Raw genomic sequence first — 288,358 nt, forward strand, 5'->3', positions numbered from 1 at the left:
TTTTTTTAAACGTCAATATTCCAATCAACTGGGTAGTTCTTTCTTGACCATATTGAACTGTTTCCCTACTCCTTTTGGGAGTATAGTTTTAAACCTGAGCAAGAGTGAAAAGTACTAAATGCAAGAAGATAATTTTCTCATTGATCTCTCAGATATCCTGCATCCCTTGATTATGCCTATGATTACATCTGTTTTTTAAATGATTTTCACATATTACTAAGGCAGGTTACATTATTATTCACTATGATAAACTTATTTTGGTGGTAGGAGAGAGAGAATTACACATAGCCATTTCCTTTAAATATATTTTTTTTATGATTTTATTTATTTATTTGACAGAGAGAGAGAGTGAGTGAGCACAAGCAAGGGGAGCAGGCTCCCCACTGAGCAGGGAGCCCGATGGGGGACTCCATCCCGGGACCCCGGGATCACGCCCTGAGCCGAAGGTAGACGCTTAACTGACTGAGCCACCCAGGCGCCCCTTAAATACTTTTTAATTGTCAACATTCCTCCAATAGGAGGAGTGAGATGCCTTCCTAGCACTGAACTAGGTGGGTACCGAGAAGTCAGGCATGGCCCCTGGGGGAGCTTCCAAGAACTGACAGGTTTACTACAGGGGGGATGAGATAAACATCAGTCAGCTATAACACAGCCTACACAACCTTCCATCCCTTGGGAGTGATATAGCCGAAATGCCCCCAAGTCCAGCTGTTAGACTTGGTAGATCATGGAAGACTCTGTGGAGGGGGTGGCATAGAGTTGGGCTGAGAAGGCTGGGCTGGATTCAGATGTGGAAGAGCAGGGGTGGGGTGAGGGGGGAAAGGGACCAAGAGCAATGTAACCCGAGTGTGTTCCACGAGCAGAGCCACGAAAAGCTGAAGCACGTGGGGTGCCGCAAGGCAGCATGTATTTTGATTTGAACAGAATAGGGACATGGAAGGGGAGTAACAGAAAAGAAAGTGAAAATGGTGGTGGGGCACGTTTGGGACACTGTAGGACTCCCTGCTGAGGCCCTGGGCCCCCTTGAGCTGTGGATGAGAAGTCACTGGGGCTTGGAACGTGGTGGTGTGATGGCTGAGACTTCAGGAGAGGTGGTCTTGAAAGGCTCCGTAAGAAGACTCTGCGCAGGCTGGCAGAAAGCCACAGCTGCCACGTGGAGGACTGGCCAGAGGGGCTGGACCAGCTTGGCCTGGCAGCACTGGGTGGAGATAACTGTGGGTGAGCCCTCTATGTGCTTCTCAAGAATTGCTCCTCGATATTTACCTAAAGGAGAGTCAAAGTGTTGTGTGGTGGAAGGGTGGCAGGCCAGAGAAGGCCCTGTGGTGGCAGAGCCGAAGCTCTTCAGGGAAATGCCAGGCCTTCTTAGAAGGCAAATGACTGGCCATCCTCTTCTCCTTGAGCTTAGCTGCGGATGGGTGTCCCCGGCCCACCCCTGTCCCGGCCACACGGCACCCTCTCCTTGAGGATAAGTGCACTGGTCCACATCCTGTGACATTTCCAAAGTATTTCAGGGCCTTTATCACTTGGAGGCTTGCACTGTGCGGTCTGTGCAGGCGTCCCACGTCTTGTTCCAGACCTGGAAAGAGAAGATGGAATGCTGCAGAGGAGTCTGCTTCCACCCCTAAACAGCTCTTGCTCTTCTCGGACGTGACTTCGAGTAAATTCAATCAGTTACTCCAAGTGCCCAGCAGCTTTTGACTATGAAATTCCTTAAAAAAAAAAAATGCTTCTCCATGTCGGTGTCCTCTGTACCTCTTTTCAAAGAGCTGAGAATTATCTGCAAATGTAATGAAACTGCACTATTTCTTCAGTGTCTTTGACTAATAAGGCCAACACTAAGACAAGGCCAACACTAAGACAAGGCCAACACTAAGACAAGGCCAAACCCCACGGAAACTGCACTATGGGAAGATGAAAGAAGAGGAAAAGGGACTTCACAGGTTGAAGTTTAAATCCATACTTCTCCTTGTTGATGCTGAAGATGTGGCTTTTGCACAAGCTACTTGTCTGTTAAAAATCTAATTTCTGGCAGGAAGAATGGATCTGGGTTACTGGACTCAAGAGATCTCTTTCTGATTCACCCTAATAGATCCATTCCTTGATAACAAGACGCAAAATCCTTCTTCTACCAGGTCGAACTACCCTGTTTGAGGGTGAAGTGTGGTGAGGACAGCAGTCCGTCACCCTTGCAGAGTGCTCCATCCACTCGGGCCCCCTCTCCCACTCAGACTCCTTGCACTTCTGTCTCCTCCTGGTGTCAGGGTCCAGAGCAGCAGCCCTGCCACCCAAACTGCTTCAGCCACAGCCACTCTGCTGACACACAGACCTTCTCCAGCAGAGTGACTAACTCATGTCTCCTGTCAAAGTTACCATGGTCCATATCCAGGCACCCGTCGGCTACTGCTGCTAACACCGCTCTTACTATCTTCAGAGGCTGCAGAAGCCAGCAACCAGGCATCGCTGCCTTGGCACCAGGACCACTTCTTTTTTTTTTTTTTTTTAAAGATTTTGTTTATTTATTTGACAGAGAGACAGCCAGTGAGAGAGGGAACACAAGCAGGGGGAGTGGGAGAGGAAGAGGCAGGCTCCCAGTGGAGGAGCCTGATGTGGGGCTCGATCCCAGAACGCCGGGATCACGCCCTGAGCCGAAGGCAGCTGCCTAACGACTGCGCTACCCAGGCGCCCCGAACTTCTAAATGCTGCTGGGCCACTGGGGCCAAAGCGCATGATGCCCACAGCAGCCTTCGTGGCACAGCTTCTTGCTTTCATACTCATCTTGTACAGCATCTGTTTATTATTACTCAGGCCTAAGCCCAGGGGAACTGATGAGAAGAAAATCTGTGAGACACTATGCTGTACTTGGGATCATCGCTGTCACTGACCCCAGCTTCCCCAGCTCCCCTTGACCCCATCTGCTCCCTAGACTTGCTGGATAGAAAGCCCCATGCATCCTCACCTCATCTCTAGCACCAACAAGTGGCTGCCTGGCAAACTTCGAGCAGTGAGAGACAAGAGGTAGAAAGATGGAATAAATGTAACCAAAGAGGTTAAAGACCTGTATACTGAAAAGATACAGACATCGATGAAAGAAATCGAAAGAGTCATAAATAAATGAAAAGATATTCTGGGCTCATGTACTGGAAAAATTAGTATTGTTAAAATATCTATGCTACCCAAAGCAATCTACAGATTCGATGCAATCCCTATCAAAATTCCAATGGCATTTTTCACAGAAATAAAACAATTCTAAGATGTGTATAGAACCACAAAAGATCCCAAATAATGCAAGCAGTCTTGAGAAAGAACAGCAAAGCTGGAGGCGTCACTCGCCCTATTTTCAAACTATATTACAAAGCTATAGTAATCAAAACAGTATGGTATTGCATAAAAACAGGTACACGAATCAATGGAATAGAATAGAGAGCCCAGAAATAAGCCCATGCATATATGCTCAGTCGATTTACAACAAAGGAACCAAGAATCTTCAATGGGGAAAGGGTGGTTTCCTCAGTAAATGGTATTGGGAAAACTGGACAGCTACATACTGAAAAATGAAACCAAACCACTTTTTTACACCATCCTCAAAAATAAATTCAAAATGGGCTAAAGACCTAAGTGTGAGACCTGCAACCATAAAAATGTTAGAAGAGAACACAGGCAGTAACCTCTTTGGCATTTTTGCCAATAACACTCATTCAAGAGATTCATTGTTTCTCATCATATGTACTGGATCATATTACTAAAAACCATGGCATTGGCCTGTTGTATTAGTATACAGATTTAGGCTTAACAGAAAGGAGAGTTAGGACAGTATCCTAATTTTATACCACTTAAGATTAGAATCTAATTTTTATTTTTCTGATCTGCATGTTTCTACTAGGATTTAATTACACAGGCTTTGACAGAATATTTGTGATCTGGAATCTTCTAAAAGCATATGGCTTAGCCTATGACATCAGATTAATAAATACTGAGAGACATTTCAAGTATCTTCTCAGTAAGAAAAAGCTGAGTATAGAAAAGATCTGTGGGGAACTCATTGGCACTAAATAAAGTCTGCTGACCATCCTACAAAACATCAAATGGAGACAATTCCAGCCTGGGAATGTGGAGGTGCTGAGCCGTGTGCCTGAGGAAGGCGGGGAGTGGCTCGTCTGAAAATAGATGGGGTACCTGCAAAGCCACCTTGAAGGAGTGATGCCTGTTGTTTCATTACAGTAAACAGTTATGGAAGAGTCAGATCCATGGCAAGATTCAAACATCTGAAGGCATAAAGGTCTTCCCTGAATGGCATTTCCCAAATTATTACTAATAACCATGTGTAACCACGTGGAGGAGAAAGTTACCAGATTCTAACTGTGACACGCTGTCTCACACTGGATCCCCTATCACACAGCACCATGGCGCCACGTCCTCATTCCCTGGTCGCCTATGTGGCTGTCTCCTGCTGAGACTTAATTTACTTCTATTTTTTAAAACATCAGTTTATTTTCCAAATTAAGTGGAAATTTGTTTGTTCTTGAGAATTTTAGTTAAAATGCTGTCTTTCTTACTTAGCCAGACTATTTGTTCCAGCGGTGTCTATTAAACCAAGGACAGGGCTGCCAGGCGTGGCGTAGTCACAGCTGTTTCAAACCATCTATTAAACCATCTATATTCAAACCATCTATTAAACCATCTGTCCGTTACCATGGCCGGCAAGGAGATCGCTCCAACAAAATAGCTGAGTCAAAGCTCATGAATTCTTTGTTCCACCAAATAAGTTTTATGAACTTCATGACACCCTCACTTTGTTTTGGTTTCATTAACACTTGTATTTATTCAACATACATGATTAATTAGACTTAGGAACCTGAATATTCAGGGATATTTTAAGTAGGAATCGATGATTTTGCCGCTTAGTTTATTGGTTAATTATAAATAATCCCTAAATCTGTTCTCTTGATGGGAGATGACAGAAGTCTTCTTGCACTTCTCTGCCAATGAGCAGTATTACTTGTGATTACATATGAATGTGGACAAGTGTTTTCTTCCCTGATGTGTCCTTTTCTAACTCTTAACTTAGTTTTTCAAACTAGATTATTTGTTGGTAGATGAGCAGAACCATTGCCCAAATTAGTAAGGTTTAGAAGATTGCTTGCCCAGAATGCCTCCAACCTGATGTGAGCATGATATTTCTACAGTTTCAGTGTCTTAATGTCAAGAAGACACAGCAATGAAAAATAGTCACTAACTTCAAATTGCTATCGAAAGATATGTTTCAGATAATTTTGTAAAAGTCAACCAGGTAACCTGCAGTTGCTCTCCAGGCAATGGATAAGAGTAGAGTGTATTCTTTGAAGTCTGTTAGCATTTCAGCTTTTTATCTTTTAGGTTTAACTGGAGGAGTGAAGTAAGGAAAGTGTGTGTCTCCAGGGGAGATTAGAAAAGAGTAAACATGTTTTTTTGTTGGAGAAGAGCCAACAGTTTTATTTTCCTAGAAAATCCAAAGCCTGAGAAATCAAATTGATAAGATGTTTTAAATAAATAACAGAAAAATACTTGGATGGGAAACTCCAGTTGGTAGGTTAGTTTTTTCAAAATTGTTAAGTGTGTGGATTTTGTCTTTGAGGCCCCCTTGCTCCGCACTGCCCTCCAAAGGCCCATGATTAGAATATCTGCAACTGATCACAAAACACTTGCCCAGAGCCCAGTGCTCCCAGTTGCTCTAACCAAAAATCCCCATCTAAGATGGTGAGCTTGCATCCTTCCCGAGAGGACACGCTCAGAGGCCATTCCTTGATCAACGCAGGGGCTTTTCTAATTAGCATAGTGAATGTCAAAAATGAGATTTTAATGATGAAAATAGAGGTCCGTTGACTGTTGTGACAAACGTGATACATGAGTTCTAAATGTTGAATTTAAAGGTATTCAAGATGCATGGATTAACTAAAAGTTTATTTGTGTGTGTTTTTTAAATTTCAACATTCCTCCTTGAATGTAAGTGATGTAAGGCTCTAATGAGAGTGTAGCCTGTGCACTTTGCCATGGTGTTCATGCTTGACCCCTAAACAGTCCTATGGCCAGTCGTTAAGGTTCTGATGAGGTTAACTAAAAGGGTAATAGAATCTTGCTTCTAGAGTACTGTTGCATTTTCCTCAAATGAGCCCCGCATGAAATGCAGTGGTCAGAGCACCTAAAAGGGTAGGAGGCTGGGAACAGGTGATAAGAAATGTTTGGGACATTCTTGCCTGCAAATGTGTATTTGGTAAGTATTTGTAAGGTAGCAGAATTTGTGAGACTTGTTTTCATTATAACCTGATGGTGGGTTTGGGGGGAAGTTGCTAACCCTTCCCACAGAAAACTTCTTCCTCAGCAGCTCTCACCGAAGTCCAAAGGGAACCTAAGGGTGGTACACGGCCAGATTGGCTTGGGTCATTTTGGAACACATCTGTTTCTTTTCTTCTTATTGCCCTTCCTTTTATCCCCTCTGCGTATCTTCTTCAAACCATACAGCTTTGCAGGGATCCTGTGCTCTCGTGCTCACATACCTCTCTTGGTCCTCTCCTTTCCTCTGCCTTCTCCCCTCACCCACACACCTGAGAGCAAACGATGAACTTACTGTTAAGACTCAGTTGCTTACAGTCTCCAGGGAATTCTCTTTTAAGCCCAAGAAATGAAATTCTAACAGAACTGCAGGCATCGGGAAGAGAGTAAGGGAGGTGTTTTAAGGTCTGCGGCCACCCAGCTACTTTCATCTAGTATGTTAAGGTCAGCTCCAGGCAGCGGTAGGCAATTACCGGGAGGGCCAGGGGAAGACAGGACAGCTCTGGGACAAGCTGGCGCTGGAACGCCATTTGCCTTCTGGCCTCTGCGTTCTGCACTTGCCTTGTCCTCACCCAGGGTCCCAGGCTGTGAACTTCCTCGACCTTCTTCTGCTGTGAAACCTCCTTTTACTGCCTGACTCCTTGGCACCCAGTGTCCTGAAAACTCATCACTGCATCAATATCAGTGATTTGTAGGCTCATGTAGTATTTTTTACTAACCTACGTAATCATCATCGTGGCCTTGCGGGTTCCAACCCCAGAGGGATAACCACGGGGAGAGATGTCGGGGATCAGAATAGTCTGGAGGGGAAGGTGATTTTAAGTAGAGGTCTTTGCCTGTCTCCCTAGGTGCGTACTGTGTGCCTGCTTGTCAACTTCAGCTTCACAAACCGCTGTCTCCAGCAGTCAGTCTACGTATAAGAAAACAAACTAGTCTTTCCTCTAAGAAAGTGTTTTTTCCTTTCGTTCCTCTTGCTCTCCAAATTCACAGGTTGCAATTGTTTATTATCATTTTTACGACGACAACAGTAATACCATGAGTGGACATCTTGCCTATATCTTAGGAACGCCAAGCATTTCTATAAAAAAATATAATTACACGTTCACCTGAAACTAATGTAACATTGTGTGTCAACTAAAAAATTAGAAAACAGATATATAATTAATAAATAGACATATGTAAACATTTATATATTTACATTAGAATAGTTCCATTAAGTTAAAGTGAAATGAGATGGTAGATGTTTTTATTTTTATTTTATATAGATATTATAGCAGGTGCTGTTGGTGCCCCACCCACATTCCTGGGTCCTGTGGCTTCAGCCCCAGTCTGCTGCTTTCTAGCTGCGGGGAGGGACATGCATCCCCTCGCTGAGGACAGACAGGGCCTCTCTTCCCTGCTTCCTAGAGGCAGAAGCACCACGGGAACCAGCCACCCTTGCCCAGACACCTTTCCAGTGACTGAATGGATATATAAATACCCCAGCTCACTCTACTCTCAGCAGGGTTACACTTCTGCAGTGTATGGTATCTTTGCAGTGTGTCCGGCACCCTTGCCTGCAGCTTCTCCCCAGAATCAAGTTCCAGCTTAAGTCCAGGGAGGACAGGCTTATTAACGTGCCCTTAACAATGTGTCTCTTTGGGGCGCCTGGGTGGCTCCTCCCATGAAGCACCCGCCTTTGACTCAGGTCATGATCCCAGGGGCCTGGGACTGAGCCCCAAGGAGGGCTCCTTGATCAGCGGGGAGCCTGCCTCTTCTTCTCCCTCTGTCTTTGTCTCCCTTCCCCACTGGTGCTCGCACGCTCTCTCTCTCCTGCTCGCTCTCCCTCTCTCTCTCTCCTGTCTTACCGCTCCACTCTGCTACTGTGTATCCTAGACTAATGGTGCGCTAGCAAACTGGTGCTCAAAGCATAAAGAAAACAAAAAAAGTAACCGAGAACAGCCCTGATGTCAAGCACTTGCTGATTTCCATGGTGTGAATACTCCTGCCACGGCCCAGGTCAAGCTCTCGGTGCGCCATCGGGGAACACGGACCAGAGAAGACGTGCGCACGGTCCGAACTCGCCAGCCGGTAGGAGCCGCCTCCTGCATTCCACCCACCCTGCCTCCCAATAACTGCTTGCACTCAGATCCTTGCTTCAGGGTCGGCTTCTGGGGGAATACAAAAACAGAAAATAAAGTTCAGAGAAACAAGGTAATTTCCTTAGGTGGAGATGCTTGGTCAGTGGCTGAAGGAATACCTTATTATTACTTAACAGATTATGTGGTAGGATGTGATGTTATTATGTTAGTGACTTAGACTTTGACTTGTTTGTCAAATAGCAATGCATTAAATACAGACACTTTAGATAGAAAAGTGAAAGAAATGATAATTTTGTTATTATAAAAACTGTGAAGCTGATAATAAAATTCCATATTACAACATTGTATCATAATATTCTGCCAAAAGGTCGGATTCTCTTCATTTGTTATCCATTGTGGCTACAGTTTCCCTAGCTCCGGACTCATGTTTGCTTATGTAATTAGAAAGATTAATTTTGCATAGTAAGATCCAGAACCATAACATATTTATTGTATTCCTCAGTGGAACAGAAATAAATCAGTTCTGAGTTTTCCTTTAAAAAAAAAGTTGCTAAAACACATTTAGAACTTCATAACTTTTGAGAACACTGCCTTGAAGTCACTTCTCTTTAAGAAATGTTTTCCACTGCCAAGAAATTCCAAGCAACTCGACTCCTTTTGCTTTTCCTTTGCAACGTGGGCTCCACATTGCCAAGCAGATGAAGCCCAATCTGCAGGCATCCCCAGTGTACAAAATGAAGGGATTTCAACTCTCAGGCACATTCTATCTTGGCCTCCTGCAAACATGGGTCAGCGTGCCAAATAGGGTATGTGGTGTGAACTGGATGCTAAGAGAAACTGCATGACTCATTCATACATGGCTCTCAGTATTTCTAAGTCTTAAGAACTGTTCGAGCTCCTCCGGTAGAAACAGACCTGAGTTTCGAGGTCAACGGTACAGAACCATTTCTTTCCACCCTAGCGACCCTATGTGCAGATCTTCACTTCTCCTTCACGGTGTTTGTATCCATGGCTCTGTCAACATCCTCTTTTATTTAAATACCTCCTTGAATTATATTCTGTTCAGTCGATTGTACCAAAGTTGCTTATCTTCCTACCTGAGCAGCACAGGACTATAAAGCTTCATGGTTGTTAACGCACTGATCTATGTGTGATTTTGTGGCACAGAAATAGATACTGGGTCTAATTATGCAAATTCAGAGCGAAAAAATTGCAGACCAGGCCATCAGCAGACTGTTTAGGCCTGGGAAGAGACATGACCCTTTAGTTCATTCAAAAAGCCATTTATCAACTGCCGACTTTGTATTGGGAACCAGACGTGCTGAGAGTATTCTAATGGACCCAGAGACGTTAACAGCTTACTGCTTTTGTTTGTATGTTTGCTGAAACATAGTCAACGTTTTGCTTGTATCTCTCACATAACATTTTATTTCCATGTCTTGCATTTATTAATTTGTGTATTTATCTTACCCCCTTCATTGATTTTAAGCACTTTCAAGACAGACACTTGGTCTTATTTATATACTGTTTGCCTAAGTGCCTTGTAAAAAAAAAAAAAAAACTCAAGGAAAATTGTTGAACTGAACTAAGAGGTGGATGCTTTTGTTTTTTAGGCCTGTGCTTGAGCTAGTAACACAACTTAGGACTTCTGACTTCACATTCTCAGCTGCTTTACCCTCTATTTATAATTCATAACATAATTCGTGATGTCAATGCCTTGGTGTCTAAAGAGTTGATTATGAATGGGGCCACTTGAGTGCTTAATACGGCAACGTGTATGAATGCCTACTTGGATAATAGTTTTTAAAGTGTTAGATTTTTTTCTGACTCAGCAGATTGACTCTTTCACTGGCTCCCATAAATGTGGCCCAAAGTTGTGGGTGGCAAAATGCAGCCCGTGGACCACATGTGTTCTCTAGGCCATACTCAAAACATGGAGAATTCTTGAATTCCAGATGTAACCCAGGCTTCGGGTACAATTTGCCTAAATAAAGCTATGCCTCAGAGATTCTGAGCCAGTGATGGGTCTGGTCCCTGAAAAATGCATTGCACCCCCTTCCCCACCTCTGCCCCCCACACACAGTCTTTAGCCTTCAACCCAGTTCTCAAGTTTGGCCTGCTTTTAATTGAGTACTTGGGAATTCACAAGAAATTTTTGCACACACTTTCCTGTTTGCCGCTGTTTTCTCCAACTTGCCCGTCAGCTTTCTCCCTTATCTTTATTCTGATCCTCTTCTCTCCTCCCTCGTTCCACCACCTCACCACCCTCCTCCAACCCCACAAAGGGAAAACCTACACCCTGGCCTGGTTGGGTAACATCGACTTAACTTTGGCTGAAGCCTAGCGCCAAAGAGTTATAATCCCATGATATGAATTAAATTCAAGTGCAAGAACGAGACTGTACTGCCAAATGGGTAGAACAAGAAAGATTAAAATCAATCAACCTTGTGGAGGATAAATATACGACATGTCTGCTGTCAGCTGCCCCTCCTGTATCTACGGTGTGCATCGCTACTCTGTCCTAAAGCTCTTTCCCACAGAGCCTGGACATGATTCAAGAATCCTTCTGAACACCGTATCTACCACCTTCAACCAGAATTGGTCCACAATTTGGAATATATTTTTTTAAATCCTCTTTCGAATGCCTTCTCTCATTGGGTGAGAAGAACTCGTCTTTAAAGGATGGTTTCTTCAAGTGTAGTTTCTTTTTTTTTTTTTTTTTTTAAGATTTTATTTATTTATTTGACAGAGAGAGAGACAGCCAGCGAGAGAGGGAACACAAGCAGGGGGAGTGGGAGAGGAAGAAGCAGGCTCATAGCGGAGGAGCCCAATGTGGGGCTCGATCCCATAACGTCGGGGTCACGCCCTGAGCCAAAGGCAGACGCCTAACGACTGCGCCACCCAGGCGCCCCTCAAGTGTAGTTTCTAACCCCGCAGCGTGACCATCACCTGGGAATTTGTTAGAAATGGAAGTTCTCTGGCTCTGACCCAGACCTAGTCAGATACTCTGGGGATACAGCCTAGGAATCCATGAGGTTTTTTGTTTTTTGTTTTTATTGTCTCAAAATATGCATAATATGCATCATATAAATATACTCTTTAACCCTTTGTATAGTATACAACTCAGTAGCATTAAATGCAGTGCCACTGTGGCATAGCCATCACCATCATCCATTTCCAGAACTTTTTCACTATCCCAAACAGAAACTCTGTACCCAGTAAATAGTAACTCCCCTTTACTCCCACCCACTCCCGGCCCCTGGTTACTTCCACTTTCTATCTCTGTATATGTGCCTATTCTACGTACCTCATATGATGCAATCATAGAACATTGTTCTTTCTGTATCTGCCTCATTTCCCTTAGTGTAATGTTTTTAATGTTCATCTGTGTTATAGCACGTACCTGAATTTCGTTGTGGTTTTTTTACAGCTGGATAATATTCCATTGTACATGTAGACCACATTTTGTTCAGCCATTGCTCTATCGATGGATGTGTGGGTTGTTTCTAACTTTTAGCTACTATGGGTAATGCTGGTGTATGGCATACGTTTGAGTCCCTGCTTTTATATTTAAATTTTTTTTCCATTTTCTTTGTTTTGAGAGAGAGAGAGAGTGCACATGTGAGAGACAATGAGGAGAGAGGCAGAGGAAGAGCAAGAATCTCAAGCAGGCTCCACAGAACCTGATGTGGGGCTTGATCCCATAGCCCTCAGATCACGACCGGAGCTGAAATCAAGAGTCAGATTCTTAACTGACTGAGCCACCCAGGCACCCCTGAGTCCCTGCTTTTAATTCCTGTGATTATGTGCTAAGAAGTGGACTTGCTGGATCATTCGGTAATTCAATGTTAACTCTCTAAGGAACTGCCGAGCTGTTTCCCATAGTGGTTGCACCATTTTGTATTCTTACCAGGAACATGCAAGGTTCTAATTTCTCCAAATCACTGCTAACACTTGCTGCTTACATATACATTTTTTGATAATAGGCATCCTAATGGATACAAATTGATATCTCACTGAAGTTTTAATTATCATTTCCCTAGTGACAAGTCATGGTAAACATCTTTTCATGTGCTTATCAATCATTTGTATATCTTCTTTGGAGAAATGTCTATTCAAATCTTTTGCCCATTTTTGAATTTGGTTGTTAATTTTTTGTTGTTGAGTTTTGGAAATTCTCCAAATATTGTGGATATTAATCCCTTATCAGATATATGATTTGCAAATATTTTTTCCCATTCTGTGGGTTGTCTTCTCAATCTTTTAAAAGTGTCCTTTGATGCACAAAAGATTTTTATTTTTGTGAAGTTCAATTTATCTATTTTTTCTTTTGTTTCCTGTTTAAGAAATCATTGCCAAATCCAATGTCATGAAACATTTTCCCTATGTTTTTTTCTAAGAGTTTTATAGTTTTATCTCTTATGTTTTAGTTTTAGCTCTTAGGTCCTTGATCCGTTTTGAGGTAAGTTTTGTATATGGTACGAGGATCTATTTTCATTCTTTTGCATGTGGATGTTCAGTTTTGCCAGTACCATTTCTTGAAAAGATTGTCCTTTTCCCATTGAATGACCTTGGCACCCTGGTAACAATCTGTTTCAACTAAATCTCCAGGTAACTTTAATGTACACTCAAACTTGAGAACCACTATTCTAAGTGGGTTTTATCCTTTATCTTATACTTAACCAACATAAGACTGGGACAGTCATAACCTGGCCTTCCCAATGCAAAGAAGGCATATTATGAGTAGTCACACTATACAGCAAATGGGAATCCTAAACAATGAGAGTACTCATATTAAAAAGGAAAGTGTTACCAATTAAACATTTGTTAAATTTGTTAACATTTTAACAACATCCATGCTTGTTTTTTTATTTTTATTTTTAAAATTTTTTATTATGTTATGTTAGTCACCATACAGTACATCATTAGTTTTTGATGTAGTGTTCCATGATTCATTGTTTGCGTATAACACCCAGTGCTCCCTGCAATACGTGCCCTCCTTAATACCCATCACTGGCCTATCCCAATTTCCACCCCCTCCCCTCTGAAGCCCTCAGTTTCTTTCCCAGAGTCCATAGTCTCTCGTGGTTCATTCCTCTTTCTGTTTACCCCCACTTCATTCTTCCCTTCCTTCTCCTACCAATCTCCCTGCTATTTCCTGTGTTCCATAAATGAGTGAAACCATATGATAATTGTCTTTCTCTGCTCGACTTATTTCACTTAGCATAATTTCCTCCAGTCCCGTCCATGTTGCCGCCAATGTTGGGTAATCATTCTTTCTGATGGCTGAGTAATATTCCATTGTATATATGGACCACATCTTCTTTATCCATTCATCTGTTGAAGGGCATCTCGGCTCCTTCCACGATTTAGCTATTGTAGACAATGCTGCTATGAGCATTGGAACATCTATATTTGTTATAACCAGCAAGTGATCCACTGAATTTCTCTCATTGCCCTGTTAGAATTAACCATAAGAAAAGATCCATGACATTTGATTAATTGGGCTGTAGAAATGGTTTTCTAAGAGATACTCTTACAAAGATTTTTTACCAAACTTGATCTTAAACTTGTTTATGATAAATAATGTTCATCTCAAATTTTAGTGTAGGGAGTTATCGAGACTAAAACTTTAAAAGCTTAGCTAAATTTTGTGTTAAAGCTTGGCTTGAACTGTGCTAAATTGGTATTTAGTTTTCATGTGTTAATGAAAAAAGAGACTAATGCATTATAAATAAATCTATTTACAATATAGTTAAAAAATTTTAGTTTTGTATAGTTGGCTTGTATACAGCCAAGATAAACCAGCCACATGTAAATGTACCTATGAGGGATGCCTGGGTGGCTCAGTCGGTTAAGTGTCTGCCTTTGGCTCAGGTCATGATCCCAGGGGCCTGGGATTGAGTCCCACATTGGGCTCCTTGCTCAGAAGAGAGCCTGCTTTTCCCTTGGCCTGCTGCTCTCCCTGCTTGTGCTCTCTCTCTCTCTCTCTGACAAATAAATAAATAAAAACCTTAAAAAAAATAAAATAAATGTACTCATGATATGCATGTCCAAGCTTTGTAGCAATACATAGAAAATTATCTTCAACAGAGTCCTAGAAGAAAAAGACTTATGTGAAGTTGCCCAACATTTCAAAATTCAGTGACGCAGATTGATTTCTACTTATTATTTAGATATCTAGGCTTATTTAACAAGTTAGACTCCATATCTTAGTTAACTGTATCTTTCAGTGATCAGTCATCATCCAACCCTGCCATAAATGTTAGTTGATTAAAGTAGAAAAGGTTAAAATGTTGAAACCACATGTTGCAGTTCCCAAATTCAAGTCAACATGTGTAAAGGGAAAAATTATTAGAGGATTTATGAAATCTGGCCTGAACAAATTAATTCATCAGTTTAGCCAAAGGTCTGTCAATGAATTCAAGAACCTTTTCAAAAAGGGAAACATCTGTTGCAATTTAAGTTTCTGTTTATAAGTGAATGTTGTGGATTATTCTTTCTGAAAAAGGATACAACCGTTTATACAAATGTATTTGAAAGTTAATTTGAAATTACTCTTCTGTCTTTGGGGATCATGGGGCAATCCTTAGGGGATTTGTACTATTACTGTATTCTCCACCCTCTCTTGGTGATAGAAGGTAATGGGAACCTCACTGGGACTGAAAGATGTTGCAACAAACCATAATGCCAACTGTCCAGGAAGAGATCATTGTCTAGATGAGTACACCAAGCCTCTACCTACCGGTGTTGGATCTATTGAAATAATGTACATCATGGGAGATTTAAAGGTACTTTCAAACAGATATACATCATATGTATATACCATACATACATATATACGTTTCTGCCTTACACATTTACTTGGAATATAAACTTCAAGTTAGAAGAACCCCACCATATTTTGAAGTGGGTATGGCGGGGATTATACACATATAATCGACAAGAAAACTGAAGCTCACAATTATTGCATGAATTTGTTCCAGAATGCACAGCAAGCAAGTAGCAGGACTTAGACTTACACTAATGTCATTTGATACCGGGGCATTGCTCTTCCTGTTGCAACATGCTACCTTTCCAGCTGTGTTTTCATAAATACTGAGGGCTCATCAGGGGTCACCTACCCTTGCTAATCAAATTGTGATTCACAGACCAACAGTATGGCATTTCTTGAGAGTTCATGAAAATGCAGAATCTCAGGCCCCTCTCAGACCTAATGAATCAGAATCTACATTTTTACAAGATTCCCAGGTACATTTTATTGTTTTAGAACTCACTTTGGGAAGCCGATGCTACAATTTACATTTTAAAAAAGACTTGCTGAAACCCTTCAGATTTGATTTCAACGTTCATAACAATAATTTTCTGTATTTCAAAGATGCATAATGATTGATTTTTGTGGAGTTTGTTCCAGACTTATTAAAAGACAGAAGATTCACTAACTATTATGGGTTTGAGACTAATTCTTTTTTTTTTTTAAAGATTTTATTTATTTATTCAACAGAGATAGAGACAGCCAGCGAGAGAGGGAACACAAGCAGGGGGAGTGGGAGAGGAAGAAGCAGGCTCATAGCGGAGGAGCCTGATGTGGGGCTCGATCCCATAACGCCGGGATCACACCCTGAGCCGAAGGCAGACGCTTAACCGCTGTGCCACCCAGGCGCCCCTGAGACTAATTCTTTAATTTTTATTTAGGAATTAGTTCAACGTTACACAGAAAAAAGTTGAGCAATTGACTATTGAAAACAGTCTTCAAATCATGAATAAAGCTTTAAAAAAGATTTTGCTTACTAAAGTTTAAAACTCGTGATATTCCCTACGGCTGTTTGTTATATACTCTGTGTATTCTTGATAAGGTTTATAGTTTTTCATAATTAACTGTGGAAAATGTGTAGCTGTTAGTTTGCCCAAAGAGTGGGGATCTCAGTTCAATACACTGACCAGCAGTATGCATGAGTACTACAGTTGGAAACAACTTCATTCCAAATTAAGCCAATTCTCTTTATAGTTGACTTTTATTACCTTCCTAAAACTAAAATCATCCCTAGGCAAAAGTATATTTTTATAAGCACAAAGGTACAAGACAACTTCTATTATCAAAAGGCCTTCATCAAGTCTGTGGCTTCACAATAACCAGTTTCAATAGCAGAAGTTGAGGATAGCCACTCAATAATTAAATTTTGGGCTTGGGGGTCTTTGTGAACTGCAAAATCTAACTGGCTTTTAGAAGAAACCCATAGCCATGTCAAAGAGGGGTTAATTTCTATCTCTGGTGTTTTCTGTTCAATGAAAATCCACAGACTCAAATCTCAAAACTCTTTAATTGTGCCTCTGACTTACCTAAGTGTAGCAGAGTCCCAGCTTGAGATGGGGCCATACTCACTATGCAACTTGGGCATAACTTAATATGTCAAGAAACCTTGCTGGGCTCTCAGGGGTCTGCTCACATAGGAATCCAAGGCACTTTGGTGGGAAGTTGTAGGGTGAAGATTACTATAGGAAGAGAGTGTTGGCATTTAGTTCTTTCTTACCTACCACCACAGGTAGCTGGAGCAGAAGGAGGCAGGCTTGAGTATCCTGGAAGTTGGAATGGGATTTCCTGGGTAGACCTGGCAAATAGCAGCAGGCATCAAATAAAGGGGAAATATGAGCCAAATACCTTCAGGAAGGAAGAAGAATTATATAGTTAAGTATCTTCTATGGTTTGCCTCTACTAATAATACACTATATGTTAACTAAATTGAATTTAATTGAAAAATTAAAAAAAGAAAGGAAGAGAAAGAAAGAATTTTAGATTAATAAATCCAAAGTGGGGCACCTGGGTGGCACAGCGGTTAAGCGTCTGCCTTCAGCTCAGGGCGTGGTCCCGGCGTTCTGGGATCGAGCCCCACATCAGGCTCCTCCGTTATGAGCCTGCTTCTTCCTCTCCCACTCCCCCTGCTTGTGTTCCCTCTCTCGCTGGCTGCCTCTATCTCTGTCAAATAAATAAATAAAATCTAAAAAAAAATAATAAATAAATAAATCCAAAGTGAAGGGACTTACGTTAAACACAGCATGGAATGAAGATGTGCTCAGCATCATTAGCCATCGCACACGATGTGATACCACTACACACACAGCAGATTGGTTAAAATGAAGAGATAAGCAATTCCAAGTGCTAGTGAGCACGTGGAGCAACTAGAACTCTTAAGCACTGCTGAAGGTAGTGTACACTGGTGCAAGCACTTTGGAAAACTCCCCATCAGTATAAACATATATGCATGTTTCATGACCCAGCAATTCCATTCCTAAGGGACTTACTTTTAGTAAGTGCATATCCCAGTTTCCAGTCTGGAATATAAGGAGCATGGAAGTCATCACTCCGTCCTAATAAGGTAAACAAACAGAAAAATCAACAACTCTTCTTAGATCTGTCAGAGAAGTGAAATCATACGCCTAAGTGCTGCGCCCTCAAATTGGAGAGGCAAACAGGCAAATACAGAGAATCACGATTTTTACTGGAGCTGAAACCCATGAGCAAAACTTCTATGGGAACCAGTACCAAGCTAGGAAAACCTGAACTGTAACCGGCAAATAGCTGGAAGCTCAGTGTGGACGTGTGTGAGACTTAAAACCTTAGGGAAGTCTGGAAGGAGGCATATTTTTGTGAGTTTTGGCTCTAGGAGCTCTAACAGATTCTCACAGTGAATATCAGAGAAAAATCCCCTCATGCTTTCAGCAAAGGAAAGGAGAAAAGAAACCATTTTGAAATAAGCCAGAACATTCCATTCTTCTTAGAAAGGCCTGACCTCAAGAGAAACTATTTTACCGGAGCCTAACCTGTTGAGTTTTGTCAGAGCCTAACTGATGTGGGAGAAGAGAAATATGCAACTCCGGCTTACTCTAGCCATCTCAGCCTGCCTTAGGAGGGTGTGGGGGAGAACTGAGAAGCACTTGTAAAGCTCACAGCCCAGGGACACTGCTCACTAAAACACTGAGATCTAATCACAAGACGGTAGGTAGAATGCTTCCCTTCCTTTGACACCACACCACTAATGCCTTTTTTGCTGGGGTTCCTTATATCTAATACATCATGTCTAGCTATCAAGAAAAAATTACAAAGCACACGAAAAGGGGAAAAAAAATACAATGTGAATAAATAGAGCAAGCATCAGAACCAGATTCAGCTATGGCAGGGATGCTGGAAATATCAGACCATGAATTTAAAACAATTGTGATTAATATGCTAACGGCTTAAAGGAAAATTATTTCTCTACTCGCAATACTTCTAACACCAAATGTGTAGGTTTTCCACACTAAGCAATTCTCCAGTTCTCTGTGGATACCAACTGGGAGTCCTGCAATTTAATTCACTTCTGACACTAACTACCCAGAGTTAGCACAGACCTTCTAGGTTAAGGGCCCAGTCCCACAAGATTGTTCTCCATATGACATGCTAATTGCAAGCAGTGGATCCCAGGCTGTCTGACTCAGATACAAATCAGGAGTTCCCACAAACCTCTCCTTGAGTTTGATTATTCGCTGTAACAGCTCACAGAACCCAAGGAAACACTTTACTTACGTTTACCAGTTTCTTTTAAAGGATACAAATTAATAGCCAATGAAGAGGTACATAGAGTGAGGTCCAAAAGGGTCCCAAGCACAGGAGCTTCTGTCCCCATAGAGTTTGGGGGTGTGTTACATTGCCAGCATGTGGATGCCTTTACTGATCTGGAAGTTCTTCAAATCCCATCATTTAGGATTTTTATGGAGTTTCCATTAGGTAGGCATGATTGACTAAGTCATTGGTCATTGGTGATTAACTCAGTCTCCAGCCCCTCTCCCTTCCCCGGAGTTTGGGGGAAGAGGGTGTTTGAAAGTTCCAGCCTTCTAATCATATGGAGGTTCCTCTGACAACCAGCCCTCATCCTCCAAGGGTCACCTTATTTCCATAAATTCCTGTATGGTTGAAAGGGGCTTCTTATGAATAACAAAAAACACTGTTATCACCCCTATCACTCTAGAATTTGTAAGTTTTAGAAGCTTTACCAGGAACAAGAGATGAAGATGAAATATATATTTTTATTATATCAAAATATTACAGTGTTGTGTTGGAAAAAGTAAACAACATAGAGGAACAATGGGCAATGTAAGCAGACAGATGAAAATTCTGAAAACCAACAAGTAATGCTAAAGATAAAAAAGAACAACAAACACTGTAACAGAAATGAAGAGTGCCTTTGACAGACTTTTAAGTAGACGGGACATGACTGAGGAAAGAACGTCTGAGCTTGAGGATATGTTGGTAGAAACTTTCAAAGCTGAGAATCAGAAGAGAGACTGGAAAGAAAGAAAGAAAGAAAGAAAGAAAGAAAGAAAGAAAGAGCCAGAATATCCAAGAACTGTGGGACAACTAAAAAAGATATAAAACATGCACAATGGGAATACAAGGAGAAGAAAAAGAGAAAGGAACAGAAATAATACTGGAAACAATAATGGCTGAGAATTTCCCCAAATCAGTCAGACACCAAACCACAGATACAAATATAGGAAGCTCAGAGAACACCAAGTAGGATAAATGCCAAAACAAACACACAAAAACGAACAAAAAACCCAACATCTATGCATAGCATATTCAAACTTCAGAAAATCAAAGGTAAAGAAAACATTCTGAAAAAAGCTAGAGGGAAAATACACCTTACCTATAAAGGAACAAAGATAAAAACTATAATGATAACTAACTGCAAGAACTAACTACTCCTATCAGATGCCATGCTAGCAAGAAGAAAGCGGAATGAAATATTTTACGTGTTAAGAGAAAAAAACTCACCAACTCAATTCTTTTTTTTTTTTTAAGATTTTTAATTTATTTGAGATAGAGACAGCCAGCGAGAGAGGGAACACAGGCAGGGGGAGTGGGGGAGAGAAGCAGGCTCCCAGCGGAGGAGCCTGATGTGGGGCTCGATCCCAGAACCCCGAGATCATGCCGTGAGCCAAAGGCAGATGCTTAACGACTGCACCACCCAGGCGCCCCTCACCAACTCAATTCTGTATCCTGTGAAATTATCCTTCAGAAGTGAGAGAGAAATAAAGACTTTCACACCTAAATCATACAGGAAATGTGTTGCTGGTAGACCTATCTTACAAGAAATGTTAAAACAAGTTCTTTAGAGAGAAGGAAAATGATGTATGTCACAAACTGGAATCTACATAAAGTAAGGAAAAGTACTGGAGAAGAAATAAGTGAAGGTAAAATAAAATCTTTTATTTTCTGATTCTTAATTGACCTAACAGATAATAGTTTGTTCAAAATAATAATAGGAACAATATATTCAATAATGGATGCTTATATATGTACATATATATGTATATATATATGTGTGTATGTATAAGTGAAATGAATAACAGCAATGATACAAGGAATGGGAGAGGGAATTATGACTATTTTAATATTAAAAGCTATTTGCACTACACCTTGAGTGATATAGTATTATTTGAAAGTAGACTTGGATTAATATTAAATATATATTGCAAACTCTAGGGCAAGCAATTAAAAAATTTAAAAAGAAGCATAATCAATAACTAAGAAAGGAGAGAAAATGGAACCATGTAAAATACTTAATTACAACCACAAAATGTGGAAAAATAATGGAATGTAAAGATAGGAACAAAGTGAAAGTTGCTAAGAGAGTAGATCTTAGAAGTCCTCAACACAAGAAAAGAAAATGACTATTTATGGGGATGGGTATTAACTAGACTTATTATGGTGATCATTTTGCAACACATATAAATATCAAATCATCATGTTGTACACCTGAAACTAATATAATGTTAAATGTCAACTATACCTCAATAAAAAACGGGAACAAAAAACAAAGGCAACAAATTGAGAACAGTAACAAATATGGTAGATATTAATCCAGCTATGTCAATAACTTTAAAACCAGTGGCCTAAACATACTGTTTTTTCGTAAATGCGACTTTATTTTTATTTTTTAGAGTGTTATATTAGTTTCAGGCGTACAAAATAGTGATTCATATACTATTAAAAGAGACTTCAGATGGATCAAAAACCAACATTCAACTATATATTGTGTACAAGAAAACTACCTTAAATAAAAAAAGACATTTATAGATAAAAAGTAAATGGATGGAGAAAGATATACTATGCTAACACTAATCAAAAGAAAGTAGGAGAGCTATATTAATGTCACACAGAGCAAGGAAATGTATCAGGAATAAAGAAAGGCATTCCATAATAATAGAGGGGTCAATTCTCCAAGATCCTTAATGTGTATGCACCTAACAACGGGGCTGAAAAACACATGGGGCAAAAACTGGTAGACATACAAGGAGAAATAGGTGAATCCATTATTATGGTTGGAGACTTCAGATCTAGCAGGCAGAAAACAGTAAGGACAGAGCTGAATTCAATAGAATCATCAATCAAATGTTTATAATTAACATCTTTGGGCTACTGTGTCCAACAACAAAAGAATACATATTCTTAATCTCACATGGAACATCCACTAAGACAGACCACATTATGGGACATAAAAATCACCTTAATGAGTTTAAAAGAAGAGAGATCATTTAATGTCTGCTCTCAGACCACAATAGATTTAAACTAGAAATCAATAATAGAAAGATAGCTAGAAAATTCCCAAATACTTGGAGATTAAGCAATACACCTTTAAATAAAACATAGGTCAAAGAAGAAGTCTCAAGAGAAATATAAGAAATAATTTCACCTAAACGAAAGTGAAAATACAACTTACCAAATTAGTGGGATTCAACAAAAAAAGTGCTTTGAGGGAAATTTATAGCATTGAATTGCATACATTAGAAAAAGAAGAAAGATCTAAAATCAATAATCTAAGCTTACATCTTAGGAAACTAGAAACAAAGAGTAAATTAAATCTAAAGTAAGCAGAAGAAAAGAAATAATAAAAATTAAAGCAGAAATCAATGAAATTTAAACAGGAAAACAATAGAGAAAATAAACTGAGGGCTTCAGAGGGGAGGGGGTGGGAGAATGGGATAGGCTGGTGATGGGTAGTAAGGAGGGCACGTATTGCATGGTGCACTGGGTGTTATACGCAACTAATGAATCATCGAACTTTACATCAAAAACCAGGGATGTACTATATGGTGACTAACATAATATAATAAAAAATATTTTAAAAAAATCAATGAAACCAAAAACTTATTCTTTGAAAAGATCAATGAAATTGATAAGCCTCCAGTTGTGCTAAGAAAACAAGAGAGAAGATATAAAATCACTAATATCGGAAATCAAATAGGGGACACCACTACTGATCTCATGGGAATTAAAAGAATAATAAAGAAATATTTATGAACAACTGTATGCACACACATTTGATGACCTAGATTTAATGAGCCAGTTCCTTGAAAGACACAATTTGTCAAAATGTGCACACTAAGAAATAGACTACCTGAATAGGCCTACATATATTAAATAAATTAAATCAATAATTAACAACCTTTCAAAACAAAAAATATCAGGCCTGGAAGGGTTCACTGGTAAATTCTATTAAACATGTGAAGAGGAATTATACCAACTCTCTATAATCTTTTCTGGAATGTAAAAGCAGAGGGAGTACTTCCTAACTTACTCTGTGAGGTTAGCATTACACTAACACCCAAAGCAGACAAAGACATTATAATGAAACTATAGACCAAGACCCCTCATAAACATAGATGCAAACATCCTCAACAAATTATTAGCAAGCTGAATCCAACAATATATAAAAAGAATTATATGCCACAACTACGTAGGATTTAACCCACATATGCAAGGCTGTTTCAACATTCAAAATCCAATTAATGTAATTCGTCACATCAACAGGCTAAAAAGAAAAATTACATGATCATGTCAGTAGATTCAGAAAAAGCATTTGACAAAATCCAATACCTATTTATGATAAAAACTCTCAGCAAACAAGGAATAGAGTGAAACTTCCTCAACTTGATAAGGAATACCTACAAAAAACACCCTGCTAGCATCATATTGAATGGTGAAAAACTAGAAACTCCTGCTAAGAGCAAGACCAAGGCAAGGATGTCGCCTCTCAATACTCCTTTATAACACTGTACTGGAAGTATCAACTAATGTGATAAGAAAAGAAAAGGAAATGTAAGTTATACAGATTGGGAAGGAAGAAATAAAACTGTCTTTTTTTGTAGACATGACTGTCTCTGAAGAAAATCAGAAAGAATTGGCAAAAACATTCCTGAAACTAATAAGTAATTATAGCAAGGTGGGAGGATACAATGTTGATACACAAAAGTCCGTCACTTTCTTATATACCAGCATGAACAAATAGAATTTGAAATAAAAAACAATACCATTAATGTTAGAACACTCCAAATGAAATACTTAAGTACAAATCTAATATATATGTACAAGATCTATATGAGAACTATAAAACTCTGATGAAAGAAGAGTTTCAAGAACTAAACAGCTTTTTCCATGTTCACATGTTCATGGATAGGAAAATTCAATGTCATCAAGGTGCCAGTTCTTCCCAAGTCAGTCTAATAGATTCAACACAATCACAAGCAAGATTCTAGCAAATTATTTTGTGGATAACAACAAACTGATTCTAAAGTTTTTATGAATGTCAAAACATCCGGAACAGCCAACATAATATTGACAGAGAAGAACTGATACTACTAGACTTCAGGACCTACTAGAAAGCCATAGTAATTAAGTGTGGTATTGGTGGATAGACAGAATTGACAAACAGATCAATAGAACAGAATAGAAACCTCAGAATAGCCCCACACAAATATAAAAAAACTGACCTTTGACAAAGGAGCAAAAGCAATACAATGGAGAAATGATAGTCTTTTCAACAAATGGAACATCTGGACAACTAGACATCCTAGAAAAACTGGACATCCACATGGAAAAAAAAAATCTAGACACAGACTTACCGTTCACAAACATTAACTAAAAATGGATCATAGAACTAAATTTAAAAGGAAAAACTATATAATTCCTAGAAAATAACGTATGAGAAATCTAAGTGACCTTAGATATTTGGATACAACACCAAAGGCACAATCTATGAAAGGAACATAACTCCCTAAACTAAAACTTGAGATGAACATTGCTTTACCATAAAAAGTTGAAGATTAAGTTTGGTTAGAAATATTTTTAAGAGTATCTGTTAGAAAACTTTATTAAAATTAAAAATTTCAGGGGCGCCTACGTGGCTCAGTTGGTTAAGCATCCAACTCTTGATTTCAGCTCAGGTCATGATCTCAGGGTTGAGATGGAGCCCCTGTGTCAGGCTCCATGTATGGAGCCTGCTTAAGATTCTCTCTCTCCTTCTCCCTGTGTCCCTCCCCATCCCTCCCTTGTGTGCTCCTCTATCTCCAAAAAAAAAAAATTAAATTAAATTAAAAACTTCTGCTCTGCAAAAGACACTCTTCAGAGAATGAAGAGATAAGCAACAGACTGTGAAAAGGTATTTGTAAAAGACACATCTGATAAAGGACTGCTATGCAAAACGTACAAAGAATTCTCAAAAATCAACAATAAGAAAACAAACAACCTGATTAAAAAATAGGCCACAGACTTTAAGAGACACTTTACCAAAGAAGACACACAGATGGTAAATGAGCGTATAAAAGATGCTCTAAACCATATATCATTATGAAAATCCAAATTAAAAATAACAAGTTACCACTACACACATATTAGAATGGCCAAAATCCAGAACACGAACATCACCAAATGCTGGTGAGGAGCAGCAGACGATCTCATTCATTGCTGGTGGGAATGCAACATGGTACAGCCATTTTGGAAGATGGTTGGCAGTTTCTTACACAACTAAACATACTTGTATCATACAATCCAGCTATTATACTTCATAGAATGTACCCAAAGGAGTTGAAAACTATGTTCACACAAAAACCTGCACATAGATGGGTATAGCAGCCTTCTTCATAAACGCCAAAAGTTAGAAGTAACCAAGATGTCCTTCAGTAGGTGACTGGATAAATAACCTGGTGCATCTAGACAATGGGACAATATTCAGTTCTAGAAAGTACTAAGTTAGTTATCAATTCATAAGAAAACATGGTGGAAACTTACATGCATATTAGTAAGTAAAAGAAGCTAATCTGAAAAGACTACACACTACATGGTTTCAACCATATGACATTCTAGAAAAAGCAAAAGTAAGGAGATGGTAAAAGAATCAGTGGTTGCCAGGGATTAGTGGGGAGGAAGGGATGAATAAGCAGAGCACAAAGGATTTTTAGAGCTGGGAATCTGTTCTGTATGGTATTATGATGGTGGATACATGTCACTATACACTTGCTGAAACCTATAGAATGTACAACACCGAGACTAAAACCTAATGTAAACTATGGACTTTGGGTGATTATGTATCAATGTAGGTTCATTGATTATAACAAACTACCACTCTGGGGGGGAGGATGTTGATAGCAGGATGGCTGTACATATGTGGGGGCAGGGGATATATGGGAAATCTCTATATCTGCTGCACAATTTTGCTGTGAACCTCAAACTGCTCTATAAAATAAAGTCTAATAAAACAAAACAAAGTGCTTTGCTCATCAAAAGACATATTTTGCAACAATCAAAGCAGCAGAGTGGAAACATAAATGATAGCATTTTCATGCACTAGAATACTATATAGGGCAATGAGAAAGAACAAACGACAGCTGCGTGCAACACTGTGGATGATTCGCATTCTATGGCTCACATAAAAGGCAGAGAGAGTACACGTTTTATTGTTATATTTACATCAAGTAATTTCTATAGTGATAGAAATTAGGATCATGATTACCTTTGCGTGGGGGATCTCTTGGGCTAGGAGGAAGCAAGAAAGAATCTTCTGAGTACTGAAAATATTCTATATTTTAGATCTGGGTGGTGGTTACACCATTGTATTCAAATATAAAATTCATTAAGCTGTACACTTAAGATTTGTGCACTTTACTACACAATGAGTAGAAGCAATGAGTCTTCCCTCAGATTGTCCTTCAGGCTGGTCCCCTTATCCTCATGCCTGAGTCCCAGGATGAAGGATATATGGAGCTCATCAGTTGAAATTGTGTGAGACATTGAGCACTGAAGGTGTCATCGGCTTTGATAATAACAAGGAGTAGTACCACCAGCAGCGATGGCGAGGATCTTTTGTATGGAAAGTAAAGTCCTCTATAGCTTTGGTTCCCACATCAACACCAGGAGCAGTTCCTTCCATTATAGCTGTTGTGACATCAGGGCATCTCAACTGTTTTTGATATTTGCAGGGACTGGATATTTTACCACTGAGGTGGAAGGGGAAAATGGAGGCAACTTTGTGGGGGCCAAGAGAACCCGTTTGTGGAGTCTACTTCTTCTGGAGACTGCTGACACACCCAAAAATGTCAATGCATTTATACCCTTGTCTTCCACTAGAGTTCTGAGCCATTTGAGATAGAAAGTGGAACCAGACAGATGACGAGCAAAATGTCAGCCTCATTTTTATGATAGAGCATTGGGAGAAGGTATGCAAACATGAGAAGAATGAGATTCCCAATACTTAACCTCAGGATTAGACAGGTTTACTCATCCACTCAAGGCAGTGCTGGAAAACCACAGTCCCTTGCTCCCCTGCAATAACAAAGCCTTCATTAGTTACCTCATGGTCAAGAGCAGCCTGAAGCACATGCCTTCTGCAAGCAAGCAGACCCCAATAATAAAGGAGGGAGGACCAAGCTGTAAGTGCTCAGCTCATTTTCCCAAGCTCCCTACTCAGAGAAGGACTACCTTTCAAAGAAGAAAGTGAAGTACCAGAGTGCTGCATAAACAGATGTTCTCTCCCTGGAAACCTCAGGAATGGGGAATGAGCGCCTTCCAACAACAGCCCCAAATATCTGGCAGGAATATGAGAATCTTGAGTTCCCAGACAAGGAGCTGTGATTACCACTATGATCTCTTTTTAGTCCGATGACGGTGTGGCCTTGGAATTATGTCGCAAAGCAATGGCACACCCTGAATTTAGGATATTTCGTGATGACATCTGGAGGCCATCATCATATATCAGGGTCCTAGGAGGGTACCAGGAGGCAATAGGAGAAAGACATTATTTTTTGTCTGCTTATGAGAAGGAAAAAAAGCAGCCTCAGATTTGAGTCAGAATCCAATCGTCATAATTCCCGATGCTTCTTATCCCGATGCTTCTTACAAGGTGACTGGAAAAGAAGTATTATTCACAGGTGGGCCTGTGGAGGAATAGGAGATACATCTCCCGGGGTCTTTCATCTGGACAGCCAGATGCCCCATGAAGAGGTCAAACCCAACCTCTCTGTCTTCTAAAATAGGAGCAAGAGGCTGTTCAGACTTCTGGGGTAGGTCTCCATTTAAAAGGAGGGGACAATCTCAGTGTGCTCAAAAGTTGCACATTTTTATACAGAAAATAAATTTAAGTTTAAAACCATTTCAAGCTGAGGGAGGTGAACTGCTATCGTTCTAAAGGTAAAGATACAGAATTGGCACAATTATGTGAACAATGTGTAGAAAGTACCAAAGTTCAGGTACTTTACAAACACTGGGCTTGGGACATTTTAGGTTCAGTAATTACTATCTAGTATTTTCTCAACATTTCGGAAATTAATAATATTTTTGAGAATTATTCATATTTTTACCCATAAGAGTTCATTTAAATATGTGATTTTAACAGCTGCTGCATTAAGCCTTATCCAGACACTAAAATTACTTCCAGGATAATATACGTCTAATTTCATAATGAAAGTCCACAACCACATCACAAAATAGAATTCACTGGAAAGATAGGCTTTAATTTTTTTTAAACCAAAATTCTAGTAGTCCATAAGCAACTGTTCCATGAGAGAAAAATAGAGGGTTTCAAATCCTCTGCCGGGTGGATTTTTGAGCCAGTCATTTAGTGCATCCTTGAGAGAGCAGAGAAATTGTGAAGGAATCAGAGGAGATTCTGGAGATGCACAGAGGGACATAACCAAAAGGGACACCAGCAAGGGAGGGAAAGGAATTACAAGAGCAACCATGAGGAAGGAAGGAGGCAAAGTTGTTACAAACTGCTCCTATTTCACAATTTTGCAAAAGACTTGGGTCTAAGGTTCTAGCAAATCGAGATGGAAGATTTGTAAAACAGTAATTAGATACTTAAGGCAATTCTTCAAGTTTTACTTTAATCTTTGGCATAATTTCCTCTATTCTCTGGATTATTAGAATCTGCAGACGAAAAGACATTCTTCGTAGAAACAAGGAAATAAATGATTCTCTTTTATATTGGCACTATTTTTTCTCCTTGATGTATTCCTTTGTGGGCTTCTTCAGCTGTCCTAAGTCTGTGGGAAAGACACTTACCAGTAAGTCATTGAATACCTGTTTATACCCCTCCCTGCTCTACTGATCAGGAGAAGAAAACTTTTCAACTTCTTAAAAGTCCATTTTACATGTTCCTTAAATGACTCAGTTGACATGTTCCTTGGTGATAAGCAGTCTCACGATGACTAAACCAGCTTCTACTTTTGACATCTTTCAGTAAAAGAAATGAGTCACTGTGTAGACATTTCCCTTCAGGTGGCCTTTACCTCAACTTTAACAAGTAACCACTTCTATAACAGGAAACTTTCTTTTCAAGAGATGAGAATGTTATATTAATGCAAAGTGCTTATTGCTGCCAAATTCTACCTCTCAAAATGGCAGAAGACACTGACTTTCTGCTGCTGTAGAAATCTTTTCAAAGAGTTCTTTATCTGGTACCCAAGAATAATGCTTTTTCCTTGTGCTTCGGGTTTTCAGAAAAATAAGAACGTTCCTCCTAAGAAACAGGCACCAGCAGTCTCTGAATGCAGCTGAACGAAAAATGGACTTTTGCATGCAAGGTGGAAATCTACGTTCAGTTTAAGGTAACTAGAAAGCTAATGTTTAATATTAGGTTGCCATGAGAGGCAGGTCCTCTCTTCCTAACTGCCTTGAAAACTTTATGTATTATTCATGGTGGGCTTAAAAAGCAGACCCCATTCATCAAGGCACTTGAGAAGGGGTTGACAGGGACACTAGTGTCTGATGAAGCTGCAGTGGTAGACTGGGCTTGAGAAAATGATGGAGGGACCATGACTCAGTACTTGTCAGTGTTCTCAGGGCTTGTTGGAAACAACAGGATATCGTGAAAGATTTTCCAAACATATTTAAAGTGAACGGAAAAATCAAAGAAAACAGAAAGGTATACAATGTGGTAGAATAAAAGCAAGATAAATAGAAAAAAAAGAGTATTAATTGCAGAGTGAATAGCAAGGACAATTAAAATTATGTAGCATCAATTATTTAATTATAGATCTTTCATGCTAATTTAGATCACAGCAGATGATGTAGTTTGTGCATGAACCTTATTTTAAATTATACCATTATTATTATATTTTGTCAAAAGCCCCTGAATTAATAAATAACTTACCCCTGATCACAAGTCAATGCCAGATACTAAGGGAGTAATTTTTATCACCATCGTATAACACTAACAGATATTTCTTTAGCTAAATGTTTCACTTTTATATTTCACAGGTAGACCAGTTTGCTACTCAGCTTGTTTCTCCAGCCTGGGCTGTAAAAGACCAGCATTCTCCAGGGAAGCACTGTGCACTTAATCCAGTATTACAGAGATGCCAAGACACAATTTTAGTGAAATCCACGCTTACTCAGGTAAACTCACAAATTCATGTGCTGTGTTAGCAAATAGTAAAATATTCACTTACTCGTTCTGCTTACAAAGATGGTTAGATTTTATGCTAAGAATTTCATCTGACTCCTGCATAAAATTTCTGTGAAGACTGGATATCTATGATAGCAAAGATACTTAATATGCTGACCTCTCTGAGCTTAAAGTTATGTAGCCCTCTAAGCCTTGGCATCCTTCTTTATCCTGAGAACATACATAACTACTTAGCAACAGATAATTGATATTGTAAGGCCAACTGCCTATGTCTTAAGGATGATTACCATTATTTTCTTGGCATTTTATTTAGTAACAGGCCAATGGCATTCTTTGTAAAGAGTGCTCGTTCATTCTTGAGCTTAGCACTCTATCTTTCATAGAGAATTCCTTTAGATCCTTTTTAAAAAAATTCCAAAAAGAACTTCTATTATAAATGCCTAAATAATTTTTGTTTTTTCCCACTTTTCATTATGAATATTTTTAAGCATATTGAAAGTTCGAAAGAAAAATACAACAAACACTCATATCACTCATATACCTACCATCTAGATTCAACAGTTGTTAACAGTCTGCCGTATAGTCTGTGGGCAAGTTGTGTGTGTGTTTGCTGGATCCATTTCAAAATAAGTTGCAGACTTCACGATACTCTTCCCGAAATATTTCAGCTGCATCTCCTAAAAAATGGCATTCTACTACATAATCACATTAACGTAACTCAAGAAAATTAACAGTAATTGTATAATTATTGAATAATAATAATTCAATACCCAGACCGTATAAAAACTTCTTCATTTGTTACCCAAATATACTTAATGTAATATATTGCATTTTGGGGTTTCTTGGTGTCTCTTTAATATCTTTTAATTAATTAATTTTTTAAGATTTTATTTATTTATTTGAAAGAGAGAGAGAGAGAATCAGCAGGGAGGAGGGGCAGAGGAGACGGAGAAGCAGGCTCCCTGGGAGCCCACCGCAGGGCTCCATCCCAGGACCCTGGGATCATGACCTGAGACAAAGGCAGCCCCTTAACCGACTGAGCCACCCCAGTGCCCCATAATCTCTTTTAATTTAGAACAGAGTTCTCCCCAGTACTCCCCACCCTTCAACACACATTTTCTTTTCTTTGGTATTGAACTTTTAAAGTATCCTGGCCAGTTGTTTTGTGCACTGTTATACATTCCAGATCTGTTTGATTACTTCTTCCTAGTGTTACTTAACTTGTTTACCTCTCCCGTGTATTTCTTGTGAATTGTGAGTCTTTAGATCCCTCTTAAACATTTTATCTGAGTTACAGCCCCTTAGGTTGGCTTTTTTTTTTTTTTAATCATTGCTTGTGCATAGGACTTGGCTTTATTCAATAGACTAAAGTCTTTCTGATTTCATAAAATGTCACTGTAAGTGGCATTAAGAAAGACCTCTTTCCCATGCTTTATAGTTTCTTAGCAAAATATATACCACACATTTGCCAGTTGAATCATGTCATTCATATTCAGCCTCTTTGCATTCTTGTAAGTCACCCAAACATTGTCATTGAGAATGCGGTGTACTATACTAAAAATTAGTCTTTTTCTATCAGTGTGCCGTCTTCTTTTTCTCAGTAACCTCTGACTTTTAATTAAATATACTTTTCTGTACTGATAGGCAGTAGGTCTTAGAATTACCTAGACTGCAGGTTATCTGCTTCTGGAGTAATAATATATAATGTGAATGTATAAAAATAATGCAATTCATAAAAATAACTAGTGCACCACCTAAGTGTGAGGGAAAGCTGTATGCTACATCTATAACATGTAATGAGTAACGTGAAGTCTCTAAAGAATTGTGACGTTTTTAAGCAATCCAAGCTGTGAGTATCTGGAAAACTTATGTCTGAAAGGTTTCAGAGTGACTGCACATTAAACTAATTACAGACCTATTACAATTGATAAGTTAGTTCTTTAAGCTCTTCTCAAGATAAGATGAAAGCTCAGTCTTTATTTATGGCTGATGTGACTACTTATGTATAATACCTGTTTTAGGACAACATTTCAGTCTTTTCGAAATTTACCTCTTAATTAAATACTGAGGGGAAATTGGCCTTTTATAGATAAATATGTATATTGCTGGTCCAGAGGGCATAAATTCAATTATAAAAAGACACAGTAAAGTGTACAATATGGATTACTATACAGCATCTTGCATCTGAGAATCATTATATATAGTGTAGAAAAGAACTAAAACCTGGAAAGGAGATATTTTTATCCATTCAATTAATCACTTAAGTTGAGAAATAAATGGACAGCTGATATGACCTTGAGGTATATTATCCGACTGTAGAGGAGGGCAATATTTTGCAAATCGGTTTATTAAAAGTTAATTTATCAGTTTGCCAAAAATTAATTTTAAATTGATGTTCTTGAATATATTTGCCCACTAGAAATAAATTATTCTTTTTTTTTTTAAAGATTTTATTTATTTATTTGACAGAGAGAGAGACAGCCAGCGAGAGAGGGAACACAAGCAGGGGGAGTGGGAGAGGAAGAAGCAGGCTCATAGCAGAGGAGCCCGATGCCATAACGCCGGGATCACGCCCTGAGCCGAAGGCAGACGCTTAACCGCTGCGCCACCCAGGCGCCCCAGAAATAAATTATTCTTGTATGTATTCAAATGATCCATTCAGCAAATATTTATTGAGTGCCTACTATGTCCCGGAGTGTTGTGTGTGTTGTGCCCATAACAGGGAGCATCCATAACAAGTAGTCACTGCCCTCATGGTGCTTAAGAGAGGTGGACAATGAATACATAAAACATATAAAATATAATATCAGGTGGTGATAGTGCTATGAAGTCCCACCTGTACCTCCTCTTCCTTTCTTTCCTGATTAGATGAGAGTGGTCTGAATCTGCTATCCATCCCCTGGCAAACAGCCAAGAGAGCCAAGAAAGTGACACTGCTAAAGGTACATAAGGATCCATGGTTCTTACTCTGGATGAGTGAAGGGGGTGCGCTTTTTAAATAGATGGATTCAGTGAAGCATCTGACAAAGCAGTATTTCAACAGAAATCAGAATAAACTCGGAACGTGAGCCATGAGAATATCTACGGGAAGAATAGTCAAGCTGAAGGAAAAGCAAAGACAAAGAATCTAAAGACAAATTCCTTGACCAATACTTATCAAAATGTCTGGACTACAAGTAAATGATCAGAAGTACACTAGACTGCCTACAACCTCACTTGCTGCTACAAGTTGAATAGCCCTTAAAAGGATCCCATGAATACACATATTCATGAATACATGTATGCAATATAATCAATGTATTATTGAATGTCAAGTGATCTTACCACTATTTCTCCATATCCTATCATTGGGCTTGAAAACTTTCACTATAGAGATCTGGCATATTATTTTAAAAGTTTATTGCCAGACACTAGCTTAGTTTCTATTATGTTTTCTAGATGCTCATTGCTGGAACAGAGAAAAGTTACTGACTTTTAAAAATTGACCTTGTGCCCAGCATCTTTGCTAAACGTCCTGATTTGCTTTACCTTCTTGACCTATATAAAATCTCTATAGAATGTTGCTCTTTGCCCTTTATAATATTTTGCCTTGGCTTCTCTTCTGATAGTTAGTAAGATTGGTATGTTAGTCCTTTTTACGATCGTTGTTTATATTTCCCTAGTATATTTTTTCAATGCTTTTAAATTCCACCTTTCTGTATCTTTTTGTCTTAGATGTTTCTTATTTCTACATTTAGCATTTTGTTTTGTAATCCAATAGGAGTACCTTTTACATTTACTGTAATTACTATTATAACAGGATTTGTTTCTGCGTATCATACTTCCTCTTTGTATTCTTTTCTTCTTCCAAACAAATAAAAATTTCCTCTGCTGGTTTCAGATTTACATTCTAACTTTACCTTTCTAGTGGGTTATCCCTAACTTATTAAGACCTACTGTTACACTTTTTCTTATTTTTCTTTTTCCTAAGTTTATCAGTATCTATGCCTTTCCTCAAAAATAAGGATCATTTAGTATTCTCTCATCTCTTTCCAGCTCCTATCTGAAACGTTTTAGTTTACATCACCTAGAATTTCAGTTTTGGATTGTTAGGAGTTTTTTTTCCCAATTTTATCCTTCTTTTTTTCCTTTTCATTCTCTATTTTTTGTCCTAACATTTTAAGACAATAATGAATTTTAAAAAGTTACTTGCTCGCTTTTTCTTCCCACATCTATATAACATCGTACTGAATTTATTTCTCTTCTTGGAGCTCTTCTCAAAGTTTTTAAATATTTTTTAATTGTGGCAAAATATACATGACATAAAATCTACCATTTTAACCATTTTATTTTTTGGTCGTGATAAAGTACACATAACACAACATTTACCACGGTAACCATTTTTAAGTGTACAATTCAGTAGTGTTAAGTATATTCTCATTATTGTGCACCCATTAAACAGTAAGTTCCCATTCCCTCCTCCCTCCAGCCCCTACCAAACACTATTCTACTTTCTGTTTCTATAGATTTGGCTACTTAAGGTATCTCACTTAAGTGGAATCATATACTATTTGTTCTTTCATGTCTGGCTTATTTTATTTAGCATAATGTCTTCAGATTTCATCCATGTTACAGCATATGTCCGAATTTCCTTCCTTTTTAAGGCTGAATAATATCCTATGGTGTATATGCCACATTTTGTTTATCCATTCATGCTATGATGGACACTTGGATTGCTTCACCTTCTGGCTCTTGTGAATGATGTTGCCATGAACATGAGTATACAAATATCTAAGTCTGTACTTTTAATTCTTTTGGGTATATGCACAGAACTGGAATTACTGGATCTATGATAATTCTAGAAACTAGAAGTCTAGAATCTTACAATAATTCTATGTTTCAGTTTTTGAGGAACTGATAAGGTGTTTTACATAGCATCTGGACCATTTTACATCTATATTCTCACCACTAATGCACAGGCTTCCGATTTCTCCACATCTTAACACTTGATGTTTTCTATGTTTGTTTGTTTTTTTTAATAGCCATTCTAATGGGCGTAAAGTGAGGTAGCTCATTGTGGTTTTGACTTGCCCTTCCCTAATGATTAGTAATGTTGAGCATCTTTTCATGTATTTACTGGCCATTTGCATACTGTCTTTGGGGAAATATCTATCAAAGTCCTTTGCCCATTTTTGAATTGGGTTGTTTTCAGATTGTTCATTGATTGTGTATATATATGCAACTGATTTTTGCATTTTGACTTTGTATCCTGCTACTTTGCTGAGTTCATTTATTAGTTGTTGTTGTTGCTATTGTTGTTTTTAAGTAGGCTCTATGCCCAGAGTGGAGCCCAGTGTGGGACTTGAACTCACAACCCTGAGATCAAGACCTGAGCTGAGATCAAGAGTCAGATGCTCAACCGAATGAGGTGCCCAGGCGCCCCCTCCTTTATTCGTTCTAACAGCTTTTTTGAGTATGTGCGTAGCCTTTAGGGTTTTCTACATATAAGATTATATCATCTACAAACAGAGATAACCTTACTTCTTCCTTTCCAGTTTGGATTCACTTTATTTCTTTTTCATGCCAAATTCCTCTGGCTAGGACTTTCAGTACTATGTCAGATAGGATTTAACGTAGTAGACATACTTGCCTTGTTCCTGATCTTAGAGGAAAGCACTCAGTCTTTCGCATGATTTTTGGTGTAGGTTCTCCATAAACGGGAGTTATGTTAGTTTCTTTCTGTTCCTAGTTTGTTGAGTGTTTTTATCATAAAAGGGTATTAAATTTTGTCAAATGCTTTTCTGCATCAATTGATCATGTTTTGTTTTGTTTTTTCCTTCATTCTGTTTATATGGTGTACTGAATTACTTTTTATATGTTGAACCATCCTTTACCCTGGAATAAATCCCATCTAGTCATAGCGTATAATCCTTTGAATATGTTGTTGAATTTGAGGGGTGCCTGGGTGGCTCAGTCAGTTGGGTGGCTGACTCTTGATTTTGGCTCCAGTCATGATCTAGGGTCCTGGGATGAAGTCACATGTTGGCCTCTGCACTCACTGGGGAGTCTGCTTCAGGCTTCTCTCTCTCCCCCTGCCTCTTCCCCTGCTTGTTCTCGCTCTCTAAAATAAATAAATAAATCTTAAAAAATATGCTGTTGAATTTGGTTTGCTAGTACTTTGTTGAAGACTTTATTCATAAGAAATATTGATTGATAGTTTTCTTAGTTTAATGTAGTTCTAGATAATGCTGGCTTCATAAAATGAGTTGGGAAATGTTCTTCCTCTTCAAAATTTTGGAAGTCTTTGAGAAAGATTGGTACTAATTCTTCTTTAAATATTTGGTAGAATTCACCAGTGAAACCATCTAGTCCTGGGTTTTTGTTTGTTGACACCTGTGATTTCTGATTCAATCTCCTTACTAGTAAAAGGTCTATTCAGATTTTCTACTTCTTCATGATTTGGTCTTGGTGGGGTGTATGTGTCTTGGAATTTTTCCATTTCATCTAGGTTATTGAATTTGTTAGTGTACAGTTGTTCATTGTACTCTCTTAAAATTCTTTTTATTTCTCTAACATCAGTAGTAGTATCTTCCTTTTCATTTCTGATTTTAGTTATTTCTGTCTTTTTTTTTTAGTCAACATAACCCAAATATCAATTTTGCTGATTTTTTTAAAGAACTAACTCTTGGTTTCATTTTCTCTACTGTTTTTCTATTCTCTATTTATATCTGCTCTAATCTTTGTTATTTCCTTCCTTTTGCTGGCTCTGGGTTTAATTTGTTCTTCTCGTTTTAATTCCTTAGGTTGTAAAATTAGGCTGTTGATTTGAGATCTCTCTTCTAGAATATGTTTACAGCTATAAACTCCCTACTTGGCACTACTTTTGCTGCATCCCGTAAGTTTAACTATGTTGTGTTTTTATTTTCATTTACCTCAAGATAGTTTCAATTTCCCTTATGATTTCTTCTTTAACCTATAGGTTATTTAAGAGTTTCTTGTTTAATGTCTATATACTTATGAATTTTTTAGTTTCCCTCCTGCTGTTGATTTCTTGTTTCATTTCATTATGATTAGAAAAGACTCTTTATATGATTTCAGTCGTTTAAAATTTTTAAGACTTGTTTTGTGGCCTAACATATGGTTTGTCTTGGAGAATATTCCTTGTGCACTGAGAAAAATGTGTATTATGCTGTTGCTGGAAGGAGAGTTCTGTATATGTCTGTTAGGTCGGATTTGTCCACAGTGTTGTTCAAGTGTACTCTTTTCTTATTGCTCTTCCATCTAGTTATTCTACCCATTATTAAAAGTGGTATCCTAAAGTCTCTTACTATTATTGTGCTCAAGAGTTGTTTTTTTCTTATTTAAAGAGGGTGTTTGTGTAGCAAAGTTTCTGAGGCCTTAAATGGTAGAGGTTTGTTTGTTTTTTTTTTTAATTGCACGCTCTTCTTTAAATGACAGTCTGGATAAGTGTGTGAAATACTAGCTTTGGAGATTTTTCTCCCCTTCAGTACTAAAATATATATATATATAAAACTCAGTTGTCCTCTTGCAGAAGTTTTTGACTTGTCTAAAATGAATATTATCTATTCATATGCAAGTGATCTGCTATCTCTCTCTGGAAGTTTTTTTTTTATTTTGATATTCTTAAATTTTACTATAATGGGTCTGAGTATAAAAAGTATTCCAATAATAGCAATCTGTGTTAATTAGCCGTGTGGGAGTCTATGCAATCTTCATTTTAGATAAAAATTTTGGAGAGGTTGTTGACTTTGAATTTTATGAGGGCAGGGACCATGTGTTTCTGGTTCATGGGTGTATCTTCAGTGCCTAGCAAGGTTTCTGACATATGCTAGGTGTTCTAAATAAATATTTGTTGAACGAATGACTAAATAAATAGACACATAGGGGACTGCCAACTTTTCTAAGATTCTATAAAATTTATTAGTAGAGCTAGAGAATTCCACTGAATAGCTAGAGAATTTTTTTAAAGATTTTTATTACTTTTTAAATTTGTTTGAGAGAGAGAGAATGAATGGGGGGAGAAGCAGAGTGGGAGGGACAAGCAGACTCCACCCTAAGCATGGAGCCTGATGGGAGACTCAATCTCACAACCCTGAGATCATGACCTGAGCTGAAATCAAGAGTCGGGCACTCAACCGACTGAGCCACCCACATGCCCCAACAGCTAGAGAATTTTTGTGGCAGAAAAGAATTTGGCATTTAATAGAATTTAAGATTAAACTGAGTTAGTCCATTAAAATGGTCTATGGATTATATATGATATAAAAAATACATAGGAAAAGAGTCATGCAAATTATCATTGGTTTATATATTTATATCTGGAACCTGGAAAATATTAGTTTCAGTAGAAAATGCAGCAACCTTTTGTACATGTCGTTTGTCACATTATAGTTGGTCTACAGCCCTTTCTCCCCTACTAAACTGTGACCAGCTTGGAGGAATGACCTGTTTTGAATACTGTAGTTGACAAGATTGGTACTATACTCCTTTAGACTAGTAATATATATCACTATATAATAATTAAAATTCTTTTTTTTTAAGATTTTATTTATTTATTTGAGAGAGTGAGAGCTAGAGAGAGAGACCACGAGTGGGGAGAAGAGAGAGAAGCAGACTCCCCTCTGAGCAGGGAGCCCGATGCGGGGCTCGATCCTAGGACTCTGGGATCACAACCTGAGTAGAAGGCAGACGCTTAACTGACTGAGACACCCAGGCGCCCCAATAATTAAAATTCTTAAAAGTGGAAAGAAGTGGTGGTTTTCTTTTTTTCCTTCAAGAATATCCACTTAGGATGTAATGTACACCATGGTGATCATAATTACTAACACCATATTGTATATTTGAAAGTTGTTAAAAAGGTAGATCTCAAAAATTTTCATCACAAGGAAAAAAATTTTATAACTATGTATGATGACAGATGTTAACTATACTGTGGTGATCATTTCACAATATATACAAATATTGAGTCATTATGTTGTACACCTAAAAGTAGTAGAATGTTATATGTCAATTATATCTCAATAAACAAAAAAAGAATATCCATGCATATGAATGAATGCTAAGTTTTTTAAGAAGCAGAAGAGAGAATGGGGACTTTCTTTGCTTAAATCACTTTTGTTTTGGTTCTAGGCTTGTTTTGCTTAGTCATATAATTTTTTTCTAATAATAAACAACCGTGTATGAGCTCACCATCATATTCTCTGCTTCTTCCAATTGCCATCTGAAATAATAGCAATAATGTCCCACTTTAACAGATATGTAAATTGTCACAGACTTGGGAACTGATACAATCTTTCTTGAAAAAAAGCAATAAAAAGGTTGATAGATGAAAAAAAAAAGATAGAACCTGTCATGATTGTGAATATGGAAAGACTCAGGACAATGCACAGCCACAAGAGGCATTATTGTGACAAGAAGTCCTTAAGAAAATGCAATTATTGCAGGCTGTTAGATATTGAGATTCTGTTTGTAAAAATGAACTACATAAATAACTAACAGCAAGAAAAATAAAGCCCATGTTTTTCTACAGAAATTGAATAAATTCTTGAAATTTAAGAAGGTGCTAACAGTCTTGAAAATACAAATTCTTTGGGTTTTGCATTTCTACTGTGCAAAAGTGGTATGGTATATTTCAACCAGTCTGTCAAATAATCTATGCATAAATTGGAGAGAGCAGTTCCCCTGAAAGAGTTGCTTTATATTAACAAAAATAGTATCCAGTTTAAAAATAAACTCGTTTTACTTTTACATGATTTTCATATTTCCCTGTTTTAATTAGTTCCTAGAGTTAATTACTTACTAACCGAACACTGTCAATTCCCTGATCATGCCATCTCATTCAAATATATTGATTAATATAGGGCAATGTGATAAAATGATACTTATGAAGGAAGCACAATATTATATTTGCTTTCAGAATAAACTCCCATTCAAGTCTGCACATCCTGTAATGACCACAGAGTTCCCTTTTATATTGTTTCACAGCTCCTAAGATGTCACTCCCTTCAGGAACATATTTGAAAAGTAAAACTTTGGCAACCATTTTTATTAAGTCCATAAGCATACTTTTAAAAAATGTGATTTTTAAGATGCTAAACCTGTGTCTCTTTTGAAACAGTTGCCTTGTTTAAAGAATTTAAGCAATGAAAATCCAGGTAGTCACAAATGATGAAGTGATATGGTCTAAAATAACTTAGGGAAAAGTTATCTTTTACAGAAATCACATCGAATTTTAGACTTGAAATGGACCCTATAAATCATGTAATCTGAAAACATTTTTCACCCCAGGGTAAAGACTGGAAACATTTTCAACCTACAATTTTTAATGTAAGCCAGATACTTAATATTTCTATCCTGCTTGGTGAAAGTAAATCTACATTTTTTGCATTACCTAGATGTTATTCAAATGTAATTCCCATTACTTTAACTGGAATCTTTTGAGAAAAAAGATTCTATTATGAATATATGATAGGTTTTTAGAGTTTACTTAATTCCTTAGAAAAATACATCTTCATTAGTATTTTTCTAGTCGGGCAAAAAGTTTTTCTGTGGTACTTCAATCAGCTAATTTTCTATGCTGCCACATTTTTGGGTAAATGAGTGAAGGGAAACAGTCCAAATATTAATGCGATCTCTTATTAACATATAATGTCCTTCTTTGTCTCTTGTAACTTATTTGATTTTAATTCTACTTTGTCTGTTATTAGCATAACCCCTCCTTCCCCACCCTTTCGTTTACTGTTTGCATGAAATATCTTTTTCTACCTTTTCACTTTTAACCTGTCTGTGTCTTTGAATATCACATGAGTCTCTTGTAGACAGCATATGGTTGGTTCATGTGTTTTTCTCCATTCTGCCAATCTCTGTCTTTTAATTGGAGTTTAATCCATTTATATTTAAGCTAATTACTGACAAGGAGGGACTTATTCCAACCTTGTGCTATTTATTTTCTATATGCCTATAGCTTTTTTTGTCCCTCATTTCCTCCATTACTGTCTTCCTTTGTGTTTAAATGATTTTTTTTTTTTGTAGTGAAATGTTTAAATTCCTTTCTCATATCCTTTTGTGTATATTCTACAGCTATTGTCTTTGGTGGTTACTATGGGTATTACATTTAACATCCTTAAGTTACAACACTTTAATGTGAATTTATACTAGCTTAATTTCAATAATATAAAAAATTCTGCTCCTTTATAGCTCTGTCCACACTCCTTTTACTTTTTGATGTCACAAAATTATACATTTATACATTGTGTGCCCACACACATAAATAATTCTTTTAAATGAATTAGTCTCCTAAATTATGTAGAAAACACAACTTGGATTTACAAAGGTTACAGTAATACTAGTTTTTATAACTAATGATTTTTTTCTTTAAATGTATGTTTCCTTAATCATGTAGAAAACAAACAAAACATATATTAATATGTTCCAATAATACTAGCTTTTATAATTTCCCCTGTATATACCTTTATTGATATCTTTATTTAGCCATAAACCTTTGAGTTACTGTCCTATGTCCTTTCACTTCATCTTGCAAGATTCCATTAAGCATTTATAACTGGTCAGGTCTAGTGGTTACAAACCAGCTTTTGTTTATCTGGGATTGTCATAATTTCTCCCCCACTTTTGATGGACAATTTTTCAGTTTTTGTTGACAGATTTTTTCTTTCTTTCTTTTTGCACTTTGGATATATGGGCTATCTTCTGGCCTCCAAACTTTCTGATGAGAAATCTGCTAACGATCTTGAGGATCCTTTGTATATGATAGTTTACTTCTCTCTTGTTGCTTTCAAGATTCTCTCTTTATCTTTGGCTTTTGGAAGTTTGATTATAATGTGTCTTGGTATGGGTTTCCTTGAGTTCATCTTCTTAGAGTTCATTGAGTTTCTTGGATGTTTATATTCATGTTTTTCATCAATTTTCAACCATTATTTCTTCAAATATTCTCTGTGCCCTTTTTCTCTCTGTTTCCTCCTTCTGGGACTCCCCCCATGTGTATGCTGGTCCATTTTATTGTGTCTCCAGGCCCCTTAGGCTCTGCTCAATTTTCTTCAATCATTTTTCTTTCTGTTCCTCCGCCTCAATAATTTCCATTCTCTTATCTAAAGTTCACGTATTCTTCTGCCTGATCAAATCTGCTTTTGAATTCTTCTGATAAGTTTTTGATTTTAGTTATTGTGCTTTTCAGCTCCAGCATTTCATTTTGCATATTCTTTTTAGGTTTTCTATCTCTTTAATTTCCATTTTGTTCCCACATCATTTTCTTGACTTTCTCCATATCTTCCTATTGTTCTTTGAGCATTTTTAAAGACAGTTTTAAAAAAGTCATTATCTAGAATATTTGCCATTAGTTCTTTTTCAGGTACAGTTACTGCCGACTTATTTTTTTCTTTGGAATGGGTCATACTTTTCTGTGTCTTTGTATGTTTTGTGACATGGATAAATGGTTGGACATTGGACATTTGAATTTAATAATGTAGTAACTCTAAGGATTTCATATTCTTACCTTCACCACGATTTGCTGTTTTTGTTATTGTTTTTGTTTTTATTTGTTGTAGGCTGCCTAGGATCAACTTGAGGTGTAAATGTAATGTTTTCTTAGGTCTCTTCTGAGCCTTTCCCTGGGCATGTGTGCTCACTTTCTAATTTTCCTCATGTATGCAGTTTTTTCAAATGTCCTACTCTTTAATATCTGGTTCCCAAAAGAAAAAAAGGCAAAAAATGAAGCGGCGGGGGGGGGGGGGGGAAGTGGGGGTGGCCCTTTAAATACCCAGGCTCTCACTTCAGTCAGAGAGGGAGGGGCTTGCAACAATGAGGGTAGGTGCAACAATGGCTGCTTCGCCTTTGTGCTTTTGTTATTGGAAGCAGTAATCAGCAATCAGAACACAGATTCTCTTTGTCTACTCTAGTTCCCACAGCTTTGTGCAAGCTGTTTGAGGAACACATACACAACTACCAATTAGTGGCTAAGGGGTGGTGGATGGTTTGCTGCTACTGTGCTAGGATCTGAAATTGACCAAAATTAACCACGATTCACCGTCCCAAGTCTTCCCTGGAAGCTGCAAGCCTTCAACAAACTCTGGAGTTCCAAAATAGCTACATTAGACAGATTCTGCCTGTTCAGTTATTGCCTAGGTGGGGAGACGGGTTCCTGGTGCTTCCTACTCCACCATCTACTCAGAATCTTCTCCTAAATAATAGCAGTTTTGATTCTTCCTTTCTAATATCTATAATTTATACCTAGTTTTCTTTTATTATTGAAATGACGGATCTATGTTCAACAGATGTGGTGATAAGAGATATCTTTGTGTTCATGGTTTTAAAAGGAGCATGGGTACCATTTTGCCATTTAGTGTCTCCTACAGGTTTGGATGGACACCTTTATTAACCTAAAGTAGTTTACTTCTGTTGCTATCTTGCTAACATTTGGTTGAATATTATAAAATGATTTTTTCATCTCTTAAGATGACCTTAGAATTTTTCTCCTTTAATCTATTAATTAATTATACTACTAGATTTTCCAATTTGAAACTATACTTGCATGCCTGAGGTAAACTTAACTTGGTCACGATGCATTATTATTATTGTTATTGTTATTCAAAGTTAGATTTGATTCACTACTATTTTATTTAGAATTTTTGCATCAGTCATCATAACTACAGTGGGCTTATAATTTTCAATTGTCGTACTGTCCTTATTAGATTTTGCTGTCAAGATTTCACTAAGTTGATAAAATAAGCCGGGGAGTTTTTCTTCTATTCTCTGGAAGAGTTTATATAATAATGAATGTGTCTATTCCCTTGAATATTAGATAGAATTTGCCTATCTAGCCATGTGGATCTGGTCTTTCCTTGGAAGGGCATTTTCGACTCCTGACTCAAGTTATTTCTTAACAGTTATAGTTTCATTCAGGGCATCTTTTCCTTTTGGACATATTTTTAAGGGAATGTACATTTTAAATTTCGGCATGAAATTGCTTAGCGAATGCTCCCATATTTTTCTAATCTTTGAATTGGCTTTAGTTTTGCCCTATTTTTCATTCTTAATGTTTATTTGTATTTTTTCTTCTTTTTCCTGATGCATTTTACCAGTCATTTGCCTACCTTATTTTTCTTTTCAGAGTTAACTTTTCACTTTGTTTATTACTGCTATAGTATTTTCTTATTACTCTTTCATTAATTTCTGTTCATTATTTTTCTTCTATTTTCCTTAGGACTAGTTGTTCTTTTGTAACTTACATTGAAAGTATAGATCATTTAGCTTTTCTTCTTTCTCAATATAAGCATTTTCTTACTCCCTAAGTACTAATTTATTACTAAATTTGATGTGCACTATTTCTATTATTATTCAGTACTAATGGATGTTGAAACAGCAGAACCCGTGAGATGAAATTAGAATAGAAATTCATTTATTTGTTGCACTGTTCATTCAAACCCACTTTGAGAGCTAGTTTTTCTCCATACCCTTGAAAGGAAATTAGGAAAAATCATATGAGTCTTCCTAGTCTTTCTCAATAAAAAATCTTGTGGTCACTTTTAGCAACTAGACAAATAAGCAGAAAGTCTCAGTTTAAGACAAGGCAAGAAACAACAATTGTTGGAGAGGATGTGGAGAAAGGGGATCCCTCCTACATTGTTGGTGGGAATGCAAGTTGGTACAGCCACTCTGGAAAACAGTGTGGAGGTCCCTTAAAAAGTTAAAAATTGAGCTACCCTATGATCCAGCCATTGCACTACTGGGTGTTTACCCCAAAGATATAGACGTAGTGAAGAGAAGGGCCATATGCACACCAATGTTCATAGCAGCAATGTCCACAATAGCTAAATCGTGGAAGGAGCCGAGATGCCCTGCAACAGATGACTGGATTAAGAAGTTGTGGTCCATATATACAATGGAATATTACTCAGCAATCAGAAAGAACGAGTTCTCAACATTTGCTACAACATGGACGGCACTGGAGGAGATAATGCTAAGTGAAATAAGTCAAGCAGAGAAAGACAACTATCATATGATTTCTCTCATCTATGGAACATAAGAACTAGAATGATCAGTAGGGGAAGAAAGGGATAAAGAAATGGGGGGGTAATCAGAAGGGGGAATGAAACATGAGAGACTATGGACTATGAGAAACAAACTGAGGGCTACAGAGGGGAGGGGGGTGGGGGAATGGGATAGGTTGGTGATGGGTAGTAAGGAGGGCACATATTGCATGGTGCAGTGGGTGTTATACACAACTAATGAATCATCGAGCCTTACATCGAAAACTGGTGATGTACTGTATGGTGACTAACATAATATAATAAAAAATCATTATAAAAAAAAAAGAAAGTCTCAGTTTAGCAGTTAAGTCAACTGTGACATTAAAATTAAGATTTCTACACTCATTCAGACTTAAAGTTCTTCCTCTACCAGAGCTCATATCTGCTACAGGTGAGATGTGTGCAGTGAAAAAAGTAGGGATGACTGCTTCTTTTATAAGAATTATGCCTCTGCCTTCCTCCCCTACATACTAGGTTGCTTCTGAATTTTCCAGGATTAATCTTGGGAAAAGGAGATAAAGTAAGGAACAAGAAAGGTCTTACTTAACTGTTATGAAGTTACTAGGCTCTCCTTAAACATCTTTCTCCCACAGGGTGCTTTCCTGTGGTCTTCAGTCAGTATTTTACCCCTAGGCATCCAGCTTATCCAGGTCCCTGATTAGGGTCATCTAGAAGTCACTGCTGTCTTCCTCTCACCTAAGACCCACATCTACTCCAAAAGTGCATCCTTTTGTCATCCTTTATAAGGTGGCCCCCAATGTATCAGCTTTTTTTACTCAACTTCAGAGCAGTTAGCCAGTCACAGTACTTGTCCTTCAGATTTCTAAGGTTTGAGGCGAACGGCCCACCATGTCCATAAAATTCCATATTATGCATCTTAAACTTTCCAAGTGATTCCTCTGAAGCCTCTTGCTTGTCTAAAAGTGTGGGACTTAGCAATGCAACAGCCTTATCAGTCTCTTCCTCTAATCTCCCATTCCCATCCTCTAATTCCTCTCATCTAATCCTTTTATATCCTCAATGTAGATGAGGAGTTAGGATCATTAATATCTATGTTGGTGACTTCCTTTGGAAATACTATATGGAAGAACTATCTTAAATTAAAATGTGAGGTTTGTGCTAGGACTTGGAGCTGAAAGAGCTTAAAAACTTATTTTTAACTCTGCTTCACAATTATTTTCTAATTTCCAGCATGATTTTTTTAAAACTCTGACCTGTAAGTTATTTAGAAGTGTTTCTAAATTTCCAAATATATAATCTTTTAAAAATATTTTTTTAAAATGTTGACTTCTAACTTAATTCATGGGACCAGAGAACATGATCTGTATAAATCAGATTGCTGGAAAGCTGTTGAGAGTTGCTGTATGACACAGTTCATTGTTAACTTTTATGAATGTTCCCTATGTGCTTGTGAAGATGTTTATTTTCTAATAATAGAATGGAGTATTCTATATATGTCTATGAGATCAAGATTGTTAATTGTGTGGCTCAATTCTAATTTCTTCTTAGTCTTACAATTACTGTGAAGAATATTAAAAATTCCTACCATGTTTGTGGACTTATCATTTACCCCTTGAAATTCTGACTTGTATATATTTGGGACTGTTAATAGTGGTGATAAGTTGAAGACTTTTTACCTACCTGGCAAACTAAGACTTTTATCATTTATATGGTTAATTTCTTTATACTTAATGCATTTTACATTAAAGATTGTTTTTTCTGATATTCTTAGCATTTTTATTAAGAATTTACACATTTTTTAAATATTCCATTACATATACTCTGACATCTAATGTAAATACTTTGCTTAGGAGCAGTTATCTCTTCTCTTTTCCAACAGAAATATCTCAAATGCCTTAAAGTCTTCCAGTCCACTATTATCACATTTTTACTTCTGCCCAGTGTTTTAATTTTCCTTTATTTTTTATATATCCAAATTACATCATCATTTAGTTTTATATAGGCAATGGTTATTTGTTCATTTTGTTAGGCTTAATAATTCTTACATTTCAGATCATTTGGTTTTTTTAGTTCAAAATCCTTAAAAAGGTCTCGCTGTGAGAGTCCATTGGTGGTGTTTTTAGTTTTATTTGAAAATATTCTTATTTTGCTCTTATTATAGTTTGGCTGATTATAAAATTTTAGGTTGATAGTTATTTTCTTTGCCCTTGGAAGTTACTATCCCATTGTCTTCTGACTTCTTGTTACCATTAACTGTTGTCTGTTAACTTTTATCAGTTAAACTGTCATTCTATTCTACCTAAGTAATCTTTTTTTAATGGCTGCTTTCAAGATTCCTGTTGCTTCTGTAATTTTACTTCAACGTGTCTAACTACTGATATATATATCTTATATTCCTATTATTTTATTATTTTTAATTATTTTATTTTATTATTTTATTATTTTTTGTATTGCACTCAATTCACTATGGTTCCTGAATCTGAGGTTTCAGCTATCGTTTCTTTCAACATTTTTTTCCCCTCAGCCTCTCCATTCATTACTTCTGGAAATTCAGTTTTACCTCCATTTCTCTTAACCTTTCTTTTGTATTTTCTATCCACTTGACTTTCTGCTCTGTATTTGGAGTCATTTCTTTAGATCTTTCCGTTCATGAATTCTCTATTAGGGTGTGTTTAGTCTGCTGTTTAACTTACCATAGAGTTTTTAATTTAAATAATTAAAATTTTCATTTCCAGAAGTTCTGGTTCTTTTAACAAATCTATTTGCAGTTTTCTGACAGTGTCATTTGTTCCTTCTCATGTTTTCAGTTCCATTTTCAAAAATATTGGTAAATATTTTAACTATACACAAACACTTGTATCTAATACTTCTGTTAACTGAAATCACTATTTCTGTTGCATGTTTTCCCTGCTGGCTTTTGTTCATGGTAGCTTGTTTTATGCACTTTTTTTTCAGTTTAGGGATTATGAATTGTTTGGGATTTATCTCTGAAAACTTTGAGGAATCTTTGTTTTAATGTTTTCCTTTAGAGAAGATGAGCTTGCTTCCTTCTTCCAACCTAGATGCTATTAACCTGACACTACATTATGTTATTATCTTGGCTTGGGGCTTCCTCGATCATACAGGTTATGTGAATTAAAATCCTAAATCCATTTGAGGATATGGTAGTGGTTTCAAAATGTCAAAGGAAACTGACACACTTACATACACACACACACACACACATGTAAAACCCTGTTCAAAGAGCCCATGCCAAGACAGACGAGTCTCTCTTCTTCATCCTCCTCCTTTTCTGCTTTCTAGATTTTCTTCTACCCAGTAATTTCACTGAGGGAGTTGCCTTTCAGGGTTTCTGATTTCAAGTAGGGTTTCAGTTCCAGTTTGTGATCTTGTAAGAGCTTAACACCATGTCTTCTGTCCCCATAAGACAGAAAAAACTCAGACCTTCTGTAACTGAGATGGGCAAATGACTCCAGGGCAGCAGTGGCATAAGTGCCAGCTTAGTAAGCTGGTTTTCGGTTTCCTCCTTATTTTTGGCCTATGAGCATTTTACTTTTATTTTTGCTTGGCAATGCATTTTGGGTATTTTTATTATACTATTTCAACCTGCAGGTCTTGATGTTTTGTTGCAGGATTTTTAGGCTTATTACATGACATGAGATATGGAATATTACAAGAAACAGAATCACAGGCTTTCATTTTTCAAATTAAAAAATATCTTCTATGAAATAATATTTTTATATACCTATCATATTGGAACAAGAATGATGAATCATGTTCCAAACCTGATTTTGTTATTTGCTATCTGTGACCTTGGGAAAATAAGCTAATATTTCTCAAACTATCTTATTACCTTTAAGTTAGAGCAATGGATCAAGGACCTCTGAGATTTCTTCAAGTTTTAATGTTCAGTGAGTCTGTGAAGTAAAATGGCATTCGTTCAAGATGTAAAATGGCATTGTTTCAAGATGTAATAATCGTCACATTCCTAGCACTAACCTGCCATTCACTACATATCTTTCACTACAATTGGCTCAAGCTTTAAATTGTCCTTTTGTTGACCCAGGTTTTTGGTTTTGTTTTTTAATTGTAGTAAACACACACACAATTTACCTTCCTAATCATTTTTAAGTATTCAGTTCAGAAATGTTAAGTATAGTCATACGGTTGAATAATGCTGCCTTTTAAATGCTAAAGTCTAGATTACTAATTGGTAAAGGAGACATCCATTTCTACCATGACTACCTTGCTCCTACTCCTTTCTTCCTTTCTTTCCCTTGAAACAGTGGCTGGAACATTGTATCAAGGCAGAAATGCTACAACTTAAAGTCATCTAAGAAATTTTCAAAGTTCAAAGTTTTCATACTGCTATGATCTGTTTGTGTCCCCTCAAAATTCATATGCTGAAGTCCTAATGCCCAAAATGATGACATACACACATGTGGAACCCTTATGAATAGAATTAGCGCTCTTAAAGACATACTACAGAGTCTTCTAGCCCTTTCCCCCAAATAAGGACATATCGAGGAGGAGCCAGCTATGAACCAGAAAGAGGGGTCTCACCAGAACCAACCATGCTGATGCCTTGATCTTGGATTTCCCAGCCTCCAGAACTGTGAGAAATAAATTTCTGTTGTTTATAAGCTACCCAGTCTGTGGTATTATTATAGCAGGACAAATTAACTGAAATACGTACCTATTTTTTCCTGAGCTTTTCTGCTGAATTAACATACAACTTTGGAGGTCTATGAACCACATATAGATATATATTTGATTTTTACAATGTGAACATAAAAAAATTCTCTGGTAGAATATTAGAATCTTCTTTCTCAAGGGTTTCTTTGATATTCAAGTAATATTCTTTTGAAATGTCTATGTTATCACACTGTTTCTTCTCTTCTTGTAGTTTTAATAAGCTTAATTTTGCTAGTCCTCCTTTGCCAATGATTTTGTATATGATCTAGTTATCCAAGATCAATTATATTGACTTCAGGAATTCCTAAATGTTTTTCAAGACTTTCAATTTCACTTTGCAGTGATTAACATTACAGTGTTAGATGTGTACAACATCAGAACTTAGACAAGGATGTCCCTACAACGGCCTCAGACAAAAGCTACTGTTAAGTGGGGGAAGGAATGTTTAAGGATATCTAATTTTGTGAGGCATCGAATTCACTAAAACACATTTTTATGTCATGATTTTTTTCTGCTTCACTTGCATCATAAACGTGGTGGTGAGGTTAAATAATAAATACTCAGAAATTGAGGCTTCCCTCCTCTTCTGTTAGTCACAAGAGTATTCCTTCAACCAGATGATCTCTTTCATTTAATTAAAAATTTACTTCTGATTTTATTTCATCACTTCTATTTAGATGTCATCCCTTAAGAATCAAGGTCTTGGGGTTCCTGGGTGGCTCAGTTGGTTAAGCGTCTGCCTTTAGCTCAGGTCATGATCCCAGCGTCCTGGGATCAAGCCTGTGCCAGGCTCCCTGCTCACTGGGGAGCCTGCTTCTCCCTCTCCCTCTTCCCCCCACCTGTGTTGGCTCTCTCTCAAAACAAAAACAAAAACCTTAAAAAAAATAAAAATCAAGGTCTTAAATTAGTAGACCACTGGAAAAATAAGACAATATTACACAACTAGTTATTTTAGTGGGGGAAAACAATCAAATTTTTCTGGTAGTTGTAAAAAGAAAAAAGTAACCTTGGTTGAAATTTCCAATTGCCGCTGATTTTAGAGACACTGTGAAAACAGTTTAAGTAAAACAGATACATTTCATCAATTCCAAGAAGCAGATTTTTTCCCTACTTTAAAAAATTTCCAGTATCAGGATGCATGTTAAAAATCAAGAGTTACAATTTATATAATGAGCCGCTTTTTTTTTCTTTTTTTCAGCTGTACCTAAATAATATGCCTTACAATCCATGGTGTTTTAAGTTAGAATGTAGTCTAAAATTTTAATCTAAGTAATAATGTACTATCAACTATTAGCTAAAATATTAAAATGAAGAAATGGTTATCTAAAATACAACTTTCAAGTGGATGCATTCCATTGCTATGTAATAGCAATCCACATATTCCTTCCTACAACCTGGTACTGTTTTTAGATGTTTTACTTATCCTAGTTAATTCTTACAACAACACAACAGCAATAGCAATCCTCATATTCCTTCCTACAACCCGGTACTGTTTTTAGATGTTTTACTTATCCTGTTTAATTCTTACAACAACATTTTTCTATGTAGGTTACTGTTACTTGCCTCTTTGTTGTCATGAGTTAGGACACTGAAGTTATGAGGTTAAATGACATAACCTCTCAACCATGTGTGAGCGCCAACATCTCACACATAGTGCATTAGATGTTTCTCTTAGATCCAAAGTTTCTACCCGTTGGTAAACAGAAACAAGTGCTATTCTAGATGAAGGATTTTATGAAAACATATTGCTAATTGTTAGTATCTCTCAAAGAATAGATACCTATTGGCAGCAAATAGACATGGTTTTCCTCATTTAGACCCTTTGGTTGGTAGAATAATGAGCCCCTAAAGACGCTCACATCCTAATCCTTGGAAATCCTTGGAAATGAATATATTACTTTACCTGGCAAAGGGACTTCGCTGATGTAATTGAGGGTACAGACCTTCAAAGGGGATGATTATCCTGGATTATTCAGGTAGACCCAGTCTGATCATAAGATCAAAGAATGTTACCCAGCTGCAATCCGAGGAAGATGTAGCTATGGAAGGCTGAGAGAGAGGTAGCAGAAGGAAGGTGGCCATAAGCCAAGGAATGTGTAGAAAGGCAAGGAAACGGATTCAGCTCGAGAGCCTCCAGAAAAGAATGCAGCCCAGCTGATTCCTTGATTTTAGCCTAAGGAGACCCAAGTTAGAATTCGGACTTACAGAACTGTACGATAATAAATTTGTGATATCCCTAATACTTTTGGGCTGCTCTAAGCCCCTAAAATTTGTGGTAATTTGTTACAGCAGCAATCGGAAACCAATACAGGCCCATTCAAGAAAATCTAATTCAATGAAGTATCCCTACAGTATATGAAAACACTGTAACATGTGCAGAAACCATTTTTGGATGAATCGGCGTCTAAGGTCTGGCAAAGCATTATATAAGTAGTGTCCATTAACTTGTGAGTAGTGTGTTATTCTGATGATGCTTTAACAAAAACAGTCCGACCGTCTGCTTAGTGTTTTCCCATAATGTCACACAAACCACTGTAACTGTAGATGGTACACGGAAAAACACTAAATTTTCATTGTATTTTTTACCTTTATCTTCTATTTATGGCATGCATTGCTGGTTTGGACTCACAGAAGTTATTTTTGACTATAGTGTGTGACCACTAAGTTTACTCGGCCTCCCGTGCGTGTCGTGAAGGGTTGGCTTCCGGGTGGGTATCCCACCCAGCTGGGACAGCGCTGCAGGAGGGAGTCACTCGCCTCAAGCTCTTGGGCATGCGCTACACGAGGAACACTACCAAGTACCAAATACAAGCCAGCAAGCCGCTATCGCGGACACGGTCAGCCCTTAAAAGACTGCCGCAGGTGCGAGCGCACGGGTATCTTCAGACCCCTCTGTTGTCCGCCAAGATCCGTACCAGGCAAGAAAGCGATATCAAACTTCGCGATACTTGCAACTGTCGCGAACCTTTGTGTTACCGGCTTCCCGGGGAAAAGATGGCAGGAAGATTGCTCCGCCCATGTGAACCAAGATTTTGTTATCGCGAGATCTCAATGACAGTTCAGGAGCCTGATCTCGCGGGATTTTCCGAACAGGGGCTGAAAGTTGCAGGGGAAGGTAGAGGTAGGGCCAACTCTGAAAGGGAGGGTAAGGGGTCCACTTGCCGGCTTGCCTCCTCCCCCGGCGGAACGCGAGATGACTAGGTGAGCGCCGCCTTGCCAGCCGCCACAGCGCTCTCCAGCTCTGCCGCTGCCTGGGACGCTGCCTCCCTTCTCCCTGGACCCTCTCACCTGTGTTCCCTCTCGTCCGCTGGCGTCGCGCTTCAGGGGGGCGATGTACGAAGGGCTGCAGGAAGTGGCGTTGGCCTCAGTCTTCCCGCCCGTCTCCTCGTCCAGGTCTTCGGCTGCCTGTCGAGTGTTGTACGCAACCAGGCTGCCCGGCCCCTCCCCCTGGCCAGATGGATCCCTCTGCCCCCAAGCCTCGCGCGGAAACCGCCGGCAAAGGTACAAGCTCCGAGCCCGCCTCTCAGCCCAGGCAGCTGTCTTTACTGCGCTGGGTTGGACCCGTTCCTGACAGTTCCCTTGGGGTTGGGGTTTTACCCGGTGGCTCTTCTGAATGACAGCTGGAGTCTGGCACCAATTCCTTGGTATTCAGTGTTGAGAACCTGGACTCTGGAGTCAGACTGGATCTAGTGCTAGCTCTGACAGTTTCTTGCTGAGAAACTTTGGGCAGTTTCCCCATCTGTAAAATTGAGATTATTGCGGAGTTCTTGTGATTACTAAATAAGATGGTATATGCAAAGCACTTACGTGACCCAGCTTCTGGTCCACAATAAGCACTCAATAAATGTGTGGTATGTTGATTCTTTAGGCTTGTATGCCCCAGTTCTTAGCGAATGGTAGAAGTTTGTTGTTACATAGGTGAATAAAGGTTGAGATATTCAGTTCACATTATTTGATAACACACAGAGCTTAATATGTGATGTACTGAATCAGGGCCTTAGAGTCAACATTTATCGGGTCCTCAAGAGAGGGTTTAAGGAGGTTGTGGTTATCTAACACAAGTCAAATAGAATGCCTTTTGCCCCCATTATTTCATTATTAAAAGTGATACAAGAAAACTATCAGATATTGAGTATTTGTTATGTGCCCAGCAATATGCTGATTGTTTATCCCCATCCTTCTTTGAGAAAGGTATCGATCTCATTAAATAGATGAGGAATTCAGAGCTAAAGTTTAGAGAGGTTTATGTAATAAGCCTCAACTCTGAAGGCTAGGAATTGACACTACAACTCAGGGATCACAAATATAACTACCCATAGAAGCCTGGCAGGTGAAATAAGTAGTGAAGCTGCTGAGTGGAGATTGTAGTGACTGTGATGCTCAGACCTCAGTTAAAAGGAGCAGGGACTACTCAGTTCCAGGGACTTGTTCATTCATGTGTGCATGGTACAGTATGTTTGCCACAAGGTCAAATAGCTTGGTTCAAATTCAGGATCTGCCATTTTTAAGCTGTGTAACCATGGGCAAGTTGGTTAACCTTTATCTGTTTCACCATTTGTAAAATGGAACTAACAATATTATATGAAGTCATGGAATGATGGTGGCGAGGCGTAAATGAAATAAAGCACGTGCCTGGCACACGTAAGTCTTCAAATGTTAGCTCTGTATAAATATGTGTTAGTCCTACAAGTATTTCAATTTCAAACAGTGTTCTAGGTGCCCAGGATATAGTAGTGAACTAAGTAAGTCCCTGCTCTAGGGAACTAAGTTGAGATAAACAATAACAAATATTTCATATTTTTCTCTGAAAATGGAATTAAACAGGACAAAGGAAGAGTGGCAGGGAGTGCTATTTTAGATTCAGTGGTCAGAGAAAACACCTCTGAGGAGATGCCATTGTAGCAGAGACCTGAATGTAGTGAAAAACTCAGTCATTTGTGTGTTTAGGGAGAGTGTTGATGGAAGGAACAGAAAGCTCAGGGGCCGTGAGATGGGAGCATGCTTGCCGTGGTTGAGGAATAGCAAGGAGGCCAGTCTGGAATGAAGGAGGAAAGGAAATGGCGTTAAAGAGGACCCTCCATTCAACCCCACAGGAAGTCCTCCCAAGTTAAGCTATTTGTTCTAGAATTTGATACAGAGAGATTCTAGCCTTTGCCCAAACTTAACAGAATCTATTTAGTTCTAGAAATTATTCAAACTAAGGAACTAAATAGATGTCCAGAAATTGTGTGAAGCCCACAGGGCTTTTGCACATGCTGTGTGCTCAGAGATACTCTTGTTAGATCTTCTTCCCTTTTAAATAATGTTTCTTCAGTACTTCTTTTTCATAGCACTCTGTTGTTATCTTCTGAAGCACTTATTACAATTTCATGTCTGTGAGCTTTTTAGTATGTGTCTCCCTCACTAGGTATCTAGGATCTGTGAGATCAAGGATGTGTTTTTGTTAATAAATTCAGCACATTTATTGAGTGCCTACTGCGTGCTGATGCTGGGGATAAAACTTGAAAAATACAGACATTTTCCTGGAAAGGAAATTACTCTCTAGAGGGAAAGGCAGATAAAAACAAGTAAACATAGTCATTAAACATTGTAATATGAGTTATGGAGGCAATAAAATACTGAGGTACAGAATAAAAGGGTACTCTACTTTAAATAAGTGGAGGAGATGACATAAAAACAGCTGAGAGAAGATTGCTTAGCATGTTTGAGTACAGGGAGAAATTGAGTTGGAGAGGTGAGTATTGGCAGATCATACTGGGGCTTATAGGCCATAGTAAGGAGTTTGTAGTTTATTCTTTATGCAATGATAACTATTGAAAGATTTTAAAGATTTACTAATAATTTTATTTTTTTAAATTTATTTATTTATTTTAGAGAGAGAGCATGCAAGCAGGGGGAGGGGTAGAAAGAGGGGAAGAGAATCCTCAAGCAGATACCCCACTGAGCATGGAGCCTGATGTAGGGCTGGATCCCAGGACCCAGAGATCATGACCTGAGCCAAAATCAAGAGTCAGATGCTTAACTGACTGAGCCATCGAGGAACCCCAGTAATTTATATTTTTAACTAGTATTGCTGCTTTGTGTAAAATGGATTGTAGGGGGGGAAATGGTGGCAGCAGAGAGAATGGTTAGGAGTTTATAGTGGTAATTTAGGAGAAAGCCAAAGGTGGCTTTAGGGCAGAGGGCAGCAAACTGTGGGCTAGAGCCAAATCCAGCCTGACACTTGTTGTAGGTAAAGTTTTGTTGGAACAAAGCCATGCCCATTTGTTTATGTGTTCTCTGTCCCTGCTTTTGTGTTACAAGGGTAAGAGACAGTAGAGCCTGCAAAACTAAAATAATAAATAGCTAAAATCTGATTCTTTACAGAAAAAGTTTGCCGACAGTTGTTTTAGAGAGGTGGTAGCATGATGGAGGGAAATGATACATTTTGAGGGAGAACCAGCAGGACTTTCTGATGGATTGGATGTAGGGAGTAATATAAAAAGAGGAATAAGGGCTGGCTGAAAGTTTTCTACCATGAAAAGTTGGCTAGATGATGATGCCATTTAATGAGATTTGGAAAGACTAGTTCTGAGCAAAGTTCAATCATTATCATTTTTGACATTTTTTTTTTTATTTTATACCTATTGTGTGGTACGGTATTTGGTAGGTAATTGGTGTTAAAACATATATGTTGAGGGGCGCCTGGGTGGCGCAGTCGTTAAAGCGTCTGCCTTCGGCTCAGGGCGTGATCCTGGCGATCGGGGATCGAGTCCCACATCAGGCTCTTCCGCTATGAGCCTGCTTCTTCCTCTCCCACTCCCCCTGCTGTGTTCCCTCTCTCGCTGGCTGTCTCTCTGTCACATAAATAAATAAAATCTTTAAAAAAAAACAAAAACATATGTTGAATAATAAACTCATTAATGACTTAAGTCTTTAAAAATTGGAAGGCGTTTTCTGGATGGGCAAACAAATCATGTGAAACAGAAATAATGTGTTAAGAATTGCTATAAGAATTAATTCAGGTCTTAAGGCTCAAATGGTACTGTTATGAAAATAGGGCCCAGTAATCTGTTATCCCTGTACAGTGGATCAAGGTTTTAGTTTCATGTTAAAACTGTGTCTTTTAGAATTGTGTGACAGTTCTCAGTTTGGGTTCAAAGATTAGAATAAGAGAACAGATTTTTCTCGGGCTACTTCTAATTGTTATGCAAAATAACCTTACCAAAGTTAGAGGGAATAATGGTTTTACTTTTGAGGAACAACTGATGAGGAATAGCATAATGAGCTATTCGTGCTTAAGAGAGTATAGATATATTAGTCATATTATAATCACAAATATTATAAAAATCTAACGACAAATCATTGGAAAGACCCTAAGAAACTACCAATGGTTATCTGACCTCAATAAGAAATATATGAGAAAAATAATTCCTAGTATTCTTACATCTGTAGTCATACAGCTCCTCTGTAATTCTGGCTATAAGAAATTCCATTTAGAAAATTATTTTTACTTAATTTCTTCTATTTGGTATCTTTTAATTATACTGGTTGTATGATCTAAAGATGTTCCCTTCCCTATTCATAGTGCTATATTTTCTGAATAGAAAATAAAATAGTCGGAGCGTCTGGGTGGCTCAGTGGGTTAAGCTTCTGCCTTCAGCTCGGGTCATGATCCCAGGGTGCTTGGGATGGAGCCCTGCATCAGGCTTCCTTCAGTGGGGGGACCTGCTTCTTCCTCTCCCTCTGCCACTCCCCTGCTTGTGCTCTCTCGCTCTCTCTCTCTCTGTCAAATGAATAAATAAAATCTTCAAAAAAAAAAAAAAAGAAAAGAAAATAGAAAGCTGTGCAATGAAGCACGGAATAAATACATATAGACAAAGGGGTCAGATTTTTCAAAGAATAATAGAATCTTAGCAGAAAGAGATCTTAGAATTCATCACTTTTTAAAGAACTGCAATCCTTGAAAACCTAGAAGAGAAAAAAGTTGTGGCAGGGCTGGCACACATCACTCTGTAGTTTCTGTAGTTGAATTGGAGATTCCCTTGGTTAGTTGTATACAAATTCAAGGAACAGTTTAGAAGCAGCAATATTGACAAGAAGGAACAGCTGTCTCCAGAGAAAGGAGATGGGAAAAAACAGACAGGAGAATCACAAAAGCATTGCTGTTTAGAGGATTTTAGCTTACTCATTATCAAGTCCCATTTACTATTAGTCTACCATATCATGAATAATATATGTAATGTTCATGAATCATCATGAGTACCTAAATTAGCAGTTCTCAACCCTGGCTGTGAATAAGAATGGCCTTTGAATTCAACAATATCCACCAAACAAAGTAATAAATAAATAAATAGAAATAAAATAAAATGAAATAAATAAATAAAAATAACAAAGTAATAAAACTGTGGCCCATAGCCACTGAACCATAATCAACAGAGTTAATGTCCAAGCATGTATGAGGAGATTGTGACACACAGCCAGGGTGAGAACCACTGGAAATAAATTATATATCCTTTCTTCTGCTTATTATAGGAGAACATCTGTTAATATGTTTTAGGAGAATATCTATACATGTTATAATTTATCTTGTTTCAGTAATTTGGAAAGGGTATTCATGTGAGGTACATTTTTTTTTTTCTCATAGCAGTGGATAAATGGGGAGTTACTTTATAAGTTAGATTTGGAAATTTTATTTTCTTCTTTATTATTACAGACATATGGCATCCAGGAGAAAGATGTCTTGCCCCTTCTCCAGATAATGGAACACTTTGTGAAGCAAGCATAAAATCTATCACAGTGGATGAAAATGGGAAGTCATTTGCAATCATCTTATATTCAGATTTTCAAGAAAGAAAAGTACCTCTTAAAAGGCTTCAAGAAGTAAAATCTGTTAAAGATTGCTCCAGGAATTTTATATTTGATGATGAAGATTTGGAAAAGCCTTATTTCCCAGACCGAAAATTTCCATCATCTGCTGTTGCTTTTCCATTATCTGAAGATGGAGACGCTATTCCTTATACTGTTAACAGGTATTTGAGAGACTACCAGAGGGAAGGAGCCCAGTTTCTCTATGCACACTTCATCCAAGGAAAAGGGTGTATTCTTGGTGATGACATGGGACTTGGAAAAACAGTACAGGTATTTCTTTTAATTACTTTATAATTGAAATTCATTAAAGTCATTTTATGATGTACCTGAATGGATACCACATACAAATCTCTATTTGTACTCTCAACTGTTATAGTAGCTATTGTGTGTGTGTGTGTGTGTGTGTGTGTGTGTGTGTTTCTCACCCAGTGGACAGGAAGGTCCTCAAAATTAGGATGGTGTGTAGTAATTATTTTATCCTCAGTACTTATTTAGTATCTGTGAAATACGTTATTCAAAATATTGTTTTGGTATAGCTTGGCTTGATTTTACCTTTGGTGATACTAGCACTAAAATATCAATTTATATTTAAAGTAGTTTGACTTTCTTAGCAATACTGTATGGAAGGAAAGTATTCTGACATTTGTTAAGGTATGTAACATGGTTAAATTGACTTCTTGCAGGCCTTTTGTGTATATTGTGTAGAGTTTATCATATCAGAAGTTTTTAAATCTGGGATCCCTGGACCACTAGGAATACCACTGGTGGACTTCAGAGAGGCTTCCTATTTCCCTAAAATGTGTGCAAGAATTTGTATACTTATATGCTTTTCTTCAGAAGGAGTGTATGTTGGTTATCTATTGCTGCATAACAAATTACCTCAAAATTTAGAAGCTTACAACAGTATGCATTTATCATACTACAGTTTCTGTGGGTCAGGAATCCAGGTACAGATTAGCTGGGTCCTCTGGCTCCACCTCTTGCAAGGCAGCAGTCCTATCAAGGTTGGACTAGGGCAGATTCCCTTCCAGGCCATATGGTTGTTGGCGGGATTCAGTTCCTTGTGGGATGTTAGACTGAGGCCTCAGTTTCTCATGAGCTATTTATTGGTGAAGGGCTCCCTTGGTTCCTTGCTACATGGGCCTCTTAATAGAGTTTCTTATAACATGGCAGCATGCTTCATCAGGGAGAGCAAGTGAGAGGGCAAGAGAGCATAAGTAAGAGAGAACCCATGGTCTTTTGTAACCTCATCACAGAAGAGACAGCCCTTCACTTTTGCCATATTTGCTTCTTTAGAAGCAAGTTGCTAGGTTCAGCTCTTAGTCAAGGGGGAAGATTAAACAGGCCTGTGGATACCAACAGGTGGGGATTATTGGGAGCCCTGTCAGAAGCTGCTTATCACAAAGGTTTGTGAACTAAAAAGATTAGAGTTCTGAAGCTAGACTTTATACTATACAATCACTCTGGATTTTCAGGAGTGTTTGTCTAGTTTCTGATTAAATCCTTCCGTGTTTCCTTCATTATAATTGAATTTAAGCTATTTTATTCTTCATGACACTGCCATTGTTAGTGGAACTCAAAGGTAAGTGAAAAACCAATTTAACATTTAAAAATAGTCTAGGGGTGCCTGGGTGGTGCAGTGGGTTAAGGGCCATACTCTTGTATCCGCTCAGGTCATGATCACAAGGTTGTGAGATCGAGCCCCATATCAGGCTTCACGCCCAGCTGAGTCTGCTTCGGATTCTCTCTCTCCCTCTTCTTCTCTCTCTGCCCCTCCCCCTGCTCATGTGTGTGTGTGATTTCTCTCACTTTCTCTCTCTCAAATAAATAAATAAAATCTTAAAAAAATAGTCTAATAATGCAATTGTGTATAAAGCTCTGATGTAAAAAGCTAGAGTGAAACTAAGTCCTTCAATAAGCATAGTGTATCACCAGTAGCCATACTGTTTTGTTCTTTAAGCCCAGGCAATGCACATAGTTCTAGGCTTGCACATTGAAGGTGCTAAATAATTGCTTATGGAATAAACAAATTTACTTTCTCAGGAGAATAGGTAGCAAGAATAAAGAAAGGAGCCTTTAGGAAACTATCATCTGTGACCAAGATATACAGATGAATACTAGAGGAAAATAAATATCTATAACTATAAGTAACTAATATGACTATCTTACATACAGTTTTATTGTGTTTGCCCATGCTAGAATGTCCTTTCCCACACTTCTTTGACTAGCCAATGCCTGCTAATCTGCAAAATCAGAAACATGAGGGTGCTATAAAAAGTGACCTTTTTGGGAACTAGTTTGGCATCTCCTCCCATTAAAACTACTAAATACAATTCAAATTCGTATGCATGTTTAAGGCTCAAATTTAGCTTTCATCTCTGAATTCCATGTTATAAAGAAATTCCCTTTATTTTATGATGTATATTTTTAAACTGATTTTACTGCACATTTTTATATTACCTGACACACTGAAATCCCTGGAAGGCTTTCAATTGTGTTACGAATGTGCTTTGAAAGTCTTGAGGGCGTATCTTCTGAAGATTAGGACATAGTTTCTATACTAGTTTTGATACTTAGCTGGATTTTTCTGATCCTTGGAGACCTACATCTCTGGTTATTATTCTTGTAGCTCAGGGAATAATTTCTACATAAATAGGGGGTTGGGAGATCCATTTAAGGTGGAGCTTCTATAAATACAATGACTAAACCAGTTGAAGAAATGTGGACAATGGTTAATGAGTTTAGTAGAATTTCAAAATACAGTAGAATTAGGTGGAAATGGTCTATGAATATTTACTGTTGGCATTTATTACCACTGGCATTTATCATTTGGACTGTAGTATAATCTCATTCTTTTTTTTCCTTTTTTGTGATAACATCCCTTAAGTTTTCCCCTTCTCACATTCTAACTTGACCATAATATGAAATTGAGCTTTTCTTTTTAAAAAAGCTTGGTTTATATACCAAATAAAGTTTGTTTCCCTCATTTCAAATTTAAAAATGTCAGTTTAATATTTTACATTCTTCAAGGGATGAGGATTTTAAAATGTGCATTTGATCTAGTGACATTGGAAATTATTGGTATCTTGCACAAGAGCTATTTTGCTGGGGGGCGCCTGGGTGGCACAGCGGTTAAGCGTCTGCCTTCGGCTCAGGGCGTGATCCCGGCGTTATGGGATCGAGCCCCACATCAGGCTCCTCCACTATGAGCCTGCTTCTTCCTCTCCCACTCCCCCTGCTTGTGTTCCCTCTCTCGCTGGCTGTCTCCATCTCTGTTAAATAAATACATAAAATCTTTAAAAAAAAAAAAAAAGAGCTATTTTGCTAGAATCTGGGGGGGCACAAGCCAGAAGAAGTAGGCGAATGCATAGACATGGGAAGGATGCTTACCTCTTTAAGAAATGTGGCTTCGAAAGGAACAGAAGTGACCTAGGAGTAGCTGAAGGAGGATGGAATTTTGAGGAAGTTTTTTGTTTGTTTGTATCATTTAGGGACAGGAGGAACTTGAGTATTTTTTAAGTGAATTGGAAGGATCTATCTGAGAGGGAGCAGTTGAATATAAAACATATATAAACATATGTATGCCTATATTTCATATATGCTGGTCCATGAATACACAGACATGAATGTGCAAAAAATGGAGTCACTACTGTCTTACAAACTGATTTTTCCCCAAGATCTTATTATGAAACTTTTCAAACATACAGAAGAGTTGGAAGAATTGTACAATGAATACCCATATACCCACCACCTAGGTTGTTTTAACATGTCATTATATGTGGCTTTATCACTTATCTATCCATCCATCGAGTTATGTTTTGTTGGTTTTAAGGTAGCAGACATTAGTATATCTTAACCCCAAACACTTGAGCATATGTGTCATTAGCTAGTCAGTATTTATTTACAATTCTTTTTTTTTTCATTTTGAAGTAAAATTTACAACGAAATGCACAAATCTTAAGTATACCCACCATTCCCTGGGCTTTGACATCTCTGTAAGCCAAATAAACCCTTTCAAGATACAGAACATTATCATCACTCCACAAGAGGTCATTCTGTTTCTTCCTGGTCCTCCCACCACCCCCAAGAGACAATCACGGTTCTGCTTTTTTATATCATAGATTAGTTTTGCCTTTTCATATAAATAGGATCATACATGTGCATTCTGTGTAAAGCTTCTTTCACTTAGCATAATATTTTGAGTCTCATCTATGTTATTGATTGCATAAGTAGTTTGCTCCTTTTTATTGCTGAGTAGTTATTCCGTTGTCTACATGCTGCATTTTGTTTATCCTCCAGCTGATGGACACCTGAGCTGTTTCCAGTTTTTAGTTGTTATGAATAAAACTGGTAAGAACTCTCTTGAACAATCTTTTGTGTATTCAGTTTTCTTGAGTAAATAATTAGGAATGGAACTACTTGGTCATAACCTAATGTATGGTTAGTTTTATAAGAAATTGCCAAACCTTTTCCAAAATATTTGTACCATTCTGCATTCCTGACAACGTATGAAATTATGGTTACTCCATATTCTTACAAAATTTGGCTTTGTCACTTGTAACTAGTTTTAGCAGACTTGTTGGTTGTATGTGTATTTATACGTTTGTATGTTGTGTATGTACTTTTTTTTTTTTTAAGATTTTATTTATTTATTTGACAGAGATAGAGACAGGCAGCGAGAGAGGGAACACAAGCAGGGGGAGTGGGAGAGGAAGAAGCAGGCTCCCAGCGGAGGAGCCTGATGTGGGGCTCGATCCCATAATGCCGGGATCACGCCCTGAGCCCAAGGCAGACGCTTAACCGCTGTGCCACCCAGGCGCCCCTGTGTATGTACTTTTTAAAGATATAATTGATATACAGTAAAGTGCATAAATTTACAGTGTATGGTTTGGTAAGTTTTATACATAGATAGATAGATATACCCAAGAAATGATCACTACCATACCACAATCAAGATAATGAACATATCTATCACTCCAGAAGTTTCCTTGTGTACATTTGTTCCCATGGTGTGTTAAATACCAGTAATTCATCTATTTTCACTTTTAGTTTTTTAATTGGACTAAGGAATTAAAATTGGGAATGAATGCAAAATCCTAAATTTTTATTAAAATTCCCCAATATTTTATAGAATTCTCAAATTCATGGAATTTGACTAATTCAGTTAAAATTAAGATTTTCATCATCTTGGATAGATGAACAGATTGAATTATGAATTATCATAATTAGGAATATAGTTTTCTTATAATGAAACAATCCATAGATGAATTACGAGGAAAGTAATGGATTAGATTTATATTGCCTCATTTACATTGTCATATAGTATCTAATTGGTATCTTTTCTGCCTTTTCAGTAACCTTTGAGGACCAGTTTGCCTGTAATTCAAAAGAATATATGTATCTGTGTGTTTGTGTGTGTGATTCTGTCTTTAATTATAAACAGTAAAATGCATGGATCGAAAGTATAGTTATGCATATTTAACTCATATATATATATATATATATGAGTTATATCTATAAATCCGTATTTAGCTCATATATATATATGAGTTATATATATATATCCACCACTCTAATAAGATATAGAACATTTCCCTCACTGTAGAGTTTCCTCATGTCCCGTTCTAGTCAATACCCAGTTGCCTCAACTTTTCATTGCTGTCCGATGCTTTCACTCCGTCATTTGTGAAACATTCTTTCTGCCTCCTTTAGTCTGAGTTCTCCATCAGCTATTTTGCTTACATCAATCTCTTGCTGAATTTAATAACTATTTTCTGTTCATCAGTTTTTTTTTCAGCCATGCTTCCTCAACTCATCTCCTTTCCCAGTGTGCCCCACCCCCAAATCAACTGGCTTTCGAACTGCTGGCAGATACAAATAAGCCTTTCATCTAAACTTTTCTAGCACCTAGCACAGTACCTGGCGTGTATTAGTTAATGAATATATTTTTATTGAATGGATTAATGAGTTTTAAGTTGGATTAGGTAATCATGTGTTATAGTTTATGTTTAATGATCCCTACATGTTAGGCTCTATGATAGACATTTTCTGTTAAGCATACATGTTAATTAGGCATTATTACCCCCAATTTATTGTTGAAAAAATTGAAGTTTATTGATACATTATTTAAATTGCCCGAGGTCACATAGTATAAAACTGGTTGGTCCAACTCCAAACTCCTGCATTACACAATTTGGGTCAGGAATGCAGATTTTGTTAGAATATTTTAAAACTCAGCACAAGTTTTGACCATTCTTATATATCATTATTTTATAATCTTTTAGATAACATAATGTACTGAATAATCTACTTTATTTATTGTGATATACAAGATTGTCTGCAAGTCTCCTTACCTCAGTGGAATGATCCTAACAAAACAACTCCTGTTTATTGAATTATTAATATGTATTAACTTGACATTTTACATGGGGTTTTTAAAACTTTTTTCAAGAACTAAAATAATGCTGATTATACCTTAAATGCACAAATGTCTCTCATAAAAATGTAAGGTATATTTTAGATTTTTTTATTGAGGCAAAGTTCACATAACATAAATTAACCATTTTGAAGTATACAAGTCATTTAGTGCATTCACAATATTGCACAACCCCATCTCTCTGTTTTAAAATTTTTCATTAGCACAGAACGCCCTACAAATAATTACCTTCATTTCCCTGACAACCATTGGCCTTTTATCTATACGGATTTGCCTTTCCTGAATATTTCATGTAAAAGGAATCATTACAATTGTGACCATTTGTGCCTGGCTTCTTTCATTCATTTAGTATCATGTTTTCAAGGCTTATCCAAGTTGTACCATATATCAGTACTTCATTCCTTTTATGGCTTAGAAATACTCTACTGTATGTAAATACCACAATTTGGTTTTCAGTTTATCCTTTGGTAGACATTTGGATTGTTTCTACCTTTTGGCTGTTATGAAAAACGCTGCTATCATGTGCAAGCTATGTGGACATAGCTCTCATTTCTGTTGTTTATATACCTAGTAGTAGAATCACTAGATCATATGGTATTTCCATGTTTATTCTTCTGAGGAGCTGCTATAACATTTTCTGCAGTGGCTATACCATTTTATATTCCCACCAGCAATGTGTAAGTTTCCTGTTTCTGCACATCCTTGTTAATACGTATTATTTTACTTTCTTCATTGTAGCCATTCTAGTGCATTGGGGTTTTGATTTGCATTTCTATAGTGACCTATGATGTTAAAACTTTCCATGTGCTTTTTGGCCATCTCTCTCTCTCTCTCTCTATCTATCTATCTATCTATCTATCTTCTTTGGAGAAGTATGTATTCAAGTTGGTATGTAGACTGAGTGTTTGTGTCCCCCTCCAATTGCATGTGTTGAGACTCTAATCCCCAATGTGAATAGTGTTATTTGGAGATGGGGTCTTTGGGAGTGATTAGGGATGAGATTAGTGACGAGATTAGTGACATTGTTAACAAGAGATAGGAGAAAGTTTGCTTTCTCTCTCTGCTCTCTGTAATCTGAGGATACAAGAAGAAGACTGCAAGCCATCTGTAAACCAGGAAGTAAGCTTTCACCAGATAACAGATCTGCCAAGCTTTGATCTTGAACTAGATTGTAGAACTGTGAGAAGTAAGTGTTGTTTAAACCATGCAGTCTATGGTAATTTGTTATAGTGCCCCAAAGTGATTAAGATACAAGTCCTTTGCCCATCTTTAAACTGAGTTGTTTGTCTATATGTAAGTAAGTAATTAACAAAACTGAGTATAAGGATAGTCAAACTGAACAATGGTATAGAACAAAAAGATGAGAATGGTCTTGTTCCATTTGACTATCCTTATACTCAATTTTGTGTTATTACTTTCTTGCTGTACCTTGTATATCTTTACGTAACACTTTTTATTTTGATGTAAAGTTTTAATCAGTTTGTCAAGTTCCATGAACAGATCTTTTAGGATTTTATTAGGATTATGGAGTTTAATTATATTGAATTTATAAAACAGTTTGGGGAGAATTAACATGGAATGATAGCTCCATTAATTTAAGTCTTTAATTTCTCTCAGCAGGGCTTTATAGTTGTGTCTGTGGGCCTCACACATATTTTGTTATATATAATTGTATATTTTTTATCTATTGTTAGTGGAATTTTAAATTTAATATCCTAATTTTTTGCTGCTAGTATATAAAAGTCAAATTTATTTTTGTATATTGAGCTCATATCCTGCCGCCGTGCTAAATTCATCACTTACTAGTTCTAGTAGTTGTTTGGTAGATGCCTTAGGCTTTTCTATGCAAACAGTGTATGTCATCCACAAATAGAGACAGTTTACTTCTTTACTTTTTATGTCTTTTATTTCTATTTCTTGCCTTATTTCACTGGCTAGGTAGGATTCCAGGACAATTTGAATAGAAACAGTGACATCTTTATCTCATTCCTGTCTTAGAGAGAAAGCATTCAATATTTTAACATTAAGTATGTTAGCTGTAGGATTTTCATACTATCTTTTATCAGATGTAGGATGTTTCCTTCTAGTCCTAATTTCTGAGGGTTTTTTGGTAGTTACTGTGTATTGAATTTTATCAAATATGTTTTCTGTATCCATTGAGATCATAATTTTTTCTCCTTTTCTCTGTTGACATTCTATATGAATCAATATGATTTATATTGATTGGTCTTTAATCTTAAACTAGTTTTATATTTTTGACATAAACTCAATTTAATCATGAGGTATTGTTTTTATATTTGCTAGATTTAATTGGTTAATATTTCAAGAATTTTTGCCTTTATTATGGATATTGGTCTATATTTTTCTCATATTATGTTTGTCTGGTTTTGGTATTGAAGTTATGCAGACCTCATAAAATAGAGAAGTGTTTCCTCCTCCTCTTTTTTCTAAAAGAATTGGGTACAGTTTCTGTTATTTTATACTTAAATATTTGATAGAATTTACTAGTGACATCTTTTGGACCTGGAATTTTCTTTTAGGGAAGGTTTTTGATAATAGATTCAATTACTTTAATAGATATGAAGCTATTAAGATTTTTTGCTTCTTGCTGTATTCGTTTGGTACATTGTATGTTTCAAGGAATTTATCCATTTCATCTACATTGTCAAATTGATTGACAGAGATTTCCATGGTTTTCCTTTCACTCATTTAGTGTTTGTAGGATTTGAGTGATACCTCTGCATTTTTAAAGTGAATATTTTATATTCTGTTTTTTTAAAAGATTTTATTTTGTTATTTGAGAGAGACAGAGTGCATGTGGGCCTGAGTCAGGGGAGGCGCAGAGGCGGAGGGAGAGGGAGAAACAGACTCCCTGCTGAGCAGGGAGCCCTATGCGTGGCTTTGATTCCCAGAACCTGGGATTATGACCTGAGCCCAAGGCAGACTCATAACCGGCTGAGCCACTCAGGTGCCCCTCTGTTTTATTGTTGATAGCCCAATGAGGTTTACTGATTTTGTTGGTCTTTGCAAAGAGCCAATTTTTAGCTTTGTTAATTTGTTGTTTCATTGGTGTTTCATTGATTTCTGCAATTATTTCTGTTATTTTCCTACTGCTTACTTTGGATGTATTTCGCTCTTCAATTTCTAGCTTGTTAAAGTAGAACCTTGGGTCGTTAATTTCATACCTATCTTCTGATGCCCTGTTTTTATGTTTGAACTTCGCTTTATCTGTATTCCATAAATTTTGATATGTTATATTTTCATTTTCATGTAATTCAAATTATTTTATAATTTTTCTTGAGATTTTTTTCTTTGGTTCTTGAGTTATTTACAAGTGTGCTTGATTTGCCAATAATATTTTTTCCTAGATATTTCATCAATAATGATTTCTAATTCCATAGTGGTTAGAGAATACATTCTAGAAGATTTCAATATTTTAAAAAATGTATTGAGGTTTTTTTTTTTATGGCCCATTTTCTTGAACATACTATATGTACATTTGAAAAGAATATGCATTCTGCAGTTGGTTGTAGTGTTCTATAAATATATAATATATATATTATATATATCTGTATCTACCTATATATCTAATATATATCTATAATATATATAAATATATAATGTAAATATCAGTAAATCAAGTCAATTGATAATACTCAGATTTTCTTTGTTTTTAGTATTACTGAGAGAGGGAAGTTAAAATCTGTCATTGGGGTTTGTCTATTTCTCCCTTTAATTTTGTCAATTTCCTTTCATGTATTTTGAAATTCTGTTATTTGGGTCATACATCTTTATTTATAATTACTATGTCTTCAATGAAGAATTGACCCTGCTATTTTTATGAAATGTCTCTCTATTTCTGGTAATACTACTTGAAATCTACTTTATCTGATATTAAGGTAGTCATTCTGATATTCAAACAGCTTGCTGTTTGCAAGGTATGCTTTTTTGCGTTCCTTTATTTCAAGCTATCTGTGTCTTAATATTTAAACTGTGTCTTGTGTAGCAGAAATAAACAAAATAGTAAGTAAACAAACAAAAACCAATAGAACAGATCAATGATGCTAGAAGTTGGTTCTTTGAAAAGACCAACAAAATTGATAAACCTTTAGCCAGATTCATAAAAAAAAGGGGAAAAAAAAGAAAAAAAAAGAGGACTCAAAATCAGAAATGAAAGAGTAGAAATAGAGAGGAGGGAAAAGATGGCAGAGGAGTAGGGGTCCCCTTTTTCAGCTGGGTCCCTGAGTCAAGCTGGATATGTACCAGACCATCCTGAAAACCCATGGGATCAGCCTGAGACGCAAGAAGATACATCTGGATCTCTACAAATGAACATCTCCAGCGCTGAGTATTGAGGTACAAAGCGGGGAGCGTGAATCTGTGCACAGATATCGGAAGATAAAGGGAAGGCAGGGGGGAGCATCCATGCTCGGGCGCCGGGAAGCAGTAGCCACCTGCACTGGGGAGCGGGCCAGACTCGCAGACCGGCACCCGCGAGAGAGCAGACTGAGACCGTGAGCCTGGGAATGCATGTGCGACCAGACTGCCAACCGGAACTCCGAGCGCTCACGGGAACCGAACTGATACCTGGAGCTTGGGACCACGCGCATGCGACCTGACTGAAAACTGGAGCCCCAGAGCACTCACTGGAACTGGACTGATACCGGGAGTTCAGGAGCATGCACAACCAGACTGAAAACCGGCACTCAGAGTGCATGCGAACCACACTGAAACAGAGAGCTCGGGAGCGCGCACAGGAACCAGGGTCGGCTGGCAGTGTTAGAATCACAAAGGACAGAGACGTGCGGGCCCTGGTAGTGAGGGCTGGGACACTGGCTGTAGGGTGCACAACCTGGGATGCTGCAGGGTTTAGCAGCACCAACAGAAACAGTTAAAGAGGCCAGGAGAGCTAGGTGAAGAGCGGACTGCGATCTCTGTTCTGAGACAGAGGCTACGATTCAGCCAATGCTGCTCTGACTCTCAGAAGAGCCACAGAAAACCGCCAGGGAAAGCCACCATCGAACAAAAGCCCGGATTACCAGCTCACATTGTGCCAATCCCCATCCCTCCTCGCAGGGGACAGGGAGACTCTACCCAAACAGGGTTGCCTGAATATCAGCGCAGCAGGCCCCTCTGCCAGAAGGCAGGCTGAAAAATCAAGAAGCCCACATCCCTAAGGTCCCTATAAAACAAGTGCACACTGCCTGGGTCCTGGTCAATAATTTGGGCTCTGGGCAACCCCGCAACCTCGCCTCATCAGAATGACAGGAAGGAGAAATCCCCCCCAGCAAAGAAAAGATAATGAGTCTGTGGCCTCTGCCACAGAACTGATGGATATGGATATAACCAAATTATTAGAAATGGAGTTCAGAGTAACAATGGTCAAGATAATGTGTAGACTTGAAACAAATATTAATGAAAATATTAAAGAGAATATAGAATCTCTAAGGGCAGAAATGAGAGCAAATCTGGCAGAAATTAAAAATGCTATGAATGAAATGCAGTCAAAACTAGATTCTCTGATGGCCAGGGTAAATGAGACAGAAGAACAAATTAGTGAATTGGAGGATGGAAAGGTAGAAGAGAAAGCTAAAATATAAACTTGGCTCAAAAAAATCCAATCTCAAGAATGTAGGTTACGGGAGATTACTGACTCAATGAAACGTTCCAATGTCAGAATCATCGGCATCCCCGAGGGGGTGGAGAAAGAGAGAGGTCTAGAAGAGATATTTGAAACAATTGTAGCTGAGAACTTCCCTAATCTAGCAAAGGAAACAAGCATTTGTGTCCAAAAGGCAGAGAGGACCCCGCCCAAGGTCAACCACGACAAACCTATACACATCACGTCATAGTGCAATTCGCAAATGTTAGATCCAAGGATACGGTATTGAAAGTGGCCAGGGCAAAGAAATTTCTCACGTACAGAGGCAAAAATATCTGAATTACGTCAGATCTGTCTACACAGACCTGGAATGAGAGGAAAGGTTGGCAGGATATTTTTAAAGCTCTATCCGAGAAAAACATGCAGCCAAGGATCCTTTATCCAGCAAGGTTGTCATTCAGAATTGGTGGGGAGATAAGGACCTTCCAGGATCGCCAGACACTGACCAATTTCAGAGCCACGAAACCAGCCCTACAGGAGATATTAAGGGGGGTTCTATAAAAGTAAAAAGGCCCCAAGAGTGATACAGAACAGAAATTTACAATCTATAGAAACAAAGACTTTACAGGCAACATGACATCATTAAAAACATATCTCTCAATAATCACTCTCAATGCAAATGGCCTAAATGCTCCCATAAAAACCATATGATCTGCCACAGAGTTGCAGATTGGATAAAAAGACATGACCCATCCATTTGCTGTCTACAAGAGACTCATCTTGAACCTAAAGATACATCCAGACTGAAAGTGAAGGGATGGAAAACCATTTTTCATGCCAATGAACCTCAAAAGACAGCTGGGTTAGCAATCCTCATATCAGACAGATTAGATTTTAAACTGTAGACTGTAGTTAGAGATACAGAAGGACACTATATTATTCTTAAAGGATGTATCCAACACGTGGATATGACAATTATAAATATCTATGCCCCCAACAAGGGAGCAGCAAGATACACAAGCCAACTCTTAACCAGAATAAAGAGACATATACATAAAAATATGTTAATAGTAGGGGACCTCAACACTCCACTATCGGCAATAGACAGATCACCTAAGCAGAAAATCAACAAAGAAATGAGAGCTTTGAATGCCATACTAGACAAGTTGGACCTCGTAGATATATATAGAACACTACACGCCAGAACAACAGAATACTCATTCTTTTTGAATACACATGGAACATTCTCCAGAATAGACTATATACTGGGTCACAAAACAGGTCTGAACCGATACCAAAAGACTGAAATTATTCCCTGCATATCCTCAGACCACAATGCTTTGAAATTGGAGCTCAATCACAAGGAAAAATTTGGAAGAAACTCAGACACTTGGAAACTAAGAACCATCCTGCTCAAGAATGATTGGATAAACCAGGAAATTAAAAATCAATTTAAACAATTTATGGAGACCAACGAGAATGAAAACACAACGGTCCAAAACTTAAGGGACACTGCAAACGCAGTCCTAAGGGGAAAATACATAGAGATCCAAGCCTCACTCAAAAGAATAGAAAAATCTAAAATGCAGTTTTTATATTCTCACCTCAACAAGCTGGAGCTGGAACAGAAGAACAGGCCTAACCCATGCACAAGAAAGCAGGTGATCATGATTAGAGCAGACAACAATAAATTAGATACCAGGAGCACACTAGAGCAGATCAACAGAACTAGAAGCTGGTTCTTTGGAAGAATAAATAAGATCGATAAGCCATTGGCAAGGCTTATTCAAAAGAGTAGAGAAAGGACCCAAATTAATAAAATTATGAATGAAAAGGGAGAGGTCACAACCAACACCAATGAAATAGGAAGGATCATTAGAAACTTTTATCAACAACTTTATGCCAATAAATTAAACAACCTGGAAGTAACAGATGCCTTCCTGGAAACCTATAAACTACCAAGACTGAAACAGGAAGAAATTGATTTTTTTAAACAGACCAAATAATTATGAAGAGATTGAAGCAGTGATCAAAAACCTCCCGAAATACCAGACTCCAGGGCCTGATGGATACCCTGGGGAATTCTACCAAATATTCAAAGAAGAAATAATACCTATTCTCCTGAAGCTGTTTCAAAAAACAGAAACAGAAGGAAAACTACCAAACTCATTCTGTGAGGCTGGTATTGCCTTGATCCCCAAACCAGGCAAAGACCCCATCAAAAAGGAGAATTACAGACCGATATCCCTCATGAATATGGACACCACAATTCTCAACAAGATCCTAGCTAATAGGATCCAACAGTACATTAAAAGGATAATCCATCACGACCAAGTGGGATTCCTCCCTGGGATGCAAGTGTGGTTCAACATTCGCAAATTGATCAGTGTGATAGATCATAGCAACAAGAAAAGAGTCGAGAACCATATTATCCTCTCAATTGATGCAGAAAAAGCATTTGACAAAATACAGCATCCTTTCCTGATTAAAACCCTTCAGAGTGTAGGGTTAGAGGGTACATTCCTCAATTTCATAAAAAGCATCTATGAAAAGCCTGCAGCGAATATCATTCTCAATGAGGAAAAGCTGGAAGCCTTTTCCTTAAGATCAGGAACACGACAAGGATGCCCACTCTCGCCATTTTTATTCAACAGAGTACTAGAAGTCCTTGCAACAGCAATCAGACAACAAAAAGGGATAAAAGGTATCCAAATCGGCAAAGAAGTCAAACTGTCTCTCTTCGCAGATGACATAATACTGTATATGGAAAACCCAAAAGAATCCACCCCCAAACTACTAGAAGTTATAGAGCAATTCAGTAATGTGACGGGATACAAAATCAATGCTCAGAAATCAGTTGCATTTCTATACACGAACAATGAGACTGAAGAAAGAGAAATTAGGGAATTCTTTCCATTTACAATACCACCAAAAATCTTACATTATCTCGGAATTAACTTAACGAGAGACATAAAGGATCTATATTCTAGAAACTGCAAATCACTCTTGAAAGACATTGAAGAAGACAGAAAAAGATGGAAAAATATTCCATGCTCTGGATTGGAAGAATTAACATAGTTATAATGTCTATGCTACCCAGAGCAATCTTCACTTTCAGTGTGATCCCGATCAAAATACTAATGACATTTTTCAAAGAACTGGAACAAACAGCCCTTAAATTTCTGTGGAACCAGAAAAGGCCCCGAATCGCCAAGGAATTGTTGAAAAGGAAAAACAAAGCTGGGGGCATCACGTTGCCAGATTTCAAGCTATACTACAAAGCTGTGATCACAAAGACAGCATGGTACTGGCACAAAAACAGACACATAGACCAATGGAACAGAATAGAGAACCCAGAAATGGACCCTCGGCTCTTTGGGCAACTAATCTTTGATAAAGCAGGAAAAAACATCCTGACAAACAGGAAAAAAGACAGTCTCTTCAATAAATGGTGCTGGGAAAATTGGACAGCTACATGCAAAAGAATGAAACTTGACCACTCTCTCACACCATACGCAAAGATAAACTCCAAATGGATGAAAGACCTCGATGTGAGACAGGAATCCATCAAAATCCTGGAGGAGAACATAGGCAGCAACCTCTTTGACATTGGCCACAGCAACCTTTTTCATGACACATCTCCAAAGGCAAAAGAAGCAAAGGAAAAAATGAACTTGTGGGACTTCATCAAGATAAAAAGCTTCTGCACAGCCAAGGAAATGGTCAAAAAAACTAAGAGGCAGTCCACGGAATAGGAGAAGATATTTGCAAATAACACTACAGATAAAAGACTGGTATCCAAGATCTACAAAGAACTCAAACTCAATACACAAGAAACAAATAAATCATAAAATGGGCAGAAGATATGAACAGACACTTTTCCAATGAAGACATACAAATGGCTAACAGACACATGAAAAAATGTTCAAAATCATTAGCCATCAGGGAAATTCAAAACAAAACCACATTGGGATACCACCTTACACCAGTTAGGACCTTGAGATCATGACCTGAGCCAAAGGCAGATACTTAACTGACTGAGCCACCCAGGTGCCCCTTATTCTAATATACTTTCAAATATATTTCTTTTTTGAAGTATATTTCTTACTTTATAAATATTTGTGGATTTTCTTCTTAAACTTTTGTTATTTCTAGTTTCTCACATCAAAGAACATATTCTATAATATTTCTATTGAAACATATTGAGATTTGCTCCATGACCTTTGGTAAATATTTCATGTATACTTTATTAATTTTTAAAAGATTTTTTTTATTTGAGAGAGAGTGAGAGAGAGAGAGAGAGAGAGCACGACCAGGGAGGGGGCATAGGGGCAGAGGGAGAGGGAGAAGCAGACTCCCCACTGAGCAGGGAGCCCTACACAGAGCTCAATACCAGGATCCTGAGATCATGAAGGCAGACACTTAATTGACTGAGCCACCCAGGTACCCCTCATGTGTACTTTAAATGAAACTATGTTTTGCAGTAGTGTACAGTGTTTGATCAGATGTTCATTAGGTCATGTTTGCTAACCACGTTATTCAAATATTCTCTTTCTTTATGGATTATTTTATTTTTTCTTGCTGAGTTATTTCAAAATCTTACCATTATGCTATAGATTTGTCTACTTTTGTTTCAGTAAACTTTTTTTCTTTGTTTAATTTACACTAGTTATAACTTCCACGTGAATTAATTTTTTAATCAGTATCAAGCATGAAGTGTATCTTTTTAATTTAGCAATGTTTTTGCCATAGAGTCTATTAATAGAGCTATATCAATTTTCTTTTGGTTTTTGTTCACAAGTTCTTTTCATTTTTTTACTTAACAACTTTTTTTTTTTTTTTTTTTTTTTAAAGATTTTATTTATTTATTCGACAGAGATAGAGACAGCCAGTGAGAGAGGGAACACAAGCAGGGGGAGTGGGGGAGGAAGAAGCAGGCTCATAGCGGAGGAGCCTGATGTGGGGCTCGATCCCAGAACGCCGGGATCACGCCCTGAGCCGAAGGCAGACGCTTAACCGCTGTGCCACCCAGGCGCCCCACTTAACAACTTTTTCTATTCCTTGTTTTAAATTTTTTTTTTTTGCATGTGTAAATGGCATATATATTCTATGGACTGACGATCTTTGTCTTTTAATTGTAACGTTTAGTCCCCTCCATGAAATGTGGTTTCTAATATATTTGGATTTAAACCTACTATTTTATTATTGCTTTTTATTTTTTGTATGTCACCTACGTTTATTTTAATCTTCTTTTTTGCCTCCTTTTGGATAGATTATTTCATATTATTTTCTCTTATAAGTAGGTTACTACTTACACATTGATGTATTTTCCTTCTAGTGGTTACCCCAGAGATTATAAGAGACATTCTTGACTTAACAAAAAATCTAATATAAATTAGAACTTTTATTTCCCCCTGAACAGCATAAGGACATCAGAATGTTGTAACTACACTTTCAGACTCAAATACATGTGTTGTCATATCTTTTAATGCTTTTATTTAATTTCAAGAAGACATTTTAGTTTTGTTGAATAATGTTAATATTTATATTTTCTATATGTTTACCATTTTTGTTGCTCTTAAGTTTTTCCTGCTTCACTGAGCATCTACATCAGATAATTTTCCTTGTGCCTGAAAACATCCATTGATTATTTCCTTTACTGTGGCTCTTTTGATGAGGAATTTGTTCAGTTTTTGTTTGTCTGAAAAATACCTTCATCTTTATTCTTGAATAATATCTTTACTGGCTATAAAACTAGGTTGCTTTTATTTCCTTTACCGTTTTGAAAATATCAGTCTATCATATAGTGTCTTGCATTGTTTTTGCTGCAAGATCAGCTATTTGTCTACTTATTGCTTTTTGATAGGTAGTCTATTGTGTTTTCTTTGTGCTTTTAAGGTGTATAATGTATGTATACACATATATATGTATGTATGTATACATAAAATATATATTTTTGGTCTCAAGTTTTGAGCAGTTTTTCTACAAAACACCTACTTGTGAATTGATAACTTATTTATTTACTTATTTATTGGTTTGATGTTCTTAGCAGATCTGGAATATATGGCTTGTTATTGTTTTTTTTTAATCAGGTTTTAGAAGTTTTCAGCTTTTATCTCATCAAATACTTCTCTTACACTATTCTTTTTTCTTTGTCATTTGGGATTGAGATGGTAGGTAACCATTCTCATTTTAAAAAACATTATTTTTTTGAGTTTTTCTAATCTCATATTTTTTCTTTAGGTTTTAATATTTATATGATTCATTTTTCTAAAGTAATGATTCTTTTCCCCCATATGGATACCTCAAATACTTTCCCCCCAATTTTTATTTTTTTTTTTTTTTTTTTTTTTTTTTTTTTTTAAAGATTTTATTTATTTATGTGACAGAGAGACAGCCAGAGAGAGAGGGAACACAGCAGGCGAGTGAGAGAGGAAGAAGCAGACTCCCAGCAGAGGAGCCTGATGTGGGACTCGATCCCGGAACGCCGGGATCACGCCCTGAGCCGAAGGCAGACGCTTTAACGACTGCGCCACCCAGGCGCCCCCCCCCCAATTTTTAAAATAACTGCAAATATTTATTTTTGCTATTTTCATGTATTTTTACAGTTATTCAAAGAGATTAACTTGCCCAAGTTTACATAACTGCCAAGCAACTAAGACTGAAATTTGAACCAAAGTCCAATTGATTAAATATTTCTTGCTCTTCATTATGTGAGGTTATATTTCCTTTATTATGTCTCTTTATTTCTTACTTGATATTTAGAGAATAGCTGTTATTTCAAGTGGTGTGTATATTGATGAATTAGTCTATCTTAAAATAGCATTGTATCATTCCATCTATAATTTTTAGATAAACAGAAGTGCACAACTTTATGAGCCAAATAAACCCAAGGGGTTTATTTTATATAAGAAATAAAGAACGTATATAGTTTATTCTGAGATAGTTTCCATGGAGAGAGACAAACAAGAAGGTAATGTCCCAACTAATGAGATCAAGAAGGAATTCATTGAGTAGGTAGAACTTATCGTGGAAGAGATAGCCATGTGAAAATTCTTTTTTACTGTATTCAAGGGTAATGTGTACTGTACATTTGTTTGTTAATATATATAAAGAAAACCAATACTACTATTTCATGTTTTTTTCCCTGTAACAAATCTATTTGTACATACTCAGATTTTCACTAATTGAGTAGTTAATCATGTAAGCCATAACATTTTGTCCATCTTGAAGCATTTACACAGTAATTAAAAAGGTTTTTTTTTTTTTTTCCTCCCAGGTTATTTCATTTTTGGCTGCAGTTTTGCATAAAAAGGGAACTCGTGAAGATATTGAAAACAACATGCCGGAGTTTTTACTAAGAAGTATGAAAAAGGAGCCCCCTTGTTCTATAGCAAAAAAAGTAAGATGTTTAAAAACATACAGCTCATGAAGCTGGTATTGGAAAAGTATATAGAAACTTGTAAACAGCACACATTATAGTATAAATTCAAAACATTTTAAGTTAAAGACGTTATTAAAATATTTGTTTTATATACCTAATTCTTGAAAGATTATCAGTTTCATCCTCAAATTAAGTATGACTGACTCTCAAAATGGCAAAATACAATTTTAGCTTAAATTTTTTGGAGGTTTTCAGTCTTTTTCTTGGCTGGATTTATATGATTTACTTTCGTTAATTTGTTAAATGTCCATAAATGTGTATGTAAAGTTAAAGTCCATTATATTGTGTTTTATTTATGTGATAATGAAAGGGAGACAGTTATAGATATTGATAACAAAGGTATGTCATTGATAAAGTTGTTTAGCAGACTAATTACATCCTGAAAATCTGAAACAAATTCTTCCTACACAAGGACCGTTGAAGTTGGAATTAGAAAGACTGAGGTCCAGGCGTGTCTTTGTCTCTGCCCTTGTGACAATAAATGCTATTCTTATCTATATTTCAGCTTTCTCCTTTGTAAATACATGTTTATAAATATCTCATATATGATTCATAAAAAATAAGAGATTTCTAATAAAATAATGAAATGCAAGAAAAAGTACACTTTTGTGTCTGATTTTTATATTCTCAGTAAACTGGATAGAAATAAAGATGAAGTGATTTTATGACATCTTTATTTTATTATGTAAGCAATCACTTTCTACAAGTCAAGTTTTAAACAGTCTCATCTATAATAGAGTCTTATACACAAGTTTGCTGAGGCCAATTTACTATTGTCTATCATTGGGGAATTTTAGTACAAAATTTTGAGAAGTATTGGCTTATGGTATTATAATTACTTTAAAATTTTTCTTATTTTTAATATTATAAATACATCCTGTGTCAAATTTGATTTGATCCTAAGGAAGTATTATAATTTTCTTTTTTTTAAAGCATACTCTTTTTTTTTTAACCTGAGCCATTTTATTTTATTTTTAATTTATTATTTTTTTTGAAATTCAACTAACATATAGTATATTATTAGTTTCAGAGGTAGAGTTCAGTGATTCATCAGTCTTATGTAACACCTAGGGCTCATTACATCACGTGCCCTCCTTAATGTCCGTTACCCAGTTACCCTGTACCCCACCCCACTCCTTCCCAGCAACCCTCAGTTTGTTTCCTATGATTAAGAGTCTCTTATGGTTTGTCTCCTCTCTGATTTTGTCTTGTTTTATCTTTCCCTCCCCTCCCCTTTAAAGCATATTCTTACTGTGTCTTTAAATCTTCTAGAGTTCAAGTACTGTTTGTAGTCCTGTTTTCAGTTGTTACTTGATTCTAAATGTCAGTGCAGAATTTATTAATATCTTGTCAATTCTGATAATTAACAGGGCAGAGGAAAAAAGCAGGGAAAAGTAATACTTTATGTAAAGATATTAATATATAATATATATTTATAATATATTTGCATTTATGTATTTTTATAGGCACATATGTATATATATATATGTGTGTAATTCCTTGCTATGGTATACACTGCTATTTTTCTATCTCCTTCAGTTCAATTCTTAAGTATTGATTTCTAATCTCTCTTATATTCTAATAAATTTCATCTAAGTTGTATATATTTTTTTGAGTACAATTTGGCTGCAGTTCATAGTTTTCACAAGGTTGTCTTTTCATTATTCTTTTCTAAATTTTCTGTGACTCTATAGTTTTTCTCTTTTACTCAAGTACTATTTAAAGGGAAGTTTAAAATTTCCAGGTGAATAGATATTATTGGGTGATGGAGAATGATGGGAGTATTTAGTCTTTGTTGTTGATTTCTACTTTTGTTGGTCAGATAATATTGGCTTGATTTTTTTTTTTTCTTTGTGGTTAAATCCATGGTCAGGTGTTTTTAATGCTGTGGTGTTACATAGTCTCAGTTATTTAAAAATGTTTGCAAATATTTTGTGCATTCTTCGTTATTATGGCCACATAGTTCTAAATAAATCTGTTTAACCAAGGTTGTTAATTGTATTGTTAAAATTCTTAATACTGTTTTGTTTTGTTTTTGGTTTATTTGAGCATTTAGATTCTGAGAAAAATATATTAAAATTTCCTGCTATGTCTTTCAGCTTTCTCATTTCTTCTTGTGTTTGTACACTTTTTGCTTATTTAACAACTTCAATTAATTGTTTCAAAAGTTTTATGTACTTTTATATTGCTGTCATACTGGGTTGATAGTTTATCTGTGTATAGAACGTTCTAGGTTAAAAATTTTCTCTTAAACTTGACCAAAATAATTTTATTTTCTTCTGTCACTCCATATTATAGATGAGGTTCCAATACTGAACTGATTTTTTCCTTGGACGGAAAATTTTCTTTTTGTTTGAAAGTGTATAGGACTTTGGGGCGCCTGGGTGGCACAGCGGTTAAGCGTCTGCCTTCGGCTCAGGGCGTGATCCCAGAGTGCTGGGATCGAGCCCCACATCAGTCTCCTCCGCTATGAGCTTGCTTCTTCCTCTCCCACTCCCCCTGCTTGTGTTCCCTCTCTCGCTGGCTGTCTCTCTGTCAAATAAATAAAATCTTAAAAAAAAAAAAAAAAGTGTATAGGACTTTTTCTTCAACCTTGAAATTTAGAAACTTCCTCAGCCCCAGCACTCACTGTGAATTCTAAAGAAGTTCTTCTGCTTTGGAAAAATATACACAGTACTTTATGTAGGGGAAGTGGAGTGCTGCTTCTCTGAAGCAGGTGATTGGCATAATTGTTTCCCCTTTAATTAATTGCTCTGCCATTATTTTGCATTGTTATCTTAATTTCTTTTTCTGATAATTCATTGCTAATGTATAGAAACACAACTGATTTTTGTATATTGATTTTGTGTCCTGCATATTTACTGAATTTATTTTACTGAGTTCTGAAGAGGTTTATTTTTGTTTTTGTTTATGGCATCTTTAGGGTTTTCTGGGTAATGTCATGTTATCTGCAAACAGACAGTTTTACTTCTTCCTTTCCAATTTGAGTGTCTCTTATTTCTTTATTTGCCTAATTGCTCTGACTAGGACTTCCACTCCTATGTTGAATAAACTGGGTAAGAATAGGAGTCTTTGTCTTGTCTTAGAGGAAAAGTAGTCAGCTTTTGACTGAGTGTGATGTTAACTGTGGACTTGTCATACGTGGTCTTTATTATGTTGAAGTCTGTATTCTCTATGTCCAGTTTGTTGAGAGGTTTTATCATAAAAGGATGTTGAATTTTGTCAAATGGTTTTTTTTTGCGTCTTTTGAGATATGATTTTTATCCTTCATTTTGTCAACCTGTTATTTATTGATTTCCATATGTTGAACTATCAATGCATCTAAGAAATAAATCCTACTTTGATCATGGCGTATGGTCTTTTTAATGTACTGTTGAATCTGTTTGTTTAATATTTTGTTGAGGATTTTTGTGTTTGTATTAATCAGGGATATTGGCCTGTAATTTTCTTTTCTTGTGATGCCCTTGTCTTTGGTATCAGGATAACATTGGCCTTGAAAAATGAGTTTGGGATTATTGAAAAGGATTGACATTACCTCTTCAAGTGTTTGGTAGAATTCACTAGTGATGCTATCTGGTCCTGGACTTTTCTGTGCTGGTAGGTTTTGGTTCTTGAGTCACTCTCTCTTCTTCTTCTTTTTTTTTTTTTAAGATTTTATTTATTAGAGAGAGAGAGTAAGCATGAGTTGGGGGGAGGTGTTGAGGGAGTGGGAGAAGCAGACTCCCCGCTGAGCAGAGAGCCCGACTTGGGGCTTGATCCCAGGGCCCTGAGATCATGACCTGAGCTGAAGGCAGATGCTTAACTGACTGAGCCATCAAGGCGCCCCTGATTCAATCTCTTTACTAGTAATTTGTTCAGATTTTCTTTCTTCATGATTCAGTCTTGTTGGGTTATATTTTTCTGGGAATCTATCCATTTCTTCTAGGATATCTAATTTCTTGGTATATATTGATTTATTTGTTCTTTTCTCTTAGGGTGCTAAACAGTTTTAATTTTTTTGCCTTATAATATGTTTTAATGTTTGGTGGGATTAGTTTGTCTTCAAATTTCTCAGTTTTCTCCTAAAAACCTGTTGATATTTTAGTTGGTATTACATTGAATTTATTGATTTGTGTAGGGAGAATAAACATCTTTATACTGTAAATACTGCATATCCAAGAGTGGTTGTATCATTTGCTTAAATCTTATTTCTTGCCCTTCAGAATTTCTAGATATGAGCTAGTTTCTTGTTCATTGTTTAACTAGGAATTCTTTCTTTTTGGTTGCTGTTACAAATGGAATTTTTAAAATGTTATGTTCTAACTGGTCATGTTTTTATATATGTTAAAGTTACATGCTTTTTCAGGCCTTTTTTGAAGTATTAATGACATATTAATTTCAGGTGTGCAACATAATGATTTGATATTTGCGTACATTGCAAAATGATCACCACAGTAAATAAATCTAGTTGACATCTATCACCATACATAGTTAGAAAAAAAAATTTTTTTCTTGTAATGAGGACTTTTAAGATCTATGGTATTAACAACTTTAAAATATGCACGACAGTATTAACTATAGTCACCATGGTGCACATTACATCTTCATGAATTATTTATTTTATAACTGGATGCATGTTACATACCACACTTCTGCCCTAGCAACCATCAACTTGTTCTCTGTAGCTATGAGCTTGACTTTTTGGGTTTGTTTTATTTTGTAGATTTCATATATAAGTGAAATCAAATGACATTTCTCTTTCTTGGTCTGACTTGTTTCACCTACCGTAATGCCATCAAGGTCCATCTATGTTATCACAAATGGCAGAATTTCATTCTTTTTTATGGGTGAATAATATTCCGTGTGTGTGTGTGTGTGTGTGTGTGTGTGTGTGTATGTGTGTGTGGTATATATATATATGTGTACATATTTTCATATACATATATATCACATCATCTATATCATCCATCAGTGGACACTTAAGTTGTTCCCATATCTTGGCTATTGTAAATAATGCTGCAGTGAATATGGGGGTACATAAATCTTTTCAAAATTAGTATTTTTGTTTTCCTTAGGTAAATACCCAGAAGTGAAAGTCCTGATATGGTAGTTCTATTTTTAATTTTTTGTTTTTCATGGTGGCTGCACTAATTTAAATTCCTACCAATAGTGCATAAGGGTTTCTTTTTCTTAAAATTGTGACTAACACTTGTTATTTCTTGTCATTTTGAAAATAGGCAGTCTAACAGATGTGAGGTGATATCTCATTGCGGTTTTGATTTGCATTTCCCTGATGATTAGTGATATTTTTCATGTGCCTGTTGGCCATCTCGTTTTCTTCTTTGGAAGAATGTCTATCCAGATTCTCTGTCCTTTTTAAAATTGCATTTTTTTTGGGGCTATTGAATTGTATGTGTTCATTAATATTTGGGACACTAAACCCTTATCAGAAGCTTTCTAGTTTGATGTCATCCCTTCTGCACAGCAAAGGATATCATCAACAAAATGAAAAGAAAGCCAACCAAATAGGAGAAAATATTTGCAAATCGTATATATGATAAGCGGTTAATATCCAAAATAAACCAATTTTTTTTTTTTTGCCTTTGCTCTTGGAGTTACATTAAAAAAATCATCACCAAGACCATAGTCAAGGAGTTTATTGCCTATGTATTCTAGGAGTTTTATGGTTTCGGGTCTTACATTCAAGTCTTTAATCCATTTCATGTTTTGTGTGTTGTATAAGATTTCTTTTTCTTTTGCTGTAGCTGTATAGTTTACCCAACACCATTCATTGACATGACTATCCTTTCTTATTGGATATTTTTGCCTCCTGTGTCATAAATTGATTGGCCATATAAGTGTGGGTTATTTTATTTTGTTCCAGTGATCTATGTGTCTCTTGTTATGTAGTAGCATACTGTTTGTTTACTATAGCTTTGTAAAACAGTTTGAAGTGAGGGAGTATAATTCAGCTTTGTTGTTCTTTCTCAAGATTGCTTTGGCTATTCGTGGTCTTTTATGGTTCTATACAAATTTTAGGATTGTTATATTCTGTGAGAAATGTCATTGGAATTTTATAGGGATTGAATTGAATCTGTAGATTGCTTTGTGTGTACGTTTCAACAATATTTGTTCTTCCGATCCATAGCATGGAATATTTTTCCATTTTTTTGTGTCTTCTCTAGTTTCTTTTTTGAAAGATTTATTTATTTAATTCGCTGAGCACAGTGTCTAATGCCTGGCTCAGTCCCAGGACCCCAAGATCATGACCTGAGCCAAAATCAATTTGGCCACTCAACTGACTGAACTACCCAGGTGCCCCTTCTGTGGTTTATCAATGGCTTGTAGTTTTCAGCGTCCAGGTCTTTTACCTCTTTCGTTAAATTTATCCCTAGATATTTTACTCGTTTTGATGTAATTATAAATGAGATTTTTTTTCATTGCTGTTTCTGATAGTTTGTTGTTAGTATATAGAAAAGCAACAGATTTTTGTATATTGATTTTGTTTCCCGCAACTATACAAAACTTGTTTATTCTAACAGGGTTTTTTTTGGTGGAGTCTTTAGTGTCTCTATATGCAATATCATGTCATATGCAAACACTGACATTTTTCTTCTTACTTTCTAATTTGGATTTCCTTCCTCCCTCCCCCCTTCCTTCCTTCCTTCCTTTCTTCCTTCCTTCCTTCCTTCCTTCCTTCCTTCCTTCCTTCGTAATTGGTCTGCCTAGGACTTCCAATACTATATTGAATAAAAGTGGTGAGAGTGAGCATCCTTGTCTTGTTCTTGATCTTAGAAGAAAAGTTTTCATCTTTCACCATTGAGTATAATATTAGTTGTGGCTTGTTATATGGCCTTTATTGTGTTGAAGTACTTTCCCTCTATACTTTGTTGAGAGTTTTTATCATAAATGGATGTTGAGATCATCTACTGAGATGATCATGTGATCTTTCTTCTTCTTCTTCTTCTTCTTCTTCTTCTTCTTCAAGATTTTATTTATTTATTTGACAGAGAGAGTAACAGCCAGCGAGAGAGAGGGAACACAAGCAGGGGGACTGGGAGAGGAAGAAGCAGGCTCCCAGTGGAGGAGCCTGATGCAGGGCTCCATCCCATAATGCTGGGATCACGCCCTGAGCTGAAGGCAGACCCTGAACGACTGAGCCACCCAGGCCCCTGTTCTTCATTTTGTTAATGTGCTGTGTCATATGATTGATTTGCAGATGTTGAACAACATTAACATCCCATCCTTGCATCCCTGGAATAAAACCCACTTGATCATGGTGTATGATCCTTTTGATGTATTTCTGAATTCACTTAGCTGATATTTTGCAGAGGATTTTTGTAACTAAGTTCATCAAGGATGTTGACTTTTAATTCTCCTTTGTTGTGGTGTCCTTGTTTGGCTTTGGTATCAGGGTATAATGATGGACTTGTAAAATGAATTCTCTCCTATTTTTTAGAAAAGTTTGAGGAGGATTTGTATTGACTCTTCTTTGAATGTTCAGTAGAATTCACCACTGAACCACTGGACTTTTGTTTGTGGGATGTTTTTGATTACTGATTAAAAAATCAGTAGTAATTTATCTTACTAGTAATTGGTCTATTTAGATTCTCTGTTTCTTTGTTATTCAGTCATGGAGGGTTGTAGTTTTTAGAAAATATACATTTCTTTTAGATTTTCCAATTTGTTAGCACAAAATTGTTCATAGTACCCTCTTATGATTCTTTGTATGTGTGTGGTATCAGTTATAATATCTCTTCCATTTCTGATTTTATTTGAGCCCTCTATTTTTGTGGTGAGTCTAGCTGAAGTTTTATCAGTTTTATATTTTCAAAGAAGCAGCTCCTAGTTTTACTGATTTTTTTTTTATGTCTTTTTAGTCTCTATTTTATTTATTTCCATTCTGATCTTTGTTATTTCTTTCTTCTAACTTTGGGCTTTATTTGTTCTTCTTTCTAGTTCTTCGAGGTGTAAAGTTAGGTTGTTTATTTGAGGTTTTTCTTATTTTGGAGGGTAGGCATAGATCGCTGTGAAATTCCCTCTCAGAACTGCTTTTCTGCATCCTATATATTTGGTATGTCTTATTTCCATTTTTGTTTGTCTCAAAGTATTTTTTTTTTAATTTCTTCTTTGACCCTTTGGTTGTTCAATAACATGTTGTTTATTTAATTTCTTGTGTTACTGATTTTAGCTATTCTGACAAGTGTGAGGTGATATTATAGTTTTGATTTGTATTTCCCTGATGAGTGATATTGAGCATCTTTTGATGTGTCTGTTGACCATCTGTATGTCTTCTTTGGAAAAAATGTCTATTCATGTGTTCTGCCCACTTTTTAATTGGATTATTTGTTTTTTGGGCGTTGAGTTTTGTAAGTTCCTTATTTTGGATACCAACTCTTTATCAGATGTCATTTGCAGATATATTCTCCCATTCCATAGGTTGCCTTTTAGTTTTGTTGATTGCTTCCTTCACTGTGCAGAAGATTTTTATTTTGATAAAGTCCCAATAGTTTATTTTTGCTTTTGTTTCCCTTGCCTTTGGAGATATATCTAGAAAAAAGTTGCTGAGGCCAGTGTCAAAGAAGTGACTGTGTTCTCCTCTAGGTTTATTATGGTTTCAAGTCTCACATTTAGATCTTTAATCCATTTTGAATTTATTTTTGTGTATGGTGTAAGAAAGTAGTACAGTTTCATCCTTTTGCATGTTGCTGCTCAGTTTTCTGAACACTATTTATTGAAGAGACTGTCTTTTTCCCATTGGATATTTTTTCCGGCTTTGTTGAAGATTAGTTGACCATATACTTGTGGATTTGTTTCTGGGTTTTCTACTCTGTCCTATTGATCTGTGTGTCTATTTTTGTGCCAGTACCATACCGTCTTGATCACTACAGCTTTGTAATATAACTTGAAGTCTGGAATTGTGATGCCTCCAGCTTTGCTCTTCCTTTTTTAAGGTTGCTTTGATTATTCAGGGTCTTTTGTGATTCCATACAAATTCTAGGATTTTGTTGTAGCTCTGTCAAACATTCTGTTGGTATTTTGATAAGGGATTGTGTTAAATGTCTAGATTGCTTTGGGTAGCATAGACATTTTAAAAATATTTGTTCTTCTATCCTTGAGCATGGAATGTTTTTCCATTTCTTTGTGTCATCTTCAGTTTCTTTCAACAGTGTTTTATCGTTTTCAGAGTAGAGGTCCTTAATCTCTTTGGTTAGGTTTATTCCTAGGTATCTTACTGTTTTTGGTGCAGTTGTAAATGGGATTGATTCCTTAATTTCTCTTTGTGCTGCTTCATTATTGGTGCATAGAAATTCAATGGATTTCTATGTTGATTTTGTATCCTGTGACTTTAATGAATTAGTTTAGCAGTTTTTTGGGCAGCGTCTTTAAGGTTTCTTATATGTAGTATCACGTCATCTGCAAATAGTGAAAGTTTTACTTCTTCATTACCAATTTGGATGCCTTTTATTTCTTTTTGTTGTCTGTTTGCTGTGGCTAGGACTTCCAGTACTATGTTAAATAACTGTTGAAAAGTGAACATCCGTGTCTTTTCCTGATCATAGAGGAAAAGCTCTCAGTTTTTCCCCATTGAGGTTGATGTTAGCTGTGGGATTTTAATATATAGCTTTTATTATGTTGAGGTATATGTCCTCTAAACCTACCTTGTTGAGGGTTTTTATCACGAGTAGCATGTTGATTAATCTCTACATATTTGTGAATTCTTGAGTTTTCTTTTGTAATTGTTTTCTAGTTTCATACCTTTGTGCTTGAAAGATGCTTGATATGATTTTAGTCTTTTTAAATTTATTAAGACTTGTTTTGTGTCCTCACATATATGGTCTATACCAGAAAATGTTACAGGTGCGCTTGAGAAGAATGTATATTCTGCTGCTTTGGGATCAAATATTCTGTATATACCTATTAAGTCCAACTGCTCTAATGTATCATTTAAGGTGTAACATATATTTGATAAATTCCACTTACTTTATTTTTTTACTGTTCTTAATAATTGATTTACTGTTTGGGCACTTGGGTGGCTCAGTTGGTTACGTGTCTAATTCATGATTTTGGCTCAGGTCATGATCTCATGTGTCATGAGATCAAGCCCTAAGTCGGGCTTCGTGCTCAGTGGGGAGTCTGCTTGAGTTCTCTCCTTTGCCTCTCCCCCAACTCATGTGCATGTGCTTGCTCGCTCTCTCTCTCTCTCTCGTAAATAAATCTTTAAAAACATTAATTGATTTACTGTTCATTTTATTCTTTTACTTATATTTCTACAGATACTTATACTTTTACTTGTCATTTCCATTTTCTTCCCTTATTTACTTTTCTTGTTTAATTGAAAGATTTGATATTTATTGGTTTGCTGCCCATTAATTTAAGTGATATTGTTTTATAATTTATAATTTTCTATTTTTTTTAAAAAAAATTTATTTATTGACAGAGAGAGACACAGCAAGAGAAGGAACACAAGCAGGGGGAGTGGGAGAGGGAGAAGCAGGCTCCCTGATGTGGGGCTCGATCCCAGGACCCTGGGATCGTGACCTGAGCCAAAGGCAGACGCTTAACAACTGAGCCACCCAGGTGCCCCTATAATTTTCTGTTTTTGAAGAATGTCTGGTTTTGGTGTAATTCTTATGCTGCTTTTCTAAAAAAAGATTTAGGTAAATCCATGACTAGAATGGATTCTAAACTTAAATTCCCATATATTAAATAGCCACAACATTCCAAAGGGAAAAGTTATCAATTATACATAATAGTGTTAAATTAATTAGGTTTGGCATTTTTGAAAGAATTAACATTATAGAGGTAATTACAGGGAATAGTTTTTAGAACTTTGAGTTATATAGCAAAAATTTCAATTTTGTGGTCTGTAATTTCTCTCTACATAAAGGTACATGCTGTTTTTCACTTTAATTTCTCACATCCTTTCAGGACCTTTGCTTTGGCCCTATTTGTCTGTTGTTTTCTGAATATACATTGCTGTTCCTAACCTGGCAGTGACAAGCATGGTTGCATTTATTATTTTATTTATCACTTGAACACCTTTGTTTTTTAAATGCTATACAAAGGTCTGGAAATACAGTGGTAAATGAGAGCCATATGTCTCACAGTCATGGACTTTCTAAATTGTAGTACCAATGTGATATATAATGGTAGTTACAAGTTTTGGCATTAGACAGACATGGGTTCAAATACTTATTTTGACACCTAATAGCAGTATGACCTTGGGTGTGTTATTTAACATCTCTACACCTTAGTTTCTCATCTCATCTCATCCTCTAGAAACGAAATGCTAAATATTTCTACTTGATAGCATTTCTATGTAAATTCCTTGAATTAATATTTGTCAACTACTTTGCACAGCCCTTGGCATACAGCAAGTGCTCAATAATGATATGGTAATTATTGTGAATACTATAACACTTCTACTACGAAAATCATTGCACATGAAAAACATCTTTGGAAATTTTGTCACAGTCCACGTCAATTATTTTTCTAAGGCCATAGTGCATAAAGAATCAAACTTTAAAAGTATGCCTTTCAATAATTGAGATAGATTTGTTGAAAGAGATAAAAGTAATTTAGTATTCTCTAGTTGAACGATTAAATGTGGCCTCTGTTGATTTTAGTAATATTTAAGTGAGCAAATTTTAATTTTGTTTATATTTTAGATCTAGTTTTACAAAATTGTTTCTTCACTTCAGAATAACAAATGGAGTTGCTTTGTGTACAGTGATTTAGCAACTGGACACTGCTTTCATTTTATTGTTTTGGCATCTTTTGCTTAAGTAAGGCTTATTAAATGAAATATTCACAGCATGATAGTAAATACTTTACATTCTTCTTCTTATATACTTTCTCTGGACTTTGTAAATGGCATAATTCAGTTCTCTGACCTCTTTTAGTATTAAAACAAGTTACTGAACCATTTTATTTACCTTTTGCAATTTCAAAGACCAATAATTAAGAAATGTCTTAATTTTAAAACTTTTTGAATCTTAGGGCTGATTCTAGGAATCTTTAGATTCATTGCCAACCTTGATGAATGATACCTGAAGTGGAAAACTGCTCAAAGTGTGCAATAGAGTTTGGACCCATCGTTTTTGTCTTGTAATATACAAAAATAGGGGAGGGGGAGACTATACTTGGACTAAGTACTTGGATCCCAAATTTTGTATTTGAAGGTAGGGCAATAATGGAATTCATAGGATAAACTCCAAACCAAAAGGCAAAAGTATTTGAGATGAATCAAGTATGACAGGAAAGTATTTATGTGCATTTGATGATGAGTGGAAAAAGGAACTCTTACATTGAGTAGGTTAATCTTCTGGTTTTTTTTTCTTCTTTCTGTTTCCAAAACAGTCAGGTTTGACTTCTTACAGCTAACAAATGGCCTACCTGAAATATTTCACAGAAGAGAGAGCAAGATTTAGACTAGTATTATGCTATTTAATTTTTTGCTAAACTGAAATTTTCAGTATGTTTAATTGGTTCATCTTTATCAAGTAGGACAAATATAAAACTTTAGGGCAGAAACTTGTAACATTATTAAATATAATAGCTTAGAAGTAGTGATAACAGTGTGGAATAAAAACATTAAAAAATTAAAATGGGTGATGACAACAGGATTTGGGGTTAATTTAGAGGGAAGATTAGTGGAACCCCAACATTCATTCAAGACTAAACAGATATGTTGTTAATCTTGATAAGGACTGCTTTGGTTGGAGGGGTTAGGACAGAAGTCATATTAATTCAAGAGAGAACAGGAGGAAAGTAAGTAAAAGCAATAAGTATTGATAATGCCTGAGTATCACTGCTAGAAAGGCAATAAAGTAATGGGGGATAGCTAAAGATAGATGTAGGGTTAAGGAAGGGGATTTTGGGTATTGTTTTGTTTTTTAACCCTGGGAAATACTAGAACTTACTAGCTTGTGGATGGATATGGTTTATTAAAAAGGGAAAGTTAGTTACATAGGGGAGATTTGGGGCAGTTTCTCCAGCACTGACTTTACGTTGACAAGAAGTGATGGCAGCCACTGTATAAGTTTAGGCTTGTCTTTAGATAAGAACATGGTTAGTTCATCCATGGTAATGTGTAGGAGGCCAGAATGTATGAAAATAAATATAGGTAGGTTATTGATCTAATGAGAAAAGAGGTAGAGGTTTTCTTCAAATTGCTTCAGTTTTTTAATGAATTTTCCAGGTCTTCAGCTGACAGTATCTAAGAGAAGGAAAGAGGAATTGGACTAGGGGAGTACAAAGGAAAGAGAGCTTCAGAAAACCATGTATTTCAAGAAAAAAAAACCTGTCCTGCTTTACATATTTATATTATCCACTTGGCTCTTGAAGTTATTATTCGGGTCCTGATTAAACTCTTTTCTCTGTTTTGGAGAATTGTTTCTCTCTTACCTCTCAGCTCCTTTTTGGGGGGGGAAATAAAAAGCAGTTCTTTCTTTGGGCAAAGTTAGATATCTGTTTTATCCTAATAAAAACAAAATATTTTTTGACAGCCATTTATATCCACATATATCCAGTCACTAAGTTGTATTTATTCTTATTAATTGCAGTGTCAAAAATTAAAGAAAAGGACTATTGATATTCCAGATTTCACTTTTTCTCATTTTTAAAAAAAATATAATTTTGTTTTTCATCTTCTTTTAGATGTTTTTAATAGTTGCTCCTCTTTCTGTCCTCTACAACTGGAGGGATGAATTGGACACCTGGGGATATTTCAGAGTCACTGTTTTACATGGTAACAAAAAAGACAATGAACTGATTCGTGTAAAGCAGAGGAAATGTGAAATTGCTCTAACAACCTATGAAACGCTACGTTTATGTCTGGAGGAACTTAACAGGTAATGGGAATAATGGAAATGATTGCATTAATATTCTGTTTACATCCATTGTACTTATCCCTTTATATTGTGATTTTTAAAAAAAGTCCTAAATATTCCTTAGCATAATTTCATTTCATTTCAGAATTACCGAAATAGTTTATAATAATTTATTTTCTAAAACGGAAGAACCTGAAGGGTGCCTGGGTGGTTCAGTCAATTAAGCATCCCACTCTTGATTTTGGCTCAGGGCATGATCTCAGGGTTGTGGGATTGAGCCCCATGTCAGGCTCTGTGCTGGGCGTGGAGCCTGGTTAAGATTCTTTCTCTCCTTCTCTCCCCCTTCCCATCTCAGAACAAAACAAAACAAAACAAAACAAAACAAAAGAAAACAAAACAACCTGCATCAGATTTTATACAGTCCATTCTTCTTCCTTTATTCCATCTCCAAACAATGCATGTTAAAGAAGGGTAATACTGTCCTAAATTTTACGTGTATGGCACCTCTAGACTCAGACAGCAATTTTCATGAATGATTTTAATTATAGGAATTTGCTGCGAATGTTGAGTGGCAAAAAATACATATACATATTGAGAATCAGTGTTCCAGGGCTATAAGTACCCAAAAGAAATGAACTGGCTTATGCCTGCCTGTATTTTAAGATTTTAATGGGGCATCTAGAGACATAACTATAAAGCCATGTGAGTGTTATGTTATGTAACAGAGAATGTTGTGGGAGCACATAAGGAACCTAACTCTGCAGCAGAGTGAGGAGAGTTGTCAGGGAGCTTCCCAGAAAAGATAACCTATGAGCTGAGTAATAATTGAAGGATGAGTAAGAATTGAAGAATGCACGAGTAATGCAGGAAGAGGGAGCAAAGAGCTTTTGCAGAGGCCTTCAACCCACATCATGGCCCACTTTTGAATAAATGAAAGCAGTTCTGATGCTTTCTGTATCTCATGGCTGCAGCATACGTGTAAGAGGGAAGTGGCTGGGAGACAACAACAGTGTGGTAAGCAAGGAACAGATTATAAAAGATATTGAAAGCTGTCTGGAGGATTAGAGGTCTTTATTCTTAGAGTAGTAAAGTGCCCTAGAAATGTTTGCAGTGGATTACTAATATGATAAAAATGGTCAGATTTGCACCTGTCTATCTATTGTGTGTGCAGAGGAAAACCAAACTAAATGGAGAAAGACCAATTAGGAGACTTATTGTGAGCTAAATTGTGTCCCCTCCAAAGTTGTATGTACAAATCCAACCCCAAGGACCTCAGAATGTAACTGTATTTGGAGATAATTTTCTTAAGCAATTAAGTTAAAATGAGGCCATTAAGGTGGCCTAGTCCAGTCTGTCTTGGGGGGCTTAGAAGACAAAGAGATACCAGGAACTTGAGTGCACAGAGGGAAGGATACATGGGGACACAGCAAGAAGGCAGCCATCTATCAGCCAAGGAGAGAGGCCTCAGAAGAAACCAAACCTGCCAACACCTTGGTCTTGGATTTCTAGTCTCTAGAACTGTTGTGTCTGGCACATCATAATATTTTTGCTCATCATAGTATTTTTGAGATTCATGCATGTTCTGCGGTCATTCTTTTTTAATGCTGAGGTGTATTAATGCATTTTACGAATATACCACATTTTGTTACCCATTAATTTGAGGATAGATACTTATATTTGAGTTTTCCAGTTTTTGGTTATTATAAGTAAAACTCTAAAGAATATTATTTTTGAAGCCTTTTTTTAAGCATACATTTTCATTTATCTTGGGTAGACACATTTGCATTTCTTAGGGGGAATTGTTGGGTTATGTAAGTGTAGGTTTAATTTTAGAAGAAACTGCCAAACCATTTTCCTGAGTGGTTGTACCTTTCTATTCCAACTAGCAATATATGGGACTTCAGTTGCTTCATATATTCATCAACATTTGGCATTGTCAGTCTTTTTGTTTTTAGATATTTTAGTGTGTCTGTGGTGGTAGTTTGTTGTATAATTTGCATTTTTCTGAACTATGTATACATGAAAAATATTTATTCTACAGTTGATCTAACAACTGTGTTCTATAAATATGAATAAAGTCAAGTTGGTTAGGGAGTTATTCTTAAGTGTTCTCTGTCTTTACTAAATTTCTGTTGTTTTATAATTTCTGACAGAAAAATGTTGTAATCTTCATATATTTTTAAATTCCTTTCAGTTCTGTCATCTTTTAGTTCATATATTTTGAAGCTCTTATTGGGTACACACACATTTAAGATTAGTACTTTTTTCTTATGAATTAATCCTTTTATATTAAAAATGTTCCTTTTTATATCTTGAAGTTTTATCTGATATCAATATAGACAATGCAGTCTTATACTTATTTCATGTTTATCATTTTCTATCTTTCTATTTGAATATATTGGTTCTTTATATTTAAAGTGAGCCTTTGTGGTTAATGATAGATCTTGCTTTTTTATCCATTCTGATAACCTGCCTTTTATTTGGAGTATTTAGTCCATTTATATTTAATATAATTATTAGTAAGATGGATTTCCATTTTTGTCAGCTCTAGGATTTGATTTTACCTTAGAAGCTAATAGTAGCCTGCTCTTGTTTCATGGATGCTATCGGAAAGATAGTAGTAATAATCTGAGTTATGGAGAAGTTAAGTAACTCACCAAAGCCTACAACAGCTAAGTCATTGATAGACATGAAATTTAAACTTTGACCAACTAACTCCAGAACTTGGAATTTAATTTAATGTATTATATGACCTCAAAAGATGTTCTGCATTTACATAAATGTAATAAGATATTCATTCATCATAGCATCAATCATATTTTAATTTTTAATTGTCTACCCCTTTAGACTGTGAGGACTTCGGTGTAGGATAATTTCTGTATTTCGGTGCTTATTACACTTCTAGCACATCATACTTGCTGAATAAATGTTTGTTAAGTAGTTATTTTCTGCGACAGTTACAAATATTAAATAAGAATTCTGAAGTGGAATTTTGTAGCTATGAGTCAGATTTCTATGTAAAATTGAAAAATTAAATTGGTTACAGTATTTGTTATATATAGCTTTCCGTTATTTGTTCAAATGGCTTTATTTTCACAAATGTTCAAAATAATATAGATTTCATCTGAGTAAATATTAAGTAATTCTATTTTAGAGTTGCTGCAATCTGGTATTTTATTTTTTTATTGAAGTATAGTTGACACACATGTTATATTAGTTTCAGGTGTATAACAGTGATACAACAAGTTTGTATATTATGCTATGCTCAAATATTAAGTAATTTTTCTGAGAATAGCACTCTGTGATAGAACAGGATTGGACATTGATCATAGATAATCCACAGTGAACACACTATATGAGTGAGGTGTATCTCTTTTTGTTATTATTATTATATGTTTTGCTTCTTTTTTATTTTTATCAAAGTTATATATGTATATTATTTAAAGAGCCAAATATGAAAAACTGCAATTCACTCCTTCTTGCCACCTCTAATACCTGTTCTTCAGACACAATCACCTTCAATTGTTTTACTTATCTTCCTAGTTTTACCTCCATATCTCTAAAGAACATTTTTATGCTTCAACTTTTTTTTTTAATTTTTTTTTTTTTAATTTTCAGCACACCCGCTGATTTCTTCTTAAGGAAAATGAGGATTTTGCCTTTCTTTTTCTTACTTTAGGGTGACCTGGCTGGACTATTTTATGGAGTAGGAACTACTATCTAGGAGATCCAGTTGCTTCTTAGACTTGAACATTTGCATAGCTCCAATTTCCAGAGGCATCTGGTACCACCAATTCCTAGTTTTTAAAGACCTCAATAATATGACTCAGATTGCTTCTTGGCTTTCTCTACTACTGGCATAGGCTACTGCTTTCTCTGTTTTTGTAAGTCATCTTGTTCATTTTCTTCCCAGCCTCTAAAATTTTATGGTTGTTTTTTCCTCTTTCTCTTTGTTCTTTTGTTCTTTTACAACTTTATATTAAGAAATTATCAAACCTGTAGAAAAATTGAAGTAACAGTGTATGAACATCTATATACTTACCACCTATATTCACCAGTTTTGTGTGTGTGTGTATATTCAAATGTTGGCAAAAATATGTTAATACATGTGTCTATGTACAGTGGTGGTATTGAGTCATTTCAGTAAGTTGTATATAACATGACAGTGTTATCTCTAAATATTTTAGCACAGATTTCCTAAAACTAATTATATTTTTTCTTGTACCACATTATCATTGTTACACCTAAGAAAATTAACAGCAATTAAAATTTCCTTACTTTTCTTCAAAATATTGTTAATATCCAACATTTGCAAAGCAGGATTCAATAAATGTTCAAATGATAGATTTGTTGATTAGGTCTGTTTAGTCTCTTCAAATCTGGGACATTCCTTCAACTTCACTTTTTTGTTATATAATATTTTGAGGGAATCAGGCATGTTGTCTTTTAGGATGTCTCAAATATTAGATTTGTCTATTTACTTTCTCATGGAATTATGTATTCCTTTAACATCTGTATTTCTACAAGCTGATTTTGGTCTAAAGACTTAGATTCAGGTTAAATTTTTTTTTTTTTAAAGATTTTATTTATTTATTCGACAGAGAGAGAGACAGCCAGCGAGAGAGGGAACACAAGCAGGGGGAGTGGGAGAGGAAGAAGCAGGCTCATAGCGGAGGAGCCTGATGTGGGGCTCGATCCCAGAATGCTGGGATCACGCCCTGAGCCGAAGGCAGACGCTTAACCGCTGTGCCACCCAGGCGCCCCAGGTTAAATATTTTTGATAAGAATACTTAATAAGTGATTCCGTGGGCTTCATATTACGTTACTTCAGGAGATACTAATGTCAGGTTGTTTCACTATTAATGATGCCAAGTTTGTCCTACAGGCTAAAGAAGTCATCATCAGAGATTATAAAGTTATGTTTCTCCCTTTACAATTAGAAGTAATTTGTGGATGATACTTTGCCACTATTTGAGTATTCTGATCCTTCAGTCCTTTTGCTTAGTGGTATTAGCATACAAAAATTATTCTTGCCTGAATCAGTTATTTTATTGGATTTTGCAAAATAATGTTTTCCTGAATTTATCATTTCTTCTGCACTTATTAACTGGCATTCTCCTTTAATTAGGAATTAACTATAATATCAACTAAAAAAGCAGGGCAAATGCTTGATTCTTTGGCCAACTTTCAGACTAAGATTTTGGTGTAATGGTCATCTACAATGATAGCAAAATTTTCCTCCCATCTCCCTTTTTTGAGTGTCACTATGGATTAATGGATTAGTGAAATGGATTTGGTTCTATGATAGAATATACCCATTCTAAGTATAGAATGATTTTTAGTAAATTTATAAAGTTGTCATTATCACCACAATCCAGTTTTAGAATATTTCTATCACCTCAAAAAGTTTTTTGCTTCAAGTCAATCTGTGGTCCCATCTCCAGTTTCAAGCAATGCATTCTGCTTTCTGTCTCTATAGATTTGCCTTTTCTGGAAATTTGATATAAAATGAATCGTTCACTACGTAGTCTTTTGTATTTGCTTTCCTTCACTTAACATCATGATTTTGAGGTCCATCATGTTGTAGCATGTTTCAATAATTTGTTGCTTTTTATTGCTAAACAGTACTGTGATATCTATATACCTCATTTTGTTTATCCATTCATCAATGATTGGACATTTGGGTTGTTTCCAGTTTTTGGCTGTCATGAATAATGCTGCTGTGAACATTTATGTACAAGTCATTGTGTGGGTGTAACTTTTCTTCTTTTTTTTTTTTTTTTTGACATACTTAGGAATAGAATTGCTGGGTGTTATGAGAAATTTAATTTTTTAAGAAACTGCCAAATTGTTTTAGAAAAGTAGCTGCACACACACACACAAAAGCAAAAAGCAAAAATAAAAGTAACTTCACTTTCCCAAAAACAGTATATAAGGATTCTTTTCCCCCACATCCTTGTCAACACTTGATATTGTCAATCTTTTTTTGATTATAGCCATTCAGATGGGTTTGTAGTAGTATCTTGTGGTTTTAATTTGTATTTTTTAATGACTAAAGATGTTGAGAATCTTTTATGTACTTATTCGTCCTTCGTATATCTTCTTTGGTTTAATGTCTATTAAATATTTTACCCATCTTTTAAATTAGATTGTTTTAGCTTGTGTTGAGTTGTAATAATTCTTTATATATTCTCTATGTAAGCTCTTTACCAGATTATGATTTGCAAATATTTTCTCCCAGTCTGTAGTATGTCTTTCATTTTCCTATGGTTTCTTTGGAAGAGAAGTTTTTAACTTTAATAAAGTCCAACTTATCAAAATTTTTATTGGTGTCATATCTAAGAAATTTATGCCTAACCCAGAATCACAGGATTTTTCCCCTATGTTTTATAAGTTTTATAGTTTTGGCTCTTATATTTAGGTCTATGATGTGTTTTGAGTTCATTTTTGTTTATGGTGTGAGGTAAGGATCCAAATTTTTTTTCATAGAATTTGGGGGTTTTTATTTATTCAGTGTTTTATATTCAATTATAATCATTATTCTTAATGATGCTCAAATTTTCCAATTAGTTTGGCTTTTGTGTCCTTTGGACATGCCCTCATTTGTCTATGGATACATCTGTGTTTTCTGGCTCTTCACTGTTTCTTCCCCTGCTGCATGTCTGAAATCCATCATTTCTCCATGGGGTTCTGTTGTTTTGTTTTGTTTTGTTTTGTTTTAGTGGACTGACTACTATGGGTGCTCATTTCTACTGAGGCAACAATTGATTCTAAACCTTTTTAGCAGACAGAGCTATGTTATATAACTTTTTAAAATCATAAGTTTATTGACATTTTTCATTCAGATTTGACATTACAAGTTTTGCTTTTATATTTCGCTAGTTTATTCTTTTTAAAAATCCCTTTTTTGTCATTTCAGTGATGTTTAAACAAGTTTTTTTTCATTCCACCATCGTTAAACAGAATCTGTGCCTTTCATCTCCCTACATATTTTATTTTTATGGGTTGTCCAAACCCATGACCATTTAACTAACTGAGTATCCTATTGAATCATCAAAGTGTAAATAGGGAAAAAACTTTAAAGCTTTGTAGAGAAAGCTGCTCTCTAAAAATTATACAGAGTAAGAAAGAGAAGTTTTCTCAACATTCCCCCCCCCCTTTTTTTCTCACTTTGCAGTTTGGAATGGTCAGCTGTCATTGTGGATGAAGCTCATAGAATCAAGAATCCAAAGGCTAGAATAACAGAAGTTATGAAAGCTTTGAAATGTAATGTCCGCATTGGCCTCACTGGAACCATTCTTCAGAACAACATGAAAGAACTGTGGTGTGTTATGGACTGGTGAGTAAAAGCAATTTTTCTGTTTTGGAAAATTTTTAGTATTTCTTTAACTTAATGTTACCTTGTTTGCTAATTAATAGTTTCTTAAAAAAAAAAAAAAAAAAAAACCTGTTTATAGACATGTTTGTCCCAAACACAGTATACAGAGTAGAGAGTCCCATGAATACCTATCTTTTGATATTACTCTTGGTCCCTGAAGTAAATATCTGAACTTATTTACCAATTCTGTCATCTTATAGTTATTTACTGAAACTGTCATAAAGCAAAAACATTCTCTTTTCTTGCATTTTGTTATTGTTATTATTCATGAACAAGTGACTTAGTATATTTCTTAGGAGCAAAAAGAAGTCAATGTGTTTCTTTTTAGATAATTTAATAAAGCTGTCCTATTTTTTAAATTGTCTTTATAAAGGGCTGTGCCAGGACTTTTAGGTAGTAGGATCCACTTCAAGAAGCAGTTTTCTGACCCAGTAGAACATGGTCAGAGACACACAGCAACAAAAAGAGAGCTAGCCACTGGTCGAAAGGCCATGCAAAGGCTTGCAAAGAAGATGTCTGGATGGTTTCTTAGGCGTACCAAGACTCTAATCAAGGATCAGTTGCCTAAAAAGGAAGACCGGGTGAGAACTGCATTTGTTTAAATTATTAATTTCTCATCATTTAATTACTAATTTCTCATCATATTTTATTTTTTTCTGAAAAAAAAATTCCTTTTAAGAAGAAATCTATCTCCTGTGGTATTTTATGAATATAGGTTTTCTGCCTTTGCTCAATGTGGAAAAAAATTATTATATGCAAATTCAGAAAGCATTAATTGAGCCCAATCTAACAGGTTAGCTAACAGGTTTATTTTTAGTATACATTAAATTCATTTCTTTTATAAGAACGCTTTTGGTATAATTCTTTCTCAATGAAGAAAGAAAAACTCTCTCCCTAATTTGTTTTCTGTTCATATTTTGCCCTTCATATATTTTGCCTACTATCTATAGCCCAGTGTATTCTTCGAGACCTTAATAACAGTAGGACCACAGTGATTAAAGCATTGTTTTATAGGTTTGTTTCTTATAGAATTCTATCTACAGTTATAGAACTAACTTAATTTGAAGAATTTTAGGAAAGTTATTAAATTCTGTTAATTGTTTAAAAATGTAGTGCTCCTCTTTTATAGTTTTTAACCTTGTGTTTCTTCTAACTCAGGTAATGAATAAAGGTTCTATAAATTACTATGAACTAAGCTTAATGTCCCAAATACAGGCAATACTATCAAATACTCTCTAGTCTTAGGATATCCTGTTGATTATTACTTTAAAAAAATAGATTTGAAAGGAAAATATATTGATATATAAGTTGGGGCAATTGACTTTTTGATCAAAAGCAAGTATTACTGTTTAATTGGAATCCTTAATGAACCCCCACTTTTTAAAATATTTTGTGCAATTTTATGTATATTATTTAGTTGTCTGTCCAGTAGGAGCAATAACTAAATATATGAAGACAGAATTGTGCACAGAGTGTTTAGAGCTTGGGCTCTGAAATGAAATAATATAGGCTTGAATCCTGGCTCCCCTAGATAGGAGTTTTGTGACCTTGGGCAATTTGCTAAGTCTCCCAAACCTTGGTTTATCTGTTAAATAGGAATGATGATAACAGTGTCTGCCTTACATCATTGCTCTGAAGTGTGTGGCATGTGAGAAGTGTTTAGTAAATGTTACTACATGTTTTAAGGTGCTTAGGAGTAAATTTAACCAAGGAGGTGAAAGACCTATACACTGAAAACTATAAGAAATTGATGAAAGAAATTGTAGAAGGCACAAAAAAACAGAAGGATACCCATGTTCATGGATTGGAAGAATTAATGTTAAAATAGCCATACTACCCAAAGCCATGTATAGATTCAGTGCTATCCCTATCAAAATTCCTGTGGCATATTTTTTACGGGAATAGAAAAAACATTCCTAAAATTCGTATAGAACCACAGTAGATCCCAAAATAGCCAAAGCAGTCTTGAGAAAGAAAGCAAAGTTGGCAGGCATCACATTTCCTGATTTCACACTATGTTATAAAGCTATAGTAATCAAAACAGTATGGTATTGGCATAAAAAACAGACACATAAATCAGTGGAGTAGAATAGAGAACCCAGAAACAAACCCACACATATACAGTCAACTAATATTTGACAAGGGAGTCAAGAATACTCAGTAAGAGAAGAAGATACTCTTTTGAATAAGTGGTGGTGGGAAAATTGGATATTCATATGCAAAAGAATGCATTTGGACTCCTGTCTTACACCACTCACAAAAATTAGCTGGAAATGGATTAAAGATTAAAACACAAGATATAATCTTGCAAACTCCTAGAAGAAAACATGGAAAGAGCTCCTTGACACTGGTCTTGGTGATGATTTTTTAATATGACATCAAAAGTGTAAGCAACAAAAGCAAAACTAAAGAAGTGAGACTATGGGGCACCTGGGTGGTGCAGTTTGTTAAGTGTCCAACTCTTGGTTTCAGCTCAGGTTGTCATCTCAGGGTCATGAGATCAATTGAGCCCTCCACCAAGCTCAGTGTGCAATGTGGAGTCTATTTAATACTCTTTCTCCCTCTTCCTCTGCCCCTCACCACCCCCCCTACCCTGCTCTCTCTCTCTCTCTCTTTAAAATAAATAAACCTTTAAAAAAAAAAAAGACTACATCAAACTTAAAAGCTTCTGTACACCAAAAGAAACAATCAACAGAATTTGTCTTTTTTTTGGCAATAGTCTGTTGTGGTGATATAAACATATAAATATTTATAAATAGATGGCTTTTCCTTTTTATTCACATTTTTCAATATCTTATTATGGGTTTTATGACCCTGGTTACATATAGCTACATCTAGACTTTTACCAATTTCCAGTGCTCCTAGAAATACAAGGTAAATTACATCCTGTATAACTTAGTGGCATGATTTTATCAAATTTTCTTTTTTTTGAATTTAGGCACAAAATAGAAACTTGTAGTTGCTTTTATACGTATTTTCTTAATTCTTACCCTTACTAATCTTAGGAATTTATAGTAAGATATCAAATACAAATTGTAATACAAATAGTAATAATAAAGTTTTAAATTGTTTTCTAAGTTTTAAAGGAATTCAGTAAGTGCTATTCATACCATTGTTCTAAAGTTTTCCTTTTTCTCCTTATCCAGTTTTTTTTTTTAGAGATTTTATTTATTTATTTGAGAGAGAGAGAGAGAGCACAAACGGGGAGAGGGGCAAAGGGAGAGGGAAAGCAGACTCCCTGCTGAGCAGGGTGCCCGATTGGGGTCAGTCCCCAGACCCTGGGATCATGACCTGAGCTGAAAGCAGATGCTTAACCGACTGAGTCACCCAGGTGCCCCTCCTTATCTAGTTTTTTTTATTTGACCTAAACCATAGTCATTTATTTGCATGATGGGCTAGTAGTATGAAACCCTGAACAGACCTGGAATATATTTAGAAATTTATAAGGAAAACACTTGTTTTTTTGTATTTTGATTCCTTTCAATTGAAAAACAAACTCTATGAGACTTATTTGAAAATAAAGTTATCATTTATATAGTTTAGGGTAGAGTGGGAGAAATTGTCGTAATAATATAGCTAAAAGAAACAGTTTATAAGCAGTTTTCACTCTTACAGTCTTTAAAATCTGATGTGCATTGTGATTATCACTGCTATAAAAAAGTACCGATAATTACCTTGTGTTTCCTCTTGGCAGATGGTGTATTGTTCTCTGACAGATTTTCAGAAAGCTGTCTATCAAACGGTATTAGAAACAAAAGATGTGACTTTGATACTTCAGTCTTCTGAGCCTTGTAGCTGCAGCAGCGGCCGGAAAAGGAGAAATTGTTGTTATAAGGCAAGCATTTCTGGGTGGTATCTTCACGTCTTGCTTTTGATTACATAGTTCTCTATTCCAGTGTCAGAGATAAGGAGTAGATAAAATAACTTTTCCTCAGTTTCTTAACTTTAGAAGCCATAAATTAATAAAAAGAAATAGTTTTCAAAAGTATTTTATAATATCAAATAGTAATCATAGCAAAATACAATATTCAAATATCTTTTCAATAAACTGGTTTTTCGGTAGCTCTCAGAAACTAGTAGCTTCAATTTGATATCCTCCCTTTCAACTTTTATTGGGAAGTAGCCTACTTCATCTTGAGACTTCATGTTATTTTCAGAAGTTTCTCCTTATCCCTTAATAGTAAACTTAGTCTTTGATGGTGGGCTTAAAATATTATTCTGATAGAGTATTAATTAATCAAAATTGTATATTGGTATAATGAAGTATTTTATTTTTATTTAGAAACAAATATTAGTTTGTAGTTTTTTAACTTTCTATCTATATTTCCTGCCCTTTTTTTTAACCTCTCTATTTTATTATCAAGTTATCTGTTAAATATCCATGTACATAGAGGGACCCTGAATAAATATTTATCTAGATTGATATTTATTCCATCTCTCATTTATTTTGCTGTTTTTAACCACATCACTTTTTCATAATAGCACAGTTTCCTCGGAAACCTTGGAATATAAATGAGAGGACAGTGAAGGGACAGTGAAGTATAACCCTGCCCCCGTGCCATTTTTTATTAACAGGAACCTCTTAAGGCAGCATTATCTATCACTATGTAACATGAGGGTAGATATTGTCTGGAATGAGGACTTTCTCCTCTCTTTTATTAAAAACATCACCAAAAGCATGATTCCACATTAAGGGATTCATGGATATTTTACGTAACAGTTGACCATCATTTTCTCAGAATGTATTGTGCCAGTAGTGACCAGACGATGAACGTTAGTGTAAGTGATACAGTTTATGGAGTCAGTAGTTACATAGCCATTTAGTCCCTTGCTTGTTTTTATTTTCTCTTTCTCTGGTTATAGACCAATTCACATGGCGAAACAGTGAAAACCTTGTATTTCAGTTACCTTGCAGTCCTTCAGAAGGTCGCTAACCATGTTGCACTACTGCAGTCTGCTAGCGCCTCCAAACACCAGGTTCGAGTTGGCTTTTTACATTTCTTTGTGATGCTATTTGGTATAAAGATTTTATATTTGCTATAAAATGTCGTAGCCAAGTATCTTTATTTTTGTATGCCATTTAAGAGGAAACTGACTTGCTCATTTTTTAATTTAGGTGTCAAAGAAGTATATGCTCTTAAGTTTTTTAAGGGAAAATTGAAGCCCACGTTAAAATAATAACTCTTTTTTATGCCTCTGGTAATGTTGCTGTATTTGTTTTCCTAACATGTTTTGATATAATTACTAAGTAAGATATTTGATGAATTGGTCTTATTCCATTAATAATATATCTAACTCCATTTCTCCAACATACTGGATTAAAATGCACTTATAGTAATCTGTATATTAAATATTAGGACTATTTCCCAAGTTGGCAAAAATCAGCAGTTTCAAAGTTTAGACATAAATGCAATCATTTATTTTGATCATTTCAGTTGTATCTTATTTTGGAGCACAATGTAGGTTTAAAAAAAATCTTTAAGCCTTCTTTCTTTCTTTCTTTCTTTCTTTCTTTCTTTATTATTTTCTTAGGCTTTTTTATATAATGATTTTATATTTTCTTTTTGTGCTATAGTCTTTCTGCTGTTCAAATATAATTTTAAAATCTAATAAGCATTTAATATTGTTCTTCGATAGTACTATTTGCTCTTTGGTAAGTATTTGATTCCTTGTTTTAGAGATTATAAAAATAATGATAAAATTATTAGTCCTATCATTATCTCAGAACTTATCAAAGCCATATATGATTAACATTATCACTTTAAGGTTTTCTCAATTATTAGTCTGACTTAAAGAAGGTAATATCTTCAGGGGGCGCCTGGGTGGCTCAGTCATTAAGCGTCTGCCTTCGGCTCAGGGAGTGATCCCGGCGTTCTGGGATCGAGCCCCGCATCAGGCTCCTCCGCTGGGAGCCTGCTTCTTCCTCTCCCACTCCCTCTGCTTGTGTTCCCTCTCTCGCTGGCTGTCTCTCTCTCTCTGTCAAATAAATAAATAAATAAGTCTTTAAAAAACAATCTTAAAAAAAAAAAGGTAATATCTTCAAAGTAATATATTCCTTCTAAATAGAATGTTCATAAACAATCTCAATTTATATACGTATAAATGTGTTAAGTTGAAATTTCTTTTCTTCTGTCTTTTCCTACTAAGGAAACGCTTATCAAAAGGATATGTGATCAGGTATTTTCCAAGTTCCCAGATTTTGTGCAGAAAAGCAAAGATGCAGCCTTTGAAACCCTTTCTGACCCAAAATACAGTGGGAAAATGAAGGTAAGTTCTCTTCTTTCGGGCTGCACACACATAAGGGTACACAAAATATTTATCAGTGGTATTACAGGGACACTAACTAATCAGAACAGATACCCGATCATTCAGAAGAGACTGGCCAAAGACAACTGATGTAGCCTTGTCAGCATTTACTAGCTTACAATGAACCATGCATACAGGGGGTTTTCAATACGTGGTTACATCAAATATACTTCAGACTTTCCTTATTGATTTATTAGATGTATGCCCTCTTAAAAATGTATGCTGTTGCCACACATATAATAGTTTGTCTTCAAATGTTTAAGGAGATTATCTACCAGAAATATAAATTCTAATGCCAAATACAAGGATGAGGATAGGCAGTAGCTCAAAATTAGAGAAAGAAACTTCTTAAAGAGTTCAAGGTGGAGAAGACCTCTATGTCTAGACTGAATTTTCTGCCTCTTGTTTTTACTTGCCAGTCTGTACTGGAAGGTTGCTAAGTCTCTTTTGTAGCAAGGGAGCATGTTTTGTACACTAGGAAACTGGCCTGTGGGTGCTGGTCTTGGTGATGCCTTACTAAGGGAGCGTGGGAAAAGTAAGACTAGGTTCTCCAGCCTTGACCCAGGCCTCAGAGCATGGCCTGTGACACTGCATGAATTTGCTGATAGCTTCCAGCCTTTTTGCAGCCACTTTGTTTGTTTAACTCTTTAGTAACTATCAAGAATCTTTATTTATGGATTCAGAGATGATTACTGAACAATTCCCAACATTATGGTTTAATTAAGAAGAAAGTAAGTTATTTCTTTTGGCTAAATAAATAAATAAATAATTTGAAGTAGTCAGGTGGTTGTTTTCTTAAAATCTTAGAAGTATTTTTAGCAGTTAATCTACATACACTCATAGTTTAGCTTGCTTGGACCTCTGAATTCAGTGAAATAAAATAAAAACCAAAAAGATTACCTTAAAAACTTGTGTATGTATTTTTTATTGAGATATAATTGACATATAACATTATATTAGTTTTAGGTATACAACATAATTATTTGATATATGTGTATATGGCAAAATGATTATCACAATAAGTTTAGTTAATACCCATCACCACACACAGTCTTTTTTATTGTGATGAGAGCTTTTAAGATCTACTCTTTTAGCAACATTCAAGTATGTAATATCGTGTTAACTATAGTCACCATGCTGTACATTAAGTCCCCAGTACTTATAACTGGAAGTTTGTACCTTTTGCCCACCTCCACCCCCTGCTTCTGGCAACCGCCAATCTGTTCTCTGTACTTACAAATACAAACATTTTTTTTTTTTTTAGATTCCACATATAGGTGAGATCATAGGTTATTTTTTTCTCTCTCTCTCTTATTTCATTTAGCATAATGCCCTTCATGTTGTTGCAAATGCCAGGATTTCCTTCCTTTTTATGTCTCCATATTCCATTATATATGTATATATCACATTTCCTTACCCGTTAATCTGTCAACAGACACTTAACATTTTTCCATGTCTTGGCTGTTGTAAACAGTGCTGCAGTAAACATGGGGTTGCAGATGTCTTATTGAAATCTATTTCATTCTTTTGCATGAAGCTCTTCAGTTTTCCCAGCACCATTTATTGAAGAGAGTATCTTTTCCCCCATTGTATATTCTTAGCTCCTTTGTCATTAATTAATTGGCTGTATATGTGTGGCTTTATTTCTGGGCTTTCTATTTTGTTTCATTGATCTGTATGTCTGTCTTATGACAATACCATACTGTTTTGATTACAATAACTTTGTGGTATAGTTTGAAATCAGGAAGTGTGATGCCTCCAATTTTTTTGCTCTTTCTCAAGATTGCTTTTACTCTTTGGGGTTTTTTGTGCTTCCATGCAAATTTTAATATTGTTTGTTCTATTTCTGTGGAAAATGCCATTGGAATTTTGATGGGGATTGAATGTATAGATGCTTTGAGCAGTATGCACATTTTACATTAGTTCCCAACCTAATTGTTGCTGGAGGCTGGGTAGGTGTCTGTGTATATGAAAGAAGCCCGTAATTTATTTATTTTGTGAGAGAACACCAACAAGACAGACTGATGATAATAACCTAGGGTTATATTTTTAAGATTGTGTTTCATCATTTGGTTGTAACATCATCTGGTGATTTAGTGATACAGAATTTATAGGCATATAATCTATTGCCTGTGGAGAGAGTTAAGAAATCCAAGTTGTATGTATGTCTTGAATTCAGGTGATAAAAGATACTAGTTCTACTTCTCTTATTATGGGTCAGCCTGCAGCTGTAATTTATTTGTTGATGTAATGCTCCTTGTAGCCTTCATACCCTCAACACTACACTCATGAACTTAACCTCTTTCTCTTATATGTGAAGGTCTTTCTTGATCTCAACTACTGTTCAAGTGGATGGTCACAAGTTGCACTTACTCCTCTGACAAGAATCCTCATTTTCCCTTCCCTTGGGAAATACCACAGAGCCACTTACTGTGGGGGGTGGGGAAAAAGACTTAGGAAACCCAATTTAGTGCTATTGGGACCATATAGGGGTCATGTTCATCTCTAGGCCTGACTAATTTGAGAAAAGTTAGGCCCAAGATTTCTTAGTTGTGAACATTGTAATTTACAACACTCCTTGGTATTTACCCAAATGAGTTAAAAATTTATGTTCACACAAGAGCCTGTACACAGATATTTGTAGCAATTTTATTTATAACTGCCAAAACTTGGAAGCAACCAAGATGTCCTTCAGTAGGTGAATAGATAAATTGTGGTACTTTCAGACAATAGAATACTATTTAATAATAGAAAGAAATGAGCTATCAAGGTACAAAAAGACACAAGGCACCTTAATTGCATATTGCTAAGTGAAAGAAGCCAGTCTGAAAGGCTACATACTGTATGATTCCAACTATATGACCTTCTGGAAAATGCAAAACTCTAGAGTGGTTGCCAGGGGTTTGTAAGGAGGGATGCATAGATGAAGCACAGGGAATTTTTAGGGCAGTGAAACTATTCCGTGTAATACTGTAATGGTGCATACATGTCATTATATATTTGTCAAAACTCATGGAATGTACAACACAATGAATGAACCCTAATGTAAGTAATGTAAATAGACTTTAGTTAATAATAATTGTTAATAATTTAATAATAATGATAATGTATAAGTAGTAATAATTTATTCATTCATCAGTTGTTACAAATGTACCACCCTAATGCAAAATGCTAATAATAGGGAAAGCTGCGTGCAGGGGAGGGGCAGAAGTGCAAGATGGGGGAGAGGGGGTCTATGGGAGTTCTCTATATTCTACTCCATTCTTCTGTAAATCCAAAGTTGCTGTAAAAAATAAAGTCTTTTAATTTTAAAAAGTTAATGTATTATGTGAAATTCAAATGCACGTACTTTATATAGAATCAGTTATTTGATTAAAAATAAAGCAAATGCAAAGCTTATTTTGCAAATAAATGCAAAACTTACTTTATAAGTTCTGCAAGTATTAAAATTATATTCACCTGATCTGTGACATTTTTATTCACCATTTGATTGGTTATCTGAGTAGCTTTTTTTTTTTTTTTTTTTTTTGACTCCATGGCTTTTTCTGAAGGATTGGACAGCGGGGGTCAGAGTCAGCACAGTGTCTTCTCTTAGTCGACTATTAAAAGTGTCTTATATTCCTTATATCGAGTATAATTTTTTATTTAAGTGTAAATGCTTATCAGTGAATAAACAAAATTGCTGAAATGTTTATTGCATAATTTAGAAAAATTTTAGGCTTAGTTCAGAAAATTCCTTTTCTTTCCTTTGTGGATTACTTTTCCACAGTGTTCTGGAACTGTCATTGCCAGATGTGGAAATGCCTGTTTTAAAAATAACAGTATTACTGTTATAAAGAGGCTTTGGATTATTTGCTTCCCCTTTAAAAGCACTGTGTCTGGGGGCAAATTATTGACATTTTGAGGTCAAAATCAAATCTGGAAGTCAGGGCTTACTATAAATAGAGAAGCAGAGGGGATAAAATGAGAAGAGGTGTATATGTGACTGATTATTTTAAAGAAAATAAATATCAAGACTTTTAGAACTTGAACACTTTAGAAATGTGTTTCATTACATCCATCTAGAAAAAACTTAAATACTTCCTAAAAGGAATGCTGTTCTGTAATTTAGTTTCTGAACATATTGTAGGTATAAAGAAAGTGTGTTTTAGAAATTAAATTAATTCATTTAAATGCATCCCATAATCTAAAATGCTTCCTTTTTATTGAAACCAGATGGGATGAAACAAAAGTCTTCGGGAACCTTACCTCATTATTGACAGTATGATGATGAATAACGTCTCATGTAATAGCTAATACTTTATTTCTCCAAGTTGGCAAAAATGAAGGGAATTAGGAAAGAGGACTGAGGTTATGTTGTATAAAAATACTTTTTAAGAAATTCTCAAGTGATGTTTATATGTATAAAGTGTGCTTTTAGTTGGAATGGGTTCACTGGTGGTTGATTTCTGTGGTTCATTTCCAGGTCCTTCAGCAGCTTTTAAATCATTGTAGGAAAAACAAAGATAAAATACTTCTTTTCTCCTTTTCCACCAAGGTGAGTTTCTTTGGAAGTATATTCTTGATTGGCCCAGACCTAACTCCTGAGGCAGAAAGCTTAAGAGACATAATGTGTCCAGCCACATTTTCTATCTTATACATACTGTAGAAAATGGTAGTGAGGTAAGCAACTTTTAAAACAGATGCTTAAATCTCAGTGATATCAGGGTTATTGTCAAATAGCAAATTCAAAGATAGGTTTTTAATTCTCTGTTGATGTGTTTGTTATAATTAAAGTATTCAAGACATTTAAGAGATTTTAGAGCCTGGAAAATAGCACAAATAATGAAATTCATTTACATAAATTGGCCAATACTTTTCTTGTTATTCAGTTTTAGTTAAAAAAATAAAGTTTGTTTTTTTTTTCCCTGAAAGATTATTTTTTGGTTTTTTTTTAAGACAAACTGGTGAACTTTAAAGTCAGTTTCAGGATAATGGGAAGAAATATGTGAGCCAGAAGCCAGGAAAATATTTGTTGCTCTTGTAAGAAAGCACTTGTAAGCAGCAATTATTAATGCTTAGTAAATCTTATCTCTATAATGGTATGAGACTTGGTAAACCATGAATTTGTCTTTGCCCTTCTCCATGTCTTTTCTCCAGTTGCTTGATGTTCTGCAGCAATACTGTATGGCGGCTGGACTTGATTACCGACGACTTGATGGAAGTACGAAATCAGAGGAAAGAATCAAGATTGTGAAAGAGTTCAACAGTACACAAGATGTTAACATTTGCCTTGTCTCCACAATGTAAGAAAATAAAATTTGATAACTTGATTTCTATCTAATTGCTTTTAAGATTTAGGGTAATTTAAAAATTATTACTGGATTAATTTTCAGTGGTTATGCTTATATTGCTTTGTTTTATTTGGCTTGAAGGAGAAGCAGCAAAAATGCTATTAATTATGATTGAAATAACAGTACCTTGAGTTTTACGTAACCTTTTCTCTCAGTTTCCTTATCATCACTTAATTCCCCTTATATGTCTGGGTTTATAATGATAACAATCAAAAGAAATGGATGTTTCCTCCCAGGAATTTTCTGTGATAGTGTTTTTATTCATGTCTTGTGGTCAGAACAGTCCAACTTAATTGAGTAATCAAGTTATTAATCATATAACTGAGAATCATTTGTAGCAGTGGTTTTTACACTGTGCTCAAGGAGCCCTAGGAGAGCCCATGGGGCTTAGTGGGCCAGGTACTTCCTCCCTCTGTCTACCTGGTCTCAACCACAGCAGCTCCACATTAATAGATTTTATAGAAGTTAAGTCAGTTCTAACACCTATTTATGAATCTCATTAAAATATTTTAAAGAATATATGCACTTTAGAGAAAAATTTAAGCCAATATAAACACCTAAGAAGATTAATCCTTTCTTGGGGGTAAGAAATCCTTACTTTGACATCTAATGTAGTAAATATTTTATAGATCTGCCCCCGTTATCTTTCAAAAAGAATTTTTTGTTTAAAAACAAACATATGTAAAATGTAAAAAGTCAACACAATAATTACTTACAATGAGGAATAAAATTGTATATATGATGAGTGAGCTACTTATTGCTGAACACTGAAGTTATTCTCAAATTCTTACAATGAAGTCATAAGGAGAGAAGCTCCGGATTCCCATTTTCCTGTGAATGAATCAAGAAGTAATTTCTCGAGGGGGGAGAGTTAAGATGGCGGAGGAGTAGGGGACCCATTTTCCAGCCGGTCCCCTGAGTCGAGTTGGATAGGTACCAGACCAGCCTGAACACCCACGGAATCAGCCTGAGATGCAGGAAGATACATCTGGATCTCTACAAATGAACATCTCTAGCGCTGAGTATTGAGGTACGAAGGGGGGAGCCGTGAAACCGCGCACAGATATTGGAAGATAAACGGAAGGGGGAGGGAGCTGCCGCGTTCGGGCGCCGGAAAGCGGTAGCCACCTGCACGGGGGAGCAGACTCGAAGACGGCACCCACGAGAAAACAGACTGGGACTGTGAACGGGGAACGCGCGTGACCAGACTTCTCACTGAACTCCGGTGCGCTCACTGGAACCAGACTGAGACCGGGAGCTCTGGAGCGCGTGGGGCGGCTGGCGGCTGGCGCTGTTAGAAACGCAAAGGACAGAGACACCCCGGCCCTGGAAGTGAGGGCTGGGAAGCTGGGTGTGGGGCGCACATCCCGGGACGCTGCAGGGTTGAGCAGCACCAACAGTAACAGAGTTAAAGTAGCCAGAACATCAGTGGAGAACGGTCTGCGATCCCTCTGTTCTGAGACAGAGGCTGAGATTTGGCCACTGTTCCTCTGACTCTCAGAAGAGGCACAGCAAACCGCCAGGGAAAGCCGCCAGAGAACAAAAGCCTGGAAATACCGGCTCACAGAGTGCCCATCCCCATCACCCCTTGCAGGGGACACAGAGACTCTACCCAAACAGGGTTGCCTGAGTATCGGCGCAGCAGGCCCCTCCCCCAGAAGGCAGGCTGAAAAATCAAGAAGCCCTCATCCCTAAAGTCCCTATAAAACAAGGCTGCACAGCCTGGGTCCCGGTCAAAAATTTGGGCTCTGGACAACCCCGCAACCTCTCCTCATCAGAATGACTAGAAGAAGAAATCCCCCCCAGCAAAGAAAAGACAATGAGTGTGTGGCCTCTGCCACAGAACAATGAATATGGATATAACCAAATTATCAGAAATGGAGTTCAGAGAAACAATAGTCAAGATGATGTGTAGACTTGAAAAAAGTATTAACAAAAATGTTAATGAGAATATAGAACCTCTAAGGGCGGAAATGAGAGCGAATCTGGCAGAAATTAAAAATTCTATGAGCCAAATGCAGTCAAAACTAGAGGCTCTGACGGCCAGGGTGATTGAGGCAGAAGAACGTATCAGCAAATCGGAGGATGGGTTAGTAGAAGAAAAAGCTAAAATAGAATCTGGACTCAAAAAAATTCACGCTCAGGAATGTAGGTTATGGGAGGTTAGAGACTCAATGAAACGTTCCAATGTCAGAATCATCGGCATCCCCGAGGGGGTGGAGAAAAACAGAGGTCTAGAAGAGATATTTGAACAAATTGTAGCTGAAGACTTCCCTAATCTAGCAAGGGAAACAAACATTCATGTCCAAGAGGCAGAGAGGACCTCTCCCAAGCTCAACTACAACAAACCTACACCACGTCACGTCATAGTGCAATTCGCAAATATTAGATCCAAGGGTACAGTATTGAAAGCGGCCAGGGCAAAGAAATCTCTCACGTACCAAGGCAAATGTATCAGAATTACGTCAGACCTGTGTACACAGACCTGGAATGAGAGAAAGGGTTGGGGGGGGCATTTTTAAAGCTATTTCAGAGAAAAACATGCAGCCAAGGATCCTTTATGCAACAAGGCTGTCATTCAGAATTGATGGAGAAATAAAGAACTTCCAGAATTGCCAGTCATTGACCAATTTCGTAACCACGAAACCAGCCCTACAGGAGATATTAAGGGGGTTCTATAAAAGTAAAAAGGCCCCAAGAGTGATACAGAACAGAAAGTCACAATCTATAGAAAAAAAGACTTTACTGGCAACATGGCATCATTAAAATCATATCTCTCAATAATTAGTCTCAATGGAAATGGCCTAAATGCTCCCATAATGCCACAGGGTTGCAGATTGGATAAAAAAATATGACCCATCCATTTGCTGTCTACAAGAGACTCATTTTGAACCTAAAGATACATCCAGACTGAAAGTAAAGGGATGGAATACCATCTTTCACGCCAGTGGACCTCAAAAGAAAGCTGGGGTAGCCATTCTCATATCAGACAGATTGGATTTTAAACTAAAGACTATAGTTAGAGACACAGAAGGCCACTATATTATTCTTAAAGGATGTATCCAACAAGTGGATATGACAATTATAAATATATATGCCCCCAGCAGGGGAGCAGCAAGATACACAAGCCAACTCTTAACCACAATAAAGAGACATATAGATAAAAATACACTAATAGTAGGAGACCTCAACACTCCACTATCAGCAATAGACAGATCACCTAAGCAAGAAATCAGCAAAGAAAGAAGAGCTTTGAATGCCATACTCAACGAGTTGGACCTCATAGATATATATAGAACACTACATCCCAGAACCAAAGAATACTCATTCTATTCTAATGCCCATGGAACATTCTCAAGAATAGACCATGTTTTGGGTCACAAAACAGGTCTCAACCAATACCAAAAGACTGAAATTATTCCCTGCATATTCTCAGGCCACAAAGCTCTGAAATTGGAACTCAACCACAAGGAAAAATTTGGAAGAAACTCAAACACTTGGAAACTAAGAACCATCCTGCTCAGGAATGATTCGATAAACCAGGAAATCAAAAATCAATTTAAACAATTTATGGAGACCAACGAGAATGAAAACACAATGGTCCAAAACCTATGGGATACTGCAAAGGCAGTCCTAAGGGGGAAATACCTAGCCATCCAAGCCTCACTCAAAAGAATAGAAAAATCTAAAAGGCAGTTTTTATATTCTCACCTCAAGAAGCTGGAAGAGCAACAGGGACAGGCCTAATCCACGCACGAGGAAGCAGTTGACCAAGATTAGAGCAGAAATCAATGAATTAGGAACCAGGAGTACAGTAGAGCAGATCAACAGAACTAGAAGCTGGTTCTTTGAGAGAATCAACAAAATTGACAGACCGCTGGCAAGACTTATCCAAAAGAATAGAGAAAGGACCCAAATTAATAAAATTATGAATGAAAAAGGAGAGGTCACAACCAACACCAATGAAATTGGAAGGATTATTAGAAACTTTTATCAACAGCTATGTGCCAATAAATTAAGCAACCTGGAAGAGATGGAGGCCTTCCTTGAAACCTATAAACTACCAAGACTGAAACAGGAAGAAATTGATTTTTAAACAGGCCAATTAATTATGAAGAGATTGAGTCAGTGATAAACAACCTTCCAAATAACAAAACTTCACCGGGCGGTTTTCCTGGGGAATTCTACCAAACATTCAAAGAAGAAATAATACCTTTTCTCCTAAAGCTATTTCAAGAAATAGAAACAGAAGAAAAGCTACCAAACTCATTCTGTGAGGCCTATATTACCTTGATCCCCAAACCAGGCAAAGACCCCATCAAAAAGGAGAATTACAGACCGATTTTCCTAATGAATATGGACACCAAAATCCTCAACAAGATCCTGGCTAATAGAATCCAACAGTACATTAAAAGGATTATCCATCATGACCAAGTGGGATTCATCCCTGGGATGCAAGCGTGGTTCAACATTCACAAATCGATCAGCGTGATACATCATATTAACAAGAAAAGACTCAGGAACCATATGATCCTCTCAATCGATGCAGAAAAAGCATTTGACAAAATACAGCATCCTTTCCTGATTAAAACCCTTCAGGGTGTAGGGATAGAGGGTACATTCCTCAATTTCATAAAAACCATCTATGAAAAGCCTACAGCAAATATCATTCTCAATGGGAAAAAGCTGGAAGCCTTTCCGTTAAGATCAGGAACACGACAAGGATGCCCACTCTCGCCACTATTATTCAACATAGTACTAGAAGTCCTTGCAACAACAATCAGACAACAAAAAGGGATAAAAGGTATCCAAATCGGCAAAGAAGAAGTCAAACTGTCTCTCTTCGCAGATGACATGATACTCTATATGGAAAACCCAAAAGAATCCACGCCCAAACTATTAGAAGTTATAGGGCAATTCAGTAATGTGGCAGGATACAAAATCAATGCTCAGAAATCAGTTGCATTTCTATACACGAATAATGAGACTGAAGAAAGAGAAATTAGGGAATCCATCCCATTTACAATAGCAGCAAAAACCATACGTTAACTTGGAATTAACCAGAAACATAAAGAATGTATATTCTAGAAACTATAAATCACTCTTGAAAGACGTTGAAGAAGACAGAAAAAGATGGAAAAATATTCCATGCTCATGGATCGAAATAATTAACATAGTTAAAATGCCCATGCTACCCAGAGCAATCTACACTTTCAATGCCATCCCGATCAAAATATCGATGACATTTTTCAAAGAACTGGAACAAATAGTCCTTAAATTTGTATGGAACCAGAAAAGGCCCTGAATCGCCAAGGAACTGTTGGAAAGGAAAAACAAAGCTGGGGGCATCACAATGCCGGATTTCGAGCTGTACTACAAAGCTGTGATCACAAAGACAGCATGGTACTGGCACAAAAACAGACACATAGACCAATGGAACAGAATAGAGAACCCAGAAATGGACCCTCGGCTCTTTGGGCAACTAATCTTTGACAAAGCAGGAAAAAGCATCCTGACAAAACAGGAAAAAAGACAGTCTCTTCAATAAATGGTGCTGGGAATATTGGACAGCTACATGCAAAAGAATGAAACTTGACCACTCTCTCACACCATACGCAAAGATAAACTCCAAATGGATGAAAGACCTCGATGTGAGACAGGAATCCATCAAAATCCTAGAGGAGAACCTAGGCAGCAACCTCTTTGACATCGGCCACAACAACTTTTTTCATGACCTATCTCCAAAGGCAAGAGAAACAAAGGAAAAAATGAACTTGTGGGACTTCGTCAAGATAAAAAGCTTCTGCACAGCCAAGGAAACAGTCAAAAAAACTAAGAGGCAGCCCACGGAATGGGAGAAGATATTTGCAAATGACGCTACAGTCTTTCTTTATGTGAAAGACTGGTATCCAAGATCTACAAAGAACTTCTCAAACTCAATACGCGAGAAACAAATAAACAAATCATAAAATGGGCAGAAGATATGAACAGACACTCTTCCAATGATGACCACAAATGGCTAACAGACACATGAAAAAATGTTCAAAATCATTAGCCATCAAGGAAATTCAAATTAAAACCACACTAAGATACCACCTTACGCCAGTTAGAATGGCAAACATTGACAAGGCAAGAAACAACAATTGCTGGAGAGGATGTGGAGAAAGGGGATCCCTCCTACATTGTTGGTGGGAATGCAAGTTGGTACAGCCACTCTGAAAAACAGTGTGGAGGTCCCTTAAAAAGTTAAAAATTGAGCTACCCTATGACCCAGCCATTGCACTACTGGGTATTTACCCCAAAGATACAGACGTAGTGAAGAGAAGGGCCATATGCACCCCAATGTTCATAGCAGCATTGTCCACAGTAGCTAAATCGTGGAAGGAACTGAGATGCCCTTCAACAGATGACTGGATTAAGAAGTTGTGGTCCATATATAGAATGGAATATTACTCAGCTATCAGAAAGAATGATTTCTCAACATTTGCTGCAACATGGACGGCACCGGAGGAGATAATGCTAAGCGAAATAAGTCAAGCAGAGAAAGACAATTATCATATGATTCTGTTGTCCATGGAACATATGAACTAGGAAGATTGGTAGGGGAAGAAAGGGGTAAAGAAAGGGGGGGTAATCCAAAGGGGGAATGAAGCATGAGAGACTATGGACTCTGAGAAACAAACTGAGGGCTTCAGAGGGGATGGGTGTGGGAAAATGGGATAGACTGGTGATGGGTAGTAAGGAGGGCCGTATTGCATGGTGCACTGGGTGTTATACGCAACTAATGAATCATCGAACTTTACATCAGAAACCAGGGATGTACTGTATGGTGACTAACATAATATAATAAAAAAAAATTAGAAAAAAAAAGAAGTAATTTGTCACATGAGCCCTTCCTTACCTACAGAGCATTAAATGACACAGAATATTGTCTTCAGTTAAGTTTTATAACGTACACATGAGCATTCTTAATTTCTTAAATAATAAGCATTTTTAATTTCTTAAATAATCTTTTTCAAAGTCATAAACACCTTCAACAACAGTTCAAATAGTACCGAACTTCTGATGACAACTCCTTTTCTACTCACTCCATCTAATTTGATGGGATTTGCCACAAAGCTCCTAATTATCTGTTTATATTAGAAATTGTTATTTAACCTATTCATTGAATTTTTTTTTTAATTTTTTAAATTTTTTTTTATTCATTGAATTTTTAAAGACCATATTTTTCATGTTTAAAAGTCCTGTTGATATTTTTCAGATCTGCCTGATTGTTTTTACTCGTATTTTGTTCTTTATGGTTTCTAGCCTTTCTTTTATTTCTTTAGTAATTTGAATCAAAAAAAATTTTTTAAATCTCTTTTTGAATGGCATTTTTGGTCTGTTAACTCCTATACTTGGGGCTGCTAATCCTTCTGTTGTTCTCTCTGGCTCTTGCTTATGGTAGATGGTTTCTTCACTCATTTTGTAATTTTTTATTTCGAGCTTATCTATAGTGGGGCTTTTCCCCTCTGTTTTAGCCGGACACCATGCCAGCCACATAGGGATGGGAATCCATGTTTCTTGCTTGGCTTCTATTGACTTCCTGAGAGTGAGGCACTTCATGACTATTTCTGTGTGGCCTCCACTGACATCACAGAGGGGATCTGGTTATAGTGCAACGTAAATGAATGTCCCCAGCTCCTCAGTTTTCTCTGACACCCCCTGGGTGTGGGTATGAGACACCTCATTATAGTTAGGCAAGGGTGCAAATCTAATCTCCTCACTCAACTTTTACTGACCAGGTTGGGAGTGGGACCATAGATTTTTTTCCATGGTGTTTACCAGAATAGGCTGGTTATTATCTTAACATTTTTCCCTCTTGAAAGGCTATACCTTTCCTGGTTCTTCGGCTAAAGGAAGAAGGGCTTTCTTGGGGCTTTTTTTGTCTTGACTACTGGCATATCCAGTATACTGGTTTCTCCAGAACCCAGTCTGGGATTTTTAGGCAAAAAGATAGCTGGAGAGCTCATTGCCATGTCATTCCTTAGTTCGTTGAGTCCCTAGCCAGTCTTTGTTCTCTCTACCTTTCAGAGTCTAATATTTATTTTATCTATGATGTCCAGGGGTCTTCAGCTGCACTTAGTGGGTAGAATAAGAAGTGCATCTACTCCTGTATTGATTTTTAAAAATGTGTATATTACTTTATTTAGCTGGACTATACTTACAATTTTTGGAAAGTATGTTAGGAAAATCTTATAGCATAGTATTTGAATATCTAAAAAATGAAAAAACCAGCACACCCTACTTACATGGGCTTTAACAGTCAGTTTCGTTTTTGGTTTTTTGGGTTTTTTTTTAAGAGATATTCTAGAATGGTAGAAAAATAATATTCCATAGCTATTTCATTTGCGGCATTTTTGTGTTTCAAGCATCTTACTTTTATGATGTTAATGCAATATTGTGTTGATCTGGTTACAGAAACCTGGCACAATTGAATTAGAGGGCAACAATTATGTTTTTGTCTTTTTAATATGCCGTTTTCTGTTTCCTCCAGGGCTGGTGGACTAGGCCTCAATTTTGTTGGTGCCAATGTTGTTGTATTATTTGATCCTACTTGGAATCCAGCCAATGATCTTCAAGCAATTGACAGGTATAATACTGATAAAATTTAAAGTGACCTACAAGTACTTTTTATCTAAAAATACTCCTTTTTGACTCTTTTAGGTTGCTTATAATATTACTGTGTTTAGAAGATAGAGGAAACCTTATGAAAAAAAATTGTATTTAAGATAACCCCAAATCTGAATATCCAAATGGCAGGCTGATAATAGCAGTTTATTTTCTCTCCATCTCAAAATCCCATTATTATGACAGGACTTGTTTAAGAAGGAACAAACCCCCAATACTGCAGGAAGCGAGGGAAGGTCACTACTAGTAGATCAGAAGTTTTAAGAAGCTCCTAGAAGGTAGAAGGTAAACAGAATCTGTGTGATCGAGAAACCGGCAGAGAAAAGCCGTAGTCCAAAGTCGGTAGGAGGACACAGAGAAATTTGAGCTTGGGATCAGCAACTATAGGATGTAGAAAGAGACCAGACTGAATTCTTGTGGGAAATTAATTAATGTGCTAATTCTAAAACCATTTCCTCTCCTACACCCCATATATAAAGAGGGATTGGCCTACAACAGATGTCCCTTGATCAAAGGTGAAAGATATATTTCATAAATTTTATAAATAAGTGGGAAATCAGACTGACAGAAGGTTTTTATAGTGGGTATTAGGGCCAGATCATAAAGCAGAGCTGAACCTAAAGTAATCCCAGATCTCCATGGAACACAAAAAGGGGGAAATGATTAAATAGACCTGTGTACCTGCATGGAAATCCAGACTAGCTTTCCTATGCAGTCCACCCAGTTCCTCATTTGTAATTATGAATGGAAAATTAAGAATTATGAGATATGGGGCACCAGGGTGGCTCAGTTGGTTAGGTGACTGCCTTTAGCTCAGGTCATGATACCAGGATCCTGGGATCTAGCCCCATGTCAGGCTCCCTGCTCAGCAGGGGAGTCTGCTTCTCCCCCTCCTCCTGCTCATGCTCTCTCTTTCAAATAAATAAATAAAATCTCAAAAAAAAAAAAAAAGAATTATGAGATAGTTTAATAAAACCAGCAGTATGAAAGAAAAGGGCCAAGATGAGAAACAGACCCTGAAGGAAATACAATAAGAATGGGACACCATGTAATAAAGGGCATAGAAGAGAGAAATAGAAATTCTTAGAAATTAGGGGCACCTGGGTGGCTCAGTCTGTTAAGCATCTGTCTTCAGCTCAGGTCATGATCCCCATGTCAGGCTCTGTGCTCAGTGGGGAGTCTGCTTGTCCCTCTCCGTCTGCCTCTCCCCCCTGCTCATGCTCTCTCTCTCTGGCTCTCTCTCAAATAAATAAATATATAAATAAATAAAATAGTAAAAAAAAAAAAATTCTTAGAAATTAAAACTATTGCCAAATAATTCAGTTCAAGGTCGGAGTAATAAAATGGAGAGTACTGAAAGTGGAGATTGATATGGAAAATAAAATAAAAGGAATGAATATTTTAGAACACAATGACAGGGCAAGATAGAAAACATACAGACATATATTGGTGATATTTCTAAGTTCCAGAGATAAAGGGGCTAAACGATGCCAGAGTGAGAAGGAGGGAGAGAAAATTATTTATAAAACAAAGACAAAAAGAAAAAAACAGGTTACCAACAAAGAAATGAAAATCACAGTCATTTCAGCTGAACAGACTTTGAAGAACAGACTTTTCATCTGCATTATAGAAGTCAGGAAGACAATTTAAGTTGTCAAAGTGACAAAATTCATATGATGGTATCCACAAGAAAATAATTTCGACTTGTAATCCGTGGCTGAAATATCAATATGTGAGAGAAAATAAAGCAACTGTTGTAGGAACTGAGAAATTTATATTTAAGTCTAAATAATTGTTGATGGTTTAGTTGAGAGGCTTAATGCAGTAATAAAGAATTCTCAAAAATGTGAAGGGGTGGTATAAGAAAATTAATAAGAGGGATGCCTGGGTGGCTCAGTCAGTTTAATGTCTGACTTCAGCTCAGGTCATGACCTCAGGGTCCTGAAATCAAGCCCAGTATCAGGCTCTGCTCAGTGGGGAGTCTGCTTGAGATTCTCTCTCCCATTCCTTCTGCCCCTCCCCTGGCTTGTGCTCTCTTTCTCAAATAAATAAATAAAATCTAAAAAAGAGAAGGAAGGAAGGAAGGAAGGAAGGAAGGAAGGAAGGAAGGAAGGAAGGAAGGGGAAAGGAAGGAAGGAAGGAAGGGGAAAGAAAGAAAGAAAGAAAGAAAGAAAGAAAGAAAGAAAGAAAGAAAGAAAGAAAGAGAGAAAAGAAAAAAAGAAAGAAAGAAAGAAAGAAAGAAAGAAAGAGAAAGAAAAGAAAGGAAGAAAGAGAAAGAAAGAAAGAATCAAAAACTAAAATTCCATATAATTCCAATAAAACATTGGAGGGTGGGGATAATTGTGTTAGAATTTATATTTCATCAAAAAAGAATTAGGATATCTTGGTCAGTTTTAGCAACAAATTTAAGGGCAACAATTAAGAGAGTCGGGCATAATAATCACTTGGTTCACTTTTTAAACACAGATGTTCAAGCTCCATCCGCCTGGTACTCTAATGCTGTAGGTCTAGGGTGGGGATCTATAGTCTACATTTTAAGAAACTCCTCAGGTTGTACATCAAAGGACAGTAGTAACAGAGTAAAAGACAACCCGCAGGAGAAGGTATTTGTAAATTACACATGTGATAAAGACTTAACATTTAGAATATATAAAGAACTTCTAAAACTCAGTAACAATAACCAAAAAAATAAAAACCTAATTTAAAAATGGAAAAAAGGACTTGAATAGACATTTCTCCAAAAAAGATACACAGATGGCCAATAAGCACATGAAAAGGTGCTCAATATTACCAATCATTAGGGAAATGCAAATCAAAACTACAATGAGATATCACTTCATACCCATTAGGATGATTTTTTTTTTTTTTAAGAGAGCTCGTGTGTGTGCAAGCAGGGGTGAGGAGGGGCAGAGGAAGAGAGAGAATCTTAAGTAAGCTCCATGCCCAGCACGGAGCCTGAGGCGAGTCTCAGTCTCATGACCATTAGGGTAACTATTATCAAAAATAGCAAACAAGTCTTGGTGAGGATATGAAAAAATTGGAACCCTGTGCGTTGCTGCTAGGAATATAAAATGTTGCAGCTGCTGTGGAAAACAATATGTTAGTTTTTAAAACATTAAGTTTAGACTTACCTCATATACCCAAAGAATTGAAAGCAGGAACTCAAATAGATATTTGTACAACCATGTTTATAGCAGGATTGTTCACTATAGCCAAGAGGTAGAAATAACCCAAATGTTCACTGATGGATGAATAGATAAACAAAATGTATTCTGTACATGAAATGGAATATTCCCCCTTAAAAAGGAATGAAATTCTTTGTCTTATTGAGGTATAATTGACATACAGCACTACATAAATTTAAGCTATATGGCATAATGACTTGACTTACATGTATTATGCAATGATTACCACAGTAAGTTTAGTTAACACCTGTCATCTCATGTAGCTGCTAAAAAACAAAAAGGAATGAAATTCTGATGCATGCTGCAACATGGATGAACCTTTTAGACGTTATGCTAATTGAAATAAGCCAGATATATAAGGACAAATATTGTATATTTCCACTTATATGATGTATCTGGAATAGTCAAGTTAATAGAGACAGAAAGTAGAATGATGGTTACCAGTGGCTGGGGGAGAGAGGGAATAGGGAGTTACTGTATAATGGGTACTGAGTTTTAGTCTGGGATGATAAAGGTGTGGAGATGGATTATGGTAATGGTTGCAAAACAATGTGAATTTTCTTAACGACACCGAACTGTAATTTAAAAATGGTTAAAATGGGGAGACCCTGGGTAGCTCAGTTGGTTAAGCGTCCGACTTGATTTCGGCTCAGATCATGGTCTCAGGCTTCTGAGATTAAGCCCTGTGTCAGCCCCACACTGGGCATGAAGCCTTGCCTTCTGCCCCTCCCCACCCCACTCACATGCACTCTCTCTCTCAAAAAAAACCCAAAAACGAACAAATAAAAACCTCCACATGATTAAAATAGTAAATCTTATGTATATTTTACCACATTTTTTAAAAAACTACCCATGGGCATCTGGGTGACTCATTTGGTTAAGCATCCAACTCCTGATTTTGGCTCAGGTCATGATCTCCAGGTGGTAGGATTGAGCCCTGCATCAGGCTCTGCAGTCAGCACGGAGTCGGCTTGTCCCTCTCCCTCTGCTCCATGCCCCCCCCCCACTTACACACGCGTGTGCTCTCTCAAATAAATAAATAAATAAAATCTTTTAAAATCACCCAAGGTGATTGTGATACAATTGATCCCCAAATCCACTTTGAGAAACATTGGAAATTAGATGTAAAACGTCCAAACAGAACTTCCAAAAGAAATTTTTTAACAAGTCACTGAGAAAATGTGATTATTTCAATAAATGATTGGAAATATGAATGTGCAGTGAGAGGGGAAGAAACTAAAAAAGCATGGCAAATACAAAATATAAGATAAACTGTGAGAAATAAGGCCAAACATAAATATGAATGGGTTAAAACTTCCTTATTTAAACAAAAAAAAAAGAAAGTGAAAATGAAAAGTCAGATTCAGGTTTATGCTTATTACTATATATAAAATTTAAAAATATGTAAAAGGTTAAAAATAAAAATATACTTAAAAATCTAATCAGGGAGATGGTAACAAAAGTAAGAGTGGCAATATTAATATCAAGCCAAATATTAGTAGACTTCAAGGCAAGATGCATTAAGGGAAACAAAATGGAGGAACAACCCATGAGGAAAGTATAATAGTCATTACATAAAAAAGCCAGAACTCTTTTATGATGAGAAATGGACAAATCCACAATTATGATGGGAAACTTAATATCCCTTTCTCAAAAATTAATAGATGAACTAGGCAAAAAAAGTAAATACATGAGTTATTTGAATAACAGTTATTTAGCCTTTAATTTAATAAACATAAATAACCATATCACACTGTAAATACCCAGTCTTTCATTGGAGAGCATACTTTTAAATGACTATATATTTTAATAGAAATCACAAGGACTAGATTACATGGCTTCCAGTACAAAAGAAAAACCCTAGAAAATAACAATGAACTTGTAGCTAATAAAAATATAGCCATATGGACATTTTTAAATATATTTCTAAATAACTCTTGTATTAAAGAGAAATCAAAAAGTGATGCCAGCAAGATGACAGACTAAAACACTCCAGGTATATGTTTCACCATGGGTGGATTAAAAGAACTAGAGACTGATTAAAATAAAATAACTTTATTAGAGCTCCTTAAATCAGCCAAAGATCGGCAGTAATCAAGCAAATTCCCAATCAAGAAGAAGCAGCTATATTCAAAACTGGGAAATTTCATGGCATCTTTACTCATTCTTGCCTCACCCCCATTCCTTAATGCAGCACAACTAGGAGGAAGCAACCAATTTCCAGTTGCCTCCCTCTCAGGTTGGAAAGAGCAGTGTGGAACTCCTTTGCAACTTTTTTTTTTTTTCATATTTGGGGACTTTATTTTTTTTTAACATTTATTTTTATTTTTTATTTTTTATTACATTATCTTAGTCACCATACAGTACATCCCTAGTTTTCGATGTAAAGTTCCATGATTCATTACTTGCTTATAACACCCAGGACACCATGCAATATGTGCCCTCCTTAATACCCATCACCAGCCTCTTCCATTCCCCCACACTCCTCCCCTCTGAAGCCCTCAGTTTGTTTCCCAGAGTCCATAGTCTCTCATGGTTCATTCCCCCTTCTGTTTACCTCCCCTTTCTTCTTCCCCTTCTTCTCCTACCGATCTTCGACTTCTTATGTTCCATAAATGAGTGATACCATATGATAATTGTCTTTCTCTGCTTGACTTATTTCACTTAGCATTATCTCCTCCAGTGCCGTCCATGTTGCAGCAAATGTTGAGAATTCATTCTTTTTGATGGCTGAGTAATATTCCATTCTATATATGGACCACATCTTCTTAATCCAGTCATCTGTTGAAGGGCATCTCAGTTCCTTCCACGATTTAGCTATTGTGGACAATGCTGCTCTGAACATTGGGGTGCATATGACCCTTCTCTTCACTACGTCTGTATCTTTGGGGTAAATACCCAGTAGTGCAATGGCTGGGTCATAGGGTAGCTCAATTTTTAACTTTTTAAGGGACCTCCACACTGTTTTCCAGAGTGGCTGTACCAACTTGCATTCCCACCAACAATGTAGGAGGGATCCCCTTTCTCCACATCCTCTCCAGCAATTGTTGTTTCTTGCCTTGTCAATATTTGCCATTCTAACTGGCGTAAGGTGGTATCTTAGTGTGGTTTTAATTTGAATTTCCTTGATGGCTAATGATTTTGAACATTTTTTCATGTGTCTGTTAGCCATTTGTGGTCATCATTGGAAGAGTGTCTGTTCATATCTTCTGCCCATTTTATGATTTGTTTATTTGTTTCTTGTGTATTGAGTTTGAGAAGTTCTTTGTAGATCTTGGATACCAGTCTTTTATCTGTAGTGTCATTTGCAAATATCTTCTCCCATTCCGTGGGCTGCCTCTTAGTTTTTTTGACTGTTTTCTTAGCTGTACAGAAGCTTTTTATCTTGACGAAGTCCCACAAGTTCATTTTTTCCTTTGTTTCTCTTGCCTTTGGAGATGTGTCATGAAAAAGGTTGCTGTGGCCGATGTCGTAGAGGTTGCTGCCTATGTTCTCCTCTAGGATTTTGATGGATTCCTGTCTCACATCGAGGTCTTTCATCCATTTGGAGTTTATCTTTGCATATGGTGTGAGAGACTGGTCAAGTTTCATTCTTTTGCACGTAGCTGTCCAGTTTTCCCAGCACCATTTATTGAAGAGAGACTCTTTTTTCCACTGGATGTTTTTTCCTGCTTTATCAAAGATTAGTTGCCCAAAGAGCCGATAGTCCATTTCTGGGTTCTCTATTCTGTTCCATTGGTCTATGTGTCTGTTTTTGTGCCAGTATCATGCTGTCTTTGTGATTACAGCTTTGTAGTAGAACTTGAAATCTGGCAACGTGACGCCAGCTTTGTTTTTCCTTTTCAACAGTTCCTTGGCAATTCGGGGCCTTTTCTGGTTCCACACAAATTTAAGGGCTGTTTGTTCCAGTTCTTTGAAAAATGTCATTGGTATTTTGATCGGGATGGCGTTGAAAGTGTAGATTGCTCTGGGTAGCATAGACATTTTAACTGTGTTAATTCTTCTGATCCATGAGCATAGAATATTTTTCCATCTTTTTGTGTCTTCTTCAATGTCTTCAAGAGTGATTTGTAGTTTCTAGAATATAGATCCTTTATGTCTCTGGTTAAGTTAATTCCAAGATAACGTATGATTTTTGGTGCTATTGTAAATGGGATGGATTCCCTAATTTCTCTTTCTTCAGTCTCATTGTTCGTGTATAGAAATGCAATGATTTCTGAGCATTGATTTTGTATCCCGCCACATTACTGAATTGCTCCATAACTTCTAGTAGTTTGGGGGTGGATTCTTTTGGGTTTTCCATATAGAGTATCATGTCATCTGCGAAGAGAGACAGTTTGACTTCTTCTTTGCCGATTTGGATACCTTTTATCCCTTTTTGTTGTCTGATTGCTGTTGCAAGGACTTCTAGTACTATGTTGAATAATAATGGTGAGAGTGGGCATCCTTGTCATGTTCCTAATCTTAAGGGAATGGCTTACATAACCATCCAAGTCTCACTCAAAAGAATAGAAAATTCTAAAATGCAGTTTTTATATTCTCACCTCAACAAGCTGGAGCTGGAACAGAAGAAAGGCCTAACCCATGCACGAGAAAGCAGGTGATCAAAATTAGAACAGAGAACAATGAATTAGATCACACTAGAGCAGATCAACAGAACTAGAAGCTGATTCTTTGAAAGAATAAATAAGATCGATAAGCCACTGGCCAGACTTATTCAAAAGAATAGAGAAAGGACCCAAATTAATAAAATTATGAATGAAAAGGGAGATCTCAATCAACACCAATGAAATAGGAAGGATCATTAGAAACTTTTATCAACAGCTTTATGCCAATAAATTTAGCAACCTGGAAGAAATGGATACCTTCCTGGAAACCTATAAACTACCAAGACTGAAACAGGAAGAAATTGATTTTTTTTACAGACCAATTAATTATGAAGAGATTGAAGCAGTGATCAAAAACCTCCCGAAAAACAAGAGTCCAGGGCCTGACAGATTCCCCGGGGAATTCTACCAAACATTCAAAGAAGAAATAATACCTATTCTCCTGAAGCTGTTTCAAAAAAATAGAAACAGAAGGAAAATTACCAAACTCATTCTATGAGGCCAGTATTACCTTGATCCCCAAGCGAGACAAAGACCCCATCAAAAAGAATTACAGACTGATATCCCCGATGAATATGGATGCCAAAATTCTCAACAACATCCTAGCTAAGAGGATCCAACAGTACCTTAAAAGGATTATCCATCATGACCAAGTGGGATTCATCCCTGGGATGCAAGGGTGGTTCAACATTCGCAAATCGATTGGTGTGATAGATCATATCAACAAGAAAAGAGTCAAGAACCATATGATCCTCTCAATAGATGCAGAAAAGGCATTTGACAAAAATACAGCATCCTTCCTGATTAAAACACTTCAGAGTGTAGGGATAGAGGGTACATTCCTCAATTTTATAAAAACCATTTATGAAAAACCTACAGAAAATATCATCCTTTGCAACTTTCTTACCTGTCTGCAAACTGCCAGAGGGAATGGTTTCTATTTTACCTGACAATGCTTAGAGGAGGAATGGTGGCATAGCTTGGATCTCAGACTGGCAGAAGCTGTTGAAAGCGGTGATAGGCCCCATGGTGCATTAAAGCTGCAGTGGGATTCTATCCCTGGGACATATTACAGTGGCGGATATAATAGAATATGTCTAAGGCCCCCAAGAAGACACTGAAATGAGGATCTGGGAAATTAAAACATTTAAAAGCACACATATACACATAGACCCAGGCAGGATACATAACCAGAAATGACCAAAGTAGATTTTAATTCTTACCCTGAGCGGCTCCCAAGACTCAAGATATACCCTGCTAATTAATGACTTTTCCATACTAGTTTGCAAAGACTGAAGTGGCTATTTTATCAAATGGCCAACTTTTTACAACAAAACAAACAAAAACGAAAAAAAAAAAAAAACCCACAAGACATTTAAAGAAAGAGGAAAACATAGTTCATTCAGAGGAACAAACTCTCCAGAAACCATCCCTGAAGAAACACAGGTATAGGACTTACTAGACAAAGAGTTTAAAACAACTGTCCTAACCTTAACAGCTAGATGGAAACTATGGACAAGACCTAAAGGACATCAGGGAAACAATATATAAAAAAAATTAGAATATCAGCAAAGAGATAGGAAATAAAAATATATACATATATATACATATATAAATATATATATAAATATAAAAGAAAGACTCATCATACTCAAACAGAACAAAGGATCAGCAAACTTGAAGACAGATCTGAGGAGTAAAAAAAATTTTAAAAACCCCAAAACAACAACAACAATAACAAAAACCAACAAAGGAAAATGAACACAGCTTAAGGAATTTATGGGACATATTAAATAGACTGATAAACACATTATAGGAATCCAAAAGAAGAGAGAGAAAAGGACAAAGCTATTTAATGAAATAATGACTGAAATAATAACGTCCCAAATTTGGGGAAAGACATGAATATACAAATACAAGAAGCTTAACAAACTCCAGGTAGGATAAACCCAAAGAGACTCACACTGAGACACATTATCAAGTTGTAGAAAGTTAAAGACAAAGAAAATGAGAATCTGGGGTTGTGAGATGAAGCCCCACGTTGGGTGTAGAGATTACTTAAAAATAAAATCTTTAAAAAAGAAATAAAAGACAAATGCATAAAAATAATTATAAATCTGTTAATACATAACATGTAAAGATTTAATTTGTGACATCATTAACATAAAAGTGGGGGGCAGAGCTGTAAAGGAGGGTTTTTTAATGCAATTGAAGTTAAATTGGTATCAGTTTAAGATAAATTGTTACAACTTTTGGATGTTATATATAATCTTCACAAAGAAAATATGTAGAATATACACAAAAGGAAATGAGAAAGGAATCAAAATTTGTCACTAAAAAAATCACATAACACAAAGGAAGGCAGTAATGGAGAAAATGAGGGGCAAAATAGCCATGAGGCATACAGAAAACAAAATAGCAAAAGTAAGTCCTTCTGTATCATTAATTACTTTATTATTTTTTAATGAAGTTTTTATCTATTTATTTGACAGAGTGAGAGCATGAGTAGGCAGAGTGGGAGGGAGAAGCAGACTCCCCGCTGAGCAGAGAACCCAATGCAGGGCTCGATCCCAGGACCCTGGGATCATGACCTGAGCTGAAGGCAGACTCTTAACCAACTGAGCCGCCCAGACTCCCCTCATTAATTACTTTAAATGTAATCAGGTTAAACTCTCCAATCAGAAGATATAGATTAGCAGAATAGATTAAAAAACAACAATACGCCATATGCCAACTATATGCTATCTATAAGACATTCACTTTGGGTTTAAGGACATGCAGAGGTTGAAAGTGAAAGGATGGAAAAAGATATTCCATTCCAATAGTATCGAAAAGAGAGCAGGGTGGTTATTCTAATATCAGACAAAATAAACTTTTGAATACTCTTGTAAAAGACAAAAAAAGGATAGTATACAGTGATAGTTCTTAATTTAACTCATCCAGAAGCTATGACAATTATAAACATAAATGTACCAAACAAATGAACTCTAAAATATTAAAGCAAATATTGACAGAATTGAAAGGGGAAATAGCTCAACAATAGTAGTAGGAGACTTCAGTACCCCATTTTCAATAATGGATAGGACATCCAGTCAGGAGATCAAGAAGGAAAGGAAGACTTGAACAGCCCTATAGACAATTGGACCTATCAAACATATACAGTACTCTCCTTCCAACAACAGCATAATACATATTTTTCTCAAGTACACATGGAATATTCTCCATGATAGGCCATATGTTAGTTTATAAAACATGTTAATAAATTTTAAAAGATTGAAATCTTAGAGTTTCTTTTCTAAACACATAGAATGAAATTAGAAAGCAGCAGAAAAAACACTGGAAAATCCACAGATATGTTGAAATTAAATGGAGCGCCTGGGTGGTTCAGTCGGTTAGATGTCTTGACTCTTGATTTTGGCTGAGATCATGATCTTGGGGTTGTGAGATGGAGCACCAAGTCTGCTCCACACTGGGTGTAGAGCCTACTTGGGATTCTTTCTCTACCCCTCCTTTTGCCCCTCCCCCGCTGGCACTCGTTCTCTCTCTCTCTCTCTCTCTCTCTCAAATAAACAAATTTTTTAAAAAATTAAACAATACACTCTTAGACAACCAGTGGGTTATAAAAGAAATCACAAGAGAAATTAGAAAATATCTTGGGAGGGGCGCCTGGGTGGCTCAGTCATTAAGCGTCTTCCTTCTGCTCAGGACGTGATCCTGAAGTTCTGGAACCGAGCCCCGCGTCAGGCTCCTCTGCTAGAAGCCTGCTTCTTCCTCTCCCACTCCCCCTGCTTGTGTTCCCTCTCTCGCTGGCTGTCTCTCTCTCTGTCAAATGAATAAATAAAATCTTTAAAAAAAAAAAAAGAAAATATCTTGGGAAAAATGAAAACACAATGTATTAAAACTTATGAGATGAATGAAAGTACAAAGAGAAGTTTATAGCAGTAAACACATTAAAAGAAAAGAAAGGTCTGAAATCAACACTCAGACCTATACCTTAAGGAACTAGAAAAAGAAGAATGAACACCCAAAGCTAGCAAAAGGAACTTAATAAAGATTGGAACAGAGATAAATGAGAGACTAAAAACAATAGAAAAAAATTTAATAAAACCAAGAGTTTTTTTTTTCAAAATGATCAACAAACTTGACAAACCATTAGCTAGATTGACTAAGAAAAAAAGAAGACTGAAATAACTAAAATCTGAAGGAAAAAGGGGACATAACTTTGATTTTACAGAAATAGAAAGGATTGTAAGAATACTATAAACAGTTGTACACCAACAAATCGGATGTTGTAGATGAAATGGACAAATTCCAAGAAATATAACTTACCAAGACTGAGTCACGAAGAAGTCGAAAATATGAATAAATCTTACAACTAATAAAAAGATTGAATCAGTCATCAAAATGCCAACAAACAAAAACCCAGGACCAGATGGCTTCACCAGTGGATTCTACCACGCATTTAAAGAAGAATTAATACCCAATCCTCCTGAAGCTCTTACAAAACCTTGAAGAGAGAGGAACACTTCCTAACTTATTCTATGAGGCCAGCATTACCCTGATACCAAAACTTTTATGGAATAGGCACTATTATCATACCCATTTTACATGTGAGGAAGGTGAGTCACAACAAATAGAAGTAATTTGCTCAAGTTCATTGCTGAAGCCAATGACTTCAGGATCTGAATTCACGTACCCTGACTTGCAGAGCCCACACTGTTAACCAGTCTCTCGCCACTGACAGCTCTAACGGAAAGTAATCAAATGAAAGCCACAGAAAAATCTGTTTTTTTTTTTTTTAATCTTAACAGCATTTATTTTAATTTTGTTCTTTTTCATCTGGGCCATTAAGACCTAATATCTTATTTATCTCAGGGTACTGTGTTTTGGTACTCAGTTTAAGTTAGTTGCCAATAAAACTAAATGAACAGCATTTCTCTTTCCCTCCCTGCCCTTCAGTTGACTCTGGCAGGAGGAATCAAGGAGAGAAATGAAGATATAGACCTACATCCTGTTTAACAGTTCCTCAAGCCTTGTTTTCCTCGTAAAAAGACCATAACTTAACATATTGCTTCTTAATGGACCTGGAAATTGATGAAGCATAGGTCCAAAATAACATGTTGTAAGGTTTTTGTCTGTAAAGGTTAAAGAGTATGTATTCTCCATTCCATTGCAGGAGACAAAGGGATTGTGAGTCCCTCTGTATCTAGGCTGCAAGATGGAAGTAAGAATGCGGTAACTTACCCTGGCTGTGCTGTGCCACAGGATCCCCCATTCCCCTCTGTGGGTGCAAGATTTTCGGGGACCCAGGATACCCTCTAGTAAAGCCCTTCTCTGTGAGGAGCAATGGGTGAAGGAGGCAGAGAGAGAACCAGATACAACAATAGAGTGACTTTACAAGGTCAAAATTAAATTTCCCTCAGATTTTAACAGTTTCAAGCCTGAGGTGGTATGGCCTTGCTCCCGACCCCCACCGCCTAGCCCGTGACTATAACAAATACTTAGAAACAAGTGACTTTTGGGGCACCTGGGTGTCTCAGTAGGTTAAGCATCTGCCTTCGGTTCAGGTCATGATCCCAGGGTCCTGGGATCAAGCTCCACGTCTGGTTCCCTACTCAGTGGGGAATCTGCTTCTCCCTCTGCCTGTCCCCTTTCCCTCTCCCTGCTCATGCTCTCTCTCTGTCAAATAAATAAATAAAATCTTTAAAAAAAACAAACAAACACCGAATGGTGACTTCATTCAGAACATCCAATAAAGACTTCACTTGAGAGAAGCTCCCAGGCCTAGACCTGTAGTTAACCAGTGTGGTAAAACAGGTTATTGTTTTAATTAGCACTGTGGTCCATGTCAAAATAGCTGGGGTGCTAGTCCACTGAGGGGTTCAGTCAGACAGAAATCTCTGTGACACTAGGGCTGCAGATCTGCCCTTCCACAGGCTTGCCGGTTGATTAACCGTTCCCCTCCGCCATTTTCAACCGTTTCATTGAGGTTTATATAATTAACATACAGTAAACTGTGCGTATGTTTCTTTTTAAATTAAAATTTTAGTAACATTCCATTTTTCTATCCTAAAGCTACCTCCTGAACCCAAAGTTGTTTCATTTGATTTTTGTTTTGTTTTTCATCTTTTTACAGAGCATATAGGATTGGGCAGTGCAGGGATGTGAAAGTGTTTAGGCTGATATCTTTGGGAACTGTGGAGGAGATCATGTACTTACGACAGGTATACAAGCAGGTAAATATATTTCCCTTTTCCTAATTAGGAAGTAAACATTTGTCTATTTCAAAAGTTTCAGAAATTTGTGTAAAAATATGTTTTTCATTTTATTCTAACAATAATATGGAATTTAATAAGATTATGAAATACACTGTAGAATGTATTCTGTAAAACAGATTCTTATGTTCATTGAACTTCAGAGCTGAAATTTTCTTTGAGTAGTGCTCCTTAAGCTTTAATGTGTACATGAATTACGTAGGGATCTTTAAACTACAGATTCTGATTTAGTAGCTCTGGGTGGAGCCCAAGATTCTACATTTTTAACAAGCTCCCAGGAGTGCCAGCACTACTGCAGACCACAATTTGAGTAGCAAGGTCAACAGCTCCCCAGTCTGTGGGCCAAGACAAAATTGAATGCCACAGATGGGGTACAGGTGTGCTGACACATTGATCTCACAGCTCTCTGGGCAGCATATTACCTAAACCAACTTCCAGACTTAAGGAAGCTTTCCAGGTAGGTGTTCATGTTACCATTTTCTGTCTGTACCATTGCACGAAGAAGACTAAGGGAAAAATCCCTTAGAGATATCTGATGCAACCATTTCATGTTGTGCATAATGAAACTGGGACGCAGGGACACCCCAGTAAATGGAATAACAGGAATAGAGCTCAAGTGTACTAACGACTGTGCTGGTGCTTTTAGTGTTCATCTGAAACTTTATTAACTCTTTAATATCCTTAGGATGTCAGTTACTTCACCACTTATGTCTCTAAATGAACAAAATTTATTTAGTTTATAATTGTTCACTTGAGAAGATCTGGAATGAGGTTCAAGTTTAATTATAAATGTTAAATTTGAATTACTCCCTATATATTCCGTTGGCATCTATTTAAGAGCAAACATCTGCCACATGTGGTGGTAGTTAACCTAAGAATGATCCAATCTTAAATTTATGCTGTTTTCTTAATTCTAAAAATAGACTTGTACACAGCTGTTTTTGTTTTCTCTTAAAGCACTTAGCTCTGTAAGAAACCTTTCATCTTTTTGTTCTTTGGTACAGCACAACTACTTGAACATTATTTTGTTCAGGTAGACTTAACCAGTGTTGGGAAAAAGTAGAACATTCTTTTCATCTTAGGAGCAGTTCTTTAGAATACTGTCTTAGACGTGTCACAATCCAGTGTAATTTTTCTGTCCCATTACTATATATATGCAATAATTTTCTACATATATACTATATATATATGTGTTTGTATCTATACTATATAATACTGTTACTTTGGAAGATGAGGATAATGTCAGTTTTTGGAAGTTTGTATGCTCTACTTGCTTATTAAAATATTTTTTAAGCATGAGCCCTTTAGGAAAGAGTCAGCCATACAATTTAGTAGGCACAAATGAGGATAATATGGCAGTCGTGTGATTAAAAGGCAAGAGATGTGATTTAAAGGTTGACTGGACTTTGAACCAAGAGTGCATATGGCATACACACTCTAGCTAGCTTTCTGAGTATTCCTCAAATCCCTTGGGGAAAAAGAAATCCAAAAATGATTTTTTTTTAAAAATTTTATTTATTTGAAAGAGAGAGCAAGTGCACAGGAGTGGGGGGAGGGCCGGAGGGAGAGGGAGAGAGGAAATTTCAGGCATACTCTGCTTCTGAGTGTGGAACCCCATGTGGGGCTCAATCCCACGATCCTGAGATCATGACCTGAGCCGAAACCAAGAGTCAGACACTCAACCAACTGAACCACCCAGGTACCCCCACAAATGATGTTTTTAAAAAAACTGTAAAAATTTTGGAAACTAAGAAGAGTTCTATTTGTGGCCCAGAAGTTATAAGGAACCTAAAAGACAAAAGGCATTTGGGATCAGATTGAAGGAAGAAGTCAAACTAAACTCAGAGACTATTAAAAAAGGTAGGTGCAGTTTCTGGATATTCCAAGTTAGAGTCAGCAGATACTAAAAAAAATGTGGGGAGTCTTAGGTGGCTCTGATGCCCTGTCTTTGGGGTATCATTGATGATCTAACAAGGTGGGTTAACCCTATACAGTCTTACCCCAATTGCAGCAAATTACAGCCAACGGGTGTCTGCTCTCAAGTAGGAACAGTAAATAGAAATACTGGAAGCAAAGAAGCAAGACAGAGTTCCATATTTTGCTGAAATTGAGAAGAAAGTCCCTCCTGTTGCCCAGAAAATTAAATACTTGCACTTCCCCTGCTCTGAATGATCACTGCAGTAGGCTGAGATAAGAATGTAGGGTAGTTGAAGACAGATGAATACCCAACAAAAAATAATTGTTGAACAGTTTAAGAAAAGAAACACTATGAAAATGGTCCTCAAAGATATCAAGTCCTAATCCCTAGAATCTGTACATGTTATTTTATGTGGAAAAAAGGATCTTTGCAGACGTGATTAAGGATTTTGCAATGGTGCGATTAGCCTGAATTAGCCAGGTGGGTTCTAAATCACAAGTGTCCTTATAAGAAAGAAGCAAGGGGAAATCTAACACAGAAGAGAAAACAATGTTACCACAGAAGCAGAGAATGGAGTGATGTGGTCACATGCTAAGGAATGCTGGTAGCCACCAGCAGCTGGAAGAGGCAAGGAATGGATTCTCCCCTAGAGCACCTGCAGGGAGGATGGCCCTGCCAAAACCTTGATTTCAACCCAGTGATACTAATTTCAGACGTCTGGGCTCCTGAACTGTAAGAGTAAATTTCTTTTGATTTAAGCCACCAAGGTTATAATTTGTTAAAAGAACCATCGAAACTATTATAGGCACTCAAAAAGGAGAAGAGATAGAGGAAGAGGAAGAACAATTAAAGTCAGAGAAGACAAAAATTAATAGAAAAGAGTAAAATAGATTTTTAAAAATATATAAGTAATATTGTCAAAAGATGACTGAGGGGAGCGCCTGGGTGGCTCAGTCAGTGAAGTGTCCAACTCTTGATTTCAGCTGAGGGCATGATCTCATTTGTCATAGGACCAATCAAGCCCCAGGACTGGCTTTGCACTCAGTGGGAAATCTACTTGGGGATTGTCTCCCTCTGTCCCTCCACTCTCTCTCTCTCTCTCAAATAAATAAATCTTAAAAAAAAAAAAAAGTGAGGTTGTAGGATCCTAGAAATAAGAACAGATTACCAGAAAAAGAATCCATTAACATCCAGAAAATGAAGAACTCCAGAGATAGCCTGAGTATCAGAGAGCAATGTTTTCATCTAAAAGAGAGAGCTAAACAATTGTTCTAGGTTACAGAGCAAAAAGACAAAGAATACATGTAAGAAAAGTTAGGGGAAATGAATTCTAGGTCTAGAAGTTCTATTCCAGCCTTATAGTTGAAGAGGAGAATAGAAGGAAATGAAAAAAACTCGAAATAAAGGAAGAAGCTATAAAAAGTAGAAAACAAGAGTCCAAGAATTATATGGGCCCATATAATTATATGAGTGCTAAACAGGATGAATGAAAATAGATCCACACTTACTCACCATTTTTCAATTATTATAAAACACCAAGGTTAAAGTGAAAAGTCCTTTAAATTTCCAGAGAAGAACCTTCTGAGGAGAAAAAAGACATTACCTGTGATAGTACTAGGATTAGATAAACATCTAACTTCTTATTAGTGATTCTGGATACTTAGGAGCAATAATTTCAAATGAGGGAAAATAATGCCTTATATTGTCAAAGAAAGTGAATTTTTAATTCAAACCTTTCTCATAAAACAAGATCCTAACCTAGATGACTTCCACAGTGAATTCTGTCAATTGAATATTGAATATTCCTTTTGAAAACAAAGGAGGAGGGAAAGATATGGACGTAGTGAAGAGAAGGGCCATATGCACCCCAATGTTCATAGCAGCATTGTCCACAACAGCTAATTGTGGAAGGAGCCAGATGCCCTTCAACAGATGACTGGGTAAAGAAGATGTGGTCCATATATACAATGGAATATTACTCAGCCATCAGAGAGAACGATTACCCAACATTTGCAGCAACATGGACGGGACTGAAGGGGATTATGCTAAGTGAAATAAGTCAAGCAAAGGAAGACAATTATCATATGGTTTCACTCGTTTATGGAACATAAGAAATAGCAGGGAGATCGGTAGGAGAAGGAAGGAGAGAATGAAGGGGGGGTAAACAGAAGGGGCAATGAACCATGAGAGACTATGGACTCTGGGAAACAAACTGAGGGCTTCAGAGGGGAGGGTGGTGGGGAAATGGGATAGGCTGGTGATGGGTATTAAGGAGGGCAAGGGCACATATTGCATGGAGGACTGGGTGTTACATGCAAACAATGAATCATGGAACACTACATCAAAAACTAAGGATGTGTACTGTGTAGTGACTAACATAACATAATCAAAAATTTTTAAAAAAGGAGAACACTTATAACTTATTTTAGAAAGAAAAATGTTGATACCAAAATTTGGCAAAGATATTACAAGAACAGAAAATTATAGGCCAATATCTCTTATGAACGTGAATGTAAAAATCTTTAATAAAGTCTCTGTTAGAAGTTGAATTACGTGCACCCTCCAAAGAAAAGATATGTTAAAGCTGTACCCCTGTGTGTAACCATGAAGGGGATCTTATTTGGAAGTAGGGTCTTTGCAGATGTAATCAAGTTAAAATAAGGTTATACTGGATTAGGGTGGGCCCTAATCCAATGACTGATATCCTTGTAAGAGGGAAATTTGGATACAAACTGACACTGAGGGAGAATGACTTTGATGATGGAGGCAAAGATTGGAGTGATGCAGTTTCAAAGCAAGAATGCCAAGGATTGACAGGAATGAAGGGTCTTCATTTGGAACATCCAGAGAGAGCATGGTCCTGCCAACACCTTGATGTCAGACTTTAGCCTCCAGAACTGTGAGAGAATCAATTTTTGTTGTTTTAAAGCATTCAGGTTGTGGCATTTCGTTAAAACAGTCTTAGGGAACTAATACAGCCTCAAAGGTAAATATCGTAAATTTTTATTTTTTAAGATTTTATCTATTTATTTGACAGAGAGAGACAGCCAGCGAGAGAGCGAACACAAGCAGGGGGAGTGGGAGAGGAAGAAGCAGGCTCCCAGTGGAGCAGGGAGCCCGATGAGGGGCTTGATCCCAGAACTCTGGCATCATGCCCTGAGCCGAAGGCAGATGCTTAACGACTGAGCCACCCAGGCGCCCCTAAATATTGTAAATTTAACTACGTTTGTAAGTGAAACTGTATGACAAAGGACCTACAAGCCAAATTTAAAAAGTGTCTAGGACATCATTAGTTTTTGATGTAGTGTTCAACGATTCATTAGTTGCATATAACACCAAGTGCTCATCACCACACATGCCCTCAATAATATATGTTGGCTAATTGAACATAATAATAAAAAAAATTAAAATAATTTTTAAGAAACAAGAAATCAGAAAATACCAGATACACATTATTAAAGATGGAGCTAAGAAATAGTCTAAAATGCATGAATATGAACCAAGAAACGCTCTCCTGTATACCCCTTTTGAATGTCCGGATAATCAATATAAAGAGTTTGGGGGGGGGGGTGCTGGGTGGCACAGTGGTTTAAGTGTCTGACTCTTGGTTTTAGCTCAGGTCGTGATCTCAGGGTCGTAGGATCAAGCCCTGCATTAGGCTCCACGGTTAGTGTGGGGTCTCTCTCTCTCTCTCTCTCTCTTTCAAATGAATAAATCTTTAAAAGAAAAAAAAAATAAAAAGTGTCTAGGAGGAAAATTTCCATGTATATAGTAAACAAAGGATTAGCATCTATAGTGCATAAAGAACTTCCACAGACTTCCACAGAAGACTGTGATTAGGCATTTTATTGAAGGAACAATACAATGGTTAATGTATGTAGGAAAAGATGCCTGACCGCGGTTGTAATCTGGAAATGTAAAATAAAACAATACTGTGTTATGCACATTCGGCAAAAGCTGTTGTATGTGGGTTTTTGTTTTGGGGGGTTACGGATATAGAGAGATTGATACTATTCATTGTTGGTGGGAGTATTTGTAAAGAGGTACTCCTACTATTTTTGAGAATATAACTTGGTCCATTTATTTTATAGGCTAAGTTAACATTTTAAAACACATAGCACCTTCTCCTTATCTGACAGAAATACTCTCGTATACGCACAGTGAAGGATGACAAGGATTTATATTCAGCATTGTTAGTATTAAAAAAAATGAAAAAAGAAACAGCCTAAATGTCCTGTGGTAGCAGAATGATAACATGAATTCTGATACACGCAACAGAAAAAAAATTATAGAGCAGGTGTACTGATCTGGCAAGACCTCCAAGACATTCTTAAGTGGGACCAAAATACCTGACTTGCAGAACAAGGTTATCAGTTATGTTGATGCATAAAGTTATTTCTGTGTGTATATATAAATAGCTGTAACTGCACTGAAAAAGATCTAGGATATACCTAAACATTACAATGTTACTAAGACTGATAAAGGATGATCTGTTTTATTCAAGGGGGACTTTCACTTTGATATTTTGTTTGCATTTGTTGTGATAATGTATTCAGACATTTTATACTTTTAAAAAATAAAACACCTACAAAGAAACTGTACTCCTTCATGTTTGGAGCATTTCATATAATCTAAGTTCACCTTAATTTCTGAATGCCAAACTTTAGATTATATGAAATGCTCCAAACATGAGTACAGTATATATAGATATATAGATATATATAGATATATAGATATGATAGGCGAATAAATATATATAATTTAGAAATACATTTGTATTTGCAGAAGAATTGCAAGAATAGCCCAAAGAACACCCAGTAAACTTCACCCAAATTCCCCAGTTGTTAACATTTTTTCACATTTGCTTTTCTCTTTCCCTCAGCCATGGTCTTTATTTTTCCAAACCATTTGAGAGAAAGTTGCAGATTTATCACTTCTAAGTTCTCTAGTGTGTATTTCCCCAAAGAAGGACACTCTCCTATTTATATGTACATATAAAAATAGTTTTATGCATGTAAATACTCAGTATTGTGTGTTGTTCTGCACTTGATTTTCCTTCTGTTCTCCTCTCCAGAATGCAGTTATCCCAGTCAGGAAACTAACATTGATACAACATGACCTTGCAATCCACAGAACTCATTCAGATTTCACCAACTTTCCTGGCAATTTCTTGTCTCCTTTTTCTATTCTGGTTCAGGATCCAAACCAGGATCACGGTCGTGAAGTATTTCTTTTCATGTCTCTTTAGTTTTCTTTAACCTAGGGTAGTTAGGTACCCAAGCTTTCCCTGTCTTTCGTGACCTTCACCGTGTGAAAGAGTAAGGCCTTTCCTTGTGTTAGCTCTCCTTTAAAGTAGGCCCATCTGATGTTTCCGCATGTCCAGATTCAAGCCAAGAACCCCTGGCAAGAATAGTTTAGAAACAATTCTATGCTCTTCTTATTGCGTTGGTCAGAAGGCACTTGGTGGTGACCTTTATTTGCAGTCAGTTTTGTGTCTGTCAGCTTTCTTCACTGCAGAGTCACCGTTTTTTCCCTTTATAATTGATAAATATGGGGACATCCTCTGAGACTATGCCAATATCCTGTTCCTTGTTAAGGCTGTACCCATCAGCCTTAGCATTCGTTGCTAATTCCCACCTGAATCAGCTACCGCTATGATGATTGTCAGATGGTGACTTTTCAGTTTCCATTATTCCTTCTTATTTGTTGCTACTCTACCATAAAAAAGATTTTCCGTTTTTTTCTGTATACTTATTTATTCTGTATGGACTCATGGAATCCAGTATTAGTAATAGGTTACGACCTATTGAATATCACTGTATATTTTGATGTTAAAACTGTCTCACTTTGGTCCAGTGAGCACCCATTCAAGGTGGGTTCTGTGGCATTTTGTCAAGCCTCCATCATTCTTTTTACACGTCCTTACTATGGTGGGCTGAATGATGTTCCCCCAAGGACGTCCACATCCGAATCCCACAAACCGACCTGGATTCTCTGGGTGAGCCAGTGTAATCACTGAAGGGAACAGTTGGGCAGGAAGTTCAGAGAAAGGAGAGAAGGAGGAAATGTAACAGCAGAAGCAGAGGGTCAGAATTATATGAAGATGCCACACTACTGGCCTTGAAACTGGAAGAAGGGGCTCCTTAGCATGGCGAACATTACTCCTTTTCTTTCTACTTCTTGTACATCTTGTATATTGTTATGAAGAAATCCAAACGTTTTGTAGCCTTGAATGAGTTTTTCTTAAGCCAGAAACTGAGCTATATTTTTCAATTACTGATTTTCCCCCTCACGCTCTTTAATTCTAGCATTATTTTCTTATGGCAGCCTATAGATGGATGTAGCTGACCCTCACTTTTACTGGAGCCACTCTGAAAAACCTACTCTATGTACAAGATAATGCGTCTCCTATAAATTTTGTGGTAGAACTTCAGTAGGGAACCTATAAAGATGCGCATTAGTGCTTACAAATCCCTTTGGTGATTGTATTTAGTAGTTTGCAGTCTGACAGTACAGTGTTTAAGGGAGAGTCAGTAGCAAAGGGTAAAATCATTAACTGGACCATCAGGTGCATCAGTTGCCATGGAGATTTCTTTTTCCCAGACTCTAGCCTATGTTTCTGGAATATTGATACCATCTGATCAACTTGGATACTGATCCAAAGCTTCCTCAAACTAAGTTCCCAAGGGTCTTGTTTTAAACGCGACATCCTGGAGATGAGAAATTGTTACAAGTCTAAATTTTGGATATAGCCAAATCCAGGTATAAATTCTAGAAATGACACTTCCTAGCTGGGCAGCTATGAGAAGACACTTAATTTCTCTAAACTTAAGTCTTTATTTCTAAAAGGGAGATAATAATGTCTAATAGGTGGCTATTAAATGAGAGAATGTACAAATATTACACAGCAGCTATTATTAATAACAATTATTTTATTGTTGGCTAGAGTAATTTATTACAGTACAAATCAACTTAAATCACAACACAGTATCACTTCTTACTAATCCTTACATCAACAATAGACTGAAGTTGTTATTTTCCACTCTCTGCAGTCTTTGTTTCTTCTAAGAAATTTTAAAGTGTACATAGGGTTAATCACATTGTATTTACATTGCATTTAGTAAAATATCTAGTAAATAAAGAAATACACTATTGTTGTTAACTAAAGTGGTATATGTCCTTCAAGGTTCCTCCTCTGTTCAAAAGTGTTTCAAAGATGCGATGTTTCTAAACAGTGACTGGGCTTTTGCTGTTAGTTGACTATATAATGATGGCCACAGTTAGTTTGACAGAAACGTAGTTATCATGTAATTACTTAGGTTATAATTTAACTTGGTGAAATAGTGATATTTTTGTCAGTAAAACTACTAAAAGTAGTTCCTGTTGTCATGAATCTAGAAAGGGGAAAAGTATATTCAAATGTATGCTTTTATCATTAAACATTTTACATCAAGTGAATATTGCATAGTGATGGAATCTTGACTCAGTTGGTAGAAAACACATAAAACAGGAAATGTAAGAGCTCTTCTTCAATAAGACTGGCCCAATTACTATTATTTCACCATAATGGCAACATCTGCCAGGGAAATTAAAATAAAATTTCCTCCCTAAGGATTCTGCCTGCTCCAGCTAAAGCTGTGTATATACAGGGAATGCCAGGAAATTCTGACATATTGTTGGAGCAAACACTTCAAAAATATCTTGTGTTTTTTTCTGTTTTAGCAACTTCACTGTGTGGTGGTTGGAAGTGAAAATGCCAAGCGATATTTTGAAGCGGTTCAAGGATCAAAAGAGCACCGAGGAGAGCTTTTTGGGGTCTATAATCTCTTCAAACTAAGGTCCCAAGGGTCTTGTCTTACAAGGGACATCCTCGAGGTGTGAAATTGTTCCCTGACCTTTTCAATAATATTTTAAATACATTTTCTCCCTCAGGAAACTTGAAATATAATTGCTGGTACCTTTTCAGAGAAATTTGGGGTTTTCTTAGTAAAAAATGCCTTGTGTTTAGAATTTTGACTTTTAGAAAAATAGGAAGTGGATTACCGGACCTCTAAACTAAGATTTCCCCATGCATAGTTGTAAATAATGTATACACATGAATACAGATACATATAGTAGATTGTATGACCTCCAAGACCATTTTCAGACTGGCAAAGAGAAATATATTATTTTGAAAGCAGCTGCTAAAGTCAGGAACTAAAAAAAGAGAGAGAGAGAGAGAGACTTTCCTAAATAAACAAAAATATAAAATGTGTTTTGATTAAAAGTTACCAAATACTCCCTGAGATGCACTCTCATGTCTCATGGAGATTTTTGTTTTCTGTTCCCAATAAAAATTCCACACCAATATTTCAAACTCTCCCAGTTGTGCTCATCCTCAGCATACAGATGTTTCTTATTCTTCAAACAGAAATTTCTGTCTTTTTTTAAAAACTCACTTAAATTCTTTGATATGTCAGGATATTAAGGGTATTAGCCTGTTTTCGGGTTGATACTGATAGGAGTATCATAAGATCCTCGAATATCATCTTTTTCAACCCCCTCATGATATAGATTGAGGAAGAGGAGCGTCAGAAAACTCAGATATTTCCCTTAGCTTCCAGGACTTTGTGCCTTCACGTACTTCATTGATTTAGTCAGTTTCATAAAAACTAGTCAAGAACAGTTGGTCCCTTTCCCTAAAGAACTTAGACCATCTTGGTGAGAGGTGAAAGAGAACATTTACATAATGAGCATGTAATATCAGTAAGCATGTTAAGCAAATGGCTAAGAGGAAGGCATGTATTGTGTATATCCTGTGAATATTGCAACTATTACACAGTGTCTGATGTATACTGATGAATTTTTATTTTATAGTAACTATTTGATTTGAATTCAATGGCCCATTTGAAGTCCCCCTGTCTGGGTGCCAGGGCACCTGTCTGGGTCAGTCGGAAGAGTGTGAGACTCTTGATCTCAGGGTTGTGAGCTTAAGCCCCATGTCAGGTGTAAAGATTACTTAAAGATAAATTAAACAAAAATAAAGTCCCCCTGTCTTTTTCTTGAATATGCCGTCTGTTTCATGGACTTGTTCTTTCCCATTCCTCTTTTATAATCAGTAACCTTGTTAGTATTCCAGACCCCCCTCAGATCCTACATCGTTCCCAGAGTAATACCCAACATACCAACCTATATTTGTGTTTCGCATTTGAAATTATTGTCTTTAAAATATGTTAGCATTGTATTACTTATCCTGTTTTCTCTCACTTATCAAATATTTGAGTTCTCTATTTTATCAGAATAGCAGCCTATTCCTTAAGCAATTGTTAGGTAAGACATTCAGTATGACAAGCTATTAAATGGAAAGTTTTCTTGTTTTCAGGTTGTCCTAAGTATATCTTGTTTCTCCTCCAGGATTATTTATTAATGACAGGACTCTCCATGTCTTATATTTTGTTTGTGGTAAAATGTGCTTAACTTCTTACTAGGCACATCATCAGCACCCCAATATTAAATTAAATTTTGAATTAAAATTGCTCATTTGTTATCAGCCAAAATTTAAAATTATTCAGGCCAGGTGCTTACAGGCTAGAATAAATCTCTTCCCCTAAAAAAAAATAAATAATAATAATAATAATAATATAATAAAATTAGTCAGGCACCATTAGATTCATGCTGCTTTTGGCCAAACAATGTTTTAAAGTATCATTATTCCAAGCCCTATATAACGAAAGCATATATCACAAAATAAAAGAATTATTTCACTTCCTGCAATACATTTTTAATTTTTAAAGGTTGTAGAAAATCCCTTTAAAAATGTTTGAAGACGTAGAAATTTTCATTTATAGAACCTTTTTAATCTGATGATTTCCAGGCAGTTTAGTTCTACTTTGCACTGACTTTGTTATCTATATCTATATCATGGTCTCCCTTTAGGGAGATATTGAAAGCTAATTTCACAAATATTTATTGAGTATATGCTAAATGTCAGGTACTACAGATCATAGAGCTAGGCATACAGAAACGAATAAAATAGACAAAAAGTCGTTATATTTTGGGGAAACAAATAATAAACCAAAAAAATGATACATATAGCCTATTATGACAATAGGCTCTAAGGCTAAAAATATAGCAGGTAGAAGATGAATGACTTCTAGAGATCTAATGCCCTGCATCATGATTCTATACTATATTATATACTTCAAAATTGCTAACGGAGTAGATCTTAAATGTTCTCACCACAAAAAAGAAACAATCATTCTGCGGCATGATAGCGGTGTTAGCTAAAGCTGCGTGGTAATCATATTGCAATATATAAATGTATCAAAACATGTTGTACACCTTAAGTGTACACAGTGTTATATATAAATTATATCCTGATTTTAAAAAATAGAGCAGGGTAGGGAAATAGGAAGACTGTCAAGGAAAGAGCATTGCAGTTTTAGACGGAGTTAACCAAGGAAGTGCTCACTATGAGGTTGCAACTGATTCTTTGAAGAAATGAAGGAGGAAGATGTGTTTTACACAGAGGAACAAATGCAAAAGCCCTGCCAGAGGAGTATGCCCAGCAGAGTTTCCAAATGGCAGGAAAGCCAGAGTGGCTGGAGTGGAGTGAGCAAGAGAGCAAGAGATGGGGCCAGAGGGATGACAGGAAGCCAGATCACGCACGCACTTTGACTTCAACTTTTGAGTGAGACGAAAAGCAACTAGAGGATTCTGAACAGAAGAAAAACATAGTCTGACCTATGAGATCTAGATTAAATATTAAGAATTAGGCTATAGAAGTACAAAAGCAGAAGCAAAACACTAGGTAAGTGGCTACTGCAGTAATCTAGCCAAGAGACAATGGTGGTTTGGACCAGAGTGGTAGTGGTAGATGGTGTGAGAAGTGGCTGCATTCCGTGTATGTTACCCAGGTGGTGCTGACAGGATTTGCCGATGGATTAGATACAGGGTATGAGAAAAAAAGAGGAGTTAAAGATGCCTCCAAGGTGTTGGGCCTGAGAAACAGAAGACTGGAGTTGCCATTTACCTATTACAAAGGGGTTCCAATAGGATTGAGGATTTCTGGTGCTGCCTGTTCCATCCGTTGTAGCCATCTGGCTTTAGAAACAATAAATACAGTACTGGGATGGAGACCCCTGCCCTTGCAGTAATAGCCTCTAAGCGTTGGGGAAAAAAGGTCTCAAAGAGCTATTTATTATTCTCTACAGTTCTGGAGGGGAGATTCTTATGTGTTGCCCTGGATACCAAGTGGCTGGAACCATGCCATTGGTAGATATGTGTATTTGTAAGTTGGGCATTTGTAATTCTGGTGATGGTAGTAATATTTCCCCTTGTTCAGTCAGCAAATAAAGCTTTAGAAGAGAAATAAATTGACATCCTTTTGAAGGAGTATTAAATGGTCTAGAATCTAGGCCATTAAGTACCTTTGCTGAATGGTATACCAAAAGTATTTAAAAACATAAATACTTCCCCAAAAGATGTAACAAGCCTGTCACACAATTAGGATCTTTTTTTCTTTTTTTAGTTTCATATTAGATGAACCTTTTCATTTGATGTTTATTATACCAAAGGAATCAATCAACATATTTTAGTGAATATGAACAATAAATACACTAGCAATATAGGCTAGAACGTCAAGTTCCCAACATTCAACATAATCTGTAGTGTTTAGATGTTAATAATATGTCCTTACTATAACTATTATATAGACAGTTACTATGGATGTCGTTACTGGGTAAATATGTAACATTTCTTTCATTCTCCCTCCCCTACTAGAACTATTAGTGGAGTTGGCTGAACAGTACTATTTTCTATCTGAAAAAGAAACTTTAAGACAAGAAATAAGAGTACTTTATGGACCCAGCACACTCCTGCTGCACCTCTCTACTACCTAAGAATTATGAACATTTTAAAATGTTATGTAAACTGTATGTGAGTTTATAATAATTAGCAAAATTGAAAAATAGCATTGAGAAAGCTAAAGCAGTGCTCACTTTGACAGCACATATGCTAAAACTGGAATGACACAGAGAAGATTAGCATGGCCCCTGTGCAACTATGCCATGCAAAGTCATGAAGCATTCCATATTTTAAAAAAAAAGAGCTAGGGGCACCCGGGTGGCTCAGTCGTTAAGCGTCTGCCTTCAGCCCAGGGCAAGATCCCAGGGTCCTGTGATCGAGCCCCACTTTGGGCTCCCTGCTCTGCTGGGAAGCCTGCTTCTTCCTCTCCCACTCCCCCTGCTTGTGTTCCCTCTCTCACTGGCTGTCTCTCTCTCTCTGTCAAATAAATAAAAAATCTTTATAAATAAATAAATAAATATATAATTTTTAAAAAGAGCTAATAAAGCAAGCTGCTCTCAGTTTGCTTTTCTTAACTCCAAGTTTTAGCATGCCATTGCTATTGTTTATCTGGTTGTTTTTACCCCGTATTTTACAGTTATTTGCATTCTTTATAGAGAGAAGGCAAAGTGGAAGCCGGGATCATGACGGCCACAACATGGCTGAAAGAGGAACCTCCGGTACACAAACAAGAAACAGTAAGCAATTTTTGAATCTGTAGCCTAGGACTCCTAGAAAACATGTATCGGGACAATTTTAAGTCACTTTTCCTTTTTCTTCATTTTTCAATGTGTAAAGAAAAAGTTCTTTAAAAAAAGAAGTCAAGGACACAAAGAGGACTGTCAGTTAAATTAACAATTTAGGCTAATTGCACATTTCGTATCATAAGAGAAAGTCAAGAACAATCACCAGTCATTTACATCCCACTGCAATTTTAACTATACCGAACTATGAATCCAAAATTAAATACACTGTATATATAGGTGAACAATCTGACCTAACTAAACAGTTTTTCACTAACCAAAAATTAAATGGAAAAATAGTAATCAGGGTGTGTTTAAGATGATTATTTCCAAACATCAAAATTATTCTCTGACTCAAACATATTTTATTTTAGTTGAGTCCTTGATCTTGTGATCTTTTTGGTAGTTTGTCATCTCACATACTACAAAAACTATGTTGTCATCATAAGGCCTCTTTAAAAGTAAAGAATCTACATGTGGAAGGTTTTTGTTGTTGTTGCTGGTGTTTTCTTGCTTTTCGGGATTTAACCATACATTTATACTGGCTTAATGATTTGGAACATGGGGTGAACATTTTTCTAACTTTATAGAAATACGTGAGTAGCAACTGTTGGCAGAAGTATTACTGGATTTAAAAAAAAAAAAGTATTACTGGATAATACTTTCCCCAAATCTTTTACTAATAAAGCCTTGCTTTTAAGAAACTGAAGGATATATTTAGCTCTGATTGACGTAAAAATAATAAATACTGGATTTAAATTTGTAGCAAATTTTACTTTAGAAAATCTAAAGTATCTTCTTTATTTCTGATGGTCAAGATTCTATCAGATCTTATTATTATTTTTAATCTATTTGAACCATTTTCCAGTTGTGAATTCTTTATTTTGTTAATGCCTACAAATTTGTTTTTTTCTTAAAGTGTGATTGGAAAAATGTGCTCTACTACATTAAGCAAGTTGTGTACTTTTCACTTTTGAGACCAGAATCAGTCCCTACATCTGAGAAGCTGACTGCTCTGCTCTGTGTTTTCCTTATAGATAATTTGATTATGTGGTATTCTGTTTAAACTTTTACTTATTTTGGAACGTTATTCAACTTGAAAAAGGAGTGTACCAGACTGTAATATTAAATCCTTTACATTTGTTTATAAAATGTTGTACTTCTGAAAATGCCAAGTGGTATATTAGTTACGTGCCCAAATTTAATTCCTTTCCAGTGTCATAGGTTTGATATTATCTTGAAATTTTCTAATGTTTCTGTGACTGCCTCTTATATAGTCTGGAGAGCCTGACCGTCAAGAACAAGGAGATCTAGAACAACCCGCAGAGCTGCGAACAAGAGAAGCAGGTGGTCTCTGCAGTGATTTTAGTGATGATGAGCCAGTGGGAAACTCACGAATAAAGACTGCTAAAAACAAAGCATCTGACTCAAGTAAAGCTTCGGGAGCTCCTGGACAGCTTACCTTACTCCACTGCGGTTTCTCTAAATTGTTTGAAACAAAATATAAGGCAGTTGAGGATAGTGATGGAAATATTGCCTCTGACGATGAAGGTTCTGATGAACAGCCCATGTGTCTTTCAACAGAAGCCAAAGATGTTGGTTACCAGAAAAGTCATGACTCTCTTGGTACTTCAAAACACCAGAAATTAGCTAACATCCTAAATCCAAATGAAAAATGTATTTTTGATAAAAGTGAGAAAATACTCAAACAAAATATTTCTTCTGAGTCTGATGAGGAGAAAATTTTTAAAAATACAGCTGACCACCATTGCATTTTACAGAATGTCACAGAATCAGAAGATAGTGATGTCATCTTTCCCACACAATATACAACTCAGACATGCCCTAAGAATGGTATAAAGTTTAAGTCACTTGTGAATGAATCTCAAGATTCCGAAACAGAAAATCCTGTAAAGATAAGAAGTAATGGTGATGATAGAAAGACTGGTGTCAAAGGAAATAGGCTAATTTCAAAACAATTAAATCCTGAGAATGTGACCCTGAAGTCTATTATGAAAAGAAAAGGCAGTAGTGATATTAGTGATGAGTCTGATGACATTGAAATTTCCTCTGAGTCAAGAGTGAGAAAGCGAAGAGCTACTAGTTCTTTGAGGTTTAAGAGAAAAAAGGAAAATAAAAAGGAACTTGTCACTTCTAAAGCAAAGAAGAAAACAAATCAGTTGAATGCAGCAGATGGAGATTGTAACTCTCAGGCTATTGATGATTTTTCATCCTCAGATGATGATTTAACTCTTCACCACATCAATTTCTCTAAACAGAGCCATACACCAAAAACTATAAAAGATAAAATCAGTTTCTCTTCAAAATTGCCCAACCATAAGGAAAATGGAACTTTAATGCCAAGAAAATCAATGAAATTTTCAAATGAGAAAGTTGTCCATCAACAGCAGGTGTATGAATCAATGGATAAATTTTTAGGTAACTATAGATACATTTTGAAAACTTTGTGTTACATATTTGTTTTGTGCATTCAAATAGCTCTGTAAGAGATTCTTGAATTCGCTTGTAAAATAGTTTTATAATCAAGATGCTACATTGAGGCACAAATGACTAAGTGGGTGGATGGCAGGATAAAGGGAAGACCACCTCGGTCAACACAGAGAACTTTGTCATCCACCCTAGGACCGCCTCCATGTGCCCCATCTGAATCAGAGCCCCCACCACACTTCATGTAGTCTTGACCTGTAGGTAACTATAAATTCAGTGCTCCGCTTCAGTCCTTATGTCAGTGTCTCACCTGTCAGTTTGGTTGTCAGAAGCTTATTTTCTAGTAGATCGCTCAGGAAGTGCATGAGAATAATACTCCCTGAGATTCCTGTTGGTAACAGTTTGTGCCCTTCATACTTCAGAGTCATTTTTGACAGATATAAAATCATTGACTCGCACTTTCTTTTCTGTAGTATATTAAATATGAGGCTTCATTTTCTTTTGGCATGAAGTGTCATATCACATGTTCTTCTTCCCCCTTGACGCCCAAAGAATTTCTTTTCATTATTGTCCAGTAAGTTTACTAGATTACATTTGAATGTTTGTCTTAGTTCAAATTGCTAGTTGCATTCATTTGAGGTCCACCTTCATGACCTAATTATCTCCCAAAGGTCCAACCTTCAGATACCATCACTCTAGGGATTGGGGCTTTAACATATGCATTTTGGAGAGACACAAACATTCAATCCATAGCAGTGTTGGTTATTCTGGGTCAGTGTTGTCATAATATCGTTTCAATTTGGTTTTTATTTCAGGAAAGCTTTCTTGTACTAGTATTTTTAGTTACTTTTTCTATCCCTTTGATTTGGCTTTCTTCTTCAGACACTCCTGTTACTCAAGTATTCAATTTTCTTTGCCTGTCTTCAGTATTTGTCACATCGTCTCAACTCCTTTGTCATTTCTTTTTGCTTTTGAAAAATATCTTTCCATTTTTCTTAAAGCATTAGTTGTTGTTTGTTCCCTCTTATGTTCCTGCAGTTTAATCTTCATTTCTGACTTTTTTTTAAATTGGTAAATCTTTCCTGAGTCCTGTCTACCCATTTCTGAGTTATTCTATTTCTGACTTATGTTGTTGGTTCCTGTATCTTACCATTTTCTTAATGTCTTTTACCTCGTTTTGAAATCAGTTACAATTTTAATCTGCTTTGTGAGCACATGTTTATGGCATGTTTTCATTCTGCTGCTTATTCTTTTTTCTCATAATAATTTTTGTGAGATTTGACCCTCTTGCTCATTTTTATAGAAATTATTTTCCCTGAATTTTTTAAGTGAGGCAGAGTTTAGGAAATTTTTTCTAATGTCACAAAGATCCATATCTGTTTTTTTGTACAGTGCTCAAAACTATGGTGGGATTTCCTGCCTCTATCTGTACCCACTGCTTTGCTTTAGACCTTCTCTTTCCCTCATTCCTAATCTTCCTATCCTGTTCTTTGTCACTCCCTCCCAGCAGTTTTTCTTCATTATGTGGCCCTCAACTGGGAGCCCTGGTGGGTCAGCTTGGAGAGCTCCTAAGAGCTAGTTTGCTTCATTCTCTCAGGCCTTCTTATCGTAAGCCCCCTGCACTCATTCAGCGTCGGAGAGTGGAAAACCTTCCCAGATTCAGCTACTCAGCTCCAAGTGGCCCACTGTGCTCTCCAGGGCATACCTGCTGGCTCTTCTAGGCTCTTCTGTTCTCAGATCCATCACATGCCACCCTGTTGCTTCCTTCACCCACACCCTGATGCTGTGCACAGTGTAGCTATTGGTGGATTGTCCCCATCTATTGTATTTTATTGTTCATGGGGGAGTGTCTTGTTATCTTAATTTGTTGTATGTGTTGTCTGTGGCCTTTTGTTTTGCTCACTTATTGCTGGCTGTTTTATATAACGATGCAGAGATTGAAAAATTCCTTCCACCACCATCTGCTGAGAATCTGTTTAATGATTTTAAGAGTTAGCATTGCTTTTAAAAGTATCTGACTCATTCCCAAAAAAAGAACTATGCGAAAGAAGCCGATATATAAGCAAGGATAGTTTGATATAGGAACTTTAATCATTGTGTTTGACTTATTTACGTATCAAGCTTTCTTTTGTGGTTATTCAAAAGTTCATTATGATATATATTTTGATACCCTTGTAACTAAGTACTGGACTAGCCTTTGGTTTGTGTGCTGTAATTAGATTTAGGCTGGAGGAATTGTTGCATAAACTGTTCTTTAAAAGATCAGCTGAGATTTGTTTTTGTTTTTTACTGTGTAAGAGATGTCAGTAGTGTGGAACTAATGCTATTTTGAATAATACATAAAACATGTCATCAAAATTAAGAAAAATCTGAGTAAATTTTCTACCAGAAGAATCCTTGATCCTTCTAGATGTTTAAAACTGTTGCCGTACACACTACCTGGTATTTTGAGATATAAGGAGAATATTATCTTGGTTGTTCTTTTTGTTATTTAACATCTTGTTTTCTCCCGGTTGTCAGTTTTGGTTGAGAGAGGTTCAGGACTGAAACAGCACAAGTGTTGAAGGTCATAATTAAGGTTCATTGCCAGAGATGCTTGGGGGAGCTTTTACAGACCTCAGTTCTAGCCTTCTCTTTTATGACCACAATTTAAAAGTAAATTATAGGTGCCTAGAAGCAAAGCAATAAAAAATGTAGCCATTTTTTAGACTTCTTTCAGATAAAGGCTGTAAGTTAATTTTTTTCATTTCCTAAAAAGCTCCCAATCTTGACATTCTCTGGGCATATGTACAAAAAAAGACAAAATACAAACAAACTGAACAAAGCCAACCAAACGAAACTCCCTGGTCATAAACCCCATGCTCCCACTCCATTGCTGTAATCAAGTACATGTTTAAAGGAACAGATAGATGAGGCCAGCACTGCTGTTTAAATCAGTAAACAATTTTTTTTTAAACCAGTAGAAACAACAAATCCATAGAGATGACCCTTCACTGTGATTTCTTCCTTAGCCCAAACCCTCATTTCAGGTTTAAAATCTAAAGATTGTTATCTAATCTCAAAAGTTCTCATATTAATGAGAAGGAAAAGTCATTTCCAAGTTAACCTAGACCAGTATATTTGAACTCTTTTAGTTTTTTTTTAAAAATAGGATATTGTGATGTTACCATACAAACTCAATGTTTTTCTTGAGGATTAAGAATAAAACAAGCATGACTTCTTTTTTAGTGTATTGCTGATAATTTTTAAAGTGTACACGGAACCATATTGCTTCACAACGAAACATCACTTAATAAACACCAATTGCCTCCCAGATGGTGTTCAGGAAGTGGCTTATATTCACTCCAACCAGACCGTGATTGGATCCAGCAAAGCTGAAAATCATATGAGCCGGTGGGCAGCACGGGATGTGTTTGAATTGAAGCAGTTTTCCCAGCTTCCCGCCAATGTAGCTGTTTGCACTTCTAAGGTAAGAGAACATAAGGTCCTGACATCTTTAGTATTTAGAACTTACTCAGTATGACCTTCTCTAGAATACTCCCACAAAAGTGGCTACTAAGACTATAAGTGACATACAAACAAGAGTAAAAAACAAAATGCCGTTTGGAGCACTGTTGTCACTAAAAATGTTCTATATTAAAAGGCACATCTATATTTAAATGCCTAATAATGTTGAGTTGCTTAACAGTTCCCCTTAATAAAAGTTTGCCAAAAAAATGAGAAATCTGAGAGAATCATGCAGTTAATAAATCAGAATCAAAACCACTTCCGCTCATATAGAAAAGGGAAGTGTATGATTAGAGTTCCTTCAGAATTTTTCATCTAACATGAAGGTACACATGAAAACTAACTTCATATAGAATTTATATATATATATATATATATATATATATTTTTTTTAGAGAGAGAAAGAGTGCACATGGGGATGAGCAGGGGTGGGGGGCTGAGGGGCAGAGGCGGGAGAGAGAGAGACGCTTAAGCAGACTCCACGCCCAGCATGGAGTCCAATGTAGGGCCCTATCTCATGACCCTGAAATCATGACCTGAGCCAAAATCAAGAGTTGGACACTTAACCAGCTGAGCCACTGAGGTGCCTGTAGAATTTATATTTTTAGCAAAAGGATTCATATAATGTTAAAAGTAATAAAAACTTCCTATGTGCTTTTCTTGTTTAAAATTGCCGTTGTATAAAAATAAGGCTTTAGGTGAATGTGGTATTTTATTTACACATAGTCACTTTCCTCAAATGTTTTAAAAAATGTTTTCTTCTCTTTGGCTTAATATTCTTTATTCCTAAGAGCTGAGTGTCTGAGGAAAAGTTTTTCTACCACTTTATGTGTAGGAGTTAAAACCGGGTACTGTATGTAACAATGATACTTTGTTTCTAGTGAGTACTACTTTTAAGAATGAAAGGGGGAGAATGCCTCTGAACTGTCAAGCTGTCTTTATTTATTTGTACCTCCTCTGGTTCCACAAAGGATTTGGATTGTCCTAACAATACAATCAGAATACAAAATGAAATTCAGAAACAAGGAAAATATAAACTAAACTAGAAGTTCAGGACTGAGAGAAAGTTAAATGTAGATATAGGACCTAGATATTTTTTAAATGACAAATTTGATTGAGTTTCCTGGTAGACAAAACAAAGGAAGTAAACAACTTATTTGGTGTTTTCTCAACTACTGCATTTGGAAACGTGTGTGGGCACTTTGGGTGGTCACAGTGACTGAGTGCCCAAGTGGCATTAATGTCTAAAGTCCAGGGATACTAAACGGCTGCTGTGGGGGAGAGGGGACCATCCCACATGCCAAGAATTGTTCTGCTCAAAATGCCATAACACCCTGCTGAGGAACACTGAGCTAAATTGTTGTCCTTAAGGAAAAGAAAGAGAAAAAAATGCTAGCTCTTCTAAGGAGGAAGAAAGCTCTTCCTAGCGCTTCATTTGAGGGAAATTTGTCACCTGGGATTTTAAATGGTGACTACTGAATGATCTAGTGAGCAGTCCGCTGTCTTCCAATATCCTTAGAAAGGCTGTGCTTTTAGCATTTTTCATTGTAATCCAAAAGCACAGTGCCACAGTATAACACGTGAAAGCGTTCTTCCATGACCCACATGTGCTGCCTTCTTATGTTCTCATTCGATCTAGGAATACACCATATCTCAACCAACACTGTAGAGAGCAATTTCTATAGTTTGTCTACCTTGCAGGAGCTATCTGAAAAAGGTAGGCAGAAATATATTGGGTTTGCCAGAAATTTGCTATTATTAGAATGAAGAGCCTATCAAAATCTCTTAAATAGACAGCTAGTTTTTTCTTAGGGTATTATTTATTTAACCATGCCCCCTTTTTTTTAACCATGCCCTTATCCAAACAAACAAATATTAATGTGAAAACATCAGATAATTTGACAAACCCCTGTAGTAGATGTTAATGAAATGATTTAACTGGATATCGGTTGTTGGTTTATTTAAATATTTCTCAGAAAAGAAATTTGCAGCCTCATGTAATTCCTCCCAAAATGGGCCTGAGAAGCAACCACCTAAATATAAAAGAAATAAAACATCCCTTTGGAACCTTCTTAAGGCAAGTTGTAAAAATGAAAATGCTAGAAATCTACTTTGCCCTTAATTGGGCTGAGGACCAGGGGCAAGGGAGTTCCTTTATGCTTACATTAACAATCCCAGTAATTCTCAATACTTTAGCCCCAACATTCTTGAGGTAGACAGCACAATCTCATCAGAAACTTTGTCTCTTCACAGTGATTTTTGGAGTGAGGGACATTTCTTACCAAGAAACAAGTTGAAATGTTCATCCCCTAGGATTTCTGATATGCCCTTTGAGGCTGTATGTCTCCCCATCACACACAGACCAACTTAGTAAACCTTTTTCAGGGTGTATGAAGAAATGTGTTGTTTAATGACTAAATCATAGTGGGTGTAAAATATTCAGGGAAGTTTTAAAGCCACTAAGCAGGAGGTCCAATTCCATGCCACCAATGCTCTCAGGCCAAGAACAGTCTGTACAAACATGCTCATCTCAGCAGCCAACTTCTTTAAATCAATACTTGATACAGTAAAATTCCAACAGAATAAGATTCAGATTTTACCTCTACCATTTAAAACATCAGGTTAATAATATGGCTGTGATTTCTTGGAAGTTATAATCGATTAGCTATATACCAAAATCACTAGGGACAGTACACGACTCCGCATTAATAAAGAAAAGACTTACTTATTATAAGAAAATCAGAATTTTCAAAATAGATAGTGATCTTATATATTTATGATGTTCTCAGTTTTCCACCAACATCAAAAACTGAAACTACTGGGGGTTTTTTTGACATAAAACTACAACTCCTGAGACATGTCTCATGCTTTCCTCCTTTTAGTTTGGTTAGTAATAAAGAACTTATATACTGCGTTTCATTTTCAGTTTGTTGAACTGTGTAGTCTTCCAGGGGCAGAAGGCATTTTGATAGTTCTAACCAGCCTACGGCATGAACTCTACTCAGAATTTCAGTTTCGATTCTAACTCTACCTCATACTTCCTATGTGACCTCTGTGCCTCAATTTCTTTGGGTTTAAAATACAAAATAATTATACTTCTTACCTCAAAAAGTTGTTGTGAAGACTAAATGAGGTAAAACACTCTGGACGGTACCCGACACAAAGTAAGCGCTCAGTGAGAAATAAGTATTGTCACCACTGGGCAGGACTAATGTCGGGTCTCTAATTCCCCTGGAAGGTGGGGATCAATGAGGAAGAATAAGCCGTAATTGTATGCAACCATATTTAGTTATAAATAAAAGGATGGGTGTTATTAGCGGATCTGGGGCTTTGGACTCCCTTAAAAAGAAAAACAAGAATATGGTGGAGTATCTTTCAAAATTTTATATGTGACTACTGAGTTTTTGCTTATGAAAATAGACAGCCACTCAGTACTTTATAATTTATATTAGTTTATTTTAGATATTCTGTATTAGAATTGGAGATATTAGTAACTTTTCTATGTAAAACTGATAGATTTACTTTGTTTTGATTCATCAATTGAACTCACTGCTCTTAATTCAAGATATCTCCATAGCTGCTGACAGACATTCAAACGAGTGAGACATCACTCTGCCATCAGACTAGTCCTTTCGTTATTATCTCTGTATATCATATTCTTGGTTCTCGTCATTATAAGTCTTCTGGAAACTAAATACCTCAGTAACGTCAGGGAGATGGAATGATGGTAAGGATTTCTGAAGATACTTTTTAAAATATTATTTTACATAGATGAGATATTGATATTTCAAAGCCATCTCACAGGAGTTCTAAGAAAAAAAATTCACAGTCATGTGGTCAAAATTACTTAAACACCTTTAATGAGTAAATCACTGAAACACACCATCCTCTTTGGTTAGAGATATACATGTCACTCACAGAGAGTTGTAGTGCGTTGGTGGCAATAATGTGTGGTGGCATAGTGAATTTGCAGTTTTGAAAAAAATTAAAAATGGTCATGGGAAGAAAAGAGAATAAACTAAGGTAAAGGGAAACAAAGCAAGGTGAAAGCAGAGACGCAGCCATAGTGTCAGAAAATATCTGCAAACCTCTTGCTTCTAAAGTCTCCAAAAATCCCCAGACCTCCCACCTACAGTACAGTATCTTTCATCTTGGGGCCCACATCCAGAATCTTTATTACTGAGAATTCTTCTGAGTGCTTCTTGTCTGTCACCAAAGTTTTATTAGAGACCTTTATTTGTGTTTGAAAAGATTGTGTATGCGTGTGTGTGTGCGCGCGTGCTTGCGTGTGGTCTGTGTGTGTGTGTGTCTGTGTGTCTGAAGCCAGATGCAGATGTGTTGTCTCACTTCCTGAGAAAATGAAACAAATCCTATTTATTTGTATGAAGGCAACACACAATTAACAGTGGTCACAATATGCAAGTATTTCACTTTCCAAGGACTACGATAGTTGAATCTAAGTAAGAGCTTTTAACTAAATTGCAAAGGAATATACTAAATGGAAAAGTTACAAAACAGAAGTAATGTACACCACAATCCTAGATAAACTCCTATGGTCCTTCAGAGTTTCTCAGTCCTTTTGATGTAATTTTGATGTAATTACTGAACCTGCTTTTCCAATTCAACAGTATATTAAAAGGCCTAAAATACACTATCTTTTTCATGTTTCCTTTGGTTTCTTAAAGTTTATACTTTTTGTAAATTAATTTCTATTTATGTAACATTTTATAGATGTCTCAAATGAAAGCCTGTCTCTCCTAAAATAAATTTCTAATCAAACTCAGTGATTTAATAATACAAACTTTATAAAATAAGAACTCATTTTGCCTTAAATCGTAGTTAGATACTTCAGAGGCGTTTCTGAAGACAGCTTATCTCAAAAGATGACATGTCTGATAACAAGAGGGAAAATCTGTGTGATTTGGGTTTAAACTCAGACCAGAAAGAAATGTTTTTAAGCATCTGAAAGGACTGATAATACCTTTATTAGAGTTAATTTGTTCTTTTAACGTATGGAAGTATGTCACAGAATTTAGCTATACCTGTTGGTGATGTGGGGCCTCATTTTTTCACTCAACTGCATGTTTTCAACTTAAGTATACTTAAAGTTTTCTGAAAAGAAATGTACAAAGACAGCATTCAATTAAGGATTAATCACTATGGCAACTGAGACATGGTGACCAAGAGGAGGGGATGTATTCTCCCCTCCGTTTCCTGCCAGCTGTCATAGTCAACCTCTGTGCCTGAATCCACGCCAAAATATAGACTGTGACCAACTCTAAGAAACTATATCTGTATTTTTATAAATTGGTACAAGTATCAGACTATAAAAGAAGACTTAATCCCCTGAATTGGATGACAGACACTTGGCACTCTTGCCAGTGTTTGACAGAGAAATAACGGGTCGCTTTGTAGTAAAACCTGGATTAATAGTAAACCCTTCTTTATGTTATTGCAGTGTGGTGTAAATGAGAGGCCTAAGCACGCTGTCAGCCCAGGCCGGGGGAGCGTGGGGAAGGGTGCCTTTTATAACCCGTGCAGGTTTAAGCACTGTTCAGAATACTGTAAATACAAAATATTGTGTTAGTAAGAACTTCTCTTTCGTGTATTTGTATTAGATTGGCATTTTGTAGATTACTTAAAGAAAGGATTTCTATGAGCTATGCTGGATTTGATTGCAGTATGTTTATACAGCTTTTGGAGTCAGCAAGGAGGGATGGACTGTTTACAGTGAAGCAGACTTTGGGGAGATATAGCATTCCATTATCCTATTTTTCAGGACAGTGAATGGCATGATGATTTAAAGTAATCGTTCACAAATGACTGGTTTATGAAGTAGTTGAGTGAGGAAGGTTTATGGTTTCAGCATGTAACAAAATTAACTCTTACTGGGTGGGATTTCTCATGGTTTTATCATTTTTATTTCTATAACTAGATGCTAATTTTATGGTATTTATATCAGAAAGTTATTCTTTCAAGTAATTTTAGTAGAGATCAAGAATTTTAAAATTTCATGTGTATATATGTGTGTGTGTGTGTGTGTGTGTGTAATTATGTAACTAGTGTTGGCATGAAAAATTTCTATCTTTGGAACTAGGATTGATTCAGAAAGATAGTATATAATTTGTGAAGAGCACCTGTTACCTAGTCAGAGGAAGGAGAATCTGATATTAACTTTAAATGTAAACACCTAGTCCCCTCGCAGCTGGTGGCTATGAGTAGACATGACATCCTTCCTCACAGTGGCGTTACCGGGATTAATGAAGTACCATGACTGCTGAGCGTTGTGTACAAAACACATTCAGCTTCTTGCAAGAAAGACATGGAAATTACTCAAAATATAATATAAATTTTTATTGTTGTAATTATGATTATTGCTGATCAGTAAAGGCGATGAGTGAAACTCCCTCTGTTATTCTCTACAGTGTCCTAATATGATTTTTAGTGTTAACAGTATCAATAATAGCATATGTTAGAAAACCATAAAAGATGTCTGGTTCTCTAATTTTATAGATGAAGGACCCACCTTGAGCTATGGCTCATTTGTCGTGAAGCATTCTATAGAAAAAATACATTTGAAAGGAATTATAAACTAATGAACTGGACTGACAAAAATAATCTTTGCTTATGGGGAAGTAGTTGGATTCTGACTCTTCTCCTAGCTGGTCATTGTTCCAATTGCATAGAAGATAGATATCGCTTCTTAAAATAATTTCTCCATTTAGAATAGTTGGAAGACTCCAAATAGTTATAAAGTACTATTTCTTCAAATAATGCTTTCTCATTAACAATATAAAAGCTTAGAGATATAAGATCTCATTGAACTCTGATTGACTCTACCTGGTGACTTTAAGAAAGTTAAACACTTAACAGCCCTTTTCAAATTATATTTTATCCCGCGGTGAAAACCGTGGTATCAATTGGACATGGTCACTTAATGGAAACACCTATTGCCTTGTCATCTGAGAATCCTGTTTCTACACATATGAATTCTGAATTTTTATAGGATGAATAAAGCAAAATTATAAGACTAGAGAATCCCAGTATTTCAGAATTTGGAGAATTCTTGGAGACTATTTAATGCAAATGTATTATTTTTACTGATTTTAAAATGTATTATTTTACTGATTTTTGTCATCCATTGGCCATAGTGATGGAATAGGAAACGCACTCAAGAAGGGAGAACATGGGTAACGGTGTCAGAAAAAATATCCCTACCCACGCGTGACTTTATGGGCTTTCCTCATCTAGCAATAACACATCTAAACAGTCACTCTGGGCCTTAATTTCTGTCTTCCAGAGTTCTCTGAAATGTCTTTTTGTGTTGCTTTTCCGTGGCACCCAAGGCCTCTCTCAGTTTGGCCCTAGCCTGCTTTTCCAGTCTCATTCTGAGACACTCAGTTACTGATACTCTGTATCAGGCACTGTGCTGGACACTAGGGATATAAAGATGGACAGGCTCTTCTGGTCAGCCTTCAGCTTATGAACCAGTCTCCAAGCACACCATGGACTTTTACCCTGCCACATCTTTGCTCCTGTGGTTCTTTTGTTTAAAATTCCATTTTGGGGCACCTGGGTGGCTCAGTCAGTTAAGCATCTTCCTTTGCCTCAGGTCATGATCCCAGGGTTCTGGGATCGAGCCCCGTATCAGGGTCCCTACTCAGCGGGGAGCCTGCTTCTCCCTCTACTTTTGCCTGCCAATCCCCGTTTGTGCTCTGTCCCTCGCTGTCAAAGAAATAAATAAAATCTTTTTAAAAATAAAATAAAATTCCATTTCATTTGTGTCTGCCTATTGAACTCCTACCTCTTGGATTGTCAATGATGGCTGTCCCCTCCGGCTTCTACGAAGCAGTATAAATGTCTTCCTCATCTTCATTTTAATGTGTGTGTGTGTGTGTGTGTGTGTGTGTGTGTGTGTGCTGTAGCACTTATCATTATAGTATGTGATATTATAGTATGTGATATTATAGTATGTCTACAGGATGCTTTCAGCTGCAAGAAATAGAATAACCCACTAGAAGTGGTCTATACGAACAGACACATGAGAAGATGCTCAACATCACTCATCATCAGGGACATGCAAATTGAAACCACAATGAGATATCACCTCACACCTGTCAGAATGGCTAAAACAAAAAAAACACAAGAAACAGCAAGTGTTGAATATGGAGAAAAAGGAACCCTTTTGCAATGTTGATGGGAATGCAAACTGGTACAGATACTATGGAAAACAGTAAGAGATTCCTTAAAAAATTAAAAAAGAAATACCCTATGATCCAGTAATTCCACTACTGGGTATTTATGCAAAGAAAGTGAAAAACGCTAATTCAAAAATATATGTCACCCCTCTGTTTATTGTAGCATTATTTCCAATAGCTGAGAGATGGAAGTAACCCAAGTGTCCATCAGTAGATGAGTGCATAAAGAAGATGTGGCGATACAATGGAATTTACTCAGCCACAAAAAAGAATGAGACCTTGCCATTTGCAACAGCATGAATAGACCTAAGGATATTATGCCAAATGAAAGAAGTCAGACAGAGAAAGACAAATACCATATGACTTAACGTATATGCAGAATCTAAAAAATAAAACAAGTGAATAAATAAACAAAAAGCAGAAACAGACCCATAAATACAGAGGACAATCTAATGATTGCCAGAGGGGAGAGGGGTGGGAGGCATGGGCAAAATGGGTGAAGGGGAGTGAGAGATTCAGGCCTCCAGCTGTGGAGTGAGCAAGTCACAGGGATAAAAGGTGCAGCATAGAGAATACAGTCAGTGGTCTTGTAATAGTGCTAAATGGTGACAGGTGGTAGCTACACTTGTGATGAGCCTAGCATAACACATAGACTTGTCAAATCACTTGCAACTAATGTAACATTGTACATCAACTCTACTTCAATAGAGATTAATTAATTGATTCATAAAAGTAGTCTATACAATGGACCATTGAACTAATTCACATAACAGCAAGTCTGTTGGGGACTCTTTTCAGGTTTAGTGCTATAACCCAGTGACATTGTAAGAATTCAGGCTTTCTCATTTTCTGCCCCACTATCCTTAGTAAACGTTTCGTCCCTGGGCCTTTTGCCTCATCTTGCAGAATGACTACTTCCACATCTCAAGAACTCATTTTCTCATACAAATGTATCCGAAGACAGAAAGGTGTGGTTCTTTCCACATTTGTCTCCCTTTATTGGGGAGAACAGTCTTTCTCACAAAACATGCCTAGCTTGCCTAATCTCAGTTTATCCCCCCAAAAAACTGAGAGAGCAATCCACCTTCCCTGAGCACATCTGTAAGAGAACTCCACTTCTGTTCAGACAACAAAGAGTAGCAGTGGCTGTTGGTAGGCCATCAGCAATGCTTGCCACAGTATTCCTGGTTAGCTTGTGAAACTCTTTTGTGTTAGGAACTAATCTTACTCTTTTATTCCCAGGAGTTAGAACAGTACCTGGTACATAGATATTCAATCAGAGCTTACTAATTTTAACTGAATTTCTGGTAGATACTAAATAAAGCCTTCTCAAAGCAATTCTACAAATAAAAAATGTGAGTTTTAATATAAGCATGAATTCTTGTGTGGTGGATTGGCTTTAGGCAGGATAAATAGGCTTGAACTGTGGTCCTTGATCTAATATGAAATTTGTGACACTTTTGCAAATTTCCTATGGAATTTGTGATATTTTTACAGATTTCCTGATGAGAATAATATCTCTGTTAACATAACCAGAGTCAGTTCTCACAGATTTTATGTCAAGATTGTTGGCAAGTTGATATTTTATTTTACAGTTATCATCATCTCGTAGCCAAGTTACTATCAGAATCAACTTTCAATTAATCTGTAAACAATTTTCATGACTCTGGCAGCAACTGCTTAAAAAATGGAATTAGAAAGACATGTCCTACTTTTATTCAGTATTTAAGGTTACGCTGTTACTGTTGCCAGGTGAAGTAATGAATACCTTAAAAGGAAGAACTTTTTGTTTTTGGTAAATTGTCTTCCAAAAATTTTTCTTACTTGTGTTATGTTTGTGTAAGTTTATATTCATCCAACATCCATTTATTGAAAGTCTGTTGGGTACATGACTCGGGACTATCCCTCTCCCCCCTCCTCTCTCTCTCTCTCTCTCTCTCTCTCTCTATATATATATATATATACACACACACACACATACACACACATATATATCCATCTATATGGATGGATATCTATATCTATCTATATATCTATATCTATATATCTATATATCTATATATATCCATCTATATATCTATATATCTATAGATGGATATATATGTATATGTATATGTATGGTTGTTCTCTGTTAGAGGCATGTATAGATCCAGTTACATAGGTAAGATCTAAGCAATCAAAGTGGTTTCCAATAGTACAGGGGCCCTACCTATTCAAAGAGAACCCCTTGATTTTGTTCTGTTCCTTTGGTGTGTGAAATTAGGATTTTTGTTGTACATGCAACATTGTTGCTGCTTGGCTTGGTACGCTGTATGTGATTACATAAAATCTTAAGGTAGATTCCATTTATATAATAAAGCCATCAAATGAGAAATTGAAATAGCAATGCAAGAAAAAAAAAGTATGCAAGGAAAGTCTCATGAATCTGGACCTTCAGGCCTGGGTAGAACGATGCTGGGTTGAGGAAGTTTGGCTCCAGAAGTGAATATCATGGTGTGTTTGGCAGTGGTGAGAAGACTAGCCTAACCAGGCCAGCCTATACTGGACATCAGGAAGAGTAAGACTGCCTTGCTTTTGAAAGGCCTTGCATGTAGAGCAATAATCAAAAGATGTTAAACTGACCTGAACAGACCGAAATGTTAGAGTTTATACTCTGACAAGTAACTTTCAACATGTGCAGAATATCTAACCATTCCCTGGTGACGAAGGCCAAGAGCCAGGCCTGGAGCTGGTAATCATTATTCTAGACGGAACGACTCTTCTATTTTCCCTCAATAAGGCGGGGGCCTTTTCCTGTGTGTGGACATAAAGCTGGGTGAAACCAAAAGCCACTCTCGATCATCCTGGTCCGTTTCCAGCATGGAGGTATCAAGTATGTGCTGAATGAAGCCGTTTCAGTTTCTGGTGAATGAGCGGTTCTCAAAAGTGTGGTTCATGGAATGGACCCCTAAGATATTTGAGACTCTTTCAGGGGTCTGCAAGGTCAGAACTATTTTTAGAATATTTCTAAGTACCCTTTTCACTTGTTAACATTTGTACAAATGGTGCAAAGGCGCTGGTGAGAAAACTGAGGGCAGCTTAGCACGAGTCAAGCAGTGGCCCCGAATGGTACCTAGTGGCCTTTGGATTCTGTACCACCACATATTTGCAGGAAAAGAAAACTAGCTTCTCTGATAAATATTCTTGATGAATTTATATCCTTGATAAAAATGGCTAATTTTATCAAATCTCAACCTTTATACTCATCTTTTTTTCTATTCTGTTTGATAAAATAGGAAGTGTACATAAGCACTTGTATAATTGAGCTGGAAACTGAATTAGCCACTTTTTTATAAAACATCATTTGTACTTGACAAACTGGTTATTTAAATTTGCATATTTGGTAGGTAATTTCTTGAAAATGAACCTAGTGAGTTTTATACTTCAAGGAAAACAACGGGCAGTACGTGTTGCCAGAAATAAAAGTCAAGCTTTCGAGTGAAAACTAAAATGTTGAAAAACCATGACCATGACACTTTCTATATACTTAAAGATTTTTTTTCTGATGCAGTAGGTGATGATAACAACAAACATGGTTTTCCGGTGTTGTACAATTGAATGTTTCAACATTTTGAAGATCTGCATAGCTCAGTTAATCGATATTTCCAAATGACCACGGAATGATACCACAAAATCATGCTGAGGAAAAAAATCCAGCCAAAGTACAAGATATACCAGTGTAATTTAATTTTAACAATATAAAAAATTTACTGATACGGTTTCAGATTTTACATGAAACTTACCTTAATTGAGTTTTGATACAGTATCAAAAAAGAATATCTACAGTTATCTGAAAAGGCTATTAAAATATTCTTCCCTTTTCTATGTAAGTATCTATATGATACTGATTTTCTTGGTATACTCCAACCAAAAGAACCTTGTTGCAACAGATTGAATGCAGAAGCCAGATATGAGAATCCAGCTGTGTTTTATGAATCCAGATATTAAAGACATTTACAGAAATGTAAAACATGACCACTCATGGAGCCTGGGTGGCTCAGTCAGTTAAGTGTCTGCCTATGGCTTAGGTCATGATCCCAGAGTCCTGGGATCCAGTCATGCATCAGGCTCCCTGCCCAAATAGTCTTCGGAGAAAGTTTTACAGTTATGTAATGAATATGTATAAAGATTCAAAATTGTGTCAGGGCTACAAGATTCTAAGGACCTATTCGTTACCACTTTCTGGAGATCCTATAAGAACTGGTAGAATTGTGAATTTTAAATATGAAGAGAGTGATGGGAGTCCCTGATCCAGATTCCTACGCCCTGGATCCTGACCCCCAAATCACTCATTTTCTCCCAGGGTAATGAGGCTGAAAAAGATACAAAAACTTTCAAGTTTCCCCTGAACCCTAGGGCCTGAGGTGCTGAATCCAGTGTTCCAGCTGCTACTCCAGAAGCCCCCAGACCCTGCTCTAGCCTTTGTGTGCAGGAGGTAATAAGGGAATTTATGCCCCGACCACGCTGCCATGGAGGACTGGGGGTATTCGTGAACACTCCCTTTTACTGCTCCGCAGATTTTGGTGATTGCCACTGTCTGACCTGGCCTTTTCCACACATGACTGCTGTGGCAATGCCTTCAGGGTCACAGAGCCCAAGGAGATGGGGCTTTTATATTTCTTTTTGTAGTGTGTGCTCCACAGTGTTCACCTGCTCTCCCAAGGCCGTCACTTTGTTCTTTCAGATAGATGGATCTGTCGGACAGTGAGAAATGGACTCTTGTGGATAAAAAAGGAACATAGGCACAGGACAGCCAATATAAAGTTGTCCTGTGGTGACTCACCTAGAAAGCAAAGCACTATTATATATAGATATATAGATACAGATAGAGGTATATAGATAGAGATGTAGCTGGGTTGTAACTATTATTTCTTCCAGGAAGAAAGTAGAACAATAACAAAAAAGATTTTGGATTTGCATCTAAGTTGTTTTTTTCAAATTTGAGTGTCATTTTTAAACGTGCAGAAAATTTGACTTTAGTTTTTATTTGCGGTTGGTCCTCTAAACAGCTGGCTTTTCTCCAGAGGAGGAGTAAAGACAACTCAGGGCTCAAGTTGCTTTAGGCTTTCCTGAATATTGAAAAACTACATTTACAGTAATATTGCCTACCTCCAGGCAAAAATCTTGAAGGATTACTTTAAGGATAGGAGCTTTTTCACACTTGTACAAAGATCCTTAAAAGTTTTTGTCCTTTTAGAAACTCAGATGCCGTTGAATGAATGTATTTACATGTGCTGTATGTTTTTACAGTACTCCTGATTCCCTGCTTTGCAAAGACAAGGAAGTTTATGACTTTTTACGTGTTTACAGAGTTTGGCCCTTACGCAAAGGGAAATTTCTTTTTTAATCTGTTGTTTGAACAGATGCGTAAACAAAAGCATTGCTGCCTTTCAGACTTCACTATTTAAGATTTAATAAAAAAAAATGAAAAAGCACTTACGTTTTTTTTTAGTCTCTATACAAAGTTGGTGTGATCAGGACCGTGTGAGGACCTGCGGCTACACAGTGCACCCACACGTGGCCATGACCACGGAGTGCCTTGTGAGGCTCTGCGCTATTCTCAGGAACAAGGTGTAGACCAAGAGCTTTTCTGTAACGGGCAGATCCTCTGGTGATCTTAGAACCCAACTTTAATTAATCTTTCCACTCTGGCTTCTCAGTAGGTCCAAGCCATCAGGACCTTCCAATGTCTTTGAAAATCTCCTCCCTGTTTTCAGTTTTCTCAGTGACGAACCAAGCCTAAACATCTGGTTATGGGAGAAAAACAGTGAATGCGTCTGTTGAGTCTGCATTGTTCTTTATTCTGGTGTATATTCTACAGGTGTTTTCTGGAGAAACCAGCTTAGCGGACAGATCCATTCCAGAATTGCTTAGTAAAACATTTCAGTAATTCCCAGTAGCCTGCAGCAGAATGATAGCAGCCTATCAGGCTGTTCTGCTTCATTGTGCCCTGTCCCTGTCCAAGCTTCCTCCGCCCCGTGGAGGGTATAGAGGACCAGGGGACAAAGAATCAGCGGCATCTGCACTGGCTGTGGATGTGTCTCTAGGAATTAATCCCAAGGAGCTTTAGAAAGAGGGGGGTGGGGGAATGGGATAGACCGGTGATGGGTAGTAAGGAGGGCACATATTGCATGGTGCACTGGGTGTTATACACAACTAATGAATCATGGAGCCTTACATCGAAAACCGGGGATGTACTGTATGGTGACTAACATAATATAATAAAAAATCATTATTAATTAAAAAAAAAAAAAAAGAAAGATGGCAGAGATTACAATAGTGTTTCAACTGCCAAAATGGGAATTAGAGGCTATTCATGATTGCTTTTGAAACTCACTCTCCTGGATTGCAATGTTTCTTGCCCCATTGTTATAAGTGGTTGGCTATAAGAAAGATTGACCCCTGTCAGCTTTTTTCATTGCCTTGCCATTCCCATCTAGGTGCTCTCTGAAGGTCTTTTAATTAATTTACCTCCAAAATTATTTTTTACCTCCAAGACTATAAGTAGAAAGGTGTTGTTTTTTTTTTAACTTAAACATTCTCTGTATTATTCCCAGGAAAGTTTCCTATTATATAAAGATAGGTTTCCTACGTAGCAGAGTAAATAGAAAAATGTTAATGTAATCATGTGGCTGTGAGGTAGGGGTATATGCCTTTTTTTCTTTTCTTAGTACATTGATGCCAAAGATTGCTATCTTTAAACTTTTTAAGAGTCAGGTTTTTTTCCTTTCATATTGAAAATCCATATATACTTTATCACCTTTTTTAAAGCTATGCCTTTCAAAAAAGAACTATTGGTTCAGTTAAAGTAATGTAGCTTGGCTTAGATCTGTCTAATGTCTTGAAATACAGACAATGCACTTTTGGTTCAAAGAAAAAGAAAGTATTATCAAAAGTTATCTGAATGTTTCTTACTATTGGTCTGAAGATAAGGCACTTAACTGGTAGAACCAATATAAGTCTAAAACTTCCCAGTAAAGAATAAATTGTACAGAATTATATACAGTTGTTTAGGTCTGGATTCATTGTGGCTACTCTAGGAGACAGAATTTTTCCATAACAAAGTGCCCTTTTATTTATTATAATCCTAACATACATCTTTTACAACTTAAAATAATTATAGTTTTATTTTATAGAATGTATACGCTGTAGATTTTTAAATAGTAATTTTTATTATATATTTTCAAACACATTTTACAGATACATCAGAAAAATCAATAATGATTTTATAACTTCATCAAAATTAAACCAAAGCTGATAGCCATGAAGTCTTTGAAGTGAACTATTTCCAAGTTAAACATTTAACTGTGAATAGATGAGGAGACTACTTTGGCCAAAATATAGTAGAATAATTATCATTTATAGAAATAATACATATTTATCATTTTAGCTGAATTGAACAAATTTTTATATTATGAATTTTAGTTTTAATAACAACTACCTTTGTAAAGACAACACATCATGTGTTTATTTTTTAATTATTTTTTAAAGATTTTATTTATTTATTTGTCAGAGAGAGAGTACAAGCAGGGGGAGGGGAGCAGCAGAGGGAGAGGGAGAAGCAGGCTTGCTGCTGAGCAAGGAGCCCAATGTAGGACTTGATCCCAGGACCCTGGAATCATGACTGGAGTCAAAGGCAAATGCTTAACCAACTGGGCCACCCAGGCATCCCTACATCATGTGTTTAAATTCTTATTATATAGATCAGATTAAGACTTACATAATCAGACATAGCCTGTCTTTTACTTTTTAGCCCTGTTTAACTGTGGTCTCGGGGGGACAGTTTTTCCTTCACTTTTTCAATTCTCAACTAATTGCTCCATATATTATGTATATGTCCATAGGAGATTAAAATTATTACTTCTCATAGATTACTGCTCATAGATTAAAATTATTACTTCAGGATTCTCTGATAAATCCACCCTCTTAAGTAACCCCCATTTCCATTTAACTAATCTCATTATCAAATGGATTTTTAACTGCATTTTTACATTTTCTAGAAACAATTTCTGTGTTCTAACTTAACACTAAGTTTTGTTTTTTATAAAGATTCCATAAATTGAATTTGACTTTTCATACAAACACTATAGTAGAAACATCTAACAACACCTAGTAATTAAGCAAATAATCATGGATATAGCAATACTAAGTTATAAATTATATTCTAATAATGTCAAGCTTTTTAAAATACTTACTGGCAGAAATATTTATACTATACAATTACTGTACAAAGCCCTTATCTTTATAATTCCTTATCATTATAATCATAAATTATCATATGGAAGTAGCTTCATCAGAATCACAGAATATAGAAGTACTTCCTTAAGGCAAATCTTAATGGATAGTTCTAAAGAAATTTTTAAAGAAAATGTTAGGAACAATTAGGGGCTTTTGCAGAAAATGGCATTTCTGCTTTATTCTTGTCATGATTGCAAAATTTCTTTTTAAATACAGACATAGTGTTCCAGTTCTTGGCCATTCTGCTCTCTAGGGGAAAGAGGAGTGGATTCATTTTGCTTTCTTTAGCAAGCAACCTCGTGTTAAGAAGGGATAGTATTGTCCTTTCAATTCCTAATCCAGTTCATTTTACTGATTTTTCATTACTCAGGCCTTTATTACTGTTGCTACTTCTTCGTGTTGCCTCAGTGTCATATGACTTCACAGCTTTGACATAGTGGTAATGAATGAGCTTGAGTCCAATCCACATAATCTGGAATCTTTTCATCTTGGCCATAGGCCTTGAACTTTGCTTTATAATAAATTATAACTATCACTGCAATTGCAACTTGCACTTTGGCACTGTTTTCCTTGTATCAGCTAGCGTAAAGGATGCTATTTTACTAGAGTGAAACCAGCTTTATAACAAGGCCACCAGAATGTTTATTAAGTTAATTAATAAAATTTTGTTTCACAGCCTTGTTTCAGTAGTTTCAAAGGACTCTACTAAAATGGAAATCTGAACCTAGATAAATTAAAAAAAAAAAAAGTAAAGGATAGGGTATTGAGCCCATGTGGGAAAAGAATGTTTTTCCTTTTTTATGATTGTCTAACATAATCAGGTTTTTAAATATGGAATATATGGGGCGCCTGGGTGGCGCAGTCGTTAAGCGTCTGCCTTCGGCTCAGGGCGTGATCCTGGCGTCCTGGGATCGAGCCCCACATCAGGCTCCTCCGCTGGGAGCCTGCTTCTTCCTCTCCCACTCCCCCTGCTTGTGTTCCCTCCCTCCCTGGCTGTCTCTCTCTGTCAAAGAAATAAATAAAAAATCTTTAAAAATAAATAAATAAATAAATAATTATGGAATATATGGAAAAAATTAAAGATCCATATGTTTGATACCTGTTGTTGGAAAAGCTGAATTTCCCTGAAGACTTTATGAAACTGACTTAAAAAAAATGTATCCATACAAAGTGTGAGCTCTGTAATCCTGCCAAGGTCAGAAAGACCCAGAGTAATCATGTAAATTATTGAAAATTGCCATTGTCTGGCATGATTTCTCTGTGGCTTCAGAAATTGCAGTATGTGAGGATGGAGTGTTCTTGGTTGGCCTAGTTCCTTCTTTTTCCGTTTATTCCCTTTATCTTCATGTAAACATCCCATCTCTCCTTACAGTAATAGATCACTATTTCTTGGGGATCATCTAAGATGATGAGTCTTTTTATTGGAAATTTTCAACATTCATCTGTTTTCTTGTGATATAGAATAAATGCATCAAATCTCTTTCAAGTTTATCTTTAAAGGTCAGCATTTTCCTTTCTGTTAATGCTTTAAGATTCAAGAAATGATGCCTTTAAGGAGAATATTTTCAACATTTTGTGTTTGTCCATCTGGTTCACAAGAGGTATTTAAGAAGTCAATTTATTTTCATTAGAAATGGTTTGCTACTACAAACCATACAGTTACAGGGTGCCTGGCTGTCTCAGCTGGTAGAGCATGTGACTTGATCTCAGGGTCGTAAGTTTGGTACCCATGTTGCATATAGAGATTAAAGACAGAAAGAAAGCGGAGGGGAGAAAGAGAGAGAGGGAGAGGGAGAGAGAGAGAGAGAAAGAAAGAAAAAGAAAAAATAAATAACATAGTTATGTCATATGTGTTATCTTTATACTCAGTTTATTTCAATAAAATGAACTTGAATATAAGTTGAAGAGATAAACCATTTATTTTTTAAAAGAAAACTAAATGTTCTGTCTTTAAAATTAAAAAAAAAAAATGCGCTTGCCACTTTTAAGTCCCTTAAGGGTTGGGGCCTCTTTGTATATGTAAATATCTTTTTTCTCAACTGCATAGTACGGTGGCAGGAAGATAATAGGTGCTCAGTAAATATTTGTGGAATGAAAAACTATCCCCTACCCACACTCATTTGTATGTGCCATTTCAATCCCATCAAACTCCTATAAAAGAAAGATAATTATGTCATCAGCAAGAATCTGTATCTAGTACACTCTTACAGTCTTTCTATGTCTGAAAAAAAGAATTTAATGATAGTTTAACTGGGTATAGAATTCTAAGTTTATAGTTTTTTCCTCTCTGCATGTAGAAGGTATTATCTAACTATCTTCTGGTGGTAGTGGTATTAATGAGAAGTCTTTCTTCAGGTTGATTGTCATTTCTTCGTGGGTTATCTTGTTTTTTCTCCCTGCTAGTTTTTAAGATATTCTCTGTGATATAACAAAGTGCAAGATTTATTATTATTTTTCCCACTACAGATTCTCTCTCCTTTTTTGATTTGAGGATTCATGCCTTCTTCAATTACCTGCCATTATGTCTTTGCAGTATCTCTTCTATTTTCTGTATTCTTTCCTTCTAGTATTTTAGAAGTTTTGGTGTATGTCTTCTTACTCTACCACTTTCTCAACTATCATTGTAAGGTTGTTTATTCTGCTGCTTTAACTCATATTTTGACCTCGTTCCCATCTCTGTTTTCTTTTTCAAAACTATATTTATTTTTTAGAGTTTGTGTTTGGTTCTTTTTCAGATCTGCCTATATAATACCCAGTTCTTGCTGGTAGATTCTATTCCTTCCTTTATCTTTCTGGACATGCTAACGATTTAGTCTCTTTCAGGTTTCTTCATTATCTATAATTCCTCCCATGTGTATTCTCACACTTGTTGCAGCTGCCCATTTTCATGGTGATGGGCTTTATATGTTCTTCATAATTTTTGCCTAAGTTCCTCCCCACACCTGCCCCCCACATTGGAATCAAAAGCATTCTCTGAATTATGGAAGTCTTCCTAGGGTATGTTTTTATATTCATTCCTCTTTGAGATCCATAGTTTTCAGTGATTCTGGGCTATTTTTTTATGTTGGTTTTTAGCTTAGATTTTCCATACCACCCAGGTGCTACAAAATCAGATTCCACAACTGGCACAGGCTGGGCATTCCAAATTTCATCAATGATTCTTCCTATCCAGCATAGGAAGGTAGCCTGCTTCTATCCTGTGTTCCCAATTTGGGCTTTCCTAGCTTTAATTTACGAACTGGATAACCTCTTAACTCCTCCTTTGTTTTTGGTTTGTTTGTTTCTTAATGCAGGGAATTCAGTCATTTTCATCCCCCCTCTAGACATGGGGCCTGCAGACTATAACTTAAGGCATTAGTTCCCATTGACCACTATGTTACTTCTTTGCTTTTTGGCACCTAGTGATGTGCCTTTCTTACTTCTGAGCTCAAATATAATTTTGCTGTTGTTGTTGTTGTTGTTGTCAGATTGTATACACTATTTCTCTTTTTGGAATGGGATGGGACTTTCCACATATTCACATCTTCTCAGGGAAATCGGAACCATACAGTATAAAAATTTTTTTTTCTTGACCCAGTGGTTTTAACAGTTTATGTTAAACAAGCAACCCGTATAGTCTGTAAAATAAATATGATTTTATCTATAATTTCAACCAACTGTAGTTAGCATCTTAAAATCACTAAATATCCTGGCAATCCAGTAGAGATTAAAGAGTAGGATTTACGAAAATGGTTCCTTGGGGCCCCTGGGTGGCTCAGTCGTTAAGCGTCTGCCTTCGGCTCAGGGCGTGATCCCGGCGTCCTGGGATCGAGCCCCACATCAGGCTCCTCTGCTGGAAGCCTGCTTCTTCCTCTCCCACTCCCCCTGCTTGTGTTCCCTCTCTTGCTGGCTGTCTCTCTGTCAAATAAATAAATAAAATATTTAAAAAAAAAAAAAAAGAAAGAAGGAAAATGGTCTCTTAATTATCACATTAAGATTGTTATTTTTTAAAAGTTTGACTACTTACATAAAATTAAATACCTGAAAATTTGATTACTAATATTGAAAGAAATTCCTGAATTTAAGAATTTTAAATATCTCATTTTTATGCCATTATTTTTATAATCATTAATTTTTATCCTCAGTATTGGGGATATCAACACTTACATAGTATGCGATCAGTCTTGACAATGAAGGCATCGTCTTATTGCCATTACTTTTATCATATCTTTAGGAAAGATATACCTTTAACATATATCTTAGACCACAGACACCATGGAAACATCATAGTATTGCCATTACTTTTATATATTTCAGAAAGATATAAAAATAATTTTCCCTATATCTTCTTTTTAAAAATCTAGGTTAACATCTCTTATAGTGCTATCAGGTGGAAAATATGATATACTTGATTATAAAGAGTTTGGGGAAAAAATAAGGCCATCTCCTCATTTAACCAAAAATGACTATTTTTTCAGACTTAGTTTTTGCTTTCCTTCTCTTTTCAGACACATAAAGAAAAAGTGAAGACAGATACATTGACACATACAAAGAAAGGTCAACAAGTAAGTGGAGGAAGCATTTCATTTCCCCTTTACATTTCACACCCTGTAAGCCAGAAAAAGAAAAAAGTCTACCGCACAGACCAGACCACCTTCATAATTGGAGAAACGCCGAAAGGAATCCGCAGGTATGTCTATAACAACATTGGACTTTAAGAATTATTCTCGAAAGAAATATGGCTACTTAATAAAATACACAAATTATCTGAATCTTAACCATACCTGACATCTGAATTTGTACACTTTAGAAAATAAATTCCAGATGTTTTAAATGTTTTTAGAAAACTAATCCCTCAATTGATAAAAAATGAAATCTTTTTATGTGGATACATGAAATTCCTTAAGTGCACTATATTCATTCATTGAATATTTATTGAACACTTAATATGTACTCAGGCATTGTGCTGAGTGCTGAACGTACAGTGTAAAAAAAGGACATAGAGCTTATAGTGCAGTGGGAGTTGGCATTAAACCATAGGAATTTTCAAAAGTAAAAAAAACCACAACTTATGAGTAATTATTTAATGATAAAGAAGTGGACAGGCCTCCTTGATAGAGAATAGTGGGATCTGGAGGGGGTGCAGGTATCTTTCTGTTAGGTAGTCAGGGAAGACCTCGAGACAGAGTTGACATCTGAGACCTAAGGGATAACCAGGCAAAGAACTAGAGTTAAGAACATCCTGAGGAGGGAAGAGGTTGGTGTGTTCAAGGAACTGAGAGAAGACTTGGGTACTTAGTACATGATAAGCCTCACGGGGTGCCATGAGATGAAGGCCGAGACATAGATGGGGCCGGAGCGTGCAAAGCCCTGTAGGTAGTGGACAAGAGTTTGGATTTTATTCCAAGTGTAGCCAAAAGCTGTTGAAGCATGAACGTGATCTGATATATGTTTCTTAAAGATTGTTCTAGTTTCTGTGTGGTAGAGGGCAAACAAGGGGAAACCGTAGGAACTAGTTGATGGTGGTTGGCCATAGAGTTGTTGCCATGGAGACAGTGAAGTGGATGAATTCAGTTTGGTGCTGGACTGGTTGTTGGAACAACAGACTGGGTTGACTAAATGGGGAAAACTAGGAGAGAAAAGAGTTTGGAGTGAAAAAAAATCAAGAGTCCTCTTTTTGCTTATAATAATTTGAGGTTCTATGGAAATGCCAAATAGGCAATGGATATGCTACTCTGGGGTTTGGGGACTGGAGATCTAAATGTGTAAGTCATCAGCATGGAGATTGCGTGAACAGCCTAGGAGCCGGGCACAGAGAGGCGAGGAGGAGCCCCAAGACTGAGCCTTCAGGTAGCAGTGGCCTACGGGGTAGGAGGCATAATATAAGGTCCTGAAGTCCAGGAGGAGTGAAAGTTTCAAAAAGGAGGGAGCACTTCCCTTTATTAAATGCTTCTGAGAACCAGAATCAGATGAAGTGGGAGAGCACCTCCTGGAACCGGCAGCAGAGAACTCACTGGCTGCCCTGGTGGAGTGGTGTGCAAGTCTATGGGCAGATGTTGGTGCTGGGCTGAGGTGGGGGTGTGCAAGTCTATGGGCAGATGTTGGTGCTGGGTTGAGGTGGGGGTGTGCAAGTCTATGGGCAGATGTTGGTGCTGGGCTGAGGTGGGGGTGTGCAAGTCTATGGGCAGATGTTGGTGCTGGGCTGAGGTGGGGGTGTGCAAGTCTATGGGCAGATGTTGGTGCTGGGGTGAGGTGGGGTGTGCAAGTCTATGGGCAGATGTTGGTGCTGGGCTGAGGTGGGGGTGTGCAAGTCTATGGGCAGATGTTGGTGCTGGGCTGAGGTGGGGGTGTGCAAGTCTATGGGCAGATGTTGGTGCTGGGCTGAGGTGGGGGTGTGCAAGTCTATGGGCAGATGTTGGTGCTGGGGTGAGGTGGGGTGTGCAAGTCTATGGGCAGATGTTGGTGCTGGGGTGAGGTGGGGGTGTGCAAGTCTATGGGCAGATGTTGGTGCTGGGCTGAGGTGGGGGTGTGCAAGTCTATGGGCAGATGTTGGTGCTGGGGTGAGGTGGGGTGTGCAAGTCTATGGGCAGATGTTGGTGCTGGGGTGAGGTGGGGGTGTGCAAGTCTATGGGCAGATGTTGGTGCTGGGCTGAGGTGGGGTGTGCAAGTCTATGGGCAGATGTTGGTGCTGGGGTGAGGTGGGGGTGTGCAAGTCTATGGGCAGATGTTGGTGCTGGGCTGAGGTGGGGTGTGCAAGTCTATGGGCAGATGTTGGTGCTGGGCTGAGGTGGGGTGTGCAAGTCTATGGGCAGATGTTGGTGCTGGGCTGAGGTGGGCAAGCAGGGCATGGGCAGACCCTGTGACAGCTCTTGGAGAGTGAAAAGTAGCAGGACCTGGAGGGCGTTGTCAGTCAAAGGGAAGTTTTTTTTAAGTTGAGAAGATAATAGAACCTGTTTGTGTGTTGAGAGAAAAGACGAATAGGGGAAAAAGAGATCATGCCAGAGACGTGCCAACAGAAGTCCTGGAGGCGGGAGAGGGTGAGGTCCAGACCCCTGAAGAAGGTCTAGCCTTGTAGATGAAGGGATGAAGACAAGCACTGATATGGTGATATTTCCTCAATTAACTGAGAAGTAAAGTATCAATTCAGAGGGAGAGAAATTTCAGGAGAGGAAAAATCATGAAATATGTATTGTAAAGTAGGACAGTAGGAAATATTTATTATAAATATATAATATATATTATAAAGTATAATTCTAGTGAGACTAGAATTCATGGCTTATGTTAAGTCCCTGTTTGAGAGTAATTCCAGTAGAAGAATCCATGCAGTTGTGCAGACTTTGTTCAGCAAGCTTCAACTGCTCGGTTACAGACCAGAATAGAGAGATGGCTACGGTTTTTCAGGGGTTAGAGTGGAGGGAAAGAGAAGCAAGGAAGCTGAAAAATGTTTGCAAAGGAGTAATTATAAAATTGAACCTAAGCCAGACAAGAGGAGGCTTGATGAGGTCAGAAGTATCTTCCAGCATTGTCGTCATGGGGGAATTGAACAGTTGAGCTCGTGTATAAGGTGCCTGAATTCAGGGATTTGCAGGTCGTGCCGTTAATGGTAATGATGGTGGCAGTCACTGGTCTTAGGAATAAGGAGCTGACGTGCAGCTGATTCTTGGGTCAGGAGTGGTAAAGAAATTGGTGGGCCAAGAATTGGAGTTGGGTGGGGCATCCACATGGATAGTGGTGTTATCAAGAATGATGACAGGGGATGGGTAAGGAAGCAGGATTCATCTCAAGTGTTCGGTCACTAGCAGGAAGCAATTAAAAGGTCACTTGACAAGTTGAGGGAGAGAATGGTTTAGTGAGTAGCATAAACCTAAAAGAGGGGAAGGAGTCTCCAAGAAAATAATGGTCTGGAAGCAGCAATGTGAACAATGAACCCTGAGATTTAGGGTGTGAGGTATAAGAGCCTCCGCTTGTGAGGGCTGCATGGGAAGAGGCTGTATGAGGGGACAGAGGGACTATTCTGGGAGAAGAACAGGGGAGTTGGTAGATCATAGCCTGGTTCTAGGGGCACTGAAGAATGGTCTGGAAGGGTGAGGGATTGGATTCGATTGGGAATGAAGAGACTAGGAGGGGATGAGAGGCCAGTGCTTCCAGGTAAGAGATGAGTAGTGGCTGAGGTAAGCGGGGATGGGAGGCCTGGTTGAATTGGCCCTGAAGTCTTAGCAGGCAATGGGCAAATGGTGATGGTTCTCTGGGTTCCAAATTCTTTCCTCAGGGTTTGGCAGCTCCTCGGCCCTTGGGCGCTGGTGTGGTAGGTTGGAGCATGGCTCCTAGCTGCCCACCATTACCCAGGAAGTTGAACACCACACACGCTACAGTAGCGTATCTCCTCTTAAACAGACATATAATTATGATTCTGGGCAAACTTGAGCAATTTACTTTGGGCAGTTATTTTGCTCAGAGGCTGACCATAATGCATTTTACCAGTTTTTGGGGAGCACAAGTGTCCTTATCCCCTCTAGCACTGCATATAAAAATAAAACTATTAACAACACTTAGTTTTTGCCTCTTTTCCTTCTTTCTCTACCTAGCCTAGGGAATAAATGCCTCAGGCAAAGTGAAAGGCTAACGTTTGAATACCAACATCTGAACCAGGGAACAGTGTTAGAACTGCTGACACGTCTTTCCCGCTAACCATCCACCTTTGTGAGAATCACGAATCGGTACCAGCTGCAGCCCTCAGGTCACTGGAATGAAGCTTCTGTCTCCCTTCTCTTCAGAAAGCTTAGGCAAAGAGAAGATTGTTTAGCTGTGTTCTACCCCTTTCCCTCATTTCCTCGAGGAAAGGGGAGAGATCTTAAATTATATCCATGGCACACAGCTACTCTGGATATATTTGCTGAAAGATACCTATCTTTGGTTTTCTTTTTTTTCTTTCTCTGTAGTGGCTCCTGATGTCTACTCTCGTTTACTCAATTGTCCTTACAAAGTGGCTAGCTTATACCTCCTGATTGTACCTTGTACTTCCTTAAATACTTCGAGAAAATTCCTCTAAAGTCCAAGAATTATGAAAGCAAGTTAGAAGGCAAAAATAAAACGAATTATAATCGTAACTCATCCTGTGAAGGGGCATCCGCACAGCCTAATTTACTTGCACGTTACTGACATGACACGGGGTCAGAGCAGCTCTCCTCCCAGAAGTGACAGACTTGTAGGACTGAGTGAGGTCAGCACAGCAAAGGTGAAAGTGCTTTGGCAGCTGCTGAGACACCACCAAGTCTTGGATAAATAAAAAGACATCAGCCTGTAACTTTGCCATTAACTTAATCTTCACAGCACAAATATTTATTAGAAAGGCCATGAAAATGGATTTGGAGATGATTAATAAACAAAATAATAATACCTCAGTACTTCATATGAAGTGAAAATTGGAAACTTTTAAGAACGTGCTTGTTGCTTTCCAACAAGAACATTGGCAATTGCCAGGACAGAAATTTGAAAGCTTGTATTTGTGTATTAAATATTCTGTTGGCAGGAAGAGTGGCTGTTGGTCAGGCATAGATAATATCTGGACTTGGAACAATTAATAGGACCAGTGTGGTGAGGACTAGAAGCCAGCGTCCTCGTCTGGAGCCACGAAAGTCCTGAGCATGCAGGATGGATTGCCACTAGAATCGCAGGAAACACAAACTGTATAACCTGGCCTGAGCAGCAAAAATAATAGTGGCTTTAAATCTCCTACTTACATACATTACAAATAAATCATTATTTTACCTTCAGGATTCCATTGTGTTCAGAAGAAAATTCAGACCTCTGAAATTGGCATATGGACCCCTCACGATTTTCAGCCTCTTCCTTGACTGTTTCTCCTGCCCTGCTGTACGCCAGGTCCCCTCAGAAGTGGGCCTGTGCGTGTTCCCTCTCTCCCCGGAAGGTTTCCTCGCTCATCCTTGCCTGACGGGTGACACCAGAGAAGCCTGCCCTGCTACCTTACCCATGACCCATCACCGGCTTCGGTACCCCTTCTGTGGACACCCACAGGGCCCTGTATTTACATCCGTAGTGGGATTTATCACTCTCTTCTGGTTTGATTTTTCATGCATCTGTCTCCCCCAGCTCGACTATAAACTCCTTGAAGAATATGGGAGTAGGACTGTTCACAGAGCCTTCCACACATAGGGTCTATAAATATTTGTTGAATGCACAGATGACTGTTTTAAGGAAATATATAAAATATTAATATAATTCTAAAACGTTGGGACTTTTAGTCATGTGCTACAGCACCGTCTCTGGCTTTTGTCTGAAAGAATGTTTGGGAACATTGAGCTCTCCTGATTCATGGCCCAAACTCAGCATCAGCAAAGCAATACCCTCTGTCTTAATCTACTCTGTCTCCCATAACGAAATACCACAGACTGGGGCTTAAACAACAAAAAGTTATTTCTCACAGTTCTAGAGTCTGGGAAGTTCGAGATCAGGGTGCCAGCTGATTTGGCTTCTGTTGAGGGCTCTCTCCTGGCTTGCAGATGGTCACCTTCTCACCATGTCCTCTCATGTGGAGAAAGATCTCTCTGGTGGCTTCTTATGACCTCATTTAACCTTTATTACTTTCTAAAGGCCCTATCTCCAAATATAGTCAAACTGAGGATTAGGGCTTCAACATAAGAATTTGAGGGGGACACAGTTCAGGCCATAGCACCCTTATCTGGGGAAAGGAGCAGAGTCTGGTGTCTAGGGTTCTGAGACTTTTTTTCTTTCTGCCTCTGTCTTACAAGGGTTCTGGAAGGCCCGTTTCCTCACACATGCGTACAACAGCTTCTGTTAGTATCTTATACTAAAAGTGGAACTCACTACTTTAAATAGCATCTCCTTTCCTAGTTTAGCTGTCTATACCCAAGTTGGACCAGTTGGGGTAAGAATCTAGGTTTATCATTTTAGGATTTTCCTTTAGGATCATCAAAAAGTGTGAAATTTCTATGTTGTATTTGTGGAGGAAGGGGAAAAAGGAGAGAGAAGGAAAAACCCTTTATTTTTCAGAATTCTCTCTCTTCCATTCATTAAGACCTTTCTTTAACAATTGTAGGACTTAAACACAATATAGATTTTCACTTGATCTTACCCAAAAGGCCGAGAAGCGATAAACTATACAGTATAGATTTTCAAATACAGATTATATAAATTATGATTCTCGTGTCAGTCATAAATTCATTGGCTGACGAGAGGAGTAGCGTGCGGGGATCCCACAATTCCCAGGAAATACCTAATGGTATAAATCAGAATAACTTAAAAAGCTGGTGATTTCATGAGCTCAAGGTTTCTTTCAGTAGCATGAGGAAAGAAGTCACATCCTGCTAGTATAAGATGCATTTTCATTATGGAATTAAGCTAATACATACTAAATGAATAAAATTACAGTTGACCCTTGAATAACACAGGTTTGAACGGTGAAGATCCACTTATAGGCAGATTTTTTTTTTTTTGTATATACAGTACTGTAGATGTATTTTCTCTTCCTGATGATTTTCTTAATAACATTTTCCTTTTCTCTAGCTTATTTATTGTAAGAATATAGCACATAATATAGCACATTGTATATAATGCATATACCATACCAAGTATGTGTTGATTGACTGTTTTATGTTATTGGTAAGGTTTCCAGTATTGGTAAGGAAACCAGTCAAGGTTTCTAGGCTAATTTTAGGGAGAGTCAAAAGTTATATTTTCAACTGCATGGGGAAATGTAACACCCTTGTTGTTCAAAGGTCAAACATGCATTGCTTTGTCTCTTTATATAATATCATTGATGATGAGTTCTTTAAAAATAAAATGTAATAAAAATAACCACTGCTTTTGTTCATTAAATCTTCAGAAAACAATTTGAAGAAATGGCTTCTTATTTTAACTTGCCTTCTGTAAAGGAGTTTGCTGAACATATAACTAATGCCACATCAGAAGAACGACAGAAAATGCTAAAAGACTTTTATGTTTCTCAATATCCAGAGGTAAAAGAATTTTTTGTGGATTCAGCTGCAGAATTAATTAAATCTTCCCATCAGAAAAGAGAGAGAGTCAGGAATAAGTCTGAAAAAAGAGAATCTCTTATAAAAGAAAGGCTGTCAGATTTTGAAACTTTGTCATTTAAAGATTCTCCCAAAAAAGGTTCTCAAATTTGCAGCCCAAAAATATATAAAGAAAAATCAGTTAAGTTTCAAAATCACAGTTTCCATAGAGAAGAGGTACTTTCTAATGATGGAGAAACGAACGAATCACCTATAAACTCTACCGAAGAGACTGACAATGGGAAAAACAGCCAAGCCTTCAAAGACACTGTAGCATCCTGCTCCCTGAACAGTAAGTCTGAAGTATACGAGTTAGAAAAATTAGAATATACCATGAAAGACCAACAAGACCTTACAAGAACAGGCTTTTCAAGAACTGAACCCCTTTTCAAAATGGAAAACAAAAAGATAGAAAATCCAGAGTTAGGAAACACTTCTGTGGTAGGCTTACTAGGTGACACATCTATTCTTGATGACCTCTTTAAAAGTCATGGGAACAGTCCCACACAACTGCCAAAGAAAGTTCTTTCAGGGCCCATGGAAAAAGCAAAACAGAGACCAAAAGATTTCTGGGACATCTTGAATGAACAGAATGACGACAGTCTTAGTAAACTCACCGACTTGGCAGTGATAGAGACTCTATGTGAAAAAGTGCCCCTTGCTGCCTCCTCCAAAAGGAAAGAGGAGCTGGAAACTTCACTTTGGAAATCAAATGAGAAATTTTTGTGGAAAAAATTTAGCTCAAGTGATACAGATGAAAACACAACTAATGCGCAAAAGTAATGCATAAACATACAATGAATTACCATAACGGATGAACTTCTGCCGTCCATGTTTACAACACTGTGTTCCACACTCGTTATGTTACTGTGAACACAGTTGTCAGCATACATTTTTATTAAACTCTTGCTCTCGGTTGTTTTAGCCTAAAAGGTTATTATGTATTTTTTCCTTGATACCTGATTTGATCTTTTAAAGATATGATTGTATTATAGTGTAAACATCTTTATGAAATAGAAAAGGCCTGGATTTGTTATCAGGAGACCTGGGACGTCTCCCCTGCTGTGTAACCCTGTGCCTGTTAGTAAGTCACTTACTTTGGTGTGCAGATATTCTCTAATACGAAAGATGAAGGTTGAACTCAAGCAACATTTGTGTCCTTGCAGCTTAAAAAGGCTTTGGTTTACTTTCCCAGATTCCATTAAGTCACAGGCCAAATTACGGTCATCGCCAAATCAGGCGTACATTGATGTGTTTCTTTCTTACCAGCATTTAGAAAATTAACTGTTTTCCTTTTCCCAAAACATCATGTATTGTTACTAAATTATTTTAGAGACAGTAATAACTAGTACTGAATATATGATGTTGTGTTAGAATAGTAAGTTTGTAACTGCTCAGAATCGCAGGGTTAGTGTCGTAGAACTGTGCCGGACGAGGTGTGACACCGAAGTCGTCTGACTACTGCCCAGAGCCGCAGGACTCCGTGCCTCCGCCTCTCGTACAGCAGAGAGCGTGTAATCAGTGTAGCTGAAGCCGTGTGTGGTACTGCTGGATCAAGTATGGAGAAGTGAAGGAACATTTTACCGAAAACCGTTCTTTTTTGTTGAGTGTAATGTGTATGTTTATAATCAACGAAGTGTGCTTATTGTCGAACTCATCTCCGGGAAACCTGCGCTGGTCCCTGCGTGCGGCGCCAGCGGCTCGAGTCGTGCGGGTGGGGACCCCTGCAGCTGAGAGGCCGAGGGGGCGGCCGCCAAGGCGGGGGTCATGCCTGGCACGTGGGCGCAGGGAGCCGAGGCCTCTACTGGCCCGCAGGCAGATGCGTGGCGGCGGCCGTCCCGCGGTGGGGCTCGCGGAGCTGGGGCAGGGGAAATAGGGAACAGCAGTGAGCCAGTGCCGGTGCCCCGAGCGCGGCGGACTCTTGTGTCGAGGGGCAGGGCCTTCGGGGCACCCGCCGTGGCCGCGGGCCCTGGTGCGAAATGGGAAAACAAAAAGAAAGAAACCTGTTCTCAAGGGACTGCGCGACTAAATACTTTTTCGCTGGCGTGTTGTTGAGGGCTGTGAAAACTATTTTCTATCATAACCCAGTGCGTATGTGTTAGTACAGATTGAAATAAAATGTTTACGAAATAATATGTACGCATAAGGCATGCAGTGGACTTTGATATCTCCTTTTCTGTTGCACTTTTGGCTCTTACGTCTATGTGTTTTTTAATGGTCTCATAACCCACTAAATTGATTTTATTAATGATTAGAAATCACAGTTTGCAAATCATTGTTTTAGATCATATAGTTTTTGGGGTTTGGGGGGTTTTTTGCTACTTTCAGCTGAGTTGTATCCAGACTTACCAGATGCTGAGTTTCACCACTGAGGTGCTTGCTACAAAATCAGTGTGTTGTGTATCTGCGGCAGACATATTAATGTTGTTAGCCTGCTGTGGGCCTAGCTGTAGGAGGAGCCAGGATAAGCAAGCAGACACCCCTTCATCTCAGTTTTCGTACCAGGTGGGAGAGTTCAGTCATTTTAATAAAAGTGGATCTTTCATAAAATAAAATACCTTTAAAATTTTTAATATAGATATGACCTTTGAATCATAAAATGATATTCATACAATATAATGAGATACTATTAAAGAGATTTTTATCAGTAAAAGTCAAAGTGGGAGCAAAAATACAGACCTAGAGTTTAAAAACGAGTTTCAGCAGTTGCCAGTGAAACTATCATTATTATCATGTGGGAACAGGGTGTCAAGCAGAGTACAGGGTCCAGCATGGAAAGGAGCCAGTCAGGAAGTTCCCGGAGGGAAACTGTAAGGGTCGACTTGCCCTGCACTGAGCAGTGGGAAGAGTCGGATCAGCCATTGATGAATCTGGGAGTGGACACTACGAAGGGCTGACAATGAGAATCCTGCCTAGCCCGCCCCACCATGTTCTTCCAGTTAAAGAGGTGGCCCCAGGCAAATCCCAAGGCTTCTTTCAACCTGTTTCCCCCTTTAAATTTGAGACGGACTGGATCAGTGATGTTCCAGCATTTTTTAAAGCAATTGAATTCTATCTTAATTAGAAGATCAATTGTTGAAAATAATTAAAATGGAGGTCTGCTGGGGGCGCCTGGGTGGCACAGCGGTTAAGCGTCTGCCTTCGGCTCAGGGCGTGATCCCAGCGTTGTGGGATCGAGCCCCACATCAGGCTCCTCCGCTATGAGCCTGCTTCTTCCTCTCCCACTCCCCCTGCTTGTGTTCCCTCTCTCACTGGCTGTCTCTCTCTGTCAAATAAATAAATAAAATCTTTAAAAAAATAAAAAATGGAGGTCTGCTGGTTCCAGCAGCACCACCATGGCTCCAGGGAGCACTAGTGTGAAAAACCCCGGGATGATACCACTGCTAAAAAACCTTCCAACTTCAAGTTTCCAAGATTCTATTTGCCACATCTGTCTTGTTCCCTTCTCTTTAAAGCACTCAACACACAGTTATTCATATTGGAAACTGAGGCAAAATACAGAGAGGCTTTTGCACTTGAATTCCTTGGGGTTCCCTTGAAGCCCTGAAACCACTTCTCAGAGTAAATTAACATCATCTGCAAGCCGTGCGGCTGCCCCTACGTGGTCAAGGCAAAGGAGCCTTAGTTTGCAGAGAGGAGCTGGTGGCAAACTTTCTGGTAGTCCACAGGAAATGAGAAAGCCAAGGGCAGTATAGTTCAAAGGTTTTAAAAATCCAATGTGTGCAGTTTTTAAATTCTGAAGTTATCCTTCCTTATATTAAAATTGTCCTGTTTGTATGAAATGATAGTAGATCATAGTTTTTAGGCTTTTTCATTTTCCTTACCCGATATAAAAATTGATAACCATGTGTCCATTCCCAAAAGTTTTATTTGACAATTACTAGTCTATCAAATCCCTAAGAATGGAATCACTGCCTGCCTCAAAGTTCACGAACGGCTACCTCCATGGCCACGACGTCATAAATCCAGTTAACAGGGGGTCTAGAACCCACTGAGGATGTCGCTGAGCCTGTGTGATCCTGTGAGATGGGTCTGCCTGCCCAGAGCCCAGAGCTCGAGCACGTGAAGCTGCTCAGCTCATTCTCACCGGGTCGTCACTGATGTAGCCTGGTCCCCAGGTCCGTCCCCCCTGCTCTTGCAAAGCGTCCTCCACCCAGTGCTTCCGGGAGTGTTAAAGCGAAGACTCCTAAGTTCAGGAACACATGTTGTCACTGGCGATACTGCATGTGCCCTGGGTGACAGCCTCGTGTGCTACCCCGGCTCCACGTGGTGTTTGTGGCAGGTGGGAAGAGCATCACACCTTTTCTCCGTTAATGGGCAACCACAGGAGGGCTGTCTTACCTCAAGGTCTTACAGAGTTTTAAATGAAAACAGCCCTTTGGGGAGATTGACGCTCCCTCTGGAGGGAAGCCCAAGGCTGTGTGGTTCCCAGCCCGGAAGTGGCAGGTCAGAACCACCCGCAGAGGCTTTCAGGAGGTCGAGGGGTCAGCACAAGCACCTATTTTTATGTTTAAAGTTTCACACCGTGATACGACGTGCTAATATTTTGTCTGAGACCGTCGCCGGCACGACTCAGCCGCCGGACACTCCCCACTTCGGTGAGCCCGTGGCCCGGCCGCGGCGCGCGTCCCGGAGCCCCAGAGTTGCCGGTAGCGCTGTGCTTCGACTTGGTCAATATGTACTTCGTTGGCTCTGCTGCAGGTTAACAAATGGCGGTGGTTGTGTTTATCCCCTAAATTTCCAAATTGAGTCTGAACTAGATGAGTACGATGCCTTTCTGTCACTGACGCAGATACCGCCCAACTGACGCTCTTGGGTTAGCACTGCTCTCACTCATGGTTAAGAACCAAGAATGCCTCTTTTGGGGCGCCTGGGCGGCTCGGGCGGTTGAGTGTCTGACTTTGGTTCAGGTCATGATCTCAGGGTCCTGGGATCCAGCCAGGGACACAGCTCTGTGCTCAGCGGGGAGTCTGCTTCTCTCCCCCTCGCCCTCGCCCTCTGCTCCTCCCCCACTCCAGGCTCGCTCACACTCTCTCTCTCTCTCAAATAAAATCTCTCTTAAAAATTCTTAAAAAAAAAAAAAAAAAAAGAATGTTTCTTTCTACAGATGTCTTTTTGGTTAGCTAAATGGGCCCCTCCATCTTGTTGAAGGAAATAACTAACTCACTTTATATTGTTTTAGCTTGTGTAAACAAGGGGAAAGTGTGCATCTCTGAATGTCTTGTATGTCTCTAAGGAAATTCTAGTGAGTCATCCTGTCAAATTAAAATATGAATTAGTCCTCCCCTCGCCCCGCATATATCTTTTAACTTTGATTTTATTTTTTTTGCAAAGTGAGACATGCTTCTGGACTAAAAGACTTCAAAAGAAGGCTCATAATACTTAAGGCATGTATTTTTTCTTTCCTCAAACTTTATAATAAAGCACTGATAAGAACAAGAAGAGATTGTAATTTTTCAAAACGTAAATGCCAACATGTGCTCCATGAGAACCGACTTCACATGATCAGATTATGCCCGCTCTGCCCCCCAGCCACCTGCCAGCGCCGTCCGGCTGCTCCCGCAGTTGACTCTCCCTCTCCGCAACCAGGGCTCACTGCCCTCTCTGCCAGAGCCGTAAGCAGCCTCCCTTCAGCGCTGCCTGGAAAAGCCCCACGTTCCTTTCAGGGCTGTCCTGACTCTCAAGTCCACCCCTTGGCCCAAGCATCCTGCCTACCAGTGTCAGGGAGCCCTCAGGCCGCATCCAGCCACCTCATAGCTTCCCCCAGTCAGCTTTCCCTGCTCTCCCCAAACACCTCATCCTTCTCAGACCTCTTCACTGCCTGAGTCGCCAAACTCCCCTTCCACAAAGGGGGGAAACGCATTAGCAAAGCTGAGCAGGCTGACTGACATGAAAGGGGCGCTGAATGTCAGACCTGGGCCCTCCTGAAGCCAGATCACAGGCAAGTCATCTCTGGCTGCAGCAATTCACCAACCTGCCAGGAGAAGGCAAAACCAGCCAGTCTGCGGCGCTCCAGCCAGGGTGCCATCGCGCACCTTCTGACATGGCCCAGGGCTGCCACGTTGCCCTGGAAGGCACGACAGCTCCTGAAAGATTAGGGCACAGCAGCGTGCCAGGGCATGTTGGGGTGGACAAGCAGATCTCAGGAAGCTTAGAGTGTCCCCTGGGAGGGCGTCAGTAAGAGGGCAGAACACACCCAGGAACCCAAGTCCAAGATGTGTGCGGAGTGGTGGAAACAGGGTGGCTCCCAGAGTCCAGAAGCTAAGAAACATGCTTTGGGATGAGTGATCAGCAAAGTCCACCCCAGATTCTGGGGCTGGGGCTGGGGGCCAGGCCTGAAAATGGGAAGGCCAGAACATCACTTCCTCCCATCTCCCTCGGCCTCTTAAACCCAAGATGACCAGGAAAGTGGGCAGTGCAGAGAAGTTTGAGTTTTGGATTGGCCAAATATAAAAACGCTTCTGACAATCTAACCTCCAAGATACACAAAGGCAGCGGGAGATCTAAGAGCCAAAGGAGAGCGAGACAGAGTCAGGTGGGGTAACTGCAAGTCCTGGGCGTGGGGCACAGGCACCAGGGCACCTCCGGAGTCTGCGCAAGGAGAGGCCGTGTGGCCTTTCCTCCTGCGCGTGTGACGACATGTCGGTGTCGGCCCGGGGGCCGCGCTGCCGCCGCCCTCCCGGGCGGGACCCCAACCCAGGCGCGGAGGGAGCGCACGCTGCCCGGGAGTCCGCCTCGCCGGGGTCCCGCCTTCCCCTCCCGCCCCGCAGGCAAATATTAGAGGGTGCATGGGGGTCGAATTGCTTCAAATAAAGTTCGTCTGAAGTTTCCAGGAGGCCACCGTCACTGGAAACCGCGGCTGCGGGACGGCCACACCCGAGCCCGGGATTCACCGCCCCAGGCAGAGGAGACAATCTGCTCCTCCGACTCAACTCACTTTCTCCCTTGGGGAAAAGAGATAGAAGCAAATTAAGTCACGCTGCGGCTGCAGTGATGGCAAACACGAAAGCAGACTTCAGGGGCTTGCGCCTCGAGGGCGCGTTATCTGCCATTAGCTGCAAACCTCAGGAAAGTCCCAAGTCCTCGCGCTCGCAGGAAGCCCAGGGTGGCCGTCTGCGGCTCTCGGCCGTGCCCGGGGGCTTGGTCACCGCGAAACGCGCGGCCGGGAGGAGGGGCAGTACTTGGTGGGGTCCTGCCTCCCCTCGAGCTTGGGAGCGGTGCAGCGCGTGATAAACCCCAACCTGCGTCCCCCCCCCCGCAAGTCCGGGGATTGAGGCGGGAGTTGGGACCCCGCCGGGGGCAGTTGGGATCGGGGGTCTCCCGGGCGTGCGACGGTCTGCGGCTGGGAAGGGGTCCTAAACTGGCTGGGGCGGGGAGCGGAAGGAAGGGATCCCTGGTTTGCAGTGGGCGAGGGCACAAACAGAGATTGTCGGGCTTGGGGTGTCCCGGGGGCGGGGGGAGATCCCGGGCCAGCCGGGAAGGGGGGAATCCCGGATTGGCGGGGTGGGGGTCAGTGACCCCTAGTTTGCAGTGGGCTGTGGGGGGGGGCACTCCCGGGCTTGCTGCGAGCGGGGCGGAGACTCCTGGCTTGCGGTGGTTGAGGGGGGAACGGATCCCTGGTTTGCGGGGGGCGGGGGGATCCCGGACAGGCGGTGGGCGCGAGTTCCTCCCGGCGCACCCACCCCGGTTAGCGGCGCGCAGGGACCGATCGCCCCCGCGCGCCGACCCCTGGGGCCCCTCCGGGTTACAATTCACCCGGTGGTGAAAGGCGAGCCTCCCCGCCAGCCGCCGCTGGGGCTGGGGGCCCAGCCGAGAGGGTCCGGTCCCCCGCCGCCCGCGCCGGTCCCGCCCTGGCCGCGGGAGGCACGGCCGCCGGGTGTGAACGGCGGCGGTTTCTACGGTCTGGCCGGCGGCCCGCTGGAAAACCAGCCCCAACTTGATCCCCTGCGCGTCTAACTGAGGTCATGGGAAGCGGGAGGGCGGAGGCGCCGGGGGCCGCGCGGAATGGGAGCTCGGAGGCGGCGAGGGGCGGAGGGAGCGAGGAAGCGAGCCGGCAGGAGGGAACTCCCGGCCCGTCCCCCGCGCGGGGTCGGCGAGTGTCCGGACGGCTCCCCCAGGCCGGCCCGACTGCCGCGCTGCCGAAGCTCCGAGGAGGAGACCGGGCTGAGCGCCTCCGCACACTGCACCTAGACGAGCGCCCGCTGCGCCCCAGAACAGCCTACCCCCCCCCCCCCCCCGCCGCATAAATCCCCCACCTCCAGCCGGAACCCCACCCCTGCACTCAGCCGCCTCTGGGCCTGCTGCTTCTGCCTCCCGACCCAAGCCGCCTGTCTCCAGCCCACACTATCTTCCCCGCAGCTGCCTCCCTACCTTCCACATTCCTCCAGCCATCAAGGCCGGTGCCCTCGGCCAAGGGTCCGTTCCCAGCCTGTTACCAAGTCCTAGAGAGAATTTCTCCAAAATATTTCCCGAATCCCACTGCCAAGGGCCCGAGTTCCCGCCCCTCCACCTCCCATCTGGATGCCTGCAGACTTCTCCCTGGATATGTAGTCTTTAGCCTCCTCCCTTCCTAATCTATTTGCCACACCAATTTCCCCCAAAGCGTGTTAAAGCACACACGGACCTTGGTGGTTGTAAACCTCGTATTTCCCCTGTGAAGCAGGTTAGGGGTGCTTCAGCTGGGGAATAAAAACTGAAGGCTTCGGTGCTCGTTTATTGAGCACTTACTATACGTCATTGTTAAACACAGCAAGTGGGTTTTCTGAGTCAACTGCCCCAAAATCCTTCCGGATAGGTGGTATTATTATTATTATTATTATTATTATCTCTGCTTTATAGAAGAAGAAATTGAGACAGAGGGTCACACAGCTTATGAGCAGCAGAGGTAGTATGGAACCAGGCAGTCTGCTCTTGGGTTTGTTTCTCCACCACTGCAATGCACTTCTGCAGAGAACCCTGACCTTCCCAACAGGGATGGAATGACCCACAACACCAGTTGTGTCCTGGGGCCAGGTGGCAGCAGCCATCTGTTAATAGCAGTACTAAGTGGATGGGCAGGTGGATGTCAGGTCAGGTTTGATCTGGAATGCCTCAGAGGCCCCATTGCTCTTCCACCTGCCTTTAGTGGATTAGAGGGTCTGAATTTCTGGGCATGGACAAGTTAGAACAGTCTCTATATTTATCGCCTCCTGTGCTCACCTGACAGCTTTCTCTACTGTCCTCAGTCAGCTCCTCTTGCTAGGCAGCATGCTGGAGACACCGCAGGGGTCCTCCCCACCAGGAGGACTTGTGACATTCTCCTCATTCGCCCACCAACACAGGTCCCTTAGAGCCCTCCACACCACTAGTGTCCTCCCATCTCCAGCCCCTGCCAAGCATCAGCCTCTGGCCATTTCCTTTGCATGTAGATGAGGCCCTGTCTGGGCTGCCTTTGTCCTGGGAGGGGGTGGGATTTTGACCACTAATTAGTGGCTGGGAGATCAGAAGTCAGTGGTGGTTCCCTTTCCAGGACCCACAAATGATACTGATGTGGGAAACAAAGGCAAAAGAAAAAAAATTAAATTTCCTTACGACCTATAGCCCACCGACAAGTCCTTGGAACAGGCAGAGTGACGTTCCTCTAGGAACTCAGCTGCCTCCATGTTAATGCTTTGCTAAGGGCAAAAGGCAATCTTAGCTTAACATGATCAAGACCCCCCAGGATCCTGTGAGTCTACTTTAACATATGAAAATCCCTTTGGAAACTTCCTTTATCTCTACTCCCCAAGGTATATGTTAGCAGTCATCCTCCAAGCACTTGACCCACTGATATACATCTGAAGGGTCTCATGACTGAGTTTTTACTAAACAGTAATAAATGACCTTTTCCTAAAAACAGCCAGCCCCACAGGATCCTAGGAGCCTTGTTTCCAAGGTACCTGTCTCTACCCCCCTCCCAGCTTGAATGTATATAATCAGCCACTCCTCATAGCCCCAGGGCAGCTCTTTCTGCCCACGGGTCTTGTCCCCATGCTTGAATAAGACCACCTTTTTGCACCGGAGACATCTCAAGAATTCTTTCTTGGCCGTTGGCTTCAAACCCTACCTCTTCAAACAACATCAACGGTCCATGCCCCCATTTCCTGCCTGGGAATTAGGGTGATACCTCCCTACGCACCGTCCATGATCTGGGTAAGACGGGCAGAGGCTCCCAGACAGCAGGGAACTGAGACTATGTAATTAGCATTTGCTCTAGTGAATCCCTGGTTTTTATTTCTGTGAACGCACCTGTTATGTAATACTTCTGCCGTCCTTTTCTTCCTGGAATACATACCCTCCCGTGGCTTTATTGTTGTTTATAGGATTTTTCAATAGTTTTTGGGTAGATTCATAAAATGAAATTCAAAGGGTACAAAAGCGCATAGAGTTTGCCTCCTCCTCACCCACGGACACGCTCTTCCATCCCTCACTGTTAGCAGCTTCCTGTGCAGCTTTTTCCAGAATAGTCCTCACATTTATAAACACGCATCATTTCTTTTTTTTTAATGTTTTTTTATTACATTATGTTAGTCATCATACAGTACATCCCTGGTTTTTGATGTAAAGTTCGATGATTCATTAGTTGTGTATAACACCCAGTGCACCATGCAATACGTGCCCTCCTTACTACCCATCACCGGCCTATCCCATTCCCCCACCCCCCTCCCCTCTGAAGCCCTCAGTTTGTTTCTCAGAGTCCATAGTCTCTCATGCTTCATTCCCCCTTCGGATTACCCCCCCTTTCTTTATCCCTTTCTTCCCCTACTGATCATCTTAGTTCTTATGTTCCATAGATGAGAGAAACCATATGATAGTTGTCTTTCTCTGCTTGACTTATTTCACTTAGCATTATCTCCTCCAGTGCCGTCCATGTTGCAGCAAATGTTGAGAAATCATTCTGATAGCTGAGTAATATTCCATTGTATATATGGACCACGGCTTCTTAATCCAGTCATCTGTTGAAGGGCATCTCGGCTCCTTGCACGATTTAGCTATTGTGGACAATGCTGCTATGAGCATTGGGGTGCATATGGCCCTTCTCTTCACTACGTCTGTATCTTTGGGGTAAATACCCAGTAGTGCAATGGCTGGGTCATAGGGTAGCTCAATTTTTAACTTTTTAAGGGACCTCCACACTGTTTTCCAGAGTGGCTGTACCAACTTGCATTCCCACCAACAATGTAGGAGGGATCCCCTTTCTCCACATCCTCTCCAGCAATTGTTGTTTCTTGCCTTGTCAATGTTTGCCATTCTAACTGGCGTAAGGTGGTATCTTAGTGTGGTTTTCATTTGAATTTCCTTGATGGCTAATGATTTTGAACATTTTTTCATGTGTCTGTTAGCCATTTGTGGTCATCATTGGAAGAGTGTCTGTTCATATCTTCTGCCCATTTTATGATTTGTTTATTTCTTTCTCGCGTATTGAGTTTGAGAAGTTCTTTGTAGATCTTGGATACCAGTCTTTTATCTGTAGTATCATTTGCAAATATCTTCTCCCATTCCGTGGGCTGCCTCTTAGTTTTTTTGACTGTTTCCTTGGCTGTGCAGAAGCTTTTTATCCTGATGAAGTCCCACATGATCATTTTATCTTTTGTTTCTCTTGCCTTTGGGGATGTGTCATGAAAAAGTTTGCTTTGGCTGATGTCGTAGAGGTTGCTGCCTATGTTCGCCTCTAGGATTTTGATGGATTCCTGTCTCACATCGAGGTCTTTCATCTATTTGGAGTTTATCTTTGTGTATGGTGTGAGAGAGTGGTCAAGTTTCATTCTTTTGCATGTAGCTGTCCAATTTTCCCAGCACCATTTATTGAAGAGACTGTCTTTTTTCCACCGGATGTTTTTTCCTGCTTTATCAAAGATTAGTTGCCCAAAGAACCGAGGGTCCATTTCTGGGTTCTCTATTCTGTTCCATTGGTCTATGTGTCTGTTTTTGTGCCAGTACCATGCTGTCTTTGTGATCACAGCTTTGTAGTACAGCTCGAAATCCGGCATTGTGATGCCCCCAGCTTTGTTTTTCCTTTTCAACAGTTCCTTGGCGATTCTGGGCCTTTTCTGGTTCCACACAAATGTAAGGGCTGTTTGTTCCAGTTCTTTGAAAAACGTCATCGGTATTTTGATCGGGATAGCATTGAAAGTGTAGACTGCTCTGGGTAGCATGGACATTTTAACTATGTTAATTCTTCCGATCCATGAACATGGAATATTTTTCCATCTTTTTGTGTCTTCTTCAATGTCTTTCAAGACTGATTTATAGTTTCTAGAATATAGGTCCTTTACGTCTCTGGTTAAGTTAATTCCAAGGTAACGTATGGTTTTTGGTGCTATTGTAAATGGGATGGATTCCCTAATTTCTCTTTCTTCAGTCTCATTGTTCCTGTATAGAAATGCAATGATTTCTGAGCATTGATTTTGTATCCTGCCACATTACTGAATTGCTCTATAACTTCTAATAGTTTGGGCGTGGATTCTTTTGGGTTTTCCATATAGAGTATCATGTCATCTGCGAAGAGAGACAGTTTGACTTCTTCCTTGCCGATTTGGATACCTTTTATCCCTTTTAGTTGTCTGATTGCTGTTGCAAGGACTTCTAGTACTCTGTTGAATAATAGTGGCAAGAGTGGGCATCCTTGTCGTGTTCCTGATCTTAAGGGAAAGGCTTCCAGCTTTTCCCCATTGAGAATAATATCTGCTGTAGGCTTTTCATAGATGGTTTTTATGAGATTGAGGAATGTACCCTCTATCCCTACGCTCTGAAGGGTTTTAATCAGAAAAGGATGCTGTATTTTGTCAAATGCTTTTTCTGCATCTATTGAGAGAATCATATGATTTTTGAATTTTTCCTTCTGGATAAAATCTATGACATTGATTGATTTGCGAATGTTGAACCACCCTTGCATTGCAGGTATGAATCCCACTTGGTCATGATGGATAATCCTTTTAATGTACTGTTGGATTCTATTAGCAAGTATCTTGTTGAGGATTTTGGCGTCCATATTCATTAAGGAAATAGGTCTGTAATTCTCCTTTTTGAGGGGGTCTTTGCCTGGTTTGGGGATCAAGGTAATATTGGCCTCATAGAATGAGTTTGGTAGCTTTCCTTTTGTTTCTATTTTTTGAAATAGCTTTAGGAGAATAGGTATTATTTCTTCTTTGAATGTTTGTTAGAATTCCCCAGGAAAACCGTCCGGGCCTGGAGTTTTGTTATTTGGAAGGTTGTTTATCACTGACTCAATTTCTTCATAATTAATTGGCCTGTTTAAAAAATCAATTTCTTCCTGTTTCAGTCTTGGTAGTTTATAGGTTTCCAGAAAGGCCTCATCTCTTCCAGATTGTTTAATTTATTGGCATATAGCTGTTGATAAAAGTTTCTAATAATCCTTCCAATTTCATTGGTGTTGGTTGTGACCTCTCCTTTTTCATTCATAATTTTATTAATTTGGGTCCTTTCTCTATCCTTTTGGATAAGTCTTGCCAGTGGTCTGTCAATTTTATTGATTCTCTCAGAGAACCAGTTTTTAGTTCTGTTGATCTGCTCTACTGTACTTCTGGTTTCTAATTCATTGATCTCTGCTCTAATCTTGGTCAACTGCTTCTTCGTGTGTGGATTAGGCCTGTTCCTCTGTTGCTGTTTCAGCTTCTTGAGGTGAGAATATAAAAACTGCATTTTAGATTTTTCTATTTTTTGAGTGAGGCTTGAATGGCTATGTATTTCCCCCTTAGGACTGCCTTTGCAGTATCCCAAAGGATTTGGACCATTGTGTTTTCATTCTCGTTGGTCTCCATAAATTGTTTAAATTGATTTTTGATTTCCTGGTTTATCAAATCATTCCTGAGCAGGATGGTTCTTAGTCTCCAAGTGTTTGAGTTTCTTCCAAATTTTTCCTTGTGGTTGAGTTCCAATTTCAGAGCTTTGTGGCCTGAGAATATGCAGGGAATAATTTCAGACATTTGGTATCAGTTGAGACCTGTTTTGTGACCCAGAACATAGTCTATTCTTGAGAATGTTCCATGGGCATTAGAATAGAATGAGTATTCTTTGGTTCTGGAGTGTAGTGTTCTATATATATCTATGAGGTCCAACTCGTCGAGTATGGCATTCAAAGCCCTTGTTTCTTTGTCGATTTTCTGCAAGGGTGTTCTGTCTATTTCTGATAGTGGGGTGTTGAGGTCCCCTACTATTAACGTATTTTTATCTATATGTCTCTTTATTCTGGTTAAGAGTTGGCTTGTGTATCTTGCTGCTCCCCTGTTGGGGGCATATATATTTATAATTGTCATATCCACTGTTGGATACATCCTTTAAGAATAATATAGTGCCCTTCTGTATCTCTAAGTATAGCCTTTAGTTTAAAATCCAATCTGTCTGATATGAGAATTGCTACCCCAGCTTTCTTTTGAGGTCCACTGGCATGAAAGATGGTACTCCATCCCTTTACTTTCAGTCTGGATGTATCTTTAGGTTCAAAATGAGTCTCTTGTAGACAGCAAATGGATGGGTCATTTCTTTTTAGCCAATCTGCAACCCTGTGGTGTTTTATGGGAGCATTTAGGCCATTCACATTGAGACTGAATACTGAGAGATGTGATTTTAATGATGTCATGTTGCCAGTAAAGTCTTTGTTTCTATCGATTGTGACTTTCTGTTTGTATCACTCTTGGGGCCTTTTTACCTTTATAGAACCCCCCTTAATATCTCCTGTAGGGCTGGTTTCATGGTTACGAAATTGGTCAATGACTGGCGATTCTGGAAGGTCTTTATTTCTCCATCAATTCTGAATGAAGCCTTGCTGGATAAAGGATCCTTGGCTACATGTTTTTCTCTGAAAGAGCTTTAAAAATGCCCCCCCCCCAACCCTTTCTCTCATTCCAGGTCTGTGTGCACAGGTCTGACGTAATTCTGATAACTTTGCCTTGGTACGTAAGAAATGTCTTTGCCCTGGCTGCTTTCAATACTGTATCCTTGGATCTAATATTTGCGAATTGCACTATGACGTGATGTGTGTAGGTTTGTCGTGGTTGAGCTTGGGAGGGGTCCTCTCTGCCTCTTGGACACGAATGTTTGTTTCCCTCACTAGATTAGGGAAGTTTTCAGCTACAATTTGTTCAAATATCTCTTCTAGACCTCTGTTTTTCTGTACCCCCTCGGGGATGCCGATGATTCTGACATTGGAACGTTTCATTGAGTCAGTAATCCCCGTAATCTACATTCATGAGAATGGATTTTTTTGAGTCCAGATTCTATTTTAGCTTTCTCTTCTGCTAGCCCATCCTACAATTTGCCGATTCGTTCTTCTGCCTCAATTACCTTGGCTGTCAGAGCCTCTAGTTTTGACTGCATTTGGCTCATAGAATTTTTAATTTCTGCCAGATTCGCTGTCATTTCCGCCCTTAGAGATTCTATATTCTCATTAACATTTTCATTAATACTTTTTTCAAGTCTATGCATCATCTTGACCATTGTTACTCTGAACTCCATTTCTGAGAATTTGGTTATATCCATATCCATTAGTTCTGTGGCAGAGGCCACAGACTCATTGTCTTTTCTTTGCTGGGGGGATTTCTCCTTCTCGTCATTCTGATGAGGAGAGGTTGCGGGGTTGTCCAGAGCCCAAATTATTGACCAGGACCCAGGCCGTGTGTCCTTTTTTTATAGGGACCTTAGGGATGTGGGCTTCTTGATTTTTCAGCCTGCCTTCTGGGGAGGGGCCTGCCGCGCCGATACTCAGGCAACCCTGTTTGGGTAGAGTCTCGGCGTCCCCTGCGAGGGGGGATGGGGATGGGCACTCCCTGAGCAGGTATTTCCAGGCTTTTGTTCTCTGGCGGCTTTCCCTGGCGGTTTGTTGTGCCTCTTCTGAGAGTCAGAGCAGCAGCGGCTGAATCTCAGCCTCTGTCACAGAACAGAGGGATCGCGGGCCATTCTCCACTGATGTTCTGGCCACTTTAACTCTGTTTCTGTTGGTGCTGCTCAACCCTGCAGCGTCCCGGGATGTGCGCCCCACACCCGGCGTCCCAGCCCTCACTTCCAGGGCCGGCGCGTCTCTGTCCTTTGTGTTTCTAATGCCGCCAGCCGCCCCGCGCGCTCCCGGATCTCCCGGTCTCAGTCTGGATCCAGTGAGCGCACTGGGATTCCGGTGTCCCGCGAGATGCCTGGTGGCGCGCGCACCGGGCTCACGGTCTCAGTCTGCTGTTTTGCGGGTGCCGACCACGAGCCCGCCCGCTCCCCGTGCAAGTGGCTACCGCTTCCCGGAGCCCGAACGCGGCGGCTCCCTCCCCCTTCCGTTTATCTCCGATATCTGTGCACAGTTTCACGGCTCCCCGCTTCGTACCTCAATACTCAGCACTGGAGATGTTCATTTGTAGAGATCCAGATGCGTCTTCCTGCGTCTCAGGCTGGTTCCGTGGTTGTTTAGGCCGGTCTGGTACCTATCCAGCTCGACTCGGGGGACCGGCTGAAAAAGGGGTCCCCTACTCCTCCGCCATCTTAACTCCTTCCCCCAGTGCCGCATCATTTCTTTTAACAGTGTTTTTGATGCCTTTTGAATTCACACCTAAAAAGTATACTTTTATGCTTTGAGAACAAAAATCAGCACAGTTTCAGGATGGAGCACGGAGATTCTCAATTTGGAGCCTCGCCCTCTTCTCAGTCAGATGGGGCCGCGCAGGAATGAGGAAGCATCCACCCCCCATAGGGATGCAAGGTTTTCCCAGTCTCCTCTGGGTCCAGAACAAAAAACACAGGAGGATGTGAAGCAACCTGCAAGATTTGGTAAGACTTAAAAGCATCAGGAGAGGAGGGGTTGCCCGGCGCTGGAATCCAAGACCCCCTGGAGGTCCGTCAGTTGAAGCAGTGACCACAGAGCCTAACCAAACAAGAGAGGCTTTCTCTTTCTCAAGGTGAATTTTCCTGTTTCTGAAGCGGGGTATTTTAGGATCGGCATTCGTCTACAAAGATGTCTAAATCTCGGGTGTCCTTAGTAACTTTACATCTTTTAAGCACTAATTGCTTCCCAGTAAATGCTACTAACTATTGCTCCAGTAACCAACGTGCTTCAACGGCGGGGCCCGGCCACCGTTACTCACTTCCTACACAGAGGCAGAGCAGCAGACACGGTGCACCCCGAAGCTCTCCTTGCCCTAGTCAGAGTCCTGGTCTTGGGAATTTTTTCCTTTTATACTTTGGTGGAGGCACTGGCGCCGAGGAGGGTAAGATAGAAGCAGAGTGGATAAAGGGAAGTCAGGGACGTAGACTATTGGAAATCTGCCCCATCAGTCCCAAGTGCATGCAGGAGAGAACTCACCCGGCTTTCCGAGATGGGGTGGGGTGGCCAGGGACATCATGCAGCAAATCACGACCTCCTTCTTGAGCGTTTTGCTCGCTTCCTCGAAGGCTGTGCTCCTGCCTGTCCTTGCACGTCTGTGGGTCTTGGCCTGGCAGGCTCGCACTCCTCAGCTGGTGCCTTCTGTTTCCTACCGGGCCGCCTGCAGTCTGGGGTTACTCTCGCACCAGACCATCTCCAATCAGCACCATGCTGTGACCAGCCCGGGTGGGGGTGATTGCAAGCCTTCAGCCCCACCCCTGACCTCTCTTCTGAGTCCCACTCACGCCCAGTTGCCCTGGTGTGACCTTGGATGATCCACGGGCACACTTATGTCCAGAGTGGACTTCATCTCCAACTGTCCACTCATCCTGCTCCTGTTTAACCCCCAACTCAATGATTTCACCCTATTTCCCAAATCTGAGCACCATCTTTTTCAGTCGATGCCTCTGTTTCTCTCACTCACTATGGTTACTCAGTAACCAAGTCTTAATATTTCTTGACTCTATCTCCTCATTTCTAATTTCTACCACCGTCCTAATGCTTCAACCCCCACAGTGGCTTCAAATCTTCCACGTCTTAAGTCTTCTAGAGAAATCTGTAGATACCTCTGGTAGAACCCTTGATTCCAGTGACACAAACTGACTTCATCAAAAAGGAGAACTACGTGTGGGAGGCTAGTTTCAGGAGTGGCCTGGTATAGAAACTCGATGGCCATCACGGAGACCCAGTGCCTCCCTCTCGCCACTCAGCTCTATCCTGCAAAAGCTGGCTTCATCCTCAGGCTGCACACAGTGGCAACATGGCGGCAGAAGCTCCAGCTCACATGCTGCCGACTCCAAGTCCCAAAGGACAGAGCCAGCCTGAGTCATGTGTTCCTCTGGGCTGGGGAGAGTGGTCCCCTCCCAACCTCATGGACTCAAAGTGGTGGAGGGTTGGAAGGGAGCCAGTTGGTAGGAGTAGTCTGAGCGGACAAGAGAGCAACCAAAACACATTAGAAGCCTGCCACACATCCAACCCTGTTATTCCTCTGCATAGAATTCTCCAACAGCTCGGTAAGTCAATCAAAATCTTGTCAGCATCATTTAACTTCTGTCAACACACGATTTTAATCATTGTTGAGTTTTTCATTTTGTTTGCATTGATCTTTGCACCAGTCATCTTGAATAAGAGTTGAAAAAAATTTTTTTTAAGATTCTAAATAATCTGTCCACCCAGCATGGGACTCAAACTTACAACCCTGAGATCAAGAGTCACATGCTCCACCAACTGAGCCAGCCAGGCAACCCAAGAGTTGAATTTTAAAAGGGATCATTTGGATTTTTCTCTTGACTTGCAAGGGAACCATGAGCGATACGTGAGACCTTGCCTCTGGGAGCCCTGGGGACAGGGAGAACCTTCTTCCAGGTAGAGGCCAGTCAGGAAGACAGACCCCACCCCTTATTTTAATAGACTATAAACTGGACATAGTGAATTGGCTGAAGAGACGCTGGAGGGCTGAAAGGCAAAAAGGGACACAGAGTCACCGAACAAAGCAGCCAGCGTTCCCAAGGAACAAAGGGAAGAAGGCAGCATCCTAGATCCCAGGTCCTAGAAGCCCGGAGAAGGGGCCCTGAGGAGTTGGAGCCAGACGTCATTGCCAGCTGGCGCTGGGGCCTCCGAAGCTCGGGAGTGGCCTCCCCAGGGCGGGGCTCACTCACATCTCTGAGGCGCATGCGCCTGCCAGCAGGCGCTGATCTCCCTGAGCGAGGGGATGAGGCTGGTCCCAGGAGTGAGGGAAGCAAACCCGAAAACCGGAAACCGCAGCCGCCGTTGAGGTCACAGTCCACTGCTGTGGGGTGACGCTGACAGGAACAGGAAGGAACAGAAGGGCTGTGTCCTGCAGCCTCCCTCTAGTGCCCCCTATTGGCAGAGCCCAACAGGGCGGCTGCGAGCAGAAGGGAGGGCTGGGAGTTCTACGAAGTTCCCACCGTGACAGAGCAGAGCAGATGGCGTGGATGGGAGCTTAATAACTGGCCTGAGGGAGAAGGGGGACGAGAGGGGAGACTGGGAGCAGGATCGTGAGGTGCGGACTGTGGGAGGGGCGGGGAGAGTTCTCCCACGGTCACCTCTTCTGGAGTGAGGAAGGCCCAGAGAGAAAACACCCTCAAGACATAGGGCAGCGCGCCAACCCTTCTCCTTCCGCTTCACACCCTGCACTTGGTGACACACCACACACATAGATGCATCACACACACACCATGCACACAGACCACATACACCCACACACACCACACCACATACACGCACACATGCACACACACCACATACACCACACACCACATACATGCACACACACCACACACCACATTCACGCACACACCACACACCACATTCACGCACACACCACACACCACATACACGCACACACACCACACATCACATACACACACACACAAACCACATACACGCACACACACACACCACACACACGCACACATGCACACACACCACATACACCACACACCACATACACGCACACACACCACACACCACATTCACGCACACACCACACACCACATACACGCACACACCACACACCTCATACACGCACACACACCACACATCACATACACGCACACACCACACACCACATACACGCACACACACCACACACCACATACACGCACACACCACACACCACATACATGCACACACACACCACATACACACACACACACCACACACCACATACACGCACACACCACACACCACATACACACACACACAAACCACATACACACACACACCACATACACGCACACACCACATACACGCACACACGCGCACACACACCACACATACATCCACACACACGACACACCACATACACACACACAAACCACATACACACACACACACAAAATACATACACGCACACACACCACACACCACATACACACACACACCACACACCACATACACGCACACACCACACACCACATACACGTACACATACCACATACACGCACACACACACCACATACACGCACACACACCACATACACGCACACACACATCACATACACACACACCACATACACACACACAACACACAACACATACACGCACACACGCGCACACACACCACACTTACATCCACACACACCACACACCACATACACACACACACACAAACCACATACACGCACACACACACACCACACACACACACACACCACACACCACATACACACACACACCACACACCACATACACGCACACACACACCACATACACGCACACACACCACACACACCACATACACACACACACACAAACCACATACACGCACACACACCACACACCACATACACGCACACACACCACACACACCACATGCACACACACACAAACCACATACACGCACACACACCACACACCACATACACGCACACACGCTCACACACACCACACATACACACCACACACCACATACACACGCACCACATACACACACACCACATACACGCACACACACACCACATACACACACACACCACACACCACATACACACACACACCACATACACACACACACACACACGCGCACGCACACACACCACATACACGCGCACACACACACACACACACCATGCTTTTGTTCATGAGGTTCTTTAGCTCAGGTCCAGTTCCCCAGGAGCAGTCCCAGGACAGGATCTGGTGCACACGTGACATATTAGAGAAGCACATCAGGGGAGAAGGGGGAGGGTGGGAGGGAGGCCTGGAGGGAAGGGGTGGAAGCCAGACAAGGGCCTGATTTCAATCCCGTGAGAGCGGGTTCAGCCTGATTCTGCTGGTGACTCTGGAGGGTAGGTTGTGCCCAGAGTTATCCCAACCTGATGCCAGGGAGACCGGCTTTCCTAGTCTTGCATCTGGGAGTCAGAGTCAGAAGTGCCTGGGAGTTCCTGTGATGCCACGTGGCCACCACCCTCCTCCTGCCTTGGTGACTGTGAACCAATGGCCAATCCTACAATTCCATCCCAGCTCCGGATGGGGGGTCACTCAGATTGCCACCGTTAGAAGGTCTTCCTTCCTTCCTTATCACCTCCCTTTCCTAACATTTGTTGGGGGCTTGGTCAGATTGCATATGGCGGCCCCAGCCTGCAGGCCGCCCTCCTTCTCTCCCTGCTCATGGCTCTGTCTTGCTTGCAGGGGTGTGGACCTCCCAGCTGTGTCTGTACGACGGCACAGCTCCACCAAATAGCTGCCCCTTGGCCACCCTGTGAGCTTAGGAGCCCATGTACCAGGTGCACACTCTAGAAAAGACACCGACCTCAAGCTTCCTCTTCCAATTTATGTGCTTTTTTAAAAATTATGCTTTATCTCTTTAAAAAGTCCACAGGACGTTATTGTTGCTGTTTCATACAGATAATTCTATTTGAGCCTTATGCCCATATATTTACTTTCTTGCTCATCAATCCTTACTGCTTCTCGAATTGCCCATCAGGGGCCTTTTCCCTACTAGCTGAACTGCATCCCGGAATTTCCTTTAGTTAGTGAGGTGTGGTTTTAGAAAAAAGTTTACCTTTTTCTGAAAAGCACTGATTTCAGCACTTTATAACCCTTTAATATACTGAAGGGTTTTCAGACAGCGTTTGTATTATCTGGTGAGGGTGGTAAAGAACGTGAGAAATTGAGGATTATCCAATAAATGGAGAGGAGGAAGCAATGATAATCAGCCAGGTTTTTTGTGGGTGTTCCTTTATGCAAAGACATCAAAAAGAAACACAGCTTCGAGAAAGATGTATCCACCAGAGAGAAAATGACTGCTCGTCATTACTTTGATTTTCTTTTCTATAGTGCGCCCCTCTTTCTGAGGACTACCGGACACTTACTAGAAGTTTTGGTTCTCAAGTGGCCAAAAGCATTTGGGCCATCTGGGCCTCCTCAGAGGAAGTGTTTACACTTACTGGCTCCATTTTATCCATTCACCCCGTAACCCTGCCGGGTCATCTCTCAGTGAAGTCACCGAGGGCTGCTGTGCCAGTCCAGGTCCTCTGGAAGCCGACTCTGAGCCGGAGTGAGAGCAGGAGAGACTCAGGGTGGGTAACAGCTGTGAAAGAGGAAGTGGTTGCCCACTGGCCACCTGTGGCGAAGAGGGAGAGAGCGGGATAGGGTAGGTAGGTGGGGCAGCCCAGGCGGGGCTGCAGTGCACTTTCTCACAGTGGCCCGGGTGTGAGCCCTCACACCACCCTGCTCACTCCCTGGCTCAGGGCCTCCGGGGAGAGGCAGATCCTGGAGGCACCCGTAGCTGGAGGCTGTCCGATGTGCTCTTTGGGGCAGGTTCTCTCCTAAAGGGGGGCTCTGAGTGGTGTGCCTCCAGTCCGCTGCACCCAGTGGACTTCTCTGACCATCAGGACTGTCCACCTGTCCCTTCCTCTGGGACGCTATCTTGCCTTGGCGTCTGAATCTCAGTATTTTCTTGATTTGCCTCAAAGGCACTGGCTGCTCTTTCTGAGAATTCTCTGCAGGTTCCTCTTCATCCGCATGGCCTCTCGACGTCCCTACTGCCCAAGCCTTATTCCTATGCCTCTAGCTGACCTTGCCTCCCCGGCGATCCCAGCCACGCCCAAGACTGCAATTACAATCCCCATCTAGAAGCAAGTCTTACATCGGCAGCCATCAGAGTTAGTGGCCAGCTTGATCTAGGTTTGACATGACCCTGTGTCTGGGTCTTCCTTTGTTTCTGTGGCCCTCAGCTTCCTAAGAGCACGGGCACCAGTGGTCAGATCTGTAATCTGGGCTAGTAACTCCCACTCGCAGAACAGACCTGCGTGATGTACTCAAAGGTGCTCTGTAAACTGCAAAACTTAACAAAAGTGTGGTGTTATTTTAACAGTTGCCAGATGGTTATTCCGGAAGTAACACTGATTGTCTATTTTCAAATTTCCTCATTTTCTAGAAAAAACATCCCAACCCCTATCTTTGCGTTAAAAACTCAGCCCAGGGGCGCCTGGGTGGCTCAGTATGTTAAGGATCTGCCTTTGGCTCAGGTCATGATCCCGGGTCCTGGGATGGAGCCCCGCATCGGGTTCTCTGCTCAGCGGGGAGTCTGCTTCTCCCTCTCCCTCTGTGGCTCCCCCTGCTCCTTCTCTCTCTCTCTCTGAAATAAAGTTCCCAAAAAAATAAAAATAAAAACTCAGCCCAACGCATGTTTTCCTCTATTCCCCTTCATTCACGCTCTGTTCTGGATCAGTGTTTCCTAAAGCTGTGTTCCTTGGAACACTAGTGCTCCTTGAGGTAAAAGTTGATGCTCCATGAAAAAAGTCAAGTTTGGGAAATATTGCCCGCCTCAAGGTTAAAATACACTCTTTCCAGTAAAGGTGCTGAGAAGTATAAACTTTTTTAACCAGTTGTCCCGAATGACTTAGCCGCAGGGTCTTGTCTTCTCATGCCACACTGTACGATTCTTGTAGGCCACTAGTGTTCCACCCCAAGAGACAGGACCCCCGGCTCTAGGGAGGGGGAGAAACTTACATTTCATTCATCTAAAGAGGTCGTCCGCAAGTTCTTGTTCCGGCAGTGCAGGGAGCCCTGATTCACATTCTTTTCCAAGCCTGGCTGTTACCTCTTTTTCTTCTATTCTGTGAGCTCCTTAGAACAGTTCCAGTAAGCCTACCTTTCCGAGTCAAGTGTCCAGGGTAAGTTCTGTTGCTCCCAGCTGCAAGACTGGCTCACACACCAGTGGGTGAAAAGTCCATGGAGGGGTCATAGTCCCAAACTGGAAATTTCCCAACGGGCCCTTAACATTTGAGAGGGTAAATAAATTGTGGAGAGTCCACACAGTGTCATACTGTCCAGCAATGAGAATCAACTCTCTTCAACCATACGCAATGCATGAATTTCACAAATGTAATTAGAAAAAAAAAAAACTAGACACAGTATGAATCTATATATGTGTGGGTGAAAAACAGACAAAATTAACCGGGCTGTTAGATATCACGACAGTGGTTACCACAGGAAATGGAGGGACACAAAAGGGCCTCCGACTGCTGGTAATGTTTTCTTTTTGGCTCTGGCTCTGGCTGTCTGGGCGTCTTCAGTCGTGAGCATCATGACGGCACCTTATACAATTCTCTGAATGCATTTTAGACTTCAGTAAAAGTTTGGGAGACATGGCATCAGAAAAGATCATTCCCCACTGGGTATCCCATTGACAAAACCACCCAAAAGAAACACAGCGATCTCAGGACCAGTAGAAATAGAATGATATCCTGGCTGTCTTAGCTCACTCCAAGTATGTGTGGTTCTCACGTTTGTGTAAACTTCCACATTTCTGCGCATGCCAAAGAGTCCTTCTGTATTGATCATGGGTTTGTTTTTTGGGTTTTTTTGTCTATATTTTATGATACTGTGACATCTTGGGAACCTGGGGACAGAGCAAAGCACTGCCCCTCCCAGAGTTAGCTATTTCCTACAAAGAGCAAACAACTTGTTTGCATGTCTTTCATATGCCAACGACCCCGTCCAGAACCCCTACTCCAAACCACCTCCCCTGTCAGCTTTTACAGCCCAGGAGGCAGTGTTGCTCCACTCAGAGCACCAAGTACTAGACAAGGAGGGACCACGCCTCTAGCCCAGAGCATGCGGCAATTATTCGTCCTTGCCAACCCTAACCTGCTCAGCTGCTGACCCCGCTGCAAACTCCTACCCCAGAAAACCTCCATAACCGCTCGCGCCCATGCTTGCTCCTCTCCCCTCTGCCTCCTGTTGGACACTGCCGCTCCCCCGGGGGCCATGCATGCGGTGTGGTGCCTCCTGATTCTAGGGACCTGTCACAGGTCTTCCTTCACGACAGTCGTTTCTGCATGTCTTACCAACCCGATAAAAACAACTCCTGGGTACATTTTAAAGTACATTCGTTCATTCCACAATATGTGTGTGCTATATTTCAGGCACTGTGCTAGATGCCAGGGTCAGAGCCGTGACCATGCACATAAGGTCCCTGCTCTCGTGGACCTCATGTCCAGAGGGACAAACATAATGAACAAGCAAAGAAATAAATATTTCCAAATAGAGTCAAGTGGTATGAATGGAGGAGGCTAGGATGGGTCATTTTATGTTGTTCTGTTCTATTCGGGGGTTTTTTGTATTTTTTAGCAAGACTGCGCAGGGAAGGTCTCCCTCCGCAGGTGACACGCAGGCCAAGGCCTGAATTGGTGCTTGTACACCCAGGGCACCCGGAGACCCGTGCTGGGGGTCTGGAGGCATCCCAAATAACCAGAACTATGTACGTCTCGCCAATCCTCATCCAGCACGAACTCTCTCCCTTTCTCGACAAGCGAAGCCGGGTTTGAATCCAGGAGAAAATAATTTCCTGGCATCAGCAAAATCCACAGCCTGCTCCAATCAAGTTGCCTTCTAAATGCTAGAAAGCTGAGGTGTCCAAGTGCCAGGACCCCGGGGATGGGTTGGCTGCATGCCAGAACCCTTAGGGCAGCAACCAGCTTGCATATGTATCTGGAGAACTGTTTGCAAATAACAAGTAAGCGTGCAGACTCCTGAGCCCTCTTTGCTCCCCATCCCTGGGGACCCACTGCCTCGTTCAGCTCTGAAGTAACACAAGCCTTCCCCGGTCACTGCAGACCTGATCCGCTGCCTGCTGCCCCAAGACGTAGTCCGCGAGGCGTTCTTCTGGGCTGTTCTGGGAGGGGCGGGCCAGTCATCGTCCGTCCACATTAACAGCACACAAGCATTCCACCATTTTTTTTTATTAGATCCAGCTTACTGTGGACAAGATTAGAATCAAATAAGGGTAGAAAAAGTAAATCACGGGCCCCATGTCGTCAGCGGCAGTCGTGGGTCACTGGCGTGACACAGGTCTGTCTGGATGCCTGCCCCCGAGCTCTGTGCATGCCTGGAGGCACGCAGGCGCTGGCAGCGGGCACATCCCTTCCTTGGAGCTCCCAGGCTGGGCCCAGGGATCCTGCACCGGGAACTTTCGACACACACCTCGCGAGCCCCAAGGCCAGCATCCCCCACATACCTTCCTTCATCAAGGAAAGACCAGGGACCCCAGATGTGAAAAGCCGCTCCCATGTCCCCCCCCCCCCCCATCCTCCAGGAAAACGCAGATCCGTCTCATTTGGTGCAACTTGAGCTGAGCTGAGCACGTCCTGCCTTTGCTACAACTGAAGTTAACACTGAGCGCCTGCCTCAGGCCCTTTTCCTCAGCCCCGTCTCTCCTCACAGGGTGTGTGCCCTCGACGGCTCCTTCAGAGAACATTCTTCCAAGCCAGCGATGGTCTGGCTCTGGCGCTGCCCCTGGCTTGTTTATCTTTGCCTCTGAGATTCTGAGAGTTTGTCTCTCCCATATACCTCCCTGATGGGTCTGTTTGGGTATTTATACAAATGCAGCCCTTCCGCTTTGATAGCTGTCCTGTGGGAGGCTTTTTATCTGTCAGTAATGTCATGCTCCAGGGCAATGAAAACCCAAAAAGACACTCTCGCACCTTGCAGCAGCTAAAACCAGCAGAGATCTCATCAGGAGCCTGGGGCTTGGCAGGGCCAGAGAAGCTTCTGTGCAGCCAAGAGACGATGCTGGCCCATCTCTAAAATGCCTTTGTTCTCCGCAGACTCGATCAGGCACTTGATGGCCTGCGAAAAAGTCCATTCCCCTATATGTAGGTCAAATCTCTAATTCTCAAGGCTCCCAGCTGGCTTAAAAATGTCAACAAAGAATCTTTCTACTTATCAAACATTTTATTTCCCCATTTAAGCAGGAAGTCTGCAGAGAGCAGGGCCCAAGCTCCTGTTTAATCTGAGAAACAGGACTCAAGGGTTGTATGTTGGCAATTTAGTAACCTGTATGCGTAGACGCCTCTCTGGATAAACCAAAGCTTCCGTGGAAAGTGCCTAAATCCTATAAAAATAATTTATTTGCTTATTCACCAAATTATAATATTCATTTTGTTTGTGTAAACCCGCCAGTCACCAGTCATTAATAGGAACCACAAGAAACTGTTTCAAGTAGGATTTCGTTCCAGACATAGTTTCCAGTTTGAATCTGACATATTATACCTGGGAGGATTGCAGGAAACCATAAATAATTCCTAATTCCTACACTGGCTGTACGTATAATAAAGGTTTTTAGCTGCCTAAAACACACCACCACCGCCAAGAGGCTGGGAACTAGGCACCCAGGCGGGAAGGCTGGCCTCGGAATCATGATGCCCCTTCTCGTAGCCATCACGAAAGAAGAGCTGCCCTTTCTGTCTGCAGCACTATTCAGGCTGATTGCAAAAGCGGATTTCGAGTTGGACACACGGTTCGAATCCAGGGCCCCAGAGCAGGATCTTGGCCAGCACCAGCAGGCAGCGCATGGGTTCCTCCCACAGGAAGGGCAGGGAGGCCAAGGCCACCGTGGGACCCGCCCAGGAAGAAGCTAAGGAAGGGCCGGCTGTCTCTCAGCCCAGCTGCTCAGGGTCCTGGTGACCAGCTCGGCCCAGCCTGCAGTCCGCACGTCAGGAAGCACATCAGAAACCTGGCCTGAAGCCTCTCTCTGTTCTTCCAAGTTGCAAGGAAAGAGCGAATCTTCAGAACCCTTCACGATGGGTTCATGCCGACAGGCCCTGCTGGTGGCCACCACCACCCACCTGCCGTGCAGAGTCCCTGGATTGCCCCAGCAGCCCCAGAAACACATGGTAGCGGCCAGAGGGTCTTCCAGGCATGTTTGGCGAGGGCCAAGTAGCCCCTTGCCTAAAGCGTCCCTCCTCTGGCCCCTTCAAGGGCCTGACCTCTCACTTTACAGCTTCTTACACTTTCATCAATGCTGTGGAGATTCCTGCCTTGGGCTCCACGCTCAGTGGGGAGTCTGCTTGCGATTCTCTCTCTCCCTCTGCCCCTCTCCCCATGCACGCACGTGAGCGTGCGCGCATGTGCTCTCTCCCAAATAATCTTTTAAAAATAAACAAATAAAAATAAAAAGACAAACAAAACAAGTAAAAATAAAAAGACAAACAAAATGTAAGCTCTAATCTTTTATCAAAAATTTTAATTGAGGTAAAACATGCATAACATAAAACTTACCATCTTAACCATCTTTAAGTCTACAGTTCAGTAGTGTTAAGTACTGAACTGCCGGTCTCCAGAACTTCTCCACCTTGCCAAACCAAAACTACCCATTAAACAGCAACTCCCCGTGCCCCTTCCCCAGCCCCTGACAGCCACCATCCCCCTCTGTCTGTGAGTTGACTAGTCTAGCTGAGGGCCTCCGATAAGTGGAATGATACAGTTTTGCACATAGCTCGTTTCGCTGAGCATAATGTCCTCAAACGTCACTCATGTCGTAACATGTGACAGATTTCCTTCCTTTAAAAGGCCGAATAATACTCCCCATTTTGTTTTTCCTTTTATCCTATGATGGATACTTGGGTTTATTTCACCTCTTGGCTATGAATGATGCTGCTTTGAAGATGGGTGTACAAATACTGCTTCACACCCGTGCTGTCAATTCTTTGGGGGTATACACCCACAAGTGCAATTGCTAGATCACGTGGTAACTTTAAAAAACTTTTTGAGGAACCTCCATTCTGTTCTCTACAGCAGCTGCACCATTTTACATTCCCACTAACAGGGCACAGAGTTCCAATGTCTCCACATCCTTACCAACACTTGCTCCCTTCTGTTTTGTTGTTTTTTTTTTTTAAGATTCTTTTATTTATTTGAGAGTATCTGTGTGTGTGTGAGACAGAGACAGAGAGAAGAGAGAGAGAGCACGAGCAGGAAGAGGGCCTTAGGGAGATGGAGAAGCTGACTTCCTGCTCAGCAGGGAGCCGGACATGGGGCTCAATCTCAGGACCCTGGGATCACTACCCAAGCTGAAGGCAGACACGTAACCAACTGAGCCACCCAGGTGCCCCTACGTTCTGCCCTACTTTTTTGATAGTAAACATCCTGATGGGTGTGAAGTGAAACCCCAAATTTTATTATGGGATTTCATGTCTATAAAATTATCCATTGGGCCCTGTAATTGTTGAAACCTTTAGGGTTGTAATGTTTAAAATACCTACTCTCAACCTCTGTACTTACCCCACTACAGACCAATACCAAACATTTCCCAGTTGGCCCCCATCTGGACCGGACCTCGAGTAGCACTGCCTGGCCAATGTCCATCGCCGGGGGAAAGACGACGGCGTGGTCAGAGCCGCCCTTTCTGAGCTTTTACCCCCTGGCGCTCTGTGATTCACCACTTCACGGCACAACAAGCCTAGAGTAGGTAGTGTTATTATGCCCAGTGTGCTGATGAGAAAACAGGGGCCCAGAGGTTAAGGGCCTCGCCCAATGGGTGCCAGCGGCTTGGGAGGAGGCAGAGGCCGTGGGAACCCCGCAACGTGGCATCAGCCGGTTTTTTCGTTATTGTTGTTGTGGAGCTTTGTTTCCCCAGATTACTTAATTGATTGGTCATAGGAGGAGAAGACGGAAGGCTTCTGGCTTGAATGACCAGGTGGACCGGGACGCTACGTTGAGAGGAAACACTATCAGTCTAGTTTTGGACGTGTTAAGGTTAAGGTTCACAAGTGACATCCAGATGGAACAAGGGCAGCTGGGCAGTAAGTTCTGAGCTCCTGAGCAAAGACTGGGCTGGAAGTTCTGTTGAGAAAGGCCAGGGAGGGTGTGGAGCATGAGTTGGTGAGATCCCCAGAGACACCAAGAACATTCCAGGAGGAAGCAGGGAGCCAGGAGGGAGTGAGGAGCCGAAGGGGGATGTGGAAAGAGGGTGTCAACAGAAAGGAAGTATCAGCAGGGAATCCAGGGCTATGTGGACGTCACACAAGACAGGATAATCCCTGCGGTTGGCTCGGTGGTGGCCCCATCAGTATCATGGAGGCTGGAGGGTGGAGGCTAGATTGCAGTGGGTTGACAGGTGGGTGGTGGTGAAAAAAGGTGGGAGAAGTGACCAAAAGTGCAGATCACTCTTTCTAGAAGCCCAACTGGGAAGTGGAAGAGACATGGGACATGAAAGAAGCTGTGGGTATGTTGTTGGGGTAGGGGAGAGAGTGGGCCAAGAATGGATTGTTATTTTGTTTCATCTTTAAAAAAAAGTCTGGAACAAACACAAGTTTGTTCATAGTTAGGCAGGGAACCAATATAAAGGTGAAAGATTAAGAGGAACTTGTGCCAACTGCTAGAAGGATGGAAATTGGAACTGGAATGATCAAGCTTTAGGAGAGGAGAGAAGCCCCTCTTCCCCTAAGATGGGGGGGGGGATAAGTTTATGATACAGATTCCTTTGTGCAAAAGGAGAGGAAGCAATTAAGTCAGAGGCAAACTGCTTGCTGAGAAGAGCAGGCACTGAGGAGAGAGGTGACCTTGGATGTGCCATCAAGAAACCGCAGTGAGAGGCACTGGGGTCGCCCAGGGTCGCGAAGAAGAGCCCGCTAGGCTGGAGCACACGCATGAGCATTGCCCCCACCGCCTGCTTGTGGAAATTTTCGCCGTCAGGGGTCATCTGCCTACACACAGAAGCAGAGAGGGCGGCTGCAATTTCTACCCAGGGTTAAGGTTCACAGTTGGCTCTGGCTGCAGTCAAGGGGGCAGGAAAGCAGCCTGAGTTCTCCTAAGACGAAGAGAATCAGGTGAACTGGGGGTGGTTTTAAACTAGGCCACTCCCCCTTCCACCCTGTGCGGGATTCCCCTAACCAGGAATGCCGGTGGGCCTTAGGGACCTGCTCCTATGGAGCAGAATGCCGCGGAAGTGACAGTCACACGTGAGGCTTCCATGTGGCTTCGGTTTTGCCCCTTTTCCTTCTTGGATCGCTTGCTTTGGGGAGGACAGCTGCCATGTCATAAGGGTGTGCAAGCAGCCTGCGCGATGGCCTCCGTGGCGAGGAGCCCCTGACAACAGCCCTGAGTGGCGCTTCCCTGGCAGCAAACTCTGGTGTCGCAGCCGAGCCTCCCGGTCCTGTGGCCCCGGCCAACACCTCTTCTGCAACCTCATGAGAGGCCCTAAACCACAGCCAGCAGCCGAGCCGGCAGAAACCATGTGCGATGGTAAGTGTTCGCTGGGTTCAGCTGTTAGGCTTTGGGGTAACCTGTTAGGAGCAATGGACAGACAACACAGTGGCCAAGAGCGAGCACGGAAGGCGGGCAACAGGGCTGATTCAGAGGTCAGCTCTGGCATGCGGGCCTTGGAAGAGATCTGAGGCGCAGGGGTTCCAGGGGCTGGTGGCATGAGAAGAGAATCAGATGGGGCCAGAAGGCGCCATGGAGATGAGAAGGACACGAAGAAGTCACAAGAAGGACACGAAGAAGCCTGTGAGATCAAAGCGCACAGGCCTGGGAGTAGAGGGGAGAGGGCGAAACTCAGAAGAGTCGGGGTGGGTTTTCCTGTCTGGGGGGACGGTACGGTGGAGGAGTCAGGGAAGGGAGAGGGTCAGTGGAGCAGAGGCTCGTGGACAGCGGAGCCAGCCGGGACAGGGGTGGACTCAGGCCGCAGAGGAGGCCACGGGTCTCAACCCCTGTGGGGGAGCGGTTCAGGCCCACAGATGAGGGGGCAAACGTGGCTTCTCTGCTGCGCGAGGCTTCAGGGAAGTTTCTCCCGAGCGTGGAGGTCTAACGGCCTGTGCGGGGCGCCCGGAGCGCGGCAGGCGGCAGGAAGCAGGGCGGGCGGCGGAGCGCACCCTGGCGCTGGCGCGCAGTCACCCCGCGTGCTGGACGCGCCATGGAGGGAGGGCACCTACAGCAAGACGGGGGCCTCCTCTGCAGAAGACAAAACCTGGGTGGGAGATGGCTTTCCAGGAAACAAAGTCCCGCCCACCCCTCCCAGCCTGTCTCCTTTCTGCAATCTCGGTGATGTGCATTCATTCATTCATTCGTTTGTCCGTTCCTTCGCTCCTCCGAGCCCTCACCTTCTGAGGCAGGATCCTGACCTTCCTCTTGTCCTGGTCCCCCCCACCCCCGAGTTTCTTTTTCCTTGGGTGGCTCCCGGATGCGACCTCCACTGTGACACCCCATTCGGGGGTCACTGTGTTCCCCAGCCACCACCTCTCCTGCTGAGGGGCCTTTGTTGCTGAGTCACCAGACAGGGCCTGGAGCCCCTCCTGGCTGTGGCCCAGGCTCGTCTGCCGGATTCTGTCCTGGCTTAGGTGGCCTTGCCTAGCAGGCTCCACAGCTGTTCGCGGGAATAAACCTCAGCAAGGCCCTGTCACCAACGCCAAGCAAGTCCGAATCCCAGAGGGGGCAGAGCTCATCACCAAGCTCTTCACATGTACCCTGTCTATAGCCTTAAATTCACTGCGGTCCCCAGGTCTGGGCTTCTCCCCCAGGCAGAAAGCTTTCCAAAGGACACAGGCAACTCTTCAGGGGGTCCCCCGCCCCTTCCTGCCCTCTATATGGATGCCCAGCTCACAGCCACACCGTCCTGTGAAGTGACAGCAGTGACAGCATTTGCCGGGAAGTGAACACTGCAGCATGACAAAGCCAGAAACTCCCTCTGCAACAGACGTTGGAAGTTAGAAGGACAGCCTGGATGCCTCGGACATCAGTTCTTATTCCCTCCGCTTTGGGGGCTGTTTAGTGTCGGAACAAGCCGACTCGAAGCTGTAGAATAAGTGAATTCCATCCTGAGCCTTGGCAGGATCGGTTTTGCTTGAGGGAAGTTGTTTACGCTAACGGGTGTCCCCCCCCCCCCCATAGTTGGATTTATATTATACAGAGTCTTGTCCGTCATCTGGTTGCTGCTGTAAACAAGATAATCTCTGTCTACCAGCAGGAGTCCGAAGCCAACAACTTTGAATAAACAAAAGCACCAGTTTTGTATTTACATTGTCTGAGGTAATCGCTGGCGAGCTTTTAATGGCGCCGTTGGCCCCTGCTTGGCTAAGGTAGCGTCGGCTTCTGGGACTGACCCGGTTTGTGGAGGATTCACCGGGTGGGAGATTTCAGACTTAGCAGGTGAGTGGTACACCCAGGCCTGCTTCTTCTGTGTGGTTTTGGCATTTTGTGATTCCATCCAGTTCGCGTTGCCCCTTTTTGTGCTGGTTGGAGCAGAACAGGGGTGGAGGGGAAGACCTTAGGTGGGTTCAGTGAAGTTATGAGCTCAAGCTACTTGGTATCAGCAGTGGCAAGGCTCTGGGTGTAAGTGGGGTCCGAGGGCTGTGTTATCAATGGGGCTGTGACTGGTGTATGGAAGACGTCGGCGTATTGAGCTGCATTCCATGCAAAAAATAAATGGAACTCTGCAGAACTCAGAGTGCCTGTTGCAATTCCAAACCAAGCAAACACAGAAACATAGAACTCCTCGAATAGTGATAAATTATCTCTGTGGAGGAGTGATGAGAAGAGCAATTTTCTCTGCTAATTTTCGCTACAAAGAAAGCAAGAGCTCTGCAGTATGTGTGAGTCATGCTCCCAGCCCTCGTTAGGGACAGACTGAAAATATGTTATTAACTTGGTTAATAGTCCAGACTTCAAATGCAAGACCTAAGAAATCAGTTTTGTAAGAGCTAAACGAGCTTCTTATGGGCTATCCTTCTGCTGAGGGATGGTTTTGAGGGTGGGAAAGGGAGTCTGAGTACTCCACGTGGGAAAACATAGTAGGAGTGAGATCTTTGTGGTCTCTCGTGTGAGCTCAGATTTGAAAATCTCTCAGGTCTGATTTGTAAACCCACAAATTAAGATGAACAAAGTTGAAGAGTCAAAAAACAGCCCACTTCGTAATTGTGTACTTTAGGGTGCTTGGTTTTATTCCTTGCAAAAGAACAGACACATTAGACCAACTATCATAGACTGTCTAGACTGTAGGCATGACAGCCCCGGGGGGGGGGGGGGGACGAGGGTGGCGACGAAGACGTACGGCCGCAGCCAGACTGCATGGGGTCAAAGCTAGCTTTGCCTCTTTACCCCAGGCAAATCACGTAATCCATCTGTGACTCGGTTTCCTCTTCTTGGTGTTAGGAGGGATAATAGTACGCAGCTCATAGGACTATTGGGATTAACTTAGCCTTAGCTCGGCGCACTGCGAGCCACTGTGGTACGGCTCTGGCAGACCTCCTCTTGCCTCCTACGATGTGGACTCCCCAGCGGACGTTCTAGATGCATCTATCTAATCCTGCAGCCGTGTCGGCGGGGGCTCGGTTGGGGAGAATAGAATCCACGCTAGCTGGTGTGAGTGAGCTGGGCTTAATGAAGCGAAGTGGCTTACAGAACCCGCGAGAGGGCTAAAAGCCACCTGCAGGTGGGGCCTTCAGGGATGAGTCCCAAACCACCCTGCCGCACGGAGCCACCGGGGAGCTGCGGCCTCCTCTGTAAAATCATCCAACAGCCACCACCTCCCCAGGCCCCAGAAAACACGCCCGCTTGCTGCCATCTGTCCCAGCTAAGCGGACGGCCCCTGTGCCTCCTGATGGCCACAAGCTCGCCCGATGCCACAGACGCCGCCCCGCTTCGCTCCCATCTTCCGAGCCTGTCACAAATGCGTCTGAGTGGCCGACTCAAACTCGCGCGCGAAAGCTCAGGGGCAAGAGTTTGGTACAGTTGTGCAGTGTTCCAGCCCCAGCTGATCGAGGGGGTGAGTGGACGCTGGTAGGGCAAAGGCCGGGCCCCAGGCACCATCTTACCACGGTGGCCGTGAAATAAACACCTAAGGACAGGGACACGTGAAACAGGACTCCGTTGTCCCGTTCTCTCCCTACCTTCCTTGTCCTTGGGCTCCTCAGCATCTGTGGCCGTGAATGAATCCCAGTGTGGCTCTGAAGCTCTGTTCTTTTAGACCAGTGAGGTAGAGAGGGCTAGAAGTTTCTGGGAATTTCTAAGAGAGAGAGAAAAAAATGGAAAATATGATTGAAATCAAAGCAGATATTGCTAGACAACTAGAGATATTGGAGGGTAAATATCTATTTTTTTAATGGTTAAAAAACCCTAAAATGTCTTCTGATGTTAACTAAAGTTCATTGTCTACTTTGGAAGGGTTCTGCAGGATATCAGCACAGTATGAAAATTACTTTATTCTTGCTGGTTAAAAAATGAAACAGCAGGACAAAATACAAAACAAATTAGTGGTGTTTACTTCTGGGCAGTGGAATTATATTTATTTTATATATTTCTTTTTTTTTTAAAGATTTTATTTATTTATTTGACAGAGAGACAGTGAGCACAAGCAGGGGGAGCGGCAGGCAGGGGGAGAAGCAGGCTTCCCGCCGAGCAGGGAGCCCGATGCAGGACTCAATCTCAGGACCTGGGGATCATGACCTGAGCCGAAGGCAGACGCTTAACCGACTGAGCCACCCAGGCGCCCCAAGTCCATCAATATCTTTGTAGAAATTTTACTACCTATAAAAAGAACAATTCATATAATTTTTCAAACCAATCAACCAAAACCAAAACTTTCTTCCTCTTTCTCTTTTTCTTCCTTCCTTTCTGATCCTTTAAATCATCTGCTGATACTTAAAAGGCCTCACCAGTAGGTAAATCCTTACTCAGGGAACTAACAGACCATTAGACATTTTCAAAGTATGATAAACATACAACTTTTGAACTAAATTAATCTGTTTGTCAATGGCTGGATTTTATCCCATCTTTTGAGTGAATTTTTCTATCAACATCTTAAAACCGAAATGCAGGCTTAGAAGCTACTTTAAAGTTGCTTCTGGTTTAACTTGTTCCTCTAAAAACAATGTCAATGGCAAAACCCAGGAAGCAGACTGTATTGAAGATTAATGTGATTTTTAACCCTCAAAAACATGGAGCATAGTCTCCATAATGTAAGGTTAAAACTGGTACTTGTTTATTTAAAATATAGTGTATGTGTGTGGACCACACCAAGTTCTTCTCACGGAGGCTCTCATTCAGCCTCATAAGGCCCTAAAGGAAGGTGCTTTGTTTTTTGTTATCGATGATGAGGAAACAGGCTCAGAGAGGTTGAGTGATTTGTCAAAGACCACACAGCCCTCTAATTCCATCTATGGACCCGTCAGCCGCACACAAGCACACGTATATTTGCATTCGTCTTTCTCCATCTGCTCTAAGTGCACATCACCCTTGTCTCACTTGTCAGCTGAGGCTGGTGACTCATGTTACATGAGCTTGCCTCCCGTAGCTGTCCCATGATTGCTCACAGCCTGGCTCCCACGCCTCAGCCCAATGTGAGTACTCATCAGGGAGCCGATCTGAGTCAGGTGGTAAGCACCTGTCACGGGCACCCCTCACATCTCCGTGATTCTCAGCCGGGCCACAGCCTTCAGGGAACCCCACCCCCCACACCACCCTCAGCAGCACCCTGAGGTCGGCAGCCTCTGGCAGCTGCTTGGGTAACGCTCTGGGGGAGCATGTCCTTGGGACGATTTGGTCCAAAGTGTTGTTTCCCATAGGTTGGAATTTCACGGACTAAGAACACTACAGTTTGCCAACTTTTCATTTTTTTTCTCAAAAGGGCATTTCTTACTATTTAACACCCCTGCCCCCAAATTGAGAAGGCATACTTTCAGAATTACAATTTTAAAAACAAATTGGTTTCATGAGAAGATCACTACACTGCCATTGTTCTCATTTTGTCATGAACCCCTGTGGTGGGTGTGACGGCCCCCTCCTAATCCTGGAACGTGTCACACAGCCACAGGGAATTCAGGCAGCAGAGCGAACTCAGGTTACTAGTGAACACGCCTTACAATGGGGAGATTATCTTGGGTTATCCAGGCGGGCCTGGTGTAAGCACCAGTGGCAGAAGGAGGCAGAACCGGAATTGGAGGGGTGTGGTACCAGGAAGACTCACCCCGCTGTTGCAACTGTGAAGATAGAAGGGGCCATGAGCCCAGGAATGAGGCGGCTTCCAGAAGCTGGAAAAGGCAAGTGAACAGATTCTCCCCTAAAGCCTCCGGTGAGGAACGCAGCCCGTGGTTTTAGCCCAGAAACTGTGAGATTAGAGAAGATCACACATTTCTGTTCTCGTCAGCTACTAAGTGTGTGGTGATCTGTCACCGCAGCAATACAAAACTCGTACAAGCAGTGAAACTTCATCGCGACCCTACAGAAGGGCTCCCCTGGCCTCTGAGCCTGTCAGAATGTCCCATTCGACAGAGGGCATTTTATATAACTGGGCGAGATGATGTACACAAAACGCCCTGCCCAGTCCCCACCTACACCTTGTTGTAAGGTCAGAGCCTCAGGGGAGAGGCATGCTGCCCCAAGAGTGGGGCATGGAGGGCCAAGGTGAAGGACAGCAGCCTCGTGGAGCATCACCCACCCAGGAGGGTCGGCGAAAGAGCGATTCAGAAGATGCTGGGCTTAGAAATGCCAGCAAGAACCCAGGGGTAAAGACTGGGGTTACTTACAAGTGTTACTAGGAACACAGCAGGTGTTTGATAGATGACAGCTGTTATTATTAATAATAGCATTATTGCTGCTTAGTCATTGTCATTATTGTCATTTTTAAACCAAGGTTAACTGATCAGGTCTGCTTTTAAGGACGGTCATCCTGGGGCTGAGACAGAGAATAACTCAGAGGCCAAAAGGGTTGGATCACAAGGAGAACAATGAGGAGCCTGCTGGTCACACAACTCCCCGATATTGTCATGCACAGAGTCCTTTCCCATATGTGCCCTTCTCGTCCTAAGTCGTGAGTCTTGCAGCCAGGGAGAAGGAGCTTAGAGAAATCCAGTGACTTGAGCTAGAAAAGCCAGCATGTGCTGAAGGTGGGAGCTGATCCCAGGTTTGCACACACACAGGAAGTGGAGTGATTTCTTTGAACTAGAAACCACAGTAGTTTCATGGACAAATCAGCTCCTCTGTTGATTGCCTGAGGAACCTGAACTCGAGTTTAAAGCCCAGACTTTCCAACGTGCCATTAGTCAGCATAAGCAGAAGTGACTGCAGTAACAAACAAATCCCAGATATGTCAGTGGTTTAACATAAGATTTGTCTTGATTGCATCCCAGTCCAGTGTGGGAAAGAGAGGGAATGACTTTACTCCACACAGCCATTCAGGGATCCAGACTTCCCCTTCTTATGACTTGCCTTCTCTTGGTCCTGGAAGTGTCTCTGTCCATCCAGTGGAAGGGGAGAAAGGGCCAAGATCATGTGAGGGGGACCAGAGGTAGTAATCAAACTCTTGAGACAGTTGTAGATTTACATGAAATTATAAGAAATACAGAAAGATCCTGTGGATGTTTCACCCAGTTTCTCCTAGTGATAACATCTTACAAAACTCCAGGTCAATATCACAGCCAATGCCAATATTGACATAGTCAAGATGGAGAATGGTTCTCTCCCCACAAGGATCCCTCATGTTGCCCTTTTATAGCCATACCTGCTTCCCTCCCACCTCCGCCCCCTCCTCAACCCCTGGCAACTGCTAATCTATTCCCCATTTCTATAATTTTGTCACTTCAATAATATGTATATGGAATCATTGAGTATGCAACCTTTTTAGACTGGTATTTTTCATTCAGCATAATTCCTTGGAGATACTTCCAGGTTGTTACGCTTAGCATAGTTTGTTCTTTCTGTGGCTGTGTAGTATTCCATGCTTTGGATGGACCACATGTGTTTAGCCATGCACCCATTGAAGGAGAGCTGGGTTGTTTCCAGTTTGGGGTGACCATGAATAAAGCTGCTGTAAACATTTTTATGGAGGTTTTTGTGGGAACAAAGTCTTCATTTCTCTGGGGGAAACGTTCAAGAGTATAATTGCTGGGGTGGAAGATAGCTGTGTGTTTCATTTTTTTTATTAAGACACTGCTGGACTGTTTTCCAGAATGGCTGTACCATTTGATACTCCCACCAGAATGACTGTGCATGAGCCATCCGGTTTTCCACACCCTCACCATCATTCAGTGTTGTCACTAGCTTTTATTTCAGCCAACCCAGGAGGTGCGTGAGGATATCTCATTTGAATTTGCATTTCCCTAAGGATTAGCAATATTAAACCCCTTTCACATGCTTGTTTCTGTCTATCCTCTTCAGTGAAATATCTCTTCATGGTTTTTTGCCATTTTTCTAATTGGATTGTTTGCTTTTCGGTTATTGAGTTTTGAGAGTTCTTTATATATTTTAGATATATGGATATATAGTTTGCAGATATTTTCTCCCAGTCCATGGTTTGTCTTCTCATCCCCTTAACTGGGTCTTTCTCAGAGCAAAGTTTTTTATTTTGATAATTTATCTTTCTTTTTCTTTTATGGATTGTGATTTTATGTCGAGCCTAAGAACTCTGCTTAGCCCTGGGTCCCAAAGATCTTCTATGTTTTTTCTAAAAAGTTCATAGTTTTATGTTTTACATGGAGGTCTGTGATCCATTTTGAGTTAACTTCTGTATTGTGTGAGAGGTTTCTATGGGCTGGGCCTGGACGTGGCACATGTCACCTCTTCTCGCATTTCGTTGGCCAGAACCTGGTCACATGGCTCCACCGACTGCAAGGGAGGCTGGGAATCTACTGCAGAGATGTGTGCGGGAGGAAGAGAGGAGCACAGGTATCAGGTATCAGTGAATACTACAGTCTCTGTCCCACCAATTTGTAATGCCCAAAAAAGTTACTCCTTTCTCTGCTAATGTGTTCCAGAATATTTACCAAATACCTGGGAATTGGCGGTTTTTCTGGGCCTGGAACATAATAGATATTTGACAAAGAAATATTTGTTGATGTAAAGAAGGGAGGAAATCTCACTCTCTCTGCACACCACCCTACAAGATCAAACTCACGGTCTCTGTTGCATTGCTTGAGCACCCTGTTTTTCTGCGCCTTCTGGAAGGCCTGTGCAGCAGGGTTGACCTGAGTGTGGCCCAGAGGGGCCGCAGATGAGAAGCTGGGTCCCTGGAGGGTACGTGGCTGCTATTGCGCCGGCCGGCCGTTCACCTGGGGCCCCGGAGGTGGCCGCGGCACGTGAGGGAGGGGCAGAGCTGCAGGAGCGGAGATGCCTGGGAGGCAGAAGGTTGCCGCAAGAATTGCGAACAAACCCCCAAGGAGAGGGCAAAGGGATGGAAGAGCAGCTCTTGGGTCAGAATATGAGTGAGTGTACTGTGGAAGGTGACATCATCATCAGAGCTGGCATCAACCCAGGGAGGGAATGGAGGGAGGAAACCTTCTGGAATGTGTCATGGCCACTCAGCCGAGAGCCTCTGAGTTTGGCTCTTGTTCCATCTTTGTGGTTCACACTCTGGACGGGAGAAGCCAGGGTCCACGGTCTTACCTGCATGGTCACAGACTGTGAGGAAACTTCAGGAAAACCTGAAGAAAGCTCAAGAGAGAGAACTCATTCTTCTGCTGGTCTGCGCTGCTTGAGGTCAAGAACTTGTGTGACCTACTGAGACACCCTGGGACTGTGTGGATTCCTCATTCCAAACCAAACCAGAACCCTGGGGCTTCCAACTCTGCATTTAGTCCTGGCAAAATCATCTTCTCATTTCAAAAGTGGGAGCATAAGAAGAAAGGAGGCACACAAGTCTTCCGTCCAGGTCACTCTCCTTGAAGCACCCTGGTGAGAGGCAAGTGGGGACAGCCCAAGAAGGTGCTGGCAGTCCCCCTCCGCCACCTTCTCAGGCACTGTCACGCCACAGGGTGAGGGAGTCGGTGGTGAGGGGGAGAAACAAGAGCCACGGAAAACCTTGCGGACTTTGCCAAGCCAGACATGACAGGGATGTCCGCCTGGGCGGAGGCTTTGGGGAGCACACCCCTGAATAAGGAGCTGCCCTACCGCATCTGAGGAGGATGCTGGGGCTGTAGGGGCAGGGGTTGTGCTCCTTCTCCCTGCCCTCATCCCACATACGCACCCCTTCTCACTGTGCCTGGGAAGCACTATAAATATTTCTCGAAGGAACTGCCTCATTCTCTGGATCCGCTGGAGCCTACATTGAAATAAAGTTCAAAAGGAGAAAGAAAACCCAAGATCTTCCGAACTTGACACAGGGCCGCAGTCAGGTTCAGTTCACTCCGTTTGAAGTTTGCAGTCAAGGAGTGGATAAACAATCTTGCCCCGGTGTCTCTAGAAAGACTGATCATCTCACGTTTGTGCAGCCCCACGTTCCCGTGGCCAACACGACTTATCTGATGTGAAGAAACGCTGTGTCCGGTCAGGCCTCCTGACTCCCGTGACTGGTGCCTGGGAAGCGGGCCGCCAGGGCAGCGCCCTGGACTCACTGACCTTGGGGAGCGTTGCCACAACGCCAGCCTCGTTCCTGGGGAGAACGTGTGTGTGCTTCCTGCCCCCCCACACGAAGGAGCTTCAATCATTCCATTCGGCTCCCACTTCTCCCTCGGAAACAGCTGTGTTTAGGTGGAGCCGGGGTGTGTGTGTGTGTGTGTGTGTGTGTGTGTGTGTGTGTAAGTGTGTGAGCTCCCTCTAGGGTGGGTGCACACTGTACTAATCCAGTTTTTCATCAGCTTGTTGCTAACAAAGGGCCACATAAGCCCTGGAAGCCCCCCTCGGCCTTTGGCTACGGATGCCAGTAAGGGCTTTCCTGCTGTCAGTCACAGCCAATTTGCCAGGGTGGGAAGACGGGTGTGTGTGTGCATGTGTGTGAGAGAGAGAGAGAGAGAGAGAGAGAGGCAGCCCTGAGTTCGGAAATGTCTCTGTGTGTGGTCTGAGGCGATTCCTCATTTCATGAAATCCGTGCTTCGTTCCTGGCTCCCGTCAAACTTGCACGTCACTGAATGAGTCCCTTATCCACTTTCCAAAACACTGAAGAGGTTTGAAAGGGCTCTGTGGGTAGACTGTTACTATCAGCAAAAGCAAACAAGCCGACCTATTTAAGCATTTTTAATATTTAAACATAATAACCTTCAAGCTAGTCCCGACACTTGCGGCCCGCAAGGAAGGCGGGAGGGAGAAGCAGCAAACGTCGCTTACGCCGCGGCTGCCCTCCCTGGGAGGCGCCACCCCTGGGCAGCCAGGTCTTTTGCTGTCTGGGGGCTGGGCGGCCCGGCGAGAGGCTGGAAATGAGGACCTGTCTGACTCCCGAGGCTGGGAGACCCCTGGGCGCAATTGGGTGGCAGCCGGCTGTGGAATTCACTCACAACCCCAACAGACTCAGACGTGGTTTGAGCCCAAGGTAAGGTCGTAGTTCGCACCCTTGGACAAGGGAAAAGGCCTGGGCAGCCCCTCCATGTATAAAAAGAAAGGCCTCTGATGGCAGCATCATTAAGGTGCTAAGCTGGGCAGCTGTGGGTGTCCGAAGCCGGGAATGGGCACAGCAGAAATCCTCTCTGTGTGCACAGCCCTGGCACCCGCTCGGGGCTGCGGCCCGGCGCAGACCACAGCCCCGCCCGCGGCAGGATGGCACAGGACACCCGCCCACCAGACCTCCTGCCACCAGCTGGAAGTGGCTTTCTGGTTTATGGAGCAAGACGGAACTGGAAAGTCAGTCATTCTCATGGGCACCCAGCCCCCACCCCAGCCAAAGGAGCCTTCCAGAGAGTCCCCGACTCCTCCCCCCCGCCCCAGACGTGGCCTGGCCAGGCTCCAGGGCTAGACTCTGCCTGTGCCACCCGAGGGCTCTGAATGGGCTCCCTGTCTGCCAGAGCAAACAAGATCCCCCGTGGGTGGGGCCGGAGGTTAGGAGGGACGCGGAGGAGGACAGGGGACTTTTTCTCTCTGGATGTTCCATTAGGGAGAGCCTGCCAAGGGCTTTGCCAAGGGCTTTGCCAAGGGATTTGCCAAGGAGTCCAGTCTGCTCCAACATTATGGATTCACCACTAAATAGCCCCATTCAAGGAAGACAAGGCCCAAAGGGCTTTTATAATGCAACTGCTTCCCTGTGCCCCAGCCAGAGGCACCTCTCCTCCACCCCAGCCTGCCACCCAGATTTCCTCCCGGCATCAGCAGCCCCCCCACCGCCCTGCTTTGTCTGCCTAGTTCCTAAGCGCTCTGTGCGCTGGGACACACCGTTTCCGGCTCTAGCTTCCGTTTTCCTACCTGTAAAATGGGGGAATTGATATCTGGCTTGCTGGCTGTCCTGGGCTTTCAAAAAGGGCTCGGCTTAGATAGTGTCTGGCCTTAGTCACTTCTCCGTGAATGGCCGCCGTTGTTGTTATTCAAACCTTGAAGCAGTTTGGGGGGGTCCCCCAGCCTTGCTGACAGCCCAGGGGCTGGATGGCAGCAGGAGGCCTGAGGCCCTGCTACTTGCTGTCAATCCACTTCTCCCAGCCCATTTCCCACGGGGCCTGGTGGGGTGGGCAGTGGGGAGAGGACAGGTGTCTGACATTTGCCGACTGCATACACCTCTTTCTTCAGTCTCCAGACCCGGAGAAGCATGCTGTCTGTCATCACTCCCACCTTGCCCCCCTCCACCCACCCCTGCAACCCAGCCCATGGGCTTTAGGAATCTCTAAGGTCCCTCCCCTCCAAGTCCAAGCCAGAGCCCTGGTGCAGCCTCTGACACCCAGGATTTAACACACTCAGAGCAGGAGCTCCCAGCGCAGTCTGGGGGAGCCCCAGGCTCCTCGGGTTGGCAGGAGAGGCGGAAGGCAGGGACGACTACCAGCCCCTCCCCTCACACCAGTTCAGGAGGGCATCCTGTGATTCCTGCCCGAGGAGACCACCAGAAGGTGGACTTCTTGAGTCTCGGCCCCAGGCGGGTCGTCTGACACCTTGGAACCCCTGAGACAACTGTGCTTCCCATTTGGAAACCTACAGGAAAGGGAGAAAAAGTGTCTTTCAAAGAGTTGGAGCTCAGTAAATACTTGTCAACTTCGTTGAGTTTATCCTGAAAGGAAAGGGCAGGAGAAATTACACAAGAGTGGCTGAAAGGAGGCCAGCGCAGGGGTGAGAGGGAAAGAATTTCCACCTCAGGGTTGTCAGAGTGGTGTTGACCTGGGGCAGACACCTGCGTGTTGGTGCTTCAGTCCCTCCACCTGCAAGGGGCCGGTGACACCTATCCCCATGAGGGCGAGGAAAGGCCACGACATGTCCCAGGTGGCTGGCTCTGAGTCGGAGCACAGCAAATGGCCCTGTATTCCTTACTCTGCTACAGGCTGGGACTGGAGCCCCGTGTCTCAGACTCCCAGAGAGTGTTCTCCCCACTCCCTGCAGGGGCCCCTGTGTGATGGCATCCCCACATGGGACCCAGGGGCCCAAGTATCTTGATCTGTACTTCTTTGACTTTCGGTTTCTGGGCCTGGTCCCCTCTCATGTTGGGGCCTCACTGCCAGATGGAACATCTCCAAGAGTCCTTGAACTTGACTGTTGCCTGGTGGATGCCTTCAGCAAGACCAACACACAGATGACCACTAGCCCCCACGTTCCAACCAGGAGACTTCTGTCCCTGAAGCCACCATGTGAAAACTGCAAGCCACCAAAACCACCATCAATAGAAAATGGATTGAATCAATTAAATATAACCGTAGGATGGAATACAATACAGCCATTGAAAAGAATGAACCAGAGTGGATTTGAATGATGTCTCATAGATAGTAAGTAAAATCAGCAAGAGACAGAGTTGTGGATACAGAGAAACTCCTTTCATGTAAATGGAAAGTACGTACTCTCTCTTGATTTTGGAGTTAATATTTTCCTGTAAGTATTCAGCTGTTAAAAGCTTCTTTGCGGAGGGGACACCTGGGATTTCACTGCACCTTTCTCCTTACGCAATTTTTTAAAAACTCTGTGCACGTTGTGTGTTTGGTTTAAATGAGAAGAACTGCCTGTGCTGGTCACCTGAGGTTCAGGACATGGAAAGAGGTTTTGTTTAAAATAGAGCAGGAGCTGTTGGGTGGGAAGGAGGCAAGGGACCCCTGACAAGCCCAGTTCAGCACATTTGTGTCACTAGAGGCAGCTTGCGTTCATGCTGTTCCAGGTTACTATCCCGGGCCCTCCAGGTGAAAGGGATGTACACCACACCAATTACGAGAACCTCGAGAAGGAGACTCCCTCTTCTGTCTGTCTATCCACCCACTTATCCCCTCACCCATCCACAGTACTGCAGTGTCCTCCCCCCAAAAAGGGGGGGGGAGAAAGCAAAGCTGCTGCTACTAAGTAAATAATCCCGTGGATAAATCCACTCTGTGTCACTCCCCGTCCCCCCTCAGTGCCACTGTCCCCACCCCCTCAGTGGAGGGAGATTTGCAAGATGCAGAAGAGCCGCTTGTTCATGTGGCTGACACTGACAGGAGTCATTTTTCCTGGCGATCAAACAGAATGCTCACAGTCGAGCCCCCTGAACGCTCTCAGTGCACTGAGAGGTGAAATAGCCACTATGAAAGATATCTCCTAGAAAGACTCCATTCAGAGGTGTGGTCTAAGGTTCTTCCAAACCAGCTCCCACGTCTTATAGTTTCCCTGCCTTCTGCTTTGAAAGAAATGACAGGGTCAAGTCAACCGATTTTTCCCGAATCCTTCTTACACCCAGCTCTCTGTGGTGAATGTAAATAGGAGATAGCCCCTCACCTTCTGGGGTTTCCAATTCACTGGGGGTTTGTCCTACTAGACAGGCCGAAAAGTCACCATAACTATTGTCCAGCTGATCGGCCCCAGACAACAGGCCAGTGCTGTTGTTTACTGGTATCTGCTCTGGGTTGGGACCCCTGATTGCACGCCTGGAGTGGCAAAGAGCTGAAAGCTAATTTAGGACAAGTCACTTTTCCTCTTTTGGTCTGTTTCGCACCCACAGCATGCGGGGCAGCTTATACTCAGAGAAAATATTGTGCATGTAGATGACACAACCAATAATCCTCTATCTGGCATATTTGCATGGGCCAACAGGTATGTGTCTGTTTTGGGAGGTTGACTTTTAGGAAAATGGGAAAAAGCCATGTCCACGAAATCAAGGCAGGTAAGCCCAGGTGGTGGAAGTGAATCTGGAGTAGAGTGGGCTTGCTGAATGGAAAAGGAGAAATCATGTTGCATGCAGGGTGTTGTGGGAGAAAAGGAACACGGGTGGGTACAAGAGGAAAGGAAGTTGCCCAGACACCTTAGCTTTGTTGTGGTAAAAAGGTGGATCTGAAAGTTTGGAGTGTATGGGCAGTGGGGGAGGTGTGGGAAAAGACGACTGACAGGAAAGGATCCTTGAGATCTAAAATCTCTCAGACCCTACAAAGACAGAAGAAGCCAAGATCTGGGCAAAACTGTGAAATGACACTTGAGGAGCTGAGCACCATGTTTCGAGAGACGCAGCGCTGGGAAAAGCTCCTCTCTGGCTTCCTGTGCTACGGTTCTCTGATGCTCCGCTGGCCCCGAGAGGGATCCATTATAATAAATGCCATTAAACAGACATCCGGCTTTGCACTCTGCTCCTAGGCTGTCCACGAGTTAGCCAAGCTGTGCTTTAGTTGGTTTTCTAAGGAATTCAGAGATAGCAGTGGAGGAGAGACCACAGGGAGGATGACAGAAGGGGTGACTGAGTCTCAGGAAAGGTTTGGGGCAGTACTCTCACGCTTTAGGGCTTTGCAAGGTGCTTTCTGCTCTGTAGAAACCTGTTATGGAATGCCACACTTACTAAAGAGACAAATGAGGGACAAAAGTTAGGGTGAATTCAGGAGGCAGGAGCAGAGGAAGAAGGGTTAACCGAATCTTATGATCAGGGAAGGTGGTATAGTCCTGAAGAGACTAGAGTCTGCTCTAAAAATATTAGCCAACATCGATGTGTGATGAGCCATTTCTGTGACAGGTACTACTTTAAGCCTATTAGTTACCTCATTTCACCCTCCTCTCAGTCCTACAAAGCAGAAGAGTATGATTGTTATCTTAATTCTGGTCTTAGAGATAAGGAAACCAAGACACAAATTGTTTTAGTTGCAGTTACACAGATAGTAAGTATATTAGTTATCTTTTATTGCATAACAAATTACCACAAACTTAGTGGCTTAAAACAAAGTACATTTATGATCTCACAGCTTCTGTGGGTCAGGAACCCAGGCACAGCATAGCTGAGTGATACAGCTAGGGTCTTTCATGAGACTGTCAGTCAGGTTTCATATGGAGACTCAACCGTGGAAGGGCCTGCCTCCAAAGTTTACGGGGTCGTTGGCCAGTGGCCATTCTCTGAGTGCTGTTGGGTTCCTCCTTGACTATTGGCCAAAGAACAACTTGGTTCCTTGCTTCATGGGCCTTTTTAAATGATAACTCACAGCATGGCAGTTGGCATCTCCAGCTGGGGAGAGGGTCTGCTAGCAAGAAAGTTGCCTCCCTGAGAGATGACTTTGCAGAAAGGAAGTCAGGAGCAATGAACACCCTGGCCTCATTCTTCCCTCCTTTTGATCTCCTGCTCCCACTGGCCAAATTGACCCAGAAGGCAGAGGCCTAGGAGCTGTGCAGTGCAGTCCACACAGGTCAGACTCCCCAGGGAGAAGCAGAGAAGGGAGGGATGGGGGTGTGACAAACTGCATGCCCTGCCGAGAGACCAGTCCTTTAGCAGATTCCTCTAGAAGGTTTAAGCGTTTGCCCGATCTTAACCCCTTGGTGGGAGGGAGGTGGACCTTAAAACTGAAGTTTTAAAGGGGACTGAAGTTAATGGAAAACTAGAGATTTAAAGGGAAAACTGAACACCAATCCAAGAGGAAAATACAGCCATTTTCAAATTTAGGTGCAATGTGTGATTGCATTCATTAACCGTTTACTTTGTCCCCTTTCAGGAGCACATCTATGGCTTAAGTGAGGCAAGCTACTGCTTTGTGTAATGCTAAGGGCTCTATAGGTTCCCACTATAAACCCCAAATCAAGAGCTTAATCTGTAATAACAATATTGTTACTATTATTACAACAATTATAGAGCAATTTTATATCTTTTATACCTTACAGATCATCTTAAATGTATGATCTGTTCCAGGGAATCCAGGGATTCCAGGGAAGCTGATCAAGTCCAGGGAAGCTATCTGTTCCAGGGAAGCTAGCAAGTCCATTGGAGTTTAAGGAAGGAAAGCACCAGAAATAAGGAATCCTTAAACAGGATTCAGTGTTTGCCTGGGATGGGGTCACTGGTTTCCCTGGTTCTCCTTTTTATAGACCCTTGTTTCATTAAGAAAATTTAAGAGATGTGAGAGGGACATATCACAGAGAGCCCTGTTCTGGCTGTGCTCAGGAGAGGCAAAAATGTGTTTATGATTAGGATTACTGATCTAAAATACTATTCACTGGAGGGACACTGGGTGACTCTGTCAGTTAAGCATCTGACTTTTGATTTCGGCTCAGGTCATGATCTCAGGGTTGTGGGATTGAGCCCCACATTGAGCTCCACACTGGGCATGGAGTCTGCTTAGAATTCTCTCTCTCTCTCCCCCTCTGCTCCTCCCTCCTGCCCCTCCCTCTTTCTCAAAAAAGAATAAAATAAAATAAAGTAAAATGAAATAAAATACTGTCCACTAGAAAGCCGTGATACATCCATGGAGAGAAACCACCAAAAATTATGTTGTCAAAGATTTCAGTTGACAAGGGAAGATATTCATCATACACAGTTGAGTGGAAAAAAAAAAGGCTACAGAAGACTATTGTACAGTGAGATTCAATTTTTGAAGAAATCAAATATGTGTACGTGTGTGTGTGTGTGTGTGTGTGTGTGTGTAAGTCGTGAAGAGTAGGTATGAAAATATTATCAATGGTTAGCTTGTCAGTTGGAATTTCAGGTTATTATTATCCTTCCGCTTACTTGCACTTTTTAAATCAATGTGTATTTATTATGTAAAAAGTTTGGAAAGGTATAAAAAAACCATCCCTGCTTCTAATACCTTGGAGAGAGATCAAAACCCCAGGGTTCCCATGGAACACGTTCTCCTACTGTATTCTCCTCACCTCAGGCACAGCAGGCCCCTTGGGGTTTTCAGTCCACCCTCTTGGCTATCCTGGTGCTTATTTAAAAATACAGCAGACAATAGACAAGGCAAGAAGACTGGCCCTATGTCCCAGCGGAGGAGGACGAGGGACCCAAGGTGAGCCACCCTGGATACAACAGGCCAGTCAAAGCCAGGGCTTTTTTTTTTTTTTAAACACCTTTTCCATTCTTCCTTCCCTTGCCCTCTGGGGTCAGGGTCTAGTGGTTATAGCGTGGGCATAGGCTCTGGAATTCTGATGGTGCAACTTAAATCTCACATTGGTCTCTTCCTTCTTTATGTTCCACTTCCTATACGCAAATGATGATGCTGTTTTCTCATCCAGGAAACAAAGAAGCTCTTCTAGGTGTCCCTGGACTCCTTCCCACACCTCATCCCCTTCCAGCTGGGCTCCAGATGAGAAATATTAACCAACACTTGCTCTGTCTAAAATCCTTGCCGGTGACGCTTTCACTGAAGACATTCCCAGATCATATAAGGTCCTCTCAGTTCCCAGCAAAGCACCTGAAGGGACCTCCTTCTGGAGATGTACAGTCTCAGATCTCCACGTATCCCTCTTTCACATGAAAACATGCTTTGGGGAGGTCTCCTTTCCCCAGTACTTCTCTCCTGAAGCAGTGATGTTTGCTTCTTTTCAGTTGCCTTTCCAGTTCTAGATTCTATAATGTCCCCTAGTGAGTCTCTGAAGTTTCCCTTTTTGGAAATGTTTCAGGTTGGGAAAGGTTTTTAAAGCCACAGTATTCCTGATGATGAATGGATTCACTTCTCAGCATTTATTTATTTATTTATTTATTTATTTATTTATTTATTTTTGCATTCCTTTGAAGGGACAGAAGGCTGGAGAAAATTTGATAGCTAAAAGCCTAAATATTGAAGAATTGGGCCCTGTGCTTTCCTTTCAAGGATTATTTCCCTACTTCTGGAATATCTTTCCCAGGTCTCATTAGTCTGTTTCATACCTTGAGTTCAACTTTGTTATTCTTAAACCAGAGCTACAAAAATGAAGTACCGTCAATCCCCAAAGACCTGTGTCAGTGGGAGTTGGGGAGCACAGAGGAAGCTCCCTGACCTCTTATAGACAGTGAGTTTGACCACTACCCTCTTCCAGGTCTCTTACTGTTTCAAGTCATCACGAACCACTGCCCCAGTCTGAGGGGAACACTCGTGAGTGATGGAAGGACCAACAAAGACCACAGAAAGGCTGGAAAGAAGGAGTACAGCCAAGTCCTAAGACCTAGAGCAGCAGGTCCCTTAAAAACACCATACCTTTAAGGGCAGGGCACTGGGCTTGGGGTGAATCCTGAACTGAGCAGTTCATCAGTTGGGGGAATGAATCACAAAAAAGGCTTCCTCTCCAAGCATTGAGGCATTGTGGTCTTGGCATAAGGATAAACTTACAGATGCACGGAATGGAATTGAGAGTCCAGAAACAAACCCGTGTATCTATGCTCAGTTGATTTCAGACAAGGTTGCCAATGCAATTCAACGGAAGAGAATTGTATTTTAAACAAAAGGTGTTGAGACGTGTAGATATCCACATGCAAAAGAGCCTACACTATATTAAAGAATTTACCCAAAATGGAAGAGCTAAAATGATTCTTAGCAAAAGCAACACCCCCAAAAAGTACATGAATTGGATACCATCAAAATTATAAACTTTTGTGCTTTAAAGGACACCACTGAGAAAGTGAAAAGACAATCCTCAGAATGGAGAAAACATTTGAAAACCATATATCTGATAAGGGACTTGTTCCTAGAATGTATAAAGAATTCTTACAATTCAATAATAAAAATCCACATAACCGGGGCGCCTGGATGGCACAGCGGTTAAAGCGTCTGCCTTCGGCTCAGGGCGTGATCCCAGCATTCCGGGATCGAGCCCCACATCAGGCTCCTCCTCTATGAGCCTGCTTCTTCCTCTCCCACTCCCCATGCTTGTGTTCCCTCTCTCGCTGGCTGTCTCTATCTCTGTCAAATAAATAAATAAAAAATCTTAAAAAAAAAAAATCCACATAACCCAATTTAAAAATGAGCAAAGGATCTGAACAGACATTTCTCCAAGGAAGATATGCAACTGGCCGGCAGCACATGAAAAGATGCTTGACATCATTAGTCACCAGGCAGAAACAAATCAAAAGCACAATGAGAGACCACTTCACTTGCCCTAGGGTGCTTATAATCAGAAAGTCAGATAATAACAAGTGTTGGCAAGGATATGGGGAAATTGGAACCCGCAGACATTGCTGGTAGGAATGTAAAATGGTGCAGCTGCTTTGGAAAACAGTCTGGCCGTTCCTCAAAGGGTTAATTACAGTTACCACATGACCCAGCAAGTGTACACCTGTACCCAAGAGACGTGAAGACAAGCATTCAAATAAGCTTGCACAGGAACGTTCATAGCAGCACTGTTCACAACTACCAAAAGGTAGAGGCAACCCAAGTGTCCATCAAGGGACGAACGGATAAGCAAAAAGCATGACATCCATACAGTGGGGTGCTATTCATCAATCAAAGGAAGCATAGGGGTTCTGAGAGATTTGTGGAGGTGATCCAGGAGAAAGGAATGGCCGTGAGTGGCAGTAACACACAGCAAACTCTTGGGCAGCCCTTGGACAGGGTGGCATGCAGGGGGAAATTCCTCACAGCATGAGACCTGCAGAGGCTTAAGGCAACGGGTCCACCATCCTGAAGGGAAAGAGGGCAAAGGCAACGGGGGAGGGGGCAGAAAGGGCGCACGTGTATCTGAGCGATGCCATTCAGCGGCATGGCGGACCGTCTTCATTCAGGCCCGAGAGCTCTGAAGGGCCTGAGCACCTTCGGGCCTGAAAACCACAGGCTCTACGTAACCAATGGCCAGCAGATGCTGGGTATAGTTTCGCAGAGTGTACAAGGCAGGCCCCAAACGGCTAAAAATCTGCTTGTTTGAGCTGTTCTTGAAACAATTGGATGCGCACCATTGGAGTGAGTGTGGCACGGGCGGCTTTTGAGCTGAGGGGTCTCAGCCTGCTGTGAAGAAATAACCTTGGGCCGTTTTTGGCTTATTTGCATAACAGGAACAAAGTACTGATATATGCTCCAACATGAACGAACCTTGAAAACATTCTGCTAAGTGAAAGAAGCCAGACGCAGAAGACCGCATGTTATAGGCTTGCCTGTGAAAGGCACAGAGCAGACAACTCTGTAGAGACAGAAAGTAGATTAGTGGTTGCCTTGGGCTGGGGTGAGGGTTGGGGATGGGGAGGTAATAGATAAAAGGGACCAGGTTTCTTTTGATGGTGATGAAAACGTTCCAAAACTGATCGTGGCAATGGTTGCACAACTCTGTAATATGCTCGAAACCACTGCATTGTTCACTTTAAACGCATGAATTGTACATATGTGCATTGCATCTCACTAAGGTGTTCCAAAAAGGAAAACAAAGATGAAAACTTCTTTAAAAACGTTCTTGAATTCACGTGTCCATTTCCTTCAGATAAATATCCAGAAGTGGAATTTAATGGACCGTATGGTATTTCTTATTCTATTCTATTTTTAAGTTTTGGCGGAACCTCCAGACTGTTCTCCACAGTGGCTGCACCAGTTGGCTTTCCCACCCACAGCGCACAAGGGCTCCCTTTTCTCTGCATCCTCGCCAACACTTGTTGTTTCTTGTCTGTTTGGTACTAGCCATTCTGACCGGTGTGATGTGGTTTTGACCTGCATCTCCCTGATAACTGGTGATCCAACGTCTGCCTCCAGAGCTATGAGAGAATACATTTCTGTTGTTTTAAGCCACCGAGTCTATGGTAATTTTTTACAGCAGCCAGAAGACACAAACACACGGAATAGCACAGAAATGCTGCTGTGTCCTCCCTGCATCATATGAGGTGGCACGTGATGTCACTTTGTCCCCGTGGTCATTTTGTGAACAATGATCACTTAGTTGAGGTGACGTCCCTCAGGTTTCTCTGCTGTAAAGTTACTATTTTTCCCTTGGAAGCAAATAAATAGCCCGTGAGAAGAGACTCTGAGTCTGTACAAATACCTCTTTGCCATCATACTGCCCCCACTGGTGCTTGCCTCCAATGATGGCTCTCCTGAGTTCGTTATTACCGTGATGGTCACCAATGGTGATTTTCTAAAGCTAACTATGGTGAAGATGTCAGTTGGCATTAGGCTATAAGAAAGCACATTCCCTTCTCCACGTTTGTGTCTTTCTGTGTTCGTGCATTCCTGTCAATATGGACTCAGATTGCTGTTTTATTCAAAAGGCTATAATCAGTTACAAGCACTGCTCATTTTGCTGTTCATACGATCCTGGATTTGCCAGTGGGGTCCCTTTCAAGCAGGCTTCTGTGTTCTTTCTTCTTCTCCTTTTTTCTCTTCTCTCTCTGCTCTCGGCCCCTACCCTGTGTCCTTTGATGGGCTCCCATCATTACTTCCTAGGCCAAAAGTCTATGTCAGACTTGTCTCTTCCTTTCCCTACCCCCGTCCTGGAACCCGCCCTTTCCTCGAGGACCCCGGGCTTCACTCAGTGTGAATGGCACTTAGAAACCAAGACCCGGGTGCCAGGTGAACACGCACATTCTCAAAGGGTTTTGCGGAGCACAGGCCCAAGGCGATGTAGGCTGTTCCAGCTAGGGGAAGGGCCAGCGAGGCTCTCTGGGCAGCTTCGCCATGTGTCTGGAGCTCCGTATTTCCCGGGGGGTCAGAGCAGGAAGGCTCTGTTCTGGGTTGAACTGCATCCCTTCCAAATTCATATAAGCCCTGACCCCCAGGACTTCAGAATATGAACTTGTTTGGAGACAGGATCTTTACAGAGGTAATCAAGCCAAGGTGAGGTGTCAGGGTAGGCGGGCCTTACCCCACCAAAATGGATGTCCTTATAAAAAGGGGGAGCGTGGACACGGAGATGGTTGGAGGAAAGATGGCATCGACAAGCCAGAAGGAGAGGCCTGGAGCAGATCCTTCCCCGCAGCCCCCGCAGGAACCGGCCCCACCCACGCTCGATTCGGGGTGTCTGGCCTCCAGAACCGAGAGACAATACGTCTCTGTTGGTTGTGACACTCTGTTATGGCAGCTCTACCAGGCTTCCTGTCGCCACTCCCCACCCCCCAACACGAAGTTTCCACTTGGCTTTGATGAACATTTTGTTTGAAAAACAGGATCTATTGGTTTAAAATAAAAGTTTGGAAATTCACTGTTCCCCTCCACACCCCTCTCACTTCATACGTGAGGATGTCACAGCAATGATCTCTTTGCAGTCTCAAGGCCCCTTTCGGAAACACGGTTGGCTTTGTCGGAGGCTGAAGGCCAAAACGAGGGAAGACGAGGGGCAACTGGTCTGGAGTCGCCGTGAGGCCGCCTTACGGCTCCTGCAGAAGGTCCCGAGCTCTGTTGGCTCTGAACATCAGCAGGGCCAGCCGTGTCCTGTTCTGCTGTCACATCGGGGACCAGACAGCCCCGCGTGGCTGCAGCCGAGCCACCAACCTCCCACGTGCGGAGGCCATCCTCCTCGGCCTCGTCCCCTGCACAGCCCGCACTTCCGGCGTCCGTGTGCCCCTGGGCCACCCCTGCACGCAGGCCTGTCCGGGCGGATTGATTGCTGCGCGTCTGGGGATCGTCAGCCTCCAGGTGTTGTGAAGCAGCCACTCGACTATAAAGTTCATTGGTTTCCTTCCGCAATTTCCCTCCTCCTCTCTGTCCTCCTCTAAATCCTTCTTGCCCGGTTGGCTCTCGGGCATGTTCGAGATGCATCCACGTCAAGACACCTCTGGCGTTTTGGGTTTTACACAGCTCTGGGTCCAAACACGGTTGCCAAAGATTGGATCATGTCGTCTCCCGTGGTTTTGCACAAGGTTCTTATGCCATTCTGTCTCCTTGGGCAAGAAGAGCTTCTGCCAACTGCAGTTCACGCTGCTAGGGGTTACGTGGAAAGAGCTAGCTGGCACCGCGCCCGCGCGCTTTGTGCCGAGTCCACCGCGAGCCGCCTTCTGCGCACCGGCACTAGGCCGCTCTCGCCCTCAGCTCTGCAGGCCACGTGTATATACAGTCGTTTGCTCCGAGACCCCTCGTTCTGATGACATCTACTCAGAAGCACCACTGGGTTTCCCCCTTGTCCTTCCTGTGTCCACAACGGAGAGAGTGGGGATGCCCGTCCTCTGGAGCAGGGCTCACAATGGAGCTTAGGCCAGCCTCCCCTCCTCTGAAAACTGAACGGGTGTGGTTGGGTCCCAGTTCAGCTTTATCTGCAGACACAGGCCTGGACCGCATGTGGCCTGTGGTCTCTACAGCACTGTCCCTTGTTGACAAGTCACTTTACCTCTCTGAGCCCTACGGTCTTCATCTGGAAATCGTCCAGAGGGCCTGTGGCCTTCCAGCTCGTAGGCCTGAGGCAGAGTCATTGGGACAATTGGACTGGAATCCCTACTTGCTCTGGGATGGGACATCGGCCCTCTCTTACTGTGTGTCCTGGAATCCAAAAGCAGATGTGTGTGTGTACATGTACATAAATACGTCATATAGGCATATCCATTCTATTTAGAAATAAATAGCCCTGTGATTCCTCTGCGGTGTATGGCCCGCCGTCCACCCACCGAGCTGCCCGGGCTTATCTCGCCAGCCCGCTCTAAGGCTATGGCCCCACTGTAGAGCTCTACACAGGCGTTTGTGGGTGCCGTGGCCAAATTTCTCAACACACGTCCCAACCACGTGCCCCGCACACCCCAGGCCACCTGCCCTTGATCTCTGACTGCCCACCCCCAGGAGAGTCCATCTCCCCAGCAGGCATGGAAACGTTCCTCCCACAGCGCTGTTGCTTGGTCCCTGAAACTGTAGTGATAATCCCACAGGATGGGGATCCCTAGCAAAGAGGCCTTGGTGTCACTGGGGACAGAGGGGGTATCTTCCTGTCTGGCCCCCAATCCTTCCTCACACCGCACTTGACAAGCAGCCTGCAGCATGCTGAATGCCTTTCTCGTGCAGGGAAACGATCTGGTTGGGATTTTCTCTGCAATCTTGTTCCCAGAGATTTCCCTGCAATCTCCTTCTCCTGAGTCCTCGGATACTTGAATCACACTGTGGCTTAAGTTCTTTTTAGTGGAATCCCAGGAAACCCAAGAGATCTGGCTGGACACCAGTGTATGTGACCCTGAGAATTTGGTCACAATTAAGGCATTTTTCTCTGCCCTGAGCACACAGATTCCCTATGAGCCGACATCCAACTCCACGCCCCACTGAGTCTGTCTTGAGTCATTGGAGACACCCCCGACCTCTCAGAAAACAAGGAGCTCTACTCCAATATACCCCAAGACCCCGTGACTCTATGCTTCACGGCTTTCTAGCAACGCTAGGAGGAAAAACAACAAAGCTTTGGAAAGCCTCTTCCTGAACTAACTGGTACAATCAGAAAAGATGTATAAAGTTCATTAAATTTGTAAATATTGTGGCTAAGTCAAGAACTCCAGGTTCGGAAGCTTAACATAGCCCACGTTTCGGCTGCCCAGTAATTAGACCTGTAGCAGGTTCTCCGGAAGCACAAGTACTCCAGGGCCTGAAAGAGTGACTGCAGAGCCGTGTGCTCCTGGGACTCTGAGTGCAAACAGATTCAGGGCTCACCAGAGCATTCTTTTCTGGCAAGGGCACTTCGCCAGACCAGCACTTGCATGACACCTAGGGCTTTATCCACATGGATTAACACAGCACGGCTAACATATCCATGGGCGGGTGGGGGAGGGGGCCGCACGCTGTTCCTCCTTATGCACCTGTTAAGGTACCTGGCTCTTAGGTGCTCAGACTTAATGCCAGGCAGCAAGAACACTTTCTTACCTTCGTATGTGCCAAGGCATTCCTTAGGCCTCAAAGTAAATACGGTGAAACTATCGCCTCTCTGCCTTGTAAGACACGATTGCTTTCCTGTCGCGCCTTCTGTTCCAAACCTCTCCACTGAACAACAAAACCCAGGCATCTAGGGAGACGCCATTCCGAGGTTTCCTGCTCACTGCCAGCTGTATTTGTTCTCATCAGGAACAAGAGCCGAAAAATTTGAAAAATCACAATGTGGAAACTGGCTGTGTTACTTATCTGTTGCCGTGAAAGAAACGAACCCAAGATTTAGTGGCTTAAAATGATACGATTTGCTACTTCTTCTGATTCTGCAAGGCGGTTTCCCTGCTGGCTCACCTGAGCCCACTCCCGTGGCTACATTCGGCTGGAAGCTTAGCGGGGCCAGAAGGTCCAACAGCGACTCACACTCGGCACACGCTCCCTGGCAGACACCACTGGCTCTTAGCTGGGACACTGCCGTTCTCCACGTGGCCCCTTATCCTCCAGGAGGCTGGACTGGCCTTCTTGCATGGGGGCCTCAGGGAAGTGCCCCAAGATGGCAAGAGCAGGAGCTGCAAGGCCTTTTAAGGCCCAGTCTTAGGTCACATAAGCAACCTCTGGTACAATTGGTCAAAGCAAGTCATGTGTCATGCCCAAGTTTAAGAGGAAGGGAAACACACTCCACCTCTCGATGGAAGGAATGACAAAGTCCCTTTGCAAGGATGACGGGACAGACTGCTGCAGCATCTTTGGGGTTGTCTGGACTAGCAACACGGTGTGACGTCCTCCTGAGCAGTCCCCATCTCGTGGGGAAGGCCGTGTGAGAGAGGCTCACATCCCTCTCTAGACAAAGGCCTTCATTGTTAAAAAAGGCAAAAGGTTGCTGAAATCTTGGGTCTAGAGCTCAGAGTTGAGCTTCTGCCTCTGCTAGTTAGAACTATCTAGGTTGTTAGTGACAGAAACCCCATTCAAGCTAGCTTCAACTGAAAGGGAAATGTTGCAGAGACCGTGGATCCCGTGGCAGGAACATGGCGGGTCTCAGGGACGTCAGGAACCAGAGGCTTGATGCTCCAGCACCCTTGGTCTCTCCTTCCTGTTTTTCTGAGCACCTGGCTTCCTTCTGCTCACTCTCTGGTTGCAGAGAGCTTCCTCCTTAGGGTGTTCCAGAAGGCTGCAGTGGGATGCTGGACAGACAAAATGATGAGGGGTCTACTGGACCTCTACTAGAAGGCCTCTACTAGGTTCTGGGCTGCCCATCGCTTGATGAGCCCTAGACCCGGGGCAGGGCAGTGGTTAGGAGAACAAGGTCCCGAGTCAGACTGCCTGGGCTGGGGTCCCAGTTCTGCCACTCGTTAGCCGAGTATCCCTAAGTAAGCTACTAAATCGTCTGTGCCTCCATTTCCTCATCTGTGAAATGGGCATAGCTCTTTCTCCTGTGGAGTTGTGAGGGTGAAAATGGGCTAATATGTGCGGACCTCCTTGGACAATGCCTGATTCCACAGTATGTGCTCACAAAATGTTAATTATTATAAATAGGATGAACAGATTTTATTTACATTAATTACATTTATATGATATGAGAATGAGACAATATATAGAAGATCAGAAAAGGTTTTGTTTCCTGGGAACAGAAATGATTAATCTTGGAGAAAATACATATCAAGGGGGTTTTCCCTACTTCAGAAACTCTTCCTGGGCGTTCAGAGCGGAGACATTAACTGTCCTTTGTTCATCAGATCCATCTGAAGTACCGCCCCTCCGCCAGCCGCTGGTCTACACGGGGCAGCAGAGCAGAGGGCCGGCCCTCATGGAGCTGACATCTGGTGGCAGACCATAGCCCCCGCTTAACATAGAAATGTGTGTTTCTAGATATGCAAAGTTCCATTAGGCCAAAACAGGTCGTGTCAAATCAGAGCCATTTCCAAAACTGCCACCGAGGAAGGCCTCTACTAGGTTCTGGGCTGCCCACCGCAGCAGACCTTCACTCCTGCTCTATTCAGAAACAGTTCTTTTCTCCAAATTCCCCAAGTCCCCTCAACCTCCATCCCCAAACAGCCACCCAGAAACCCCCCACATAAACCCAGTCCATTCTCCTGTGGGTCGAAGGAAGAGAGAACCAGATCCCTGAGCAATCCCGGGAGCAAACCCCCCAGACTTCCGGCGCACTCAGGCGTGAATTTCCTAGGCAGTCCGGCATCTTGACTTTCCACTGCCTTGTGCGTAGTTTGTGTCCGTGTCTTCCCTCCGGTACCAAATGAACTGTTCTGGGATCACCCTGTGAAGAAAAATGATCTCTAAACTGGATGGCTTTTTACCAGCTACCATGCTCTGTCACCCTCACCAGGTCACAGAGGCCTCGGAAGGGCGCGGGGCCTGTCCAAGCACAAGCAAGACCCACACAGCCCGTCAGGCTCACTGGAGGGACAGCTGAATGAGGTCGGGTGTTCATCCCTTCAGAAAAATATTTGAACACAGCTGTTACCCTCCTTCCTGCCACCCATGTGGTTGTGTTTTTAAATATGGCTTGGACTTGAAGCCGTTTCCATTTATAAAAATTCTTTAGCAAAAATGCTCTTTCCAATAACAATATTCCCATGTGTGCCTTTGCTTCTGATATTTTCCTTATAAATGAATCTGCTAAAACAGAGTCCTCTTGTCCTTTCGATTTTTGTGTCCACAAACCAGCTTGCCCCCACCTTGTGGTTCTGGGACCTCTTGCAAAAGCACAAGAACCCACAAAAGGCAAGCTGCCCTCTTTTCATCCCGGGTTGCTTATCTTATGCCGTTACGACCGTCTGGGCAGGGCTCCGGGCCCGGTGTGTGGTGGTGTCCCACAGCCGCAGCCCCAGGGCTACCAGGATCCCCGCAGGAATGCCCAGGCCCTGGTGTCCACGCAGCTCCACGCAGTCCCTGTCCGGCTTCTCTCCATGACCTTCCACTCTGGAAAAAGAGAGAGAGAAAACACAGGCCACCTTGGTAGTCTCAGCCCGCAAATATCAGGAGCCTCCAGGTCAACGACTCCATCCCAGAGGCTCCCGAACTTGGCTGGACTTCAGAGTCACCCTTGCAGACTCCCGCGCACAGCCACACCCATGCCAATCAGGGAAGGCTCTCCGCAGGCAGCCCTCCAGCTGGAGGCGCTGGGAATCTCCTTGGGCGATCCCAGTGCGCCACTGAGGCTGAGAACCGCTGCCCTGGGGCATACCCGCAGCACCCCTCCCGGGATGCAGGGAGTCCGAGCAGGGCCGCAAAGTGGGATGGGGGTCTGCCAACAGCTGTTTCCATAACACTGATAAGGCCTGTAGGGATTTGGCTGTCAGGATAAGCATCTCCCCCTTGCAGATGTTTCCTGTCTGCCACATGGGGATTTGGGTCAAGATAATTCTAAATGGTCTTATTAACTAGAATTGTATAATATCACTCACTTCCAAAGGGTGGCTCCTCTCGAACTTAGAGATGCGGAGATCACGGGGACAACTCTTCTTTCGGTCATTACAAAATTCCTCCCATTCACTGAGTTGTGAAATCTAGAGCCATAAACCAATGAATGTTTTAATTTCTTGGTCCATATCGCAATTTTTCTAGTATGAAGAAAAAAGAGGCAAAACCAGAAATGTAGATACATACATGCATATGCATATGTGCGCTATATCACACATACTTACATGAGTATACACACTTTAATATGTATGTACAAATATATATACACATGCCTAGAAATGATTCCAGAATGACATTGGATTGAGTTAGAATTTTGGAATGGGAGGCTGGGGCAGTTGACATTCTTTTCCAGAAGATAAGAGAGTCCTCAGTGGCAACGCTGAGATTTTCAAGCCAAGAAAAGTCATATTAACGTAGGTTGAACCCAAAGAAAATCATCTGTAGTTGAGCAATGACCAGACAGCCTTAAAAGAATTTGAAGACATTCTGTAATGTGGACTCTGTTGAATCGGACAGAGGATATCATTTTAGTTGTGGAAATTAAATCTCAAAATGGGACGCAGTAGTGGGGAGGCAAGCCCTGGCTGCTCCCCCAGCACTGACAATGCTGTGTGTCTGAAGGTATTCCTCGTCTCCAGCCCGGGCACTACTAAGGTCCTTGAGGGCAGGGTCTCCTTGTTCATCGTCCAGCAAGTGCCTGGCATCGAGCTGGATACACCTTCAATCTTGGTTGGAAAAATAAATACATGACTCAATACTTTCAAATGTTCAAAACAAAACTTATGAATTAATTGGGTTTTAGGTTTAGGAGTAAATTGCAAAGTATTATCAGTATAATCTGCCTCTCTACACACACACTCACCTTTCCGCAATTCCCCCAACCACTACGTGACTATTTTCCTCTCTGACTTTTCTGTGGAGCCATTATAACAGAATCACTGAAATGCTTTGATCTATAAAGGCAAAAAAATAATTTGAAAAGGAAGTAACCAGGAGGAACCTCATGCTGGGTTCTGCCATTAAGGAACGTGAAGGCATTTTTTTCTCCAGGTATGAGTCTCTTCATGAAACAGTTATCCAACTGGCTACTTCCTACCTATAATGTAGGGATTGCAGGGAAACAGGGAAGCTATATATACGTGCATTGATGGAGGAAAGATATTTTAAATGGTGTTCAACCAATAATATTGTAAAAATGCCCAGGAGACTTGTGATGTGGAGCCAGAAGGAGTCTACGAGGTGAGGTTATGTCTGCCCCAGTCCCCTTCGAAGCACTTAGAAATGCTGCAAATACGGAATGAACTCAACAATCTGCAAAGGTGGAAAGGGGAGGTCCTTCTCCCTGGGGCTTCGTTTAGCTCTGTCTTTTGAGAGGAAAACAAAGTATGCATCGCAGTAAGAAACATTTTAGCATTTGTAAAGCAGGGAAAACTTTGAGTGCTAGAGCGATCTGGAATCGTTTTGAATCCTTCTATTTTACTGTGCCACAGGAACGCCGAAGATTTTACGTACTAGATTAACTAAACCAATCATTCTTTTTTACATTCGAATAAAACTCTCTCTCTTGAAAAACTTCAGGCAATCCGTTAGTGAAGGGTGTGTAAGCCCAATGGAAGCAGTTCAGCCTCCTCTGTCCGAATTGGGACTGGAAAACCAACAACCAGAATTGAAGAGACTTTATTTCTTGTACAAGTGTTTGGGGTTTTTAATGCCCTGCCTCCATTTATAGATCTGCTTGCGAGTGAGACCGACTCGCAAGTTTATAGAGGGGTTGTTCGGAACCTGCAAAGCGTGCTAGGTCCTGTGCCTTCGGCCGTGGGTTACTTCACCGGCCTGACTGCCTTAGTGTTTTCTGCCTCAGTATCCCTGACTTTGCATTCCTCTAACTGGCTTTGGCGTCTGGGCCTCCGTGAATTTGCCCATGCTGTTACCTCTGCCTGGAATCCCTCCCTTCCCTTCTCTAGTAAACAAACACGTAGCCTTCTTTCAGAACCTGGTGCCACCTCTACTATGAATCTTTTCTCGATTCCACAAATAGGTTTCACTGCTTCTGCTCCCGTGCTGCCCCCCGCTTCAGCCACCAGAACATGCAAGTGCACGTACATATTAGTACTTATTCTTTCCACCTGTCAGTCTCCGTCATTAACCTGTGAAGCCCTTCAGGACGGATTATGTTCCATTGATCTCTGTCTGTCTGGTGCCTCGTCCAGCACCTCTTTGGCTCCTGATTTAAGATAATCCATCAGGAAAGTTGCAACAAAATGCAGGGGTAAGTGAAGAAAGAAGATATGGAACCCAAGACATAATGCCTCTGACCCATTAGAGCAGTAATGGCAAGTCCAAGGATGACGGTTGTGCAGTGGACTGAAATCAATCAGCAGGGGGTGAGACTGAAGAATGGGGGATCCTAGGAGAAAGGACTTGTGAGGAAGAAGAGAGAATACCTGATATGATGGAGATTCCAGGGCAGAGTGAGGGTGGGGGGAAGCTGCAGCTATAACAATGACAGTACGTAAAAGGAAAGGCTAGTCAAAACTCTAGGAAAAACCAAAAACTTCACAAGAGTTCTTTATAAGAAAAGAAATGGCTCATTTCTTGGAGCTGAAACAACATTTACATAGTCATAAAAACAGAAATTTTGATTGTTAATTTAACTACAAATACTGACATATCTGTATCTGGACAGAGGTGGGGAGAAGATGTAGCTAAGGGCCAGTGAAATCTGAGCCTAAGTTGTTGGTAGAACTTATGGAAAAGCTCCTTAATAGGTCAAAAAGCACGTGGGCATTCCCCTTTTCCTTTCTCTTGTCTCCTTTCTGGCCAGATGCAGAGTCCAGGGTTTCTGTGGTAGCTCTATAATCATCTAGCGTCCAACTTCCTTCTATCTTTCGGCTCCCTGTGTCCGGTTTCTCTTACGTGAGAGATAAACAAATCTTTATCTTGTTTAAGCAGCTTTTGCTGGATCTCTGTACTGGCAGCTGAACATAATTCCTAGCCGATACAAGAAATACAGCATTTTATTTAGAGATGTGGAATTAGCCACCCAAAGAAACACAGCCTTCTCCAGCTGTGTCAAACAAGTCGGGGCATGTCCAGGTGGAGGGGGTAGGCAGGAAGGGCATGCACACTCTTGACTGCATGTGCACACCCATGTCAAGGGGTGAAGAGTGAGCATGTGGGGAGAGCCAGGCCGAGTCAAGGGTGCACCCTCACAGCAGCAGCTTTGCCTAATCCCTAATAGGATACATATGTTTGGCCATTGATTTAAAATGCAGTTTGAATTATGGAATCACTCTTTGGGTCAACGTAGGCTGGATGCTGCTGGTTAAACTCCAGGGTTGATATTCTTCCTGTCCCCTTACCCTCTGTGCACTCCCACTTATGTATCTCAGCTGCCGCAGGGAGCTTCATTCCCTGATATTCCTAGCAGGGATGCTATGAATGGTTGTTCAAATCGTGCACTGAACTAGTCATTAATGGGACTTCTCTAAATCACTGACAACCCCTGTATGGAATAGTGGTGCCCTATCTCTAACTACCTTTTAAATCTAAAGTGCTTGCCATGGCCCACGGTGGCCGCCATGGTCCTTTCCCACCTATCTCACTAACCTCATAGTGACTTCCCTTGCTCGTGCCACTCTAGCCAGAGTGCACTTCTCCCTCTTCCTCATATTCCTGAAGCCCAGTAACACCTCAGGACCCTTACACTTGCCCACTCTGCCTGGATGTTGCCCCTCATTGATCAGTAACTGGATGTGGGCTGCTGTCTAAATCGGACATGACCTTGAGGGAGGCAGCGTCCTGTGGCTGAGGCAGTCCCCAGAGGCCTGACAGCCTAGGGCCATCTGCCGTTAGCGCTCCCAGCAGCGTCGTTCCTGAAGGGGGACATGGCTGGCACCTCACAGTGTCCACCACGTCTGTGTCGTTCATCACTACATCTCAAGTGCCTACAACAGTACCTGGTTCCATAGGAAGGAACTTGATACGCTTTCAGATGAATCTTAGTGGACTGAGAGTCAGGCTGTGTCCTTCAAACAGCCATTGCATACTTGTACTCTAAACCATTACGTTTAATCTTAAATTTCAATCCCTAAAGGACATGTTACGTCATTAATCTTGGAGCAGATAAGTAGACAGGAGACAGATCTTATCTTCACTGTCCCAAGCGCCTTACTGCCAAAACAGAGAGCCTGACAGAAACACACATTTATCAAACACTCCTTGACCTCACTCACCCGGGGGTGTACCGTTTGCCTTCACTGGTCACTACCCCGGTGGGCAGGCTCTCCCCCCAGCTCTGATGCATCATTGGCTTTGGACCTGCTCTTGCATAATGCAAAGCAAGTGGCCTTCTAGTCACGGAATTCCCCTTGGCCAGTCTTTACTTAACCGTGTCAGCCTCTCAACCTGAAACCTCCGCCTCCCAAGGAATGTTCTATTTAGCAAGGCCCTTCATTCAGCATCGAAGGTGACTCCTCAGAACACAGTCCAGGCCTTCTTCATTTATTTTAACTTCTTTATTCACAGATATTAAAATAAATTCAAACGAAGATTGACTTCAAATAAAAAAGAGAGTGCTGAGCTTGAGAATCTGAAGCATATTTTACTAGGAAACTAACCTGAAAGGAGATGATCAAAAACTCTGACGTTAAGCATGGTCATGTGACTTATTCTGGCCAATGAAATATGAGAAGAGATGTGTGTCATTTCTGGCGCAAGCTTTAAGAACCAGTGCAGAATAGAAACCGAAAATAAAACGCGCAGAATGGAAAAGAGTCCCAGGGAATAATACATGGAGTCCCTCGATAAACACTTCTGGGGATGACAGTGTTATTTACATCATAAAAAGGATTTTAACTTCAAAGAAGAATTTATAGTGATAAAAATACATTGTTTAAAAAAAAAAAACAGTGTCGAAGATGCCACAAACTCCCTTTGCCGTGTCTTGTCAGTGGTGGTAGCATGTGTCAAGATGGAGCCGCCATCAGCCTGGCCCCTCGTGACTATGATGCTGATGTGCCAGGGAACAGAAGTGTCCGCAAGAAGCAAACTTTTGTTTGAACCACAGAGGTGTGGGAATGTTTGTTACTGAAGCGTAGCCTAGGCTCTACTGACCAGTCAGTTCTCTCTCTCTCTCTCTCTTGTTTTTTGTTTGTTTCATCCTATTCACCTCTGTAAATCCACGGTGATGCTTGGACTCCCCTTTCAATGTGCCTCCCATGTATTTCGTTGCCTCTCCTAGTTACCCCGATGTCTCTGCCCCACCCTCCGTGATTCTCTCTGCTGCTCTGAGAGATTCCAGGTTTCACACCCCGTCAGCATCCTGCAATTGTTCTACCCCCAGCCACTCTGCCCGACTCCTCATGTCCCCGTCCTGGTGCCGACCTCTCACAGAGATCCTGCTTCTGGAAACAGCCAAGAGGGAGGAGGGGGCTCCCTGAGCAACCGCCCACCAGTTTCCCCCATCTGATCTCACACCGCCCCTCCCTTCCCCTCATTAATCTCAGAGGTAATATATTTTCCTAAGGACAGGGAGAAAGAGATCAATGTGTCTTGCTTTAAAATTCATGTTTGTGACTAGATAATTCCTTTTTCTAGTTTCCTGTCCCCACTCCTCATTTCAGTGCATGGTTCTAACTTCCATTAAAATATGACTCCAAACTCGCCTCGTTCAGGAAACATTTCAGGACTGATTGCACATGAATTGATTCATTCCTTTGCTAGTTGCCCCCCGGAACTTAGCTATTCAAGGGTGCTGCGCTAATGTTCCCTTGCTGATGAGATCTTTTGTAAATGTGTTCTTTGGATTTCCATGCTGGCTTTTCAGACTCGGTTTTACATGTAGGATTAGCAAAAACAGCTCAGAGTTGAAATACAAGGGGATAAATTAATCTTTCACTGAGAAATATTAAAATACCTTACTTTACAAACAATAAGAAGTCATTTAATTGGAACCCTTTCAGAGGCCAGCTCTTCTGTTTCTTCAGGAAGTGTGCCAGACTCACGGGTCTGCACATCTTACTCACCCACCAAATATGTTTAACTGGCTTAGGAGACACATTTTCAGAGGCAAAATTTTCAATTATTTTCAGTGAGTTGCTTTCATTTTATTTTATTTTATTTTATTTTATTTTATTTTATTTTATTTGTTAGAGTTTTTATTTATTTAAATAATCTCTACACCCAACGTGGGGCTCGAACTCACAACCCCAAGATCAAGAGTCGCATGCTCTTCCGACTGAGCCAGCCAGGAGCCCCGAGTCACTTTTAGAGAAAACATCTTGACACATGAGTTTCATCTCGCAATGCGGTTGATGCTTGGTGATGGTACTTGCTCATCGACTTGCTTGTTCATCAATTGTTGTAAAAGCGCTCAGTAGGCACTTACCGGGAACATGGCACTCTGTGGGTAAGGCAAGATACACAAAAGAAAACAGAAGACATGGTGCCTCCTTCTGTGGAACTTGACATTCACTTATTCCAACAAGAGGAGGAGGAAAAGGGAAGCAGCTCCAAGGTGCCAGTCACCTTGAATGTGGCTGGCAGATCAACCAAATTTGAGCACTGAGATTTACATAGTGCAGGGCGTGGCTTCCAATTTTTTGAGCTGTCAGATATGGAGTAGGGACCAAGGTGCAAAGCTGGGGCAAGGCCATATTATTAAACTAAGTATAGAGTGGAAAAAATGAAGGAAAATTTGGTCATTTCCTCTCCTTGGTTTCCTTCGCTGCATTTAATTATGACCGCTCCTACCATTAATAGCGTTCATTTACTGAGTATCAGAGACGGAAATTGAGATGAGTTTCTGGCCGATACTGATTTTTCAGTGCTTTGCCCCCTCTTTTGAAAGGTGAGATGGGACTCAGAGCAGGGCATCCCTGGTGTGTCAGGTTCCGGAGCATGCCGCAGAGCATAGGAGGTGAGGACACAGACCTTCTTGGACCTTGTTGAATTGGGGTTCAGCAAGAGAAGCCCCATTTCCCTCTTTATCTGTGAAACTGTTGATGAGTCTGGAGCTGCTGGTGGCCACAGTGGCAGGTTTGTGGAGACAGCTGGAGTTTTCAACTCCAACCCAGGATGAGTCAAACACACCAAAGGAATCTGGGGTTCGACATAGGACTTGCGCTGCCCCCCTCCCTGCCTTCCTCTTGGCTTGGGTACACAAGCCAGTAACGCAATTTCCCTTTTCTTTCTCATAAATAACTTTCAACTGGGCTTCTATCACTTTCAACCTGACAGATTTAATTGTAGAGGCCAGTGAATACTCAACACTTTACACACGGTGTCATTTAACCCTTACGAGAAGGAGGTGGTGATGATTAACTCCATTTTATAAAGAAACCAAAATTCTAGATCGTGTCACATTATCTTTATTATCACAGCATCCTTTCCTGCTCTTCACTAAAGAGCCTTGATTTATTTATTTTTCAAACTAAATTTCTTCATTCAGAGGTGCCTGAACATCTTTTCACGCCCTGGGTCATTTTTAAAACAAATTTCCTTATTTCTTCCTGAGATTCTTCTTTTAACTTTGGTCTCATTTTCTTATTCATTCAAAGTAATAGGGGCGCCTGGGTGGCTCAGTCAGTTAAGCGTCTGCCTTCAGCCCAGGGTCATGATCCTAGGTCTTGGGATCGAGCCCCACATCAGGTTCCCTGCTCAGCAGACTCTGCTTCTCCCTCTCCCTCTGCCCCTCCCCCTGCCTGTGCTCTCTTTCGTGCGTGCTCTCTCTCTCAAATCAATAAAAATTAAATCTTTAAAAAAATAATATATATCAAGTAACTACAATAAGCCAGGCATCGCGCTAGTTTCTAGAACACCATAGTGAGCCAGACGGGCACACTGGCCATCTGCTCAAAGTGTACAGTCCACTGGGGAAGAGAAACGGGCAGTCACAGACCAAGCGACCACACACTGCAGTGAAGGGAGTGCATGGTGCTGGGGAAACACACAGGAGGGGCACTCTATTCTAGAAGGGTCGGGAAGATCCAAAACAACCCCTGAAAGATGCCTCTTTCCTTTTGTCCCTTACTACTATTTTTCATCATCTCTATCTCACACAACATGTTTTCCTTGTACTTGTTCTTCCATTCATGGCTCGTAGACCTGAGTCCAACAGGCGTTTATGGACAATCCGCTATGGGTTCGAAACTGCCCTAGGGATAAACGGATAGACTAATGGGGTGACAGAAGACAAAAGAGCATTTCTCTGAATATGGATCCTTCTGATGAAAGTCGCTTGGGATGCTGGAGCGCGGACAGGGCTCGTTGCTCTCCGCGATGCTGTACTCCATGGCTTCCTCTCCCGGCCCCCCTCTCGGAGCCAGCCTCTGGTGATCACCCCGCTGATTCCCACCCCTCGCCAGTTCCCTTCATTTCCTCATCTAGAGTTTACCACCCTTATTTCCTAATCCCTCCACTATTTACATGGAAGCGAAGAATATGGAAATAAACAAAGAGGTTGCTTTTATTGTGTTTTTTTTTTGTTTTTTTTTTTTGTTTTTTTTTTTTAGCAAGTGAAAAACAGGCCAACAACCAGATCCACTCTGGGATTTGACTGTGTTGAACTGGAGGAACAATGTTCCTTTGTCTAACTCCTGTTAGCTTCAGGCCTCCATTTGCCTCCCCTATGTTCCCCTCCTTCGTTCCATTCACGCTGTTGCTGTTATTTTTGATGACCCATTGTCTCTAAATCTTTCCTGAGAGTGATGATAGGGGGCAGGGAGTGGCATGAATGAATGAATGAATGAATGAATGAATGAAAGATGTACTGAGTAGCATATTTGCAAGAAGGGCTTAAGAGGGTGTAAAGTCACCTTTGCCCGGTTTATTCTATTATTCAGTTTTCTCTCTCCTGACTAGTTGGGCTCCTCCTGGAACTCTGTGTTTTCATGTTTCATTAGGTTTTTCCCCTCTTGCCGAGGGCCCCTGCTCGCACCCAGTTCTGTCTGGTTTTTCTGAGACAACAGTGGCTGACTCTCCAAGTCTGCAACAAAACGGACAAGGACGGAAGGACAGCCCGTTTCACTGCACTTCGAGCCTCCATAGCCTCAGCTTCCCCATCAACTCTTCCTGGTATTTCAAACTTGTGCGAGCTGAGATAAGATTCTGAAAATACCAACAAAACCCAGGCCTCCACGCAAAATAATCCAACAGCAATAATATTCCTCGCAGCAGCACCCCCCAGGGTTCACAAGCCACCACTGAAATGTTATTATTGTGCAATGGAATCTGTGGGGTCCCCACTACGGAAGCAAAACATGAGATTTCACTAAATCACGTTGTGTGTTTCTCAAACCCCGTGGACAGCCCAATTACACTAGGAACTCACTATTTCATTTCATTTCATTTCATTTCATTTCATTTCATTTTATGAAAATGAAACTTGTTAGCTTTAAATTCAAAGCATGACAGTAAAAAAAAAAAATTATTCTTAAATGTTGCCTCCTTTAGTAGAAGATTCTTGTCTTTGCCATGCTTCTCTGTGCGTTGCCACCAGTTGAGGGTGAAAAGTGACATTAAATCATACTTAAAGCATCTAAGCCAGGCCATTTGCTTTGTATCTTCTGGAATTAAATGATGCCGGTAGCCAGAAATCTGACCGGGGAATATGGAGGAAGAGGAGGAAGAAGAGGAAGAGAAGGAAGAGGAGGGACAGACAGTAACAGGAGAGGAAGAAAAGAACTCTGCGAACAACCCGGACTGCAAAGGGAGGCAGGATTCAGCTGGTGTGGAAACTATCCAAAATAGTCTCCCTCCCGGTCCGATGGAGCAGCTGCTATTTTGAGCGGAGGAAATCGTGGGGTGTTGAGAGCATGGAGCCCAGCTCCCCACCTCGCCCTGGAGTCTCTCTGCTTCAGCTTCCATCCAAACCTGGAAATCAACTCACTTAGTTCACTTCTGTTCTCAGTGTTTGGAACTTGACACTTTCTCTCTTCTGGGACTTTTTTTTCCTGAGTATTCCCGATAACTTTGTTCTCCGATATCTACAATATTTGGTGTTGCCCATTCTTCCTGAATTCTCCTTTTCCTAGATTTGTGTAGATGATCCCATTATCTCCCAAAGTTGACACCCTCTTTCTTAAGGAAGCCAGCCACATGTTCCAGAATCCTGGAAAGCACATTCTTGTTCGTAATCATGGAAATGACTGCCCACTAAAGGTGAGTGCCCAGAAGACAATTCCAAGTGACTCATTCCTAAACTATCACTAGCAGTCATGGCAATTGCCCTGACCACAACGCTGGAGAGATGCCTGGAAGACTTGTTTCAAGCTCACCTGGCTAAACATTTACCCTCCTCCACATCTCCTCCCATATTCCACTGGGAACCTAAGATTTTAATTGCACAGCATCTCCAAGACAGTAATCGGCATCATATAATCTTAAGGAAAATGCCCAGGGCGCCATACTGACCCTACAGGACATAAGAAAATCAGGAGCAGACGTGAATCTGCTGGTCAAACCATGGTTAGAGGAATCATGGCATAAGCCTGGAGAGGGAATCCCCTGAAAGTCAGCATGGCAAAGTGGTTAGTCAGGCTCTAAGCTCAGACTGCTTGGGTTCGAATCCAAGTTCTACTGCTAACTAACCAGGTGACCTGGGCAAGTCACTCAAACTCCCCGAGCTTCCATTACTTCATGCATAAAGTGTTTCAAAGAGTGTCTGGCACTTAGCAAGTGATCCATACATGCTTGCTCTTTGTCGTTGCTGCCTTCACCACGTTTGGGTCAGATTATAAGCTTTGTTAAATGAACAATTAATTAAATTGAACATTGAGTTCCACCAAATATAATTATTAAAATAACAACTAGTTTACATTTGCAGAGCACCGGCCATGTGCCCATGTGCTGCGTGCTGTAATAAGGGCCCAGGGACACCAATGCCATTGAATATTTTCAGTGATGCTGTGCTGTAGGGACCAGGATTGCCTCCTTCTACATGGGGACAACGGGGATTCAGGGATGGTGATGCACTACCCATGGTCAATCACTAATGTGAAGAGAGGTCATTTCTGCACACCCAGGTCTCTGCCTGCATAGCCCACGGAGACTGTGGACACGCTATGAGACACTGTCTCCCCATCCAACAGCTTATCCAAAGCCAAGGTCAATATGTCAGATGTGAAATGAAATTCAGCAAGGACCAGATTGTGTATGTATTTGCATGTGTACGTTTGCTTAAGTCAGATTTAACAATTAGGAAAAAAACCTTCAACACTTTCTTTCCCAGACACTGCCCCGGGCCTGTAAGAGACAGACGCTTGAGGGAAAAATACTTCTGTGCCTGCAAATTTACCCCAGAACCAAAGGGAACTCCCCAGCTGAGTCTCTGACTAGCCCCCTTGTTTGTCTTTGCTGGTTTTTGACCTTGGCTCTTGTATGAAAGTCTTATTTGTTCTGATTGTTAGAGTAGCGGCTGAATCCGCTCTCAGACAACAAGTTCTTTACTCTTAGCCCTCAGTTTGTCACTTCTCACCTGCTCAGAGTTGTTCAGAATCCCACTGGTGTCAAATCACAGGAGGGACCGAGAGTTTGTATGAGGAGAAGCAAGTCCTTTTTAAAAGTGAGCTCAACACATGGAAAGACACAAAAATGATGAGCTTGCTTGTTTCCTCTTGTTGCTGTCACAAGTTTGTTACCGCAAGCTTAGAAGCTTGAAACAACACACATTTCTTATCTTCCAGTTTTGGACACCGGAAGTACAAAACGGGTTTTGCTAGACTAAAACCAAGGTGTCAGCAGGGTTGTGTTCCTCCCAGAGGCTCTGGAGGAGAATCCATTTCCTTGTTTTTCCAGCTTCTAGAGGCTGCCGCATTCCTTGGCTCGTGGCCCCTGAGGCCAGCAAACATCACTCCCACCTCTGCTTCCACTGTCACAACCCCTCTGACTCTCCTGCCTCCTCTCTCCCTTTTAAGGACTCTAGGGATTGCATTGCACCCACCAGGAAGACGTCCCCATCTTCAGAGCCTTAACTTCATCACACCTGCAAAGCCCCTTCTGACATGTGGGTAACATATTCCCGGGTTCCAAGGATGAGGACATGGACATCTTTGGGGCCATCATTCTGCCCACCTATTTAGATTCCCGGGACTCTCACTATGGTGGCCGCGTTGGTGCCTGTGGCGTGGGACCTTCCCTCACCGTGGGAAGGAGCTTGCAGAGTTCTGCACTCCCCAGAAAGCCTAATAGAAGCATACATGGGAAATCCTTCCTGAAAGCTTTACAGTGGGAAGGATCCAAACAGAGCCCTGGTCAGAGCAGCTGAAACATAGCAGAGCAAAAAATGTCTGCCTTTGTTTGCACTCTACCACCTCTGCTTGGGTGGGCCCAGAGGAAGGAAAGGACGAAGGCAGGGTCTCACCACCTTTTTCACATCATGAGTCAACAGCCCATCTCACAGGCGTCTCAGAAAGCCCAAGCCCCACCTCTGAGAAAACAATACATGGCACGACCCATGCACCTGCCTACCGGCCTGCTGCATTAGTCAGGAAGCTCTACCCTGTGGCCTGACCCCCTTGACGACAACACCTGGGCTCTTCCCTGATTGGTCTGGGGAAAAGCAGAGCACCGGCCCTTTGGGGGAAACATCTGAATGGCTTTTTTCCAACCGGCCTGTCTTGAACATGCCCTGTACTGGTAAACTGTCCCTGAGGCTGTTTCGGTAACTTTCCTTCTCGAACAAGTAAGGCCTCGAGAGATGATGAAAGTCGTGGTTGTCAGATCCACTGGCCTACGGATGATCCCAGATGGGACCCATGGTCCACTTGCTCATCTGTAATTGGACTCAACACGTGAGAAGTGGACATTTGGCTGCTGGCTAGATCCCACCGCAGCAGATATTGTCACAGCCGAGCGTCTCCGTGGACCCACAGTGTTTCCAGGAGCCTAGACGTCCCCTGGAACTTTCTGCATGTGATTTCTTGGGTGTGTCTGCTTTCTGTAAGCTTAGCGTCTCCGTGGTCTGATAGGCTCCAAGCCCTACGGAAATCAGTGAACAGGCGCACTCTCTGCGCTATAAACCACTTGGCTGCGTCTGGGATTCTATTACTATCTCCTCTGGGCTTCTGTCGGCTCTGTTTGGTGTTGGCCACACAGCCCTGCCCTGTGGCCGGCTCTGTTCTTGCTGGGAGGTTGCGTCTGTCGGAGGCAGCCTGTCGGACCACACAAGGACTGTTAATAAACTGTTTACTCCACGTTGGTGTTCAGGCCGGTACACCCACTGTGGTCCAGCTCCACCTTAATGACCGGATCTCTGCCGCTAACACCCCCTAATCAGGTACCTCCGAACTGGCTGGGTTTTCTTTCTTTAGTCTGGCAAGCTCTTTGCTTTTCATCCTTTACCCTTACATCCTTCCTGAATTTTCTATCCATTCACGCTGGAAAAGCAAAAACTCCAAATGCTGGACCCACCAAGAAGCTTTAAGTAGTTGCTTTTATTTCCATATAAAAGGCATTTGGGGGAGCAAGACTGTGCTTTTAGAAACCTCTGAGTTTTAGACATTATCCTCACAGAAAGGGCCACTCATCTTTCAGGTAAGGTGATGCTCAGGGTCTGTGTACCAACGGCAAAGGGAAGCTGACCGCCATCTTCCTTTCTAGAAGGCGTTCGGTTACGGTTACGTTTGCCACTTGCACACTCTAGGAAGCTTCTTCAGAAACAGACTGTGAGGCCGAGCCCCCTGGCCAGTGAGGAAGAGAGAAAGACCTTTGTGGCTTGCCCCCTTGGGAGAAGAAAGCGGAGATCTAGAGCCACCGGGCCCCCGCCCCCTGCCTCCCTGCGTGCCTCCCTCAGCCATTCCAAGGATGCTGACAGCCATAAAAAATCAGGCCTGTTAGCAACAGGAAAGATCACAGGCCTTGATTCCTGTTGAGCTCCTCCAACAACAGCTGCCATCTGGCTCACCATCACAGACGAATGCGGGCCCTGACTTATGGGGCAGCTCGGGTCAGGGAGTGGGCCACGCGCATTGCCCTTTCCCCCACAAACACCCCAGCGGGCCGGGGCCTGGGAGAGGGCTACCGCAGGTCATCGATAAATCCTGGGGATAAAACAATGCAGAGGTTATTAAAGGGAGCGGAGAGGGGCCCGATGTGAGTTATTCCAATTACGGGCATGGTTATCTTCTTCGGTGCAGTTCAAAGCGCGCGCACCCTAATGCATTTCAGCGGCTAATAAAAGTACTGGAGGGTTTCTTCTCTTTCTTTTTTTTTTTCTTTTTCTTGAAACCCACAGTGCTTATAAATTATGGGGTAGAGGGTGTGAAAGCTACATGGTAGCTTTGAAGCAGCGCTGACAGCCTCAAACTAATCGATCATAAAAGGAAGTCCACGGCACTAGATGATAAGCCATTTATCTAAACCAAAAATAGATGGGCCCCCTTTGGGAATAGGAAGGGGGGAAACCCTAAAATGAGGCGTGGGCGTCCGGGAACAAATGTAACATTTCTAGTGCTTCGGTTGCACTCTAAAACCAGAGACACAGCAGATGTGGCCGTGGCTTCGCACGAGAAGACCGGGGCGGGAGGGCCCGTCCTGTAAGACGCAGAGCAAGTCCAGACCACCGCGGCAGCCTGCAGGCCAGGGCGCGCTCAAAGACCATCGCAAGCTTTATCTTCTGCATCTTTTCCCAGATGAAACTTCCAGCAGAACCCTCAATGGCTGGCCATGAAGTCTCGTCAGTTTTTATAGTGCTCAAATGAAATTGGCCGGAGATTACAATTAAATTGCGTTGATATGGACCGGGTCGGGGGGCAACAGAGATTTAGGGAAATGATTATGTCAAACAAACTATGTTAGAAGCTGTAGCCACGTGGTCTTGTAGTTTCCAAACTGAGCGGTGAGTATTCACCGCAGCAGAGCGCTGCCGGGGGCGTCCTGGACAAGCCTGCTGGTACCAACACGGAGAGTCCTTCCGGACCCCGTGTTGCTTTCACCCAGGAAACTGAAGCACTCACAAATAGTTTGCTCTTTTAAATAGAATAAGCACTTCCCAAGCCGTTTGTACATTTCCTTAAAGGCAATCACTTTTTTTTTTTTTTAATACAAAAGCAAAACAAGGAAGCTATAGTCTGGTGTTGTCCAATCCCTAGTTACACTTTATCAGAATTTTACTAGATGTGGGTTTATATGCGGGGACTGGGAAAGAACTGCCTCAGCTTTCCCACTCTCCGCATTTCCCTGCAGACCCCTGTGAGGTTCACATGCTGCCATGAGTTTTTTTTTTTATAATAATATTTTTTTTATTATATTATGTTAGTCACCATACAGTACATCCCTGGTTTCTTTTTTTTTTTTAAAGATTTTATTTACTTATTTGACACAAAGAGAGACAGCCAGCAAGAGAGGGAACACAGGCAGGGGGAGTGGGAGAGGAAGAAGCAGGCTCCCAGCGGAGGAGCCTGATGTGGGGCTCGATCCCATAACGCCGGGATCACGCCCTGAGCCGAAGGCAGACGCCCAACGACTGCGCCACCCAGGCACCCCCATCCCTGGTTTCTGATGTAAAGTTAAATGATTCATTAGTTGCGTGTAACACCCAGTGCACCATGCAATACGTGCCCTCCTTACTACCCATCACCGGCCTATCCCAGCCCCCACCCCCCTCCCCTCTGAAGCCCTCAGTTTGTTTCTCAGAGTCCATAGTCTCTCATGCTTCACTCCCCCTTCTGTTTACTCCCCTTTCTTTATCCCTTTCTTCATCGCACCTTGGAGTGTGTTGGTCCTCTGCTGGGATTCCTCGCCATCAGGCCCCTCACTGACAGCTTGGCCAAGCCCTGGACACGGCATTCAAGGCCTTTCCCGACACACCCTTGGTCTCTAGCCTCACCGCTAGGAGTGTCCACGTTCTCACTGCCCTGTGGCCACGCCACACAACAGGGGGTGGTTCATCCCCTGTCATGCCTCCTGCCTCCCTGAGTCCAGTGGCATCTGCCTAGAGGACCTTTGGCTTCCCCCTGAAGAGCTCTCTGGCACGCATCCTTCTAGATGCAGCCTGGCGTCACCAGTTCACCCCTCCTGTACACTGGCATATTCTTTTGTCACAGGGGACTTCGAGTCTTTGCTGTCCACCCCATACCCCACTGGGGTGCTGCTCTTGGGGCTTGACCTTGCCGAACTCACTTTGCCGCCTCCAAACCCTGTGCGTACCCACCCAGCAGGTCACCTTGGCTAGTGTGCAGTGAGTGGCGCTTCCTCCAAGCGGGACAAAGATGCAGAGTGAATGAGAGGGACCTGGGTGGTGCAGCAGGAAGGTGACTTGGTCCACATCACCCACTGACAAGCAGTCACAGGGGACTGGGAGCAAAAGCTGCGCTCCCTCCAAGCCAAGCTTTTATTACAATGGGCTGTCGTTTACCTTCTCCAGACCCTGCCAATGCCTGTTTCCATAAAGTAAAACAGAGTGAGGCCGATTTCCCGAGTTTGATTTTAGGTTCTGCCAGTCACAAACCAGGAAACTCTGGGCACAGAACAAGAGTTCAGTAAATGTTAGTTATTATTAGTTATTAATTACTTCAACTAATGCTCATACACAAAATAAGGTCAATTTCCCTATCTAGCAATGAATATGCTATGTAAATATTACAAATAAGGATTCTGTCCTGAGAATTACAATTATTCCTTCATTTTCCATGGTTCTAATGCTCTTCCCACAAGCATTTTATCCCACATAGCTAGGAATTTGCTAGAGGGTCCTAATTTCAAATATCCTCACCAACTGTCCTCGTAAACCATCCAAACATTTGGAAAACAATATTTTCATAACCCAAACTACATCTCCCAGACTGCCTCTTTCACCCAAAAGTGGAACCATATATATATATATATATATATATAGGCTTAAACTTTAACTATTTTTTACACTTGGAAAATATGACCTACATCCTTATGGCCCTCTAGCTCACTGAGGTCATGGGGGCAGCAGCCCCATCCCTTATCCACCTGGCAGTCAGGGAGCAGCTGGGTGACCTCTGACATACAACCCCATCCTCCCGGGCTGGGGGCCCAGGTCCTGCAAGGAGAACCTGGCTCATCTCCAGATCAGCCTGGAAAAGGCTGCAGAATCACCGGGCTTATTCAAGCACTTGATAAACTCTGGCTGAACGAGCGAACGGAGTGAACGCATGCATGCACGCAGTGCCCGGGTCGGGCACGCGGACCCATACGTGCTCTGGGGATGGGGTGACAGGCAAGGAGAGATCCCTGGCTCCTGCTCCCACCCCGGAAACCCCTCAAGCCGACCCCTGGAGGAGTGTGGCTTCTGTCCCCTATAGGTTCCCATCAGAAGGCATCAGTCTCCTCGAGGCCGTACGTGTTGTGAACTGTCTGGTGCGTGCAGTACCCTGGGATTCGGATTTCAAAACCCTCTCTCCACCACGCAGCACAGCCAGTGTCTGTCTGGGGAGCTCTTCAGCACAGGTGTCTCTTAACTATACTACAGGAAGGAGTTTTTTCCATTGATGAACTGAATGCTGTTTGGTTTCCACGGTGAGAAAAGACCCTGGCCTTGGGAGTGGGGCTGGGGTGGGTAGAAGGACCTCCTGCCAGGTGGGTGGGTCAGCTTGGGTGGCCATGGCTCTGGGCCCTTCTTGAGCTGGGGTGAACCTCTTCTGCCTGTTTCTTCCATCCTGTTCCAGATGGCATTTCATCTCTCCAGGGACTGAGGCATCTCCCCTCAAGCTCCTGTCCCTCAGTCGGCCCTCCCTGTCCCTTCCTTAGTCTTCTCCAGCCTGGAATCTAAGAGTTGCAGGAAATACTGGACCGCACCCTCCCCAGGTGTTCATCACATGAAAAGGATGGCTCTGTCTGGCACAGCTGTTGCCATGGCTGTTCTCCTGGTCGACTTGAGACTTTGATGTATTGTCCTGCAGGTAAATACTAATAAATAAATAACAGAAATGCCTTCCTCCCCTGGTGACTGCCCAGCCTCATGATAATTGCTCTTTTCTCCTCCCTTTCTCACCAACCACGAAGCAGTGATGTTCTCTGGGAAATGAGCTGCTCGCAACTGTCTTACCAACAGGTGTTTCACATAGAGGACGAGTTGTCCCATAGAGATGAAAGGCAGATGTTGAAAACCGGAAGCTCGCAGGTCAATTTGCCCCATGCAATGTGATTTTAAAGGCTGAGCTTACATTGAAAAAGTAGAGACTCCACATGAAAATTCACATTTTGGCCCTCTCTTGGAAACTGGGAGATTTTTTGGAGATGGTGGGCCTACATTCCCACTTGGCAGAAGTTGCCTGGGCAGGCCTGCCCCTCAGCGTCTTGGTCTCACACTTCCTCATATCTCTTGAGACCACGGCTGAATGTCAGATGTAATTTATCATTGTATTTGTTCTGTTGTTTTCCTTATAGTAGAGATATATTTTTTCTGTGCCCATATGTTGTGAATTGAAGATGGCTAAAAATTCATTATCATTCCTCCCATCGAAAAGTGAAGTCAATTTCCCCTTTTGAATCAGGGCTGGCCTGTGACTTGCTCTGTCCAACAGAATGTGGTAGAAGGGATGCTGCATAACTTCTTAAATGGGGCCATAAGACATTCACAGTTTCTGCTTTCACATACTTGGAACACTTCATCTTGGAATTCAGCCATCCTGCTGTGAGAAGCCCACAACACTTACAGAGGCCATCTGGAAAGAACTAGAACATTCCATTCCACAACCCCAGTTGAGGTCCCAGCCAACAGCCAGCCCAACTGTCAGCCATATAAGTGAGCAATACTGGACGTCCCGGCCTGGTTGGGCCTCCAAATGACCATCGCCCTGACTAACACACCATGCAGAAGAAGCACCCAGCAGAGCCCAGTCCACCCACAAAATCATGAGACGTGGTAAATGGCCATGGTTATTCATGTTATTTTGTTTTATGTTATTTTATGTTATTTGGGGGTGGTTTCTAATGTAGCAATCGCTAATCAAAACACCCTATCATCATCATATTTGGGGAGGAAAGAAAGGTAGGTAAGAAGGAGATATGTCTCAGGAAAGATGGAAGAAAGTAAATGTTTCTGGAACTGAAGACTCTTCCCACTGAATTTGTACAAAAATACCCAGCTTGCTTCAAAAATTTACACTGCCAGTTCTCTGAAGCATTTCCATCGAGGACTCTGGCTCTAAGGAAAAGTGGCTACAGCGGCCTGCAGATCGGGGTCTAAGTTCTGCTTCTTTCTCACTAGCCTTCTAATGGTGAGCAATCATCAGTTCTCTGACCTTCAATTTTCCCATCTTTGAAGGTGGAATGCCCGTATCTGTTCTGCTAACCTTATATGGATGCTTTATAAATTGCAAAGGACTTTGTAAATGCAAAATATTGTTATTTGCATTTTATGTCCCCAAATTTAAAGACTCCTCAACTCTTGGGGGGACCCCAAAAGTATGTTATCTTTTAATTTGATATGCTGAGATTGACTTAAATTGGAATTTGGCTACCCAACTGAACTTGCATTCCAGGTCCATGGAGCAGGGATGACAAAGAGGTTTCAGCTCATATGCCAAGTCCAGGTGTGTTTACTGACTGGAGAACTGTGCTGAGAACTGGAGATCTGAAGCCACATCTGGGAAGAGAGATGGGTACGTGCGGGCCCTGAATGGACCCTCTTGGCATGAATAAGCTTTTTTTTAAAGGGCTTTTTCTAAATGTTCAAAATCATTAGTCATCAGGGAAATTCAAATCAAAACCACATTGAGATACCACCTTACGCCAGTTAGAATGGCAAAGATTGACAAGGCAGGAAACAACAAATGTTGGAGATGATGTGGAGAAAGGGGATCCCTCCTACATTGTTGGTGGGAATGCAAGTTGGTACAGCCACCTTGGAAAACAGTGTGGAGGTCCCTTAAAAAGTTAAAAATTGAGCTACCCTATGACCCAGCCATTGCACTACTGGGTATCTACCCCAAAGATACAGACATAGTGAAGAGAGGGGCCATATGCACCCCAATGTTCATAGCAGCATTGTCCACAATAGCTAAATCGTGGAAGGAGCCGAGATGCCCTTCAACAGATGACTGGATTAAGAAGTTGTGGTCCAGGGGCGCCTGGGTGGCACAGCGGTTAAGCGTCTGCCTTCGGCTCAGGGCGTGATCCCGGCATTATGGGATCGAGCCCCACATCAGGCTCTTCCGCTATGAGCCTGCTTCTTCCTCTCCCACTCCCCCTGCTTGTGTTCCCTCTCTCGCTGGCTGTCTCTATCTCTGTCGAATAAATAAATAAAATCTTTAAAAAAAAAAAAAAAGAAGTTGTGGTCCATATATACAATGGAATATTACTCAGCCATCAGAAAGAATGATTACCCAACATTTGCAGCAACATGGACGGCACTGGAGGAGATAATGCTAAGTGAAATAAGTCAAGCTGAGAAAGACAATTATCATATGGTTTCACTCATTTATGGAACATAAGAAATAGCAGGGAGATCAGTAGGAGAAGGAAGGGAAGAATGAAGTGGGGGTAAGCAGAAGGAGGAATGAACCACTAGAGACTGTGGACTCTGGGAAACAAACTGAGGGCTTCAGAGGGGAGCGGGGTGGGGTATTGGGATAGGCCGGTGATGGGTAGTAAGGAGGGCACGTATTGCAGGGAGCACTGGGTGTTATACGCAAATAATGAATCATGGAACATTGCATCAAAAACTAAGGATGTACTGTATGGCGACTAACATAATAAAAATTATTATAAAAAATTTTTTAAAAATAAAGGGCTTTTTCTTTTGTTTTTAAAGAACCTTTGAAGGAAATAACAAAACATGAGTTAGCAGACTGGGTTTGACTGTGTGACTGTGACCGTGGCCCACACATAACTCCTCTGACTCCAGTCATGTCATCTGCAAAATGACAATGAGGAGGAGAAGAGGATGGTGCATTTATTGAACACTGACTCTATGGTCGATACGTACTATTTCTCTTAATCCCCACAACAACATCGTGGAATAAGGTATCCTTCATCATTATTCCATTTTACACGTGAAAACACGGAAGCACACATAGATAGAGAAACTTGCCCAAGTCACACAGCTAGTAAATCTGGAAACCAAGATTTGAACCCTGATAGTCTAGACCAAATGGTGGCAAACTTTTTCAATAAAGGACTAGATAGTAGATAGTCCAGGCTTTGTCAGCCACACTGTCTCTGTGCAACTACTCAACTCTGCTATTGTGGCTGAAAAACAGCCAGAGATGATATGCAAGCAAATGGGTGTGACTGTTCCAATAAAACTTTATTTGCAAAAACAGGCAGTGAACTAGATTTGGCCTGTGGGCTGTAGTTGGCCCACCTCTGATCTAGAGAAGTGCTTTCCAGTAGAAACAATGCAGTCCACAAATTACACAGATTTCATCTATAATTTAAAATTTAATGTCATTCATATGTTCTAGTCACATTTTAAAAAGTTCAAAGAGACAGGTGAAACTAATTGTAATACTATATTTTAAACATAATAAACCCAAAATATTATTTCAATGTGTTATCAATATTTTTAAAATTATAAATGAGATATTTTACTTTTTTTTTTTTTTTTTACATCTTTGAAATCCAGCGTGTACTTTATACTTAGAGCCCATCAGAGCTAGGACCACATGTGACTGGTGGCTGCATGGGGGATCCCCAGGTCTAGAACCCAGGCTTTCTGTCTGCCTCAGAATCCTTACTGGGACCTTGGAGCTCACATGTGAGAACACACGATAGAAATGCTAATTATCGTTTTTGATTCATTTGGGTCTCTTGGATGGGTCCCAGGTCCTACCTTGTATGAACCATTTCAAGAGTTTGATTTTAATTTAGCGATTTGGAACTCAGAATGCATTTTTCCTTAGAAACAACACTGTAAATGGCCACTAGAGTGCTGGGCCCTCCCACAAAGCCCTAATTAATGCGCAGTATACCTGTCAAACACAGTGTGACTTGAATTACCTCTAATGATCATCCAAAATGTGATTTTCTGCTAGCTCTAACTAAGGATGCTGGGAACAAATCCTGGCCCCGGGCAGCAGGTCGAAGCAGGTGCCCCCCTCACCCCGATCTTTTGTGGCCAGGCCACCCTCCGAGATCTGAGTCATGGTCCAAGCAGTTGCCCCTTGTTGGCGAGAGCTCCGATGCCCATGTGCTTTGCCCGAATTCTGGGAAGGCTATGTTCCTAAGTCACGGGCTGCCCAGCCCAGATGCCTCTCTTCACCAGTGTCCTATAAAGGGTCTAGTATATGCATTTCATTGTTTCATAGAGGCACAAGTTCCGGTCTTCAGAAAGCAAGCAACAGAGCATTTAGCAGGGATTCCCAGACTGTGGAACTTCATGGATCAATAAAATTTCAAAAACAAAACAAAACAAAACCGGAGGACCTATATCAAGTAGCCGACTTGTAATTTTTCCAGCAAACACATTAAGGGAAAAGAACCCTACTATCCACTGGTACCATCATTTTAACACCAAATGTTACAATGGCATTTTAATGTCAAGTAGAGGGAGGGGGCCTCAGAATTAGACACTTTTTTTCAATTGAATAAATTTCACTTTGCAGAAAATACCTACCGCCTGGGCTTTATTTTTAATATTTTTGTCAAGGACCTTAACAACTTTGTCTCCATGGGCACAGGTTCTTAGGCTAGCATTTGATAGTCGGAGTGAATGAAATGGTTCAGGCAGCTGCATAGGGTAACGAAAGTTCTAGACAGAAAGCAGAGGGAGGGGCGTGGCCGCAGCCAGCAGCGGAGCCCTTGGCTGAGCTCTCCTCCTGCGAGGGTTTTGGGTAAGAGGAATGACCACAACAGAAGACATATCCTTTATTGGCACTAGTATCTTACGTTTGTATTTTATGGTAGACTTTCGAAGGTATTTACACATCCCTTTTACCTCTTTTGATCTTCTCCGAAACTCTACAAGTTAAGCAGAGAAGATACATATTATGGATTAAATAGTATCATGGATGGAATTCCAAAGATTGCTCCAAATTTTTGTTTTCCTTTTTGGAAACTTTTTACTACAGCCCATGTTCAACATCCCAGGAATGGATTTGGAGAACGGGAACTCCTGGAAAATAAGGATGACTCCATCACTCATTCACTTTATAACCTTGGATGTTACCCCATCTGTAGAAGAGAAATTAAAAACTCAATGGCAATGAGGGCCTCATTAATTTCTGCAGAAGGGTTTCGGAGCTTCTCTGATGAAAGGACAGCAAAATAGGAAGAATTCTTATGATGTTTCCAGGCCTTGGGTTTTCTTCTCAGTGGTGGGCAGGTCCCAACCATCTCTCTGCTGCCAGCAGGGCCCCGGCTCCTTGGCCCTGCCCCTGGGCTCAGCCTCCATTTCCTTCCTAAAAGGTGGCTTCTCTCCTATCCGCCATAATCCTGCCTCACTCATCACCACCATGGCCATGCGAACGACACGTGGGAGGCATGGACCTGGATTTTGAAAAGTTACTTAAGTGACATTTCCTACAATAACCATTTTGGAAGAGTAATTGTCAATGGTAATCTCATCCAGGGTTTTCCTGATGGGCTTGTGTTTCAATTATCCCCAGTTTTCAAACACACACACACACATACACACACACACAGCCAAATAAGGATGCCAAAAAGCCAGCTTCTTGTTCCAGCTCCATAAACGAGTTCAGTGTGGCTATTCTGGGCATTATTGAAGTGGTCTGGGGCCATCCCATCTCCCCACCTCTACCCTCCCTTCCCCACATTTTCTTTTTAAAACCATGCTTCTGTTACTAATAGTTCCTTCTGAACCCACCACCCAGTGCTTTGAAGTAACTATATAAAGCAGTAGACAGACTGCAAGCAAATGGCAGAGTACTGAGTCTCTGAACACAAAATTATTTTCAGCTTACTGCTATTTTGCTCTTGACAATCTCTGGAATTTTGCTTTGACTGGGAATCAGCGTTAGATGAAAAGGCTTCTCTTCTGTGTGCATCTAGCAAATGCTCTGTGCTAAGTGCCTCGCCTGTGTTTCCACATGGTCCAACGTGCAAGCCCTAGGATCTTTTTTTTTTTTAAAGATTTTATTTATTTATTTGACAGAGATAGAGACAGCCAGCGAGAGAGGGAACACAAGCAGGGGGAGTGGGAGAAGAAGAAGCAGGCTCATAGCGAAGGAGCCTGATGTGGGGCTCGATCCCATAATGCCGGGATCACACCCTGAGCCGAAGGCAGATGCTTAACCGCTGTGCCACCCAGGCGCCCCCAAACCCTAGGATCTTAACGAGCAGCCTCAGAAAAGGAGCCTGAAAGTCCAAGTCTGGTGCAGCAGCCCAGCTTCAGCAAAGCAGTGTGTTGAAGGGAGCACAAGATGCTGACACCTTGACCCCAAGCTTGTCCTCAGGTCAGAGGTTCCCTTGGGAGGGAGGAGGAGAAAACATATCTGCATCTTCAACAATCCTTCTTGCGGAAAGTGCCTACGTTGACCTTCCTCTCCATCCCTCTCCCCAGGAAGAACATTTCACTGCTTTTGTGTGCTTCCCCCTCTTAGTTTTCATAACTTTCTCCATTCTCCTGTCCCATCCCTCTTCTCCTGAAGGCAAACCTTTAAGGTGTTGATGTGAGTCCTGTTTTCCGTGGCTGTGGGAAGAGCACGCTGTTGCCTTCCGTGCAGTTGACGGTGCTTCTCCAACCTTCACATGCTCACCCGGGCGTCTGGTGAACAGGCAGGTCTAGCCTGGGGAGGTCTGGTCGACCGCAGAGGCTGCACTTCTAACAGACAACCAGGTGATGTCTGCACGCCGGTCCCCACCCTCACCTTGAGCCGTGGGAGCCCCTAGATACTTTGTTTCTACCTTTTTGCTCCGAACCACTTTAAGAGGCTTCCTCCTTGCTGGCGGTGCACCTTGTCTGTTGCTCCGGGGCCAGCACCCCTCATTTTTTCTCCCACTGCCCCGGGCCTCACAGTAGTTGAGGTCCATGATCTCCACGACCCATGGCAGAGTTTCTTGGGTGCCTAGAAGCAGAATTGCTGGGCGTGGGTCTTGGGTGAACTTAATTCGATGAAGGGCTGCCAGACTGCCCTTCAACAGCCCTTGCCTCATTTTAAAATGGTCTTGCTAAGACCTTCCACTATCAGCACAAACTAAAGCGTTCATGGTAGTAACGGTCATATTCAAGCCAGGCAAACGTGATGGAAGGCAAGCGCCCATCGCCGGCAGCCTTAGGGAAACTGGGCGGAGGACAGCAGCGGCTCTCCGAATTTTGCCCGAGGCATGTGACTCAAGCACAAACTCTTCGCCTCCAGGAAACTGTAAGTCTCTGCTGCTGGCTCCAGGCTCCCGGCTTTGCCTTTGCTGGAGGCGCACAGTCAGAAACAGCTGAAGTGCACTCCGGGCAGCCCCTGTTTTAAGGCACTTTTCGGCTGTCACCTCACTTCGTCCCGGTCACCCGTGACGTAGGTACGGGCAGCCGCCTCCGTTCACAGAGGAGAAAACAGACGCCCGGCTCCCCCGGGGCCCTCGCCCTCGTCTCCGTGGTACACTGGCTCTCCGGGGGTAGGGCGATAGGAAAACGCACACTCCGCAGGGACTCCTGCCTGTAGAAGGAAATGGCTTATCCACACACACTGAGGGAGAAAGCCCCTGGCCCTGATCCAGTGCGCGCTCACGGCCCAGTGCGCGCTCACGGCCCCGTGCGCCCTCCGGCTAAGCTAGCCCCTGCTCACCGAGGGGCAGGGCGTCCATTCAAAGCAGGGAGCAAGCGAGTGTTCGCGGATCGTGAGAGCGTGAGAGCACCTACTGGGGACCATCCACCGCTTTCTGCGGGGTGCCGGGCACTGCGAGCGTCGCCTGCACGGCCCGGGACACGGGGATGCTGTTGGCGCGAGCGGCCTGTGTGCCGCTGGGGCCCCATCCACGCTCTGCTGATCTGTTCCCACCATGGAAGTTTCCGACTGGCACTGTGCGTGGGAGCAAACTCCTGCACTGCACCCCGCCGTCCTTTACCCTCAGCGCTGGCTACGCGGCTGCTTCTCGGCCGGGGCCCCCACCGTGACAGCTCAGTGTTCCCTCGCATTATCCTCATGCGCCTGGGGCGCTGCTGCTCACAGCTCCCTGAGCCAAACTGCCCGTCCTGCTGTCCCTGCTCGGCATTCACCAGGACTCTGCAAGAGCCAGGCCGAGCCTCTTAGGAATGAAGATTCTGGAGAGCGGGGGTAGTTTCCCTGAGAAGACTGAAAAGCGTGAGCACCTCAATGTAGGCAGGAGTTGTGTCTCCTGGGATGGGATACCGAAGCCTCCACTTCGCCCTAATACCTATCTCCTTGAAGAGGGCGTTCCCGGCCACAGCCCTGTGTCCTAGGCCATCAGCAATGTCACATGTGACCTCTTCCCCCAACACACCTTGTCTCCTATGCCATCCGTGGCACGGAAGAGCTTTCTCAACATGCTAATCGTCTTCATCTTTTTCCTCCTCCTACGGCCTCTGCTTCTTCCCTGGCCGCTCATTCTCCTTCTTCTTGCTGGAAATACTTCTATTGTATCTGCAAATGGAATAAGACCCGTCTCATCATCACCAGCATATGCCTTCTCTTACTCAGAGCTTGATATGTGATAAAGCCGAAATTGGACTTTAAAGTATGTTCACACTATACAGGAAAGAATTGCACCTGGGGCAGAAAATTCAGCTGATGCTCAGCTGTTCCCATGCCCGTGGAGGTCCAGAGCTCACACAGCTCGGGGTGCTGGCATGCCATGCTGAGAACTGAATAATTTACTCACACAAAGTTTACCCTGTGGCCCACTCTGTCTTCCGTCATCTTCCTGCTTCCACTCGTGGCTACGTGAACGGAGCCAAACGCAGAAACCAAAGAAATGAATTCTTGGATTTTCGGTGATAAATAGGCTCTTGAAAGTCAGAATTAATGGCCCTGAAGCCCAGATCCTAATTTGTAAAAGCTGAGAATTTTGAGCCAAGGCAGGAGGGTTGAATTTCAAAAGGCCACCCCCTCCCAAAGCATGAAAACAGAAAGTTTGTGTCATAGCAAGCCTGGAAGGAGAGGTTGACAAAGGGCACGTGCCCCGCATCGGCAGACTGAACTGGGGAGGGCAGCAGGGGAAGCAGGAGAGTGACTGTTTGTGTGCTGCCTCCGCGTGCCTTCCCTGTTCACCAGCTTCGTCCAAGAGAAGGAAAAACATGGACTCTCTCTTCAAGTTTGGAGACGCCAGGGCAGAGTCGTCTGCACCTTATTTCCCCAGCAGGTCATCAGACCGTGCAGGGAAGCCTCTGCTCCGTCATGGTGATGGAGTAGCTCGTGACGTGTACGGGGTCCAGGCATCAAAAAGCCAGCAAAAGCCCATGGTTTCTCTCCCATGGAAACATTTGAGTGTTTCCTGAGCCCATGAAAGAGGGGGAACAGGGGAGAGAGAGAGAGAGAGAGAGAGAGGAGCAAGTCTGCATGAAGACAAGGGGATGCTGGAGCCAGGGTTCCCAGGGGCCATCCTCACACGTCCGCAGAACCACCCACAGACCAAAAGGTCAAATTCTGTCTCCGTTTAGGACCAAGACAGATCAAGATCAAGACGCAGAGGCCCCTTTGAACCAATGCCCTCAAAGTACCTGTGTGAACTCCCAGACTTTAGCCTATCTCCAGAAAGAAGGTGAGCAAGACAATCCCGAATTTGACTAATTTCACTAGATACACAAGGTTAGCTAAAATTCCTGCCTCTGTTGAAAAAGCTCTCACAGATCTGACAAGAAGCAGCACTTCCCCTCTGCGAGGGCCGCCAGATGCCTGGTGCTGCCGGGTACTGAAAGGGAAGCTGCCCCCCCTCCTCCTCCAGCCATGGACCTTCACCACCATGTTGCTCCTGCCCTGCGTGGGGCTCCACTTGGAGGAGCCACATGATGGGGACCACTGAGCACACCCATGTGACAAAGCCACTGTTGGTCCTCCCAAAGCCACTATTCCCCAGGTGCCACATCAGGGTGGAGTCCTATGCAGAGGACGACATGGCCCTCTGCCTGCCTCTGGGCCGTACGTGCTGTCTCGAAGCCACCCATGCGCCTTGCTTCAAAGCGTCTCATGGAAAGAGCTTCTTCACCCTCCACCCAGAGCAGAAATTCTGAACTTGGTGTCTACATAGAATGCAAGAACCTGGTAGATTTGCTTGAGGAAAAAACCCACACCTTTATTTTTATGAACCTCTAACTGAAATGTAGCATCTCCTTCTATGATCAATTGCGGTGTTGCAATGTTATCACCAGTAGAATCGTGGATATCTTTACATCCCATATGCTGATCCCTTCTTCACATTACAGTAATCAAACCCACCACGAGGTCTTGTCATTTAAGCATTAAGAAAGAAGCACACATATTATTATTTGACAAAACGTTTAAGTTTGCATAACTGTATTTCAATGTAATTAATTTCCTTTGTAATTCTATGTATTTCATATTATGCTTTTAAAAGAAAAACTTTTTTTTGATAAGGGGACCAGAAACTCACTCCACTGACTGAAACTTACTCAATGCCATAAAAATAGTTAAGAATCCCAATCCAATCCAACCCAATTCTTTCACCCGGAAGAAACATGCTGTTCCTTCTACTGCCTTCCTGTTTCCTCTTAGGTCTTCTGTTTTCTGTCACTCCTCCTCTCCTTCCTTTTCCTCTCTTCCACCCAATACTTATTGTCTCTCTTGCTGTCATCTTCAACACCACCCTCCAGCAACCAAAGAGGAGACCACCACAGGAACATGGCCTCTCTCCTCAGTGTGAGTGTAGAGCAGAGGCAAAGGCCCTCCTCGGAACCACGAGTTCTTGCAGCCAGGTGTCTTAGAGGAGTGACATAATTTATCTCCCGGGTAGATGGCTCTTTGTTTAGGAAAAACAAATAAGGCCCTTTGGCCAAGAAAGTTGACCCCCAAGAGGCCCGGACAAGTCAGCCTGGGGGAGAGAAAAAGAGGTGAAGAACTCTTCACCGCAAAGTAGCATGGGAAGAATTTTGAGATTCTGTGTTCAAAGGGGAGTGTCTCTAAGGAGGGTCAGGGGAAAGAGGAAACAGGGGACAGGTGGCTAGAGGCTGCGATTTATGTTACCGCCGGCCCAGCACCCACTCGCTTTCCTCTGGCAAAGGCACCAGGCTATCACTCCCATACCTGTGTATGTCACTTGGTGAGAGTGTCAATCACATGTGCTCCAGCTCTCCAGTCAAGAGGAGGGTTGGAGACCCAGCCTCAGCCGGTCAGACCTCTTCTTGGAGTAGAGGGACCGGAGTGTGAGAAGGTGGGAGTTGAGCCATCTTGACTCTCCCTTAGGTCCTGCTCCCTGACTCCAAGAAATGCTGGTTCCCATCCTTGTTGAGATCCTGTTCTTCAACTGGCCTTTCAATTCACTCACTCACTCCTTATCCTGCCTAGAAATTACTTTTTTTTTAAAGTGGTAATTTAAAAAAAACCAAAATAAATCTATTATGCGTAGACTCATAAGTGCAAAACAAGTGTTGGTACCTGGGCTGAAATGCTGCCGTAGGGGTGGCGGTTGGGGAGGGAGGGGGGAGAATTGAGAAGGGAACTTCATAGACTTCAAAATACCTATAATATTTTCTTTTTTAGAAAAAAGGTTAGAAGTAAATGTATTCCAATATTAATATTTCGTAATTTGAGATGGCTGATTCTTGGGTACCTGTTTATTATCCTCTGTGCTTTTCTGCTTGTTTTCTTATTGATGTTTCAACAACGAAACTATACCCAAGGAGAGAAAACCCTTACCTGCTTCCTCAGGGCCTGGAAGCAGAGAGCTCCCTGCTGGGTGTCATTCCATGGGGGCTTCTGAGGCCTCCTGTACCATTACGTGCAGCAGTGACATTTTCTGGTAAAAATAGAAATAACCCCCTTCTTTTTTTTTTTTTTTAAAGATTTTATTTATTTATTTAACACAGATAGAGACAGCCAGCGAGAGAGGAAACACAAGCAGGGGGAGTGGGAGAGGAAGAAGCAGGCTCATAGCGGAGGATCCTGATGTGGGGCTCGATCCCAGAACGCCAGGATCACGCCCTGAGCCGAAGGCAGACGCTTAACCGCTGTGCCACCCAGGCGCCCCGAACCCCCTTCTTAGGCCCCACAGTTTCTTCCCTTCCACCATTCCTTTTTCCATTTCTTGTATGCGAAAGCATCACCACCACCAAAGGTAAGAACATTCTTCCACTGTTTTCCCACAGTGGAGAGTCCAGCTAAAAAAAATTTCAGTTCCAATAGCAAGATAATTCCCATGAATAATAAATGGAAATAGAGCAAAGAGAACATGATATAAACGTGCACCACTGAATAGAAAAGAAGGCACAATTTCAAGTGTGGAAAAGGTTTACAAAGTTCAATGTGGGCTCCCTCCCCTCCTTTTAATTTAAATTCTAGTTAGTGAACATCCAGTGCAATACTGGTTTCAGGAGTAGAATTCAATGAGTCATCACTTACGTACAGCCCCCAGTGCACATCGTGACAAGTGTCCTCCCTAATCGCCATCACCCATCTAGCCCGCCCCCCCCCCCACCTCCGTCCATCAATCCTCAGTTTGTTCTCTACGGTTAAAAGTCTTTACGACTTGTCTCCCTCACTCCTTTTTTTCTTTCTCCTCTTCCCATATGTTCATCTGTTTGGTTTCTAAAATTCCACATATGAGTGAGATCATATGGTATTTGTCTTTCTCTGACTGACTTATTTCACTTATCATAATACACCCTAGCTCTATCCATGTCATTGCAAATGGCAAGATTTCCTTTTTTTTGATGGCTGAAGAATATTCCATTGTATATATACCACGTCTTCTTTATCCATTCATCAGTCGATGAACATTTGGGCTCTCCCATAGTTGGGCTATTGTTGATAATGCTACTCTAAACATGGGGGTGCATGTATCCCTTCAAATCTGTATTTTTGTATCCTTTGGGTAAATACCTAGTGGTGCAATTGCTGGATTGTAGGGTAGTTCTATGTTTAACTTTTTGAGGAACCTCCAAACTGTTCTCTATGGGTTCCCCTTTCACATAAAATAAACATGAGTCTGCAACGATGGGAGACCATAAAGTTTCAGAAGTGTGAGGATTTTGTTGCAGTCTAGATTAGCAGGAAATGAGTTATTTATATCTCGTATTTTTACATTTGTAATTGATGGCCCATTTCATTGTGCTAGAGTCATGAAAACAAGGACAAAAACCCACATGAAATTAGTACAACCAATGCTGGCCTTTTGCAGGTACACCACATTTTCTATTTCTAGGATTCTCAGAGGTAATCTCACAAGTTTTTACTGAATCAGACTGGGAGGTTATGACTTTAGTCAACAGAAACAGTTTCAAGGAGGTGCTGTGGGTTGTACAAGTTTCTGGATGAGAAGGACACACAGCCCTCCCTAAAATGCCATTGTATCTAAGAACAAAATTTGAGAAGCATTTTCAGAGGCTGAAGCCATACTTTTTTGAATAAACTAGATGCTTAAATTTTAGGCAGCAGTGATCTACAACTTGGTCTAAAACTTGAAGAAATTAGCTTTCTTATTTTTCCTCCTATCATCTGTCTAGTAGTTCTGTTGTAAGAGAAACTGTCACCATAAATGAGGTAGACAGAACGGCCATAAAGCCAATCCCAGAACGTAAATGTCTAAAACAGGGCTACTGCATGGCTTCTTTTTTTTTTTTTTTTTTAAGATTTTATTTATTTTTTTTGATAGAGAGCAGGAAATCACAAGCAGGGAGAGTGGCAGAGGGAGAAGGAGAAGCAGGTTCCCCACTGAGCAGGGAGCCTGATGCGGGGCTTAATCCCAGGACCCTGGGATCATAACCTGAGCCGAAGACATTCGCTTAACCAACTGAGCCACTCAGACGCCCAAAACAGGGATACTGCATGGCCTCTTGTTACATCCAACCTCCTAACTTCCTCTCTCCCCAGGAACAGTGCCAAACTCAGAATCCTTGGCTTGAGAGAGGCTTGACTTGCTATCAGAGACATCCTAATTGATAAAACTCCTGCACTGACAGAGATGGAGAGGGGCAGGGAAGAACGAGGGAGGCTCCTTTGCCAGCCAAGCTCCGTGGACTCAATCAGGGTCCTGTGGAAAGGAAGGCACTTGTTTATGACTATGGCTGAGATTGAAGAACTGGGTTGAGTAGTTGATGAGATGAGACTGCATAGGAGCAGGGCTGACCTTGTTTCAGCTCTGCTTGGCTGGGCTGTGTGTACTTCAGTCAATAGTCTAGACTTCGGCAAATGTTCTAATGGTGATGTAATTCTTGTGGGCGCCGTGCCTTGATACCATAACCTTAAGTAGTTCTGTAAGGAACAGATGTCCCTGCCCCAGGGAGCAGGGTGTTCTAGTCTGAAGCATAGGGGCTCTAGAAGTGGATCTTAGAGACGAGATTATGTATTTCCTCTCCTTGACATTCTTAGGGTCATGTTTTAGAGTTTGAAGTATGGAGATGTTCAGAGTACCTCCAATGATGGAACGAGGGGACAGCCGGGTAAAGAAGCCTGGAGGGTCTGGGGCTGTGTGCTCACTGTAAGCCCTTCTTGTTGTATTCCCATTTCACTGTCTTCAAAGTTCAAAAAATTCTCAGAAAGGTATAGTCTGGTCTCTGCCGTGTGTAGAGAATTAAGGGGAAGGGCTGGTTGGTGGTACAGAGGAAAACCTCCCTCACTCTGGTCATCACTGGGACAGCTATGCCCAGTGCTCAGTATTCTGAGAGTCATTGGCAGCAGTGGCTGGGACAGCACAGAGGTACAGCTGCTAAAGAATCTGCACTCAGCCCAGCGTCGAGGAAGCTCTCTAGCTGCTGTAGGAATCCATCCAAGTTCCTGCTCCTCAATGAGCAATGAGGACCCAACGCTAAACACCTTGTGGGACCTCTGACAAATCAAGGAAGAAGCCTCGGGAGGTTCTGGACTTCCTGTTAGTTTGGTCAATGAGGCTTGGAGTTGTTTTATATGAAATGTCATGTTTCCTAATATCCTAATATCCCCTTCTTTCTTTAGCGAGAGAACTGCTGAAATTGAGTTGGGTAGATGGCCTTCCTTATGGTTACCGGCTTGAGCCCAAGCATTATTCATGTATAGATACACTTGACAGGATAAATTTCAGACCGAGTAAAATATGGCAGCTTAAGCCAGATAAAAGTCTATTTCTCTGTCCTGTAAAAGGTAGAAAAATTAGTGATGTGGACTGGTATAGTGGCTCCATCCATAAGATAAGGAGCATAATATATGCCAAAGGGAATAAGGCAAATGAGTTAGTGTCAGATACAAGAAGAAGCAAGATGTGCCTGGAGGTGAGTAACTCACATGATGGACAACAGGTGCACTTTCCTCTCTAAGTCACCAGCAGCGCATGAGGGTGTAAGTGAGGACTCTTGATTAGAGCATAAAAAATGTTGCAAATAGAATCAGCCTACAGTGGCATATCCAGACCCAGAATCCAGGTCCTGCTTGCATGGCCTCCAACAGGCATGGCAGTGAGAAAGGTTAATACTCTAACTGCAAACTTATTTATCCTCAAAATAGTGAATACAGACTCATTGTCTGAAAGGCACAGTAATTTGTTCTCAAGCTCCATAATGAGGTTGGGGGAGGAGACACACCAGTGGACTTCAGCAAGGAGGACAGGATGTGTGTCTGAGTCCAAGTGTGTTTGAGGTCTGTGAATTAGTTTGTACAATAATGGCTGGGTATTTATTTATTACATTGAAGTGGAGCTTTTGTGTTTGAGTCAAAAGCACACATAAAAGCCTATTGTAGAAAATCAGGCTCTATTGTAACATAAATGTGCATTATGTAAAGCAAAAGAAAAGGAAAAAGGGGGTTTACAATTACAAATAAACTGTGGAACTTACGAATTATGGGAGAGTTGAGGGTAGGATCTCGGAAAAGATCCAAGATGGCTCTTCTGTTCTTTTCCTGACCAGAGTCCCCATCACTACAATCAGCTCTTGCTTCAGCCAGACAAATGGGAAATGAAATAGTTCTTCTTTCCCCAGTCCTCAGAATTATGATGACTATGGAGCTAAGTGGAGGAAGAATAATAGAATAGGAGGAAAACAAAGAGAGGGTAGGTGGAACTCGCTCGAAGCATTTGCACACACTCAATAAAGAGAAGTGGCATTAAAACAGTCGCCACCCCCATCTTAAGCAATATTCCGATTTATAGGGATTTCACAGATGGTTGCCCTGCGTAGGTCTGCCCTTATTGTGGGAGGGTGCATTAGATTACTGGAGTTCTGGCATTAGGCTGTATTTTCACTCTGGGTAGTTTTTTTTTTAACAGCTTACTTAAGATACGGTTCATATGTGATACTATTTAAAGTATAAAATTCAGTGTTGTTTTTATATATTCACATATGTGCCACCATCACCACGGTCCATTCTAGAACATTTCATCACCTCAAAAAGAAACCTGATACTCCTTGCTATCACCTTCTATTTGCCAGACCCCAGTTCCCCACCTCTAGGCAATCACAAATGCACCTTCTGTCTCTATAGATTTCCCTCTTCTGGACATTTTGTGTGAATGGAATCATATAATATGTGGTCTTTGGGGGGCTGGCTTCTTTCACTTAGCAAGATGTTTTCAAGATTTACCCATGTCGTAGCACATATCGGTTCTTCGTCCCTTTGCATAGCTGAATACTATTCCATTGCATTGTTGTAACACGTATCATTTCTCTATTTGTCATTGATGGACACTTAGGTTGTTTCCTTGTTTTGGCTACTATGAATAATATTGTTATAAATATCCGTGTACAAGATCTTGTGTGGATATAAGTTTTTATTTCTCTTGAATATATTCCTAAGAGTAAGATTACTGGGTTATATGGGAACTCTATATTTAACCGTTTGAGGAACTACCAAACTGTTTCTCAAAGTGGCTGCGCCACTCTATATTCCTACCAGTAGCATATCAAGGTTTCAACCTCTCTACATCCTCATCAACACTTGTAATTATCGGACATTTCGATTACGACCATCCCTAATCTGTGTGAAGTGGTATCTCGTTGTTTTGATGTGCATTTTTCTGATGACTGATAATATCAACCATCTTTTTATGTGCTACTGGCCTTCTGCATGTCTTCTTTATTTTATTTTAATTATTTTATTTTGTTATTTATTTATTTATTTATTTTATTTAAATTCAAGTTAGTTAACAAATAGTGTAGTATTGGTTTCAGGAGTAGAATTTAGTGATTCATCACCTACATATAACACCCAGTGCTCATCCCAACAAGTACTCTCCTTAGTGCCCCATTTCACCTATCCCCCCCGCCCCCCCAACAATCCTCTGTTTGTTCTCTATAGCTTATGGTTTGCCCCCCTCTCTGTTTTTGTCTTATTTTATTTTTCCTTCCCTTTCCCTATGTTCATCTGTTTTGTTTCCGAAATTCCACATATGAGTAACATCATATGATATTTGTCTTTCTATGACTGTGCATATCTTCTTTTTAAAAATGCTGATTCAGATCCTTTCCTTATCTTTTTATTGGATTATTTGGCTTTTTATTGTTGAGTTGTAACGGTTGTTTATATAATGTAGATCTAAGTCTCTTATCTGATATATGATTTTAAAATATTTTCTGCCATTCTGTGGATTGTTTTCTCATTTTCTTCATAATGTCTTTGGAAGCACAAAAATTTATAATTCTGATCAAGTCCAACCTCATTTTTCTTTGTTGCTAGTGCTTTTGGTGTTTATAAGATATCTTTTGCCAAATCCAAAATCATACTTCTGTGGTTTTTTTGTCTAAAAGTTTTGTAGTTTTAGCTTTACATTAGGTCTTTGATCCTTTTTAATTTTTGTATATGGTGTGAGGTAAGAATCCAAACTTAAGCTTTTGTATGTAGCAATTCAATTGACCCAGCACCATTTGTTGAGAAGACTAATCTTGTGAGCAGAGGTTGCAGGGAAGATGGCAGAGTAGGAGGACCCTGGGCTCACCTCTAGTGGTGTAGCCACCTAAAGAACACCCACATTGGCATAAATAACCCAGAAAGTGACCTGAAGACTGACAGAACAGACTCTCCACAGCTGAACATAGAAAAGAGGCCACAGCAAAGTGGATCCACCCACTACGATAAGCTCTCGGCAAGATCCCATCAAAGCAGTGCCACAAGCCTGACTGTGCAAGCAGCCCAGACAAGGGTCAACACTGCTCCAAAGTGAGTCTACTCCAGGGAGAGGGGGAAAGATAAGCACACACCAGTCTGACTGTGACCCCAGTAGTGGGCTGGGGGCAGGCAGCCGGTCTGACTGGAGGCTCCACCCACCAATAAAAGCTTCTCAGGGGACAACACAGGGAAAGTATACTGCAGTTTGGTGCCACTTCATCTCTGGAAAACACCTGGTTTGACTCAACTCAAGCGCAAGGTACCCCCGGACTGGCCCATTAACACCACAGGCACCAGACTCTGCCCACAACAGGCAGAGAACCATCACAGGCTTGTCCGAAGGCAAACACAGCTCCACCACAACAGTAGGACACCCCTGTAGCAACACACATAGGAGACCCACCTGAAGACCATTTTCTGGTGAAAAGGAGACATTGCACTGTGGGATACTACAGGACCTCTTCTTCATAAAACCACTACTTTCAAGTGCAGGAGACATAGCTCTTTCCTCACACATAGAAACAGACACAGCAATAGACAGAATGAAGAGGCAGAGGATATGTCCCAAATGAAAGAGTGGAGCAAAATCATAGCAAGGGACCTAAACAAAGTGGAGATAAGTAATATGTCTGATAGCAAATCTAAAGTAATGCTCAGAAAGATACTCACTAGAATTGGGGAAGGAGGGCAGGACCTCCATGAGACCCTCCACCAAGAGATAGGAGACCTAAAAAAGAACCAACTAGAGATAATGAACTCACTAAATGAAAACAAAAATAGACCACCTGGAATAAATAGCAAACAAGAGGAAGTGGAAGAACAGATCAGTAACTTGGGGGACAGAGTAATGGAAAGTAATCTAACTGAGCAGATAAGAGGGGAAAATATGCAAAATGAGAATAGACCCAGGGAACTCAATGACAGTTTCAAGCATAACAGTCACATGATAGGAATCCCCAAAGAAGAGTGAGGAAAGGGGCAGAAGATTTATTTGAAGAAATAATACCTGAAAACTTCGAGAATCTGGGGAAGGAAAGAGAAATCCAGATCCAGGAGGCACAGAGAGCTCCCAATAAAACCAACTCGAAGAGGTTTGCACCAAGACACAAAGTAAATAAGATGGCCAAAAGTAGTGATAAAGACAGAATTTTAAAAGCAGCAAGAGAAAGGAAAGCAGTTACATACAAGGGAAACCCCATAAGGCTATCAGCGGATCTCACAGCAGAAACTGTGCAGGCCAGAAGTGATATATTCAAAATGCTAAAAGGAAAAACATCAACAGCCAAGAATACTCTATGCAGCAAGGCTTTCATTCAGAATAGAAGGAGAGATAGAGTTTCCCAGAAAAACAAAAGTTAAAGGAATTAATGACCAGGAGCAAAACCAGCCACATCCCTGTCACACACAATGCCATCAGCCTGTGGGTCCCAAATCCACAGTCTAGCCATCCTCCTGCACTGCCTGCCACCTGCTCAATGCCAAGTCAACACACCGTTATCTCAGACCAACAAGGACTTAAACTGACTCTCTTCCCCTCAAATTCCAACCCCTGTGCTCAAGTTTGTACACAGAAGTGGGCATATTATAACAGCAGAATGAAGCAATCCAAATAGTGACATTAACTCTGTGGAATATATAATGGATAAAAGGAATGTGCTAGACTGAGAACATCTCCAACAAGCACATCAAAGAACAATACATACAGCATGACTCTGGTTACTGAAAGAAACAAACCCAGGAAAAATAAAACGAGACAAAAGCAGAGAGGGAGAAAAACCATAAGAGACTCTTAATCACAGGAAAAAAACTGGGGTTGCTGGAAGGGAGGTGTGTAGGGAGATGGGGTAACTGAGTGATGGGCATTAAAGAAGGCACGTGTTGTAATGAACACTGTGTGTTATATATGACTGATGAATCACTGAACTCTACCTCTGAAACTAATAATACACTACATGTTAATTAATTGAATTTAAATTTAAAAAAAAAGAACTCCCCCTCCAAAAAAGAGAAAAGATTATTCTTGCCATATAGGATAGTTTTGGCACCGAAAAATCAGTTCACCATAGATATATCGGTTTGTTTCTGGAATCTCAATTCTATTCCACTTATCAACTTGTCTATCCTTTTGATGGTACCACACTGTCTTGATTAACATTACTTTGTAGTAAGTTTTGAATTAAAGAAATGCAAACCCTTCTGCTTTGTTCTTCTTTTCCAAGACTATTTTTGCTATTCTAGAGCCCTAGAAATTCCATATAAATTTTAGAATCTGCTTGTCAACATCTACAGAGAAGCCAGGTAGAATTCTGATAGAGATTTCATTGAATCTGTAGATCAGTTTGAGGAGTATTGTCACTTTAACATTGTTAAATCTTCTGATCCATGAACATGAAATGTTTTTCCAGTTATTTGGGTAATCTTTAATTTCTTTCAAGAATGTTTTGTAGTTTTCAAAGGGTAAGTTATGCACTTCTCCCATTAGATTTATTCCTAAGCATTTTTGGTGCTATTATAAATGGAATTATTTTCTTAATTTTATTTTTGGATCATTCATTGCAAGTGTATAGAAATATAATTTATTGCTATATTTTGATCTCATACCCTGCAAACTTAATGAAATTGTTTAGTAGTTTTAATAGTTTTTAGTGGATTCCTTAGGTTTTTCTGTATACAAGAGCATGCCATCTGTGAATAGAGAGAGTTTTATTTCTTCTTTTCTAGTCTGTATGCCTTTATTACTTTCTCTTGCCTAACTGCCCTGGCTTAAACTTCGAGCACGATGTTTAATAGAAATGACAAGAAGAAATATCTTTGTTTGGTTCCTGACCACAGTGGGAGAGCATCCAGTCCTTTACCATTAATTATGATGTTAGCTGTGGATTTTTCATCAATGCCTTTTATCAGTTTCAGAAAGGTCCCCTTTATTCCTAATTTGTTTGTCTTTTTATCATGAAAAGCATTGGATTTTGTCAAATTCTTGTTTTGCATCCAGGAGACAATCATGTGATATTTCTTTTTTATTCTATTAATATGATATTTTACATTGACAGATTATTGGGTGTTAAACCAACCTTGCATCCCTGGGATAAATCCTACTTGGTCAAATTCTTTTTAGATATTGGTGGATTTGGTTTGCTAATATCTTGCTGGGGAATTTTGTGTCCATTTTCATAAGAGATATTAGAATGTAATTATATTTTCTTATGATGCCTTTGTCTGGTTTGGGTACTAGAGTAATACTGGCCTCGTGAAATGAGTTAAGTATTTATTCCTCTTCTATTTTTTGAAAGGATTTGTGGAGAATTGGGATTAATTCCTTAAATGTTAGGTAGAATTCAGTGATGAAGCCATCTGGGCATGAACTTTTTTTTGTTAGTTTTATTATTGTTATTATTAATTCAGTTTCTTCACATAGGCATAGTTCTATTTATACTGTCTGTTTTTTCTTTAGTCAGTTTTATTAGTTTGTGTCTTTCTAGAAATTGTCCATTTCATCTAAGTTGTTCAATTTGTTAGAGTACAATTGTTTAATAGTATTCCTTTATAATGCATTTTGTTTCTGTAAAATCCATAGTAATGTCCTTTTTTCGTTTCTGATTTTAGCAGTTTGAGTTTTCTCTCTTTTTATTTTTAGTGACAATCTAGTTAAAGGTTTGTCAATTTTGTTGATCTTTCCAAAGAACCAGCTTTTGGCATCAGTGATTTTCTCTATTGTAGGTCATTCATTTCTGCTCTAATCTTTATTATTTCCTGTCTTCTGCTTGCTTCACGTTTAGTTTGTTCTTCCTTTCCCAGTGTCTTAAAGTGAAAGGATAGGTTATTGACTTAAGATCTTTCTTCTTTCCTAATGTGGGCATTTACAGCTTTAGAGTTCCTCTGAGCACTGCTTTAACTGAATCCCATGAGTTTTGGCATGTTGTATCTTCATTTTCTTTCATTTCAGACCCTTTTATAATTTCCCTTTTGATTTCTTAACTCCTTGGCTATTTATGAGTGTGTTGTTTAATTTCCCCTTATTCATAAGCTTCCCCTGTTCCTTCCTGCTAATTATTTCTACCTACATTTCCTTGTGGCCATAGAACATATTTTGTATTATTTTTGTCTTTTAAACTCACTGAGGTGTGTTTTATATCCTAGCGTATGGTCTATCATGGAGAATGTTCTATATGTACTTGAGAGGGGTATATATTCTGCTATTGTTGGGTAGAATGTTTTATAGATGTCTGCTAAGTCTGATTGGTTTATACTGTTGTTCAAGCCTTCTGTTTCCTTGTTACTCTTCTGTCTATTTGTTTTGTGCGTTATTGAAAGTGAAGTATTGAAGTCTCCAACTATTATTGTTGAATTATCTAGTTCTCCCTTTATTTCTGTCAGTTTTTGCTTTATATATTTTGGTGACATGTTATTAAGTGAATATATGTTTATAATTGTTATAGCTGCCTGATGGATTGACCTTGTTATCATTACAAAATGTCCATTTTTATAACATTTTTTGTCTTAAAATCTATTTGTCTGACATCAGTTTAGCCATTCCAGTTTTTATGTGATTGTTTGCATAATGTGTCTTTTGTCATCCTTTTATTTTCAGTCTATTTGCATCGTTGAATATAAAGTGTGTCTCCTGTAGACAGCATATAGTTGAAACATTTTAAAAAATCTTGTCTGACAATCTTTGTCTTTTGACTAGATTGTTTAATCCATCACATTTAATGTTATTATTGAGATAGTTCAATTTATGTCTGTGATTTTGCTTTTCGTTTTCTATATGCCTCATGTCTTTTTGCCCTCTAGTCCCACTTTACAGTTCTTTTACCTTAAGTAAATATGAGTATAATATTTTCTAATGTAGCATTTTAACTTCTTTATTGATTTTTTACTATATATTTTTTAGTATTTTTAGTAGTTACTCTAGGGTTTACCACATACATCTTATCAGAATTGGCTTCTGGTTTATGCCAGCTTAATTTCACTGATGTATAGAAACATTATTCCTATATAGCTATATTCCCCTTCCTCCCTTTTTGTCATATTATTTTTATATATATTAGATCTATGAATGTTATAAACCCAATACATCATTGTAATATTACTTTGTAGTCTGTAGTCATTTCTTTAGCCTAATAGACCTTTGCTCCCATTCACATCCTTTGTGCTATTACTGACAAATATATTATACATATTCCAAATACTTATGTGTTCACAGGCCCCAAATACATTATATACATATTATTTTATACCAATGTCTTAAAATCAATTAAGAGAAGAGGGGAAAATGTGTATCTAAACTATGCTTTGAAAATACATAATTTCCTATGGCTTTTGCTTCTTCACATGAATTTGAATTACCATTTGGGGTCGCTTGCTTTCAGTATGAAGTTCCTTTAATATTTCTTATATGGCAAATTAACTAGAAACCAATTCTCTCAGTTTTTGTTTATCTGGGGAAGGCTTTATTTCACTTTCTTTTTTTAAAGATAGTTTTGCCTGATACGTAATTCTTAGTTTACATTTTCTCATTGAGCATTTTGAATATGTTATCCCTCTGTTTTCAGGCCTCAATTGTTAGTGCTGAGAAATTAGCTGTTAATATTATTGAGGGTTCCTTGTTAATCATTTTTCTCTTGCTGCTTTCAAGAATTTCTCCTTGGTTTTAACTTTCAATATTTTTACTATTAATATGTCTCTTTGTAGCTCGCTTTGAATTTATCCTATTTGGAGATTGTTGAGCTTCTTAGATGTGTAGGTTAATTGTTTTTCAATAAATTTGGAGATATTATGAGCAGCTCTGTGTCCACAAATTTGGTAGCCTAAGTGAAATGGACCAATTCCTTGAAAGACACAATCTGCCAAAACTCACATGAGAAGAAATGAACAATCTGAATGGGTCTGTATCTAGTAAAGGAACTGAATCAATAATTTAAAACCTTCTAAGACAGAAAGCATCAGGCCCACATGGGTTCACTAGTGAATTCTACAAATATTTAAGAAATAAACTATGCCAATTCTCTACAAGCTCTTTCAGTAGATAGAAGGAAAGGAAATCCTTCCTAACTCATTTTATGAGGTCAGCAATACCCTAGTACCAAAACCAGACAAAAATATTACAAGAAAAGAAAACTACAGACCAATATCTCTCAATAAATTTGTAAAGTTTTCAGTCATTATTTCTTCAAATATTTTTTCTGCTCCTTTCTCTCCTTTCCTTCTGGTCTTCCATTACTTGTTTATTGGTATACTTTCTCCTCCCTAGGGACTAATTCTGAGTTTTCTCCTGAAGACCAGCAGGCTTACAGTTCAGCCTTCAGTATCTTAAATATTTTCCCAATTGCCTTTCACCAAACCTCCATGGTTTTTGAGAGCACACTTAGCTTGACTTTCTCTAAGCACTGCTGCAAAAGTATTTAATTCCTCTGGGGAAATATTAGAAACTATCTTTTTTATGGTTTGCTTCTTCCCTTCTCTCTGACCCCATCCTCTAGGAAAACATTTGAGCCAGGCTCTGGAGCTGGAGGTAGGGACAATGGCAAGCTTCTTTCTGAGTGACACCTCCACTCTAAATGCTGAGAACATGGCAGAGAGGTAGAGGCAGCCAGAAATTCTCTAAGTTTATATCTTCTACCACCTCATGAGCTGGGGCAAGATAACCAGGACCACATCCTTCTCAGCATGCTCAAGGTAGACTCTCCATTCCGCAAGTGGTAGCTGGGTAGCAAAAGAGGGAGCTCTCAACAACACTCATCTGGCACTTAGTCTCAGAAACAGGTAGCTGTGGATAGGATGAGGAGCACTGCCATACTGCTCCTCTGGGGAAGAAAGACCTCTGCATGCCAGGAGGAGAGGGAACCCTGTGTTCTTGGCCACAAAAGTTTGCAGTGGAATCTCCATCCTGCTGAACTGGAGCTGGGGAGGAAGAAAGCAGTCTTAGTTCAAATATCACAGACACTCACCTACCCTACCAAATTTTTGTGAATTTTCTTGTATAAAAGTTTCTTCAGTTGCTGCCTCTTCTTAGGACCATTCCCAGAAGCTTTAACTGGTTGGGCTTTTATAGCTTTTCCTCAGTTTTATTTTGAGTCTGTAGCTATTACTAATATCATTGTGTATAAATATCAAAGAACTTCTGGCATATTCTCTTTATGGTGACATCATAGGCTAGGAATGAGGTGTTGAAGTACTAACCCCCAATACCTATGAATACGACCTTATTTGGAAATAGGGTCTTTGTAGATGTAATCAAGTTCAGATGACAGCATGCTGGATTCAAGTAGGCCTAATCCAATGACTGATATCCTTATAAGAGGAGAGAAATGTAGACACAGACACACAGGAAGAATGCCATGTGATCACAGAAGCAGAGACTGGAGTAATGTGATGACAAGCCAAGGAATACCAAAGATTTCTGGCAACCGCCAGAAGTTGGAAGAGGCTGGGAAGGATCCTTCTCTTAGGGCCTTCAGAGAGACCATGGTCCTGCTCTTGATTTCAGAATTCTAGCCTCCAGAACAATAGCTGTGCAGGACATTTGGTAACATTGTCTGGTAGATAGCGGCTTTGAAAGGAGTTTCAAAAAGCCATGTGGACGGGTTACCTCTGTTCTGTTTCCCATTTAACATCATCCCTTTTATTTTTTGTTTCATGAAAGGCTTCCTGGAGAGACTGCATTTCTGTAAATTACTCTTTCAGTTACTTATTAAATTTGAGAAATTCTTGGTTTCTAGAAACTTGTTTTATGGAGTACATTTTAACTGCCACACCCAAAAATTTATAATAATTCCATCTCACTGTTTAACAAGGCAATAATTAGTCCTCAAGTTGGCATATCCTCCAAGGCCTCTGTTCAGATTCTTTTTTCTTTGGTGACTGAGTTACTGTCTGTAAAACAGCACAGTAGTGCTAAGAGTGAAAGGAAGGGGTCATCCAGAAATCTGATTAATCAATGCCTTTTTCCCCTATATTTGGCATAGTTTTATTCTTGGAAGCAGTATATAAAACACAGTTTGCAACATTTATATTTTTCTAACACCTAATAATTTTCTCTTTTATGATGTAAAACCTGTTTCTATGAACCTTTTTTCAATTTATTTCTTACATCTCTGTGTGTCTCTATAATGTGGCTAATCCCCAAAGAGTGAAATTTAAGAGTGCCCACATTGATATGCATAACAGTGAACAAAACTTTCAAATCAAAGCTAGTAATGGACTATTTTAAATAACTAATGGTAACTTTTGTGTCTCTGGACAAAGACCTCTCTAGATCATACTTGAAAGCTATCACTATGTGATGCTGTGCTCTCAAAGGTTTTGAGAACCCTTGGCTCATCTCACACTGCTAAGGATGTTGGACTATTAAAAAAATGTATGAGAAAAAAGGGAGGAGAGGGAATGATGCCCCAAAGGGTTACTGTTTAGGAGCTCATTAGCCCTTCTCTCCCATGTCTACCATATTTGTGGGTTTTTTTTTAACTTTTTAAAAAATTTTTATTTATTTGTCAGAGATTAGAGCACAAATAGGGGGACCAGCAGGCTGAGTAGACAAAGGGAGAAGCAGGCTCCCCGCTGAGCAAGGACCCCCCCCCCATGCAGGACTCGATCCCAGGACCCTGGGATCATGACCCGAGACGAAGGCAGCCACTTAACTGACTGAGACACCCAGGCACATTTGTTAAGGGAATGGGCAATATCCAAGTGAGAGAAACTGAAGTCTAAAGAGCAAGGCAACCCAACAGTGAAATGATTGCTTTAGAAATGCTCTAGAAATCTAAGGGCTGATGAGTTAGTGTGTAAAGGAACTCCGTGTGTATGTGTGCACGTGCACATATATTTGAGTGTGTGCTGTCTGTGGTTGTGTGTTGCTACCATTTGAGCTTTGGCTGGAAGGGAGTGAGTCTTCTCATCTGGCTTCCTTCTAGGATCACCACCCTGGCTTTCTCCACCCTTCATTTTCCACCTCCTCAGCTTTGGCTTACCTTCCCTTGGTTAGCCCCTCAGATGCCACCCAACCACATAATTGCAGTCATGCGGCTTAAAATCTAAGGAAGAAAACATTAGACTACGTCTTCATAGGGTTTGCATTCTTTTATTACAAAAATTACCATTTGGGTTTCATTGGGCATTTATCTAAAAGCAGGACACCAAGCCATTGCTCTTCCAGGACAATACTCTTTCTCAACATCTGTTAGAATCTTGGGAAGTGTAAAACCACAATTAATTAAAATTCTTCTCTCATTTCTGGAAAACTAAGAAGGGCCCAGATTGAGTAAGATCTTCACTCTCAAGCTTAATGTCTTATAGATAATGTGTAAGTTTGGGTATTTGTTAATCTGGCAGTGGTACACAGGACAGGTTGA

The 288,358-nt window shown here is 40.7% G+C and overlaps 1 protein-coding gene, 2 long non-coding RNA genes and 1 other non-coding gene across 12 annotated transcripts; 2 read left to right on the forward strand and 2 right to left on the reverse strand.

Moving 5' to 3' along the window:
- Positions 1–13,284: 13,284 nt before the first annotated feature.
- On the reverse strand, positions 13,285–53,504 carry LOC123002092 (uncharacterized). Of its 6 annotated transcripts, XR_008956827.1 has the most exons (9): positions 53,089–53,504; positions 48,959–49,022; positions 30,649–30,780; positions 27,202–27,458; positions 26,213–27,021; positions 17,688–17,753; positions 17,206–17,361; positions 16,919–17,046; positions 13,285–13,845 (listed from the first exon to the last, which is right to left on the reverse strand). It is a non-coding gene; the product is annotated as an uncharacterized LOC123002092 (long non-coding RNA). The 6 variants fall into 6 exon arrangements; XR_008956823.1 differs by lacking the exon at positions 48,959–49,022 and having other exon boundaries at positions 26,956–27,021; positions 53,089–53,485; XR_008956826.1 differs by lacking the exons at positions 27,202–27,458; positions 48,959–49,022 and having other exon boundaries at positions 26,213–26,235; positions 26,956–27,021; positions 53,089–53,479.
- Positions 36,871–184,776, forward strand: ERCC6L2 (ERCC excision repair 6 like 2). 4 transcript variants are annotated; one of them, XM_048218348.2, is made up of 19 exons: positions 36,871–36,977; positions 58,496–58,920; positions 77,968–78,090; positions 91,774–91,967; positions 99,124–99,285; positions 99,698–99,905; positions 103,019–103,159; positions 104,188–104,301; positions 105,472–105,591; positions 110,096–110,167; positions 110,770–110,915; positions 119,500–119,595; positions 133,562–133,661; positions 143,341–143,493; positions 148,059–148,139; positions 149,462–150,623; positions 153,947–154,101; positions 175,102–175,283; positions 182,457–184,776. In XM_048218348.2, exons 1-19 carry the CDS (start codon positions 36,929–36,931, stop codon positions 183,427–183,429), a joined length of 4,656 nt encoding a protein of 1,551 aa, XP_048074305.1. In that variant the 5' UTR covers positions 36,871–36,928; the 3' UTR covers positions 183,430–184,776. The 4 variants fall into 4 exon arrangements, with proteins under 4 accessions (XP_048074305.1, XP_057161518.1, XP_026374622.3 ...); XM_026518837.4 differs by lacking the exon at positions 36,871–36,977 and adding an exon at positions 50,012–53,301; XM_057305535.1 differs by lacking the exon at positions 110,096–110,167 and having other exon boundaries at positions 36,892–36,977.
- LOC113269887 (U6 spliceosomal RNA) lies at positions 147,589–147,695 on the forward strand. The gene has a single exon (XR_003321615.1). It is a non-coding gene; the product is annotated as a U6 spliceosomal RNA (small nuclear RNA).
- Positions 184,777–193,155: 8,379 nt separating the features above from the next.
- On the reverse strand, positions 193,156–206,673 carry LOC130542341 (uncharacterized). Its single transcript, XR_008956828.1, has 2 exons — positions 206,498–206,673; positions 193,156–205,106 (listed from the first exon to the last, which is right to left on the reverse strand). It is a non-coding gene; the product is annotated as an uncharacterized LOC130542341 (long non-coding RNA).
- Between the last annotated feature and the right edge of the window lie 81,685 nt (positions 206,674–288,358).

The sequence above is a fragment of the Ursus arctos genome, unplaced genomic scaffold, assembly GCF_023065955.2.
Source record: "Ursus arctos isolate Adak ecotype North America unplaced genomic scaffold, UrsArc2.0 scaffold_33, whole genome shotgun sequence".
Taxonomy (NCBI): Eukaryota; Metazoa; Chordata; class Mammalia; order Carnivora; family Ursidae; genus Ursus; species Ursus arctos.

Coding starts and splice junctions, on each gene's coding strand:
- ERCC6L2 (XM_048218348.2), top strand. CDS start 36,929: ATGTTTACAGCTATAAACTCCCTACTTGGCACTACTTTTGCTGCATCC. Junction 78,091..91,773: donor CTTGTTCTATAGCAAAAAAA/GTAAGATGTTTA, acceptor ATCTTCTTTTAG/ATGTTTTTAATAGTTGCTCC. Junction 154,102..175,101: donor TAGCTGTTTGCACTTCTAAG/GTAAGAGAACAT, acceptor TTCTCTTTTCAG/ACACATAAAGAAAAAGTGAA.